Source organism: Erigeron canadensis, chromosome 2 (assembly GCF_010389155.1).
Source record: "Erigeron canadensis isolate Cc75 chromosome 2, C_canadensis_v1, whole genome shotgun sequence".
Classification (NCBI taxonomy): domain Eukaryota; kingdom Viridiplantae; phylum Streptophyta; class Magnoliopsida; order Asterales; family Asteraceae; genus Erigeron; species Erigeron canadensis.
In genome coordinates, this window is record NC_057762.1 from 26001258 (window position 1) to 26253208 (window position 251951).

The 251951-nt window shown below is 33.6% G+C and overlaps 25 protein-coding genes, 2 long non-coding RNA genes, 3 other non-coding genes and 1 pseudogene across 46 annotated transcripts; 14 read left to right on the top strand and 17 right to left on the bottom strand.

Moving 5' to 3' along the window:
• Window positions 1-15506: 15506 nt before the first annotated feature.
• Window positions 15507-16884, top strand: LOC122587969. Its single transcript, XM_043760118.1, has 3 exons — window positions 15507-15560; window positions 15640-16350; window positions 16588-16884. Exons 1-3 carry the CDS (start codon window positions 15507-15509, stop codon window positions 16882-16884), a joined length of 1062 nt encoding a protein of 353 aa, XP_043616053.1.
• A 69-nt stretch (window positions 16885-16953) lies between these two features.
• Window positions 16954-17391, top strand: LOC122587970. Its single transcript, XM_043760119.1, has one exon. It carries the CDS (start codon window positions 16954-16956, stop codon window positions 17389-17391), a length of 438 nt encoding a protein of 145 aa, XP_043616054.1.
• Window positions 17392-23953: 6562 nt separating this feature from the next.
• Window positions 23954-24039, bottom strand: TRNAM-CAU. The gene is given in 2 exon segments: window positions 23954-23989; window positions 24002-24039. It is a non-coding gene; the product is annotated as a tRNA-Met (tRNA).
• Window positions 24040-29039: 5000 nt separating this feature from the next.
• Window positions 29040-29112, bottom strand: TRNAR-CCU. Its single transcript has one exon. It is a non-coding gene; the product is annotated as a tRNA-Arg (tRNA).
• A 597-nt stretch (window positions 29113-29709) lies between these two features.
• On the top strand, window positions 29710-31234 carry LOC122587749 (transcription factor DIVARICATA-like). Of its 3 annotated transcripts, none has more exons than XM_043759913.1 (4): window positions 29710-29928; window positions 30102-30162; window positions 30247-30683; window positions 30781-31234. In XM_043759913.1, exons 3-4 carry the CDS (start codon window positions 30292-30294, stop codon window positions 31127-31129), a joined length of 741 nt encoding a protein of 246 aa, XP_043615848.1. In that variant the 5' UTR covers window positions 29710-29928; window positions 30102-30162; window positions 30247-30291; the 3' UTR covers window positions 31130-31234. The 3 variants fall into 3 exon arrangements, with proteins under 3 accessions (XP_043615848.1, XP_043615849.1, XP_043615850.1); XM_043759914.1 differs by having other exon boundaries at window positions 30255-30683; XM_043759915.1 differs by having other exon boundaries at window positions 29711-29928; window positions 30321-30683.
• A 4726-nt stretch (window positions 31235-35960) lies between these two features.
• Window positions 35961-41086, bottom strand: LOC122587747 (coronatine-insensitive protein 1-like). Its single transcript, XM_043759909.1, has 3 exons — window positions 40450-41086; window positions 37438-37909; window positions 35961-36994 (listed from the first exon to the last, which is right to left on the bottom strand). The coding sequence occupies exons 1-3, from the start codon at window positions 40917-40919 to the stop codon at window positions 36191-36193; spliced, it is 1746 nt and encodes a 581-aa protein (XP_043615844.1). The 5' UTR covers window positions 40920-41086; the 3' UTR covers window positions 35961-36190.
• A 4271-nt stretch (window positions 41087-45357) lies between these two features.
• Window positions 45358-48333, top strand: LOC122587748 (methylthioribose kinase-like). 2 transcript variants are annotated; one of them, XM_043759911.1, is made up of 6 exons: window positions 45358-45638; window positions 46447-46756; window positions 46886-47060; window positions 47151-47352; window positions 47468-47682; window positions 47942-48333. In XM_043759911.1, exons 1-6 carry the CDS (start codon window positions 45438-45440, stop codon window positions 48099-48101), a joined length of 1263 nt encoding a protein of 420 aa, XP_043615846.1. In that variant the 5' UTR covers window positions 45358-45437; the 3' UTR covers window positions 48102-48333. The 2 variants fall into 2 exon arrangements, with proteins under 2 accessions (XP_043615846.1, XP_043615847.1); XM_043759912.1 differs by having other exon boundaries at window positions 45577-45638; window positions 46289-46756.
• A 315-nt stretch (window positions 48334-48648) lies between these two features.
• LOC122587750 (tRNA-specific adenosine deaminase TAD2-like) lies at window positions 48649-52780 on the top strand. Of its 2 annotated transcripts, none has more exons than XM_043759916.1 (8): window positions 48649-48992; window positions 50101-50177; window positions 50338-50375; window positions 50522-50588; window positions 51296-51455; window positions 51554-51650; window positions 51814-51914; window positions 52559-52780. In XM_043759916.1, exons 2-8 carry the CDS (start codon window positions 50112-50114, stop codon window positions 52597-52599), a joined length of 570 nt encoding a protein of 189 aa, XP_043615851.1. In that variant the 5' UTR covers window positions 48649-48992; window positions 50101-50111; the 3' UTR covers window positions 52600-52780. The 2 variants fall into 2 exon arrangements, with proteins under 2 accessions (XP_043615851.1, XP_043615852.1); XM_043759917.1 differs by having other exon boundaries at window positions 51817-51914.
• Window positions 52781-62999: 10219 nt separating this feature from the next.
• Window positions 63000-64655, top strand: LOC122588588 (protein ENHANCED PSEUDOMONAS SUSCEPTIBILITY 1-like). The gene has a single exon (XM_043760729.1). The coding sequence runs from the start codon at window positions 63079-63081 to the stop codon at window positions 64519-64521; it is 1443 nt and encodes a 480-aa protein (XP_043616664.1). The 5' UTR covers window positions 63000-63078; the 3' UTR covers window positions 64522-64655.
• A 4411-nt stretch (window positions 64656-69066) lies between these two features.
• LOC122587971 (probable aquaporin PIP1-5) lies at window positions 69067-70311 on the bottom strand. Its single transcript, XM_043760121.1, has 4 exons — window positions 69979-70311; window positions 69415-69713; window positions 69181-69321; window positions 69067-69072 (listed from the first exon to the last, which is right to left on the bottom strand). The coding sequence occupies exons 1-4, from the start codon at window positions 70304-70306 to the stop codon at window positions 69067-69069; spliced, it is 774 nt and encodes a 257-aa protein (XP_043616056.1). The 5' UTR covers window positions 70307-70311.
• Window positions 70312-70930: 619 nt separating this feature from the next.
• On the bottom strand, window positions 70931-73248 carry LOC122589201 (annotated as a pseudogene).
• A 1830-nt stretch (window positions 73249-75078) lies between these two features.
• Window positions 75079-77476, bottom strand: LOC122587220 (60S acidic ribosomal protein P0-like). Its single transcript, XM_043759329.1, has 5 exons — window positions 77046-77476; window positions 76241-76309; window positions 75935-76033; window positions 75449-75841; window positions 75079-75348 (listed from the first exon to the last, which is right to left on the bottom strand). The coding sequence occupies exons 1-5, from the start codon at window positions 77298-77300 to the stop codon at window positions 75202-75204; spliced, it is 963 nt and encodes a 320-aa protein (XP_043615264.1). The 5' UTR covers window positions 77301-77476; the 3' UTR covers window positions 75079-75201.
• Window positions 77477-79335: 1859 nt separating this feature from the next.
• Window positions 79336-85856, bottom strand: LOC122588800 (uncharacterized protein At2g39910). The gene is made up of 7 exons (XM_043761006.1): window positions 85319-85856; window positions 85108-85194; window positions 82700-82890; window positions 82343-82538; window positions 81678-81742; window positions 81468-81569; window positions 79336-79897 (listed from the first exon to the last, which is right to left on the bottom strand). The coding sequence occupies exons 1-7, from the start codon at window positions 85817-85819 to the stop codon at window positions 79771-79773; spliced, it is 1269 nt and encodes a 422-aa protein (XP_043616941.1). The 5' UTR covers window positions 85820-85856; the 3' UTR covers window positions 79336-79770.
• Window positions 85857-86975: 1119 nt separating this feature from the next.
• On the bottom strand, window positions 86976-89178 carry LOC122587267 (60S ribosomal protein L35a-1-like). Of its 3 annotated transcripts, none has more exons than XM_043759383.1 (4): window positions 89040-89178; window positions 88710-88938; window positions 88587-88629; window positions 86976-87205 (listed from the first exon to the last, which is right to left on the bottom strand). In XM_043759383.1, exons 1-3 carry the CDS (start codon window positions 89105-89107, stop codon window positions 88588-88590), a joined length of 339 nt encoding a protein of 112 aa, XP_043615318.1. In that variant the 5' UTR covers window positions 89108-89178; the 3' UTR covers window positions 86976-87205; window position 88587. The 3 variants fall into 3 exon arrangements, with proteins under 3 accessions (XP_043615318.1, XP_043615320.1, XP_043615317.1); XM_043759385.1 differs by having other exon boundaries at window positions 86976-87210; XM_043759382.1 differs by having other exon boundaries at window positions 86976-87216.
• Window positions 89179-94110: 4932 nt separating this feature from the next.
• LOC122587973 lies at window positions 94111-94857 on the bottom strand. The gene has a single exon (XM_043760122.1). The coding sequence runs from the start codon at window positions 94855-94857 to the stop codon at window positions 94111-94113; it is 747 nt and encodes a 248-aa protein (XP_043616057.1).
• A 6747-nt stretch (window positions 94858-101604) lies between these two features.
• On the top strand, window positions 101605-103971 carry LOC122588911. The gene is made up of 3 exons (XM_043761129.1): window positions 101605-101866; window positions 102115-102504; window positions 103155-103971. The coding sequence occupies exons 1-3, from the start codon at window positions 101609-101611 to the stop codon at window positions 103776-103778; spliced, it is 1272 nt and encodes a 423-aa protein (XP_043617064.1). The 5' UTR covers window positions 101605-101608; the 3' UTR covers window positions 103779-103971.
• A 33-nt stretch (window positions 103972-104004) lies between these two features.
• LOC122588910 (UDP-glycosyltransferase 76B1-like) lies at window positions 104005-106056 on the bottom strand. The gene is made up of 2 exons (XM_043761128.1): window positions 105490-106056; window positions 104005-104986 (listed from the first exon to the last, which is right to left on the bottom strand). Exons 1-2 carry the CDS (start codon window positions 106007-106009, stop codon window positions 104106-104108), a joined length of 1401 nt encoding a protein of 466 aa, XP_043617063.1. The 5' UTR covers window positions 106010-106056; the 3' UTR covers window positions 104005-104105.
• Window positions 106057-107849: 1793 nt separating this feature from the next.
• LOC122588755 (UDP-glycosyltransferase 76B1-like) lies at window positions 107850-121198 on the bottom strand. The gene is made up of 2 exons (XM_043760944.1): window positions 120584-121198; window positions 107850-108968 (listed from the first exon to the last, which is right to left on the bottom strand). Exons 1-2 carry the CDS (start codon window positions 121110-121112, stop codon window positions 108073-108075), a joined length of 1425 nt encoding a protein of 474 aa, XP_043616879.1. The 5' UTR covers window positions 121113-121198; the 3' UTR covers window positions 107850-108072.
• A 3277-nt stretch (window positions 121199-124475) lies between these two features.
• LOC122588757 (guanylyl cyclase 1-like) lies at window positions 124476-128977 on the bottom strand. Of its 2 annotated transcripts, none has more exons than XM_043760946.1 (10): window positions 128785-128977; window positions 128175-128439; window positions 127963-128087; window positions 127192-127303; window positions 126991-127065; window positions 126753-126841; window positions 126542-126603; window positions 126302-126374; window positions 126122-126197; window positions 124476-124863 (listed from the first exon to the last, which is right to left on the bottom strand). In XM_043760946.1, exons 2-10 carry the CDS (start codon window positions 128334-128336, stop codon window positions 124837-124839), a joined length of 801 nt encoding a protein of 266 aa, XP_043616881.1. In that variant the 5' UTR covers window positions 128337-128439; window positions 128785-128977; the 3' UTR covers window positions 124476-124836. The 2 variants fall into 2 exon arrangements, with proteins under 2 accessions (XP_043616881.1, XP_043616880.1); XM_043760945.1 differs by having other exon boundaries at window positions 128780-128977.
• Window positions 128978-135605: 6628 nt separating this feature from the next.
• Window positions 135606-138612, top strand: LOC122587294 (rop guanine nucleotide exchange factor 5-like). The gene is made up of 7 exons (XM_043759420.1): window positions 135606-135940; window positions 136391-136507; window positions 136605-136759; window positions 136840-136914; window positions 137037-137327; window positions 137413-137772; window positions 137848-138612. The coding sequence occupies exons 1-7, from the start codon at window positions 135703-135705 to the stop codon at window positions 138343-138345; spliced, it is 1734 nt and encodes a 577-aa protein (XP_043615355.1). The 5' UTR covers window positions 135606-135702; the 3' UTR covers window positions 138346-138612.
• A 577-nt stretch (window positions 138613-139189) lies between these two features.
• On the top strand, window positions 139190-139261 carry TRNAD-GUC. The gene has a single exon. It is a non-coding gene; the product is annotated as a tRNA-Asp (tRNA).
• A 2756-nt stretch (window positions 139262-142017) lies between these two features.
• On the bottom strand, window positions 142018-143712 carry LOC122589282. 2 transcript variants are annotated; one of them, XM_043761557.1, is made up of 5 exons: window positions 143349-143712; window positions 143150-143274; window positions 142987-143053; window positions 142621-142685; window positions 142018-142178 (listed from the first exon to the last, which is right to left on the bottom strand). In XM_043761557.1, the coding sequence occupies exons 1-4, from the start codon at window positions 143518-143520 to the stop codon at window positions 142669-142671; spliced, it is 381 nt and encodes a 126-aa protein (XP_043617492.1). In that variant the 5' UTR covers window positions 143521-143712; the 3' UTR covers window positions 142018-142178; window positions 142621-142668. The 2 variants fall into 2 exon arrangements, with proteins under 2 accessions (XP_043617492.1, XP_043617491.1); XM_043761556.1 differs by lacking the exon at window positions 142018-142178 and having other exon boundaries at window positions 142495-142685.
• A 9142-nt stretch (window positions 143713-152854) lies between these two features.
• On the top strand, window positions 152855-157695 carry LOC122586628 (mitochondrial substrate carrier family protein B-like). 4 transcript variants are annotated; one of them, XR_006322051.1, is made up of 8 exons: window positions 152855-153257; window positions 154106-154282; window positions 154387-154536; window positions 154625-154726; window positions 154817-154887; window positions 154982-155049; window positions 155375-155485; window positions 157054-157142. XR_006322051.1 is itself a non-coding variant. In XM_043758608.1 (7 exons), exons 1-7 carry the CDS (start codon window positions 153057-153059, stop codon window positions 157287-157289), a joined length of 1005 nt encoding a protein of 334 aa, XP_043614543.1. In that variant the 5' UTR covers window positions 152855-153056; the 3' UTR covers window positions 157290-157695. The 4 variants fall into 4 exon arrangements, 2 of the variants coding, with proteins under 2 accessions (XP_043614543.1, XP_043614544.1); XR_006322050.1 differs by lacking the exon at window positions 157054-157142 and adding an exon at window positions 155138-155300 and having other exon boundaries at window positions 155375-155450; XM_043758608.1 differs by lacking the exon at window positions 155375-155485 and having other exon boundaries at window positions 157054-157695.
• A 1838-nt stretch (window positions 157696-159533) lies between these two features.
• LOC122587974 lies at window positions 159534-160817 on the bottom strand. The gene is made up of 2 exons (XM_043760123.1): window positions 160680-160817; window positions 159534-160271 (listed from the first exon to the last, which is right to left on the bottom strand). The coding sequence occupies exons 1-2, from the start codon at window positions 160815-160817 to the stop codon at window positions 159534-159536; spliced, it is 876 nt and encodes a 291-aa protein (XP_043616058.1).
• Window positions 160818-163990: 3173 nt separating this feature from the next.
• LOC122586629 (serine/threonine-protein phosphatase PP1 isozyme 3) lies at window positions 163991-169250 on the top strand. Of its 3 annotated transcripts, XM_043758611.1 has the most exons (5): window positions 163992-164355; window positions 166695-166845; window positions 166933-167254; window positions 168121-168342; window positions 168924-169250. In XM_043758611.1, exons 1-4 carry the CDS (start codon window positions 164178-164180, stop codon window positions 168301-168303), a joined length of 834 nt encoding a protein of 277 aa, XP_043614546.1. In that variant the 5' UTR covers window positions 163992-164177; the 3' UTR covers window positions 168304-168342; window positions 168924-169250. The 3 variants fall into 3 exon arrangements, with proteins under 3 accessions (XP_043614545.1, XP_043614546.1, XP_043614547.1); XM_043758610.1 differs by having other exon boundaries at window positions 163991-164355; window positions 166695-167254; XM_043758612.1 differs by having other exon boundaries at window positions 163993-164241; window positions 166695-167254.
• A 6854-nt stretch (window positions 169251-176104) lies between these two features.
• Window positions 176105-185466, top strand: LOC122589532 (increased DNA methylation 1-like). 4 transcript variants are annotated; one of them, XR_006322279.1, is made up of 5 exons: window positions 176105-178053; window positions 178748-178842; window positions 179009-179113; window positions 179722-179779; window positions 180936-182243. XR_006322279.1 is itself a non-coding variant. In XM_043761832.1 (3 exons), exons 1-2 carry the CDS (start codon window positions 176125-176127, stop codon window positions 184657-184659), a joined length of 1899 nt encoding a protein of 632 aa, XP_043617767.1. In that variant the 5' UTR covers window positions 176105-176124; the 3' UTR covers window positions 184660-184689; window positions 185143-185466. The 4 variants fall into 4 exon arrangements, 2 of the variants coding, with proteins under 2 accessions (XP_043617767.1, XP_043617766.1); XR_006322278.1 differs by having other exon boundaries at window positions 179722-182243; XM_043761832.1 differs by lacking the exons at window positions 178748-178842; window positions 179009-179113; window positions 179722-179779; window positions 180936-182243 and adding exons at window positions 184557-184689; window positions 185143-185466 and having other exon boundaries at window positions 176105-177920.
• Window positions 182256-184550, top strand: LOC122589533. Its single transcript, XR_006322280.1, has 3 exons — window positions 182256-182987; window positions 183096-183213; window positions 184133-184550. It is a non-coding gene; the product is annotated as an uncharacterized LOC122589533 (long non-coding RNA).
• Window positions 185467-198827: 13361 nt separating the features above from the next.
• Window positions 198828-213017, top strand: LOC122590228. Its single transcript, XR_006322423.1, has 3 exons — window positions 198828-198915; window positions 202116-202180; window positions 212612-213017. It is a non-coding gene; the product is annotated as an uncharacterized LOC122590228 (long non-coding RNA).
• A 17574-nt stretch (window positions 213018-230591) lies between these two features.
• LOC122587975 lies at window positions 230592-231230 on the bottom strand. The gene has a single exon (XM_043760124.1). It carries the CDS (start codon window positions 231228-231230, stop codon window positions 230592-230594), a length of 639 nt encoding a protein of 212 aa, XP_043616059.1.
• A 941-nt stretch (window positions 231231-232171) lies between these two features.
• Window positions 232172-233684, bottom strand: LOC122587977. Its single transcript, XM_043760125.1, has 2 exons — window positions 233201-233684; window positions 232172-232806 (listed from the first exon to the last, which is right to left on the bottom strand). The coding sequence occupies exons 1-2, from the start codon at window positions 233682-233684 to the stop codon at window positions 232172-232174; spliced, it is 1119 nt and encodes a 372-aa protein (XP_043616060.1).
• A 13969-nt stretch (window positions 233685-247653) lies between these two features.
• Window positions 247654-248832, bottom strand: LOC122587978. The gene is made up of 3 exons (XM_043760126.1): window positions 248503-248832; window positions 248251-248358; window positions 247654-248208 (listed from the first exon to the last, which is right to left on the bottom strand). Exons 1-3 carry the CDS (start codon window positions 248830-248832, stop codon window positions 247654-247656), a joined length of 993 nt encoding a protein of 330 aa, XP_043616061.1.
• Between the last annotated feature and the right edge of the window lie 3119 nt (window positions 248833-251951).

A 251951-nucleotide genomic window follows, 5' to 3' on the forward strand; every position in this document is an offset into this window, starting at 1 on the left:
AGACGCCAAAATTGGCTTAACCTAGCACCGTATCAGATGCTGGTCCATTTCCCTCTCACCATTCTTTACGATAGAGTAGTGCACCGTCCCTTACGCTCCTTTATATTTTCCCCACCATAATAGACGCTGCAAAGGGGGGTAAATTACGCTGCCCTCCCTTGTATGTTTTCTTGTTGACTTGTTTAGACTTCCAATACCCTAGCTTTGGGTCGGGCTTCGATCTATACCATCTTTTGTCACTTCTAATCATGAATACGAGGCCTGACAATCTTATAAAGTCATAAATATGTTAAAACCTAATTAAGACTTAATTTAATTTATATACATAAATATAATTGACCTAATTAAAACCTAATCAATAACTTTTGAACCTAATTAATAACTTTTGAACTGAATGTAATTGACCTAGTTAAAACCTAATTAATAATTTTTGAACATGACAAAAATTTTGGACAATTTCAATTTGTTCACAACTAGTTTTGACCTCTCTAAAGATGTAATTGAGCCTTAACCTCTCTAAAGATGTAATTGAGCCTTAGGAATCATTTAAAGTTGTGGAACACTTACGGAACTCTAATTAGGGTTTTGACATTTAATGATAACACATGTACAATATATAATGATAGGTGGCGGGTACATGGAGCTCGTTGAACGACTTTAAATTCATCTAAACTCAATATTAACTTCTTTTGCCGATGAAGGTGAGTTCCGTAGCTCCCTACTCGTATGAGATTCGGGCTGGAAAGTGTACATCTATGTGATTACTTGATTGGTTGTTTGATTGGATGATTGATGGAATGAATGACACGTTTGATTGAATTTGCACATGATTGTGATATATATATATATATATATATTGTTATTAGTAGGATAGTCGTGCATACATGGAAATCGGTTATGCCTTCAAAGGGTTTTAAATGTGGTGGGAAGGCTACAGGTGACCCTATATATAAGCATCTAGGACTCGTTGAAAGTAGAATCCTCAGTGTATGTATGTATAGTTTTGGGTTGGTTTGATGGTTTGATGATTGATAGACTTGTGATTGAGACAAACACGCATACATATTGATATTGACACATGTGAAACGGACATGGACCTCCAAGTGTATAGATGTATTCACTTGATGATTATGAGTATTGTTGTATGGTAAGACGGACATGGATCCCGGGTATATAGACATATATACACCGATGATTTTGAGATGCCACATTGTTCATTGGGATGACATGTGAGTATTGTTGCATTGATGACTTGATGGTTATACTTATGAAATGCATTATGGCTTTGTCTAGCATACGACACATATCTTGATATTTAGGGGTGTTCAAACGGTTGGGTCTCGGTTTTGCGGGGTTAAACGGTTCGGTTTAAATGGTTATTTGAGAATTTTAAAACCGCCCAACACCCAAACCAATTATAATCATAACCAATCCAAACCAACCAAATAAGCTTTCGGTTTATTTGGTTCGGTTATCATTTAACCGAAGTGTGATCATGCATTCCACATTGCACCATCAAAGAGAAACTAATAATTAAAAATCAAACCATTGTATAAAACAAAACAAAGATAACATATAGTTTAACTTCCAATCAAATCAGAAGTTTAAAGTTTAGAACTAGAAATGTAAAAAAGCCCAAGAAACCTTAAACGAGTTTCTTGTTCCAAAATTATTATAAAAAAACAACTTATTAATATGTAAAATAAAGATAAAGAATCCAATGTAGCCAATCCAACTAGCTCCATTGCTCCAGCCTCCATATGCTATCATCCAAATCCTCAAACAGCTTGCAAAAGCTCTGTAATCACATGTAAATCATTTTGTTAAGACAATAACAATCCAACGCTATTTAAAGGAAACTAAGAAAGCAAAGGAACAAGTAAGCAATTTACCTTCTTCAACTTGTATAAGCTCTTCCCAATTTTCAGCAACATCCACCGGCATGGCAGTTGAACGAAGCCAATCTTGTGTACAGATTAAACACTCAACAATAGCAGGGGTTAGGGAACTCTTGAAAGCATCTAAAACCCTCCCACTTTTACTAAAAACAGATTCAGAAGCCACAGTTGAAATGGGAATTGCCAACACATCTCTAGCAACCAAAGACAAGATTGGAAATCGCGGGCTGTTTAGCTTCCACCAGCTCAAAACATCAAACCCTTCAGACTCATCTTCGGTGTCCTCTTTCAAATACTTATCCAGCTCGGATTTTGAGTCTCTAAATCCATTTTCAGTTTTTCTTCGCTTCATCTCCATTCTCACCTGTCATAAATTCAAACTAAAAGTTAAACCTTATAACTTATAAACAAAAGCAAAACTTATACAAGTATGAATAGTATTTACCTTTTGCTTTAACATGATCGATGGCTCCATAACAGTAGGTGTGGAACGTTTGTCCATTGATGCTGAAGAGCCAGAAGCCTGGGATTTGGTAGGCGAGTCTGGCGGGGTATGGATTCTTACATAATATTCATAAATTTCATACAAGAAATCTTCTATCATCCCACTCATGGATGTCCCTTCTAAATCTCCATACACATCAACAAGCAACACTTCCATGTACTCTTTCTTACGAGTGGGATCAAGCATTGAAGCAACGAGTGTTAACATGTTACATTTATCAATACTTCCAAAATACTTGTCATACTTGGATTTCATGAGCTTTGCCATCTCAACCAAACCTGAATCACGAACACCTGTAATACAACTCTTTAAAACAGCATCAATGGAGGTTATATCATCCAAGAAAGTGTTAGATGTGACATAACGTGTCCCTGACACTTTTAGAGTGAGATCATAAAAGTGTTGCAAAAACCTAGCCAGTCGCCTAACATTTGCCCAATCAGATGATTCAGGCACACCAGTCTTCTCCAGATCATCTCTATAATGTCGATCCTCACTATCATATCTAGCAAATGCCCTTTCATAAGTCTGAGCAGTTTCCAACATCATATAAGTTGAGTTCCAATGAGTAGGGACATCTAGAATCAATGTCTTAGTGCTCGGGCACTTCTCAATCTCAGCAAATTCTTTAAACTTCCTTAGCCTTTGAGGGGATTGTCGTATATATTTGACAGCAGCCCTAACACGATCAACAGACTTCCCTATATGACTTAAACCGTCTTGGACAATGAGATTCATGATATGAGCAATGCATCGAACATGTAACCATTTTGCTTCTAACACACATTTCTCCCAGTTTGCAAACTTACTTTTCAAATATGAAACAGCTACATCATTAGGGGTGGCATTATCAACAGTGATTGTGAACACATTAGACTCGATTCCCCATTTTATCAGACACATCTCTACTGCTTTTCCAATATCGACGCCACGATGACTAGAAATTGGACAAAAGTTTAAGACTTTTTTTCTTAATATCTAGTCATTATCGACATAGTGAGCAGTAAGAGACATATAGTTTATCCTTTGAACAGACGTCCAAGTATCTGTTGTCAAACATATCCGACCAATATTACCCTTAAGTAGTGCACTGACCTTTTTCTTTTCCTCAAGATACAACTGATAGCAATCTCTTGCCATGGTTATTCTGGAAATAACAAGAAAAGCAGGTTGACAAACATTTAGAAAATGCCTAAAACCCTTACCCTCGACAAATTTGAATGGAAGCTCATCAACAACAATCATGTATGCTAACGCCTTCCTGATTGATTGCTGATCAAATTTCCAACTAATCATCCTCCTATCATCATTACCATCCCCAGTTTGAATAGTTAAACTAGTTTGACCAGTCGGCTTATTTCCCGGATACTATTCGCAGACCCTTAGATGACCACGTAGAGTGCTGGTTCCATGAACTCTAGTATTAGAAAAATACTCTTTAGAACAGTATCTGCATTAACTTTTATGCTCGCCTTTCTGGTTGACAAATGAGTCATAGTGAACCCAAACAAGGGACCGCTTGCGGCTAGCTCTAGATTTCTTTTCTTTCTGGCCAACATTGTTTTCCGAGTTCACCACATTTTCGCCACCCAGTTGTTCTGGATTCATCTATGAACAAAAAGACTATAGTTAAATGATATCAGGGCATATTAGCATAATGTTATTGACAATTTAAAGGGGTAATGGGAATTTATTAATTGTGTGCAAAGAAATATGGGGCATCTAGTGATAATATTTTTGCATTTCATTACAAACTACGAGTATTAAACTATAATTTTCAATTAATATTAACTAAACATAAGGATACATTTCAAAGAAAAACTAAATATAAGGATCTAAAGGAGATCAAAATTTATATAGTTCAAATGGTCATAGTGTAGATGTAATGGTTGTCTGTTAGATAACTAGTAGGCAGTAGCAGATAAGTACATGAAAAATCATGAAAAAAAACTTTTTAACTAGTTTTATTATATTGCTAAAGATCCATCTACGCCATAAGTCAACACATAAAATACCTCATTTCATTCATATGATATACAAATACATTATGGTATATACCGAGTAAGAATAAACACTAGAAGAACATTACATCAATTTTTAACAACAATTATTAATTAACTTTTGGCCTTTTGAATATTAAATACACATATATCTATGAACTTAAACAACAATATAAAAGTACAGAAGAATCAAAATGCAAACAATGATTATATATATATATATATAAAAGTATAGAAATCGTACCATTAACGATTGAGATGAACAAAATGATAAAAATCAAACTAGGAGCAGAGAAAGGGAAAACAAGAAATGTTATGTTGAATGGTGATTCTTGACGAGAGTAATCGATACCCATTTATAGAGAGGTAAAACCCTAATGATATGGAAATCCGCGTAATTAGTGAGCTGTTGGTAGGTTGGATTGGCCGATTGAGTTTCACAAATTTGGAAAAAGATTTCAATTTCAGTAAAAGAGGAAGGGATTTCAAAATTGAAATCAATTTGGTCCTAAAAATCCTCCATTCCCAAAATTAAAAAGATACGTATGGAAGTGTACTTCGGGTTTCGAGCGGTCCCCGAATTTTTATTCTCATACCCATAACCGATCCAAAACCCAATTAAATAATTCGGTTGAACCACTAAACCGACCCAAATCCAAATAACCCAAAACCAAATAACCCAAACACATTTGGGTTGGGTGGTTTTTCGGGTCTACCCAAATAATGAACACCCCTATTGATATTGACATTAATTGTGCTCATTTATTACACACATTTACTTTATGTCGTGAAATCTTGATGTGATTGATATTGTGACGCAGTAAGACTACTTGTAAGTTAAGATTTGCCTTTACTTATACAATCGTGCTTATTGACAATGGTTACACATGAACTATTACTGCGAACTCACCAACCTCGTGTTGACTTGTTTATGATGCAGAAATGTCCAGATTCGCTGAACTGACCCTTGCCAGTGAGCTGAGCAAATCGACTAAACTGACCAGAATTTCCGAGATGAAAGAAGATTCTGAACAGAAGTTAAATTCTGAGCTGAAGCCATTTCTGAGCTAAAGCAGAATTTTGAGCCAGTGATGCCATCTGAGCGATCCATGCTAATTCTGCTAGCGATGGCCAATTTCAGACAAGTGTTCGCTGAACTAGTTCAGCCACCAGTTGTAACACTTCTCCAGTGGCAATAAGCTCCAGATACAACCATCAGAAATCCATTAGTGAAGTTCTCCACTGAAGCCCACCAGTCCATTGAAGCTCTCCAGTGACCAGTTCTAGTCTCCAGATGGATGCTCCAAATGTACGTATCCAGTGGAAGTCCAGATTTCAGTTTTTCCAGTTACCTTAATAAAGTGTTCTGACGCATGCTTGTGGGGTCCAAGAAAGGAAGGATGACAGTTGTCCAAAGAAGATGACAACAAAGGAATGAGTGCCCATGTTATTTCTAACGGTTTGTAGGCCCTCTTGCAAAAGGAATCTTTCTAGAAACTTTATATGTCCATTTCCCATTGGCTAATAAATTAGTGGTTGTCCTTTGCACATGACAACTTTCAGATTATTTTATTATTATTTCGATAACTCTTAGGAAAATAGTTTATATGGCTATATATAGGGGTTGTATTTCTCATTGTAAAATCAGTTTTTGATATTGAATTGAATGAAATTAATAGAGCAGTCTCTATTTCTTAAAAATCTTCATTTACCTTTATAGATCTTTGATCTTGGTGGTTTGGAGTGATCACTTTATCTATATTTGTGGTGGTTCGTCCTTTATCAAATATAGTGGTAAGATCTTAAATCTTCGATTCCTTTATCTATGTTTCTGGTGGCTTAGACCTTTATCAAGCATAATGGTGGGTTAGAGTGTTTCCTTTATCGTTGATTCCGGTAGCTTGGCCTTTACAAATCTTGGTGGTGGATTCTTTTATCTATCCTTTTATTTTATTGTCTTGTTTTTGTTTGTTTGTTTCATAAACTCAGAAATTACCAAAATTATTTAATCCCATTTTGTTTAATTTCCACTGTGCTTGGTTTTTTCACGTGTTTTACGCATCAGTTTAGTACACTTTTTAGGTAACCAGGTTAATCTAGGATGTGAAGTATGATTGATTGATTGATTGCTTTTGAACCCGGGCATTGGACCTACATGGATCAAGGATTAATTTGCCTGCTTTTGCATTATGCTTAGGATCGATAGCCAGCTCTCAATGATTATTTTGTAAACTTTGATGGTTGCTTGCTCCTTATGCAATTTGTACTTGAATTATCTTATTTATGGATTCACCGGATCCTTTATTTGGATTTAGTTCATGTTCTGCATTAATTCTACCTTGTGCTATATAATTTCCGTAATATTTCGAGCCATAGTTCGGGGTGTTACAGATTATTTTGCAGAATTTTTTTATTTGTTTTAATTATTTGTTTTGTATCTAATCTAATATTTTCTTTGTCGATGCATATTTTTTTTATGGATCCAACTACCAAGAAAGATTTGATTATAGGTTTTTTGGTACTTTCAACTATTTTTACATATATTTTTCTTTTGCATTTAAATGTTTATTTTATAAAGTTTATTGATTATCAATGTCAATCTTAAAAGCTTTGAAAAATCAATTCAACAACTGCACATCGGTAAAAAACCTAGTAAGAACATATATAGTTACATGTTAAATATAGATAGTGTTAGTATTGGTTTAGCAAGTACTTAAGATCAAATTGCTAACAATTATATATTATTTAAGAGATTGTTACATTGACCTATAAATGTAATTAAGAAACTACTAGATGATAGGAGAAGTCGCCAAAAAGTATTAGGCGAACCAAGGCGATATGGAGAAGTCGTCGAAACAAATATTTTTGCTAAGTAGCCTAGTAGGGATGGTGTGTTAGGCGAACCAAGGCGAAAAAGTATGCGATTAAGGGGTGGGTTCACCCCACTCCCTTCAACCTAATTTAGTTATTAATAATTAATTTCATACTTTTACATCATTATTATAATTTATTTCTTTTAAAGGGGGAGGGGATAAATAACTAAGACTAAGAAGAGTGGAGCTGTCGGTGATTGGACTACTTGTACTAGAGAGTGCCATGTGGTATTCTGGGTTGCCAAAAGTTGCCTAAAAAACAGGTGAGAGTGAAGTTTCTGAAAGGTGAGGTAGGCTAATGATTGACTTTTTTTCCCTTCTTTTTGAGTTTATTATTGAAAATACATTTATATTAATAAAATAAAATATAAATAGAAAATACATAGCATAAAAAATACTTTATGTTATTTATTAATACAATTATATTAAAAAAAGAAGTCTAATAGAAAAATTAAAAACTAATATAATTAATATGTAAATATCACAATTGTTCAAGGGGTAACACAAAAAAGGATAATCTTCCTTATCTTTGTATCATGTTTCTTCTTCTTCCCCTCTGCAAATACATATATATATATATATATATATATATATATATATTCAATTTCTATACATATCTTCTATAGTGAAATGATTAAGCGAGAACCAAAATAATGATAAGAACTGTAAGAACCACTAAAAAACCATCTCTATGGGCTTAGCCCTTAGAGTTAAGGGCTACGCCCTTACCGTATTCAACTACCACCATCTCTTAGATCACTGCCTATCAAATCCATACCATTCTCTTATGCGTCTAGTGATAACCCCTTTAGAACGGATAAGGGCAACGCCCGTACCACATCTATATGAATTTTTTTAAAAACTTGTATTTTTATTTTGGAATGAATTTTATTAAAAGAAAATAAAAAATTCAAAAATAAAAACTAATAATTAAAAAACTAAAAACCACACCAAATAGGCAAAATAAAGAGAAAAACTAGCTAGTGGTTATATACATATATACATATATATATATATATATAGAGAGAGAGAGAGAGGGATAAGAAATGGAGTATGTGGTTGTTAGACACTCAAGCTTGGGTGTAGAACCTCTAACATACTAATTTTTTAATATATATGTAAATGTTTGGCCTCCCATGCTTTTTATGGATTAAAAAAAAAAGATGTGTGGGGTTCTACACCTAAGCTTGGGTGTCTAACAGCCACATAAACCCTAACCTCATAGAAGAATTGTCTTCAAAAACTATTTTTAGAAAAAAGTATTATGTGGCAAGTCTATATTTTTCTTCAAAAAGGTTGTATTTTATTTATGATGTCATATGTCATATTTATAATTATAATATTTTTAAATATAAATAGCTAGCTTACTAAATGTTTATTTTAAATTCTTACTTTTTGATTGTAAATTCCCTTTTCATGTTTTGTTAATGCAATAAATACTCATACATATATATTATGTTAGCCAACTTAATATCTCCAAACCAAGTTATGATATATCAATTACAAAAACTACATATATTCTTTTAACTTTTTTTTATTTTCAAAATTTTAGTTAGTGCCGGGTTGAACCCGGGATTATTAGCTAGTATATATATATATAGGGGGATGGTAATATAAGGCTGCTATGTACCTAAGCTTACGTATGGAATACTCACATATTTTTTTTAATCCATAAAATTCATGTGGGCCCAAACATTAATTCATTAATAAAAAAGTATTAAAAAAATTGCGAGGGGTTCCACATCTAAGCTTAAGTACCAGACAACCTTAGACTACCCACATCACTGAACCAATCCAACCCAATCTTCAATTAAAAATTAATTCCTCTCTCTTCCACCTATATAACCCAATCTAACTCAAATTTCTACTCACATCCACAACTAAACCTAAACTAATTTTTTATTATATTAAAATGATTTATTACTTTATAATATTAAAACTTTTTGTCATAATTTGAAAATCAAAATCAAATAGTTTTATAAAAAAGTATGTTTTTTTAAATAGATCCGTTTTTAATAAAATTTATGTTAAAATGTTCGCAATGGAAAAATAAAGAATACTATGTTTTTATATTTTTAATAGAAGTTATAAAATATAAGATATTAAAAAAAAACTAATAAGACTTATAAATAATTATATAGAATAAAGTAATATAAAAACTCCACCATTGAAAAGTTGCCATGTGGTGACGATGATGTAACAAACTATGAAACATGAAGACCGGATTGTTATAGATCGTGAGGCTCTTTCAATATTTTATAATTTAATAATCAACGATCTAGACTAAAGTTCACCAATAAAGGTGGTCTTATATTCACTTTTCCTATATATATATATATATATCACATATTTTAGTACAAAAAAACTTATTAACAATTAAGAAAGTGGAACAAGTCAACGATGAGCCGCCGACCCAAAAAAGTCGCTCAAAATGGCAAATCGCCGGATGGGGCTAGTGTTCCCGGTGACCAAGGCGAACCAAACAGGGTCTGTTCTCTCGAGTGTAGATGGATATAACGTAGTTAAGGTCCCTCACCATATATATATGCAATTGGATTTAAACCCTTAATTCCTATAAAAAAAAAACATAAAGCGAAAAACTTTTTAACCACTAGGTTTTCAACCCACCCAATGACATATGATTATTACAATTGTCTTTCAAAAAACACATCATATTAAATCAAACTAAATTATTATTTCAACTTGTTATCTTTTTCAAATGATATACAACCATTTAATGGCGGCATGTCTATTGTTTAGTGGTTGGTTATACAATAATGATCATTGCGTGTGTATATAACCCGACCCTAGTTCCACATCACACACAAGCCACATTTTTCTTCAATCACGTTATCTTTGTCCACATCTTCAATTCGATTAAACCTTGTCTATCAGTCATGTACCAAATTCACATATATAGAATTCAATCAAGACTTTGATACCTATATATATAAGGTAACTTAACATTCTTCTTTAGACACAATAATTATATTTACTATATGTTTCAATACAGTAACGGAACTTGAACATACTTGTTAGGGGCGGGAAAAAAAAGGCATACTATATAATTCCGAAAGACACTAATGGGCATAAAAATAAATCAAAAGCTCTTATATAACTTAACGACTATGAAGTTTTTAATATTTGTTTATAGAATTTTAACCAAAATTCTAGACAATTCCTTTGATAACCATGAAGTTATTAGTAAGATTGTCGACACACAAATAAACTCTCTTTAAGAAACTACTAATGGTAATATATAATTTTTGTTTATAAAAGATAGTTTATCTACATACATTAGTTATTTTAAAATCTTTATATGATTTTAAAAGATGTATATATATATATAACTTAAATACTAATTCTTCATGTGAAAATAATACTTTTATGAACTATAATCAAGGTAAACAATAAAAAATAACATAAAATTATAAATGAAATATAAAAGATATGATATTATGCTCATAAAATGCATGGAGCTTTTTCTTATTGTTTCTAACTCACACTCATTAATTAGATACTAAAAACATTTAAACTAAATATAAATAGATAAAACATAAAATAGATAAATCATTTCCCATGTGCAGCAAGTCAACATACTTTATTTTTGGTAAGCAATGTAAACTTTTATCATTGGCTGAACTACTTATCATCGACTGAACTATCATATTTATATAATTTTTAAGATGAATTAGATAAACTCTATAGTAAAACTAGACAATTTTGAGGGGGCTAACACCCTCCTTTGTCCCTTAATAGTTCCGTCTGTGTTTCGATGTGTATGAAATTAGGTTTTATTAAATGCCACGCCGAGATTGTTGGAAAAGTGGGTGGTGATTTATGCTAAATGGATTGTGATTTTATCCCCCCAAAATATAAAAATGATGGTAGGCGTATGCATATTAATTTTAGTTGATTTTTTTTGAACACTCGGTTGACATTAGAAGATACCTCGCAATTTGGTGAAAACCTATACGTATTATATATTACGAGATGTAAATCATGAGATGTTACAGGTGATCTAGAGAAAAAATTCACAGACTTTATCACTTTCGAAAGTAGAATCCATACTTATAAAAAAATCAAAAATACATCTACAAGTTGAAATATTGAATGACTTTATTTGCATGGGTTTTCGTTAATAAAATTGGGAATTTTCTAAAGGAATTTACTATTAGTAGTTTAGTAGTGTATTAATTATTTTTAGTTGTGAAAGAATGAGTAGTTGGATTTTGTTTGAATGGGAGGACTGTTGTCATCGCTCGTCAAACATTGAATACGAGGACACTGGCTCACACGTGTGAGCTCTGACCACCGTGGCATATCTGCTGCCATTTCCCAACAATTCAAAGTACCATTTTGCTCCAATTTATTATTATATTGTCTATTGTCTATGTCTTAAATACAAAAATAAATTTATTTTAAAAAAAAACCTATAGCTTAGTTTATTAAATAATTAATTGATACTTCTCAGCTATAAATGCGAGTTAGCTATAAACAATTGATGTTTATTGTCGGATTTTGGGATATTGATGGTTTGGAAAACCAAATGTTAAGATATACCGTAAAAAAAAAAGTGTTAAATTATATACTCACAATTTAGTGGAAAAACAAATTTCACTTGCTTAAAATCTTTAACTTTATAGATTACTCCGTATTACTTTAACTATGCATATAAATTTTCATTTCGAGTGGTAAACAGTTAATGCATGGATCATGGATGGCAAAACCTCATCCCTATACAGATGTCTTATGTATTCACAATAAACAACATGTATATGTGCTATAATTTTCACATGTGAAAAAATGTATACGGATTATTACCGTTCTCTGTTTTGTTTTATCTGAAAAATTGGTTCATTGATTCTTAAAAAGACATATAAAATTTACCGCTTCATTTGATATTTCAAAGATATGCCTTGACACATATTAGAAAAAAGTTTTGTTAAATATAATTTTTAAAAATGTAATTAAAGTGTATTAGATAATTATATATATTTATTATATAATTTAAGGTTTTTGATGTATAAGGTTATAAGTACAATTTTCTTATGTAGTTATGTCTGTAATTTAGCAATTTTTTTCATCAAACAACCCACTCACAGATAATTTTGGTCCGGAAAATAATTAATCTTTTTAACTAAATAGTCTAAAGATCACCTTAATCATGAGATGATGATATGCACAAAAATCAAGGGGTGAGATTATGAAAAAAATTAATGAATAACACATGTCATCTTCTTATAATTTTAAACTATGATTTAGAAGTATTTTTCATTTTTTTTTGGGTGCGATATTGATATTTTTTGGTGATGCGGCACGTGCGGTAGGACTAGGGAATATGAATACAAACAGCAAGTTCTAAATAGATTGGGATTGGGATATATATGGGCTGGTCCCGCAGTCGTCACGTGCACCTCCCTTCAGTCTCTGTCTTTTGCCCCAAATTGGCCCAATAATTGAGAAATGACATTTTGAAGTCCTACAACATTTTAATAGAGAAAACCACGTTCTAACGACACTTCATGATCAATATTGAAGGCTAAATCAACTATTCGGAGGCATTTTCAGTTTTATCGCAGGTTACGGGTTTTTATTTTTCAGAGTGATGTGATGCATGCTAAAAGTTTTTCTTTGAAACACCTGTAACGTCTCTGATTATCTACAACTTATAGTTTAAAATGCGCACAGTTCTTTATATGTCGAATAGTAAAGACTCTATGGTCTATTTGATTTTGCATTATTTATATTACTAAACGTTGAAAAGTTAGATTTTTGGGACATGCAAAATGATCATTATACCCTTAATAAGTTAATTTATACCGCCAATCCTTCATCATCGAATATATCTACACTATCCCCCATTTAGATAAATTATATTTACATTAATCATTTATATCACTCGTCGTTGCCAATATCACCTGTTGAAGTCATCACCACAAGTCGCCATTGCCACCACACTGTCGACACCGTCATTGATGCCATGCCCATGTATCTCTATTATTTAACAAGTAAAATTAGAATCCTTCAAAACAAATAAATATCAAGGAATTAAAATCTAAATCGAATCAGATTTAGTATAATTAAACTTTAAATAAATTGCAATTTTTTTAACCATGGATATCATTCATCACCCTGAAAATTAACTAAATTTATCATTGTTATTTATATTATTACACTTATAGATGTATATTTAGGGAAAAGTTATTTTAGGACCAATTTTAAATTAGGACCATTAAGCTCAAATCTCAACCATTCATTTTTTTTTCTCTCTCTCCTCAAATCTTATCCACTCATTTTTATTCCTACCCTCTTTCCTCACCTCCTTCCACTCTGGCCACCACCTCCTCCTCCTTCATTCTTCTTCGGCAAGACAACCACCGCCACCACCATCATCTCTCTGACCACCCCAATTACGGCGCCCGCAACAAGCGCTACGCCCGTACCGTATCAAACGGCCACCATCTACTGGATCGCCTCCCATCAAATCCACACAATTCACATATGCGTCCGATGACAACGTCTTTAGAACGGATGAGGGCAACGCCTGTACTGTATCCACCGGAAAACGAAACTGATTCTCACCGGAGATGTCGTCGCCGTCGCCGGATTCTGGAAAACGGAATTTGAAATCTGGGGAGAGAGAGAAAAATGAATGGTTGAGATTTGGTCCTAATATAAGATTGGTCCTAAAATAACCGACCCATGTATATGTATTTAACATTTTTATATGGGTTAAGAGCGCCGAAATGTAATAAACTATGACCAAAAAGTTATAGTGTACATGAACTAACGTTTTTGTTTATTCGATGGTGAAAACTGGTTAAAAAGATATAAAGAATGCAAAATTGACCGGGTTAAAAGTTAGCCGGATACCCATATTTATTTTGGTCGTTGACTGCTTACTTAACATAACACGTGGAATATAGATATATATATATATCCATATATATATACATAAACGAAAATCATTCATTTCCCGACCATATTTCAGATTCACACACACTTTTTCACACACATTTACACACACAAGATACTAAAATCAGATCCATCCCATGATTTGAGTCACTTTCTTTCTTCTATCTGAGGTACGTTATCAATCCTTTACCATGAATCGTCTTTGTTGATTTTTGTTGTTTTTATTGTTAAAACCCCTAAATTTATGAACTTTTCTTGAAATCGTAATCATTTAAATTAATAAATCAGAGTAATTTACTTGTAGAACACGATGGTGATATTATTTAGTAGGTTAATCATTTATTATATTTTTAATTTTAAAAATATATAAAAAAGGGAAACCCCAGATTTTTTAATTTAATATTGGGAAACCCTAAATCTTTTGAATTTAAAATTGTTAAAGCCTAAATATTTTAACTCAAAGTCTTCATACCCTATTCGAAAAACCCTAATTTTTTATGTTTAATTTTTAAAATATTTTATTATTTCTTAATGTAGAATGGATTGTGAAGGTGGGTTTAGGCTGAATGTACACCATGATGGTGCTTTTTTGTTCTTGCCACTTCGTTATGGTGGTGGTACGACTATTGGTTTTAATGTACGTAGACTGCCTTTAAAAGATTTTAGAACCAAAATTGAGGAAAAAACAGGGAATCCTGTAAGGGGTTTGTACTATCTCTGCACACCAGATGACTTTGGGACACTTATGAAGTTAGCTAGTGAAAATGATTTAGATATTTTCTATGACATAGCTGATAGCTATGGCACAATGAATGTGTATGTGGATCACATAGACATAGATCACCATATTAACAATGTTGCAAGTGAAGAGGCTGGTGACTGTGTAGAACACCATGATGAGAATGATAATGTGCAGCCTAAATCTCAAGAAGGTTTTAGCACACCTGAGGTTGGTCAGTCTAGTAGACATCCTATATATGGGAATTTTGAGCAAAATGATCACTATAGTGAAGGTGAGGATGAAGACTATGAGCCAAATGAATCAGAAGCAAAATCTCTTGCTTCCCTTGATCATTTGAATGAAGGAGAGGAAGAGCTTATGGAAGTTAGAAAAGCTAACCCCATTGCAAAGATATCTAAATTTAACAATATGCCTAAACTTGGTGGTACAAACAACCATTCTAGTAGTGAAGGGAGGACAGTCATACATGAAGAGCATGATGAATTCATGACTCAACTGGTGAATGCATTGAAAGGAGATGATAATGAGGCATAATGGGTAGATCCATTAGAACCACCTCCTGAACCAGACATGCAATTTCCAATTCATGAACCACAGATTCATTGGAGGCAGAAAGCACCTAAGGTACATTTCAACTCTCAATTTTTTTTAAAGTACTTAACACATTTTCAGTTACACTAATTAGTATTCTATATTATTTTAGGTTGGTAAGAGATATGAGGGGCCTGATCAATTGAAAGAGTGCTTGTCATACTATGCACTGGCCAATGGGTACTCACTATGGTATGAGAGAACTTCCAAGAGTCATATAATTGCAAGATGTGGAGTTAGGCCACCAAAGCTATCTAAGCCTGAGAAGGGGGGACAAAAGAAGAGCAACAGATACCAGCCTTCTACAAAGACATGTAAATGGAGGTTGGCTGCTTCTTGGATGACAACTGAGAGGTCTTTCCAAGTAAAGAAATTAACAGAAGAGCATACCCGTGTAAGAAACTTTAAATATGGTACTTTGATAAATTACAAATGGATAGGTAGGCATTTTGCAGACAGAATAAGACAACAACCAGACATTAAGTGTTCTTTACTACAAGAGTTAGTGATGAAAAAGTATAAATGCTTTGTAACACAACAACGAGTTAAAAGGGCTAGGCTATGGGCTTTGAATGAGTATGAAAGATCACTAGAGGAGCATTATGCAATGCTTAGGCCATATGCTGATGCACTTCTTAGGACCAATGCAGGATCCATTGTCCAATTAGGAACCACTACAAACCCTGATGGAAAAACCTATTTTGATAGGTTTTATGTTTGTCTGTTTGGCTTGAAAGAAGGGTTTAAAAAAGGATGTAGGAGGGAGGTTGCTTTATATGGGTGTTTTTTGAAGACATCATGTAAAGGGGAATTGCTAACTGCTGTTGGCAGAGATGGAAATAATTAGATCTATCCAATTGCATGGGCAGTTGTAAATGTGGAAAATAAGGATAATTGGAGTTGGTTTTTGACCTTACTGAGCAATGATTTTAATGCTCCCAATGGGTTTTCTCTTACATTGATGTCTGATCAACATAACATGTTTTTAGTTTTATAACTTAATTGTACTAATATACTTAATATATCATACTAATAAACTGTCTCATAATTTGTTTTACAGGGTTTGTTAGAAGCTATTAAGGAAGTGATGCCAAGAGCCGAGCACAAACAGTGTGCCAGATATATATATGAGAACTTTAGGAAGGTTTATAGTGGAGTGGAGTATAGAAACTTATTTTGGAAAGCTGCTAAATCAACTTACCCTGCACAATTTGATGATGTGATGAAAGAAATCAAGGCTTCAAACCCAAATGCATTCAAGTATTTGATGGAAAGGAATCCAAAGTCTTGGTGCAGGGCCTTTTTTGATACTACTAGTTGCTGTGAAGCTGTTGAGAATGGTTATAGTGAATGCTAGAACTCTGTGCTTGTCAAGGTAAGGAACAAACCCATTATTACACTTTTAGAAGCATTAAGAGTTATTTTGATGATAAGGTTAGAAAATCTTAGGGAGGTTAGTTCAAAGTGGGAACATGAGGTATGCCCAGCCATTAGGAAAAAACTTGAATTCATTAAAAATCAAAGGGCTGAATGGTTAGTAATTCATGCTGGTGGGAACAAGTTTGAGGTTAGGAACTCTAGGTATGCATATTCTGTTGACATGGACACGGGAACTTGTGACTGTAGGATGTGGGAGTTGAGTGGGATACCATGTGTACATGTTGTGCAAGCTATTTACAAGCAAAACAAAGAACCTGAGGATTTTGTAGCTATATGGTTTAGGAAGTGTCACTATAAGTATGCATATGAGTCTTACTTGAATCCAGTTGGGGGTATGGACACATGGAGGACATTCCTTGAGTTGAATGTACCACTACCACCTAAACCTAGAACCAAAAAAGGAAAGACAAAGAGCAGCACATGAACCAAGGGTAAAGGTTGTAGGGTAACTAAGCATGGGGTTGAATTGAATTGTTCCAATTGTCATGAAAAGGGACACAATGTAAGAAGTTGTAAGAATGAGAGGGTAGAAAGGCCAGTTGTGCAAAAACCTAAGGGTAAGCCACTAAAAAAACATGTCAGTCAACCTAGTGGACCTACAAGTCAGAGACCAAGTGATATTGTTATGAATGGGAGTGGTGCAAGTCAGGTACCAAATGTTGGTGTTGCAAGTCACAACCCAGTGGGTGTTCAAAATGAGAGTCAAGGGTCTAGTGTCAAGAAGAGGTTGTTTCATGAGAGTATTAGTGTTGGAGGACCACATTGTCAACAAAGTGAACAAAGTCAACCACATGGAGGAAGTCAAGGAACTCATCAAAAAAATGCAGGTGATATAGGAAAGGAAGCTATGCCTGAATACAGGCTAAGTCCAGGCAGGATGGGTGTGACCAAAGATGGATTCAGGTTTCCTACACACAAACCCTTTGGTAAGTTATTTTCACATCACTTCTATGAGTTTTCTATTTATAACTTGTTGTTAATTATTGCATGTAAAATATCACTTAATAGGGTTGCCAAAAGGTGCTACTAAAGGCAGCAAAGGGAGTTTGGGTATGCCAAAGGGAAGGCCAAGGGTAGCTTTTGGCAAGACCATGAGTTGGCTCAGTTCAGGAATGGGTTCATCTGGCACTATGGTAAGCAATCAGCCCACACATGTGCAGCCGGGTGAACTAGTGACATTTTCAGCAATAAAGGGAAAGATAGACAAAAGGCAGACTGTTTCTACTCCACTGAGGATTAATAAACCAGAATCTGCAAATGCAACAGGCACTCAGCATGGAACACAAGAGTCAGTGAAGAAGAACCCATCACCATAGAAGCCAGTTGTACCAATGAAGAGAAGCATCAAGTGAGAGGATATTGAGGAACAGACTTGCAAGGGTTATTGATGGGCCAGGGAAGACCTTTGAAGATGCCATAAGCTTGCAATAACTTGCATATTAACTGAAGTAGATGTAACTTATGTAACTTAAGTGCATGGACATGTTTTTTGGGCAGTTTGATACGTATGGGAACAAACTGCCATTGTTTTGGGTATGTAATCCTGTTGGATGAACCTAGTCTTTTGGTCTGTAAGTGGGCAGGAAAACTAAACTTTGAACTTGTAACTTTGGTCATCCTATATGCCATGTAAACCTAAGAAGTTAGCTTGTTCTGGATGATGATATTTCTGCTTGTAAGTTGTGAATGTGTATATTCTGCTTCTCTACTAATATTGGTTGTCATTAATTACAAGTTACAACCTTACTCAAATAAAACTCGAATATCATTCATACCAAAACAGAGTCAAATTTCATTACAAAAGAGAATCAAAAGACAAAACCAACTACTTGTTCTTCTGATTGCAAAATACACCAACAAAAGACAATCAACCAACTACTTGTTCTTACCATTGTGAAATACACAAACAAATTCTTGTTCTTAGTTTATAACAACTACAACTATGACAATGCAAAACATCAACACAAATCCAAAAAAAACGTAAATTATTTTGTCAAAGAAACTGGGTTTCGCAATTCTTGAAATCACCTCATCTTTTTCAACTACCACATGTTTCAATTGGTTTACATTCTGTGCATGAAGATCAAACAAAAGATCTTTGTAGTATTGAGTAGGCAGCTCCTCATCAATGAATTGGAACGAAGTACATGATCTGCTTTTAACCTAACAATTAACCCACTATAAATAAATGTTTCTGCTTGTCAACGATTAATATTGACTCAATTACAATAACCCTAACTGAGTAATTTAGTTGGAAACTTAATTACAGTGGGGCAACGAACGAATCGCCTCCCAGGGTTCCTGCTGGTCCACGACGTGAGCAGCTTCATCTTTTGTCCGCAGTGACAAACAACATATCGATTTCCATGATGGATTGTTGAAGAAGAAGATGAGGAAGATGGATTCACGGTGAGCGTGAATATAGAGAGACAAGGGGAAAGGGGAAAAGCGGGAAAAGAAAGAGGGAGGGAAAAATTGGGGGGAAATAATGAGGGTGTTTGTGTTTTGGAGGGAAGCATTATATACACATTTTTTTTAACCAGCGTGGAAGCTTGACCGGTGCCACATAAGCCCAAAAACGATTTTCGTCTACTATAGCATGTTTAGCCATTTTCCAGCCATCGAATAAACAAAAACGTTAGTTCGTGTACACTATAACTTTTTGGTCATAGTTTGTTACATTCCGGGGCTCTTAACCCTTTTTATATTTTCTTAAATGTATATATGACTTGTAAGTTTTGAGATGTTAGTGTCTTGAAAACTTGATTTTGCAATCAATCCATGTATGGTTTTCAGGTTATAGTGGATGATAGTGTTTGCGTTGACTAATTAATTGCGAGAAATCGAATTGTAAGTTGGCTAAAATTTCGTTGAAAATGATGATGTCGTCATGGCTTTGTACACTACATGGTCTATATATCATGTTAACAGATACCCTAATTAACTTAAAATGATTCAATAACTATTTCATTTATCGTGATATTATTTGTTGAGAAAAGGGAACTTTATTACATTTTCCTAGGTAAATTTCCGGCCAACCTACAACTCGAATTTTCAACAATCAGTTCATGTAGAATCTCTGGGTCATGGTCGATGACAGTGTTGGCGATGACTAATCGCAAAATATTCGTATTGTAGGTTGGCCAAAGTTTTGTCGAAAATGACGATGATGGCTTTGTACACTGATTATTTCATCGCTTACATGGATAATCATGTTGACAAAAACATGTTAACGCATGAAAAGTACCTTAATTAAGTTAAAAAGGATTACTAATTAAGTTAAAATGATTTACTATTCATTTAGCGTGATATTGATATTGTTATTTGTTGAAAAAGGGTACTTTATTATACTTTCTTAATACGACGTGAAATACAATTCATAGTTGTCAACCAAGTGCTTAAAAAATGGACCATCCTTGCTTTCCCCACCAAGCACATGGATGTAATACCCTTATCAGAGAGTAAAAGAGGTATAGAAAAACAAAATATTCATGCCCCAGTTATTATAATTTCTTAGAAAGTTCGAATAATGAAAAGCCATTTAAGTATTGCTGTCTTTCAACATAAAGAAAAAATTATAGATTTTATTTTTTCTAAATACTTAAAGATATGGGAGCTGCTATAGGTACCCCATGGTATTAGCTAAACCCCCTCATTTTTATTTATCTCTCATCATTTTAACATTTTTATTTATTTTTTCAAGAATATTACTTACCAAAAATATCTAATCAAATCAATAAAGTTTTATATTTATTCTTTGAAAATTTTTAATTATCTATAATATATTCTTTAATATAAAGATTATTTTTAATTTGTTTTCTTTTGTTTATTTACACAATACGAACTCTTTCTTAATTCCTATTAACTCTTTCTAATCAAATCAATAATGTTTTATATTTATTCTTTTAAAAAAATTAATTATCTATAATATATTCTTCAATACAAAATTAATTTTAAATTATTTTTACCGTCACTAAAAGTCTCAAACCTTTATTCTTTCTTAATTCATACTAGCTGTCACAAAAAAAAGCTAAATATTGAATTCCAGTTTCTCTTTCTGTTGAGAGTTGTACCAACAAAAAAGGTCAAAATTATTAAACAAATAACATTTTGACAACTATACCAACAAGAAAAAAGATCATGAAATCGTAAGAGAAAAAAAGTGTTTAAATAAAAAATGAAGGATTTGGTTGAAATGATGTTGTCAAATGTAAATCTAATGGCTAATAAATAAAAGAGTTTGGACGACACCTTATGAATTTGGTTAATGATATTGTTGTTTTATCCGTTGCCAGCTACAAGAGGTTGTAAGATGTAGTGGTGGTGTGTAGATCATGGATGAAAAAATTAAGTGGAGAGCTATATATGAAAAAAACGAAGAGAGAGCGTAAGATAGAAAAATAAATATTATATTATTAGTGGGGTAAATAACTAATTAATGACATGAGTATTAACTAAATATAGCAGGGAGTGTATTAAGCAATTTTTTGGGGGTGTTAACTCAAATAATAGTGAGACCATGGCTCACATGAATCCTTAATATAAAAACGACTCTTAGACTCCATTCTTTTTTTACTTAATAGACTTAATAATTAAGAACTTAATGCATTAAGTCACATTTTATGTTTTTGTTTTGAGTTAACAAATAAAAATAACCGTCAATGACTTATTTTTTACTTAATACATTCACCCACTATTTATACATTCAACTACTTAATACATTTAGCACTTAATGTTTGGAAAAAAACAGCCCCTTAATTTAATCAATGCAGTACGGTTTTACATACAAAGCCCATAAAATTACACATTTTGTTAGGTTTTTTTTTTCTTGTTAAAGGTACACATTTTGTTAGTAATATTGCAATTATTTTATATTATAATCTTTATAATTAACTATGAAATTAAAGTATATGATGCACAAATATGACATATTAAAAGTTGTGATATTTTCTTATCAACTTTCTTTAATTTGTGTATGGTATTCTCTTAAAATCAGTGGCAGAGCCACATTATACCAGGACGGGCCAAGGCCCACCCTATAAAGCTCATCACGTATAATATGTATATAGATAATCTTGTATATTTTGATCAATTGAATCATGTGGCCCATCCTAATTTTGAAACTTTATAAAAGTAACATGCGAAGACAATTCCATTTAGTAGTTTTGATAGAAGGTTGTTATTAAAAAAGTTAAAAAACCGATTAGAATGTTTCATAAAACCCAATACTCATTTTAGTTAAATTTGAGTTTTATAGTGTTTGACACTAATACATATCCAAGTTTGGATGTTTTTTTCCTTTTCTTACATAAGATATTTATTTTTTTCTGGTGCTCTTATTTAAATTGTTGTAAACTTATATTAGTTAATTCTTTAATTTTTAAGGGTAACTATAAAAGACATTTCTAGTTTACAATCAAGTATTAAATGTTTGCAAAAACCTTTTTTTAGTAACAACATTGGTTATTCAGTATATATTTGTTACTATTTTCTATCAATAAAATAAAGAAAGTTGCTTTTTGTATATTTTTTTGTTGTTATTTAATAATAGTTTTCATATTTTTTTTATAGCTTTTTTGGTTGTTATTTATTTGCAGTTTCTTCTAAGGTTGTTTTTCTTACTTCATTGTTTTTAAATAGTTTGGTAAAAAAAAATAAAAAATTTTGGCCCTTCCTAACTTAAAACGCTGGCTTCGCCACTGCCTAAAATTGGTGTATAAATTTGTGTATTCACATTTGTCAAAATAAACCAGATATCAATATAAATCGTCTAATCACTTCTAATTACAATAATCTGTACACATACAATCTAGGTATCATAATATGTATTGTGATGTTATTCCTTTCGTCTCATGCTAAATTGTACACATTTCTATTTTAGTTTGTTCCAATACTATTTTCAAAACTAACTTGAATAGTATTATTGAACAAAAGGTGAAATGTGATTACATGACAAATGAAAAGGGGTGAAACTTTTGAAGTTACTCGGTGATATCTCTCGGTCAAGATGTGCCGGTTAACACTTTCACCGACTGAATTGAGAAATCACTGTTTTGTTTTTATTCACAAACATCGTAAAGAGTTGGTGGGGATATGGAATATTAACTCCATATACATGTAAACTCATACACTATATCAATTTGTAGTGTATAGTAAAAAGTCAGTGTATATATTTTCCATCCATTGATTATACCATGTCATTGTAAATTAATTTCTTTAATTTATTCATAAATTTCTCCTTATAAAACTACAAAATTATCATTATAAGCAATTTTAAAGACATAAATACAATTTAACCTATCATTTCTAAACACGTAAATGCCAATTATTAACTAACGTATTTTTTTACTTATGTCATTATAAAACTAATAATGTAATGGTTATCGTATTTAACTATATATTACTAAAATATGTTATTTTTAGCTTAATGTATTATGTTCGTAATTAAATAAAAGTAGGGTTCAAATGTTAGGTGAATGATTAAGGGTAAAGGAGAAAGTGAAAAAAGTGAAAAGGTGATGCTGATGTGACAGGAAAAAATATAGGTGAAAAGGGTGAACAGTTACGAATGGTCTTAGAGACAATAAAATGTTAGTTGATAGAATTCTAACAGAAACTAATACAACGGAACCTTATCTCACTAGTAATATTAAAAAAGGTGAAATAAGTCTGGCATTAACTTGATCGATCCTGCCAAGTTTTGATATCCAAATTACAAGAAATTTTTTGACAGAAAACGTTCTTTCATCTTTGGGGTTTGTTTGTTCCACGCTATTTTCATTTACAACAAATTTATATTTAACACATTACAATGATTTGTAAAATTTGCGTTTTTATTTGTGTTGCGTTTCACGTCACATACAAATTTATCATTATCATTCTATGTATAATGAAAAGTTGGAAATCAGAGAAATTGTGAGTTGTGACACCATAAATTAAGTTGTGACTTGTGAGGGTCATGAAAACATAAATAAAGAAAAATTGAATGGGGTGAGAGAGGCTCGAACTCTCGACCTCAGGATAACTCAGAATGCTATGAGACCTACGCGCTAGCCAACTGCGCCACCACCCCTTGGGTGGTTAGTTCTTCCTTCTATTAATACGTAACCAATTTAGTTGATGGGTTGATTATATCAACGATATTTACATTACATACCCCGCTAATGATGGGATTGGATATCGTTAGGTTGATGATTGTAGTGAGATCTTTCAGGTCTAATGTGTGGAATGTTTTACTCATGTCAAACTAATTGTAGTTAACATACAAATCTTCTCATTTTAACTTTGATCTAAGATGTATACTTTTATTACATATAAAAAATGTTAGCAACCAAGAAGTTATATGAATCATATGTTTTTTTTTAATGTTATTACAAAGAGTTTTCAATAGAGGTAACTCGCCCTGAAATTGGAGTGTAACACATCGTTAGTGTTCACGTACACTAGTAGAGTACTTGCGGTTGCATATCGATCTACTCATTTGATGAGCAACTCTTAGTAGAGTACTTAGTTGCTAATTTCTACTAGACAAGCTGTTGTTTTAGGTTGGTTTTTATTCACTAGTCTTAGGTTGTGACCTATATAACTTTGGAATGTTGGACCTTTATAAGCATAAATGCATCTCACTTGGGCCTTTAACTGAGTTCACATTTCCATCAATATTCATGTTTAAAAAAAGTTCCCCGGTTTCATTGGCAAAATAATATTCGAAATATCTTTTAATAATTATGATCTAAGCTATTCGAATTTCCATGGCCCAACTTCTAGTGTGATTACATTTTAAAGGAGTTCAAATCCATCGGCTTTTTGTACCAAATCTTGTACTCTTCATTGTGTAAAGTTGATATACTACCATCTCCTCAAAGAGACTTCAATATTAGTGTAAAGTTGATATACTACTATCTCCTCAAAGAGACTTCAATATTAGTGTAAAGTTGATATACTACTATCTCCTCAAAGAGACTTCAATATTTGTGTTATCTATATTATACGAGATGGGTACCCACGCAATGTGGCGGTGTTGATGGCAACGGGTGGTGATGGTGACAGTGGTGGTAATGATGCTACTCTAAAAGTAATTGATGTAAATGATAGTGTAGTTATTTTATGGTTAAGAGATGTATCTTTTATAAATAATTTTATTAAAAGTATTATAGAGATATTAGGTTGAAATATTTAAATTAATGAATAAAAGAGATAGATAGTTTGGATAGAATATTTGAGGGATATATTGGATAGATTTAGTGTGTAAGTTAGGAATGTGTTGAAAATTAAGGGTATTTTAAAGATAGAGAGTTGAAAAGAGGAGAGAGTAGTTTGCTTTATAATATAGAGTATAGAAAAGAGGATCCCCCCCCCCCTTTTTTTTATAAAAAAAGATGATTTGAACTGACAAAACTATCCTTCTTCTTTTTTCACTAATTAATCATCTATACCTAATATACCTATAATACTCTTAAATCTCAACCACTCATTTTTCTCACTCCCCCATAAATCATTTTATTCATTCAAAATCTTTTATCTCAAAAACCGTATATCGATAAATTATAAAAATTGTTTGGGTGTTCTTAAAATTTCATGCTCTTTCATTAGAGATGTCATTCGATATACTTTCGACGAATTTTTATATTCGAGGGCGGATCCCGTACGGTTAAGGCATTTAATTGGCTATCACACTCTATGACTTATCATCTCCTATGACCTATCACCTCCACCATCTCACCGCCACAATGTGCGGATACTTTATCTCGTATCAGTTGTAACACCCCGAGCTAGGCTCGAAATACTACCGAAAAAATATAGCGTATGCATGGGATTATCGTAGGACATGAACTATATGAAAATAAAGGGATTCGGTGAATCCATCATCAACAAACAAGTACATAAAGCATAATGCAAATAGGGGCAAATGAATCCTTGATCCATGTAAGACTAAGCCCAAACTCTAGCGCAAGCATCCATCAACCATCACGTCGTGGATTCACAAGGTTACCTGAAAAGTGTACTAAACAAGGTCAACACTAGGTTGGTGAGTTCGTAGGGGCGAATGACGAGGATCTAATGCCAAAGCCATTCACAATATGAACAAAGCTAATGAGCAAGGAACACACTTACATGACCTTAAAAAGGCACAAGTACTCAATATAGGTTGGCTCGTAGCGCAACCTGGACCCACATGTATCCATTGCACAATTATACCATAGCTAGAACATACATAATGCACAAGAACACAGAATGTCGACATCAACAAATATCCATCAAGTTCTAAATTGTCAAACATGTTCATCAATGTCCCTTGATTGTTCTCATGTCATCCAATTGTCATCAAGTACGTATAGCACCCGTTTATTGCACATGCACACATTGTCCCTCTATTGTCATTGATATTGTCATCAAGTACACAAGTACCCGTTTAATGTCATCAATTACATAAGTACCCTTTTAATGTCATCAAGTACGTAAGTACCCGTTTAATGTCATCAAGTACGTAAGTACCCATTTAATGTCATCAAATCCATCATGTCCATCAACTCAACCATGCACAATGCACATACATTTCATACGACTTTACATTTAAGGAATCTTAGATGTTTGTATACAGGGTCACCCGCAGCCTTCCCACCACATCTGCAACTCATTAAATGTATCATCGTCTTCCACGTATGTACAACTATCCTAATCATAGATAAATCAATCATACTCGAACAATCCATAATCAATCAATGTCCATCAATGACCCTCACATATGTATTCACATAATGAACTACGCAAGGTATTTAGAATACGCCTAGTAAACAAGAACAAGTAATAATGATATCGATAAGTATCTAACAAGTTCTATAATGCCAAACATGACTATCAATGTCCCTCAATTTCATTCAATTGCACGTAATGTACCTTATTGTACTCAATTGCACGTAATGTACTTCATTGTACTCAATTGTACATAATGTACTTCATTGTACTCAATTGTACATAATGTACTTCATTGTACTCAATTATACATGACCATCAATGTTCACCAAGAAACAAACACCATGTGTATATACTTCGTACGACACTACTTTTGAAAGGCCTTTGATGCTTATATATAGGGTCACCCGCAGCCTTCCCACCACATCTCCAACGACCATTTCGAAGGTATTATCGTCTTTCCATATATACACGACTAACCTAAAAGTCAACCAAACACGTACATACAATAATCATATAACAACCACGTATTTACACGTTAACAATTCCATCAATCAAACAATGTCATCACTCAAGACACTCAACATATGCACAATCAAGTCATGTCATCATCAAGGAAATCAAAGGTATGCTCAATTGAACTATGTCATCAATCAAGGCAACACATAATTGCACAAACAACAAGTTAACACACCAAGGTTGTACACTTTTCAGCCCGAATCTCAAACGAGTAGGGAGTTACGGAACTCACCTTGATCGGCAATAGCAAGTTAATATCAAGCTACGAATGCCCAATGGTCGTCAAAAGTCCACAACCTAACAATATATGTCACAATACAAGACATGGTCAATACTAGTTATACTATACCACAATTTCCCCTAAAGATGTTTTATAAGTCATTCGAGAACATTTAAATGACAAATGAAGAGTTTTGGTTAGACACGGTTCAATGACTTAGCACCAAAATTCCACTTGAAAATCAAAGTGTTTAGAAATGTGTTTAACCAATTTTGTTAACCTTAGTATGTTAATATAAGACCAATAAACAAGTTTTGGATCATTAAAAGTCGACCGATAACCGAACGAAAAAGTTGGGGAAGGAACAGAAAGACTGCGGCCGCTCGCACGGTCGGCCGTGTGAGCATCTATATTATGGGAAAACTGCAGCCACAAGCACTGAGCGTCTGTCTGAGCGGCCGTGCTCCTACTAGCAAATTTTTGACTCCAAGATCGACTAAGGAAGCTCCAAAACACATTTTTATGCATAAATCACCATATTTTAACATCATTGAACATAACCCACATCATAATCTTGATTCATAACATCAATCTTGACTCAAATTACACCAAAATCCATCCAAACCCTAATTTTGACCGAAATCCATTTTGAACCTAAATTTGACAAACAATACTTAGATTGGAGAAAGAAACATGATTAAAAGTATAAAATGATGAATTTGAGTTAGAATTCACTTACCAAAACTTCCACAAATTGCCAAACCCGAAAATTACTCAAAAGAAGATGTTCTTGCACTTTTGACAACCCAAAACTTTGATATGTAATGAAGATGATGATAAGGATGATGATTCTAACACAATTCTAACTTGAAACCATAATATGGTGTAAGAATCTTAAAGAGAGAGAGAGAGAGAGAGAGAGAGAGAGACATTAGTGTGTATGTGTGTTTTGTTCTTGCAAGAAGAAAGAAAGAAAAAGATAGGGTGAAGAATGAATGGATGGGTGGAAAATAAGGAAGATAGGGTTGGGTAAGTTAGTTGGGTGATGGGTTTGACCCATGGAGGATCCATTTCATGTTTCTAACTAGATTAAATGTCGTCTAGCACCGTAAAGCCAATTAATCTAAATGTCATCTCAAAATGTAAATTCGATTAGCACTAACAATGATATCGACTAGCACATAAGTTTCAAATTAAACGATAAATTGATTTATATGAACATATTGCACTTAAATGAACTCCAAATTACACTTGAACTATATCAACCAACTCGATAATTAGTTAAATTGTACATATGGTCAAAAAGTCAAGAATCACGATTGTTACATCAGTAAAATGGTGCTCAATGTTATTGACATTTTAGCATACCTGTGTGGTCATCTAAGGTTAAAGCACACCCTTTAAAGATAGTCGCAACATAAGCTAAGTTGAGTTCCGTTTTTTATCTAATAATGCTTACATTTCATATTTTGATTACCCAATTCCAGTATGATTATTAGTAATGCATTAAAAAGACTAGATTAAAAATATAGTATGCTATATTAAAACACTTTTGGGCCTCAAGAGAGTAAGGCAGTTTAAAGGCCCAAGAATGAAGGCCCAAATACTAAGAACAAAAGCCCAGATAAAGGAAAACTTAACGCGCCAGGTAGGGGTCGAACCTACGACTTTCTGCTTAGGAAACAGACGCTCTATCCACTGAGCTACAGGCGCTTGTTTGGTTTTTACTTTGTAGTATAATTTGATATACGACTTAATAATTATATTGACATAAAGTTGCATTTTTTTGTTGTTGGTCTTTACTAGGTCATGATGAATTAGACTAACAGTGTTAGAAAGTGAAATTTACTTTGTGCTACTGTTTCTATAAATCTCTTTTTAGATAGTATCAAGATTCATTTTTTCAATATGATCTCAATCTTTAAACTAAAGTGATGTTAATTAGGGATCAGCCGAACGCGAGCCCTTCATTTATTTGGTGCAAAAGATAAAGAGCAACGTCTTTAACTAACGAGACGTGTAAAGTTGATATGAATCGCATACAAGAAGACACAGTTACAAAAAAAGACGACATGCCAACACCATTGTAAAGATATATGATAACTTTGTACGGTTGATGGATATAGAATAACTAATAATTTTTAAGAAATTTAAAGTAAAGAGAGAAAGCATTGTCTTGGCAAATCTTGAAAACTTTTTATTGATATCATAAAAGTTGTGTTGAGTACTTAAAGACTTAAAGTAATATGTCCTAGCAATAGCAGCCATGAGGTAACACACACACTGAATTTACATATACACACATTATAGAGAGCATATATTGCATATATACACTTACACTTTGTATATAAACAGCAAAAAACCACACTCCCAATGACAAGTGGCCATCTTCTTTCAGCACTTTGAATGTCTTCCTTTCTCTTTCTAATTCTTCTATCTTTTGGATTCATCCACGATCAGAATTAACTAAATCCCGGCTAGGTTCTTCAAATTCTCGAGTCTAAACGCATAAGTTGATCCACAAAAACGGTGAGATTGGAAATATAGAAGATTAGAAGGAAAGAAGCTATCAACTTTTTGTGCCTTTTTTCATTGAACCAATCTTTTATTAGAACTAATTTTCATCTTTAAACTTATTTTTCCATCTTGGTAGTTGATTATGTACTTACTAATTATGCGTTTAAATTGTTGTCGGTTCGCAGGATATAAGAAGTTTGTGATCACTATTCCATATTATTCAAGATCTTTTTGATTCTTGATCAGGCAAGTCGATCTCCTTTTATGAACTTCCTACTATATATATTATAAGTGTTAATTGAGAAGGATATTCTGATTCCTGGCCATTAGATGATCAGGTTTGCCAAATTCTAGATTAGTCGTTTAAACTAGCTAATGGAGACATTATCTTTAACGTCGGATAGTTTGAGTTTAAGCAAGATGAATCAACAAAACAAGAACACAGAATGGACCGACGAACAAAACACATGGTTTGAAAGTGCTCTAGCTATATTTGATACGGAAACACCAGACCGGTGGTCAAATGTAGCTGCTTTGGTCCCTGGGAAATCAGAGATTGATGTCAAGAGACAATATGAGAAACTGAAAGCTGATATCAGTGAAATTGAGGCTGGTCTGGTTCCTGATCCAGGCTATATGACTTCCTCTTTCAACCTAGAACTTGTCGAAGATCAAAACTTCAGTATCTTCAGAAAAAGGCCTTCAAAGTTTAGAACTTTTGATAGTGAAAGGCGCAAGGGTGTGCCTTGGACCGAAGAGGAGCATAGGTAACATTCTTCTAGCTGATTTCCACATCTTGATCTTTTTTGTTTAATTAGCAAAAATAAAGATTTGATATTAGTTATAAGTTTAATTACTTTTTAGGCAATTTTTGATGGGTCTTCAAGTTCATGGGAAAGGAGATTGGAGAAGTATTTCTCGTAACTTTGTGGTGACAAAAACGCCGACTCAAGTAGCAAGTCATGCTCAAAAGTATTATGCAAGACAACATTCAGATGTGAAAGAGAAGAGGAGACCTAGCATCCATGATATCACTATGGTCAATAACCGACAGAATTCCAAGTCTCCCGAGAAATCTCCTCTGTCAATTAACAAATCCATTGGGTTACCAAAGAACTTACTTCACTGGAACAACACCAGTGATGGCATCAATATCCGAGTTTACAATTCCGGCCTCCAATTCCAACCTGCTAGGTACCAAGTTGAAGGTTAACTAGGAAGCAAAAAAAGTTTGTCTTTGTCTTTGAAAATCATGTTTATATACATGTACTTGTAGTTTGTTTGTATTATTCCAAAATATATAGTTTGTTTTTCTGTTTCTTTTTTAGTGATTACTACGCTTATGATAACGAGATACAAGTTTCTAGAACTGATTAACTACAGCTCCATCAGATTTCAATTCCAAACCCCACATCAAGAAAGACAATCTTTAGACCATTATTCATGATCTTTATCATGTTCACACTTAGCTAGATTGCTAATATGAGACCTTTGTCAATTAACATGCCTTACTTTAATCAAAGTTGGTCACTTCTGTTAGTAAAGAATTAGCAAGGTGAGTCATGACTTTATATATTCGCTAGATCGCCATGTCAGCGGATGACTCGACATTCACTTGTACCAAGATTTTCAGAATATCTAAATTCTAGCTTTAGTTTTCTATTGGCATCCTTTTCACCACAATGCATAGGAATACAAGCATATTGTTGACTGTTTAGCTTTAGAATAGAAGCTATAGCTGAGTCTGCATTCCACAAGCATATTTAGTTATTATGCTTGGGAATAAAATTTGGTATATATAGATTTTTCATCTGATATATAATTATATATATGTTAATTCATCCATTACTTGAATTCCCTTTTGATAATTTTGTCAATGTTATTCCTTCCTACGATCCTATCTTTCAGTTATTCTGTGAAAATATTCCTGTAAACACCTTAAATAATCGGAAAGGAACAAAGGAGCAAGTGATTAATGATTCGAGATTACGAATGTGAACAATCATCTTTTGACCATGAAACGAAAACTAACATAGATTGGAATCTAAGGCATATATTCGCATATAAGCACTTGGTTTTGAAAGCGCAATCATGTTAATGGCTTTAGAGGAATTAACTTTAATGATGTTTATACTTATAATGCATGAACCTTTTTTATTTTGGTCAATTCAAGATTTTGACATGTCCTTGACCTTAAGGTAATTAATACATGTACTAATCATGGATTAGCTTTTAATAAAAGTACTTTACCAACCTCAATTCTGTTGCCAACAAAAAGTTTGAAGATTTCTCTAGAAGTGTTTGGAAATATGAAAGGAATTTAAACATTGACCAATTTTCTGTACTTGTTTTAGTTCAAATTACTCTGTTTTAAGGTGTACTTCAGCAGATCACAACTCATAATTTAACATTGGGCTACCAGAACATGAAGACCCAGCAATGAACCGATCACTTGTCTGCAACAACATTTGAACGTAGATTGATATAAAATTGTAACAAATTTATCAAGATGAAAAAAGGGGATTTCTTGAGATTCTTTTAGATTAAGAAAACCTGATTGTATTAGAAAGTGAAGAAAGCATGATTATACCAGCGACGCCCAATTAAACTGTTACGTGTAACACAATCTAGACGTCATTAATTGACAGTTATACATATAGTCAATATACTCTAGGACCATGTACACATTTCATATCAGAAGACACTGATCCATAAAAACTTAGATTGGCATGATGGGTAATTGTTAATGGCAGTACATATATGGCTGCTTGCCCAATGCTTTTAAAAGTTTATGTCGGTCCAAATTCTAACAATCTCTTCATTGAACTGCTATGTTGTTACATAGTGAATCTTTCTCCATATATTAATCTATAAGGACCACACATGTAGATAAACTTAAAACTTTTCATGTAAACCGGTGTCGTCCATTAGCTTATTAACACAATGAACAAAACAAGATGTCGTTGTCATATTGTTACTTAACCCGCAATGATCACATATATAGACTATTAAACTAAATTAACTAAACAACACGGATCAAGTTTAGATTCGTAGCATGGATAAGCTATTGTTTATCTGCATATAAGACTATATATTATCAGAGTATAAGAGATTTATCCGAGTGCTTGTTATACCATTCATTATTTTTAGTGATGTAACAAAATTGTGCAAATTACAATATGCAAGATCATATACATTGTTATCTCTTTCGTACAAGAGTCCCAACCTTCGCTGTTCAAAAAAAAAAAAAAAGTCACAACTTTCAATTGCTTTGTGCAAAGTGAGTGGATCATCTCCCATTAATCATAAGAAACTGTACTTTCCATTTTGGATTGCATTACCGACGCTTGATTTAGCTAAATCGGCGACTGTTGACTTTAACTGAATGGATTGTGGAATAAATAGTTAGCTTTGGGCATTGCCTGTTGATTCTATTCATACTTGACAGATATCATTGAAGTATGTTAGAAATTAGAATTAGTTTTAGAATTTAATCATGCTCAAAAATACCTCAAATTCTCAATTAGGAAGATATATAACATATGGGCTCAGCAATAAAATGATCAAATCTGCAAGAAAAAGTCTTAGTTACGTACTGCCTTTCTTTAATTTAAGTTGTAATGTTGTGTATATCATGCAATAAAAGTCTGTACACATTTTTAATTAGGTTAAGAAAATTAAATCATGCTTCAAAAAATTAAACAAAAGAATTTGCGCCCCATTAAGAAAGTTGCTGTTGGTGCTCTAATGGCTACTATACTAATATAGTGGTTGATACTACAATACAAGGATCACTAATAGAAAAATCCAAGTCTAAGTGCCCATACACATAAATGTCCACTTTATTCATATCATACAATGACCACACATATATGCAATATAAGAAAGAAAAAGAGTATTTTTCATATGTACTACTAAATTGTTTTTAATTCAACTTTTATTTGGAGAATGACAAAGGCCCTCACTTCATAAAACAAACTTTCAATTGGAGAAACCTTTCTGCAAGTTGCATGAGAAAGCACTTCCTCCACCACTTTTATTCTATTTTTGATCAAACTTTCTTAGTGGACATGCCCCACACTTGTTAGATTCTCATAACATACACCACCTTTTTCATTTCCTTCATCTCCACTTTACTTCAGATGTTTGTTATTGTAAGATATACATAAGGGTCTTTTAGCTAGCTATGATCATCTTGCAGTGAAACCATTTCAAGGTGGCCCAGTGGTCCGTTGACCCGATTTCTATACAAGAATTCTCAGGTTCGAACCTCTCCAAGTAACATGTTGGGTTGACCAGGAATATGGTACGTTCAGAATGATCACACGGATACCCATATTAGGTCATGTACATCTGAGTCAAAAGACGTACTCCCACTTACGGGGTAACCTGAATAGGAAGAACCTCATATGTTTACCCGTTTAGCTATGATCATCATGCAATATGATTTTATAATCTTTTGCAGGAGAAATTTTTGATGTGAAACTTGTATACAAATATGATAGAGGGATGTCCACTATCTATAAAGAATACAAATTTAATTTGTTCATCCTAGAGAAAATGTCACTTTTCGGTTATAACAAATGATTTTAGGACAGTGACTACTTCCTTACATGATATCTCAGGTTCCACAAACTGATATGAGTACTCTTATAAAGAGACATGTGATTTTAGTGCATACATGACTATTTATTTATCAACTTCTTATCCTCTTCAAACTACAACTACCTAAAAATCTAGAATAAGATCAAGTTTATCACATATGCACAGTTCCTATCATAATCTCTTGACAAGTATTAGTTAAGCCATCAGCAGGTCACACGCCTCATATGTAAACAACGTTACAAAAGGAAGATTTAATCAACAGAAGAATCATTAATAGCACTAGAGATAATGTTATTTGCATTAAAAGCTATGTTTGTTGATCAACCAACAATCATTATCTGGAAGATTGATCAAGGCGGGAAAAAGACCCGGAACCAATTTGATTTGATTGAATATAAGAGGAACTTCTATAGCATTAACAAAAGAGCCATAAGTTGACTAATCTGACGGATTTGATCAATCCTAAAACTGTGTAGAATGATGGATTGACCATAGCTTAGCCACGCCTGCCTTTGACGTTGAGACTAATCTGCTTTTTCCGACAAAAATAACATTTATTAGTTGGAATCTATATTATTCACCAACAGTAATCCCAGTATCAGGATTGAATAATCACATGACCTTGAAAGCAATTTGTGCTCTTTTGTGTGCTGATATGTTGCATATGTTTATTTTTTAAATGACACAGAGGATTGATAGCTCAATGGTTCAAATGAGATCAACTAGCTAAAACCAAATAAAGTGCTATCCGCCGAGTTTACAACTTCTCAAACTTCATTTTCAAATTAGAGATCTAAACAGCATAATTAAAATACCTTACGCTGTGTTTTGAAGAGTATGAAAAGCTAATGATCTGAAAATGCCTTAAAACAGATGCATAATAATCACTTACAACCCTTTCCAGTTTACAATGTATAAGAAGTAAAAACACGGGAATCCTTGCAGAACCTGCTTGTGTGGTGAAGGGCAACTCTGCCAGTTTCAACTTGTATGCCTAATGCCTCGTCAAAAAAACAAAAACGGGTCCAACATATTGGTCCGTAAAGCTAAGATGACCTCCAACTCCCATAAAAAATTGCACTCAAGCATAGTAGTCATAACATAGGTCTACTCTTTAATGTACAACAACTTGACTAAGAATCTGAAAACCACATTACCAAAACCGTAGGGTTGAATTACAAAAAATGTTTAAGCAGAAGATGCTATTATACAGGTTAGAAATTATATCCAAATAATTGGATTGCATGTAAGGATTTAGGCTAAGGAAACATCAATTTTCCGATCCCACTCGTGTCACCCTTCCAAACAGTTATTATTGAGATTACATCAACATAGAAATTAACTGATGTGCTAGATAGTTTGGCGGAGACAATCTTTATGCATCAGAACTATGAAACAAACCAATCTTTTATGACGTTTTGGTGAAAATGCCTCATTAGTACCACAAAAGCTTATCAATAATTCAATATTACAACAAACTTATCACATGCTAATTGTTTAGGATATACAACAAACCAATAACTTAATATGGGAAACCAAAAAAAAAAAGAGAGGGGAACATTACTCTGAACATCTACTAAACAAGAAACACGAACCAGAAACAGATAGAACTTACTTTAACCATTCTTCTGAAGAAGAGTATATTTCGTGATCCGAAATGCATACACATCTATTCCTCAAGAACAGGAACATAATCCAATGAGATAACGGAAGGTGGGAAATCTGTTCTTGGACCAGCAAGAGAGTAATAAGCAAGTACATGAGCAGGATGGTCAATCTCCTCTTCTCCAATTAGAACCCTTCTAGAAGAAATTATTTCAATATTCCAAAACGGGCGTGCCATTGTTAAAAGATCACACCCACTGGAAGACCCCTTATACCCCTGTACCCAAAGGTACCTTAGAGACCTTAAATGTAAAACCGCAATAGCCAATGCTTGTTCACTAAAAAAGCATCCCCTAACTTCTAGCTTTTGCAAACTAGGACACCCTTGGGAGAAGTCTAAAAGCCCTGCATCAGACTCTCCAAGATAACCTAACAGCATCCATCTTATATTTTGACTATTTTGACCAATATAAGTCAAACCCACATCGGTCAACCCTCCTGGTCGAAGATAGAGAGCAAATCTTTTAAGCTTTTGGCAGCCACTTAACAGAGCTCGGACTCCATTGTCAAGGGGTAAATCTGTAATTACTTCTTGTCTCTCTAGCAAGACCATGCGGAAATCACAGAGGTTTTTTAGGTGCATGCCCATGGTTTCTAAAGCTGCATTAGTGATATCTGATACATACACAGCAATGTATTCTAATTCGATACAGCCCTGTGATAAGGCAGTGAGGCCTCTTTCAGAAACTATGCCTTCTTCATCTTCCATTTCTTGTTCATCAGCTCCTCGCTCGATTCTAAGGCGCCTCATTTTCTTGCAGAAAAGAGCAAGAACTTCCAATCCCCTGTCTCCAATTACATCCCTTGTCTGTTCATAAGCACGACACATTATTTATGCTTTTATTTAAGAATATGATACACCAAGAGTTATTTTCTGTACATTTTAAACGAGAGTATAAATTTTCGTTCATATTTCTTATGCAGGGCTACTCTTCCCTAAAAGTTATGGCATAACAAGAGTTAATCTGTATACATTTAAATCTACAGTGTAAATTTTCATATTTCATCTATAAGACTGCTCTTTCCTAAAAGTCTTGCATGAAAAAGAAGGTATGCTGCAGGACGCATGTGGTGTTATGCATTACGTTGTGGGAATTGTTATCTATAAATTTTTGTAATGCATGGGTGTCCTTAATTCACCAATAAAAATGTAACCAAACTTCAGATATTTTTCTTAAATTTCTCAAGACTCCAAGAACTTTCGGATTATATGCAATAAACCTGAAAAGGAAGAAGATAACGAGACTCTACCTCAAGAACTTCAAGATTGGGACACTTAGGTAGCAAGTTACAATGATCCTCTGTGTCAAGAAGTGCATAGAGGAGATCCAACTTTTTAAGCCTTGAAGCAAAGGGAAATACAATGGGCATCTGATTTGTACTCATGTAATTTAGTCCTAATCGACATAATTTTGGAGGATATGACACTGCAGAATATTGTTCAGTTTGATCATTAAAGCAACCGCCACCAAATTCTTCAAGTGAAACAGCAGCTTTAAAGAAACCAACAAGATCCAAGATTTCACATTCACCAATTTTAACCGAGACCAAATTCTTACATTTTCTGGCTATAAGTTCAAGGTCTTTAAAGTTAACTTGGCAAAGATCTGTCATGTAAAAGTTTAACGTTTCAAGAACGGTGTTGTTTAAAGCTAGCTCGTGTAACCACTGTCCATCCTTTTCTATTACTTGGCTCTCTTCTAAGAAAAAGGTTTTGAGGTTCCTGCCACATTATGAAGTCCAAACTTTACATCACCGAAACTACTAATCTAGAATAAACAGTGTGAATCCAAGGATGCAACTATACTTTTAAATATTAAACAAGGACTCCATATAAGTGATAATGCTATAAGTTTCTGATTCTATGGTATCGAATAAAATCAGACCCACAATCACATTTCATATCAATCAAGTCACACCATATTTATACTCCCTGACATTAAATTACCTTTAAATATGAAATACCTAATATACCCTTACAACTCCTATCTTAAATTAATACCAGTAAACTATCTTATTTAGTCAGACTATCCATCTATGTAATTAACACATTTAGAATATTATAACTTACACTTTCCAAATTTAATTATGAAATCTCAAACATTTCTTACAAAGATACAACTTTTTCATAATTTAAAATACACATCAAATAAGTTTCTGATTAAATTTTTGATCTTTCCAAAAAGAGTAATGTAATAGATTACGTTATCTTTTTGACTGCTAAACCATTTGCAATAACCGGCATAAAAAGTCATATAGTGCCACTATTAGAAAATATTTACTCCTGTAGCATTGCAGGCATTATGCTAGTAACATATTATGGCATAAACTAAAGTTTGTTCTATATGACATCAAGTAGGATTGATCACAGGGACAGTTGTTTCCAAACAATCTATCAAAAGGCTAATAATCACAACTCACCTAATAGACAACTTCACCTAATTGACAGCTCAAAATCATAAAGTACTACATGTCAATAAGTCAAAACTTTGACTTCTGAAGTTCTGATACAAAGTATCCTGCTAATTAAAGAAAAAGATAATAAATTCTTGAAAAGTTCCACAATTATGATCATTAAGCAGAAATTTTAAAGCTAAAGATAGAAAACCAGGTACCAATATCTCCATACTATGTGCATTTTATATCAAAAGGTGAAAGAAAATCAATAGTTTTACAACACCATAAACAGAGGAACCAGTTGATCAACATCTTCTCAGTAATTTGGTTTTTACAGTACCATACAAACCATGTACTTTTACAAGTACTCTGATTTATGTAACTTAAACCATTTTTGTACAGATTGAGTCACTTAGCCGGTAAAATGTCTTGTGCCCTTTAAAAGTTCAAAGGTATCTTGTTAACTAGTATGTAACACGTTCACAAGTGCAATTGCCAGAGCAGAGCACAAATTTTATATGTTTGTTAACATATAACAGAACGCTTGAAAATTTCCAATGAGTTAGTGTATTAACCATTGCGTAAAACTGAACACGTATAGAAGTATGTTACTATCATATGCCATAGTCTTAGTTTAGGGGTGTCTAGATTAGCTTATTTTGTGAGCTTATCGGATGAATAAAATTTCAAGAAGTTAATAAACTCAGTTAAATCCGGGCTTCTGGCTTACGAGCTTTAGACTTAGATAAGCAATAAGCTCAACCTGGTAAACTTATAAGTCAGCAAGAATGAACCTATTAGCGTTTTGAAATTCCAATAAAGCCATACACCAAAGTGCCAAAAACCCACTTAGAATAACAAACTCGTAAATCAGATAGTACCAAATGATTGCTTTTATAATGCAACTATACTTTCTGATATAAAACAAGATGAATATGATACCCCATACAAGTGATAATGCTACAAGTTTCTGATTCTATGGTATCGATTAAACGGGACCCACAGTCACATTTTCATATCTAGTCACACCATGTAACATTTTATGGCATACACAGATATAACCTGCACATTGAACATCAAAGGTTGTCCCAAATGACATGGAGCATTAAAGATCACCAGGATACTTGTTTTTCAGGACATTATATGCCAGTAATCACTACTCACCTAATTGACAGCTCTAAGTTATAAAGCACTACATGCCAATAAGTCAAAAATCAATTCTTGAGGTTAAATTCACCGCTTATTAGCGAAAATGATAATAACTTAATGAAAAGTTCAACTACCATCATCATTGAAGCTTCAAACTTAAAAATAGAAAACCATGTGCTAATATTACCATATTATGAGAATGTGATATAAAGATATTTTAACTCAATAATTTGGTTTTATAAAACTACACAATGTCACCTCTGCAAATGTTCTGATTATGCAAATTAATGTTTTCTTTCAACTTTAAGAGTTTATGTCGCGGCCAGTAAAATGTGTTCGATAACTGAAATGTAACAAATTTGCCAGTTCAATTGCCAGAGCAGAACACAACTTTTACAGTAAGTCTACTTAAAACAGAACACTTGAAAATTTTTAATCAGTTCGACTATATATAACACATAAATCAACAAATTATCAATGCATAAAACCGAACACTAAGTAATTAAGAAAGTCGATACAGTAATATGTCATAATCTCAATTTAGGGGTGTTTTGATCAACTTATATTATGAGATTATTAATATTTCATAACATCAATTTTGGACAAATGAATTTACTAAATTAGAGCCTATTGGGTTATATAAACATAAAAGCATCATAAGATTCATAAATCAGACAGTACCAAAATACCGAAAATCGAACACAATTAAACCAATACCTGCAAGCTCGACAAATATACAACAACCCATCAGTCGAAAACCCGGAACACTTATCAAGCTTAACAACTTGCAGAACATGACCACGAGAACCCGCAAGAATCTCAAGATCACCATCTTTAACAATCATTCGTCGAAAATGAACCGCCTTTAAACACGAAAAAGACGTAGCAATCTCAACAACCCAAGGAGTAACAAACCCACCCCAGTCTTCTGGGATCAAGTTATACATGGCAGCACGTGGCTTTCCTTTGAGTTTAATACTTTCTAAATAAGGAAACCTTTTGAAAAGCTGTTTTGGTGTAGCTGTATAACACAGGGCAACCATTATGTGTTTGCGTGTTTGTGATTCAAGCTCGTAAAAACGTTTGCATACTAAAGAAAGTGATTGTCTGTCGTGGGTGTTTTGGATATATGGGATTATACATTCGAATATTGTGTCTGACATGATGTGTGTTTCGTGGGTGTTCATGATTTTCAAGTTTAGTTTGAGAGAATATACAGTTAGATATAATATATAGATATAGATATATAGATACAGGAATGGATGTGAAATTGAGTGAAGGAGTGAAGAGATAAAATTGTGAAGGGTTTGGTATTTTTGGGAGAATACAAATGGAAAGGTAATTGGGTAAAGTTTTGTTACAAGATTGAGGTGATGCTTCTCTAAGGGACCATGAGTGGGATGGTTTAATTTTATAAGGAGGAGGGAGCCAAAGTCCCCACTCTTTTTATACCTTTAACTATTCAATCAAATTACTCCACCTCATTTTAATTCTTTAATCTTTTTTTAACCTTTTTTTAGTGGCAACCGAAACTCTCAACCTTTTATTCACATTTTAATAATTTATCCTCAACATTATAAACTTTACATAACTAACCCTTTTTTAATTTATTTCTTTTATTAATAACAAAATACATTACATTACACCTAAAACAAATTACATTTAAAAGTAAATAACACACACGTAAATTTCGAAGCATTTTAAAAGATTAAAAGTGCTATGGAAGAACTTGCTGATGCGGTCGTCAACTTGAATCATTTGATCATAAATGCCGAAGCAGTTTACGATAAAAAAAAATGAGTGTTAAATATGTTGTAATGTTATTTACTTTTAAATTAGTTTTAATTATGTTGTAATGTGCTCTTTTAACAAATAAAATGTCATTTTAAGAATTTATATGGAGTGTGTGTTGTGTTTTTGGAAGTTTAAATGGGTAATATATATAAGAAAATAAAAAAAAAAAAACTTTTAGCTACTTGACACCCTTGGTCCCTGGCTCTTTCTTTCTTCCACCTTTAGCCCCCCCCCCCCCTCCAACGGTCACTTTAACTTTCCAATTGTGGCACCTTTAGTCCCTGATGACGCTGCCCTTCTTCAACCTCCTGCGAGCTCCAAGCTCGCGACCTCCAGCTCACGGCGAACTCGCTCAGGTGGCGCCCGGATCTCGCGAAGCCCTAGCCAACTCGCCTTCATCTCGCTGTCATCCCCCTTTCGACTCCCTCCCCCCTAACTCTCTCAACTTCTAACCAATAATATTCATTCAACTTATTTTATTCTTTTAATCCTTCTAATTAATCCTCTCAACTTTTTTTACTGGCATTTCATAAATTTTTAAGCCTTGCAAATTTATTTATTTTTCTCTTTTTATTATTAATATTAACGATAAAAACAAAAATGATTAATAATAGTAAATTTGTAAATTATACGAGTAGATACTTTTAAACTAAATTAGAACAATTTCAACTAACACTTTATAACCCAATATATAAATAATATAAAACTTCAGGGGTATTAGCGAACATTTAATTATACTCTTTGACCAAGAAATAAATAGTGTAGATCTCTGGGGTTAAAACGAATATTGAGTAACTGAAATTTGACACTTTGATTTGGTCTTCGTCTTCCACATCCCAAACACTCCGCAACACACAGATTTACATAATGCATATACATATATTTATATATATAGCCATCGATAATACAGATATATAGATCAAGAAGGGGAAAAAAAAGAAAGCAAGAGATACATAGAACAAGAAGGAAAAAAAAAAAAGAAGAAAGTATTAAATGCTCAACGGTCCATTTTCGCCAGGTTCACCACCAGGCTAAAGACCCGCTCGCCAACCCTCCCATCCCAGCCTGGTGTATTGGCAGTGGTGAAGCCGGCCGGGTTGAGGCATACTGGCAGTGATTTCCCCCCACTCTACGCCCTAAGTTTTTTATGTTATTTTTAAATGGAAGGGGATTTCATAAAGTTATTTTCCCAACTTGAATCAAGTTGAATAAGATTGACTTTTGAATGAAAATCAAAGAATAAGATTCAAAAATCATTTTTGAATCTTGACCCTTGCTTTTCTACTAAGACTAGAGGAGCAAGGCTTCCTCTTAAAGCCCTTTATGGGGGCATCTTATGTCATGTGACATATTAGTCATTATGGGGTTTTCCCCCTTATTTTCTTAGAGCAAGACTTTAAAAACAGAAGTCCTCTTTTTTTTTTTCTTTTTATGTTGGTTTATTATATAAAAATTTGTTTTAAAAATTGAAGCCCCACTTTATTGTGGTCTCCCCTAGCACGTGGCTCTTTTTCCTTTTCAAATGGAAGCGTCCATTTTTACACGCCTTCCTCTTTTTTTTTTACGTAGAACTCTTCTCGGGGCAATGTTCCGGGCTTTCCGAGACCAAAAAAGTGAAAAATGACGCCTTGCTCCGGATAGTCTAAGGGTCAAATTACTCTAACATAACTAGGATAACTTATCTCCTTCCTTTATAAATAAAAATTTATTACTAGTCATTCTATTATAGTAATTGAATTTATTATTATTATTATTCTTATTTATCTATTTGACTTAATTTTATATTTAAAATGATTATTAAATTGATCAATTAGGAAAATAAACTGATGAGGTGTTTTTTCGTAAGAATCTATATTTTATTTATATTTTTCAAATGCATCTTTTTGTTATAAAATAAACACTTATATGCTATGTAATAAAATAATAATTTAAATATTATATTTCAAAGGTAAAAAAAAATAGAGATAGGAGTCTTGGTATCTTTTGTATGAATTATTTTGAGAATAATGAATTTTTTTTTATTTAAATAACAATTTAATTAAAGTTTTTTTCTATGATTGATTTCAAACAATTTGTCTAGTGCATGATTTGAATTTGAGAATTTTTGTGGGGAAATAAAATTCCTTATCATTAGATTATTTAATGATATTTTTTAAAGTTAGTGTGTGTGGTATAATCCAAAAATATCTTAATTATCGTTAAGCATTCTTAAGATATCTATTCAAATAGGTTTCAAGTTTCAACCTCGAAATCTATTGTGAAGGTATTAGAAACTCTAACCGATGCTCTCCTAGTTTGCATTTGTTGGGTAAGCAACCTTACTTGTGTGCAATGTGACAAATTTGTTTGCGGTACACTTGTTACTGGATGCGGCGTTGCTGCCATTGTTTGGCAACACATTAGTATAATTGGTGTAAGGTTCGGCCTATTTTTGCATTCTCCGTCAAAGATCTCTTAGTGATACATAAGCATATGGGACTCAGGAAGGCCAAAAGGAATGCTTTTAAAGGAGTCATCATTATGGGATGTTGGTGTTTATGGAAGTCAAGAAATGAAAGAAGGTTTTCTAATACTAGTGTTAAGCCGGATGGTATTAATCAAGAGATTAAGTCATTAGGGTTTTTCTGGTACAATTATAGGACGAATAATTATAATATTAGTAGGGAAGATTGGATAGAGTTTAAATTTAGGTAAATATTGTTTTCTTATTGTGCCAACTAGTTTGTTGTACGAGTGTGAATAAAAGTTCATTTTCATTGAAAAAAAAAAGAAGAAGAAACTCTAACCACAAGCCACCTGCCTACCTTCATGGTAACGATGTTAATGTTATATAATTTATCATGTAATAAGATTTATATATGCTACTAACTTACAATATAAAATTTTTGTTGAAAAACTATGATTTTTGGGACATCGAAATTATCATTTTACCCTTAATAAATTAACATACATAATCATTTCATTATCTTCTAAAAGATATTAACTCTTTAAATCAAATATCTTTATATCCATTACGTACACCGCTTGACGTCACCTCCACCATCGATAATCGCTGCTGTCATGACCATCCGTCAATGTCATCACATCGCAATCACTACCAGCGCATTACACGGGTACCCTTGTTAGTTATAAATTGAGTTACATTTTGTATTAAAATGCAAGGGGTCTAAATGAAACTTATAATTGACATATATAAACCCCTTTTAATTGCATCTGTAATTAATTCTTTAATAAAAAAATAAAACACTTAACAATATTCTCTCCTCTCCACCATCTTTCTCCTTACAACCACACACACTAAAACATCTATTAACTCATCAATTAAGCTCAAATTTATCCGTTTCAATGATTATAAAATAAATTTATATTTTTGATCTTTCAGCTATTTTAAACATACAAATATAATTTCTTATGTACTTTTTTAAAACACTTAAAATAATAGTATTGCTTTTAGAAGCATATAAATCATTCTCATTGTTTGTATCTATCATTTATTTTTATTTTCTATTTTGACCATAACATATTAATTTTTAATCTTTATAATTATTATATATTTAATTAAAAAAAAGTTAACATTTTATTCAACTTAGATATATTTGAAATAATCAAAATTTCTTACAATTACTTATCTCTGACTTATATTACTTATCTTTGAAATAATCAAAGTCTTTTAGAAGAAATTCCATTCACAAGTATGATTTAGAATAATAATGAGACTGGTCCCAAAAATGCTTTAGAATCAGAAGATAATGCCAGTTTTGTTGATAAATATTCGTCACACTTTATAAATTCAAACAATTCGCGCATTTGTTCAAACTCTGAATCCCTACAAACAAACAACGGAATCTTAAACTCATCACCCCTCACGATAATCTCTCTTGAGCCACCATAACCAAACTTGATCGAAAAACATGACGATGAGAACGTTGAAAGAATTCCAGATACTCGACGAGAAATCATTAGTAGAATATATAAAAAGAACACCATCTTTATCTTCAAAACTAGGAAATGATGACAACAACAACTTGATTATCAAACAAGTTTGTGATGGAAATATTAATTTTGTTTACATCATTATCTCCCCATCAACTGGTTCTATTGTCATTAAACAGGTTTCTTCTTCTTCTTTTCTTTTTCCATTATTTATTTAGGTTTTTGTGTGTAGTGATCGAAAATGTTTTTTCATTTTAGAAAGTTGTCACGTGACACATGCTAGTCATCAAAAGTATCATCCGATACATACAATACAATAATTTTTATATTTAAAATTTGATCACATATTAAGCTCCCTAAAATCGTCTAAATAAGTTAGACAGGTGATGAAAAATTCTTACCAAATACAAGTATGTTGCTTCATAACCTATAAGTCTTAAAAACTCTTCTTCTATACATACCTATACCCCTTATAATACAAACTATGAGTTATTAATTCAGCATTTTTTTCTACCTAAAATACCCCTGTACACAAACAAAACCCTATACGTTCCTCGTTTTCTTCTTTCTTTTCCTTTGCCCACACTGAACACAGACACAAACACACATATCTCACGATCACCACCCACCGTCGTCAATCATCGCAGTCCATTACCACCGCCATAAATCTCAAAAACTATCACAGTTTAGCCCGACGCAACGCGCGGACATCCATCTAGTATTACATATGGCAAAAAAAACTGTTTATAATTTGTCATCACTAAAATTGGACACATATATTAGATTTTGGACTAAAGGTAAGTATTTAACTTATATCCCATTATTTTAGGATTAATTACAAAAGCGAGCAAATATATCCCATGTTTCCAAGGATTAAATTAATGGACGAGGTACTTTTTGTAATTATACTAATTATATAGTTCGGTGCTGAATTTTTTTAAAGGTGTCGAGCTAATTTGATGGTTGATGCTTTTCACATGTGGTAAGGCTAGGCCATATGTTCGTTGCGTAGGTGAATCATGGCCAGTGACTACGGAAAGATCTTATTTTGAAGCCACAGCTCTTAAACGTCAGCATGGTTTGTCACCCAAACACGTTCCGGAGGTTTATCACTTTGACAGAGAATTGTCGGTGATTGGTATGCGATACATAGAGCCTCCACATATAATCCTAAGGAAAGGGTTGATCGTTGGGGTTGAGTATCCCTTGTTAGCTGAACATATGGCAGAGTTTATGGCTAACACTATGTTTTACACCTCTCTTCTTTATCTTACAACCACAGAACATAAAAGTGCAGGTTAATATGTATTCCATCCTTCGCTAGCTTGTTTCTGTTAAACGTCGTGTAAGCTGTACATTCGCTTGTTTCTTTTGTCTATGTTAATGCATATAACTCATGGGTTTACCTCAATGTTGTTCTGTGCAGTGGCTGAATTTTGTGCAAATGTGGAGATGTGCAGGCTGACCGAGCAACTTGTGTTTTCAGACCCTTACAAAATCTCTCAACTTAATCGTTGGACTACACCTTATCTTGATAGTGATGTTGAGGCAGTTCAAAATGACAAAATACTAAAGCTGGAAGTTGCTGAGCTAAAGTCTAAGTAGAGGCTCGATCACCTATAGTTCTTACCTTATAGTGATGAACTAGCTACAACAGCCATTCTTTATGCAAATCAATGTCTTATGTGCAGGTTCTGCGAGAATGCACAAGCATTAATTCATGGCGATCTCCATACTAGTGCAGTCATGGTTACTTGTGAATCGACTCAAGTCATTGATCCAGAATTTGCTTTCTATGGGCCAATGGGGTTTGATGTTGGTGCTTTTCTTGGAAACTTGTTTTTGGCATATTTCTCTCAAGATGGACATGCTGATGAAAGGAATGACCGAAAAGTATGTCTTGCTTGATATATATTTGTTACATTTAAAATTATTCAATTATGTATACATTTATAGATGCCAGAGTATTCTGTTTTTAAATGAGATATTGGGTTTGCTGTGTATGCAGACATATAAAGCATGGATAATAGATACGATAGTCGACACATGGAATTTCTTTAACAAAAAGTTTACCAATCTTTGGGATATACACAAGGAGGGTCCTGGTGAGGCATACCTTCATGAAGTTTATAATGATCTTGAGCTCCGGGAGCTTGTAAAACAGAAATACATGTATGATTCGTTTCACGATTCCCTCGGATTTGCTGCTGCCAATATGATATGGTAATTTGGATTGGCTCTATTAATCTCATGGATTATGAAAAATGCATAGGTCATTTAGAATGTATCTTCTCCAAATGCATGCTAGTATTTGAAGTATACTTACATAGGTCATTTAGTATTGGTTTATTTTAAATAAATTAAATATGCCTTTATGAACCTCATCATCAAAAGTAGTTAGTCTATTCTCATGATATTTTGATTACATTACCACCAATAAAGGATCAAAGGATTAATATTTTATTCTGATTTTAACCAACAGGCGGATTGTTGGGTTTTCTCATGTTGAGGATTATGAGTCAATCATTGATCTTGTAAAACGAGCAGATTGTGAACGGCGGGCTCTTGACTTTGCCAAAACACTTATGAAGAAACGAAGAACTTTCAACAAAATTACTGATGTTGTCTCTGCGGCTCAGTAACTACATATGCGATGTGATTGTTTTGCAAATATTATGGCTCATAGAACAACATACTACACCTGTATTCTTGGCTTGTTTGCTTAATTCTGTACTACATAGTTACCAAATAGGAGCCTTGTACTGGCATTGTAGTCAAAGTGTTAAAGTTTAGTTATTAAACGTCTTTATTTCATCGCTGATAAGCGATAAGATATGTATAAGGTGCGATTATTTTTTCTAACCAATTTCAGTTGCATGATAAGCTGTGAACAACACATAAGTTTTTATTTAATTGCTGATAAGTGATAATAAAAGTTACAGAAAAAAAAAATAACTTCTAATGCCGTCTTTCACGGGTTTGGGGTCTCAAATACCGTGTTGAGATGTAAACAACTTTACCCCTATCAAAGGTAAAGAGACTGTTTTCAGATTCTATCAAAGGTAGAAAAAGAAATGCATTTGAATTTTGAATATTTTTCTGTTTGACCATAAAGTCAAACTATACTATTGCATCTGCTATATTAGGTCCAAGTATGATATGCAGTTTTGTACTCACTCCACAGCTGATCAACGGTCTTCCGAACCAAGTCAACAAAATAGTCAGAATATTAACCATATTGCATCTTCTATTTTTCTTATTAAGTTCAGCCATAAACCCGAATCTGAGACCTTCACAATAGTCAAGAAACCTAGCCGTTACATAATACCCAGCATCTCACTTGTCGCCTTTCCCTGGCTGAACCCAGTTGTCGTTAGATCAAGATTTTTGAGCTAACATATGCATGATTGAATGAACATCTTAGATGGAGCAAAAGCAGCAGCAGGAGGTTTCAACAGAGGGGCCTATTAAATAAAGGAGAAAAACCCAATTCATTTGCAATCCTTGAAACTATTCGCTTATTACAGTTGCGGGTTAGGACTTAGTGGTGTCTATTTCCTTGTGATTTTTGTTGTGCACTATATGTGTTTGATAATATGCCTAGCTGAAGAACTTTTTGACACTTTGTTTTGAAAGACTCTGCATGCATCTATGTGTTGGGGAATTTTGCAAATAACGAACATATAACAGGATAATAACAATCTTTGAAGGTACGTGAGTGCTTTCAGATTACAATCAAAGATTAAGAATTTTCTGTATGTATATATTTGAGAGAAACGAACCAGAAGAAGAAGAAGAAGAGGAAGGGAGAATAATCAGAATGATATCACGGGGTGTATGTATAATTTGTTTTTGGCCCATAAACTGCCTAAACGTCCTTCAAATTGTTTAAAGGTCAGCTCGACCCCAGCCAGGGGCTCTGCCCCTTGGACCCCGCTCCCAGGGGGGCTGCCCCCGAACCCCCATACCTTAGGGGCTTCGCCCTTAAGGTCATAATAAATTCAAATACGCACCTCCAATCCTATATGATATTTTATTATGACAATACCAATCAAACAAGTTAATCCAATTACTCTAAAATATCCACACATCATGTATCAATGTGTATAATCTTTTTGTTAACAAGTGAATGACAAATGACCTTGCTTCCCTGCAACTTGTCTTTAGTACTAGTTTAGTTTATTGTTGCATGATATCAACTACTTACTTTACATAATCTGTTGTAGATAATTATTTTTGTGACCATGTATAAATTTGTTACACATTTTGGTGTTAACATTGGGACCTTTTAACAAAGGATGTGTTGTATTTTATTCTCTTTTTTTTTTTTAACACTTTGCATAGCGTAGTTTGATGCTACAATGCTGTTAAGTATTCCGTTATAAGTCCTAGCAATGTTGTTGAATGATATAATTCATAAGCTTTCATTCATTAGGTTTTTGAATTTGTGTAATCTTAGCTTTAAACTTTATCTATGGCTGCTTTGGAACTTTTTTCACATATCTACAAGTATCTTTAGATAACAAGTAGCACGATAATGTGAATTCTTAGTTCATAACTAGAAAATTGACCTGTATATGGTTTGCCCATTGCTTTAAGTTTTTGATCTTTTGTTCTCATACCTGTTTAATCTGTTTTCAGTCTCTTTAAAAATGGCTTCATGCGAGGAGGGAAATACACCAGAATTTGTTGCGTTTATGAAGCTGGCGTTAGAACAGGTATTCATTTGCCCTTGAAGTTCATGGCTACTGTTAAGAGTCTTTAGTTAATACAAATTAGTTATGGGATGAAGAAAGTATATAGTTTTAGGCTCACAGTTATATTGCATAATGAGAAAGTACTTAAATAAGTGAATGACCAAAAAGCTTTTTATTTCAGGCACAAATTGCATTTGAGAGCCTTGAAGTGCCTGTCGGGTATGTTACTATCCAATCAAGTTTGAGGGTGTTCAAGAGACATATGTTACAAGTTATCTCTCAATTATTCTTTCCCTATACAGATGCAAATGAGTACACAATCATGTGACTAATATAACCAATGAAATCTTATCCTCCTGGAACAGTTGTGTTATTGTTATGGATGGGAAAGTGATATCAAGTGGAAGAAATCGGACTAATGAAACCAGAAATGTATCTTCTTTTCCATTTCCTTTTTCCTTTTGCATGTTTTTGACCTAGAGGTGGCATATCCGGCACATTTACTTATAAATAGGTTGATTTGGGCTATGTTTTATCATTAACAAGTCAAAAACTCAAACCTCAAATTTAGTTGTATAGGAAATGGAACAGATGAGAAGAATAATCCAAAGGAAACATATCAGATGGATTGAGCAGTCAGATGTCGCCCTAACTGTATGTTTAGTTCACAAAGCCCTCCCACATGATTTCATGCAAAAGTTATATTCATATTGTAACTATGTAGTTTTTATAATCTTAAATAATACACTGATATTATTTTAGATATATATATATATATAGTCTAAAGTTCATTTGAGAACCATTTTTATTGGAAGAACCATGATAACCTCTAAATTATAACTTGATGTTCATATGTGAATGGTCAATGGTGTATGTAAACAAATTTATCACATATGAACAAATCAAATTATAATTGAAATCAACTATGTTCATATGTGAATAGCTCTCACATGAACCTTACCCTATATATATATGTATGTATATTGACAAAAAGTGTTTTGGGTCAACATAGGCCGACCCACGCTAAAAATTACCTGCTTTTACCTGTTTACTGAGCCTGTCCGACTTGCCCATATTGCCGCCTCTAATCTTACGTATCTTTATGTTAACACTATGAAACTGGTCTCTAAAATTTGCAGGCATCAAGACATGCTGAAATGGAAGCAATCGATGTTCTACTTGAGGAGTGGAAGGAAAAGAAACTTACAAAGGCTGAAGTTGCTATTATGTTCTCAAGATGCTATCTTTATGTTACATGTGAACCATGTATAATGTGTGCTGCTGCCTTGTCATTTCTTGGTACTCTATCCAAATGCACGTATGTTACCAAAAATCTTATAATTTCATATGCAATATACCCATGATCATTGCATCTTCTTCATGACATATGACTTTAGGTATCAAAGAAGTCTACTATGGCTGTTCCAACGATAAATTTGGAGGGTGTGGATCAATATTATCCTTACATACAAATGCATATGGGATATCTAAGAGGTTAATATCCAACACCACTACCTTGCACCTTCTTTAGTTTTCTCAAAATTAATAACAAAAATTTATTTTAACTTTGTTCGTTTTTGGCTTGGTGTTTTTTTATTTTATTTTTATTTCTTACTACTAGCATCATCATGTTATATAAATATTTCTATCATGATAGTAGTGAAGATGTGAGCAAGAGTTACAAATGCACCGGCGGGGTAATGGCTGAAGAAGCTATTTCTCTCTTTAGAAACTTCTATGAGCTTGGAAACCCTAAGGGTATGTCTTTCTAATCAATATGGAACCCTGTAGTTAGTTAGAAGTACGAGTCCAGAGTCCAGACACAATTGAAGCAAGAAATAAGTAGAAAATGCACTAATAATGCCAGTTTGATGAGTGGGTAATCATGATATTAAAGTTTGGGCAGCCTACAAGGCTGATCAAACTACGAATTGAAATGCTTATTCTATTGCAAAAGTTGTTTTTAAAATCTATGGTTCTGTTTTTATCTCTGGTTCTGTTTGGCTCTGCGGATATACACATATACATAAAAATAAAAAATTAGTCTTATTATCTCAAATTTCACAAGTACTTCCATGTCAAACAAAGTAATATTTTGCAAAAAAATTGAAGCTCAGAAACAAACATCTGTTGTTAAATATGAAAATTAGTCTAAAGATCAATCTCATCATTTCAAATCGCATTAAGTACTTTTATCTTTCTATGTTTATCATTATCAAGTATTCTGTCCTCATTTTGTAATGGCAACAAGCTCCTGTTTAATAAAGTTCACCAGCAATATCGCATCATGATGAATCTGGTTAGCAGCGGCACTTGTTGCATGTTGTAAATTGTGAAAGTAAGTTGCCCATCAGTAAGTAGTCATAGTTTCTTTATTATTGATTTTTTGTTTTTTGTTACAGCTCCAAAACCTCATAGACAGCCGGTTCAACATAATGCTTAAAGATGTTTGGGATATCACAGGTTTACAAATATGCATGCTTTTTGCGTCTTCTCCTTCTGATTAGCATGGATAACCACATGCTTAGTTACAGTTTTAAATTTCAAAGGAAAGTATTTTAATATTGTATTGACAGTTTTACATGGTGTAACAATATATCTGTGTCGCGTTTCTAGGGCTATTATATGAATATTGAACTGTGCTTGTCGGTCTTGATAGCGCTTAATGGAGCATAACCTCGTCATTTGGAAAATTTACTGCAAAAAACAGAGAAAAACATCATTCTTGATTGTCTTAACTCTTCTAGTTTAAATCAGAACTCGACTAGTGCAAAGAGGGTAATTTTTTCATCAGTCTAAGTCTTCATTGCTTGTAGTCAACAATTCATCAAAACCACATTACATCAATAACCTATGCTACTCCTTGTCGCCACCACCGTCCCCGCCATCACTAATCCCGCCATTGCCGCCTCTACTGCCTGCCCCCCCCCCCCACCCGTCAATTGCCACCATGCGCCGCCATTATCGCCACCACGCATTACCGCCGCCGTTATTACGCCGCCGTATCACACGAGTACCATTCTAGTTTTAAAAGTAAAAAATAATAATAATAATAAACCCAACAAATTGGTTATGTTCGGTTCCGGTTTTGGTCAATCACTATAAGCCTATAAGTCATTGACATACAAAAGCCACATTATTTTGTCTTACCTTTTTCTTATCATTTTGATAGTTTTGTTTCGTATGCATTGCATCTTGTAGCGAAACTTGAAAACTTTTGTATCTAATACCAAATATTTCTTAATTCTTATTTGTTTGTTTATTTAAGGCATGTTATACAATTTTTTTTAATGACATGTTCGGATTCAACAACATTGCATATCGCCATATCGGAATAGAATACACTTGACACTCCTAATATTTTTTTCCCCTAATCCTCATATTTTAGGGGTCTCCTCAATTTTTTCTATATATATTTTTTAATTTTTTAACATATTAAACAAATATTTTTATCCTTAAAACTCTCCTAAATCTCTCTCTATATATATAGAACCTTAAAATCCCTAATCCCTCACCCCTCACGTAATTACATATTTTGGAGTTGTAAATCTTCACCATACCTTCATCTCCGTCCTATTACGTATCTCGGTTATTTTTCAATTTTAAACCTTCAACAACGGTTATAGTTCGTTGCTTGAGTGTTCTTAACATTCTGCATATGTGTTGGTAGCATTGGCAATTAATCATATAACACAATGAAAGTTGGAAGGCCATGATTTTTTTGTATAATAATGAGGAAACTTATCTATCATTGGTAATTGTAGTCGTTATTATGTAGTCAATGCAGAGTTTCAAGGTTAGCCTTTTCGTTATTTTAATTTTAACTTTAACATAGTTTTTGATGGTGTACCCACCGTCACCCAGAATAAAGCCTCACCCTAGGTAGGCTTAAAGGTCACCCAGAATATCACATAGCCTGAGGAAAAGAAGATAAACACGAAAAGATATGATCATATCACTTCCTTAAATAAAGGAGATCGTTACCAAAGATAAAAGACGCGTGAGAGACTTATTCTCCACGAAAAAGCAGCTATAAAAGGGGGAAAACCCTAATCATTATCATTATGCCTACTACGGGAAAAACCCTAAAACACATACACGATCCACGGGCAAAACCCTAAGAGATCTAAACTTAACTAAACCGGCGTACAAGGGAGGAAGACTCCTACCAACAGGGAATCGCCGTCCAACCCATCAAACACTTCCAAATCCTTTAACCCAATCCATTGTACAAACAATTGGCGCAATCCTCGGGACAATCGCTACTCATCACCACAACCTGCATCAAAAAAGGTTAAAATCCAGAAAATTTTGCACCAAAAAAGGTCAAAATCCGGAAAATTTTTCTCACAAAAATCACAAAAACGGTCAGATTCCCTGTTTCGATACTCAGATCTCGATAATGTATGCCAGCAAAGATCCTAATAAAGCAAGTATGAAACGAAAAGATCCAGAAGACTCGCAAATCCAGTCAAGAGATCTATGTTTTCCAGCTTTGGGAGACAAAAAAGCCAGCAAAGATCCGTTAATAATACAAGCACAAATATTCGATATCTCAGTATGAAGAGTATATATCGATAATGGAAGCGAATGCGATATTATTTATGAACATTGCTTCCTGCAATTACCAGAAGCAATAAAGGCAAAAGATGACAGCTCCAACAGCTAATATTACGAAACGGGTAATAAACCACCCGATAAAAACCGGATGAAGAGTCCGAGTATACCACTAAACACCGGATGAAGAATCCGGGTACAAAAAAAAAAACCAAACCAAAAACCGGATGAAGAATCCGAGTACAAAACCTAAAAATCGGATGAAGAATCCGAGAACATGACGTACCCACCCAGACGCAATCACGCAGGGTACGATCAAAGGGTACGTTTCACTCTCGATAAACAAGGAAAAGATTTGCATTTATCAAGAATCCTATATCTTAGGAAAGAAGATCAAATCAAATCTCTTATTCTTAGAAGTGATATACACGGCCCGAAAAACCCTACTTGGGGAATAAGTCACGAACCCCTCATAAATAGGGGGAAGGATGGCTAGCATTACATCTTCGGCTAAGACTAACAACATGATCTTGGCATATCATATTATTAGTCTGGGGGGCTTGATGGTGTACCCACCGTCACCCAGAATAAAGCCTCACCCTAGGTAGGCTTAAAGGTCACCCAGAATATCACATAGCCTGGGGAAAAGAAGATAAACACGAAAAGATACGATCATATCACTTCCTTAAATAAAAGAGATCGTTACCAAAGATAAAAGACGCGTGAGAGACTTATTCTCCACGAAAAAGCAGCTATAAAAGAGGGAAAACCCTAATCATTATCATTATGCCTACTACGGGAAAAAACCTAAAACACACGATCCACGGGCAAAACTCTAAGAGATCTAAACATAACTAAACCGGTGTACAAGGGAGGAAGACTCCTACCAACAGGGAATCGCCGTCCAACCCATTAAACACTTCAAATCCTTTAACCTAATCCATTGTACAAACAGTTTTACAAGCCAAAAAGGGGTCGGCCTGTGTTGCACTCATTGGCAAACCTTTCAGCACTACTTTGTTTATCGTGTTGTTTAGAAGCAAATTGGAAGTTGTGTGATTGTTGTTTCGAAGCTATTTTGAGGCTTTTTTCTTACGTTTAATTAAGTTAAATTGTTTAGTATAAAATTGTTGTTTGTGTTTGTTGTAAGTTTAGATATAAAAAGACGTAAATTTTTTATTTAACTAAAGTTGAAAAAAAGGGGTTATCTAGAATCAATATTTATATGAAGTTAATTTTCATATGTTTCTTTTTGGCTTTCGTGTTTATTAAGTTATGATATTGGTCATATTCATTGTTTCTCGAATAATACTGCTAATGTGTAACAAACACTTATCTATCCTTTTTCTTTAGAACTTTTGCCTTCAATATGCATCTTATGTTAAAAAACTATAGTAATCTAAATTTTCACAAGTTGGTCAACAAGGTTGTAGGCATTCGTACGTTAATAAGCATAAAATTAAGGTTAAAAGTTGAGAAGAATTACCAGCAAGGATTTTGCATGTACACCACTGTCATGTACAGTCACGTGGATTACTAACGTTCGAATAAAGATGAGCCTGATTAGACTTTAGGACTTTAAGTAATCTCACAACAACTAGATTTCGTTTATCGTTATAAACAACACTATTTCTTTTTGTTTACGAATAATCAATTTTATAGTTTGTCTGTGTGTTTTTACTTCTTTGGGTATATGATAACTAAATTGTAGTATCACATAGGAACTTTATAAGAAAACTTAACATATTTTTCTATGTTTTTTATACTATTTGCAGTGCACGACCATACATGGCTCGGTCAATGGTGAATGGGCAGAAAATTTTAAGAGTATTTGACCGATAGAGTGGCTATTGAGGTAAGACATTTCCAAGTTGATAGAAAAGTGAATGGAACTATTCAGATTAATCAGAAGACGATCATACGTTTGATATCGATTATTCTGATAATGAGTATGATTCCGATATGTATGATAGGTCTTTCCCGAAAGATTAGTTTATTACGCGTTACTTATTCAACTTTTTGCCTTATTTGGATCGCTTTATATTTTATTTTTAGGTATTTTAGTTTTATTCGATATCTATTTAATATACTTGAAATCCAATTTTTTAGCTTTGATTAATAAACTTTGAGACTATTCGTCCATTGGACGGGCCTGAGCACTAGTTCTTATATATACATCTCAAACTTGATTTATTTTCGAGAAAACTACTGGCTCAAGCCTGTAAAATATTTTGCTTACATGATCACATCTAGTCTTGAACCCTTGATCATTAAGTCTCAATTCCTTTCGTGTCGGGTCCGTGAGGCATTTTGCTCAAATAGTCACATATGTTCTTAGAACCCATAATCATAAAGTCTCACTCTTTGCATATTGGTCTTGGTCCATCTACTAATGGTTATTTATGGTTTTCAATCTTAAGCTCCGCAAATCCACTTTCGAACTTTTAAATTTTCAACATTAAACATTCATATAATACTCTTAAAAGAAATTTCAATAACTTATTTTCTCTCTCTCCTCAAATCTCAGCTACTTATTTTTCCATCTCTTCCATAAATCATTTTATTCCTCTAATTCATTTAAAAACTTTTATTTCAAAAATTATACATCGATAAATTATAAAAACTATATGGGTGTTCTTAAAATTTCATGTTCTTTCATTAGATATGTCATTCGATATACTTTTGACGAATTTTTAAATTCGAGGGCGGGGCCCAGACATCTAAGACATTTGACTATCACATGATATAACCTATCACCCCCACCATCTCACCGCCGCAATGCGCGAGTACCTTGTCTCGTTTCTTTTAAAACACAACTAATTCCCTGTTAATTATGTTTTCTGTTATTATTTATATGTTTCGTTAAAGTAAAATGTGACCAATCCACTTTGTGTGTTTGTAAAGAAAAGAGACCGATTGGTTTTTGAATTATAATAAAACTATGACGAGAAAATAAAATACACACAAAAGGAGAATATAGGGAATTAAGAGGAAACAAATAAAGAGCTACATGATATAGCATGTGAATATTTTAAATTTTAACATTTACTTCTCCAAAATGTTCTTCTATCAATTCTATATTTATCAAACACTCTTTCTCTCTCCTCAAATCTCAACTAATAATATTTTTTCTTTCTCCTCCATAAATCATTTATTCATCCAATTCATTCAAAAATTTTTATCTTACAAACCGTACATCAATAAATTATAAAATTTATATGAGTGTTCTTAAAATTTCGATCTCTTTCATTAGAGATGTCATTCGATATACTTTCGACGAATTTTTAAATCCGATGACGGAACCCGTACGGTTAAGGCATTTGGCTATTACACTTTATGACCTATCACCCCCACCATCTCACCGCCGCAACACGCGGGTATTTACTCTCGTTATATTATAAAGCTCCCTCTCTAAATTTTAAGTTTCAACATTTACTTTCCCAAAATGTTTCCCTATCTATTCAATATTTATCTAAAATAACTATATTACCCTTTATGTCTCCTCAAATCTCAATCAATCATTTTTTTTCTCCCTCATCCATAAATCATTTATAATTTATTCCTCCAATTCATTCAAAATCTTTTATCTCAAAAACTGTATATCGATAAATTATAAAAATTATATGGGTGTTCTTAAAATTTCATGCTCTTTCATTAGAGTTGTCATTCGATATACTTTTGACGACTTTTTAAATCCGAGGACGAAGACCGTAAAGTTAAGGCATTTGACTATCACACTCTATGACCTATGACAGTTTATGACCTATCACCCCATCATCTCACCGCCGCAATGCACGGATACTTGTTTTAAAATTTTGTAAAATTTCCGTGGTTAGTGCCTGAAAAAAAATACCAACAGTAGTCAAAATTTTAAGACCCATAGTTAAAATTTGTAAATCCATGACAAAATTTTAGAATTCATAATAAAATTTACATTTTTTAAGGAGTGCAAGTCAATGGGAGAACCAGGATCGAAGGTGATCCGTAGCGCAAATTTTTTTCGTCAGTCTCGAATCGCAGCAACGTAACGATAACCCTTAGATTGTTACAAATTTTAGCAATTTTTTTAAGGATTTTTGTCTATTTTTGTTGGGTTTTAAGAATTTTTTGCACTTTGAGAGTATTCTTTTTATACTTATTAGCACAAATACATCTTTATAAGTTATATTGATAGAAATATCTTTTAAAAGTTTAAAATTTGATACATTAACTGGTATCCTATATTTTGACCCGTAACACCAATAAAAAATACATCATTTTTAAAAAAAAATCAGCCCGGGCTACCCCTCGTATAAGTGTAGTTCCGCAAGTGAATGCAACGGCTCATCTTATCTACCTCTTGGATAGTAGCCATGACGAAGTGGAGTTGAATCATGTGACTAACTAACTAGGACTCTACGAAAGTGTACATCCAATAAACCATTGGTCGAGGCGATCAATAATAAAAAAAAAAAAAAAAAAACTGCGAACAAAACGACATTTATGATTTATGTGCTTTTAAAATTATGAAAACTATAAACTCACGATAATTCGACTTAACTTTTTACTTCAACTTCAATGAAGCAGAATGGTTAATAATCGATTAGTTTGGTAAAACTTACTTATAAATATACTTTGGAGTTAGAGTTGGTAGCTGATAACTTGTAATCGAAGCTTTTGGTAATATGTGTACTTAGTAAATTAAATGGAGTTTGTAGTTTATCTATACTATATTATAAAAAGAATAACCCTCTTTATTTTTGGTAATGTTGAAAATATGTAATATTTTCACTTAATATCCCTTAAAATGCTTTCACATACAAAATTCCTTAACATTAATGATTAACTATCAATCCTTTTATCACTTAAAATATGTCTATTAACCTTTTACATCAATTATATACATAACTCAATGCCGCTCCACCACCAAAAATCGCCCAACTATCACACCGTCGCCATCATGGTCGCCGTAGCATCACACGGGCACCGTACTAGTAAATATAAAATAATATAGAAAAGCAAACATGTTATTTGTCAAATAATTATGGGATATTTAAGTAATTTACTCTTTTATAAACTAATAAAAGCTACAAGGCAAAACTGCAATAAGTAGCTTATAATTAAAAATCATAAACTACTACGAGTAAAAATTTTGTTAGTCAAACAAATTATGGCTTGAAAAGGCGTGTTCGTCAAACAAATTATGGCTTGAAAATGCGTGTTCCATAGCAAAGCGACTAGTGAATTTACAAAAATTAACCTTAATTTCAATTTTATTTTATTTTTTCCTTTTAAAATGTTTAAGTTCAAACTCTTTAAGCTAGCTCCTCGAAAAGTTTTACAACACTTGTTCTTAGCAAAGTTTAGTGAAAATGTATATAATTTTTATAATTATGAGGAAAGAAGTAGAATATATATTATTTAATTATACAACTCCAAACGAATATGACAAATTGTAAATTGGATTTCTGTTAAGGGGTGGTGGGCTTGGTTACATCAGCCGTAGCACTGGCCGGCGCGTCCTAGTTCAAAGTATGTCAACGCTTCCCAATTTTCAACTCGTGATATTCAAACTAAAAGATTAAATAATACAAATGATTATCTAAAAATTGTTTACACACTTAATTTGGACTATATTTAGAAAACGATTGAACCATGTACTTGGAGATCAATTTAAGAAGACAATCATGTATCAATAGTGACATAAATGTCACACAATTCTTGTTCTATGTATATCTATTATTCATATCATCATATGGACGAGCTTTTTTCTATATCTTTTAAGCTATAATAGATATTCATGCTTCTTGCTTGTGATGAATATTCTTATAATTGTTGTACGACATTTCCGATACGGCGATACGAGTAGTAATTAAAAATGCAATACACTTTTTCATTTGCTCCTTTTTAACTGCGGAGTATTATATTTATTTATATTCTAGTTAACCAATCCTTTTAATCATTGTGTAACTAAAATATCAAAACATAAAGTATAATTTACTAAGCTAGCTAGACATAATATGTCATACTTTAGATTACGAGGATATAATTCGATAAAATTCTAGTTAACCAATCCTTTTAATAATTGAGTAACTAGTATTTGTATTCTCTATACATTGCACAACTAGCTTAACCACATAACTACCACGGCTGTCGCTCGCATCACCCGTACACATTACTAATACTACCAAAAGCATTTGAATCGTATATCACATGCCAATATATGGATACTTGTTAATTAATACTCGTATGTCAAAAACTAGTGAGAAAAACTTGGATCAAGAAACATTGAATGTAGCTAGCCTAAGAGATATTGTTGGACGTATAAGAGACAGACAAAAAGCTATATAAAAATACAAAAGAGTTGTAAACAAGTACGGTCTAACGTTACATCAAAACCTTAATCGCTTTTTAAATACCAAGATTCTCAATTATTAATTGAGTCAACCTCACTTGTTCCTTTAAATATTACTTCCAGCCGACTAATCAGAGAAAAGGCGGTTATTATCCGCCCCCTTGATTTTCTTTATAAGCATGTATCTTAACCCCACCGACCATTTTTAGGCCATTTGTAATAGACAGTTGTTTCTCTTTTAGTTTTCTAATCAAAGGCACCAAATGTAGCATCATATTAGTTAAAATAATATCAATAAATAAAGAGTTGATTATTGTAAAATAAATATTAACGTAAAATAAATATGATAAAATTATGATTATTGGATCATAATCAAACTGATGCATGAACATTTTCATGATGTATAATGATTTTAGCTTAAGTGGTGAAACTAATTATTGTATTTTTTTTATTCTAATAGTTGTTTTATTAGTACGGAAACCATATCGATAAATCGATTATATTTGTATATGTCCATTCTAAAAATACCACAAAACATCCATGTCGGGTATTGAGATCGATCTTTTTTTTTTCAAAAAGTAAAATCTTTATCAAATGAACTAGATAATGTTAAATTGAAAATCAACTAGATCAAAACCCTATAAATGATATTAATTGGTGTTTCAGATAATGTTGTAAAGCATACGCAGCTTAAACTCAAAATCAAATCAAACTCAAACTCAAGTTACGAATTCATGTTTGCTCTAGCTATTCAAAGAGCTTTATCATATGTCTATAAGAGATGGTGTCAAAAACAATTTGTTAGCTAGAAGTAGTCAGAAATAAACAAATAAGTTTAGTGTTTGCTAAACATACCATTAGAGCTACATTAATCCCTAAATGGCTAATTAAGTGATAAACTTCATCAAAATTCATAAAGCTTTACTTTGTAGATATCAATGCAATACACAGATATGCATTTGTCAATAACAAATAAAGTATAATTAACGACGATTTAATTAAATGTAATTTGTAATTCTCGATTCTTTATCAAGAGCATCTCCAATTATAAAAATAATAAAACTTAATTGCTTATTGACACAGTTTACGTCAATATTTTTATTATAAAAAAGTACATATAAATCATAAAATCTTTTTCTCAAAATAGTTATTGAAAAAGTTTCACCAAGAAACAACATTTTCTCAACCCTTTAATCTCAAAAGCTTCAATAAACTTCAACTATTTAACTCAAAAAAATCGTTTCCAAATAATCTCTTCTAATACAGATGGTCTTTTCACAATTTTTTGTTTTTTTTTTGTGTTAGTAATAAGTTTTTTTCTTTGATTTAGATCAAAAGTATTAGAAATGTTCAATACAACTCGGAACGATAATTTTTAACATAACATTGTTCTCTACAAGCTTTGTAAAGTTCTTTTTAATTTGGACTCACTGACATTGTTTCTTCATATATTACACTCCAACTTAAAAAAAAAATTAGTCTGTCTCAAGTTCTATGAGTACTTTGTTTATACTAAGATTTAAAACCAAAATTATAGATTTTAAATCTCTCAAATACGAGAATCAATTTATTTATTGTATTGTAAAATGTCACTAACTCATAACTAAAATAATAAGAGTATCAATGAATTAAGTATGCATAATGAAAGTTGTTGCTTTATAATCACAATTAATATATTAGTAATAATGCAAGTGTTTTACGAGTATATTTTAGTTAATTAACTACTCTATTTTAATGGAGCTATACAGATATCACAACTAAAAATCGTGTGGATGGCACCTGACAGCCAGTCAATATATTCATTCTCCTTCAACGAATCTCATCACATTCAACACTATCAACTCGATTTTAACCTTTTACAATACAAACAAAACCCCCCTTTCAACTAACAATAACAAATGCATGAACCCAACCGTCCATACACCCCCTTATATAAACCCCAAATCACTTCACCACACTCCATCCATCACACCACACTTCTACACACACATACACATTAAGTGATCGATCACACTTTTCAAATCGATCACAATGCCTTGTCAAATATCATCAAACTCTTCTACTAACATTATTTCCAAATCGACTATCTTCCCAGCCACTGACTCGACCCTTTCAGATCTAAAACTGTCTGTATCTGACCTCCCTATGCTTTCATGCCACTACATTCAAAAAGGCAATCTTTTCACTAAACCCCAAGTTCCCATTCCCGAACTTTTACCCCTTATCAAACGTGCCCTTTCTCATACCCTCACTCATTTCCCCCCACTAGCGGGTCGTCTAACAACTGACGTAGACGGCTACGTCTACATCTCTTGTAATGATGCTGGCGTTGAATTTGTCCACGCCAGCGCCACTCATTTGTTTATCAACGATGTCGTTGACACTATCCATGTCCCTGATTCTGTCAAAGGCTTTTTCACCTTTGACAGAACAGTCAGCTACGACGGTCATTTTAGACCGTTGTTAGCAGTACAAGTAACCGAGCTAAACGACGGCATTTTCATCGGTTTTTCCGTGAACCATGCTGTGGTTGACGGAACTTCCTTATGGAATTTCATCAACACCTTGGCCGAAGTCTGTCGTGGCACAAAATGCTTATCGAAAAAACCTTGTTTTTCTCGTGACTCGGTGCTGATTTCTTCAGCTTGTTTAAAGGTCCCAGAAGGCGGACCAAAGGTTACATTCGACGAACACGCACCTCTAACTGAACGCGTATTCCGGTTCAGTAAAGAATCAATCACAAAACTGAAAAACCGAATAAACAACAAGAAGAAAACGTGTTATAACAATACTGAGGTTGTTAATGAGGTCGAGTTAATAATAGGTGAGGATAAGGTGTCCACATTAATCGGCAACTGGCTAAAAAATGCGTCCGTTTTTGACCAAGAAAAGTCAAAAGACAGAGAAATTTCCTCATTTCAATCGCTATGCGCTCTGTTATGGCGAGCAGTGACCCGAGCAAGAAATTTCCCATCTAATAAAGAAACAACATTCAGAATGGCGGTCAATTGTCGCCACAGACTAACTCCAGAACTCGAGTCTTTCTATTTCGGTAACGCGATACAATCAATTCCAACATATGCAACAGCAGGGGACGTTCTGTCACATGATCTGCATTGGTGTGCAGAGCAATTGAACAAAAATGTTTTATCTCATGACGATAAAATGGTTCGTCGTTTTGTTAGGAATTGGGAAAATGATCCTAAGTGTTTTCCTTTAGGGAATTTTGATGGAGCAATGCTGACAATGGGAAGTTCGCCGAGGTTTCCGATGTTTGATAATGATTTCGGGTGGGGGAAGCCTGTCGCGGTGAGGAGCGGATGGGCGAATAAGTTTGATGGCAAGATATCGGCGTTTCCGGGAAGGGAAGGTGGTGGGAGTGTTGATTTGGAGGTGGTTTTGTCGCCGGAGACAATGGCTGGAATTGAATCCGACCCTGAGTTTATGGAATATGTTTCTAGTGATGTTTGTTGATGTATTATGTTTTATGTGTGTGTGTGTGTGAAGTACTTTTACTCTTTTAGTGTACTATTGTAATTTAATTAGTAGTAACTTCTAGTTATTAAAATCCAAAATTTCTAATCTAATTAATCTTAGCTTCATTTTCATTTGTTAATGTTCGTATAATTGTGTTTTTATATAGCTTTTGATGATGCTAATGGCATGTCCACTTATGACAACTATAAAATGAAAGGGAGAAGATTCCCTCAAGTTATTTCTTTAATTTAATTTAAATTGAGGAAATTTTAACCCTTGATTAAAGATTAAGGATCAATATTTAAAGATGGTCTTTGAATTTTGGCTTTTGATTTTTATTTAAAGGCTAAGATTGTCCTAACACTAGTCATGTTAGGATAACTTGAGAGTATCCCTCCCAAAATGGAAACATATATCAATATATGTAAATGACAAATTTGACTTTCACTGGAATTAATTTAATCCATAATGTCTTTCTTATATTTAAGCTTATCAAACACATAATCCATCTGATTATTTTATTTTTAAATTTTTAATAAACATAGTGGTTATAAGGTTGTTAGAATAGAGACGTACGTACACCTCTCTCGTATTAAAATCAGTGCTCTCCTTAGTCCTTATACACATTTTCGGCGGTACATGATAATAATTTTTAAAATGTACGTGTTTAGTTGGGAAAATATTTTTTATTTTACGAAAAAATATGAAAAATAAAAAAACACGATCTAATCATAATTTTATAAAAAATAAATTTTAAGAAAATAAAAAACATTGTTTTTCAATTTTCTATAAAAAATATAAAAACACTTCTTTTTATTGTTTTCCACCTTTTATTTTTTATTTATTAAATTTTAAAAACCTCAAAGTATATTAATTTTCCCCTACGGCCCCATCCCTGCCTCTGTCACCTCTCGCCCCCGCCCTCCTTAATTCAATCCATTGAACCGGCCCATAGTCATCTACAAATACAAGTAAGCTTCATTTGGACAAGTGTAAATAAATAAATTGTGGATATACCCATTGATAGGATTTGTAGTAAAATTCTAAAATCAAATGTTAGTTTTTTGTTATTAGCATGGCGAAATGACTAAATTTATAAGATTCAGATTTATTGTCACACATAGTTGAAAACTTTGCAAGTAAACATGTTGTCCCCCTACTAGGTTTTGTAGGACAAATGTTTTATTAGAAGACCATTTGGCTGCCACTTATATATCAACTTGGCTTCATGAGAATGGTCATATATGATGGGTGAGAGCAATGCCCATTACCGATTTGTTGGTTGGCTCATGGTGCAATGAACCTATTTAGTTTTAGTGGGTACCCCTTTGAGTCATGTTCATTGCGAAGCCTAATCAATCATCTTATCTTATCATCAAATATTCAAGTCCACTTCTCTTCATCAAACCAACAACAAACAAAAAACTACTCTCTCCGTCCAATAATTATATGTGTTACCATTCTTGTTTGTTTCATAATAAGTGTCCACTTCCATGTTTTAAACGATCAGAGTAATTCTGAAAATTAAATACGATGTCTTATTGGTTGATGACATTGACTTTTTTTAGATTGTATTCCAAAGTAAATATTTATAATGAGACGGATGGAGTATATGTATTGGGAAGTGATTCTTGTACTACATATATTAACTAATCTATCACATGTATACTTTAATAGTTTGTACGGTATGTTATAACAGTTGTACTGTGTGGTAGATTTATCAATATTTATGGTACAAAAATCATTTTCCATATGTATTATATCGACATCCCAGTTTCACAAGTTGGTCTAAAGTGAGAATAGACCCCAAAATCTACTAAATTGATTTCATACCGTTAATTGGTTAACAAGATTGGAGGTATTATAATTACACATATGTACGGACTTAATTGTCTAACAAAATTTACAATATTGACATGTCCAATGAAAAACCTTTCATGTGTAATAGCTATCAATTCATTCAATAAAGGCTATTTGATTCGATTCAAGAAGAGACAATAGCAAAGACAAAAAGGACATGAAAATAAAAAGGCAAATCTTGACAAAATATAGATAGCCACCAATTTTATATGGGGGCCAATGGTCCAGGGTCATATTGATGTTACACCATGTTTAATGATTTGAATCTACCCTTACACATAATATCTTCAAAGGAAACTGAATAATATCGAAAATAAAAATCGAACACAAAATGTATTGTATTTTACATCCAAAAGTCTAATTTCGTTGGTTAATGTTCAAACTCATACACTGTAGTTACAAAGATTTGACCCTCAAGAAGAGAAGCATTGTTTGTTCTCTGATTGTTAAAATAGTAGATGCGTAAGGCTTCATTTAGTACTTTCCAATTTTCCGTATATATACAGCGAAAAAGTATCTAAAAAGATTACAACCATCTTCGGAAAAGAAAATCTGCCTCGATACACAAAATCATGCCTTCAAGTCGCGAAACAAAAAGAACGCTGTTAGGTGACTAGACGAATAAGCATGTTTACAGGATCTATGCAGTTGAAGCTATGTTCTATTTCTTTGCTAAGCTGAGTTGAGTCCTTTTAATGCTTGACAATTATAGTGACATCAATTTGATCTTTACTATAAAAGAAGAGACAAATGTCAATTCACTAGGACTAAAAACCATGCAGCAGGCCCAAAACTTTTATGTAGGAATAAGAAATCTTACCTGAAGACTAGCAATGGCAAGGAGACTAATCCCGATATTCTTTCCCTAGCAATTGGAGGATTCTATTGATTCAAGACCTGTATGTAGACCTGGGCCTCCCCCGCTTGCACTTAAGGCCAGAAAGAATTATCTTACCTTTCTCTTCTGTCAGTCATTAACACGCTTATAAAACCTGGTGGAGATAGTTTTGGAAGGGAGGAACCTGTATCTGATAATGTTGTTTCAACTTTCTTATCTGGCACAATACGGCCTTCCTATTATATTGAAAATACACATACACGTCGACGACATATATATTTGTAAAGGTCTTTAATTTCTTGAATGAATGAGAACAAAAAGGTATCACATGATCACTCAAAAAAATAGGTGTTTTGGTTCAACTATATTTAAGATTAGTAATTTCTATTTGGAATTGTGTTAGAAGTTCTTTAATCACTAGGGACTTTGTCTACTACCGTGTTTTGAGTTTGTCTACTGTGCTCTTGAGAATAGCAACTAGAACTCAAATATTTGGGATCATGATTTCATCAGATTAGTGAATCTTGTTTCCTTTTAAAAATCATATATGCACGTAACTGCGTAAGTGTGTTGAAACATACATCCAACACGCACAGCTTTAACTATTCTTAGATCCAGAGGTACTTCTTCAGATTGAGCAGCAAGTCGTGGTCTCCTAAAGACAAGTTAACAGAAACAAAAGCGTGTATATAAGCTTCTCCATTGGAAATCCAGAGTCAACTGTAAGATACGGGTTTTGTAGAAGTCATGAATCACAGCACTACTGCCAGTGACACCAAATCCGGTCGAGAGCCAGAACAATTTTGTATGCTGAATTAATAACTAGCTTATTCTGAAATAGCGGAAAGGAGGTTAAACTAATCAGGAAACCATTATCTAAAAGCTAATCAAGAAGCTACTTCCATTAAAGTTGCAAACACATTGTCATGTTAATATATCACCATGTCAAAATACAGAATCAATCAGATTCAGAACAAGATGGACGATGGATGTGGATAGAAAGAATCCACAATTTTATATGAGATATTAGTCTATTACCATCCAGTGCCAATTTCTTTTGGGTTAACCTTCAGGTGAGATTGCAACACAGGTTATGTGAAAATTCAAAAGAATAAAATTAACAGTAAAGCAAGCCCTGCCTTCATTAACTACTATTGATATAACAAGCCTTTTACGTTTTACCCCAAACGCACATATAAAGACAAGTTAACGGAAACAAAATGACACTTTATGAAACGAATTATTTTAGATTTTTATCCATGTTGTAGTCTACAAGAGCACTCCGAGTGAGAGCCCAAAGCTCAATCACGTCGGATGCATATACATTGACACCATACATCACACTGTCATAACATACAATATATGTAACATTACCCGTAACAGATCACACATGTTATAAGATAATTAAAACAGAAAACAAAACACACTCACACTTCCATTGTGGTTTTCTCAATGCTGATCAACCACGTTGAGTTGCCATAAATGGAAACAATACACCAAGCTTTATTTCATTCAAAGTTCTGACCCAATAGGTTCCATGTATTTGCACATAGTATACAAGAAAACCACATGATATTTTAGATAAGTGACAATGTCTATATGATGAATTGACAAAGGGAGATTCAATTATGATAAATCAAGTTCTCTTGAACGGAATTGCTCTGATTATGATCTGGTGGTAGGCGGCTGCTAGTGCTGCGCCTGCCATTGGTCCAACCCAAAATATCCACTGCTTGGACAGAAAATCACATGACTTGATTTCAATCTTTATTTACAGATATGTTGATAGAATAAATTAACTCGTTTAAAGCTAGATAAAAATACTTGTTCTAGCGGTATTTGAGTTAAAACTGCAACCAGTAAGTTGTGTCAAAGGACAAACTAGGGTGGTGATATCTCATATTTGAAGGGAAAACTTTTTTTTTTTTTAATTACACAATAAAAAAAGTGGAACTTACATGTTCGTCCCATGCTTGCTCTTTGTTGTAGATTATTGCGGCTCCCAAACTCCTAGCCGGATTAATCCCTGTTCCAGTGATTGGAATGGTGGCTAAATGCACCAAATATACCACAAACCCAATTGGCAATGGTGCTAATATCTGCAAAATAACATTAACAACACACAAAAAAAATTTATATATTTTCAACAAATATGAAAAGGCTACATTGGGAGTGATTTGTATTATACATACAGGGACACGGGAGTCACGAGCACTGAGCTTAGCGTCTGTGGCAGAGAAAACGGTGTAAACAAGGACAAAAGTACCGATGATTTCAGCCCCTAGGCCATGGACCTTACTGTATCCCTTGGAAACCACGTTGGCACCACCCCCGTGTAGCTCAAAATCCCTTTCTCCTTGAAATCCCTTTACTATACCGGCACCACAAATCGCACCAAGGCATTGCATCACTATGTAAAACAAGGTTCTTGGAAGTGATAACTTTCTACCCAAAAACAACCCAAATGTCACTGCAGGATTGATATGACCGCCTGTCACCACTTCCATTGTTAGTTACATCAACCAATTGAAGATATAATGACAAGAAATCAGTAGCTGATCAAAGAAATTGTAAAGGACATGATTCCAACAGATTTACCAATGAACACAATATATATATATATATATATATACATACATGTTTTTACTTTTTTTGAAATTTTTTTATTAAACTGGGGAGATACATCGATGCCACCATTATTTTAGATGTAGATATAGCCATGCAAAAAAGGCTAGAAATTAAGGCAGCAAGAAGACCTGAGATCCCGGCGGTACAATAGACAAGTGCAAAGATCATGCCACCAAAGGCCCACGCAATTCCATGGGCACCAACAGAGGAGCATTTGGTTGGAGATTTGGAGACTTCAATGACTGTCAAAACGGTGATGTATAAGAACAAAAAGGTGGCCGTGAATTCAGCGATTCCTGCCCTGTAAAAAGACCAGCAATAAAGCTCCCCTACCTCAAAAAATGGGGCGGATGGATCTTGATAATCTTTATCATGTATTTGAGCCGATGTTCCAAGGGGACGCCTATCTCTGAACTTGTGAGTTCCCAAATGAACACCATCTTCCCTTCTTTCCATTTTTGTTTCTGTAACTATTATCTAGCTTTCTAAATCTAGTGGTATATGTAATGGAAGTAATTTATTTCTAAAAATAGACAGAAATGTGGGTGTGTTTCTTCTTAAACTCATAATGTATAAGGTTTGTTTTATTTCAAGTTTATCAATATATAGCAAACCTTTTTCATAATTTTCTGTGGAAGAACAACAAAACACTTAGTATAACCTTTTTCGACGATTTATAAGTAAAGTACTTGCTAGCCATTGTTGTGTTTAGTTTCCAATCATCTTAGCCTTATTTTATGCAAAAGGTGAAGCCTTATTAGGAACGAGAAATATCCTTATGATAAAAGATCCATTGACCATTTTGCAGTTCATTATTACGTGGCGTGTCTCAAGGTTAGATCGAAAATCAGCTCTGGGTGAACAATTACTTAATACAAGAGTTATAAAAGTCTCTGGTGTAGAAGAGTTGCTAACCTCTACTCTCTAATAGAACCTCCAGGATCCAGGATCAAACAGATCACAACGATGTTACCAACACTAGAGGTTTTATGTAGGATGATATGAACTGAACAGAAATGAAAACGCATAATGTAAAGATATAAAGCATTTAACTAAAGCAGCACAATCTTTTAAATCCATAACATTTAACCAACTTTTCTTAAAGAAAAGCAGAACAAAATGTGTCTCAACATAAACTAAACACAGTCTGATACAGGATACGTAAAACATAAAAAGGCAAGCTGTCAAAGATGGTCTATACATCGAACAAGTTGAATAAGCTGTCAAAGATGGTCTATTCATCGAACAAGTTGAACAATTCGTCATCAGATTCCTCAGGCTCATCCTTCTTCTCTTCAGCTGGAGCAGATACAGATTCAGACGGCGCAGCAGCAGCAGCAACAGGGGCAACCACAGTAAATTTGCTTGGATCCTGCAATACTTACAATAAAAACTCGATAAATAAACAAGACTGCAAAAATATGATCTAATATCATAAAAAAAAATTAACAAAACTACAAACATACCTTTAAGTACTCCTTAACCTTTTCAGCCAAGGGAAAAGAGTATCCAGTCTCAACAGAAAAGGCCAAAGCATCCTTAGATAGTGAGCGCCCAATGCAAGAGAAGTTGCCATGGAAAGACCGTAAGCAAACTTCTCAATCATGTCATCTTCAGTCAGGTCAAGAATCTCCGGGCTGAAGACTGAACCATTCTCATAAATATTTTGGACCTCAAGACCGTAAGAGAAAGGTCTGATCTTTGGCTAGAAGAGCACCTGCTGAAGAACCCACTGGGTTGCCCTTTTTGATAACTTCCACAGGGGCGACGATTTCGACTGAACCCTTGTTAATCCTAGTGGGAATGTTAAGAGCCTAAACAAGTATTAACGTACAATAACGTTAGAATTATCTTTAAGCACGTATAAAGTATGAATATATATAAAAACTAATTACCTGAAAGAAAGAAGTATGGGATGGATCTAGACCAGTGTTGCCTGGGGGAACAACGACATCAATCGGAGCAATCAAACCAACACGAGCAGGAGCTTCTTCCTGATTACATAATCGTATGATTGTCATCAGCCATCAATAACATAAACGAGTGTCTAAAGAAGCAATAAACTTTATAAAGGGGTAAACTCTAATTCAATCATATCAAATTATCCATATTATAACGCAATGCAGACTGACAATTTTCCAATCATATAGGTATTGACTGTTGACTAGAAGTTGGAAAATATTGCATAGATAATATTTTTCAATATGATAAAAAGGAGATATATACATCAATGTAAGCAAGGCTACTTATGAGCTGAAATCAAATGTAAAAAAGTATTGACACTTCACCTTGTACTTGGCAATTTCCTGTCGGACTTCCTGCAAGTCACTCTTGGTGAAGATCAAACCAACATTTCCCTACATTTGGGGAAAACAGAACAAACAAACAATGCATTACTCACAAAAACATTCCAATAAACCACATTCATTCCATAACCAATCCTATTTTGTATAACAATAGATCAAATAGTCTTTTAGAACAAACATTACCCCCCAAATTTTCAAAAATCATATGGAGTATCTTAACTGTCATAATACATACTGAAGTAATTACTAAATTTTAATAAATCAAAAGACCAAAAAATAATGATTGTATATAAGTCGTAAGTATCGTAGCGGGTCTTGACTTTTATGAGTTTATCCATACACATATTTAATGGCGTCTGAGTTCCTCGCAAGAGGTTTCAAGTTTGAACCTTACTAGACAAACAGCTCAAGGGCGGACTGGAAAATATCGGAAATGGTCAAGGAGATATCCGAGTCAAGACTTGCTTTCCCTAAACCTCAGCCGTTTATACCCGTTTTATAAATTAAACATTAGAACAAAAGGATTTTCAGAAATTTGATTAATCATCAGAACCATAAGAAATACGTAACAAACATTCAACCAACTTAAACGCAAGCCACCCCCAGTAAAAACATACAGTATATACTTATCTCATATATATGTACTAATCATAATTCCCAAATTCGCAGGATAACAATAACAAAATTAACCATAAACAAAAACAAAAGTAAACATTAATTTTGAATACATACATGATACATATATACAATAACAATGCAACAAAGACAAACTAACTACTTACAACAAGGAGAGGGACGAGATTCAAAAGAGCCTTGTTGCCGGTTTTCTCGGAATGCAGAGTAATAGATCTTTTCATCATGGTATTCTTTCCCATAAGAATGACCGTATCACCTCGTAAAGCGTGTCTAATATGCTGCAACTGGTTTGACCCAACATTATCAGCAGCAGCAATCAACACTTGTGTGTAATCATCCAGAAACTTACACAATTTGTGATCATATGCTACTTTCTTCTCAACTTTTGAAACCGGTTTTGATACTCTACCCATTTTGCTAAAAACACAAAAACACTAAATTTAATTTAGGGAATAAACCCACCCTGTTTTGGGTTTTTGGCAAATGAGACAGTATATATAATCACCTGACATTCCTTGAGGTCCACGGTTTACTCCTTGGTCTCCAAGTTTGCTTTTTAACGTCCCCACAAAGTCTTTCAAAATTACATGAATGGTCCCTGTGATTTATACTGAAATGCACCCATTTTATTGTATCTTTTAAAATTACAAGGATCGTCTCTATGGTTTAAACTTTTGCACAACCATGGTCCAAAATTCCAAATTTTAAGACCCATTAAATAACCCCATTTGAACTTCAATTCCTCCAAACACCATATTCTAAAGTTTTTTGATTTGCAAATGCCTTAGATAAATTGTAGCAAAATTTTTGGACAGGACCAAAAAACCGGAGGATTTAGGACAGTAAATCAGACCATGTTTTTTCAGTTCGGTTTCGGTCCGGGTTAAGTAACGGGCTGGGTTAAAAGATAAAAACCCAAGACCTGACTTTTCTTTCAAAATGAAGGTATGTGTAATTACAGCCCACATGATGCTTCAGCCTTCATGTTCCAACCAACATTCTTGTTCTTGGTCTATTTTGCTAACACGTATTACTAATGTATCGTAACAATTATGATGAAGTTGGAGCCATAAAAAATTACATAGATTACAGAACTGTGGTTATATAACACATTGTTATGGGCTGTTCTGCTTGTTTCTTTTGGTTTTGTTACAGCTAAACTTCATTGAAAAAGCTGACTGACTCACATGAGAGTGTATGCTTGATGTTGACTATTCGTCTATTCAAATGGGCTACAACCGTAAAACTAGAGAAGGCTGCTGTAACGAGGCGCGGAGTAGCTATATATCAATGAGAGCAATTACAAGAATGTGTGTCGTGTGAGGATTAACCGATAAAGCCCATGTCATTTGCTGTTATGGTGTACTATGTTTTTGTTATAGCTTTGAGATAATCCACAATTCCACACAAATCTGTTTGACAAATTTCATTTTCCTGTTATCTAATGTACTTTTCATCAGGTAAAAGTTTTAGCTCAGGGGTCAGGCAAGATGTGTAATATATTCTCGTGTACTCATTTGTTTTCTTAAAAAAAGGTTTATATATCCGTTACCGGATAGTCAAATCTTCAGTATTGTAAAATACAAATTGTAGCATTACTGTTACGATAGTCTGGTAACACCAGGTAGCATTACAACCTGAACACCAGGTGGCATTACAGCATGGCATGCATATCGAGTTACTCGGTTTTCAGTTTTCAAGCGGGTCAGACCAAACCCAAGCAAAGGGTGATCGTTCTAAAATTAGGCACGTAGAACGGACCTGGGTTCAACAGGTTATATCGATTTCTGGCTTTTTTGGGAGGGTTGATCGGTTTATCAGGAAAGCGCAAATTTTGATCACCCCTAGTTAGGGCTAGTAAACAATTAGTTACCACAGGAGCTCTCAAAGCCTTTGGTCTGACCTGCATCCTTGATATGAGGAGTTTCAAACTTTCAGTCTCTAGCCCCCTTATATAATGGTGTTCCATATTCCATATCAGGCTCAAACGCTAAATGATCCCTGTATATATAAAGAAAACAGGACATACAGAAATGCAAGTTGTTAGATGCTTCTTTCTCTCCTGCGGCAAGCGATCTTCTACACTCTTGAGGTCCCCGTCTTGAATAAGACACACACAAAGCAAACTATTGACGTCAATAGCAATCACCACAGTCAAGAAACGGCAGGTTAAGCGGGGCTTCCTCAGATGATATGAATTTAACATGATAAAAACAGACCGCAAAACATACTACAGCAAAATACTATCTAAACATACACAACTAAACTTTAAAAACATCTTAGGAGTAAAAAGCAAAATCTTCTAGATTCAAAAACATTCAACAGGATAAAGAAAGCAGAACAAAATGTCTCAAACATAAACTAAACATAGTCCGATGCAGATAAATATAGAAAGCTGACAAAGATCGCCTATTCATCACCGAACAAACTGAAGCCAATGTCTTCATCAGACTCCTCTTCTGGCTCATCCTTCTTCTCTTCAGCTGGAGCAGATGCAGCTGGGGCAGCACCACCAGAAGAAGCAACAGGGGCAGCTACAGCAAATTTGCTTGGATCCTGCAGTAATTCAAAATACAAATCCATTAATACACAACTATAAATACATCATATAAAGAAAATGTTTAACCTCAAAATATACCAAAATGACTAAACATACCTCAAGGTACTCTTTGACCTTGTCGGCCAATGGGAAAGAGTATCCAGTAGCAACAGCAACAGCCAAGGCATTCTTGTATGCATTAATCAACATATGAGGAGCAGCGGCAAGTGTTGGGTAGTGGATGGCCAAAGCAAGCGAAGTGACCATTGAAACACCAAGAGCAAACTTCTCAACCAAGTCATCTTCAGTCAGGTCTAGCACCTCTGGGCTAAAGACAGAACCATTATCATAGACGGTTTCGACAACAAGACCATATGAGAATGGCCTGATGCCAAGCTTTGCAAGAAGAGCAGCCTCAGAAGAACCCACTTTATCACCCTTCTTGATGAGTTCCACAGGGGTGATAATTTCGACGGTTCCCTTGTTAATCTTGGTCGGAATGTTAAGGACCTAGACAAACATCAATTAAAAAAAAAGTAACATTAGAATTATCTTACAAAAAAAGTATAAAGAAAGAAATATAAAAAAGTACCAAGTTTTTACCTGAAAGAAAGAAGTCTGGGATGGATCTAGACCAGTGTTGCCAGGGGGAACAACCACATCAACTGGGGCGACCAAACCAACACGAGCAGGAGCTCCAACCTGATGACATTACAACATAATCGACATAAACCATCAATAGCATATTCAATAAAACTGTTTTCACAACAAAAACGATTTACTACTAAACAAACTAGCAGCTTCATAAGCAAAAAGAGAATTATGGTGTGGTTAGTGAAAAAGATTTGTAAGCTGGAAGTTTCAAAGAAATGAAGTGGTATGTAAAAGTAAAAAAAATCAGAAATTCACCTTGTACTTGGCAACTTCCTCACGGACTTCCTTCAAGTCACCCTTAGTGAAGATCAGACCAACATTTCCCTGTTATCCGCAGACACATAACATTCATATTATTACTACTGGATACCCATGAGATACACATTTGAACAAGAAAACACAACTCACAAAATACTCAAATTGAAAACAAATTATTGGTCAATGTGTTAATACAAACTGAAGCCATTACTTTGCTACTATTTCCATCTTAATATTAAACTTTCCAATATTTCATACAAAAATTAGAAAATGTATTTCAAATATGCCATGATACATACAAAAGTCGCCACATTTAGCTTAAAAAATCAATAACAAAAATACTTGTCAAAGTAAATACAGATAAAAACTTAGCAGCCCAACATCAACCAAATAATATTTCACCATTTTTACTAATACAATCATAACCAACATAACACTAACCCAATCACACATGAAACAAGTACTGTATAATTAATTTAGTAGTTATTGGAGATAGATAAAATTTACACAGCAACAAGTAACAATATTAGTGTTTGACACACAAAAGCATCCTCATTTACTATAACCAATAACATGCTTGTACATAATCCTACATATACATATACAAACATATAAATACACATATATAACAATAGAAATTTTATCACTAAAAAAATTAAAACACCACATAACAAACATTCAATATCTACCAATGAAATAACCCACAAAAACACTAAACACTAATCCAAAAAACATATACAAAAATATATACATATATACATATATATATATACATATATATAGAGAGAGAGAGAATACTTACAACAAGAAGAGGGATGAGATTCAAGTAATCCTTGTTGCCAGTTTTCTCAGAATGCATCCTGATGGATCTTTTCATCATAGTATTCTTCCCCATAAGAATAACAGAATCACCTCTAAGTCCCTGCCTGATACTCTGCAACTGGTTTGACCCAACATTATCTGCAGCAGCAATCAACACCTGTGTGTAATCATCCAATAGTTGACACAGTTTGTGGTCATATGCTATCTTCTTATCGGCTTTTGATAGTTTCCCCATTTTTTTTGATAGTTTTTTTTTTAAAGAAAAGAAATGGATTTTTTGTTAAGGAACAAAATGAGGGCCGGTACACTTAGATCTAGAGGTGTACGGTGAGCTGCGCCGTCTCCTTAGCCTCTGAAGGTGAAAGAGAAGAGAGAATAAAAGTATATAAACCCTAAATTTTTGTGTGCTATGAGGGTGTGAGAATGGATATGGGTTAGATTTTATATGGAACAAAACCTAGTTTGGTTGATGGGCTTTTGTGGATTTGGGTTAGGGTTTTGTGATTTAGTGGGCCGTCAGATTGTTGGAAAGTTAAAATGGAAATTAGTAATAGAATTTTTATTTTGTTTTTTTAAATCTTTTTTAACGGTTTCAACGATATGCTTTTTTTTTATAACACGGGTGCCTGCGTATTGCAGCGATAACGGTTTACAATTTTTGAGATGTCGTAAAGGTAATATAAACTGTTTAGGATATTTTCATGAAATGCGGCGATGAAGCCTCTAACCGTGATTATCATTTCAAATATAAGTCGAGGATTAGATGCAAAAATAATAAGGTGTAAAAACTAACCATTCTAAACATATTGAAAAAGTTACTTAATTTCCTAAAATAGATAGGGCAGTTTGTTTTATAACAGACGAGATGGGTACCAGCGCAATGCGACGGCGGTGGCGGCAACCTCGGGTGGTGCTGGTGGGGGTGATGTTAAAGATATTGTTATTAATCTAAAAGTGATTGATGTAAATATTAGTGTAGTTATTTTTTTTGTTACGAGATGTATCTTTTGTAAATTACGTTATTAAAAATATTATAGAGATATTAAGTGAAAATATTTAAATTAATGAACAAAGAAGATAGATAGTTTGAATTAATATGGGTATAAAATATTTTAAGAATATATTAAGTAGATTTAGTGAGTGAGTTAGGAATATGTTGAAAATTTAAGGTATTTTTGGTATTTCAAATACATAAAAAGATGGGAGGGTAGTTTGTTTAATGATATAGTATAGATATAGATAGATACTAGATCTTAAATTTTAATCAGATTATGGTTTTCACTACGCTCTTTTGAGTATTTAAATGCAGATGAGAAACCTCCATTTTTGCTCCCAAGCTGGACTTCTATCTACATAGTGAACATCTTCATAGTCGTGTGGGTTCTTGGCTTCTTGCGGTGGGCTTTGGATTTGGCGGATGGGCAAACATTTCAAACTTCATGAATAGACCTTTGGGCTCTTTGCCGGGTGTTATAGGTGCCCTCCGCGGCAGCTGCATCACTAAGATTGGGTCCATCGCAAAACTTATTAATACCGAGTATGTACGTTCTAGTTTAGGTTTAGCCTTAAAAATTGGCTCGATGAAAGAGCTTAAGTTAAACTTTAGTCATGATGAAAGTATGTCAGAAGTATGGTGTTACTTTGTTGTTCCCATCAATCCGTCATACTCTATAAACATCATACAATAAACATGTCGCAAAAGCACTGGTCTTCAGGTTAATGTTTACATATATTATATGCAAAAGGTGACATGATAATTAGAAAATATATATGTCATTAGTATTGAATCCTTAGCATTATTATTACTCCAGTAGTATTTAATCACCTTACCACCTATCAGAAAATTTGTTTACTAGAATGAATAGATGATCGATGTAAGTTTGATACTTTTGACAACATCATCCTGAGAGCGTGGAAAAGGACACAAGTCATTTTGCGAACCAAATTGTCCTTTTGCGAACCAAATGTGACCTTAGTCAGGTGTCAATGTGTCATGGCCAAGATCATGTGCTAATGTAACCTTTGGTTCAAAAGCTTGAACCAAATGTCGGGTAAATGGAAATTGCTTTTGAACACCAATTTTGAAGTGAAGCTGTGTAAGAATGATAATCCATGTAACGAGATGATGCATTCACAGGCTTATGCTAAACCTACTAAACTTCATATAACAATGCAAAAACACCGGTAAAAGTTCTGTCTGTAGTTTGGTAGATTCTCTGAGAACAAAGGGCAGATTGCATACTTCAATTCCTTGGTGGGAAACTGGGAACTGGGAAAGCAAGGATATACTACTGTGTGTTAACGTTGTATATGCACCACTTTATCAAAGCAATAACTTATCAAAGCTGGATAAAGTTCAAACAGTAATCAGGATCAATATAAAGTTCAAACACATCTCCTTATCAACTACTTTCGTGCTAGACCCTTTTCTTTTGTACAAATTATTCTGGATAGACTGATAGTGAAACTATCTCATCGTCATTGGCACCCATCTTACACAGCATAACGACTGCATACATGTGTAGCAGAAGAAATCCAGTAAACAACCTCATTGTGAACTAAAAAACACCCATGAAGAGGTGATAAGAAGCAGGTGCTGGCTTGGATAGCTTGATCTTTCACATTAACCATCAGATCCTGTCCAGGCATGCAAAGCTGTTCATGGTGGGCCCATTTGAACCAAAGGCTTCAAATTACCTCTGTCATCAAGTTGAAATTGGGCAAAAATCAGTAGCCATGACAGGTTTAGAAGTCAACGAGGGACAAAGTGTTGATAAGTTTGGATCATCCTTGTGTTTTTCCCAAGCTGCTTCAAATTGCAGGCCTTTGCATCTGAAAAATGATTGATAAAAATTGCAGGTCAGGTGAAGAAGTGGGGTAATTAGTTACAGTACATGTAAATCAATTACTCAATTAGCATTGAACAAGGATTTTTAAACCTGCACATTGCGGCTGGATTCAAAAAATAATACCTACAAATGCTGATTAGAAAAATGAAATTATCCAGTTTAGATTAGATTAGATATATTTTCTTAATCAAGTCAAACATTGCGAAACCAAATATGTAAGTTATAGTTCTCTATATAATTATATGGTTGTTATTGGAGGTTTCAAATGTGCATATTAAGAACCTAATCACCAGTTTAACCGATCTTGGAGTCCTATAATTTGAGTTATTCAAGTTTTGATGTAAGCAAAGTTTTTTCGAGAATTATGAGGTTAGTTCTTCAAATGTCCATATTCAAAACGATAAACCAATAGATGTTTGCATCTTGTGTGTAACAAGGGTAAAGATAATCGATGACCGGGTATCACAAAGAATCAAGGTTTCACTGGCCTAAAGTAAATAAGTATAAAAGCAAATAAGCTTCTCTAAACACCCAAATTGAGCTTATAATGGCAATTAACTAAAAGCAAACAAAAACACCTCCTTAATATTCATGTAAAAGCTACAAGGCATTTTATATTTACTAGTTGATTTTAATATACATTCTTAGATTATGTGATAAAAATCAATTAGATTTGGCTTCTTAAATATTTACAAAGAAGCCTAGAATCATTAATTCAATACTCGATCTAATGAAAGAAAAACAGAGATTATTCAACAAGATATTTATAGGATTATTGAAAGATAAATACAAATCATCTTTATAGATATGCAATATTGTATCTCTCAACTTCATTTATATGGTTAACATAAAAATAGTAGTTGGCTAATTCGTGAAAAATTAATGTGTTATTGTGTTAATATTTAGAAGAATCATCACATATAATCAAATAAACACCTTCTCTTTGACAGGTGTTTAGGCTATTCTTAGGTTTAACTAGATTAGGAGATACAAAAATACTTTGGATAAAAATAAAGAAAGTTCACATCATCACGTTATTCCTAATTCCTGAAACACCCGTCCACACTTCACATCAGTTATTTAATACTATTTCTTTTTAGTACAAAGGATTAACTTAGGTTTACTTATAAAATTTAATGAGCATGACCTTAAAATTAAAAATATAGAGACATTTGTTATAAAAAGAATATCTTTGAATATTGATCCAATTTTCACGTGTTGGGGGAGAAAACTGAGAGCTTTGACATATTCACAATATCGAAATTCTATGAGAAGGAAAAAAAAAGTGTTAAATGTGAGTGAAAATTCATATTCTTTTATCTAATTATTAGTTGGACCTTTGTGAACACTTGAACCCACACCTTCCATTTCAAAACCACTGTCCTCAACCACAACACATTTCATGCATACATCTTCTTTGTTACCTTAGATCTAAATTGTAATTGGTTCACAGTTAAATAAATTGAGAAAAGAAAAGAATAAAGAATAGTCCTTAGAAATAATACATTTTCCTTTTTAGAATGCTATATTTAACTTTAAATATTATATATTACCGTTGAAGCAAGATGAGTATCTGGAGTGTACGAGCTCGTATATTTTCTCTTTCAACTTTAAGTGATGCTTCTTTGTATAGAACTACCAACTCATCTACTAATCTGAGAAGATTAAAAACTCGTTAGTGGTTATAATCATAGGAAAAGTATCTAGCGCATTTTTCCTTTTATTTACTTGGTAAGGGATAGTTCAGTAGAGAAAAACCTTACTTATCATAATATGGTGAATATCTTATCCACGTGAACTTTATAACTGTTTTGACACTGTCGAGAACCTGCAAATTGGAACAAGTGACTTAAGGTCATTCCCGTCCAGAAATAACCTAATGGTAAAGCTCCAATGATCACATGAAATTAATTGATACGCAACCCCATATCAGACCATACCATACAATGGTTTAACAAATTTAGCAGCAAAATTCAACATCGAAAATATATAATGATTACATCTTCCATATGCAATTAACAAAAATACTTCATGCTTGAAGACTTGAAAATACTGTTCCCTCAATCTCAAACATTATTCGATAACAGGATTTTAGCTTTATAAAGTATACATAATAGTATAGCCATGTGATAACATATCGCCAGTGCTCCAAATGATATCTAAAAAATATTAAGCAGTGGCGTACCTAGATACAACTTTAAAAAGGAAGGCACCCTAAATAAGACTCAGTGTTCAATCAAATCTAATACTAGTTGTTTGTGTTCATGTTCAGGCCCAAAAGACATGCTACGGTTGGCATGCCAAATGGCAGAAACTTTTAGAGACACGAGGAACATAAAGATCATGTAAATCGAAGGAAAAAGAACAAGGTGGTATATGTTATCCTGGAATACTCAAAACTCGAGTGAACTTTTCATTTATGTCTTACCAGTAGAACAGATTCATCGTCATCAGCATGCATCCATTTGAAGAAAAGCGGGAAAATACGCCTGAAATGACCTAACAGTACAAGTCCCATGCCACTGAAAAGTGGCTCAATGTGTTTAAGCCAGGCGATACGACGCTCTTTAGATCTTGGTTGTCGCCATAAGTGGCTTAACATCTCATTTAGCAGTTTCTCATACCTATAGAAATGTGAATATAAATTATAGCGAATTATAACATATTCGCAATGATAATCCTCTGATTCATCTTCATTTCAATTAAAAATCTTTATATTAGGGATGTCAATGAACAGCAAGACAACTTGCCGAAATATTGTAATATGATAAAAATAGAGTAATACCATGAGCTACGAGGATTACTTTGTTGGATAGAAGTCACCATGAGAACTGACATTTCAACCACATGCTCCCATATTTCATCGCTAGAAGCAACATTTTGGCAGCATGCATCTAGGATCACATCTCCATATAAACTAAACTCACTAGAATTTACATGCTTTGCAAGATGTATGAAGGTAATCATTCCCTGTCCCTGACACAACGGAGTCAAGAACTTCAGCAGCATTCCCAAATTCAATATTAAAAATCGAAGAAAACAGTTTAATGTATAATGAGCAAATTGTTTAGTTGAGAAAAATGTTTTCTAGTTTTCCATTTCTAATTCCGTAGAAAATAGAAGGAGCTTTCCATCTCTAGAAAACAAATGAAAATTTTGAAAACATGTTCCAATCACTTGGTAAAGTGGGCTAGGGTGGGGGTGGTGGGGGTAAGAGGCGACATGGGGAAATAATTTGAGCTTTCTAGAACTTGGGAAATGAAAAATATGGAAAACAATAAAAAGGTGTTTTCTATTTTCTTGAAAAATTTATTTGGAAAACTATGATTTGGTCACGTTTTCTGTTTTTCATGTTTTCTTGAAAAACAAAAAATGGAATACAAGGGGTGTCTGACGCGCCCTAAATTGTTCATGAGGTTGCAACCTTGAAGGGGATGTAAGTTTACTTCCATATGAATATGAGTGGTTCAAATTACAAATCCAAACGTATACAGTACTAACACCTTATGGCAGATACAAGCAATCTCATTGGTTGCAAGGCTACCAGGTGCTCAATACTACTGATATTAACCTATACCTAACTACACCAAAATTAAACATGGTAGATAGTATTACATAGGAACCATACAAATACACATCCAATAGCATAACCGCACAGGCACCTATATATCTTTCAGCATACATAAAAAATATATATGGGAGCTAACTAGTTATGTTTATAAAAAGTGACAATTAGATTATAGAACCACAACACATAGTTTTACTATTGTCCAACGAATGATCAAGAACAGTGAGTCGACATAGTTCCGAAGAAAACTTAACATCATGCATCCTGGAAAAAGCAATTACCACAGTTAACCCAATAAATGTAACTAGAACAACGCTTACTAAAACTCTTCTGGTTGTACCCCCCCAGGCACCCACCCAAAAGGTCTTTTTTCTGCCTGCCACCCCATACCTGCCTAATTCAAGAATGTAGTATTTGACTATTCGTATCAAATAACTTGTAAATGTAAGTAAGACACCCGTACTCCTTTATTTAAAACCTATACCAAGACTGAAATGATTAACCGACACGTTGGATAAATACAGAATATATTGAATGATCTTCATATGATGCATAGGAGCTTTGTCACTGATGAAATGTTCTCATGTCAAGTACTAGTCAGCATGACAATGACCGTATCGAACACATTTGACGTTACACCAATGACTGCATCATCTCTAAAAGAGCAAGCTTGTACTTGAAAAAGAGCATGCCAGATTGATTTCTCATGGTGCAATACGAAAAAATATGAAGAAAGAAACGGGTATTAAATAACCCCCAAAGGAGATTATGTTTCTGGTGAAATATTGAATTAAGAGCTTGAGGATGGATTTATTGGGTGCCTTTTTAAACTTGGCGGAAGAAGAGGAGATTGAGTGATTGACATTATCATAAATGCTGACCAGTGAAAGTCATAAATCATGACTTTACATATCCCGGAACCATGAACAACTGATGAACGTTAAGTAAGGGGCAATGAAGGATAAGAGCATGCAGAAACGTTCCCATGAGACATGATGTTATTCCCATCGAATATGGTGGCCTTTTTCATCCATTCCATATCCAACAATTGCGCTGTTACATCCCGATGGTTGTATACACACACTGTCTTATACATACTTTTTCACCAGCTTCATATGTGTCAAACAATAGCTCCCTTGCTAATAGAGATGCTTCACCAAGCCCTAATGACATCCTTATATGTCATGTTTTCTAAGACACACCAAATGTGGGATCCTTAAAGTCACAAATAAGACTTTGTCATCAATCTAACTTCATGACGATGTGATTTTTTTTCATTTTTATCGAGTTTGAAACAACATCCTAAAATCATTGCTACCAGTTCTAACCAAAACAAATTCCTCCTTGGTCAATGCATATCAATTCTTTGTTCATAAACTATAACCTCGGATTCCTATTGTTTTGGCTCCCTTTCAAAAGCACGCTTACAGTTAAGAAAAAAAGGAAATCATTGGTGTAACGTGCGGAAACTTGTTCCATCCATGCTAACACTTACTTAACGAAAGAGCATCCTACGGCCGTGATTAATTATCTAACCTTGCTCTCAATCAGTACACAATAAAACAACAAACTTAAACAATACAGAATACGAAAAATATCAATCGAAAACCACAAAAGATACATACTTTAACTTCGGGCGACCAATGATCAAGAGCTGTAAGCGCACACGGAATAAACAACGAACACACTTCCCCCAATCCCGAAAAATCAACCTACATTCATATTCAATTTAAAAAAAAAACACAAAACATAAAAATATTCTAACTTTCTAATAACAATTAATTTGTAATTTTAGTGAAAAAAAAAAATGATACTAAAATGATAGGAAACAAAAACCTGAGTAACAAGCCACGTAAGCTGATAAGCAGAAACAACAGCATAAGCAACAGGAACCTGAGGCGAAACCTCCACGTCATCATCATCATCATTTCCAATCACACTCTCCTTAATACTCGCTTTAACCAAAGGCAAAACCCTAGGAAGCAGTTCCAGAACCAAATCCTTACTCTGGTAAGTTAAATAAGAGTTTCGGAGTTGTCGAAAAGCGGAATCGGAAGCGTCGGATAAGGATTGTGGAATCCAATAGAGGTGATCGGAGGTTGAGGTTCGGGAAGAGGATAGAGTGGCGCAAAGTAAGGTGAAGTTGGTTAGGGTTGTGGTTCGGGAATTGGTTTGGGGAGAAATTAGGGATTCGAGGAGGGGTTTGATGAGATTGGGTGATGATGATTCGGGATAAGAGGTTTTGGAAAGTAGGTTGTAGATTGGTTTTGATAATTCAAGGAGAGTGGTGTGAAGAAAATCGGAGACTGGAGGAGAAGAAGAAGAAGTAGGCTCCATTTTATTTCGCCTTTTTTCAAAGTATTTTGTGTAATTTTCTGCAGCACACAGTACAAATATATGATACTTAATATGGTAGATTTATAAAGAAATTTGATACTATTATTAATTCCCTTGTTTTATTGATTATGTAATCTAATACGGGTTTTGTAGGGAAGCACTAATCTGTAACAAGTTGGATTATTTTGAGTGGACAATCGATATTTTTCAAGTGTTTTTATATCATATTTAACTTTAAATTTTTTTGAATGAAAGTTGAAGTTACAATAGCCTTTTCGTCTAGAAATTGAACCCGAACACGAAAACTAACCCAAACCCTAAACTTGTCAACAACTGGGTTTGATCCAACCCGACGGGTTGTAACCGGTTAGGCTTATTAGGTTTTCGGACCGGTTTGAAGTCAGATTTTTGGTAAAAAACCATTAAAAAAAAGTCATTGTTTGACCCATAACCTGGTCAGGTTGGGTCAAACATGATTTTTACCCACCACTAATTTTATATGTCTTTTGTATTAGATTGTGAATACTTATCTATATTTTTACCTAAAATACATTCATTCATGATCAAAAAGTTATTAATATTCATTTAAAATACCCTGCTTTGACTCTTTTGGTCTTAGGTTTTTTTTTTAAATAATCTCTCTACCTCTGGATAGAAATAAGACGTCTCACTTCCGCTTATAGGGATTTGAGTTTTGCTGTTGTTTTTATGATATTCATTTAAAGTGGGATTGGCAGATTTGGATGGTAGTTTTGTTACCTAGGTTTAGGTTTCGTACCACGATGACATTGAATGTATATAATGAAGCTTTTATTTTTTGTTTTAACAATCAGGCCGCTACGAAGCTGCACCGTGCATGAAAACCGGATGCTCTATACGAAATCAATACAAAGTTACCAACGTAATAAAACTTAACATTTCCAATTTACAGTTCTATCAAAACTTCGCCTCTATCAAGAGGACTCATTTCCATTCAAACTTAAAAGCAAGTATTCATTCTACAGATGCAAAAATATTGCAAACAGTCGGCATGTAGGCTGCTCCAATGTGCCATGCACATTCGGTGTAGCATGCATTGAATAAAACACGAAAGGAGCATTTAGGTTCAGTACTTCAGATAACATTAAAGCTAAAGAAACTACAGATTGGTCTAAAGGAATCCAGAAACAAACCAGGATAATATAAAATTTTCAAATGATAAACATCAGCAAGCTTTTAACAAATCAAAAGAAAAATTGTACTAGAACTCAATAAAAAAGATCAGCATTGCAATTGAAAAGATACAAGATCTAAAACTACTTCAACTTTCAATGATAGCTAAGTTCTTAATCTTTAGATCAATCTTGGACAACAGCAACGACTACTTCTCTTCTTGTTCTTGTTCAACTGCACTTCAACTAAAACAGAATAAGCTTTTAACAAATCAAGATACATTATAAACAAATGAAGTAAACTTATCCATGTTACAGACAAAAAACAAAGATACAAACACAGTTAGTATCTCATATGTGGAAAAGGGTTTCAGATAATCATGTTGCAACATCAAAATGGGTGAAAGGGATATTGCCCTGCTTAGCTTATAAATAAGCTTTGCATACCATCGACTCTATCAGAACTATTAGTTGCAACATCACAATGCAACTCCAGACATGATCACATGATTTAAGAAAATCCAATATTACATGAAGACAAACCAAACGTAAATGCAAGGAAAACTATTATATAAAGAAAACTGTTTTTCCATTTACAGATTTCTTTCAATACTGTGTAGTTTATCATTTTTGTTAATCATAACAAAATATATAGAAAGAGTATAGAATTTTGTAATTAACTTGGAAAATTTTGCACACTTACAAATTACAAGTAGAGAATAACTTCCATCAAATATATAAATTACATATATCTATAAGATTTGCACAACCTTTTGCAGTGTTTGATCAATAGAAGCTCTTGAAAGAGAGCTAATGGAGCTAAAGTTTTTATGTAAAACTATAAATGACATGAATTTTGTAAACACATTTAAACAGATGAAACTTGGGTTCAAGATACACTATTGATAATGAAAATGAATGATAGCAAATAAGATGAACTATAAATGACGACAGACTCGCATATCTATAGTTAGAATAACTAAAAGAATACAAACCTACAAATGCCTTACATTCACATAGAAAATAATCTTGGAAAAACAAGCAAGAGACTATTTGGGCATAACACATAACTGACGGTTATTTAATAGATATCACATTGACTATTCGTAATAAGACTCGGCAACACGAGTTAATTGACAGGTCACACTTGAAGCAGTTGCAGAACAAAGACCCTTTTGCGTGTGTTACGTAAATAAATAGTCTGGAATGACTAGCTTTTTTTAATAAATGCTAACACAAACAAAGGTTACATTTTCCCACCCATACATTCAACTCAAATATGCAACACTAACTCTAAAGATGTTCAGCTTAGCAAAATTTGGCTTATACTGATTTCACTTATCTTCAATGAGCCTAATTTTTCTGGTCAATTATGAGATTTTAAACTTATTTGTTAATTCTACGTCATGATAAACTCAAAAGCCGAATCAACTAAGCCAGCAAAGTCTTAATAAACATAGAGTCATTCTATAGAATGATGTACAGACAATCAAGTAATCACATTCTCCCATCTTCTTAACAATAAATCTAAAACTAAACCAAGCCCATTTCAATACTTGTAAATAAGCTGCATAACAAAGAATAACAAAAACAAAAGTGTATATAAAAAAATGTACCTTAAATGTTGCTTGGGTACATAAACACTCTCACCCTAGATCCCTACAATACAAAAAACAACACAAAAACATAAAAAACCAAACAGCAAAATAAACTAAAAACAAAATTAGAACATTATTTACCATGGATTTAGGAGGGAGGTTGGAAGTGAACTTAGCCCTGACAATACCAGTATTACCATGAGGCCTAGTAACTTTACCCCAAATACACCTATAATGAGATCCATTTTTCTTCACTTTTGCCTTATAAATATAAGCCAAACGTTTTCCTTGATACCATGACACTTCTTCTTTAGTACCCACTCCTTCTATTTGCACCAATGATGTGTTTGGATACTGGTTTGACTTTGACCTTATTTTTTACAGAACCACCCATTATTAGTAAAAAAAATACAAACATATACAGATATAGATATATTTTACAAGACTGTAAAAAAGGTGAAAAGAAGTTACCTTTTGTAGCCAAGAATGGTGCCACGGGTGTAAAGTCTGACACGTTCACCTTGGCGACCTTTCACCATTTTTGTTTAGTGTGTGAAGATGGAAAGAGCTGCGGTGATGAACAAAGTGTAAACCCTAGTGATAGATACAAGATTGTTGTTTATATATGTTTCAAGGTTGTTATATGGGCTTTGGATTTTAGGGTTTATGATTTTGTGTTGTGGGCTGGATTTTATGGGCTCCGTATGGATGGATGGGTTTTGTATTTTTTTTTACCCAAATACCAAAATATGACACAAACTAAACTTCTCCTCTTTTTCTTTTTTTTTTTAATCAAAAATTTGGATTTTTAATGTTAGTTCAAGATAATTATCGTTAGGATTAGGGATGTAAACAAACTAAGTATTTAGCGAATAGTTTATGGGGGGCTGAAATTTTTGAACTTGATATGAATGGGTTTTCTCTTTAAATTTTTGGTCCAAATATAGGTGTGTAATTTTGGTTACTGAGGAGTTTTGGATTTGAGACAATTGGTGTAAAGTAAATAAAGTTGTAATGGTTAGTGCGATTCATCGTCGACTAAGTATAAAAGTTATTAAAAGTAATACCGAGTTGATTAAAAATTATAGAATTGCCATAAAATTATATATATTCTGTTTTAGAAAAATGATGATCCATGTATTTAAATATGTGTTTTAGGGAAAAATTCTTTGTTGGTAATATGAATTTTAAAACTATGGAATATTGGTTAATATAAGCTATATTATATAACTAACTTGAAGTTAGTAACTTCGATCATTTGGAAGATTTATTAACAATAAAAGTTATGAAATGGATTTGTGAAACCAGATAACGATATAGTATGAATTAGTGAATTACCACCATCTATCGTATGTTGTTACACCTTCAAGCGTTAACCATTAAAATCCCTTCGGCCTCAAGTCCCTCAACCACATATCCAATCTGATGAAAATTGCAAAATTGTCAAAAATCTTTAAAATCCCAAAAGCTGTTAAAAACTTGTGATGCGATTTAATTTCAACTCTGGTTCTGGTGAAATAAAACACTCAAAAAGGCTGGTGTATTTTGGTTAGTGCCATTTGATTTAAAGATACTCCAAATTTACATTTGTGCATCATTCGAAGGCACTAATTTCCTTAAAGTATAAGTATATTTCCACCATATATTATGTAACATCTAAGTAATTTTCATAAGTTGCCTTAAACTTCAATGGTCAGTGGTATCTTCTAAATTCATTATGTAGGCCTCGGGGGTGAATTTACCCAACGTCTCATATTCGAGTCTTGGGGTTCTCATCTCAAATGTATTTTTTCATGAGGAAGGGGTTGGAGGTCTAAAAAAATTTCTGATTAAAATTGTCTCCAACACGTCTGAATCAAAACTCACTATACCAAAATAAACAATAAAAAATAATTTTCAGCAGCACATAATTTCCCAAAGAAGTAACACTTGGAAGTTGGAACATGTTACAAAGACTGAATTTTAAAGAGCCATTCCATCAATCACTTAGTTAGGCCATTGACTTTTTACGACTCCTTGATCCTTATACATGGTTATTAAATCTAGATAAACTGTATATAATAAACACAATATTGGAAGAATTTACATCAAATACACATAAGACGAGGTTCACATGATTTAACGTAAGATCACTCCAAACCTTATCCATTTCTCACGTGATGCTGACGCTGATGTTTCCCAAGTTCTTGTCGATTTCACATGGTCACGAATGCCATGTGATTAAGATATGGGATTCTTAAGCTTTAGGTTTAATGAACATTACATACATTGTTTTCGCATAACTTTTTCATTAATTAGGATGTCGATTAATTGTCTTCTCAAAAGGTTTTGGCAGCTTCAAATTCGTTATGTATTCTATCGAGTTTTATGATATCCCATATGATTAAATTAAGAAAAGGACATGCTTACAGTAAAAGAAAATCATCAATTTTAATTGGTCATAATTTGGTTGAACTCTCTTTTTAAAACACAACAAATTTATATACCATTAACTATAGGAAAAAAAACCCTACAAAGTCTAGCCGTGTTTTGAACCTAGGCCCGTGGGTAATATGGATTGAACTTTTTTTTTTGAAAGGTAAGTATGTGTTCATATTTCACAGTCCCCGCAAAAACGAGCGATCAGATTCGTGTACAATATCAAACAAATTTACAATATATTAAAATCTACCCAATTGTTCCAAGTAAGACTACAGTGCTTTTCTCTGTTTTTGAACCAGAGGAACCCGAGAGCTTTAATGCTTTGAGTAATCTTCATTGGACAAACCTCGACGTTATTGAACCGCTTGTCGTTCCTAGCATTCCATAGGCACCAACACGTGATCCACACCACTCCTTTAAAGACGTTCCTCCTTCTCCTACCTACAACGATCTGTTTATGTAAGTTCACAAGGTCCCTAGTCGAGAAAAGAATAGGCGGACCAGTCCTGCACCAGGTTCCAACCATACCTAAACCTGACCAGCAACCCGACACGAGCACATAATATGCTCAATTGTTTCCTCCTCCTCGTTACACAACCCGCAAAAAGGATTCTCAATGAAACAGTTTCTAACTTGAAGTGCCTTTGACATGGGGACACGATCCATTAAGACCCTCCAAAAGAATATATAGCACTTCTTTGGAACCCACTTGACCCATTTGAAAATAAACCGCCCACCGAAGTTCTTGTCATCACAAATCAAATGCTTTACCCCTCTAACCTCATATTCCTCCTTCATATTCCCGATCCAAATACATCTGTCCTTCTCGTTTGTTAAGTTGACCACACCCACCAGATTTTCCAGCATCTCAAGTTCTCTCATTTCTTTCACTTCATTTATCGGTCCCTTCCATTCCCACCGTGCATTATCCCCGAGCCTATCTTTTACCACACACTTCTTGTCTTTTTCTTTCTTAAACAGGGATGGAAACTCATCCATAAAAGGTCTTGGTGTTAACCAAGGATCAACCCAGAATCTGATCTCCGCCCCGTCTCTCACCATACCTCTAATAAGAAACTTGACAAACGTCCCCGCCACCCAAGATCTGTCCAAGTTTCTGACCAGCGACGTCCAAACCCCCGGGCAGTATTTGTTATATGGAATAGGCATCCAGTTCCTCTTGGTCTCGTGTAATGACTTAATCACCACTCTCCACATGCCATTGACATCTACTCTATACCTCCACAACCACTTAGAGTTCAACGCCACCTTAACATCTCTTAATCTAGACAAACCTAGACCACCATCCCCGATTGGAGATGCTACTCTATCCCACCCAACCCAATGGATTTTTTTTATCTCACTAGTCCCACCCCACAAAAACCTTCTTATAATCGCTTCTAAACCATCTATCACCTTCAAAGGGGCTTTGAATAAAGAAAAATAATAAGTAGGGAGACACTCCAATACAGCTTTAATAAGTGTCAACCTACCTCCCATGGACAACAACTTTCCTTTTCAAATTGCAAGTCTGGCCTCAAAAATATCAAATATAAATTTCCAATTCGACACCTTATTCATGTTAGCGCCTACCATTATCCCCAGGTGCACGAATGGTATGGTACCTACCTTACAGTTTACCATATCAGCCATGTTTCCAAGCTCTTGATCCCCAACCCCCACCCCATATAGATTTGATTTGCCCAAGTTGATTTTAAGTCCCGAGCAAATATGAAAAATCCTTAGCAATCTGGTCAATGCTTTAACATTATCAGCAAACCATTCTCCAAATAAAATGCAATCGTCAGCATACAATAAGTGTGAGAGATACGGTCCATCGTTTGGCAGCCCGACACCTCTAAAAGAACCACTTGTTGTTGCCTTTTTCATCATGGCCGAGAAGGCCTCCATCACTATTATGAATAAGAAAGGTGAGATAGGGTCTCCTTGTCTCATACCTTTAGTACACTGAAATTCCTTAGTAGGGGACCCGTTTACCAGAATAGACGATCTGGCCGAACTTAAAATCCCCATAATCCATCTTCCCCACCTCTCTTGAAATCCCATCTGTTCCATAGTCTTCACCAAAAATTCCCAATTAACATTATCATATGCCTTTTGGAAGTCAATCTTGAATATAAACATTTTTTTGTCCTTCTTTTTTGCCCAAGAAATCACTTCGTTTAATATCAACGGCCCATCCAATATGAATCTTTTACTCAGGAATGTAGTCTGGAAGTTAGATATAATTGAACCCATCACTCCTTTCAACCTATTAGCCAAGACTTTGGAGATAGTCTTGCTGATGATTCCTACCAAATTGATAGGACGATACTCGTTGAGGCTTAAAGCGTCGTTCACTTTAGGGATAAGTGTGATAAACGATGAGCCACACCCCTAGTTAATCTTCCCATTCACATAAAGTTCCTGGAATAGATCGTGGAAATCATTCTCAAATAATCTCCAAAATTTCTTTATAAACTTAAAATTAAACCCGTCGGGTCCCGGGGCCTTCTCATCACCACACTCAAAAACCGCCTTTTTGATTTCATCTCTGTAAAACATCCTCTCCAGACCTTGTGCCTCTTCGTTAGAAAGTTTGCCCTCAAAGTCACACGCCATACCCGGCCTGAACTTCCAATCTTCCTCGAATCTTTTTTTAAAAAAAGCATGGACATGGGCCTTCACATCTTTAGGCCTGTCCACCCAAACATTCCCAACCGTAACCCCTTGTATCACATTTGTCTTCTTCCTGTTGTTAATCAGGCCATGAAAAAATTTCGTGTTTTCCTCTCCCTCAACTGCCCATCTACATCTTGATCTTTGTCTAATAACTTTAGCTTTTAATTCCTCCAATTCCATCAGCCTTTTTCTGCATTCTAATCGGGACCATACTCCTCCTCATTCAACTCCCTCTTTTCTAACACCACGTCGAGCTCCTCAAGTTCCTTCTGACAAATATCCTTCTCCTCCTCTTCCTTTTCACGCATCTTATTTCTCCAAAGTTTAATCTGCGATCTTAACCATTTAAGTTTCAACATAAGTTTCGTATCTGCTGGTCCAATAAAATAGAAACTACTAGCATTTTCCTCAACTACTTCGTTAAAATCCTCCTTTCCAACTATGAGCTAAAGAACCTAAACGGTTCTGGCCCATAACTAATTTCACGAACCACAAATAAAATTGGATTATGGTCGGACAATCTTCTGGACAGAACACTAAACAACGCCACTGGACATGATTCAATCACGTTTCTACTAACAAGAAGCCTATCAATCTTGCTCTGTTTGGCACCCCTATCCCCGTTGACCAAAAATGTGTACTTACCTCCGGCCATATGATACTCATGAAGATCCGACTCAGCAATCAACAAATTGAAACTTTGAGTACACGCGTAGTTCAGTGCTGACCCATATCTTTCTTCTTGCACTCTCACCGCATTAAAATCCGCGATCAAAAACCACAAACCATCATTCCTTTCTTTTATTTCAGCAATCCTAGACCATAAATCACGTTTTTCTCTGACCTTTTGAGGTGCATACACATTCATAACATACACCATTTCTTCACATCCTTTAATCCTTCCTTTAATTAACATAAAATTACGATCTTTCACACAGTCAATTTTACAAAAAACCCCCGGATCCCAAACCGAAATGATACCCCCCGATCGACCCACCGGATCAACCACTTCCCATTCCATCTTCGATCTACCCCAATAACTACGAACACAAGACTCAGACACCCCCACAGATTGTGTTTCTTGCATTGCCAAAAAATCCACCCCATTTGATTCACGGACATCTTTGATCCAGTTCCCCTTTCCGACTCCCCTAACCCCACGAATATTGATTGACAGAATATTCATTGATTACCTTCATTTTTTCCTTCTGAAATGATGATCTCCGTCACCTCCTCTATGTGTTCTTGCAACTCAACACCGACATTATCACCCATCTCTAAGGTGGCTTGAACTTCTTTGTCTAATTCCATATCGATCTGTTCTTCAAGCCTGGTGGAGAGCTCCTTAGTTGGGTTATTTTCTTGTCCTCCCTCTGATGCTTTTCCATCGCCTTCAACCCCAGAAGATGTAGGGCTGGAATTTAGATTAATTATGTTGTTTTTCCTATTAATATCAATAATATGTTCCGACCCGAGATCCATTTCCATATATCTTATATCTGGTTCTGACTCATTACTACCCACGTTATCCTCCAACCAAAAAGGATCAGCTGGTCTGGGCCGTTTTTTGGGCCTAGATAACTTTGTCACAAAATTATTTTCCACAGCCACATTGAAAAGCAGGCCCATTTCACTATCTGCCTCACAATTCTTTTTTTCTTTCTCGAAACTACCCACCGATTTAAATTTGAATCCATTTCTAGGAAAAACCACCTCATCATTTTGCATGCTTGAACATTTAGATTCCCCATGCAACTCTTCGTTGCCCTTGCTGTTGTCAACAATCATCTTTTCGTTTCCTTCTGGACCAACTCCGGAGCTTGATCGAAAGTCACCAGTTTCCGACCAACCTTTCCTATTCCACTTGATAGGGCACCACTCCACCATCACCTCCGACACCCACACCCGAAACCTCTTATCTCGCCATCTAAGATCAATTTCACCTTCGACTTTTCTACCTTCTCCCACTAGTAAACCGACCTTCTCCATGGACCAGTCCCCAGAGCTTTCAAAACTAGAGACCGGGCAAACAACTTTCCCGAATTGGTTAGCAATCTGATTATACACCTTATTCGTCTTTAAATGCAGGGGAACCCCTACCATTTGTAACCAAGCAATACGTTCCAGGGGCAGAGATTGTCCCTTCCAAGACTCGAGACGAGAGAACCATCTCTTCCAGAATTCCACTTTGCTCAGAAACTCATCGGCCAAATCCTCCACTTCAAACGTTACAAGTACCCACAAGCCCCCCAAATACCTTAACTCCAACTTTGAATACCCACCTGACGACACCAAAGAGGAGATCGAAACAAGAGTTTTGAAATCAACGCACCTTGCCACTAATGCCCTACCATGGAACGACGATAAGGCACAAACGTCGTCCTCGACTATTATCTCTTTCGCTCCTTTTCCACCTTCATTATTCCTTTTAACTATGTCGCTGAAGGAAACCCCATTCGTGAACTGTGTTCTGATATTATCTTTTGGAATCGCCTTGGTTTCGAACGTATTCTTACCCACTCCATTGGACCCATTAGTTCTAAACTGGTATTTTGTGCCCCCAAAAGGTTTCTCTTTCTCCACCCACGCTTCATTTTCAGCAGCAAACTTAGCCACATTTATATGGAGATTGTTGTTGCCCATCTTTACCTTCTTGAGATCAAACTGGAGTGCTTTCCAGTCTTTGACTCCCCTAAAACTTATGAATCCAAATTTATCCCCGTTTTTGTTTCTTTTTCTCGCAATATAAGTGCCTGCTATCTCCCCAAATCCTTTAAAAGTCATCTCTAGATCCCAAGGCCTGCATCCTTCGGGCAAGTTAGCTACGAAAAACTTGACAATCTTCATCCCATTCTTCCTATTTTGTTGTAGAGAATCTGTGTCCCTAGTCCCTTTCTTTCTCTCGACCCTTTCCCACCCTTGTTCTTTCTCTCTCACCCACATGTTTTTTTTTAACCAAATTATAATATATATATTAAAACAAAGTATCGATAAACGTGTAAAGAATAGTATGTTTTTTATTTTTTTTTATTTTCACCACATAAATTTCAATCTTTACATTTTTATCACTAAACTATAATATTTTTTAGTAAACTTTTGTTCTATTTATTTTCACCACAAAACTTTCAATCTTTACACTTTTAGTACTAAACTATAATATTTTTTAGTAATAATATACTTTTTATTCTTTTTACTTTCACCACAAAAGTTTCAATCTTTACACTTTTAGCACTAAACTATAATACTTTTTAGTAAACCTTTTTAGCGTGTAAAGAATAGTCTTTTTTTTCACCACATAAGTTTCAATCTTTACATTTTTAGCACTAAGCTATAATACTTTTTAATAAACTTTTTGTTCTATTTATTTTCACCACAAATCAATCTTTACACTTTTAACATTAAATTATAATATTTTTTAGTAATAGTATACTTTTTATTTTTTTTACTTTCACCACAGAAGTTTCAATCTTTACACTTTTAGCACTAATTTATAATATTTTTTAGTAAACTTTTTATTCTTTTTATTTTCAACACAAAACTTTCAATCTTTACACTTTTAGCACTAAACTATAATATTTTTTGGTAAACTTTGTATTCTTTTTATTTTCACCACAATATTGTAACTCTTTACACTTTTAGCACTAAAGTTTCATAGTGTTCGTAGACCGGTTTGGTCCGGTTTTAACTAAATCTCAAACCAACCCGGTAATGCTGGTTTTAAGATATATCAAATCAAATCAAACCAAGTATATTGTTAAACCATGTAAGCCGGTTTGGTTTGGACGGTTTGAAGGTTTTTTAATTATTATTATTTTTATTTTCATATAATTTTGTATATATATGTCAAGATTTGTGTTAAAATCTATAACAAACACTTAAGTATACATATTAAAATAATTACTAGAGGGTCAAAGCTATTTGTTTCGAAGTATTCAAACTTTAGGTAAAAACTCTATCCATATGCTAAGAGATATAACACTCACATATTGAAAAAGTTTCTATTTATATTAGAAATGTATAACTAATTATAAATTTGAAATATAAATTTGTTCTTTATAATGAAACTCTAAAGAAATTTAGACCATAAAAGTGTTTATATTTGTAAAATGTTTAAGCTTTATAACTTTAGATAAAGTTATTTTCTTTCCAAGTTGTGAAAGTAAGAAGTACGGTCTGGTCCGGTTTTTCACGGTTTTTTCTTTGCTCAAACCATAACCGAACCAAATAACCCGGTTTCTCAAAACTTAAACCACCAGACTAGACTTTAACAATTCAATCCGCCCAAACCAATCCAAATACCGCGGTTTGGTCCGGATCAACCGGTTTGACGGTTTGATGTACACCCCTACGGGAAAGCGTGTATAGAATAATATACTTTTTATTTTATTTTTTATTTTCACCACAATAGTTTCACTCTTTACACTTTTAGAACAAAACTTTTATAATTCTTAGTAAACTTTTTAATCTTTTTATTTTCACCACAATATCTTAACTCCTTACACTAAATTTCTCTACTTTTTGATAATTTTTTATTTTAACTACAACATTTTAACTTATTACACTTTAGCAACAAACTTTTTAACACATATTAAAAAGAAATGTACGAAAAAACTTGTAAATAATAATAATAAACTTTCTATTCATTTTATTTTCACCACAACATTTTAACCATTATACTTTTAGCACTAAATTTTTATACTTTTTGGTTTTCTTTTATTTTTACCACAACATTTAAGTTTCTTACACTTTTAGCACTAAACCTTTATGCGAACGACTTTCACACAAAACTTTTACAGTTCATCTTTTAACTGACAAATGTCAGTTTTCAATAATTTGAATAATACATGTTTTCTTCAAAAAGTTTATGGCACATTATCTCTTGAATAATATTTTTTATTAAATCGTTAACAAATGTAATGTCTCCCAGAGCAACGCCCGGGTGACATATCTCGTTTTGTAATAAAATGCAAAGGATAAAGACCTTCCCAATTTAATTTTGTCTTAAATGATTTTAGCATGATGGATTTGTGTTATGGGTAAAAATACGTGCATAAAACATTTTGTATGCATATCATTTTTTATTTTATTTATTTTTGTATAATAATTGACTCTTTTCGCTTAACTTGAATTGAACAAAAGTAAGCTATAATAGTAGTTATTTTCTTTTTAAACTGTTACTTTCTTTTTTTAAATGTTTTTTGTTAATTAATTTGTAACAATAATTTGATGAAGATAGTATTTTTTCTTTCAATGAAGATGGAAAAGTAACTTTTCTTTTCTTCCTATTCTATCCTTTTAGCTCAAAGAATTTTCCAAAGATAATAACCAATTAAGTATTGTTTAATGATTACAAAAACTAAAAGAGACCATTTCCTCCAACATTACCCCTCCGGTTTTCTCAAAAGGTTTGTGTGTTATTCAAAAGTAGTTTTAGTCTTTTAGATATGTCTTCAGAGTTGAGGCAATATAATACTCGTACTTTATAATATATATAGTGTTGTATTACAATAATAATTAACATTGAATTGCCATCGCACTACAAATAATATTTAATTTGTTTACCCTTTTAGTTAATGGGAATAAATTAAAAAGTTTGTCACACTTTTATGTGTATAAAAATATATAAAAATAAAAGTATGTAAAAAAATCTCCACACTAAAAAGTATCTAGAACTAAAAGTTCACAAAGTTCTAGACACTTTTTAGTGTGGACTTTCATGATTATTTTGTAACACCTCATTTGTCCACGCTAACATTTTAGTTACAATGGACAAATGAGGTGTTGCAAAATAATTATGAAAATCCACACTAAAAAGTGTGAACTTTTAGTTTTACACACTTAGAAATTTCTACACACTTTTTTTTTTTTACTTATTTTTACACATATAAAAGTGTGATAAAACTTTTAATTTGTAAACATTTAATTTGTTCATGCTTAATTTATTCACACTAATTAAAAGTGTAAACAAATGCAAATGCAATATTATGTAGTGTCGTTATAATGATATGAATATATGATGTTACTAAATCATATGGATTTATTGACTTTGGCCCACAAAAATCTATGAGAAATAGAGAACGTGCATGACATGATTAAGGTATTTGTTTAACCAAAAATATAAGAAACTCAATATCTCAATCTCAAACACTTGTCACCACCATAACTTGCAAACCGCCAAATTAATTGCCGGTGCAATTTCCAGACTAATATCTTCAATAATAAGCATATGTCCATCGCCGCTTCACCACATTCATGATTTTGTCGCCGGCGATTCCTAACTCATTACCAATTAATCATTGTTAATTAAGATTGAACATTATTTAAATAAATGCTAAACTATTCCATTAACAAAGATTGATCTACTTATTATTATATGTGACATAATTAAATAACGAAATATATCGTTTTCTATAGCAACCATTCATAACTTAGACTAAAAGTGTCGAGTCAAACTCAAATAAACAAATAGATACACTCATCTGCGTTCATTACTTTATAACAACCACTAAGAATATTTTTCTTAGTTACATGTTAATATACCATAGTAATAATTATTAATTAATCAAATAATGATCGATGAGATTAAAACATACATAGAAATCAAATAATAATCTTTACTTGATTAGACAAAATGCTTTACAATTGGACTATTGAATTTTGGGTTTGTACAATATGGGTCTCAAATCAAACATGTATTTCAAAATGTGAAGTTTATGTTTTTTATGAAAAATATTGATACTTTTTTTTATATATATATAGGAAGATTATCTAGTATATACTAATTAGAGCTGTCAATTTCGACTCAATCTGAAACCCAACCCGAAAAAAATCAGGTCTGGGTTGAGTATTTTTGACACACCAACCCATCAACTTGATTTTTTTGGGTTGGGCTCGGGTTGGGTTATTGTGTTGTCAGGTCGATCCGCTAACCCAATATCTTTAAAATAATTGAATTATATATAATAACTCATACTCCACATTATAATAATCCATACGCCTCATTCTCATACTCTATATTTTTAACCTAAAGTAACTTCAAATCTGAAATAAGAGAAGGATTCAAAATTTTGTGAGATAACAAATGTTGTAGAATGAGACGGTAAGTTTATTAACTTTGTGTCAAGTACTAACAATACCCTCATACTCTATATTTTTAACCTAAAGTAACTTCAAATCTGAAATAAGAGAAGGATTCAAAATTTTGTGAGATAACAAATGTTGTAGAATGAGACGGTAAGTTTATTAACTTTGTGTCAAGTACTAACAATACCCTCGTAATTCTTTCTTGTACCCTTCGTTTTCAACTTATACCATCAATGATAAAGGTTTATATTAGTTGATTTATTCTATTTTATATTTATATATTTGCTTATCAGGTCACATAGGTTGGCGGGTTGTGAGTCAGAGTTGAAAATTCTCACCTGAAACTTTTAGTGGGTTGGGTTAGAGTCGGAGTTTTTCAACCCGCTAACCCGAACCCATTGACAGCCCTAAATTACTAATATATGTATGTCTTTAAGTTACATATTAAACAACCCATTAAATGTATTAGCTCTATAATCAAACATATGAGTTAGGCTAGCTCGAGAATCATTATTTACCAATTAATTGTGATAACAAATTACTCATATGTACTAATTAACGTAGAGAGTTCAAACCAGTTTTATGTGTCTTGCTAGTTAATTAAATGACTAAATCAATATTCTTTGGGGGGAAATAAGCGTGCGGACACGACATATGACCAAGAGTTTGACGTTTAGGAAAAGGATCAACGGTCGGCGGGTATTGTTTCATTGTCAAATTGTCACATTTTGTGCCAAATTGTCACTTTACATCAAAGTCATCATTTCCCCCTACACCTCCACTTTCCTTCTAATTAAACTCATATACCTTGATCAACTATCTCTATACACATTATTCTCTCCTATCCATCCATCATGAGGATGTTGTGTCCAAATTTGGATAATGAAGATGGTCTTGAAACCGTCCTCGAGGTCCCTATACCGGAAGAGAGCTATGATGCCATCCCTTGGCAAAACACGAATAGGATCACTACCCCTCATTCTACCGAGTATGGTACTCGAAATGCTGAGATTCAACTCTTGCTTGGTGTCGTTGGAGCTCCTCTCATTCCTCTTCCTATATCTTGTGATAAGTCTTCCGACATCAACCCAAATATCAATAACCATCCCATGGTAAGTCATTTTTTTAGTTTTGGAGTCTGTGTGACGCATGACTGAATCTATCATTATGGCCCGTTTCTTACCATCCCCAATATAAGTCAAAATTTTTTATAAATTCTCACTAGTTTTCTTGTAATAATGAAAGTCTGAGTGACACCTCTCAATGTATCATGATAGAATGACCATTTTGTTTCTCTTATAATACCCTGTCACGTATTGTAAGTCAAATTTAATAATAATTGTCTACTTTTAATTAATAGGAGGCTTCAATGGCAAAATATATTGTGCAACAATATATAGCCGCAACGGGAGGGGAACATGCATTGAATTCAATTGACAGCATGTTTGCGGTCGGGAAGGTGAAGATGGTGGCATCAGAGTTTATAGCTGGAGACGGTATAAGCATGAATTGTAATGGTTTGAGTATTGGTGGTAGTGTGATGAAGATCAAAAGTGTTAGAAATGGTGGCGGTGAAATGGGTGGTTTCGTGTTGTGGCAAAAGAGGCCTGACCTTTGGTCGTTAGAACTAGTGCTTTCTGGTTGCAAGATCAGCGCGGGTAGCGATGGGAAGGTCGCATGGAGGCAAACTCCATGGCATCATTCCCACGCGTCCCGTGGACCTCCACGACCTCTCCGCCGGTCACTACAGGTATTAGTCTTATTTTTCATTCCAGGGAAAAAATTTTTTTTAATATATTCTTGTAAATATCATTGTTGTATACTAACTACTATGTTAAGTATAACTACCGAGCGAGTATCATTTTATATAATTAATGCTAACTAGTTATGCACTTATACAACATTTGTTTTTTTGCTAAAAATATTATGGATGTTTTCTAATATTAGAAGGTACAAGTCAAAGTCTAAGTTATATAGTCAATTATGAATATTTGACTTTTGTTATAAGTTAAGCAATGGTGGTTTAATTTGGGTGGTATCTACCATCTAATTTGGTTGTGGGTGATGCACCAAATGAAAGTGAATCCAGGATATTTTGAATCGGTATAGTTTGACTTCTAAGAACTTTCGGTACATGTTTGCATCATCCTACAACTCGATGTGCCATCCATATTCCAAATACAATATATACTCCAATTATTTAGTATTAAGTATTAATTTGTGATTTTACCTTTCATATAACATTATTAAAGGTCTATTCTCTAAACAGTTATATGGGTAAACAATCAATTTTTAGGTAATTGTGTGAATGTTGGGTGATTAAAAACGTTTAACTTTCGTACTTATATGAGACGAGGTCGTGTGATATTGATAGTTTTCCATATGCTTTTTTAATTATAGGGTCTTGATCCAAAATTGACAGCCAGATTGTTCATGAACTCCGTGTGCACCGGAGAAAAGAACATCAATGGAGAAGATTGTTTTGTGTTAAAGCTTGAAGCAGAGCCTTTATCTCTAAAACAAAGAAGTAGTAACAATGTGGAGATCATAAACCACACTATTTGGGGACACTTTAGTCAAAAATCCGGCCTTTTGTACCATCTTAAAGACTCGCATCTCATTAGAATCAAAGCCCATGGAAATGACAATGTGTTTTGGGAAACAACCATGGAATCACTAATCGAAGATTACCAAACCGTTGAAGGAATCAACATTGCCCATGGTGGTAGAACCATAGTTTCATTATATCGGTCTGGTGAGAATGAAGGCCAGTCAAGAACGAAAATGGAAGAGGTTTGGACTATTGAGGAGTTGGATTTTAACATAAAGGGTCTTTCCATGGACTGTTTCTTGCCACCTAGAGACTTAAAAGTAAGTCCTGATCAAGAAACCGGTGAAGTTGTGATTAGCAACACAAGAAATGCCCAATTAGCCACAAAAAACAGAGGCGTTTATTCAAAGATAGCTGCTTCTAAGGTTGTGGATTTTGATCCTCAGACATTTGGAAACTATCGTCGGACTTGAAGGCTTGTGACATTGTTGTCTTAACTTCTCTTGTCTAGTTATGTACATATGCAAATAGTGTTGTGACCTACAGTATAGAAAGTAATGTTTTACTATAAGCTTATGAACTGCTTGCTTGTTATAGACCATATATACAAGTTTCTTGTTTTTGTTAAGTTTGTACTGAGTCCTAATGTGAAGGAAATGATCAATTTTGTCCATTTTATATCTATCTACTCTAAAAGGATAAATAAGAATGATCTTATTAAATAAAGTAAGATGGAATACAGACCCAAAGAAGAACCAAATAGGGCCACATAATTAACCCTGTTTAAGTAATGTCCTTTACTAAATTGATAAAATGTGTTGAACCAAATCCTCAACTGATGAACATGATGAACCATCTTTCTTTAGGCAATGGTCTGCATTTTTCTTCAACTTCATAACTTTATCCCTCATTTCTAACCCTTCTTTATCCACCATTACTTTCCTTATTGTACCTTCAATCTCGCCTCTATCAAACCCGTTTTCTAACGTTATCCCAATCTTCCAAACATCGCCTACATATCTTGCGTTTGGGAATTGATCACCAAATGACGGCGAACACATCATGGTAACCCCTTCACAAATGCTCTCAAGTGTCGAGTTCCATCCGCTATGAGTCCAAAAACCACCTACTGCAGGATGTGCTAATACCTCTTGTTGTGGAGCCCATTTTACAATGTGTCCTCTTCCTTCAACAACTTTGTCCAAAAACTCATGTGGTAATGGTTCGAGCCACTCTGAGCCTTTTATGGATCTTGGTCTGACCACCCATAAGAATGGTTGTTTGCTATTAGCTAAACCCCACGCCATCTCCAAAAACTTAAGTTCCTCAAGTTCAACTAAACTACCAAAACTAACATATAACACAGAGTTGGGTGGATATTTGTCTAACCATGAGATACATGTTTGGTCCTGCGCTAGGAGGCTGCTAGATGATGCTGGAAAGTACTTGTGAAATGGTCCTATTAGGAAATGCGGCTTTGGGAAATCCTGCTTGAGGGTATGTAGTTCGAGTTCTTCAAGCTCTTTGAACGTGTTCCATATTACGGATCGTGCTCCTTTCACTCCTTGCACCATGAGTTCAAGCATGTTGCATACATCCACAGGATCACTAGTCATGAACTTTGGCAAGTCCTTAACTTTAAGCGGTTCAAGCCTTGGGACCAACGTTTCCGATTTCATATCTACAAAAATATAAATAGCCATGGCATCAATATTTAAGGGAAAAAATGAAGAAAAACAAAAGTTATTTAGCTAGCTACCCTTTAACATAACAAGTGTACATACAACAAAGTTAAGATGATATCACTATCTATTAGTCACCAAATTTAAGTTGCTACTGACCTAGTATATTACTCCCTAGCTATGATGATTTTTCACTTTGTAATTCCTTAAAAAAATTCTATGATCTTTGTTCACTTTGTAATTGCTTTGACAAATCTGTCGGTAAAGCCCAGTATTCTAGTAGTGATTGTACGATATATGTGTGCTTAAAAGATCAATTTTATGGGGAAATGAAGTTATATTCCTAATTTCCTATTGTACTTGCTATATATTTGATGCAACTTTTCCTTATAGCAACTATATATATATAATCTCAAACAAACTAATTAAACACTAACTTAACTATTTGAATTCACATTAAACCATGATTAAAGAAGACATATTTATGTAAATTAAGTTGAACCTGCATCAAAAAACTCCTGAAGATAACCGGTGTTAAGTAAGCGTGGGGCGGCAGCAAATGAAAGAAACGACGCAACACTACTAGTCCGGTGAACAATCCTTGGAATTTTGAGTCTATTCGCCACACTTTGTGTGGCGAACCACTGAGCATCCGTGATCAAACACAAAACCCCTTCATCCTCCAACATCAACCGCTCCAAACAAACTTGTATCGCGTCCATACAATTGTCGTTTAGGTAGTACAAAAAACGTACCACGTTGCCTATGTCAGAGAGCGAGTGTTTGTCTTCCGCAACACCAGGAATGGCTACAAAGTTAAAGTGAGGATAGTTGTTTGGATTAGGGGAGTTAAAATGAGTATGAAGGATGGTTATAGAAAAGGCTGCTTTTGAGTGAAGTATGTTTGCTAGTTGAAGCATTGGGTTTATGTGCCCTTGAAATGGTAATGGTAGCAACACTAACCTACGACTGGTGGTGGTAGTGTTGCTAGATTTCATGGTTGGGATGGTGGCATCCTCCATTTTTAATTAAGTTAAGATAAATTTGGTTACTATATATATAAGTATATATACTTTTGAATTGTTCATCTCTTTCTCTTATATAAGTAAAGAAGCCAAAAATCATCACGTGTTTTTCACACTTTAATGTTTATACTCTATACGACTCTGAGGCTATAATTCGTGTCACATGCATCATAAATATTTACTCAAATACTAATATATATTTCAGAAATATTTTAATCAAACATTTTATAAACTTCTTTCATATATAAATTTAATTTATGTAAATTTATATATGAAACATTTGTATTTATGTAAAATTTTTAAAACTTCTTTTCACTAAATCGGTTTTTTTACATTGTATTGGATGACTGTAAACAAAAATCAGCCTAAATTTAGCTTCGTGTATGTTGCCGCAGCACGACAAGTTAAAATTACTACATACACAGTAACAGGACCGTCTCATGGTTTTCAAAGACACTGTTCTATCCTAAAATAGGTCACATAGTTTAACAATCTTTTAAAACGTAAACTATGATTGTTCATAATAATGATAAATTGAAAATAATTTAAGGATAATAATGATAGATAAACAAAAAAAGTTAATAATTAACACTCTTGACAATTTATTAGAAAAAAAAGGAAAAAACTATATAGTTAAAAAGAATCACACTAGCTAGTTATGTTACGTTCGAACGTATATGCTTAAGAATTGGAAGGAAGAAGCATTACCAATAGGCTAAATATAACATTTTGTAATATCCTTTTCAATTTGTTCATATGTATGGTTGAACCAACAAAATTTTGGGTCCTTATAACCTGCTCGTTTGCGCGGATTGTACATGCCCAAATCTGGTCTGCACAGTAAAATGAATTGATGTCTATTTAATAACAAACTAAAAATTACATTGCTTCAAATAATAATATAATATACTTAAATAGATTAAAAAAAGAGGTAAATAATATACTATTTGTTTATGTCGAATATTTTCGTACATATCGTGTGCATTTCATGATTTCATTATGGTCACTCAAATTCAGTTCATTTTAGCACCATTGATCAAGTCAATAATTATTCATACATCTTTTTGGAGAGAATGATTGTATGTGACTTGAAAATTCAATAGATTGAAAAATTACGAGCACTTAAAGGCCTTTGTCCCCGATATGCAGCCACATGACTTGGTCGACATCCGACGTTTGTCTGCTCTGCACAAAGCAATGTTGGGCCACATTTTTCATTTATTTAGATGGTGAGACATAACGGCGGAGCTATGTAGTGACCAAGTGTAGCCATGACAACACACAATTTATATAAAACTCTATAATTCTATTATTATTTTTATGTTTTTATTAAGTTTTAAAGGTACGTAATTGACAAGCTTTAGTATAATCTAATTTTGTAGTTTAATTTACGCTTGCTAGTATCTTGACAATTATTCGGTGACCCTAAAATAAAAATCTTGGCTCCGTCACTAGTGACCCATCCACACCTTCTCACTATAAATGCTATGAATGTGATTTCTACTGAAAAATATCCCAACTAATGAAATAACAAATAGGCACGTGGTTTTTGACTTTTGTATTATTACAAGTATTAAAATAATTTGAATATGATTTAACCATAATAAAACTGATGTACAAAAATTCATAGAGCATAAATATATGTAATGATATATGAAATATTCTATAATGCATAATGATTTTCAGTTAAAAAAAAAGCTGATTTATCTTATTTATATTAATATTTGTTTTATTTAAACCATAGTCTAACAAATAAGGGTTAAGATATAAAAATAACATAGTGATAAATATAATTCAACCAAAATTAATGTACATATATACTTTGAAACAAAATTCATAGCCAAATTGGTTTTGCATTAGATATTAAATATTCCATATGAGTTCTATCGACACGTATTTCACATTTTCACGTGTGCATTGCAGGGAGATCTAAAAACATAAGAGTAATTGTTTAAATCTAATTTACAAGGAAATTTCGATTCATAAAATGAAAACCTAGATGAAAGATAGACAGTAAACTCAACTTAAAAAAGAGAATCACTAATATTGACAATCTACACTTACTTAATTCCTCCTTTGAATGATAAGATGTAATTAACTAAATCTTCAAGTGACGAGTATGACGAACCTCCTTTCTTAAGGCAATTGTTAACTTTCTCCTTCAAATTATTAACTCTAGCCCTTATTTCTAGCCCTTCTGGATCAGCCATTAATCTCTTTATCGCCCCTTCAATTTCTACCCTTTCCAATCCATTCTTCAATTCGACACCAATTTTCCAAACATCAGTAACATATCTTGCAATCGTAAGTTGATCACCAAACCGTGGCGAACAAATCATAGGAACACCCTCACAAATGCTCTCAAGCGTCGAGTTCCATCCATTATGTGTCAGAAACCCACCTATTGCGAAATGGGCTAATACCTCTTGTTGTGGAGCCCATTTCACAATATACCCTTTTCCCTCAACGATTTTTTCCAAATATCCATCTAGCAATGACTCGAGCCACTCTGACCCTTGTATGGACCCCGGTCTAACAACCCATAGAAATGGTTGCTTGCTATTAGCTAAACCCCACGCGATCTCTTGGAACTGAGATTCTTCCACGCCGGCTAGACTTCCAAAACTAACATATAATACAGAGTTTGGTGCTTGTTTGTCTAACCATGAAATGCATGTTTGGTCTTGTGTTAGAAGGCTGCTCGACAACGGTGGGAAGTACTTGTGCAATGGTCCTATTAAAAAATGTGAGCTTGGGAAATCGTGGCTAAGTTTTGGTAGCTCGAGTTCTTCAAGCTCCTTGACCGTGTTCCATATTATGGCTTGTGCCGGCTTTACTCCTAAAACCAGGAGTTCCATCAACTCGCTCGCACCCTTTGGGTCGCTAGTAAGGAAGCTCGATAGATCTCTCACTTTTAGCAATTCAACTCCGGACACCAATGCGTCTGACCGTTTTTCTAAATCGAGTAAAACATGGAGACTCGAGATCAGTTAGAGAGAAATAGTCACTTGGGCATTCACTGATTACCTCTGTACTAAAATTTATGTATAATTAGTTCTAATGGGAAATATGTATATACCTTAATTTCATCAATGCACAAAACCAATATATTTTCTTAAAAATAGAATTAAAGAAATATTCACAAGCTTACCTACTCCACAAAACGTACTAAAGACACAACGAAAATGTTAACCCTCGATTGCTTATAATTCTTAAAATCCAACTTGTTTCGTCTAACGATTTTTTTTTGAATAATTCGCTTTTAAACAATGAGGTGGAAATGATCCAATATCTTAATTGTTACAATAAAAATAACATGAAAGACCCAAATTTGTTCCAACTTCTCCAAAATCCGGAGTAGAAAATTCCAACAACAAATATTAAATCAAAAGCCGGCAACTAGTATCAAAATAATGATATGAACAATTCAAAAGTTGTTAAAATACTAAGATCATATCCTTTTCTATGTATTTGTATTTTACACTTATTGTTTATGTTGAGGTATTTGCAGGTACTTGTTGTGTACAAGATAGAAGCAAGAGGACTATTTATGTAGAAGATGGAACTTTGGATAGCTTAGGAAGAAAGAAAGAAGATCAGAGGCTTAATGGAAAATATATGCTAGTATATATACTGCATTATATCCGAATTAGGGTAGAAACACATATTTTTAATCTCACATACACACACTTCATATATATGAAATTTTTCATTTATATTTCATATTTTCTGTCAAGTTTAATATTGTATTTTGATATTGTAAACAAACTCAAACTCTATTATTAATAAACATTCATTCATTCAGCGTATTGTTGTTCTAGATTAAGGTTGTGTTTGTCTTCTCTTGGTTGAGTGTGATTCTTTCATGGTATCAGAGCCACAATGTTGATTCTGTGTTTATTTTTTGGCCTTTTTGTCTTTTAATCGGATCTAGGGCGTATTCCGGTTTGGAACCCTAGATCTTGATTGGGGTTCGTTTCAATTCAATTATTTTAGGGTTTCTTCTGGAATCTTCTTTCTGAAGCTTTAGTTCCACTCCAAGGAGATACATGACGCTTGCGACTAGTAATTATAGATGGAGATACTTTCATACATTACAAGAAGGTATGAAGAACTGCCACGAGAATCTTTGTAGTAGTTCTATCTCCCATTGTTTTCGCTAGCGTGACATAATGTTGATGTCGATATCCTATATTCTTATTAATTTTATGAATGATTGACCCTATAGATAAAGAGGTTTCCTTTAAAAAGAGTTAAGAGGTATAATGAGGTCAATCGAACAGACGGCAAAAACACACGACAAATGAGAAAAGGGGATTTGTATATGTGGTTTTATAAATCTATTTGAAGCAGTCATGTAATGCACACTTAAAGGATACATTGAGGTAATTACTGACATTGTGATAGCTTCAAGATTGTGATGAGCCGTACGTTAACTATCAACTAAGGTAAACTAGGTACTCTTCAGTTTGATAGTTGCATTACTAGTCTTACACATGTTAACGGTGGGTGCAGTATATTTACGTTAAGTAAAACATTTATGTATCTTGAGTTTTGCTTGAAGCAGTGGGGTTGTGGTATGCATGCTATTGAAATTTTATGGAGATAATGTTATTAGATTTAGTATATAATTCTCGTTAATAGCCAGTACCTAGACCAACTGGGCTAGATTAAATATGTTAAAGTTTTAATTGTCAATTATATATCAATGATAGATGTGAACATGCATGCAATAGATATGGGTAATATGTACGTAGATTCATGCAAGAAGATGTTAAAAATAAAAAAACATGATATAGAAAAAGATCATGAACGTGGAATTTGTTATAGACTCCATTGGCTAAATATGTAGAAGCAAAGGAATCATAAAGTTGAAAGCGATTTTGCTATGTATATAAACAATAAAGGGCAGGCAGTGATGGTTAATAGTCTAAACCTTGTGTAGTAACTAGTAATTAGTCCTACTAGTTGGAAATGAAGGGTAGTTATTGATGCTTATTTATTGTTGAGTAGAAGAATTTATGCTAGTCGAATGCAGTATTATTTCAAATAAATTATTTAGTTATCATTGTATATATATATATATATATACATGCGCACGTGACTTGTGAATGATGATATTAAATTGTATGTGTTACATGGATAATTACATCAATATGTTTTTATGAGCTAATTGAATTGGCAAGTATCATTAGCTTGATTAAATATGTTTACATGAATATGTGAGGGCTAATAATAAATTGCCAGCTAGAAGTTAATATATTAGGATATCAGGGTTATTAGTTTTAGACTTGTGTAAACAATGACACTCGCAGAAAACATATAAATGTAGAAAGCGAATTATGCATGTATCTTGTAGATTATCTAAAATGGTTGAAGTTAATAATATTATCCTTATTTAACAATTTAGGTATTCTAATATCGAAGAAGTAACAAGTTAAGTCATGTAATTATACCATTTGAGATATGAAGTAAACAAGCTCACAAGTATAGATAATGTCGATGTATCAATGGTTAGCCAAAAATATTGATTTCGTTGATTCTGAGGACAGAATCCTTTTAAGGGAGAGGTAATTGTAACATTCCAAACTTTTCAAGTTTGACTATTTGACATTTTGATTATTCCGTTAGTTAACGTCAGATTCATTAAGTGTATATGCCCTAAATGGGATTAGTATAACATGATTAAAGTTTGTTAAATAAAAGTAATTAAAGTAAAGTCATAAAAGTTAAGTGCTTGTTAAGTCGTTAAGTGTTCCGGTGAGAGAGTTAAGTCAAGAAAGTAACGTTTAAAGAGTCGAGGGACTTAAAATGGAAATTAAGGAAGTGACGACCAGGGGTTATATGATAATTAGGCTTCCCTAATTGTCATATTTCCGATCCATACGCGTGTGAGAAACCCCGAGCCGCCTCCTTTTCCTTGTCAAAGCAATTCTCCGTCCAAATCTCTCTATTCCTTGGTCTTTGATTGAAGTTGATCAAAATCTTTCAATATTGTGATCATCTATGGCTCACATACAATGACTCGGTTATATGGAGTTTAAAAAACACAAGACGGCGAGGCTAAAATGTGCAACACATGATATGGGTTAGTTATTATAAATGCAAAAAGTGTGTGCGTCGTGTGTGCTTGTATCCAGCCGAGAAAGAAAGGAAGAAAGCAACAATGGGCCGCAGCCCATGTGTATTTGTCTAGTGAGCAGCAGCCCACTATCCGGCCCAGAAGAAGAAAGAGGATCAGCGGCCCAGCAAAAAAAAAGAAGAGAAGTAAAGCAGGCTTAGCCCACTTGTCATGCGTGAGCCCAGCCAAAGAAAAAAAAATGGCCGAAGCCTTTGTGGCTTATTAGGTCGGCGAGAAGCATCAACAAATTATATATATAGTTTATATACGTAGGGACAATATCAAATAAGCAGCCGCATAACATAATATCACAACAATTCATTCGGAGCGGCCGAGAAGATTTAATTCGAAGCAGCTACCATTCGGTCAAATAATAAAAAGTGTTCGTATGAGGGGAGAGCTGGTCCATTATTGAGTTGAAAGAATCCGATCAAGTTGCAGCCAGCGTACTTGACATATGGCAAGGTACAATCAAGACGATTTTGATCTATAGTAGCATGTGTGCACGACTACTTGCTAGTAGCCTCGTGTTTGATTGAAGGTGGATTATGTTCTTATTAGACATGTGGGTTGTTGGTGAAGCTGGCGATATACGCGATATCGCTAAGACTATAAGTGTTGCAATGGCTAGGAAGAGAGCTATAAAAAGAGATCGATGAAGGTGTCTTTTGTTTCTGATTGTCTAGTTTGGCAATGTTGTTTTCGGGATGGATCGAGTTGAGACGATATAAAAGGTAGGCTATTTTGAGGAGCGACATGTTGATGCCGATGATGAGACATAAGTTTTCGTTAGAGATGCTGTTATATATATGATCATAGACAGCTTCGAGGTCAGTTTCATTACAAGCTATAACTCGTATGTAGTTTAAAAATCTATATTGTTAGTATTAACATTGGGGGTGTGAGCAGGACCTTGTTCGGGTCAAGTGGTGATTCAAGATTTGGTATTTGTGTCGTGTAAATTTGTAGGTATATATTTTAGAGAAGATAGCGAAACCTCATTTGAATTTGATGATGACATTAGGTACAACAAATAGGTATAATGTCTTTAATATTTTGAATGGAAAATAAGTAAAATCGTCAATTGAGGATTGCACTATGTAGTTAGACAGCAAAATAAAGTTAATATGGATTTTGATCAGGAGATAAGTAGTCACGTGTATTTGAATACTATGAGTAAATCCAATTCATGCAAAACTAAATATTTTATCCATATTGGTCGTAATAAGTCATGGAATGGAAATTTTAGTTGGCGATCATGATTAACTTAGTTAATCACTCATATATTATTATGGGTATTTATAGGTACTAGACACAAGCGAGGGTCGATGATGGATCTTTAAGAACATCGAGGTAAAATAACATCTTTTATCACATGAGGGACAACAAAATATAGTTTTCATAAGTTAACTTTCCACAAATGAATGTTTGTATGTTTATATGTATTCGGGAATGAATGGGAGGTTACTATGGGATTGATTATGGTTACCATTGATGATGAATGATAATCTTATGCATGCTATGATGAAATATGTATACGTATGTAATGATGATATAATGAATGATACGTTGATATGATTATAAAAATGATTTGACGATGTGATGCTAACATGTGATGACGATATGATGATGTATGTATGTCTTATGATTACTTGCATGGCTTGAACACCTAGTCACTAGAAAGATATATGTGATTAGTTTAGGTGAAAACGTAGCCTAAGCTAATATAAAGTAAATGAATATATATGTGATTAATTTAGGTGAAAGTGTAGCCTAAGCTAAGTCAATAAAGAAGTCTCGAGCATAAGTAAAGTTGTGTTAAGCTTAACCCATGCTAGTTCTTCGGAGCTAGTGTGTACGTGGTCACGTGGTGTGGGAATCTAGATACCTCCCCGTGGCATAGTTATGTTTGAGTGTATCCGGGTGGAGTAACTAACCACTACATGCGCAAAGTTCAAACGGTGTACTCAGTTGGATTGACATTGTCTTTCCTTAACGACGACGATGGACCACCGTAAGGTCTACCCATCAAGTCGGGTGTGAGGATCCCATGTAAGGTCTTATGGCCGCCTACACACAACCCCACATCCCTACGTATGTGTGGCTTATGTCACATAGCCTATGTCTAGGCAAAAGAAAAGAAAGTCAAGAAATATAAGAAATAAAGAAAGTAAAGAAAGATGAAAAGTAAAGCTTTATGATGATAGGCACGTTTAGGACTACGATGAATTCCTAATGTGTTAACCTATGTATGTTGCTTTAATGTTGATGATATGATATTGCTAATGTATGATGTGATGGACACCATATTAATATGGTGATTATAACGTGCTATGACGAATATGTGATATTAAAAATATGAAATGTTTTTGTTAATATATAATGAATTGGCAAAGTTTTCATAAACTCATGTTATCTTACTTAGCTTTTAAAGCTAACACTTGCTCTTTTGAAAAACGTTGTTCCCTCAGGTTAAGCAGGTTGAGCTAGTGAAAGACTTAGCTTGGTGAGGCGGGTAGTTGCTATGAAGAAGACATTTAGTTTTCCCCCTTAATCATTTATGTTAGCCTTATGATGATTGGCTACTAATAATATGACTTATATATTGACATTTATGTTGGTGCCAAATCTGGATTATCTTATACTAATTTAATGATATGAATGTTGTAACACCACTTTTATAAATGAACTATCCATTAAAGGTTAGTTATGTTTTAAGGATTCTGTTTTCCGCAGTCTAAACGCCGTTAGGCAAAAGTTTTTGAAAATCCAGATTTTAAAATGACGGGTGTTACACTTTCTCTCTTATTATTTATTTTTTAATTCACCTATATTCTCTTCTCAATTAAAATTATATATATATATATAAACTGTTTTCCTGTTCTATTTCTCAAAAACAATTGTACTAATACTTGACATGCCTTCATACGAGAGGTTAGGAATCCTGTCACTGGTACCTTTGTGAGGATAGAATTTATTTTTTAAAACTTTTTTTCTTTGAGAAGAAAATATTTGTTAGTTACCTGTGGTTCTTTACTTGTGCTTCTTTGTTGTTGGTTCTTTGTTCTCTATTGTGTGTTTCTATTTGCTTTTCTTGTTATCTGCTAAAAGTGTGTGGTTATTATTGCTTGGCTATTTTGTTTCTTGGTTATATATCTTTGTGTCATTCTCTGTTAACATTATTGAAAAATGTCAACTACTGAACCTGTTCATACTGGTAACACACCACCTACTACACCTTTACAATCCAGACAAACTTCTAATGACTCTGAATTTGATGATGTAGCCAGAATAAGTAAACTTGATTTTGGAGACCCTCTTTATCTGCATGCCAGTGACACTTTAAGTACTCCTTTGATTGGTTTTAAACTGTTAGGTACTGAAAATTATAAGGTGTGGTCTTGTGCTATTGAATTGGACTTGGAAACTAAAAACAAAACTGGTTTTATTGATGGTTCATGTGTTAAATCTGATGATGACCCTATTCTTGCTAAACAATGGGATAGATGTAATGCAGTTGTGTTAAATTGGATTCTTGGTTGTGTGTCACAAGAGCTATATCTAGGACAAATATATTCTAAAAATGCTGCAATTGTCTGGCAAGAACTAAAAGACACATATGATAAAATTGATGGTTCTGTGATCTTTAATATACATCAAAAGATTAATTCACTTGCTCAAAATGGATCTAGTTTGTCTGACTATTACCATAAACTGAACTCTTTGTGGAAACAGTTTGATGCTATTGTGAAATTGCCTGCTTGTTCATGTAAAGCTGCTAAAGAATTACAAACTCATGCTGATTTAATGAAATTGATGCAATTCTTAATGGGACTTGATGATGTGTATGTAACTGCTAGATCTAATATTCTTATGAGAGATCCTTTACCATCTGTGAAAGTTGCTTATAATATTGTTTCCAGGGAAGAATCCCACAGGGGAGGGTACAGTGAAAATATCAATACAAATGGTTCTAATGCTGCTGCATTTGTTGCTAAGGTAGGTTTCTCAAAAGGCTATTCTTCTAAAAACAATACTTATGATTCAAAAAGGACTTTTGATAATAATTTTGAGTCAAAAAGGACTTTTAACCAAAATCAAAGAACTTATAGACCTCCAAATCCTAATCTTAGTTGTATACATTGTCACAGAATGGGTCATACTGTAGAAAGGTGTTTTTAACTTGCAAATAAGAAATCTGGGCAGTTTAGTGGGAAACTTTCTAATAATAATGCTAATGCTATTGCTAATACAAATGTTACTTGTTCTGCTAATTCTGCTCCTGTTCCTTCTTCTTCCACTAATACTTGTTCTAGTTCTGCTCCTACTTTGACTGCTGATCAAGTATCTAGACTTCTAAATTTGCTTGATACAAACTCGGTTTCTACTTCTGTGCAAGCCAATATGGCAGGTATACCATTGTGCAGTAATTCTTGGTTTCTGTCTTGTAATTCTTTCTTAATTGATGCTATTATTAAGTGGATCATTGATTCTGGTGCAAACCAACATATGACTGTGTCTGAGAAGGGTCTGACTGATGTTGTGGACATTTCTGATTTGAATTTAAAAATTGGTCATCCAAATGGAACATGTGCTTTGGTTAAAAAAGTTGGAAATTTACACTTAAAAAATGGTATCATTCTGTTTGATCTCTTGGTTGTTCCTGATTATAATGTCAACCTAATGTCTGTTCATAAAATATGTAGAGATAATAAAGTGTTTGTGGGTTTTGATGACAATAAGTGTTATATTCAGGATTTACCTCAAAAGAATCTTCTGGGGACTGGTAGTGAACAAGGTGGTTTGTATGTTTATGATGATGTTCCTATGCCTTCTTCTTATGTGTGCAACTCTGCTTCTTTACCATGTGAGTCTAAACTTTTGTGGCATATGAGGTTTGGTCATCCTGCTGATCAAGCTCTGTCTATTATTTGTGCTAAATTACATGTGACCTCTGGTTCTGTTGGTCCTTGTGATGTCTGTCACAAGGCAAAACAAACTAAAAATCCTTTTCCTTTAAGTGAACATAAATCAACTTGTTTGGGGGATCTCATTCACATTGATGTTTGGGGACCTTATAAAGTTTCTAGTAAACAAGGATTTAAATATTTTCTGACAATTGTTGATGATTATACAAGAGCTGTTTGGACTTTCATGATGACTAATAAAACTGAAGTGTTTTATCACTTAACTGGTTTTCTAAACCTACTCTTAACTCAATTTGGTGTTCAAGTTAAAACTGTTAGGAGTGACAATGGTTCTGAGTTTTTAAATAAACAAGTTGATTCTTTGTTTCATTCTAAAGGTATTATTCATCAAACCTCTATTCCTTATACACCCCAACAGAATAGGGTTGTCGAAAGGAAACACAGACACCTTCTTAATGTGGCTAGGTCTCTTATATTTCAGGGGGGAATACCTCTTTATATATGGAGTGACTGTGTTCTGACTGCTACTTATATTATCAATAGGGCTCCTTCCTCTGTATTAAAAGGAAAATCTCCTTTTGAATTGGTGTATAATACTGAACCCTTTCTAAATCATTTCAAAGTGTTTGGTTGCTTATGTTTTGCAAAAAAGTTGAAAGTTTCTGATAAATTTGAAACAAGATCTGAAAAATGTGTCTTTATAGGATATTCTAATGATAAAAAGGGATATAAACTTTATAGTCTTGAGTCAAAAAGTTACCTTTTCTCTAGGGATGTCAAGTTTTATGAAAATATATTTCCATTTACTATGAAAAATGATTTAAGTGATACAATGCATGACTAATCTGTTAATCAACTTAATTTCTTTAACACCTATGATACATCAATTGTTGAGGAGAATTCCATACCCTATGATGAAGAGGAAGGTGTTACCACTGATCCTGGGGTTGGAGGTGGACCACATTCCTTTGGCAGTCCTCATAGAACTACTAGGATACTTTCCTCAGGTAGTTCTAAAGAATCTACCAGGAATGATGTGTCTGCAACCACCTCTGGAGATGCTTCTGAAGTTTCCAATTCTGAGGGGTCTAATAATAATAACTTAAATGATAATGAGAATGTCCTTAGAAGGTCAACTAGGCAAACTACCTTATCAAAAAGGTTAACTGATTTTCAGATTGAAGGAAAGGTCAAATTTCCTTTGAGTAAAGTTGTCAATTATGCTCATTTACCTGTTGACTTATTCTGCTTTGCTACTAATCTTAACAAAAGTATTGAACCCACTTCATATTATGAGGCTTCTAAAGACATTCATTGGGTAAATGCCATGAATGAAGAGATGGAAGCCTTAAATAGAAATAATACATGGGAAATTACCTCTTTACCTGCTGGTAGACAATCTATTGGGTGTAAATGGATTTACAAAGTTAAATATAAATCAAATGGTGAAATTGAAAGATATAAAGCTAGACTTGTAGCAAAAGGGTATAGTCAAAGACTTGGTATTGATTTTGAGGAAACCTTCTCTCCTGTGGTAAAAATGGTAACTGTTAGGTGTCTTCTTACTGTTGCAGTGTCTTATAATTGGCCTTTATTTCAATTGGATGTGCATAATGCTTTCCTTTATGGTGATTTAATTGAAGAAGTTTATATGGACCTTCCTCAAGGTTACTTTGATCATGACAGTAACTTGGCGTACAAATTAAACAAATCTTTATATAGCTTAAAACAAGCACCAAGGCAATGGAATGACAAACTTTGTAGTGCCTTGATAGAATTTAGATTTACCCAATCCAAATGTGATTACTCTTTGTTTACTAAATCTGAAAACAATACCTTTGTGGCTTTACTTGTATATGTAGATGACATTGTGCTAACTGGTAATGATATTGTTGAGATTGATAGAGTTAAAGGTTTGATGAAATCTAAATTCAAAATTAAGGATTTAGGTAAATTAAAGTACTTCTTAGGTATTGAAGTGTTGGAAAATGAAACTGGTATTTGTTTGTCACAAAGGAAGTATTGTTTGGAACTTTTGAATGATTTTGGTCTTCTTGGATGCAAACCTATGAACACTCCTTTAGAAATAAATATAACCTTAAAAGGTGACTCTTCTAAACTTCTTGATAATATTACTGGTTATCAAAAACTAGTAGGAAAGTTAATTTACTTGACTTTAACCAGACCAGACATAAGCTATGTTGTTCAGTGCTTGTCTCAGTTTATGCATGCTCCCACTCAAGATCATCTCAATGCAGGTTTGAGAGTTCTTAGATATCTTAAACAGCCTCCTGGAAAAGGTTTGAGTATTCAGAAATGTGGGAACCTGGTTCTTAAAGGATTTGTTGATTCTGACTGGGCTAGGTGTTTGGTAACCAGGAGATCTGTCACTGGTTTTACTATATTTCTGGGTAACACTCTTGTATCTTGGAAAAGCAAAAAACAAAGCACAGTGGCTAAGTCCTCAGCTGAGGCTGAATATAGAGCTATGGCTTCTGCAACTTGTGAAATTATTTGGCTTGTGAATCGATTAACTGATTTGGGTATTAAGTCTTCTCTCCCAATTAACTTATTCTGTGATAGCAAATCTGCTCTACAAATTGCTGGTAACCCTGTGTTTCATGAGAGAACAAAGCATTTTGAAATTGATTTACATTTCATAAGGGAAAACATCTGTGTAGGATTGTTGAAACCTTGCAAAATACAATCTAATCTAAACATTGCAGATTTGTTAACCAAGAGTTTAGGTTCCAAGCAACATTCTTATTTGTGTCATCAATTGGGTCTGTTTGACATGTTCCAAGAATGATCTTGAGGGGGGATGCTAAAATACAAGATCATATCCTTTTCTATGTATTTTACACTTATTGTTTATGTTGAGGTATTTGCAGGTACTTGTTGTGTACAAGATAGAAGCAAGAGGATTGTTTATGTAGAAGATGGAACTTTGGATAGCTTGGGAAGAAAGAAAGAAGATCAGGGGCTTAATGGAAAATATATGCTAATATATATACTGCATTATATCCGAATTAGGGTAGAAACACATATTTTTCATTTGCTGCTGCTGCTTATCATCTCACATACACACACTTCATATATATGAAATTCCTCATTTATATTTCATATTTTTCTGTCAAGTTTAATATTGTATTTTGATATTGTAAACAAACTCAAACTCTATTATTAATAAACATTCATTCATTCAGCTTATTGTTGTTCTAGATTAAGGTTGTGTTTGTCTTCTCTTGGTTGAGTGTGATTCTTTCAAAAGTGAGGTTGAAAAATCATAAAATGATAAATTTAACATATATGTTCTTAGATCTGCTTGATAAGTTGAAAATTAGGGGTATATTGACTTGCAAAATAAATTGATTTGGTCACGAAAACTTCTTTAACAAATGAATGATAAAAACAGGATTTAATTCGGCAATATCTCTATTGTTTTTTAATTAATCAGTTTCTACATAGCTGTGGGAGGTATAACTTTCAATGACTGCTAAGAAAATAGGAAAGATTCAATACCTTGATCGGTGAACTTTCGGACATAACCCATGTCACGTAGGAGTGGGACGGCGGCAAACGTTAGAAAAGTGGACACATTACTAGTCCAGTTAACAATCCTTGGGAATTTGAGTCTATCCGCGATACTTTGAGTCGCGAACCATTGAGCATCCGTGACTAAACACGCAACTCCCTCATCTTCCAACGCCATTCGCTCCAAGCAGTCCTCAACCGCGCCCATGCACTTGTCGTTAAGATACCGCATTAAACTTATCAAATTGTCAATGCTAGAAACCGGGTACTTCTCTTCTGCCACACCCGGGATTGGGACAAAGTTGAAGTTAGGGTGGTTAACAGGATTTGGAGAGTTGTAATGAGTATGAAGGATGGTGATCGAAAAGCCTTTTGAGTAAAGTATGTTTGCTAGTTGAAGCATAGGGTTTATGTGGCCTTGGAGAGGGTATGGCAGCAACACTAACCGGCAACTCCGGTTGCTACGTTTGGTTGTTAGGACTGCGGTAGTGGTGGTTGCGATGGTGGTTGGATCCATTGTTTTCTAGCTTTCTTTCGTTGTGTATTTGTAGCGAGATTACATATTTATTTCATTAAATTTGATCAACAATGGTTTAAAACTAATGTAAATAGTACGGACAGATTATATGTCACTGTTATCTTCATATTCAAATATATACTTTGCTATATATAAATCTGATTCCAAAGGAATCATTTTTTGTTTTGTAGATACCTAACCCCAAGTAAAGACAGATTCTAACTCGGCATGTCCTAACGAAAATTTTAAAAAATAAAATGGTAATTGTAATGTGTTAGACATAAAAACATTTCTAAAAATTTGATTTGACATACAACAAATTAAAAAATTGTCAGCACTATATTTGTTAGAAGTATTTTTAGGTCTTTTAAATTAGTCGCATAAATCATTACTGTAAAATTGTTTAATTATCTAACTATAAGAAAACAACAATCATCCTTTTTTTCATATGATGCCGGCTAAAACACTAGTCGATTGATACTTACCGGCGTTTGGTTTGATGTTTGTAATCACTCTTAATGGGTTTAAAATTATATATATATTAATGGCTACCATAACTAAAAGAAAAAAATAATTTCAACTATTGATCTAAACCATTGAAATTCATAATCAAAACAATCTTAACCCTTAAAATTAAAAGTCAACTTAGTTATTTTATATATGGTAACCATGTAAATACTATTTAATCTATACTTTTTTTAATCATGGATACTATATACAAATAAGTTACTTACCTACGTACAATTAGCAAATTTTTATGTTTTATATTTTTATATAGAACGACACGTACAAATTACCAATGGATTGAAAATATTTTGAAGTTCAACAGTTTAGAGTGAGTCGAGCACTTTAAAATATTGCAAACAACCTTAATGTGTTATATGTATGATGAACATTTGAGTTTCATGCTAACCGAGAGATTATATGTATTATACGAGTGGTGTACCCTTAAAATGCAGCGGTGGTGGTAGCGATGGGTGGTGGTGATGGTAACGTGTGGTTATTAATGTAAAAGTAATTGATATAAAAGGAGGTAGTGTATTTATTTTAAGGATTAAAGTAAGAATGTATATTGTAAATAAATTTTATTAAGAATACTTAGGTATATTAACTGAAAATATATTTAAATTAGTGGGAAAAAAAAGGTAGTTTAGATCGTTAGGGTTGAAAAATATTTTAGAGATTTTTTAGGTTAGATGTAGTGTGTGAATTAAAAATGTGTTGAAAATTAAGGGTAGTTTAAATATTTTGAAGATTGAAAGTTAAAAAAAAAAAAAAGAGAGAGAGGAGGGGGGCAGTTTGTTTTATAAAGGAAAAAAAATAATTATATAATACAGATTGTCCATATTTCAAAGGGAGGAGGGCAGTTTGCTACGGTACGGGCAAAGCCCTTGTGCCCGGCGTCGGCGCCGTGGTTGGGGTGGTCGGAGATGATGGTGGCTGGTGGTGGTTGTCTCGCGAAGAAAAAAACCTAGAAATTTTAAACCCTAAAATGCTAAAAAAGTTGTACTTACACATGTGTAAGTCTCGCCAGAGATGGTCGCCGTCGCCGGAGGATCATGATGGTGGTCGGAGATGATCATGGTGGTGGTGGCGGTGGTGATCGGAGATGGAAGGAAGAAAGAAGAAGAAGTTTGTAAGTTAACTTACACATGTACTATAAAAAGTACATATAATACAAATGGAAGGAAGAAGGAAAAAGAAGTGTAACTTACATATATACTATAAAAAGTACATGTACCACAAATAACTTTCATATATATATGGGGGAAGGAATATGGGCTGTTATGCACCCAACTTGGGTGAAAAACCACTCACATACCAATATTTTATTATTTTGACTAAATGTTTGGTCCCCCATGATTTTTAATATTTAAAAAAGTTTCTTCTACAACATACTTTTTATATCATTTCACATGTGAATGGACAAAAAAAAACATATAATCCAATACAAAAAAATGGTTTTCAAAATAAGGAAAGTTATATATATATAGGGTAACGTTATTTTGAGAACCCTTTTTTTGCGAGAACCTTTGAGAACTTTTCAAATCAAGTCCAACCGATGATTGTTCTTTACATAAAAATTGTTTTTTGGTTGTATTCTAAATAATTTATGTGTAATTTTGAAGTTTATAATTGTGTAGAGCATGAATTATCATCCGTTATACAATTATGTGGAGATTTGGATTATTGATCACATGTGTACGAATATTGCTATGATCACATGTATGTAAGTCAATCACATGTAATAATAGCAATATTCGTACACATGTGATCAATAATCCAAATCTCCACATATAACTTTTCAATATATATATATATATATATATATATATATATATATATATATATATATATATATATATATTTTATAACCTGGTCAATGACCGGGTATAGATCTAGTTTAAATAGATTGATGGGTATGAGATAAATGAAACGTGTGGTATAGAACTAGATATCATTAGGCAAATAAGCAGGTCAAAATGTCAAATGTATGTGAGATAACAAGACGAATAAAACGAAACTAAGGCCAATATTAGTCAAAGAATATTAAAACTTTTTATTTGCCATTAATATGTAATCAGCCTACCAATACACAATGTTTCGGAAATACTTTCACCAAAAAAAGAAAAAGGAAACGAAAAGAAGAAAATGTGACATGAATTCGATGACACTTAGGGCGCGTTTAGTTCGAGAAAATGTTTTCAAGTTTTTCATTTCTAGTTTTTTAGAAAATAAAAAGGGTTTTCATTTCTAAAAATCCTTGAAAATTTTGAAAACGCGTTCAAAATAAAAGATAGAGTTTTCATTTTTCCATTTTAGAAAACTAGAAAACATGTTCAAATTCACTTGTATTCTAATTTTAGGTTTATAAAAGGTTTGGAAAATAGAAAAGTGAAAACAAAAACTGAAAAAAACAATTTTCTAATTTTAGTGCAAAAGTTGGAAGAGGGAATTTTCATTTTCTAGGAAAACTTTTCCAGAAAAATATAATTTGAACGCGTTTCTTGTTTTTCATGTTTTTTTGGAAAATGAAAATGGAAAACAGGAGAGTTTTCTTGAACTAAACGCACCCTTAGTGTTTGTACTCACTAATTCTGTAGAGTAGACCTCATTTAAGTTATAACAAGCCTAACCAGACACTAGACGACTTGTAATTGGCGACTAGGTACAGAGTACTGAGTTGAAGACCGGTCTAGGTTTGAGTCTTTTGTACATCTCTACACCAGTTACCAACGGTTGACGTCCACATTGCGTTGCATATATCAGTGGCTGGTCAATACCATTGAATGTCAATTTTCACACAAAAAAGGGGGGAAAATACCAAATAATGTGTAGGAAATGGTAATACCGACAACAGGCTACATCAATTCTTACATATCTCTTAATATTGCATCGACTGTATGTATTTCAGATTTCAGATCAAGACTTAAACAATAACCCAAAACAAACTTGAAGCTGAACCAGGATACAATCTTTTGATCGTATCCATTGATTATTCCAAAATTACAAATATTTGTTCAGCTTTTATATAATGATAATGAAGTAACCTTGTACTTGCTCTACAATAAGTAATGTGGTTCACAATATAGGAAAATTCCCTATTAAACATGAGATAGGTATATAGGAAAAGGACCTTTCAATATTTGTAGTTGTGAAGAAAGAACAATAATGCTCGGGCTGATGATTGCCTCGCTTTAACAACATTCATTGAGTGTTGTTTTCAAGTATCTGTATTCTCTAGATGTATCTGCAATTTAATCCAAGCCAAGTTGATAAAATATTGCTGAAAATGTACATTAAAATCATCAAACAAATATGGAATTTATGCACTAAGCAGAATTCGCAATGGGTAACTTGGATAAGTACAGAAAGGCTAAAAGGAGAGAGCATATGGGTTGCAAAAGACACTATGAACTCCTCTTGGAGTTGGAGAGGAACAATGAAACAAAGGGAAATGATTCGAAAGCACTGTAGTGGTAAGATTCGCAATGGCAAGCAAACTTCTGTATTACATGATAGATAGTGCCAATTTAGCCCACTAGCTGAATATAATACTGAAGACATGTTAAAAGATGCAGAAATTGATGAAAGAGTGACTGTAAGGGATATGATTCAAAATGGTGAATGGATTTGGCCAGCACATTGGGTTCAAAGGGTACCTGCATTGAGTAGGATAGATGTTCCAAGACTTAATGATGATAATTCTGAAAAGGTGGTATGGATTACAAACATAGGGAATGAAGTGGGCTTCTCAGTGGGGACTGTTTGGAAAGACATAAGGGGAAGAAAACAACAAAGTCCAGTGGGGTAAACTTGTATGGTTTAGCCAATGCATACCAAGCCATGCCTTCATATTGTGGCTTGCCATGAAAAATAGATTGCAGGCAATTATACCTGTGCATTGTGTAGAAACCAGCATGACTCCTTGGATCATCTAATTTTTGAATGCAGATACTCTTAACAAGTGTGGAAAGAAATGAAAGAAGTGATGGGGGACCAGCAAATTCCAGAAAAGTGGCAGGAAATCAGTAATTGGTTTTACAAGCAAACGTGTAACAATTCCATAGAGTGTAGTCCAAAAACTATGTTACGCAGCATGTGTTTATATGATTTGGAAAGAAAGGAACTCCAATTTCTTAAGTACAAATAAGACTGCTAAAGAGAAACTCAAAGATAAAATTGTGAAGGTAGTGAGGAATACACTGCTCAGATTAAAGTTTAAAGATGGAAGTGCCTAAAGAAATATAAAGATTAAATGGAATATATAGGTAGATGCATATATGGTATAGTGAATACTGTAATGGTTGTATAGATGTTGGTTTTTAGTATAGAAGACATGAATTAGATTAGTGTTGGATATAGAAATTAGAAGTGTTGTAGATTTGGGCCTGTCCAAATTGGAATGATTGAATTGTAATATTTTTTTTGAAAGTTAGTAGACAGGGAAATGGCCTTTTAATCGAAATATAAATAAAAGAAATTAAAAAAATCGTCAAACACTTTACCAAGAGGATATCTTCATCTGTGCCAAAAGATATACGAGCTTTTTCCAAGCATCTTGAAGAAATTGTCTCTCGATACCTGTTTTTACAGAGTCACACCTGGATGTATTAGGGATAATATGATGACGATTTATGCTCATTTCTCATAGGTGAATGAACATACACATGAAGGTTGAACTATACCTAGAGCTGGCAGGATCACGGATCTCAAATTCATCTGTACGAGCATCATAACCACATATGATAATATAGTGACCTGTATAAAGCATAAAGATAGTTAATAGAAATAGAATGATCCCCCAAAAGTTCAAACATAAATCAACAAGCCTGAAATTTCAAAATCTTATACAACTTCGTGTTACAACTTATTTAGTTATGTATGTGGAAATTACCCCGTGCACCTTTTTTAGTATTCTTACTCACCGGTATAACTGGAGGAACTACTATCCAGATCTGATTTGTCAACTTTCTTTGTCCAAGGCTGACTGGAAAATTAGGGAAGAAAGAGTAAATAAAATAAATAATATATATACAAAGTAGGCTTATCATTGTGTTCTACTCATGTTAATAAATCGTTAATTGGTAGACTATATAAACGATATCATAATATTTAGTTATCTACAGTTACTCATACCTCAAAATGTAAAGGTCAACTAAGGCAATCACAATATGCTTTCCTGATAATATCAACAGGGCAATTTCATCTCCCTTTATCGACCTGCACTGTTGGAAGACAGAAATTCAAGTTTTTAGTCAAACAACAAAAGTTTGAAAGCATATTACCAATATATAAAAACTTATAAACTCTCGGGGATTTTTGTTGATATGTAAAATTCTAGAGGCAAAAATGTATAGAACTTCATAGCCTATACCTCGATATTTATCCCGGCTTCCTGTGATCTCTGGAACAACATATTTACTCTTATGATATCATCAGTCAATTGTTTCTGCAATTTTAATTGAATATGTTAAAATACTGCACTGCAAACACATTGTAGATATACAAGAAGTAAAATGCAACATTTTCAATCTAAATCCAAAACGAGAAGGGAGAGAAAAACGTATGAACTAACCTCATAGAATGTCTCTAAAGAAAAATTGGGATTAGCACCTAAAGTTACAGTGATGTAAGAGAAGCGAATAGAAAGTTTATGCAGTAAATAAGCCAGATCCACTGTCCATATACTACCAAACAAGAGGACAATAAAATTTGGATAAGTATATTTAGCTACGATTGACAATGAAAAACCATAATTAGGATTTAATGATAATTGAAAAAACAAGCTAGCCTCAACTGCCAACCCAATTACTTAAAATCTGCCACATTTTTGTGTACCTTACAAAATAGAAAAGAAAAGTGGAACTTAATGCAACCTTTCTGCGTTGGTCAACCTAAATAGTAGAGGTGCCAGGGTTTGGGTTGTGTTTGATTTAAACAATCAAATGGGTTTAAGGGCTAACATGTCAGAAGGTTCCAAGTTCCAACCGGTTGAAAGTATCTTTTTACCCAAAAGATTGAGACTATTAGTGTAATCATATTTCTTTTGTGATAGTAGTAATTATTCATAATCAAAAACTTATGAGAGACACAACGGTTCTTGGATAGACCCAGACCATTCTGTGCAATTTCGACCCATACTATAAATCACCCGTTTCAGCCATAACCCATTTGACCTGTTACCCAAGCAGCCCATTTTGCCACATATACCAAATCGCAAAGTACATAAACATCAAGAAACACATGCCTCTTTAGATCAACTAACATATACTTGCAGTCATGCATGGTGTTATATACTTTCTGATTGGACTAAATAAACATGCTATAACGTTTGTAAGGAGAGTACCTAATTGTAGGACAAAATGCCTCCAAATCCTCAAAATCAAAATGCTTGATGTTAAGGGTTCTCAAAACCATCAAAACACAAGCAAGGCCACAATCCCAGTTGCGTTTTTGTTTTATATGAGGGACCTATAGCACATACGCAACTTATATTCTAAGTACACTGACAAACTAGAGTCACAAAATCAGATATGTATAGGAGTAAAGCGGACGTACATCAATGAAGTGTGACTGCAGCAATACTTTTTTCTTGTCATTTTTATTTCTCAACGACGATTTATAGTTGTAGGTTTCAACCAGATTCACACTATCCGCCTCTTCATGATCAGTAGATCCTCCATTCAGTAGTTTATTTAAGAGGATAGGTAAAAACCACATTTATGAAGAACTGTAGTTTCTAAATCACCGAACTTTCGTCGTAAAGAATCTACTCATGTAGCCAATCTTTGTCTCTACAAGCTCTTTCCAAAATGAATAACCTCTAAAAAAAAATTACATAACTAATGATTTTTTTTATTATTCATATAAGTAACCAGATGGTATAAAAGTGTATAATCAAGCTACAAATAACAATTACAGGTAAACAACACAGCACCAGAAAAAAAAAAAACTATCAGATTTAATGGTTCATTAAATATTTGATCACTTTTTTTGGTCAACCTTGGAATTTGACCCATTTTGCGAGCCAACTACTTAACAGATACATACACTAACAAAATAGTCTGTTTTGATACATACATATATACATATACAATTTTTATACATATTATATACTCCCTATATGTTTAAACATGAAAAAAGAATGAAATGAGAGAAAGTACCTGACTTTATGGATTGGATTTGAAAGTCTGATCTGAAAAGGCTGTGATTTTGATTAAAATCCTTTTATTTATTGTAATCTTAAACCTTTTCTTCCTGTAATTGCTTCGGATTAACGTAACCCCTGCTTGCTTTTTTTGTTTTCTTTCTTTCCAATTATATTATTATATTTTTATTTTGTTTTATGTGTATCTGTTTCCAGGAAAAAAAAAACATTAAAACCGGTGGGAATGGAAACAGACAAATAATGGTTCGTTAGTCATTACATTTATAATAGGAAATAATTAGGAATTGTAATTTGTCGGGTCGGTCGTATGTTTGTCTCACCGGGTCAATCAAATTGGGTCATAAGTAGGGGTATAAAGGAGACGAGACATTTCGTGAGCTACTCAAAATGAACTCGTAAATTAATCAAAATTGATTCGTTCTTAGTCGAGCCAAACTCGAGTCGAGCTACTCGAGTAGATTTTTGAGTTGAGCTCGAGCCTCAATATCACATACTCGAAAAGCTCTTATTTACAATTTTAACCTTAAATATTATATATTTTTATATAAATATTATCCTATCGAGCCGAGCTTAATCGAGCTGAGTTTGAAATTGTCGAGCTTATAAAGAGTAATTTGATTTTAAATTGGCTAAATTTTTAATCGAATCGGGTCGAGTCGAGCTCGAAAATTCATAAGGTAAGCTCGAGTTCAAGCTTAAAAGAAAAACTTGATCGAGCTCGAGTCGAATTTCAAGCTTCGAGTTTTACAATCGAGTCAAGCTCGAACTTGACACTTTGTCGGCTTGAGACAACTCAATTACACCCCTATCATAAGTGGATTTTGATCCATATACATAAATGAACAATTTTAATCTTTTTTTACGATCTCTATATTTATCAATTTTCAATCTATTAATCAGGTTTCTTTTTCTAATGATTGATTCCAGACATTTTTTGGTCGTCCAAAATATATTTGTTAAAATATTCGATTTAAAAACTTTTATGAATAAACATGACTGATTACCGAGACCATTTAACATTAATTGATAACACAATAAGAAGTGGAATTTACTTAGGTACCTTTGTTTAGTCTCTTAATAATAAGGTTGTGACTTAATCAACAATACCTAATTTATTAAGTTATTAAAATTATTTGTTTTGTTGTCTTAATAAACAAAAAACAATTATATTAACTTAATTTATATATACATACATACATCATTTATCCATACATACATGATTTGTTTTGAATGTCACTGTAATATCTCGAATGCTAATTGCTAACTATTAACTCTTTCTTTAATAGGAAAAAAAAAATTTAATCCATACATACACTATTTATTTATTCAATTACTTTATCAATTCAAACAACAGACCCGTACATTTCTTATGTGAGATTTTTGTTTCAATAAACAAATAAAAGAAAGAAAACGTTTTTAGGTGGTTATAAATAATGTTTGGTAATAATATGTGGTAAAAATATGCTATACATAAAAGTTAAAACTATTTTTTAAAAACATTATATTTATGTAAAACCTTGCAGTGTATTATTAACTATTATTCAGCCTCATACGTTGTACGAGTAGTCTCAAAGTATATATATATATATATATATCAAAGGTAAAAGTCAAAATATTATATAACAAAACAGGTGAATACAAAAAATTAAAAAACCTTTAAAACTTAAAAACAAATTAAAAAATATTCAAATACATTTAATAAAAACATAAAACAATCCAAATAAACAAAGACCATCAACAAATATAATATAATCATTAAATTTTACAAAAAAAAATTTGTTTTAAAAAATACATATCAATTTATCAACATAAACCATCTTAAGTGTCTTTTTTCTAATCCGACGTAGTCTATACATGCACAATATGAAGTCTTAGATGATAATTAACATGTGTTGGGTTCAAATCTTCAACATGAACCAATGTGGTCTTCTTTTCATTTAAAAAAAGACAAAATATATGTAATAATTTAAAAAATGTAAATAGTGATCAAAATAAATTTATGACCAAATATGAACAAAATAAATTTAAAATAATAAAACCTTTTGTGGTAAAAGGATAAGCCATAATCAACCTACAATTGACAATAGAATAAATTAAAAGAGATGGAAAAATAACAATAACATAACAATTCAATATCAAATAATGAACAAAATACCAAAATAAAATTAAAGTGATATTAAAAAAAATTGTATATTTCTTTTGTTGAGAAGATATATGACCGTAATCTTAAAAAAAAAAATAGAAAGGAAAGGAATTATGTGAATGAAAAGGATTAATACTCATAAATTTAGATTGTATATATAGTAACTTCTTGGGAGAGTTTTAAGGATATTTTTAAATTTTAAAAAGATTTGTTTTATAGGAAAAGATTTATGATAAAGTTTTAAATATAATTATCTATTTAATAAGTAAAAAATTAAAAAAAATAGAAAATATGAGAGGGCACCTACTCTTAGTTATACGATAGATAGTTTAAGGGTTAAGAATATGAAAATCCATATACATGGCCAACTTTCTTATTTTGATTACTATAAATTTATTATTTTTTTACATTTAACTCTTATCTTGAAACGCTAATACATTTTTATATTTGACATTAAAACAAACTAGCCCCTCATTTTAAACAAATTAAACAATCTTTGGAATATTTCCAAAATAGCCCTAATCACTCATAATATATCAAATATATAATCACGTCCTTCTTTTTCACACATACACACAAATAAACACCAACACCATCCATCATCACCATCGACCGTCGCCACTAAATCACCACCGCCACCGCCGCCTCTACCTCCGCACTCCACAATGACCCGTCACCACCTTTATTACACTCACATTGTGTCGATACCCTTTTAGTTTTTATTTATCAATGCAAAAATAAGGACTAAAAATACCTTTTGGAATATAAATAATAGAAAAATATGTTAAAAAGAGTAATATAATGAAAACTCAGTTTGATTAATTTTGAATTGATAACACTATTTACAATGATACATAATATGTAAATTTGTATACTCCCCTGTAACATCCAACTAAATAAAAAAAGAAAGAACGAAAGTGCTTAGTGTCGTCTTCAGTGGAAATATTTCGATGGTGTATGAGAGAGGTTTAGATATAGGCATGTCTTGCCTATACTTAAGTAGAGAGACTGCTTTTACTTTATACCTAAATAATAGAAAAGACCATCCAACCTTTGCATAGGATGAGGATCGAACTCATGACCTCTGTCTCTAAATGTCAGAGTATTTACCACTCATCCAACCATACTGCTTTCAAAATACCAAATGATTTTTCACTATTACATATACACGTACATTTACATAAGAGTAAATTACACTTTTCGTCCCTAAAGTTGACACATTTTTCACTTTTGATCCCTAGACTTTAAATATTACAATTTTAACTCTAAAGTTGGCCAATTTTTTCAATAATCATCATTTGGCCTTACGGCGTTAGAAAATGGCTGTTAACGTATGCACGTGCTAGACACGTGAGAGACACTAATGTCATCTCACCATACACCGAGGGACGAAAAGTGAAAAAATAGCTACTTGAGGGACGAAAAAGGAAAATCATACAAATAAATTTATTCTTCCATTCTTTCTTTTTCGATCATCTTCTCCGATCATTTTTATCGATGAAAATTTCCGACTAGACATTTATTTTCTGATGATACCTAATAAAAACTCGACTTTGAATCCAAATTTAAACCACAAACAAAATCATTTACTCAAATTCTTGACATTCAAAATACAACCAATCAAACAAATTATAGTTCAAACATGTCAGTCATCTTTTTTTTTGCCTTTTCTAAATTTTGATTTTAATTGACAGAGGGACGGTGGATGGTGGTGATTCTAGGTGGAGGCGGTTGGTTGGTGGTGATTTTATTTGGGGGCGGTTGGTTGGTGGTGAATGTAGATAGCAGTGGTTAGAGGTGACTGTAAATGGCTGTGTTTGGTGGTAATTGTAGGTAACGGTGGCTGGTGATGATTGTAGGCGGTGGTGGCTGGTGTTGATTGTAATGGTGGTGGTTGGTGGTAATTATAGGCGGCGGTGGGTGGCAGTGGCTGGTGGTGGTTACAGACGGCGGTGGCTGGTGGTGGTTACAGACGGCGGTGGCTGGTGGTGGTTACAGACGTCGGTGGCTAGTAGCGGCGACTGTTGTTGGTGATTATTAGGTGGTAAAGGGGAAATAAATGTCTAGTCGAAAAATTCCATCAGAAAAGATGATCAGAAAAGAGAGAATTGAAGAATAAATTTATTTCGATTTTCATTTTTCGTCCCTCAAGTAACTATCTTTTCACTTTCGTTCGTCAAGTAGCTATTTTTTTACTTTTCATCCCTCAAGTAGCCATTTTTTCACTTTTCGTCCCTCGGTGTTTGGTGAGGTGACATTAGTGCCCTAACGTGTCTAGCACGTGCATACGTTAACGGCCATTTTTTAACGCCGTAAGGCCAAAGGACGATTATTGAAAAAATTGGCCAACTTTACGGTCAAAATTGTAATTTTTAAAGTTTAGGGATCAAAAATGAAAAATATGCCAATTTTAAAGACGAAAAGTGTAATCTACTCTTTACATAATACAGATAGTTATAGTTATAGTTATGCCTATTAGCATAGTACCCTTTCGATACATAATAATAGTTGATGGCTTGTAAAATAATTTAAACTTTTGTGGAAACAAATTTAAAAATAGTTACATAAATTATGGTTAATAACGTCTCTAAATTTTATGATAGTTACATTTTTCGATTACCGTTGGAAGTTGCAACAAAATCTCTCCTTTGGCCCTAAATATTAAAAGAAATGGCTTCAAAGGTTTTGGAGAGTGAAAAAGGTTATCTCTTTCTTCGAAAGAAAAAGATGGATGGCTTGCATGTAAGTCAAGTCTTCACTTTTCTAACGGTTTAGATTTGATTTTAGAATATCTATATATTTCGTTACCGAGTTTTAGAAATTGATAGCTTAACTAGAAATAAACACCCGCGCGTTGCCGCGGAGCTTTTATAGTAACGTCGTGGATAATGATTCATTAAGCTTAAACACATTGCCGCATATTATATTACACACCTTGCGGCGAGAGTCAAGTAGATTATCTTTTCAGATGACAATGTTTTGGTACAAATTTGATAAAGTCACCAACAAACATTTATTTGACATTGTAACAATAAAACATTTTATTGATAGGCTAAAATGTAAAAGATAAAAACTTTAGGGGGTTAAATGGTAAAGACGTAAAAGTTGATGGGCTAAACTGTAAAAGGAAAAAACTTTGGGGGTTAAAAAGTAAAGAGAAAACTTTAGGGAGTTAAAATGTAAAGTAGTAAAAGGTGATGGGTTTAAATTTGGGGGTTAAAAAGTAAATAAAAAACTTTAGGGAGTTAAAATGTGAAGTAGTAAAAGGTGACGGACTTAATGTAAAAGATAAAATCTTTAGGGGTTTAAAAGGTAAAGAGTTCAAAGTTGCATGTATATGTAGTTGTACCATGTGCATAGAAACTTATAAAAAACCAGTTGTTTTTTAGTATATATATAAATAGCCAACAACAATTATTCATATCCTACAAATCTAAGACCACCGTATATTAATTGTTGTGCCTTGTATTTAAACAATGTGGTATTCACTTTTCCGGTATTTCGGACATAATAATATGCAAATAATTTATCAAAACTTTAGGCCTCAATTGACATTTCTGCCGAATAGATTAAAAAAAGAAAACATAGCATTGGTGACGAAGTCAAGGTGTCTACAGCCTACCCAACCCAGCCCAACTAAATACGGCTTTGCACTATGCAGCCAATATAGGCCCTGACCAAATTATAAAATTTCAATATTTAACCCCCAACCTTTGTACATCTTCAATAATAAAGACAACGTTATTGCTACGATTTTGCTATTGATACAACGACATATAATTTTTCTATATTACATGATAATCAGTAATGATATTAGGAATTTAGAGTGTCAATTCTAAACTAACTGTAATCCAAAAACAAGTGTGTTAATTGTAACTATACCAAAGCAAAATACTATTATGGTTTTATATAAACATGACATATGAGATTGTTTTTGTTCATGTTATTTGAAGAAAACGAGTTTTTGACTTGGATATAGTTTGTATAAATGGAATATCTAAGTAACTGTTTCCGAATCTTTTTATGAAGTGTTTGATTTAAATCTAGAAATCAATAATTATTTTGGTTTTGAAAATTTACAAGAATGAGTTTATATATCCATCACTGTTGTTATATATAGATTTGGTTAAATTTAAGGGTTTAAAATCCATTCTTTATATTCATGCTCGCAATTTAAATAATAACTAAACCTCGTTCATTTGTTTTGATTGATTCTTTCGACATTTGAACTTACGCTATATCTTGACTATTAAACAGCTTATATGTTGAGACAAACTATGTGTCTCTTCTTCACAACACAAATGTGCTCAAACGGCACGTACAAAAATCAAGTTTATATCTTTATAGTTTGTCTTTTACATAAACGAACAAATAGTAGTAATCAATCTATCTATTTAATAAAACAAAACATGAAGATAACAAGGACTATTACCATCAACTACAACAATCTGAAGGACTTATATTATAAAACTCTACACGCACATTATTGACATATCCGTCCCTCCTACGGCTATATCTCACTTTATATTTATTTAATCATTAAATTCCTATTATTTCATTTGAAAAGCACCATATAGACGTTATTGTCTTTTAGCTTTTGCCTTTATTTCCTCCTTTTTAAATACCAACCCCAAATTCATAAATCCCTTCTTTTCAGCAACAACAAAAAAACCATATCACTTTGAAAAAAAACCAAACACCCAAATATATATCTACTTATATTTTCTTGTATGTATATGTAAGTAATCACAAAAAAAAAATCTTGGAATTTAAGAATGTCAAATTCTTCAAGTAATTTTGATTCATTTGAAAATAGCATAAGTAGCTCAAATTCAAGCAATTTTCATAACACTTGTTCTTCTAAAGAATATTGTTCTTCTGATTCACCAACTGCTCATCTTGGTTGGCCTATTAGAAAAGCTCAATTATTGACCAAGGTTGATCAAGATAATGGCAAACTGAAACCCCATTTGGATGTTGATTCCAAAGCCCAAATGGGTTGCAAAATTTCAGGTTTGTAGCTATAAATTTTGTTTCTTTTTGTGAAATTGAGATGAAAATTTGAGTATTCTGTTCATAGGTTTTTACTAGTTCATATGAATCTTTTGTGGGTAAATGATATTTTTTTTTTTCCTATTCAGGCTATTTGCTCCTTTAGAGTTCTAGACTTTTAGCTTATTTTTGTGATTTTTCATTTCAAAGTTGAATTATGGTTTGACTTCACTTATGCTTAACTAGCTTACTTTTTGTGTGTCTGTGTGAATTTAACTTTTTATAAAATTGATACTAATTCATATAGATATTTTTATGGGTTTTAGCATATTTTTGTAAATCTCACTTAAAAATTGAATCTTGGGTTGACTTTATTAAATCTTGACTAGTTGACTTATTGTGTCTATGTGTCTAAATTTAATATATAAATAGATATTTTAATATTTTTTTTTTGAATTTGAATCTGGTTAGAAATGGAGATGATGAAAGAAAGATTTGCAAAGTTGTTGCTTGGTGAAGACATGTCAGGAAGTGGCAAAGGGGTTTGCACAGCTTTAGCTATTTCAAATGCCATTACAAATCTTTGTGGTATATAGCTCTATATTTGTATCATAATTTTGTTCATTTTTGTGCTTCTGTCATCAATGGGAGGTAATTTGTATCATTGTATGTAATTTTTGTATAGCAACTGCATTTGGTCAATTATGGAGATTGGAACCTTTACAAAGCGAGAAGAAACATATGTGGCAAAGAGAAATGGAATGCCTTCTTAGTGTGAGTGATCATATCGTTGAGTTAATACCGTCGTGGCAAACGTTTCCTGATGGAAGTAAGCTCGAGGTAATATAGCCGTAGTTTCAAAATGTTCAGAATTGAAATATAGTTTTTGGATTGATAGCTAAATAACTCTTGTACATTAGGTCATGACTTGTAGACCAAGATCAGACATTTTCATCAACCTTCCAGCTCTAAAAAAACTCGACAACATGCTTCTGGTTAGTGTGCATCACTTTTAAGTTTAATTGTTTGAAAAACAAAAACTGCAGAAAATGGTAACTTAGTGTAAGACTGTAAGTGAATGTTTAGCTTACTTGCAAGTACTTCAACAATTTTGCAGGAAATACTAGATAGTTTCATCAACACCGAGTTCTGGTATGTTGATCAGGGAATAGTAGCTCCAGAGGCCGACGGCTCAGGCTCGTTCCGTAAACCTCCACAACGTCACCAAGAAAAGTGGTGGCTTCCGGTGCCACGTGTCCCTTCTGGCGGCCTCCAAGAAGAGAACAGGAAACAGTTGACCCATAAACGAGAATGTGCAAGTCAGATTCTAAAAGCAGCAATGGCTATCAACAGTAATGTTTTATCAGAAATGGAGGTTCCTGAATCATATTTTGAAGCTCTCCCAAAGGTACTCTAAAGTCATAAATTGAAATTTTAACATGGTTTTTAATTGAATCCAATTTGTGACACTTTCTTTTTTATCTGGTTTGTAGAATGGGAGAGCTAGTTTAGGAGATGTTATATATCGTTATATAACTTCAGAACAATTTTCAGCAGAGTGTTTGTTAGATTGTCTTGATCTTTCATCAGAACATGTGGCTTTAGAGATTGCAAACCGCGTTGAAGCAGCAATATATGTGTGGCGCAAAAGGGTTCACTCAAGACCTAATTTACCGCAGCCAAACAGGTCTGCAGCTAAAGCCTCGTGGGATATGGTGAAGGACTTAATGGCTGATGGCTACAAGAGGGATTCACTAGCGGACCGAGCTGAAAGTCTTTTACTTTGTTTAAAACATCGGTTTCCTGGTCTAACTCAAACCTCATTAGACATCAGCAAGATTCAACACAACAAGGTACTTACTTGATTGATCAAAATACTTTAAAAAATCAAATTCAGTTATTAATAGTTTGATACTTTTGTCATTTAGGATGTTGGAAAATCGATCTTGGAGAGCTACTCAAGAGTTCTGGAGAGTTTAGCATTCAACATTGTGGCACGTATAGATGATTTACTTTACGTAGATGATTTAACTAGACAATCAGACGATCTATCATCCACGGTCAATGTAACTTCACACAAACGAGTTGCAATCCCATTTATACCATCTTCAGGGACACCATACAAATCTGCTTTCGCTACTCCAAAGTTTTCTCCTGGACCCCTAGTAGCAGCCCCTATAACGTGTGACAGAACTCCATCATTGAGCGGAAACTGCAACAAGCCTCCTAGACGTGGTTTTGGGGTTAAACGTGCATTGACAAGCTATCTAGCTGGCGAGACAAAGGGAAAGAGTAACGGTCCGTTGCTTGAAGCTCCTACCGGTTTACTTTCCATAAGAAATGGTGATATGCCGCCTGCTCGTGGTAGCATCAGCGGGCCGTTGAGCGAGAAAGAGAACCGGAATCCAACCAGGATGGAAAGATGATCACAGTTTAATCTGTTGTGTTAAAGTTCATTTAGGTGTTAAAAGATGTTATATGTCCTACACAATGAGGATCATTAGCCCTCATAGTTAATTAACCTTTACAATTTATATATTCAAGATTGTGCCTATTCTTTTATCCACTTCATTTGGTTCACCATATATTATGGTGCAACCTTTAGGAGACTTAAGTTGGTTAGGATTTATTTGAAAATAGAATAGAATTGAATGTGATGTATTTTCTAATAATACTATTTCTTTTATGGATCATAATATTTTCCAAATATCCGTTTATCTTGCATTTTAGCGTTGCTTGCTTTAATCTAGTCATATTATGATTGTACTATCGTATGTACTTGCATTTTAACGTTGCTTGCTCATGACTTATTTAACGAGCATTTTAGCGTTGCTTGCTTTAATATAGTCCTATTATGATTTTACTATCGTATATACTTGCATTTTAACGTTGCTTGCTCATGACTTGTGTAACAATCTCTTTCCATTATTAAATCGAATATACTTCACTAATCGACTAAAAAACGGAGTGGAGTTGTTAAGCCAAAAGCAAATCTTGAAAACATTATTAATCTAATTTTTGTGTGGTTATCTGTACACCACCAACTTTTAACCGTACACCACTAAACATGCATTAAGGTGTTGTATAGTACAATAATGTAAAGCATGTTAGGTGGTGTATGGTTAAAAATTAGTGGTGTATAGTTCACCACTTTTTTTTTTCTATTTATCCATTGAAATAATGCTTAAAAAAGACAAGTAAATGAAAATAAAACATTATTAATGAAAATTATTATAACAAATAAATACATGATGAGAAGATTAACATCAAGTCGTTGTAGTATAGTGGTAAGTATTCCCGCCTGTCACGCGGGTGACCCGGGTTCGATCCCCGGCAGCGGCGTTGTTTTTATTTTTATTTTACAAGACTTTAACTTTCAAATTTTGAAAAGTGCGTGATATTTATTGCTTCTCATGGTGGGTCCATGACACGATGACATGTCTCACGGGTTGTATTGTTGTCAGATAGAATATTGAGGCTCCTCCTGTTTTTTCACAGTTTAAGTCGAGTGAAGTTAACCAAACCCTTTTCAAGGCGCTACTCCCATTCAAAACGCGGAATCGTTTTTTTTCTTTAATTTTAATGTATTTTTGTCGCATTTATATTATTCCCAACTGTATTCATCAATGCAATGCTCGAGCTTTTTTATGTTTAGAGAGTTTGAGTCGAATCTTATGAGGAAATTTTTAACTCCGCATGTGAAAATTTTAAAAGGTTCAAGCTTTTCTTGTTTATAAAACAAACAAGATTAAACCCGTGTTTTACACGGTTAGTGAAACTTATTGTCAGATATTCGTATAAAATGTTCTAAATAGAAAGTTGTATAATATCATATTAAACGAATATGAATGTAATTTTTAACTGGAATACTGTAGATATTTTATTGAATAAAAGTTATAAAACTTATATAGATGTAGATGATAGTCATGATACCATCAATTGTTTTGTTTACGTAAACATAACACTATAACTTTTAGTTATCTGAGCTACAAATGTTATGAACCAAAAGAAGCGTAACATATTACACTTATTGCAAATAAATACTATTATAATGACAATGTAATAAGTTAGAGAATATAATCGAACCCTCTATAGCTAATTTGGGCAAAATATGAACCAAACTAGCTAGAGGAGGTACGATTATCTTTAGACTTAATTATTTGTTTTGCTTACACTCAATATAATCGAACCCTCTATAGCTTCTTGCTCTCCATTATCACTTAAGTATTTGTTTTGCTTACACAACTAACAAAACTGAATTTCGTCTCTAGCAAATTAAAGCAAGAGAAAGTATTTCTTATACTACAACCAATATATACCAATATACATAGAAGTCTATGCAGCCAACAAGCGATCAAAGAACCACTAATTAAGATTTAAGAGACAAGTGGGAAAAGAACTTATGGGGTTGTTTTTTGATAATACGTAATCAATGGCATTCATATTTACAGGATTACAAAAGTTGGTTAGAATCTGATATATGTAATCAAATGAGTTCCAACATGTTTTCCATATATCTTTTCTCAAAAAACAAGTGGGGGTGATTATTGAATTGACTATGTCATTTAAGATTTAAATTAGAATTAGCATAAGGGGTTACACACCCAACAAGTTGCAAAGGCCTGTGTTTTAAATAAATCTTATGTACATTAGCAAAAACAATAAGATTTTTATACTTTTTTTCTTTCTAAAATGCTATTCTGTACCAGTGTGCCCATAGATACATTCCATTCCAAACTCTATGCTTATTGACCAATTTATATTTATCTTTACTGATGTGGTGGAAGGAATGGGCCATTATAAGGTCCACCACTAGTGGGTCTAGGACCAAAAGTTTATATTCTGAGCATCATCAATTCTTGCCAAGATTGGGCTAACGCCCCTGCCTCCTAACCAATATTTGACCCTCTGTCTCTGTGGTGTATTTTGACCCCCTTCTCCTGTATGAGACAGATATACAAATATCTAAGATGTAAGAATTTGATAATATGAAAAATATAAAAGTGACTATCGAGTATGTATGAAGATTTTAGATCAAAATTACATACATGCTAAATAGTATTTTATATCTTCAACTATGTGTACAAACTCAAGAATGTTTGTGTTGGTTTATTAAGTTGCTTATTTGCTTATCAGCTTATCTTATTATCAATAAACAATAAGCCCAACCAAACACTTATAAAAGAAGTGTTTAGTACCTTTTTAAGTTCAAAAATGGTTTTTTGCCAACACACCTTGAATGTGGCTATTGGCTTTTGCCAATAAGCTTAAACAATTCTGTTAGCTTTATAAATTGTGGTGTTTAATTATAATTATCTAAGTGGAAGGGGTATTAGTGAAATTAGGATAAATGTATATAAACCCCTTCCACCCCTATTTGTAAAGGAATACTTTTATATATATAAAAATCTAATTCTTCATTAATACCTACTTTCTTCACCAATACTTACATTCCACACCAATACCTACTTTCCCTAATAGAAGCTTTAATACCTACTTTCCCTAATAGAAGCTTTAATACCTACTTTCCCTAATAGAAGCTTTAATACCTACTTTCCCTAATAGAAGCTTTAATACCTACTTTCTCTAATAGAAGCTTTAATACCTACTTTCCCTAATAGAAGCTTTAATACCTACTTTCCCTAATAGAAACTTTAATACCTACTTTCCCTAATAGAAGCTTTAATACCTACTTTCACTAATAGAAGCTTTAATACCTTCTTTCTTACTCAAATACCTATTTTACAAATCCCTCAAACATTGCCATTAGACAAAGATTCTCAAGTATTCACAATGTTTCATATTCTATGTTATAGCTCCATTTTTTTAACATAATTCCGGGGTTAATTAAAAGTACATGCATGAATATTGGACAAGAGTTATAAGAAAGAAAAAAAAAACCAACTTTTCATAAGTTCAGACAATATCTTTGAAGATTCTTGATTTCGAATACTTATCTTATGAGGATTATTTAGTCTCGTCTAGTTGATATGTGACCAATGCTGAAATTTATAAGTATCTTTCAAGTTGGGTTTATCTTTTGTTCTATGTATGGGCAACATCCTTGATCTATGGTTGAAAAACTGTTTGTCTAAACAAATATAAGAAAGAAATTACAGTGCATTAAAATCAATATTTTAGTTACTTTTAACTATATTCTTCTTATGATCACTAGATTATTTGTAGTACATGGAGTTGGTGTATGTGGCACATCAGCAAATCTTGAAACAAAGCCGATAGATGGCACTTTTTGCATTGGCTGCACAAGATCAGAAGGCTTCGGTTATTAGAAGTGTTGTGAACTTGTTATCAAGTGAAGAATACGTGCTTATGTTGTCAAATACTGCCAAGATTTATGGGATTATTTAACTCAAATTCAAAAGATTGTCTATTTGTGAAGGTTTGCTTTTTTAACTCACACATTTTTGTAGGTTGTTGTTTAAGTGTGTAGACTAATGTTGTATGGAGATGAATCTGAGATTTGCTTTGAATATAAATCCCATGTCATTTTATATAATAAGTTATGCTGGGTTTGAAGTCTAATTCAGCTTTGGAGTTTGGAAGGCATTCAGAAATTACTTCAATAGACAAAATTTCTTTAAACTAGTATAACATGGAAAGTTACAAACATTCAACCCTTGAAAACAACTAAGACTTGAAAATTTTGGAGAGTTTCAATATTTTCTCATATCCTATCTTACATCTTTATATGACGTCGGAAATGGTATATATAAACGGATTCCAGTCTTTCAATAGTAGAGGGATCCTGCAAAAACAAAGAAAATGGAACTTAGATCACTTCCAGATAAATACAGAACTGTGACGCGAAAGAAATAGCAAATACACTTAAAGTTACCGACACATTGTCAGCAGGCTATCATTTAGACCCGTTAACGACTTAGATCATACTTATTTTGAAAGTTTGAGATTAAATTTTAACACTTTGTTTGGATAAAAATAAACCAGATGCTTATTCAATTTAATCTTATAGGAATTCAGTTTCAGAAGCCTATGCTTTTACGTTGTATAAAGCATCATTCAAGTATAAAAAAGTAGCCTTTAAATACCTTGCCACCAGTTTCCCCTTGAAGCACTGCTTCCATTAGGATCTTCACCACCTCCGCCTTTTTTCAACTAATCAACCAAACATTCGATCAATAAATAATGTTAGTTGCAATTTATGAATCCAATTGTTGTTTTTTCAGTTAACGGTAATAAGGGATGACTCACGGTGTGCTGAGGATAGGCATTAGTGTGGGTATTTGGAGGATAAATTTCTTGGCCACCATAGTAGATCGATGAGCTTAAATAACTTGGTTCCGCCTTTTCACCATTACTTCTTTGTGTTTTCCAATCTGCATTTAGAAACCAAAGTTCATAAAACATAACAATGAATTCATAAGTTAATTAAACTACGAAGAATGCCAACCTGTTGTTGAATGTTTAGGACTTCCAAAATCCTGCTTAGCCGACGATACATTGGAATTAGGACCAAAGTATGAGCCAAACTGACTAGAGGAAGTACGATTATCTTTAGGACCAAAGAGTGTATCAGTGAATGAAGATGATGAATTTCCTGATATCTGTTTCCTGCTCTCCATTATCACTTATTTCTTTCCCTTACTTACACAATAGCTAACAATAATGAATGAAATTTGGTCGCCGAACTTGTTTTAAGCAAAGCAATGTAAACAAAATACTTGTTTCACGACCGATAAAGCTCAGTTATATAAGTCTATGCAGCCTCAGATTGATGAAAGCACCACGAAAAGGCCAGTGGAAATGGAAATGTTTTTGTTTGATGTTTAGTAAAACTCAAATGTCTTTGATATTTATAAGGCTAAAAAGGTAGTAAATTGGGTATCTAGCATATAGTTTAGAATCTGAAGAATGCCCATTTTTGTGATCTAGAATATATTTCTAAATATTTAAGATGCTTTTGTATATTTTGATTTTTGATTTTTGAAGGGAATTCATTCTACATCACATCAAATTTGACATAACTTAACATGCACCAAAAGTAAATCATTGGATTATTATTGGATATAGTAAAAGGTGTTAATAGTTGCCACACATGTTTTCAAACATATTTTCAGTTTTTTATGCTTTTGTGCTATTCAACTTATATGTGTATTCCCGTGAAATCGTGAATAAATTCCATTCCAAGTTAATGTTCGTTGACCATTTTTATATCTCGACAGTCGACAATGTGGTGAAAAGAGTGGGCCATTACTGGCTTGGCCACTAGTGGGTTTGGGCCCAAAAGTTTATATTATAAGCATCATCTTTTCTTGCTTAAATTGGGACAGTGCCTATGCCCTGCCTCCTTCCAAATATTTGACCCTCTATAGTGTATTATGACCTCTATCTCTAGCATGAGACAAATATAAAATATGAAATGGTTTTTTAAGCATGATTTAGGCTTCAGACTTGCTCAAAGTTACTTAATGCTTCAAATATCTATAATTCACATTATACATTTCTATTATTTAGTATCACATTATACATTTCTATTATTTAGTACTTCATATTCTTATATGGTACTTGATATCTTCAGCCACTAACTAAAAGCTTGACGTATTGTTGCTTATTAACTTGTTGGTTAATATAACAGGGGTAAACCAAGTGTCCTTAGACTCAAACCTGGTATATTCAAGCCAAGTCTTCATAGAGAGACTTTCTATGCCCACCCTAAAACTTAAACACGAGACCTCTTAAGCGGATCCAAGTTCCAATAAAAAGATTTGTTATTTTCGGGCAAATTGAACATGAAAAACCTTATCTGTTTGTTAGTTTATATTAATTGCTATTAAGTTAGATAAATATAAGTAGTCGTAATGACTTTTATATACTTTGTTATAGATTTTTTTAGTTCAGCATAACGAATTTTATCTCCAATTTTACTGTGATTTTATCTCCAATTTACTCCGTGGTTACTAGAAAGTTCATGCACGAGTGTTGAACAAGAGTCAAGAAAAAAAAAAAAGATATCGAGCTTTTCATAAATCATAAGTTCGAACAATATCTTCAAATATTCTTTATCTGGAATATTTTTTCTTATCATGATTATTTAATTTCGAATAGTTGACATGAGATCAATGCTGAAAATTTATGAGCATATATCCTTCCAACTAAGTTTATTCTGTGTTTTGGGCATGGGCAACATGCTTGATATATGGTTAAAAAACTATTGGTCAAAACGAATATATAGGAAAGTTACAAAGGATTGAAATCAAATAAGTCAATAAGAAAGTATAACGATTAGATACCATTTTTTATTTTTGGATATTACTCAGTGGTTTTTTTGATCGGTATACACTACTGAATTTTGCTAATGCATTATCAAACATGGTTTACAATGTTGTACTGTATAACAATGTAAAACACTTCTGATGGTGTATTGTCAAAATCTAGTGGTGTACAGATTAGTTTTCATTTCAAAAAATAACACCTCATCATCATTTTTATTTGGCAATAAGATATGCTATTCTGAGCTTTATCTCTAGTTTTAATGTATATTTCTTCATTATGCTTTACAAGCACTTGTTAAAAGTATTTGATGATTTCAGAGTTGATTGTATTCTATAAAAATGTAAAATCATGTTAATGTGGAATGTAGGGACAATATTCGTAACCATACCGTCGGTCCGATTGTTATCGAAACCGTAAAATCATGTTAATGTGGAATGTGGGGATGGTATTCGGACCCATACCATCCGTCCGATTGGTATCCAAACCAAATCATCCAAAACGATACCGTACAGAAACTATCTATTTATGAGTGCCGACTCGGTACCATATGCTTTAATACCGAATTGTATTGCAAAGTTTATCTACTTTCCGTTCTTGCATTTCTCCATTGTATGTAGGTATGAAGACAATGGGCAAAACTTTGATATCAACTAGGCTTTGACAGAAAAGACGGTTTCAAATGTGAAATTCTCGGACATAATTGGTCTAGTGCCACCTCCATTGGTAGTGGAATTGGCATTTTTTCTTTGTTATTATTAAATGAAAGATTAGTAGGTAATCAAACAAGAATACTAGGTAATCAAACAAGGTTACCGAAACTTTATAGGTAAAGTTAGACAACTTTTAATCCTCAAATTAAAATCAAATATTAAAATTCAAAGATCAAATTTGAATTTTGACTCTTGATTTTAATACAATGGTTGAGAATTTTTTTTTAACTTTATCTATAAAGTGGAATGGACTTTAGAGGATCTCTATCCATCAAACAATAGGTAATGAAATTTAAAACATTAATAAACCTTTTATCCACGTCTTTTATCTATTGAATATTTGTTACGATTCCCTGCTCGAAAAAAAATAAAATTCAAGAAGCTAACAAACTAATCATATCACTTGTCCAATAACTAAAAGGTATGCTCCCATATGTTAAATGAGTATAACATTGCTAAGACCCCTCATTATATTTACGTGTAACACCATAATGACATAATCTTTATTTGACACAAAGTCATTATATCTTGTTTTAGTAAGAATGGTGATCAATACATTATTAATTTTTTAACGTATACTGTAACACCCCAATATTTTAATGTAAAAGAAAATTAACCCTTTTTATAGTTTTGACATTTAATTAACTTCCTACTATTTTGTTTTGAGATAAGGGGTTAAATTAGTTGTAATTTTAGTGGTTAGCGAGTATAATACTCACAAATATTAAAATGGAATGTGGCATTAGGGGAGAATGCACAGCCATTTCAAACTTGATGATTCACAATTTCACTAACACTTATTCTTTCAATTCCCAATCCTTCCACTTTTTCTACTCTATCAAGATTTTCATGCAATTCAATCCCTCCCAAATCCAATTATCTAAATCTTTCTAAATAATTAGCAAATTGAGGGTTTGTATTGAATTGGGAGAGGAGAAATTTAGCAAGGAGAAAAGGAGAAAAATTTGGAAATTTAATTGTGATTGTTCTTGAGGTAAGAATTTCCTCCATTCTTCAATTTCTGAATTTAGGGTTTTGGATATTGAAATTAGGGTTCTTAGTTGGAATTGGGAAATTGGTATTTTGGGGATTTTGATGATAACCCTAATGAAATTTTAAAAGGAGAAGTTTTAGGTAAATGCAATTGAGTTTTGTAATGAAACTCAAAGTAATAAACATTTTGTTTTGGATGTTTGGCTAAATTGTGATATGAAGTTGATTATAAAAAATTGTTAAAATGTTTTGTAATTGCCAAACACGATGATAATAGAATGCATGATGAATTCAAGTAGATGTTTGTGAAAGAGTTGAGTTTATGGAACTCATATATATATATATATATATATATATATATATATATATATGTTGTATTATGTATAGGTGGTGGAGATCATCTAGTTGAGCCTTTAGCCATAGTATCTAATAGTCAAATTTAAGGTGAGTGTATATGCATATAATCATGTTCTTGTTAATAGAGGCCATAGGTGGGTAAATTCCTATGACTCATTTGTTTGTTGATTGTAAGAGTTAGTAGGTGGGTAAATTCCTACTAGCCAATTTGGATGTAAGAGCTAGTAGGTGAGTAAATTCATACTAGCCAAATTGTTTGTAAGAGCTAGTAGGTGAGTAAATTCCTACTAGCCAAATTGTCCATTGCCATGTTGAAAATGAATTGTGATGAATTCTATGCTTGTGATTGATATGAATGAAATGACTATCATTTGATAGGCTATATGTGGTGCTTGATGCACATTGCTATGGTAACTTGATTATGATTATATGTATATACATTCACTAAGCGTTGCTTATGTTTTAGTTGTTTAATCCTTTTATAGGAGTTGATAGTAGCAAAAGCAAGGATTGATCAAGTGAAGTTAGATTTGAAGGTTTTGGCCATCTTGAAGGTTGGCAATTTGGGTAATTTCGATAGATAATCCCTTATGACCATTTTGGCTCTTGATACATGTATCTTTTAATGGAAATGTTGTATATGATGTATTTTAAGTCTTCTAGTCATGACTATTACAATACTTTGAAGTATAAATCATTTTGGAGTCAAATGCCCATTTTGTCACCTTGGGTAAATGCGGGCAAGCGACCCATTTAGTTGTGTTTGTGGATGTTGTTTCAAATGGATATTATAGGTAAGCATGTAAATGTGTCAAATCCTTGTTTAGATTCAGAAATGATGTATATTTGAAGTTTGGTTTGTGTTAGAGAAGTTGCAAGCTGTTTTTAAGTGTCAAAATGTGTTTTTGAGAAATCTGGGCTCCCACTGCGCCTTAGTGGGGCCTGTACACTCCCACTGCGCCGCAGTGGGAAATCTCGAAAAATGTTGGTTTCTGGTCTCGGTTGTGACTGCGGCGCAATGGGGCGTGAATCCCCCCACTGCGGCGCAGTGAGAAAAAAAATCTTATCACTTTAGGTCAGCTTTATTGTATTCAGGAAACTTGTTCAATAGTCCTATAGCATGCAAAAGTGACCGGGTCAAAAGTTAGTCGGTCACCACTTTCATGGTGACCCATTGACTGCTTACGTGGCATGCACAAAATAACTTTTTGGGATTAGTTTATGCATACAATTAAAAAAAATAGATTATTTTTTTTCAAACTCGCCGAAAACTGCAAATACTCGTCGGAAAACTTAAAAATCTGATTAAACCTTCGTTTCTTCGAATTAGACCATGTAATTCGCACCAAAATACTCAAAAATCAGCCGCCAGCAAAAGTTAAACCGATTGAGACTCGCCGGAAAATTCACCAACTCGTCGGAAAAATTAAAATCTCCATAACTTTGTTGTTTCTTCGAGTTTCGACTTGAAACCAACACAAAACTGATCAAAATTGACATCCACACAAATCCTAACTCAAAACATTCTCGATCAGATCCTTGCCGGAAAAACGATTCTCGCCAGAAACAGTAACCGTCAACAACCTTTCAGCGTTTCTCAACATTCTTATCCACAACCACCGCCACAAACTTCTTTTTGATGTAATATATATACACACACAATCGGTTTAACTTTTTCTGGTGGCTGATTTTTGAGTATTTTGGTGCGAATTTCGTGGTCTAATTCGAAGAAATGAAGGGTTAATCAGATTTTAAGTTTTCCGGTGAGTATTTGCAGTTTCCGGCGAGTTTGAAAAAAATAATATGTTTTTTAATTGTATGCATAAACTAATCACAAAAAGTTATTGTGTGCATGCCACGTAAGCAGTCAACGTGAAAGTAACCGGTCTCACATAGCCATAATCCCGTTTTATGTTCACAATAAACATAATTTCAAGTTTTCTGAACACAATAAAACTAACCTAGAGTTCGTGCACACAATAACTTTTGAGCATTAGTTGACTGCATTCCGGAGCATTTATCCCTTTAAATTATTATACAGTTTGATACCTTAAAATATATCGAATGGAGATTCTCTCAAGTTGTAACTTGAGGGGTCAAGTTAGTAAAATCGTGGCCCTTAGATTATAATAAAGAGCTAAGATTCAAATATAATAATTAAATCTTAGCCTTTGATTTTAATTTAAGGGTCAAAATCTCAAATTAAGGATATAACTTGAGAAAAATCTCCATGAAAAAAATTGGTTGCGTATGAATCAATCCACATTTGTACTAGGTCGATAATCATCACATGACACAACTTGTTTTGAATGGAAGTCAAATCATGCCTGCCAAATCGTTTATTCTGGTTATATATATATAAGCAATTAATTTATAGGGAAAAATTAGTAGACATATATTTCAAAATATTTATGTTTTAGAGTTAAGAATATTTCTTGTCCACAAATAGAGATATTCTTTGCCAAAGATTTAAAATTTGGAATGCATGTTTTAAAGGAGAAAAAGGAGTGAAGTGTGAAGATGGTCCCAAACTACTTTTGCCTTTTCCTTTCGTTTTCTTTTATGTATGATATGGTAATAATGTTGATGATGTCTTGATTCTTTGAAAATTTCCTGAGTCGTTTAGAGCATCTTTTATGCAAATTTGTTAAAACACCGTTTTATTTGGTACTAGAATTGTAGTTACACAATTTATAAAAGACAATTTTTGGAAAATGCTAAATGCATTTTTAATATATAAAATCTAACCTTTGAAATTTATTGTAGGTTTAACTATTTTGTGGACATTAACTACTGCTCGTATTTAACAAAATCTTAAGTTTTAGATGACAAAATCAATATTTTGTATCTATTTTTACCGACAATTGCTTTTTAACTTTAACTAGCTAATTAACTAGCAAAGGTTTTGTCAATAATATATTTAAAAAATAATTTCATTTTATTTTTATGTAAAAATTTTGATATGAAAATTAGTGAATCAAATAATGCAACAACAATTAAACACAATGCAATAAAGTTTTTTTTTTATTTTTTATGTTTGTTTGTTTTTTTTCTTTTTTGCTTTTGACCACCTATCACATATAAGAACGAATCTAATAACATAATAAACGAGAATGAAGGGAAAACATATATTTTTATAAACATAATCAGAGAATTTTAATTAAAGTTAAAGCGTTAAAAGTATTGTTGTGTTTAAACTTTAAACAGATTATGTATAAACATAATACAAAAATATATATATATATATATATATATATATATATATATATATATATATTAAAACAGTAGTTGCTGAGCTTTTTGAAGTCCTCTTCAAAATTAAACCTATTTTAAAAAATTGACACATAGGATTTATCCTATGTGTCATTCTCCTATTTTTTTTTGTTAATATTTCTCTTATATATATAGAATACAAAAATCTAATACTCTTAAAAGATTTACTTTCATAATTTATCACCTTAAATTAAATCTTTCTTAAACAATAACACAATTATTATTTATTTACTTTAAAATTTACAATTGAGTTTGATTTTCTTTCAATTGTCCAGGCTGACGAATGACTACTTTACAAATTAAGGTGGCCATATATTTATACCTAATTTATATAATTTAACGTAATAGAGCATGAACTTAAAAAAGTTGATAACAAACATATACTTACAACACTACAACAAATATGTCATTTTCTCATAATTATTTTTTAATACTTTTAAAAAATGTGAAATTTTTTGTTATTTAATCACATTTTTAAGTGTATAGAAATAATTTACATTTAAAATTGTGAAGAAATTTAAAAAATCACAATATTTACATACTTATACATGTGGAAAAACACTTTCAAGTGTGTAAAAATATGTTAATTGTCATACTTAAAACTGTGAAAGTTAATTTGTAACACCTATTTTCTCCACACATGAAAGAAAGCATGTGTTACAAATTGATTTTCACACTTTTAAGTGTGAAAATATTGTTTACACATTTATAAGTGTGTAAATATTGTAATTTTTTAAATTTCTTCAATCGGGTTAGTTGGGTTTTCAGTTTATTCAGTTTAGGTTTTTCAAAATTTGATTTTCCAATTCGTTTTGTGCTTACCCCTAATAAATCGTAATGTTATGTAATTCAAAATATTAGTGATATGAGGATTGACCAATAACTATAACATATCAATTTTTACATAATAAACTTATAGAGTAATTACTAATACGTTAAATAGTTCTTGGAACCTATATATGTGTATATTTTTTTTCTCAGGATAACCATTTTTATGTATGTATTAAATAAATTTGTTAATTGCCGCACATTGTGCGGGTAAAGTACCTAGTATATATATATATATACTTAAATCCTTTATACAAGTTTAGTTGTAAACCATGTGTCTTTATCATAATTCATAACGAAGTCTTAAAATTATCAGGAGCTAAGTTTGATAGTTTTTTACTTTTAGCTTTCTTAGATTAAAATAAAATTATAGTTAGTGTTTGGCGACAACTATTTAAGAGTTATTATTTTATTTTGAAAGTTTTAGCTTTTAAATTTGTTTGAATGTAAGTAGCTATATAACTTTTATTTGAAAAAATAATGAAGATTCAAAAAAAACTTTTTATTTTAAATAAAGTTTTTAACTTTTAAAATCACACAAATCCCTCTTAAAGTTGCATATACATCTATTATACCAAACATTTCTTAAAAATAAAAACTCAAGCAACAGATTGCCTTAAAAAAGCTCCAACTAAAAACCACTAAATATAATTACTTTTGCCAAACATTACAAATTGATTAAAAATCAAACGTTAAAGTTTGTACCCAGTTTCACTAAATACTGAACTATAGTAACATGAATGCGAATATAATTGAAAAGAAACATGATTCATCAAGATGAAATATATTTAAATACGGCAAGTATTTGGTTAACATTTGAGTCAAGGGATCCTTACTCGTATAAAAACCGGATTTTTTTGGTCAATTTTTTCCGAAAACAATTATTTTCTTTTTGGTTTTACTTATGCTTGAAAAACAACTGAGACTAAAATCAAATGATTATAAAAAAATAAAGATAAAAATAAAAAATCCTTACATTTTTAGGATACCAAGGGTAATACGTAGACAAAAGTAGTGGTGCCTTACAGTTTTTGAAGAGATAAGAAAAAAATGGTTAAGAAACTTTTAGTTTTGTATTTTTGAGTTTTTGTTTTAAAAGAAAAGGAAGGGAAAGTAAGGGAAAAATATGATGTTTTGATCTCAAAACTTTCTTGCTATTTTTGACAAGATTTAGAAAAAAAAGTTGTGAAATTATTATTATACCCTCAAACTTATATAAAGGTTTTAATTACTACAAGGCTATAAATGTAAAATTATATCTTTTTATCCTTTCTTTTCCTTCCATTCTAACTCAAGAATACATTAGACTATCAATTTTCTTTTCTTTTCTTTCAACTTAAGAATATCTCTTTTTTTTATGTAATTATCTATTTTTTTTTTCCTTATCTAATTTTCTTCTTTTTTTTCCTTTAATAAAAATTCGATAATACAGTGTTTAGCATTGCAGTATTACAAATCTCTCTCTTTCTTTATTTTACCATCCACCAGACCACCACCCAGATTATTATTACCTAAGCTTTGATTTAATAATTGGGGGCCGATTTCTTTCTTTCTACTACTTTATCTTCATCCTCAAGGAAACCATACATACATACATACAAACAATATATATATATTTTTTATATATAATTCCCCCCTCAAATTCATCAATTTTCATTTCCAAGGTTTTCATTATAAAGATCTTGGATATTTTCATATATATTTAATTGAAAATTTCTAGCACTATGCAAACGGAAGCAGCTGCGGTAGGTGTGGTGGAAGGCGGTAATTCCGCGGCGCGTAAATTAGTAACGCAACATCGGAAACATGTTCAGCAACAACAGTCGCAGGTTGGTACGGTTCCTCAACTCATCGCCGGTGGTATCGCCGGCGCCGTTAGCAAAACCTGCACTGCTCCTCTCGCTCGCCTCACTATCCTTTTTCAGGTCTCTAATTTTCATTTCATTATTCATTCTTCACATACATGTTATACATATATATATATATTATTTATGCTATGTAATTTGTTTATATGTATAGCTACAGTACTTTATACTATGATAATAATAAGGGAAAGTATATTTTTAGGTAAATAGGTGCATTCTGTAATCCGTATTGAACCTTTTTCGCAACTCCGAAACATACACAAAGTTTTATATCTCACCGTGGGTACTCGTAAAAAAAAGTATAAGTTGACCGGAAAAGTTGTGAAATCGCAAGGAATGGTTTATTACAAACTCCCCATAAACACTTCATATAGGTGCAATTTGTGTCAACAACCCATAGTCACAGAATACGCTCAGAAATCTGTGTATTGGTAATCGTCCATAAAGAGGCAATTGTCATTTCTCATTGAACCCAAGAGGCCTAGTGTATTTAGCTCAACTCGTCTTACGTTGGAGTAAGAATAGGTCTTTTTGTAAGTCATAAGCTGTGGGATACCAACCTTCCTACGTGCTTTGAAGTTGTGACCTTAAGGTATAAGCCCTCGAGATGTATTGGATGTGAGACTCTTACATCTTCTGGGTTATGGATGTTGGATACGTAGGCTTGACGATGACATGGGGAGTTTGTAATAAAACATTCGATGTTCGAATAAGGATCGGATTAAATGAGACCATGGCTTTGGGATTTTGGGGTGGTACACGAACAATCACTCCCACAATTTATGAACTTGTTGACTATTTCATGAAGAGACATTGAATACTTATTTTCTTTTATTGAATGAATGCATGCAGTGCTGTTTCTTTATTGCTTGTTTCTTTACAAAAATGGTACTTGTGTGATTCTACAGGTGCAAGGGATGCACTCTGATGCTTCTACATTGAAAAAGACAACTATATGGCGCGAGGCTTCACGTATAGTCCACGAAGAAGGATTTCGTGCATTTTGGAAGGGGAATTTAGTTACAATTGCTCATCGTTTACCTTACTCCTCCATCAGCTTTTATGCATTTGAACGCTACAAGAATGTTGGTACAAACGTTCCTTGCTTAGTAAATTAACATGTACGCCTGTAATTCAATGATTCTTTGCTTTTGTAATATAATGTTTTTTATTCTTTCTAAATTTGCAGCTACTACAAATGATAACTGGAATAGACAGTCATGGAACAAATTTAGGCTCAGACTTGTTCATACGACTTGCAGGCGGTGGCTTAGCTGGTATAACTGCTGCTTCTGTAACGTATCCTTTGGATCTTGTAAGAACTCGACTTTCAGCACAGGTATAAACTAATTACCATAAACTGAGCTTGTGTTCAGTATTCTCTTCTTCCGTATGTCCTAATATGTTGTCCTATTAATATACTGCAGAGAAATGTTATTTATTATAAAGGTATATGGCATGCTTTACACACAATCAGCAGGGAAGAGGGTATATTTGGTCTTTATAAAGGACTTGGAGCTTGTCTATTGGTATCGTTTCATAAGCTCATGGGGTTTCTTACTTTCGTACCCAAGTTTGATAAGTTTTGGTTTATTTCAACTAACTACATGCTTCTACAGGGTGTTGGCCCCAACTTAGCAATTAGCTTTTCAGTTTATGACACCGCTAGATCTTACTGGCAATTGCATAGGTAGGTGTTGGACATTATTGTGCTTCTAGTTTTCTTCATTCGAACAAGACATATTATGATATTCAAATTCTGTTTTTGGTTTTGCTCATGCCAGACCACAAGATTCTACTGTCCTTGTCAGCCTGGCATGTGGCAGTATTTCAGGCATTGCGTCATCAACAGGTTTGTGACCACATCTATGCACACCATTTTGTGTTTTGTGTTTTTATGTATATAAGAATTCATCCGTTTAATATTGGCCGAATATCAGTTGTGGGAGCAGAAGGATTTGATTTCTATAGAACATTCTTGTTCTCTTGGTGTATTAGCAGCATAAAAGTAGATCAACTTTTGGTGTGGATAAAAAGACAACAACAACAATAATAATATGTTAAAGCCTCTCTATTTTCTATAACATCTAATTATTAAACCTGGTAAGTAGAAACAATTTGAATAATGTTTTTTAAGAAATTAATGCCTCTAGCTGTCTTCGATGCTTTTGGTGCAGAGAAGCAGGTTGCGAGGCAGGCTTTCTACTATAAATATAGCAAGATTACCCCTTAGAGCCATGGAGTTGGCACTTGGGGATTTAATAAGGAAAGCAATCCTTTTCAAAACTGTAAGGGATTAATAGAACACGAGTTTTACTTCTTTATTTATTTCTAAGCTAATCTCAATTGTCCGGGTTAGAATCTTTCCTGGGATAACTTCAGTTAACTTGTCTCCAAGAAGTTAGTTGGTCGACTTCATATATAGAGCCATAGAACCATGGAAGTTTCCTGTGTTGATGTGTTGTCATATACCAGTGGTGGCAATGTCAACCCATTTACAGAATTGGGTCAATTTGGGCTGTTTCTATATTTCTCTCAAACGGGTTAAGTCAAAAAGCTTCAGTTAAGTTGCTCAGCATATAAGTTCAGCTAAAAGAGGAACATGTCAAATGGGTTGGAAGTCACTGAAGTCTATTTTTGATGAATACACTACTATTGTTTTAATATTGTTCCTGTAATCATAATCAAATTAAATTATTGTGAAATTGGACAAAAGAAAAAGTTGATTACAGGTCATCCCGACCCAACCCATATTGACACATACTAAAATGACCTCCTTAACCCCATGCCCAACCCATTCTTATTGCCACCTTTATGCATTGATGTTGATCTATATGATGTCGCCTTTAGGAGAGATTATTGTTCTAGGTACAAACACATACATGTTAGTGCTCTTAGAGTCTTAGGCTTCATTTTAAACGGCGCTTTGAGCCGCAAAAGGCCATGTAGTCTGAGGTGAAGTCATGCGCATCCCACACATGCGATGTATGGTTTCTAAAAAATGTCTATAAATCAATTCCATGTCACAATTTTACTTTACTAATGCTTAAACACCAGCGTATTTCAGTTTAAATCTCAAATGTCGCTTTTAAGCAAATAAATCAGGATCTGGAGCAAACTGTAGGTTGTTGACAGCATAGCCTTATCTAAACTTGATCATATCACTTGTTTTTATATCAAACACTAGATAAAGTTCATAGGAAACTATGAAATATGATGAAGAGCTCAAGAGCACACATGTGTCCTTGTCTGATATGTCTAGTACTACGATTTTTTATTGGCCCTAAGTTACACACATAGTAGGTGAAGGTGACTGTACCAAATTAGGAAGTTAAGTTAACAGGGTTTATTCGTATGCAAACTCATTATGTAAATATGCCAATTAAAGAACAGAATAACTCAACATATATATCACTACAATCAGTTAAACATTGAGTTTGACTAAATTTGGAAAGGGAATATCATGGAATCCAACTCCAAAGGTTGGATGAAAGAAAAAAGTTTGTGCTCATTTCGTGAATAGGGTTTCTAGTTGCATTTAAAGGCCACCATATGCTGAAAAAGAATCGAGGAGAAAGCAAGTGGATAGAGTGCTGTGTTGGTCCCTTCCTTGACTTGCTTTGATTTCTTGGGTTTTGCTACGGATACGACATGCTTTGATTCGAGTCCTATAAAAGACAGGCCTCAAAAAAGTTACTTCCTTTCTAAGATGTTTGTATTATCCATTGTTCATATTATTGTTATCAAGTATGCTGGTGGTGTTAATTTAGCTTTACAATGTTTCTAGATGTCTTTCCATTGAAGGGCATGTTGGATTCTTGAGAAAGAGTCAAAGTCATATTAACATTTCTTGCAGTAACATTTCCTTTGGATCTCGTGAGGCGGCGAATGCAGTTGGAAGGAGCAGGTGGCCGGGCCCGTGTTTATAAGACGGGCATTTTGGGTACGTTTGGGCAAATAATCAAAGCTGAAGGTCTGCGTGGTATATACAGAGGAATTCTGCCCGAATATTACAAGGTGGTGCCCACCATCGGTATTGTATTCATGACCTATGAGAAACTCAAGCAAGTTTTGTCAAACATAGATGCTTGAAGATAATGAAGACAAAAAGTATATTAGTGACATAGGTAATAGAGGAACAACCGGATATTCGCTTCTAAAAAAAGAACTGAAATCTTGTTTTCCTCTAGACAGGTTATATCAAATATAGATCCCTTCTCAGGGGAGATATTCAACATTGGTTTCATCTTGTTTTTGTTTTTCCAAAAGAGGTAATTTTAGCCATTTTTAGAGAATTGTATAAGATTAGCAAGTTTCATTTTTGTTAGTTTCACACGGATGTGGAAATGGAACTTGTATATTGATATAGGCAATGACGCAATGTTTAGTTTGGATACAAGGTCTGGCTCTGCTTTAGAAGTGCAGTCTTGCTGGTCTGAATGTTTCATGGAAATTGTAAGATACTTGTAACATCTATATTATATAGGTCATTATATTATATTGCGATTGCATAGTAGTTTAGATGACTGACTCACTGACCTCTTCTTTTTCCTTCTGTTGAGAACAAGATGATTTTTCTTGCGTAAAAAATGCCATGGAGTTTGTGTCTATCTGTATCTATTCATATATATATTACTTCTCCGATGATAAGAAACATAAATAAGTTGTATCTAATACTTGCACTTTAAGTGCTTTACTTGTAGGTGTTGCTTCTGACTCATTTAGGTCAAGAAAATTTTCTTAGTACAGGCGCGGCAATTTGAGCATGAGCTTAACAGAGTTTAACAGAATTTGACTCGACAACCTTAGCCTAGCTTGAATTTAGTTAGATTGATGAGCTTTTATGATACTAGGTCCAGTTTGGCTGGAAGAGCTATCAGTTCATATTTAAGAATTTGAAAGATAAATCATCTGTGTAGAAACCCGATAACAGTCCTTCAGTTGAGTCTGAGTTACTATATTCGTTTGCAGTCATATTTCTGAGCTACTATATTCATTTGAGGTTTGATTCCATGTCGGTTGACTTGTATCAACTTGATGCCTAGTGGTATGATTATATCAAGGTTGACTTCTAATCTTCTACCAACTTGCTGCCTGAGTCCAGGTGGTGGGGGTCAAATTTGATCCCATGCTAGTCTTTATTCTTAATTATACTATCTTAGAAAAATTGATAGTCAAATAAGAATCCATGGTGGGCGATGAACTAAGCACGTTTCCAAAAACTCATGTTTTATGTATCATGTAACAGGTGCAATTACGCTAGAGTTTTTGACGGGTAGCACTTAAAAGTTGTTTGATCTTGTCAATGAAGGTAAAGGTGAGTAGAATAGTATGAACCAAACGTTATTAAAAAACTAAGGTTAATGTTATCTAAGAAAGTACGCGTGTAAGTGTGTTATGTGACATTGTGACTAGTCTTTATTCCTGAGACTTCTCAAGTTTTGAAAATTAAAATAAGTTAACGATGGAGACCATAGATCGAAGGTTGTCCATGCGATGACATAAAAACAAAACGAATTAGTCCAGGTGAGCTGGTTGGGTAATCCCATATATGTAGTCTGCATTGTTTTGGCATTAGGTGATTTCTTTTATCTTTATTTGAATTGTTTAAAGAGTTGTGAGTTGTGATTGTCTGACCGATATGATCTATTTGCCTTTCTAATTTACAGACCAGAGACGGTAGACGGTAGACCCATGAAATTATTTGGTTGAAACTTGGGATCATGTCATATCGTGTATCAATAAATCTAAAATAATTGTTACAAAAATATATATAAAGGAAAATACCCTTAACGGCCTATTTTAGTGCTAAGACATTATTTTAAATTTTTAATACTCCCTATGACCATATATACATAGGACAAACATTTCCATTTGACTATTGACTGTATAATTCTTTAAGGAGTACTAGTTTATTAAGGCTTATCGTCCTACATAGTTATGGTATTGCCTTCCATTATTATTTTATATACTTGTTGCTTTACTTGTTTAATATTATCCTCATTTTGAAAAGAAATATATAAATTTGTCATGGAGGTGACAATGCTTAGGTCTCTCCTTATAAGGACCGGAGTCCTGGAGAGTCCTGACTGTCACGTTAGCAGGACTCCCTTCAGGATTCTCTTTGCTTATAAGACAGCTTTTTCAGGACTTCTTCGCTACATCATCATTTCTTTTATATTTATTTAATTAACAAAACATCATTCAAATAAATACTTTTATTATTAAATAAAACATTACAACACTTATTAAACTAACATTACAACACTTATTAAAAAAGTTACGATTCTAATAATTAAAAATATAAGTTACGAAAGTAGACATAATAAAAAAAAATCAACGTTGACGGTAATTTTCCGGAAGGTGCCAAACATGATCCACTAGAGCATTGCGAAGTCGATGGTGCGTCCTTCTATCACGTATCTCTCCGACGACTCGCATTTGCGTCGCAACCCTTTCATCCCACGTACGTCTTGGCATATTAGTTAGATCAGACAAATAATCCTCCTCAAGGTCGGAAATTGCATTACCGTTGTCTTGAACAATCATGTTGTGTAGAATGACACAAGCATACATCATACGTTTTATCTTGTTCACCGAATGCGGGCAGGCATCTTGTTTAAGGATTGCCCAACGACCTTGAAGCACCCCGAAAGCTCGTTCGACATCTTTTCTTGCAGCTTCTTGGTAGCGCTTGAACTTTGTAGTCTTTGGGTCCATCGGGCATTTAAAAGACTTGACTAGTGTGGCCCATTCGGGATATATACCGTCAGCTAGATAATATCCCTTCGTAAACTCTTCGTTATTAATAGTATATTGCAATTCGGGGGCCCTATCTTGGAGTAAATCATCAACCAAATCTGATTCATTAAGGACGTTGATGTCGTTGTTCGAACCTGCAGGGCCAAAGTAAGCAAGCCAAATCCACAAATCATACAAAGCTACAGCTTCAAGCATGATCGTGGGATGTCCTTTATCGCCTCGTGTGTACTGCCCTTGCCAAGCCACCGGACAGTTTCTCCAACCCCAATGCATACAATCAATACTACCAAGCATACCAGGAAAACCATGAATCTGTTCATGCTTACTTACCAAACGTTAAACATCTTGAGTTGTCGGCCTTCTTAAGTACTCAGTGTTATATAAATAATAAACACACTTGCAAAAGTTATACAAGCATTCAGTTGAAGTCGCACGACCCATGTGTAAGTACTCATCTAATTGGTCGGCATTAGAAGCATACGCCAATTGACGTATGGCGGAAGTACATTTTTGAAAAATGTTGAAACCAGCCCTACCAGTACAATCGGTTTCACTTTTTTGGAAAAATAGAAAATGTTTGGGTAGGGGTTCAATGGCGCTAAAGTTGTGTATATTTTGGCATATACGAAGAAACATATGCTTGCGCATTCGAAATCTTCTTCGAAAATAATCGGCCGGGAAAGTGGGTGCATCAGAATTGTAATCATTCCATAAACGCACCGCGGCTCCGGCATGATCTCGTGATAAAACCCTCCTGTTTCGAGGTACACGTGAACTTGACTCGACATCGTCTGCTTCGTCTTCGTTACAAACATAAAAAATTGCGCTTGCGATCTTTGGATTAAATAGGGTGTCCATTTGCGTAACGGTTGAGTTTAGAAATTTGAAATCGTCACTTGATGATGAATTAGACATGATTTTGATGGTGTTTGATGAATGAAATGGTATGTGATAGAATGTTTATGTGTTAAAATAATAATAAGTTGGAGTGTTTAAATAGAAAAAAAAAATTAGCCGTTAGAAAAAAAGAAAAAACAAAACAAAATCGAAGTATTCGTTGCTTTGGGTCCACTTCGCGCGTCTTCAAGAGTCCCCCGGAGGACTAAGTGGGGGGACGCACCGTTTTGGACGCTCGGTGCCAATAACGTCCGTCGTCCTTTTTGGCGAGGACTCCCCTCGAACGCTCCTATAAGCTGGGTCTTATTGTTAATTTGCTGCTTGTTTTCAACTTGGTTTCAAAAGGAGAACACGTATAGCTTGGTTGGTATTTTAAATTTTAATCCAACGTTCACACAAAAAATTGATCACCTTATAGGAGGATCATAAAGAGAAAGTGATGATAATACATCTTTTTTATAGCCATTGACACTAATTCCCCATGTATATATACTAATATACATCCAACAAAAATGACATTATGGGAGTTGTTTGTATTTGTTCATCTAAGTTTATCCTTACAGACGAAATATACAAATACTTAAACATATATATTTCTATAGCTTACTCGAATGCTAAACAAACAAAAACGAACAGTTAGAAGAACATGATTGTTTTGTTAAGAAAATGACCTCTTTATAACCTAAATATTTTGGAACCACGTTAGTGTGACCGTTACTGATCATCTATCATTCCTGATATGATAATTGACGATAACTGAAATCCCTATGTCTAAGTAAATATATGATGGGCATATTTACTCTTAAAAACGTAGTATATGGTTTCTCATTAGGTGATTGTAACTAAGAGGACTAATGGTACACACATTAAACACCAAAGGGGTTAAATATGTAATTCCTCTCATTATAAATAGAGGGTAATTAACCTTAAGTTAAGGTTAATCCCTACACACATAATACCTTAATCTCCGTGTGTCTCTCCTCTCTAAATTCGTGCATCAAGTTACAGTCGAATTACTCATCCCATTCTTACTCAATCACCTTGTTATGGAAACCCAAAATCAATAGTAATAATGCTTTATGCTCTTACAGGTTCCACATGACGATCTGAGATATTTTATCACTCGAATTGAATCATGTTTATTTCAACAAAATGATCATAACATTCCGGTTATATAATACTACTCCAATAGAATACGTTAATACGAAGTAAATATCATAAATTCATAGATTAATATGAAAATGCAAAATAATATTTGGTTTTAAGTCGGAGCCAACATTTATTAAATATATTCAATTTTTATAATAGGTCAAGTCGTTCAATTGCTTCAGTTCGGCTAACCGTTTTTCTTAGAAAAAAGAAAGTTTTCTTTAGTAAAAAAATCACCCACCTAATTTGTATATTGATGTAATAGAGTTAGTTCAGTCTGGGGTTGCCGAACAGTTTTCATGATACTAATAATTTTAAAATTAAACTACAAATTTCAGTTACTTTATTATGAGATTGTCAATTACCATAAAACTGATTAAATACTTAAAAATAGTATCAAAACTATAAAATTTTATAAAAATTATAGGGTTGCCATAGCCACCCATGATTACCACATAGCTCTTCCACTTAATTCAGACAACTTTGGCTTAGTACCTAATTGACTTGTTAGAGCTCACACACAAACGTGTGCAATAACCACAAACTCAAAAGTTAAGAGGAACAATACCACTTTTAACAACAAATACTAGACTCTACAAACTGAAATTTACTAAATAAGATTACGATACATATCAAGTCATTAAAGTAAGAAGTGTTTGATATATTTAATGTCTTTTTAGTTTATTTGATGGGATCCAATTATTCGAAGGTGATAAAGGTAGAAGTAAAATAGGATGGGGTGGTAATGTGTTGGGTCTATTAAGATGATCTTATTACAATTTGAAATTTACATTCAATTTATTATTTAACGGTAAGTATCATTCAGGGAAGATTATATTATCTTAACTGGTATATCTTATCGCATAGTAATTATTTAAAATTTTTTTTTCAGATGCACATAAACTTTAAGATTTGAACTCATAATCTATATCTATATTTCTATATCTATACTTCCTAATAATAAAAACTAGGTATTCTATTTTTGGAAACTCTTAATCTCTTAAAACATTTATAATATATATCTTTTATCTACTATTCATTAACTCTTTAAACCCCATGAATTATTTTATATCATTTATCTATCTTACTCGTCGTCGTTGTTATTACAAGTCGCTACTACCATTACTGACACCATCGCCGCGGGTATTCATCTAATATATGAATATATGATAAACCTCATAAGGCCATATCTATTTGCGAATTCATCACTTCATTTGCCTTCATTACCATATATAATAAAGGAACTGAATGTTAACAATAGTTTTTTGTCTTTCTCTGTATTTTCAGTATATATAATATGTTTAGCAATTATAATTCAGAAAGCTGAAATGGTGCAATGGTTGAGGCCTTCACCTTTGAAAGGAAATGTGTTGGATTTGAAACCTTTCCCAACCTTTTTTTTTTTAGTAACTTGATCCCCTTCTTTTTCTTTTTTCTTTCTAGCCCCTCATATTTTCTTTTTGAATTTTTCTATCCCCTCAACTTATATATATAAATTTGGTTTTATATAATTAAACCCCAAATTTATTTTTTTTATAATTTTTTTTAGGTTTTTGAATTTCTAAACTTTTATTTTTTGTTTATATCATTTATGTTTTAGGCTTTTGTACTTATTTTAATATTGGGTTTTCTTTTACAATTCTTTAATACTTTGTACCAATTTTATTTTTTTTAAAGGTTTTTTGGTTATTGTTATAACTTTGTACTCTTTTTATTGTAACATTTTGTTTTTTTAACATATTTTTTACGACTTCTTTGTAATTTTATAATTTTTCCTTTCAACATTTTTTAAACCTTTTGCATTCTTTTTAACCGTCACCGTCAAAAACATCCGGCTAGATACGACTATACGCTTCAAGTTGGGCGGCATGTGAACCACCTAGTTTGCACTAAAGGACTAAACTTACAACAAAGTACCTAAACAACCCATGAAAACATATCTAATTTCACAAACCCAATCACATCGATCCACACTTTCTATAATTTATATAAGCGACTCCGTCGTCACATATCAAAAGTCCCACCCGTCTCCCTTTTCCCTGCTTTGGAAAATGGAGGAACACCTCTACAACACAAATTCATAAATACATTTTCATTATCCCAAAATCACACATTTCAAATCACACAATCTTTCAAGAGATAGATTTATAATAGGGGGTTTGAATCTTGAAAATGGACCCAGTTGTGTTAGATAGAATAATAGATAGATTGATTGAAGTCAGATCAACAAAGCCAGGTAAGTTGGTTCAGTTATCTGAAGCTGAAATCAAACAGCTTTGTGTTGCTTCTCGTGATATTTTCATGAAACAACCTAATCTTCTTGAACTTGAAGCCCCCATCAAGATTTGTGGTATTCTTCTTTTTCATAATATATATATATATATATATATATGTTTGTGGGGTTTCTTTTCTTTTGTTTCTATCTAATAAAGTTGTGATTTTTATGATTTTGTGTGACTTTCGGGGTGTGTTTGATGATTTGACTTTTGTGTGTCATGTGATTGTTTGTTAGATTAAGGGTATTGGACTAATTTAGGGGGAGACTTGGGAGGTAATGGGTGATTATAGGAAATGAAAAATAGTGTGTTAAGTATGTAGTAATTGAGTGTATATATATATAATATATATATATATATAGAGAGAGAGAGAGAGAGCGAGAGAGAGAGAGAGAGAGAGAGCGAGAGAGAGAGAGAGACTTTTAATGCATCAAAATGAAGTTTTCAAGTGTTCTCACCTAATGATTAGAGGGCTTTTGAAAGATAATAATACGATTTGTGAAAGTTCTATATATTTATATATCATTATATGGCAGTGATGTTATATTAGAGTTTTTGAAATGTAGCATTACATCAAATAGTCTGAGAATGGTTGATGTTGTATGCCTACATTGTGGTGCTCTATCTTTGGAGATAGAAAAGCAAGGCTTGAAAAAGCCGAGCTCTGGAGCCTGGTGGAACCTTTACTTTTTAAAGAATTATACTGTATGTCTTTTGTAAAACTATGGTGATTATCATTGAAGATGTTTTTGTTTTCATCCTTGAACGAGAAGAAAAAACCTTTTTTATTTATTTATTTGAAACTCCAGTAAAAGCTCACTCTTTAGAGAACCAAAACATTGCTGGTGAAATTTGTTTTTTCTTCTCTGGTTACCTTAGCGGATGAGATGATGACAATTATTTGTTTCTTGGTGGCTTTATTGGTCTTCTAGATAATCTCTTCAATTGCAAAGCTTGTAATGGGTATCGTGACTATTCGTGTTTAAGAGGTTTCTTTTGTGATTCATTTATTTTATTTTGTTCTGTGCCTTGAATTGTTGGATTTTAATACAGCTCATAGTGACATTGGGTAATGTTTTCGGTGGATATTTCAATCCTAGAGAAGTTTGAAAGCCTTTGATCGACATAGTTTAGGTTAGGATCATCACATGTTTATGGTTTTAGATGTATGTGAATGTGTTTTTCTGATTTGTTGAAGCAGTGTTTGTTGGAAACATATAGATGGGTTTCAAGTTTAACTCAACCTTGTGTTCTTGATGAACAACAAATGCACCACACAAAAATAGACTCACATACTCAAAGCCTAAAAACATTTGGATACTCTGAACTAAATTGATATAACCAAAGAAGTAGTTAATTAAAGGCTATAAAGCTTTTATAAATTGATATATCCATTAAATAAAAACATCCAAGAATATAAAACAAATAAGCAAACAAAAGAAATAACTAATGTTTCATCAGATATATATGACAACCCCTGCAATCGGACGATTTTAAATAACTCTTAAGTTAGGAATAAAGTGTTCCTTTCATTTTCTCCACTTTTGCTTCCAAAGAGGGTGAATTGATCTTTATGAAGTGATATTCAAGTCTTCTTTGAGTAGCAGCTACTGCCACAGGTTCAATTACAATACAATCTTTGGCCTTTTCTTTCATTTTAGTGTTCTGTGTAGATGGTGGATTTTCTGTCCGAAGGCGGATTACATGAGACAATTTCAAACCATCCTGTTTGCTGGAGATAGAATATTCTTTTTAATAGTAGCTACCTTTAGAGTTTAATTTTTGCCCTTGCTCTTTTGCCCATTGTAAAACTAAGTACCAATGGTGGATTTCTTGATATCACTCTCTCTGCTAGAGTGATAGAGTAACGATCCTGAATAAAGGTTTTATATGTGCTGAAAACTAGTAAAGATGTTCATAATCTTAATTTAGCACCAACAATTATAGTGGTCTTTCCATATTTTGCATTATGGTTCAAGTCTCTTCATTTTCACTTCTTTTTGGCCTTTTGGATTGTTTCACAACATAAGCTTTTATTTGGGTTGTTTAAAAGTCAAAACGAGAGATGGAAGTTTGACCCGTTTACTTATGGGTGGGTCAATTGGACTTATTTTAATCTCTAATGTGTAAAACAAAAACTAACTAAGTAGAACACAGGTTTTGGTCATCACCTAAAGTGGATATAAAGATATATAACCACCCAATTGATATTAAAGTTAAATTTTTATGTGAGTTATTTTTTGTAATTATATTTGACTCAGCGTTCATCAAAAGTTTAGACTACAGTACACCGAACGTCTCTAGCTGCTCGTTTTACCACCTATAACAAGAGCAATTATTATGAATTATTTTGGTTACTTACATCTCATTTCATTTGCACCATCCCCTCACCTCTTTCACCTTGTGGTTTTAGGTGATATTCATGGACAATATAGTGATCTGTTGCGACTTTTTGAATACGGAGGATTTCCTCCCCAAGCCAATTATCTATTCCTGGGCGACTATGTGGACCGGGGCAAGCAAAGTTTAGAAACAATATGTCTTCTTCTTGCTTACAAAATTAGGTATCCCGAGAACTTTTTTCTTCTAAGAGGAAACCACGAATGTGCTTCCATTAATCGAATCTATGGGTTTTATGATGAATGCAAGAGACGGTTCAATGTGAAGCTATGGAAAGCCTTTACCGAATGCTTTAACTGTTTGCCTGTTGCGGCTCTTGTCGATGACAAGATATTGTGTATGCATGGGGGCTTATCACCTGATCTTTCTGACTTGGACCAAATTAGAAACTTACAGCGACCAACTGCGATTCCTGACACTGGTTTACTTTGTGATTTGTTGTGGTCGGATCCTAGCAAAGATGTTAAAGGATGGGGAATGAATGATAGAGGAGTTTCTTTTACTTTTGGCCCTGATAAGGTGGTGGAGCTTTTAACAAAGCATGATCTTGATCTTGTTTGTCGTGCTCATCAGGTAATAGTCGATCGTTATCTATTAATTGTTTTCTTTCCAAAAACGAATGCAAAACATAACTAGCACAGGGGACAATTTTTAGTTCTCTACACATATATTTGTAACTGTGTCAATTTGGGCTGTTTCTTATATTTGAAGTGTTAAATTGGTTGAGGCAAAGGACTTTAAATAAAGGGAAATGGATCAAATGAGTTGAAAGTCATCTGAATTGTATTCATAATCGTAAAAATATTCCATTTTGTCGTAGTACAATTCAATTTTATCATAAGTTTCATACTTCTAGTTTGTAAGTTTAAAAAAACGGATGAACTATGTGCTTCTGGATGGGCCTAAACTAGCCTACCTTTTTTAATTCGCAAGTGAAGTTAAGTGTATCAACCCAAAACAGTTTTTACCTGTTACCCAACCTGTTTCCCCGGTCCATTTTGCCACCTCTAATGATCAACACTAGCCTAGTTAGTGTCCATTTTGCAAATCCTTAATAAGCAATCTTATGGGTGGACGGGTAATTTTAGCTTTATAGTAGAACCTTGTTATTCTGGGACGTCGGGAAGCGGAAATCATTCTACTTTTAAAGGATATACCTCAATTTGTGATCCTTAGTAAGTTTTGGGGATCTTTAGTCTTAGGTACAAGCATGTATAATGTCTTGAAAATTTGCTAAATGCAAAAAAGTGAATGTAAGACATCTAACGTAAGAAACAAACCTAAATGCATTTTTTCCTTTTTTTCAATCTTTTGACTAGGAAGTTGTTGCATTCATTTGGAAAAGAAGAGGGAACCTTTTTTCGGATTGCTTCTCAAGTTTTGTTCTATATACATGTTTTGCTATCTTGTTCACTAAGACACCAGCCTATATACTGCAGGTTGTGGAGGATGGTTATGAATTCTTTGCAGACAGACAGCTTGTTACCATATTCTCGGCCCCAAATTATTGTGGTGAATTTGATAATGCTGGTGCCTTGATGAGCGTTGATGAGAATCTGATGTGTTCATTTCAGATCCTTAAGCCAGCCGAGAAGAAAAATAAATTTTCGATGTCTACATAGATGTATTTGTTGCGTTGTTTCTACTGCCTATTTTCTGAGGTTAGGTCAATCTTATATCACTCAAGTTCCTAGGTTCCTTCGTTTAACTTCTTGTGATAGAATAGACAGCAAATATATTTTTAACATAAAGATCAGAAAGTACTTTATGTGATTATTAAGGGGTGTTCAGCATTGCATCTAGAAAGTGTTTATATAATTGTTGTGTTTTCAAGTTGCAGTTATAAGTTTCTTGTGTTTGGGATAAGGAAGTACTTTATGTGATTAATTAAGGGTGCTCAGCGTTGCATCTAGAAGTGATTATCTAATTTGTTGCATTTTTCACGTTGCGGTTAATTGGCTTCTACTTTCTAGTGTTTAGATATAAAGGAATAAGTTGGACTGCTAGATTATTTTGAGGTCACTTATATGCATATATTTTAAGAATCGGATATTGCGAAAGAAATGCTCAAACAACTGAGTAAATGATTGTCCCCATCCCAAACTGCAGAAATATGTCAAAAATTTATCTCTTGCAGCCCGTAACTTGTTTTGTCACAGCTGGTTTTAATCATTTAGTATATTAGTTGTTTTAATGATCAGATATATTTCTAACTCTTCCTCTTTGATCTTTTCGCTTGCAGATAGGGAAGAAGTGGGTGATTTCAACTGTCTATTTCGTCAAGCTTAAAAAAGAAACTTGTGAGGCTTCAGCAGAAGAATGTGGAGCAGATGGTTCATGGATCAAGACAATGATGAAAATGTGTTTTTACAGCCATTGTATCGTATGTTTCTATAAATTAGCTTCTTACCCTGTGTTAGTAGTTTGTGTGGAGACATTGTGATTGTTTTGATTGTTTGGAGATTTGCCATCAACTGCAATCGATTTGTATTGGAGATATGTAAACTCAGTTTTAGCTAGACCAGGTTCTGACTGGAAATGGCATTTTAAGTAATCTTGGTTTATTTCATCTTCTTCATGTTCATCGCTTGTGGGTCGGTTATTATATCCGACTGGTGCTTGTGGCGGCGGTAGTAAGTGAGTAGTATAGATAATTAATGTTAGATAATTAATGTAAAAATTGTATTGTAGTTATTTTAGAAGTTAAATGGGGAACACATTTGGTATTTTCATTTCTTGTCTCGAAAAAAGAGGGGAGCTTGATGATTTATACAGCATTATAGATTCTATTATTATTATTATACAGCTTGATGTAAAGAGTATGTACTTCAAATGAAAAGCTATTTTGCTTAGGAGATTTTTATTCTGATGTGTTTTATTAATAATTAAAGTGTTCAAATTCATTTAATTAACATCTTCTATGTTGTTATTCCTATCAATTTTAAAAACTTATTACTTGACGTTCTTTTAATTAAACTTATATTTATTTTTTATTAACGGCCAAAATATTGATATGCTTTCGTACTCTATAGGGAGTGACACATCGGTCAACGACTTTTTCCAACCACTCATTCACCAAGATCAAAGACGGATTCAGGAATTTGATGTAATGGGGCCAAAATATTTTTTTTTATATATATATAACAACCAAATTGACAAAAAATAGTGTAATCGTAAAAAATTTCAATACTGGAAAAAAGAATGGTGAATTACCTACACCTGAAAAATACAACAAAAATAATAAATAAAATAGCTTATCATTTTGATTTTATTAGTAGAAAACACAACAAATAGAACTATAAAAACTTATAATCGAAATGTTAGGTTATCTTTAGGAAACTCATAACGCACAAATGATAACAAAGGCTATATACTTTGCAACATTGAATTATTAATTAAGTTACATGTTTATATACAGTTTAGGTTTTTGTCCCGACCTTTAAAGGTTTCGATAATTTCATATCATTTTTTTTTGAGTGGTGATAAGGAGACCTACTAAGCAGGCCTAAATATTAGCCTAACTCTAAATTTGTTAAGTTCATTATTAACGTAAAATTAATATTATTTTTATTCCAATTTTACCCCATGGTTAATTTAGTGAATTTTATTTCTATTTATCCCCCTTTCATTATTAACTTCTTTTTTGCGGTTCTTCGTTCATAGACAATTGCTTTAAACCTTTTGACATTTTATTATTTGCTATGTATTTTTTTTCATTTTGATAAGCATATAACACCATACATGAAAACAAACATAGCTATAACAATATAACAATAATAATGTAGCACACCTCTAAAAAAAACATAATTAATTTCATTATAGAAACGCTTAGTTAATTGAAAAAAAAAACATTATTAGATATAAGATATGTAGCACACCTTTAAAAAAAACATAATTAATTCATCATATAGAAAATATTAAATATACATCATTATGTCCAATTTAATCTTTGATCAGTTAATAATTTACAGGTTCAAAACTTTTGTACGATTACTACAAAAACATAATTGCGATGAGAAGTAAAATAAAAGAGAAGCAAAAAGATGAACTAATTAACATGGAATACAATATATAAACTGGACCGAAAGCAAAACCAAGATCATAACTATTGGAGTAAAATATATTGTAATAATTATTTTTCAACTTTTTATATGACATAGATCACCAGTTTTAGTTATAATTTACATTAAGGTTAGAATATATTTTTTCTTTTGAATGGTAGAAAAATACTTGCATCAAATAAAGATACGTAAAAGGATTTATAATGTAGGCGTAAGATGACAAAATTGCTTAATGGTACTTTAAAGGGTATATCAATAATTAAACATAATAATTAATGGGCTTTTAGAAAATAATTACAGATGACATTTGTAGATTGTTAGGCTTATTTTTAGGTGTAATATATAGGCCTCCCAATCATTTTTGTTTTTTATTTGTATCTTTTAATTTGCCAATAAGTCAACAAACATAATATTATTTGCATGTAATAAAAAATAATAATATAGCTAATGTTTATCTTAAATTGAATCTATTTATATAGTTCATGTTCAATATTGAGGTCAACAAATAAGAAAAGCCGAATGAATTTTCTATCTGTCTCACGTCGTTATTATGTGAAACCGTTTACTAGATTATAAAGCTATAAAACAACAGTCATATAGATTTATTTTATCCTCCTTTGCTAATATATATTCAAGGTAAAGAGGGCATTCATAAAATTTAGCGAGGGCATTATTGTATTTAGGCCAAGATTAGCTTGAAAACGATTAACATTTCAAGCATCTGAAATTGGTTTGTCGGGGGCATTACCCCCCAGTGGGTTACTGAATTTAAGGTGTAAAAAGTATATTAGAAATTCTCCATCTTTACATTTAAAGGGTTTAAACAAAAAATTTTAATTAAATTTTTTTTTTTTGGTATTTAAATGTTACTCATTATAAATTTATCGATAAAAATGTCTATATTAAAAGTTTTGAAAAGATTGATACAATAGTCGCACATCATGCGTGTAAAAACCTAACTTATATAAAAAATTTACATATCCCTGAATTTTATGATAAGTGTACAACTATTTAATGCACAAAACCCTAACTGTTTTGTGTAATAGTTGGTTCATTAGATAAGTCCAGGATGGTAATGTGAAATATGTTGATGTCGGTTCAATACGAAATATGTTGATGTCGGTTCAATACTAAATATGTTGATGTCAGTTCAATACTATGTATAAAAACTTGATTATGAGGGAAGTAAAGCAGATTTTGAGTTGATAAACAATTTCTTCCTTCTCTGTAAATTCTCTGTATCTACAAACTCTACTGATTCATAGTTTCTATATATTAGATCATAAACCATAATGCACTCAAAACCCTAATTTTATTGATTCGATCATAAACCCTGATACACTTAAAACCACATATTTTTACTAATTTCATCAGAATTTCCATATATTCGATTATAAACCTTAATACACTAAAAACCCTAATTTTATTCATTCGATCATCATCATCATCATCATCATCATCATCATCATCATCATCATCATCATCATCATCATCATCTTTATTTTAATAATTAATCACAATGGAGTATCTACATTTTGAAACGGTACACAAGAAGCCAAAATCAAGAATGAATTACTATTCATGTGGATTTCAATCTGACAATCCAGACTTCAAAAACTTGGTTTCTAAAGCCACCAACCATCATAAAGGAAAAACCCAAGTATCGTGAAAACCTGTAAAAAGCCACATGACGAAAGTCGAATGACGGAACTGTATCGTGAAAACCAAAACGAAGAAGAAAAAAAAATTTGGAAGAAACCAAGGAAAACCCAAGGAAACCAAAATTAAAAACGAAAAAAAAAATTGAATGAAAGTCTGTAATATATTAATTGAAAATCATAAAGGAAAAAAAATCGTGTAAAAAGCTAAGAAAATAATCAAAGTAAAAAAAATTAACTACGAAATTATATATATATATATTATAATATGAAATACGTACTAGCTTACTCCTGGGGGTGGTAAGTGTAAATATCAACCTCATGGATCCTCTTTGCTGGAAGGATCCTATTAGTCAGTTTCACCAATAAATAGTCCTAGATCAGCTCCCTATCAGTTGAATAGAAGTGGTAGCCGCTCGGAATTGAAGCGAGATAAGCATCTTCATCACGGGCCATCGGCATTGTCGACTGGAACTTTACTTCATGGCATCTACGATGAAGTTTAGCAATGGTGAGAGGAATATTAATAAACGCCTTGCGTTTTCTCAGCTCTTGATCATTATTGTTACTCGAAGAAGAGGTATTAGTGGTTGAAGATGAAGTATCCATAATTACGATCCGAAATCACAAGGTTATTTGTCGTCATCCACTATGCTTATAAGTTCCAATTTTGATGTGATTTTAAAAATTTAAATTACATTCAAAACTCTAACTAAATATACATTATTTATAATTATTGTTTATTATAATTTAGATTCAATCATCAATTTATTTTAACCACAATTTATTACATACTCGCGAATCATTTATCAGATGTATTCTAATTTCCTTATGATACAAATCTACAATCCATATAGTTACCATACATCATACCGGTATTAAGACCAGTAAAATAAATACATGTTGTTTTAAAATTAAATTATTTTATTTTGATTTTAGAGTTAATTACAAGATTGGTCCCTATGGTTTGTAGGTTTTAGCAAGGGGGTCCCTATTCGAGAATCGTTGCAACGGGGGTCCCTATTTTTAAATTTTTTTTTGCAAAGTTGGTTCAAGTTTAACGGATCCGTTAAAGATGGTCGTCAAGTATGCACGTGTGCGGGTATTTATGTACTTTCTACCATACATGGACCCCCATTGTTAAAATGAAAAAATCACAGGGAACAATCTTGCAACTAATTAACACCTTGATATTTTTTTGATTTAATTCAAGAGATCGTAACATACAATTATCTGCTCGTTCTCTAATACTAAATTTATGTACACTTTAAAAATTTAATAATAGATATATACCATATATAAATACTTTTATTCTAGAAAACTGATTTATATATAAACTTTTGTTTATAAGCTTAAATAAATAAAAAATTATATGTTAGGAATTTAATATTTATTAAAAAAATTTGAAACGTGACTAGTAAATCTGTTCGAATAATATCAATGGCATATTGGCATGTATGATATTTTAGTTATCTATTCTCGAGTCAAATACACAGAAAGTCAACAACATTTTTTGAACTAAAATGTATTATCAAATAAATGAAAATAAAAAAACTTATAAATTCTAATTTATAAATGTAAAAAAAAGCAAACTAGTAATTTGATATTTGTCTTAAAAAATAAAATCTTTGATATATTATTAGAAAGTAGATATAAGTTATTATGAGAATTGGAGTTTAATCATAAAATGAAGTATTTATAAGTTTTAGAATTTTTAGTGTAAATATATTTTTAGTAATTTAACAATGAATAATCATGAAAAGATAAAAAGTGTTAAAAATTATATTTAAGTTAATTATTTATTAAGATTTATTATTTTATGGAAAAGTTAAAAAGAATTATTTAATAATGAATTTTTAAAATTTGTAAGTTTATAAAACTTTTTCTACAACTATTAATATAATTAATAATTAAAAGTTTTTTAGTTCCATATTTTTTGATTTATAATTTTAATTATGATACACGTAAATTAAATTTTTAGGTTAACTAAAATTTTTAAATGGATAACAGGTGGTTAGGCCAATAGTATTTTATTATATATAAGAAAGATGTAGTTGCAAGATTAGTCCATGTGATTTTCCCATTTTAGCAATGGAGGTCCTTGTGCGGTAGAAAGTACATAAATACCCCCACACGTGTTCTATACGTGCACACTTGACGACCATCTTTAACGGATCTGTCAAATTTAGACCAATTTTAAAAAAAATTCTCAAAATAGGGATCCCCATTACAACGATTCTCGAATAGGGACCCCATTTCTAAAAGGTACAAACCACAGGGACCAATCTTGCAATTAACTCTTGATTTTATTTACAATAAAACTATGAGTTTGTTATTCTATATCTCTTTAACTCGAATTTATAAGTTTTTTTTTTATCTACTTCTATTTAATTATTCATCTTTTTTTAAACAAATGACGATCTAGCAATGAATTATTTTTCAAATAAACCAATGATAACCATAAAAATATAGTCATATTGGATTTTATGTAAGTTTACAACTTTTTAACACATTTTAGTAAGACCTTTGCTTAAAAAAAAAAAGTAAGCAACTGCTCAGTACTGTCTTTCGCGGGTTTTGAACCCCAATACCTTGACGGTGTATGAGGAGGTTAAGATGTAGGCAGACCTTACCTCTACCTAAGTAACTGCTAAGGCCTTTGTTTAACAAAATGTTAAAAAGTTAGTATAATAGTTGGTTAACTGGATAAGTGAGGGTAGTAATGTAACATATGTGTAATAGTCGGTTCAGAGTATGTATATAAACTAGATTAGGAGGGAAATAATTTCATCCTCCTCTCTGCAAATTCTTACCGATTTCATAAACCCTAAATATTTCAAAAACCCTAATTTGATTTAAAGTTTCCATCTTTTTACCGATTTCATTAAAAATTCATCGACATTCGATCATAAACCCTAATTCCCATATATTTGATCATAAACCCTAATTTTATTGTTTCGATCTTCATCATCAGCATCTTAATTTCAAAATAAATAATAAGTTAAACAAATTAAAATAATACAGTAATACATAAAAAATCGAATGTACAAGTTTTTTTTTTTGTTTTTGTTTTTTATCTATATCTATTTAATTGTTCATCTTATTTTAAACAAATGACGATCTAGCAATAAATTATTTAAGCATAGCTTTGAGTTGAGAAGGATAACTTAAAAGGCTAAGATAACTACTGTTTTAATATATATATAGATAAAGATATCTCTTTTAACTCGAATGTATAAGTTTTTTTTTTTTTGTTTTTTTTTTATCTATATCTATTTAATTGTTCATCTTATTTTAAACAAATGACGATCTAGCAATAAATTATTTTTCAAATAAACCAATGATAACCATAAAAATATAGTCATATTGGATTTTTGTAAGTTTACAACTTTTTAACACATTTTAATAAGGCCTTTGTTTAACAAAATGTTAAAAAGTTAGTGTAATAGTTGGTTAACTGGATAAGTGAGGGTAGTAATGTGAAATATGTGTAATAGTCGGTTCAGAAGTATATATGTATATAAACTAGATTAGGTGGGAAATAATTTCATCCTCCTCTCTGCAAATTCTTACCGATGTCATAAACCCTAAATATTTGAAAACCCTAATTTGATTCAAAGTTTCCATCTTTTTACCGATTTCATTAAAAATTCGATCATAAACCCTAATTTTATTGTTTCGATCTTCATCATCAGCATCTTAATTTCAATAATAATTAATCACAATGGAGTATCTACATTGTGAGGCAGTACACAATCCAAGATCAAACATGAATTACTATTCATCATGTGGATTTCAATCTCAAAATCCAGATTTCAAAAACATGGTTTCTAAAGCCACCAACCATCTTAATTCTGCACTAGCTGGTTCTTGTCAGAATAAAAATAATCGCTTTTCTAAAGTTGGCAGGCCCAAGATTGAAGAGAAATTGGTTAAAAAAGATGAATCTTTCAGTAAAAAAATTCAAGAACCCGAAAAGAAGTTTGATCAAAAGGGTTATAATCAGCCAGGTGCAGGGAAAAGGATTAAAGATGTGATAAGATTGATGAAGGATGTTGAAAACGGCGAAAGGCTGCCCAATAAACCGAATAAGAATAATCGGTTTTCTAAAGTTGGTAGGCCCAACAAGAAAAGGGTTTATTATGATGATCTTGAGTTGGGTTGTCCCAAGATTGAAGAGAAATTTGTTAAAAAAGATGAATCTTTTAGTAAAAGGATTCAAGAACCCGAAAAGAAGGTTGATAAGGAGGATTTAAGAAACGATCAAAAGAGTTTTAATCAGCCGGGTGCAGGGAAAAATATTAGATATGTGAAAAGATTAATGGAGGAGGTCGTTGAAAGGCTGCCCAAGAAACGAAAGGTGGATCATCAGACGCGTCGCAGGTGCGTGCTTTCTACATTAATTGAAAAGAATATTGTTAGTAGGGGTTCGAATGTTAGTTATCGTAAGAAAGATGGAAAAGTTATTGCGAAAGGGCGGGCGTATGATGAAGGTATTCAATGTGATTGTTGTGGGGTGTACTTTTTGTTGTGTAAATTTGAAGCTCATGCTGGTAGTACTTATCATAGACCAGCAGCTTATACCTTTCTTGAAGATGGGACTGGGAGGTCTATTTCTGACTGTCAAAATCAATTGAAGAAACTCGATAACCATCATGTGTTTAAGGTTCCTAAAACACCTGATCGTGCGTGTGAAGTCCCTAAGCCTTCACAAGTATTGACAGGGCATGATGAATTCTGTTGGGTATGTAAAGATGGGGGTGAGTTGTTGTCATGTGATTCTTGCACATCATGTTACCATCTGTCCTGCATTGGGTTGAAAAGCATGCCGAAATCATGTTACTGGTTTTGTCCTACCTGTTCTTGTGGTATTTGTGATCGTGATAAGATTGGTAACTTCACTGATGATAAAGCTCGCAGCAAAGTTAAATGTGGACAATGTCGGCACCAGTACCATATTGATTGTATTAGAAACTTGGGTTTCTCAATGTCTTTTGATTCTAAAAATTGGTTTTGTAAAGAGGCATGTGAAAGAATATTTCTCGGCCTTAAGGGGATATCTGGCCAGGCGATTCCTTTGCCAGTTGATGGCTTAAATTGGAGATTGTTACAAATTGACTATGAACACAGCATGGAGGACTGTGCAGAAACTTATGGTAAGCTAAATGACGCGTTAGATGTGATGCACGAGTGTTTTGAGATGGTAAACAATCCGTTGTCCGGAAATGATATCATGGAAGATGTCATCTTTAGTAGAGATATAAAGGGTTCGGATTTTGCGGGGTTTTATACTACAGTTTTGGAGAAAGATGAGGAAATAGTTAGTGTGGTTAACTTTCGGGTGCATGGTAGTAAAGTGGCTGAGATTCCATTAGTTGCAACAAGATTTCAACACAGAAAATTAGGGATGTGCAGGATTTTGATGGATGAGCTTGAAAGGAAATTGGAATACTTTGGGGTTAAGAGACTCGTTTTGACTGCCGTTCCAGAGATGGTTAGTGCTTGGACAGAGTCATTTGGGTTCACTGTGATGTCAGAAGCTGAATGTTTAGATGCTGTTGACTGCAAGTTTCTTGAATTTCCTGGTACCATAAAATGTCAGAAATTCTTGAAGAATATGTGAGCAGATATGTTTATTCTAGTTCTTTATAAGGTAAATGTGACTTAGTCAGACTTGATTAACTAGTTTATGTATATTGGAACTTATGTAATCATGTTGGATACTATGCAACCCATCTGTGGTTATTAACATTACAAATCAATTTCGTGTTCTGTTTGACGTTGTGTCACATAATCTTTAGACCTTTAGCTTGATATTCCTAAAACTTACAAATACATGTAAATTTTTTGAATGAAAGACTTCTTAATCAGCTCTTATGCATTACTAAATTCATTATGCATTTTGATATTATGATGATAGTTCCTGTCACTTTACAGTCTATGTGTAGTTATGTTTTGTTTTTTGTCATGACCCATTTTATATGTTCTGTTTTACATGATGCGAGGACTCTGATGTGTAGTTGTATTAGGTTATGTCTTTACATCTATATATATATATATATATAGGCTTAGTTTCGTACTTATAGCTAGTTTTATTTTTCTTTTGTCTGCATAGAATCCAAGAGTATTACTCTGTTTATGTTCTTTTTTTTTCCCTTTTAGTGTTCAGTAAAATCAAGCTTATATGAGTGGTACATTGTGGATACAGTGTTTTGTACCTCATGCAGTCCTCTTTTTCTTCCAAAAATACACGTTACTGATAACGTGTTTTGTTACTGCTCAGTTTTAAATAAGTAATTCACTTTTATTAGTCTTGAACTCTTGATAAGAATCTGTCTGTCTGCTAGATATGGCCCATCTCATGACTCGTGATGAAGACATTGAAGGTGATGGTGTAATATGCGTGGCTGTTGACAATCTGCTAACTGGATTTGCCAAAGAGGTGCTGTAACCCGTACCTTAATAATTCTCTAATTAGATGTTTTTTTGCTCCATTTCCTTGAGACGGTTATTACTGTTTCTGGATTATGGCATCTAAGATGCTAGCATCTATAATAAAGGCTTCCCAACATTTTGGTGATGTTCTTTCCCATTTTATTGAAGCTTAGCTACTATATTGATGATATACCTCTTCACTTAAGGAGAGCTGGTATAGCACATGGAGGAGCTCTTACTAACTTATACGAATATATCCCCCGAATGCGGAATCCACAGTAAGTGACTTAGTGTTCTCGTGCTACTTAATACTGTCTTCTGTACATGATAGGGTGATTAATGTATAAATAAAACATCTGTTGCTCGAGAGAGAATGCTGTAATTCTCTTGACCTGTGTACTCTATTTACTTAATCCAGTTTTTGAATTGATTTGCAACACTATGCATTTTTTTTTCCCGATAGGGATTTCCCTTGGATTCATCAGCCTAACTTCCGTTTTGTCATCTTTTGTTTTATTCTTCAGTTGTTTTTAAAGCTCACAGAATGTTTACCGAATTGCATTTGTATATTTATACCTTTTGACCTCTATGTTAGGAAATTGTAGGATGATGCGTCTTATCTGATTTAAGTTATAGTATTTGTATAAAAGCACTTCTTTATCAAAGATTTTAAAACCAGAATTGGTTCAGTGCATGCCTTGAGGAATGGTCACAAGGCCATTAAGATGTTAACTGATCATAGCGATTTATTATACATGGAAGATCTAATGTATGGCTTTAAAAGATAAAGTTCTCTACCCAATACTCATATATGTTCTTATTCAGCTTGATGCTTACTTAAATTATGGGGTATATACTAATGTGAATTTACCCCTGTGATGTCCAGAGACTTGTCAGAGAATATTGCCAGTGTCGTCTCTAATAGGAAGAGATATACTATGCTGGTTTGTTTCTGATTCCCATGCTTCACTATCAGTTTATTTTACAATATTATCACATAATCTATTTCAGAGGGATCATATACAGTCCTTACAGCCGTGGACTTTATGATTTGTGTGTTGGATAACCTTCATCCAGGTGATAGATAAATAAGAGAATGGACTGGTCATCCCTCTTCTACTTGGTTTTCTTATTTTTGTTACTTGCTAGAAGTTTTTGTAAGTGTTCGTAAACCTGTATAGTCGTGATGTTCTTTTCTCTGTTTTGTCTTACTATATTGAAGGTTACCTTATTTGTGTTCTTGTTAGTCGGTGACTTTTATGCAGTTTGATATCGTTATGAGCATATGACCCGAAAACCCGTGATCCGAACCCAACCCGTCCGAAGAGGTAATGGGTCGGGTCACGGGTTTGATTTTGTTGGTCCTCCGGGTTTCGGGCCGGGCCGCCCGGGTTTTGACAAGTGAAGAACAAGAAACCCCTTAAACCCGATAACCGAACCGAACCCTTCCAAACCCAAACTGACCTACCCGAAGGGGTAACAGGCTGGGTCACGGGTTTGATTTTATTGCTTCACCGGGTCACGGGTTGCATGGGTCGGTCCGGGTTTGACCCGTGCACATCCCTAAATATATGCATTATTGTAGTTTACTGGTTTTGTTGTTTCGTTTATTGTATTATGGCATCTAACATGCTAGCTACTATGACATATATTGAAGATTTACCTCTTCACTTAAGGCCTATCACAATAGGGTTGTCGACAACCCTTCGATGGGCTCGTTGACGATGCCCTTATTGTGAGCACCCCGTCGATGGGGTTCATCGTCGCCAGCCATCAACCCATCGATGTGCAATGACGAGAAAAAGATAGAGAGAGTGGGGCCGAACTGTCTTTCTTTTTTTTTCTTCTGTTTTTTCATATATTGTGTGTATATATATACACATATCTGTGTGTTTTTTTTATGTGTGTTGTGTGTGTGTGTGTGCAGATAATTACAAGGAAGAAGACACATTTTTCAGAAATTAACACTTTTGGTTCCTCTATCATTTTACATATGGTTTTTATATACTTAAAAAAATTTCAGTTTAGTCCCTAAAGTATTAACTTATTTATAATTTAGTTTTAAAGTTTTCAAAAGTTTTGAATATAACTATAATCTAGGTGCGGGCTAGGTTTGTCAACCTGCTGTTGAGCTCTTATCATCGATTGGAAGCAATTCACCTCTAGAATGGACAAAATTAAGCAAGATAGCAGAATTCTTGGAAAAGAACTGAGTTATACTGTTATAGTCGCGTCACTTTTTCTGAAGGACGCAGAGGAGGTACGCTTAACTTTTCATATGTGGTCATAATTTTATGTTGACTCTGGAGTCTGCATTGAAGTACTAATTGATATGTGACTTTTTTAATCAGCTCACCATCAGTGTAGTAATGGCCCACTCTCTATGGATAGAAAACCGTGGATGCATAATATAATTCTGATATTAATAATTTATTAAAAAAAATTAAGTTAATAAAATGCTTGTGATATTCAAAGATCATTTCTGGAGTTTCTTGCCTTTTTGATAGTTCTAGTGGAGACAAGGTTACTATTATCTGAAATTGAAACATGCTCTTACTGAGATACTATATTTATATTGCATATACAGATCCACATATATTCTTGCCAAGGAGTGAAGAAATTTCTTTGAGTACTGTGTACTTTTATGATCATCTTTTGGTGAATGTTCTAAATTGTTTCTGTATATCCTATTGGGTTTCTCCATAGTTGATTTACTTCCAAATCTTAATTGTAGTCTTGTTTTCAATTTTATGTAGACATTATTAAGAGCTTCTTTATAAGTAAACTACTGATGTGCACTGTACTGCTTATAGGTTAATTAACAGTTTTAGGCTTGTGATAATTTCAGTTTTCCCTGGTTTCCATTCGCAGAGAAGTGGGTTAAGTATGGCCCACCGTTTTCTATCTCCCTGTTTTGCTGTAATTCGAAGGTGATCCAGATGCTATCGCAGTACAGCTGGACACGATGGATTATGATAGTCTCTATAAGTCAGTCAGTCAGGTAAGTACTCCTTGTTATTGCTTGTCCCAATAGTGAAAATGCTTGTGGTGTTGCTATAATTGAAGATAGATGTCAAATATGATATTGGTTGCATTGAAATCATCTAGAACTATTAAATCCTGGGTGTCTTGAGCATTGGTAAAAAGCATTTAGCGAATACAACTTTAGTAGCGGTGAGATGAAGAGTTTAAATGGATGGCATTTGGGAGCTAATAGCAATGATATACAAATCTCTGGATCTGAACATGGTATCATCCAGGTGACAGTATCTCGGTGGATAATGTGGTGCTGTATAAGCAGCATATATTAAATAGATGGATTTGCAGTAGACCTACGAAATGCAAATGCTAGAGACCCTTTAATCACGTTTATGTAAGGCTGTAGAACTCGGGACTCGGGATCGGATTGGGGGGGGGGGGGTTCTCAGGATCGGACTGAGGAGAAAGGATAGGGTTCTTTATATAAAAATAATAATATATGAAATAATTAGTAAAAAACTTCAAACTTATACATAATTGTTTATAAACATTAAAATAGTACTGCAAATTTCAAACAATTAACATAAACTTAAACTAATCTAAATCTTTATTAAAAGTTTATTAAAACGGAAAAAAAGTCTGACCAGAGTTCGGCTGATTTTCGACTGAGTCGGTGTATTGTTAACAAAGTTAACCCGATGCTGAGCCGTTGACCAATTTTAATCCTATCCGGTCTGAATCGTCTGTAAATGGCCGATCCTGGATCCGATCCGGATTTCTTGGCCGATTTTTTGCAAGCCTGTGTTTATGATCTGAGACCAAAGTCATCAAACTAACAGAAGTCAGAGAATTATGCATATTTTTTAGCTCGATCAATGTCGAGTCATCCGGGTGATAGATAAAAAGAGAGAACAAACATGTCTTCCCTCTTCTGCTTGTTTTTCTTATATTTCTTTTTGTTACTTGTTAGAAGTTTTGATAAGTGATTAACTTCGTAATTAGTGGTGATGTTCTTTTCTTTGTTTTGTCCTAATATATAGAAGGTTACCTCATTTGTGTTCTAGTTTGTCAGTGTACTTTTATGCCTTTATTGCGGGTCGATATCGTTATCACTATCAGTCTATTGCCTCCAACTTTTCATTACATTGAGGTTCTACACTCTTCATTACCATGGTAGTTTTTCTGTTCTCATTATTTTTCATAACCAGCAACATGCATTATTGTAGTTTATTGGTTTTGTTGTTTCGTTTATTGTTGAAGATGATTTGTTTCTTACTGCAGCTTAAAAAGCATCTTGTCTCCGTTAGCTATGTTAATAATTCAATGTTCAAGCTACATGATGCAGCCAAAGATGGTGGTATCACAATTCTTGGTGAAATGGGCTTGGATCCAGCAATAGGTAGGTTATTTGTTTTTAGTTTTCTAGATATATTATTCTTGTTAGTTTTTAAGATAAATGTGTCAATTCAGTTAGCTGGGTGTATAGTATTGCATTAAAAATCCCTTTCGGAATTATTGAGAAAATGTCACTTAATTAGCTACACATTGCTCTCTGAATTCTTGGAGCTTTAACCTGTTGGTGGTGATTTTTTTGGTAAAGTTGTATTACTATTATTTGGGTATTTATTCAGCAGTTGAAGCAGTAGAATACTAGAATATAGTATACCACAGAGGAGCAAAATGTTGACCAAGAAAAAAAAAAAATTATGTCATCCCACCTGTTAAAGAGAAGGTATAGATTTTTGTTGCAACATTTCTATATTAGGGTCTTTTCAACCACACCATACGTACAATATCTTTACAAGAAAATGTACAAAAAGTATTCGGGTGTGAGCTCAACTGGCAGGAGTACCGAACCCATTTGACATGTTCTTGAGACAAATTGTTTTACCCAAGCGGCTCATTTTGCCAAGATACAGAAAACGAAGAACTGAAATCATAGGAAAGGTAGGATTACTTGTAGAGAGAACGCTTAGGGACCATTTGGTTCCCAAAATTTATGGGAATTAGATGGAATGGAACTTGGAATATAAAAGCAGTAATATTAGTAGCAATTAGGAATGTGTGCGTAAATATTTTTTATTAAAATTTATTGGGTTATTCCAATATAAATAGAATAATTTAAACCAGAACTATTCAGTAATTCAAAAATAAATTCTAGATATATTTCAGTTTTAGAGTATACACGCATCTTAAAACATTTACAAGTTCCAATGAATATAAAAAGAGTCTTGGAATGAAATATGTTGCCATCAAATAACTTATTGTTATATTTTTTTAACGACCAACAAATTGATTCGCCTTTGGTTGCGAGGCAGGCTAACTCAATACCGAATGACCCATCGGCCAACAACTCTCTTCTTCCCACCACTCCTACCAAGATTACAAACTCATCTTTAAATCTCAAGCTGTGTTGGATAGATGACAGTGCTGAAGCTACTCGGGAATACTGAGTAAATAATTTTATGTTAAATGTACAATACTTAATATACCTTAACGAAAACCCACAGGGTTTCGTTTAACAAAACCCTAATGTCAACTATGGTCAGACTCGTCCCAGGAGGATTAGTCTCTGCCAGCTTCACATCAACACTACGTCAAAAACGCAGTGGTGGATCCAGGTTGCAAGCTCATAGGGGTCCTTGTAACCCTAAAGCGATGGATCAGCTTGAAAGGAAATTGGAATACTTAGGGGTTAAGAGACTCGTTTTGACTGCTGTTTCAGAGATGGTTAGTACTTGGGTTCACTGTGATGTCAGAAGCGGAATGTTTAGATGCTGTTGACTGCAAGTTTCTTGAATTTCCTGGTACTGTAAAATGTCAGAAAATCTTGAAGAATATGTGAGCAGATATGTTTGTTCTAGTTCTTTATAAGGTAACTGTAACTTAGTCAGACTTGATTAACTAGTTTATGTAAATTGGAATTTTTGTAATCATGTTAGATATTATGCAACCCATCTGTGGTTATTAACATGACAAATCAATTTTGTGTTCTGTTTTACGTTGTGTCACATTAAGTTTAGACCTTTAGCTTGATAATCCTAAAACTTACAAAACATGTTAAGTTTTTGAATCAAATACTTTTTAATCAGCTCTTAGACATTACTAAATACATTATGCATGTTGATATTATGATGATAATTCCTGTCACTTTACAGTCTATGTGTAATTATCTTTTGTGTTTTGTCATGGCTCATGAGCCCATTTTATATGTTCTGTTTTTACATGAGGCAAGGATTCTGTTGTGTAGTTGTATTAGGTTATGTTTTTATATATAGCTTAGTTTCTTACTTATAGCTAGTTCTATTTTTCTTTTGTTTGCTTACAGTCGAAGAGTATTACTCTATTCTAGGAAAATCAAGCTTATGAGTGGTACACTGTTGATACACTGTTTTGTACCTCATGCCTCTTTTTCTCCCAAAAATACTGCAAAGTTTTAAATAAGTGGTTCACTTTTATTAGTCTTGAACTCTTGATAAGAATCTGTCTGTCTGCTGATATGACGCATCTCGTGACTCGTGTCATGAAGACATTGAAGGTGATGGTGTAATATGCGTAGCTGTTGACATTCTGCCAACTGAATTTACCAAAGAGGTGCTGTAAATTCATACCTTAATAATTCTCTAATTAGTAATTTTTTTTGCTCCATCTCCTTGAAGTGTATCTTTTGGTAAGATGGTTATTATTGTTCTTGTATTATTGCATCTAACATGGTAGCATCTATAATCAATGCTTCCCAACATTTTGGTGATGTTCTTTCCCATTCTATTGGGAGATTATTTACTATGGTGGATATTGGAGATTTACCTCTTCACTTAAGGAGAGCTTGTATAGCACATGGAGGAGCTCTTACTAATCTATACGAATATATCCCCTGAATTCGGAATTCACAGCAAGTGTTCTCATGCTGCTTAATACTGTGTCTTGTTTACATGATAGGGTCATTTATGTTTAGATTTAACATCTGTTGCTCGAGAGAGAATGCTGAGATTCTCTTGACCTACTAAAATTACTTAATCCAGTTTTTGAATTGGTTTGCAACATTATGCATATCATTCCCGATAGGTATTTCACTTGGGTTCATCTTATAAGTTCCCATTTATAGCAGCCTAACTTCCTTTTTGTCATATTTGGTTTTATTCTTCAGTTGCTTCTAAAGCTCACAGAATGTTTACCGAATTGCATGTGTATATTTATATCTTTTGACATCTACCCAATACTAGTTCTCATTCAGCTTAATGTTTAATTTAATTTTAGGTTATATTAACTAATGTGAATTCACCCCTGTGATGTCCAGAGACTCGTCAGAAAATAGACTTACTATGCTGGTTTGTTTCTGATTCGCATGCATCACTATCATTTTATATTACAATATTATCACAATGTATTTCAGAGAGATCATACAGGTGATAGATAAAAAAGAGAGAATAGACAGGTGCTACTATACGCTCTCAAACATTATAACCAAAAAAGTTTAAAGCCTTTTCTTAGAATTCTCAAGATTACAATTGTAGGTCAGCACATCTGTAGATGTTTTTCTACTACCCATTCATGTTCTATAAAATACACTTTCTAACTCATTATGGTTTTGATTCGATTATAATCAAGTGTGAACCCTTTTCTTAGAATTCTCAAGATTACAATTGATCAAACTTAAATAAAATTTTCCTATTTGTTATAAAAATGATTGTTGAGTATAAGCCAATAGCAATTTGATCTTCAATAGCATGAGATTGTACATTAAAAGTGATTCTCATTCAAATTTAACAATTCATTTGTTCATAAGATTGATAACTGTTAAGAGTATAAGACTTAACATTTGTTGCAAGTTAAATTTGGTAAAAGATAAATGTGTTGGTTTATTACTTATTTGTGTTGTATGAGTAAACAGGTTACAAGTTGGAGGGCTAAAGAAAGGAGACCAAAGCTGGAGGGACTATTTGTGAAGAAAATGAAAGAAGAGGGAAGAAAAGAGAAGTTATGATGGCTATATATACAAAACGATTTAGGGTTTTGGGTTAACACTCCATTTGATATTTCTGCTGCTATATCGATCGATATACTCTCTTTATATATTTCATATATCTGTATTCATATATATATATATATATATATATATATATCAATTCGATATATATATATATCTTGTTCTTCATCTGATAATCATTCTATAAGTGATTATCATTTTATTGTAAGGACTAAATCAAAACTCTAATAATAATAATCATTCGATTCGTGGTGTGTCATATCAGGTTGTTTGTGATTGATTTCTAGTTTTCTTTCATGGTATCAGAGCCGTACGGTGGTTCTGACGTTTATCTTTTGGTTATTTTTTCAGATTTAGGGCGGATTCCACTTCGCAACCCTAAATCTGATTTTTAGGTTTGTTCGTCTAATTTTTTTGGGGTTTCTTCTGGAAATCTCATCGTTCGTTGATTCCGCTGTTGTTGTTGTTCGTGTTCGGTTTGTATCTCGACTAAGTGAATCGAGGTTCAAATCTAGGGTTTGGTATTTTTCTGGATCTGATTATTCCTTGACTAAGTGAATCAAGGAATAATTAGGGTTTGCTTCTCTTCATTCCGATAGCACTGTATTGTTCTCTTGTTTCTTATTTTTTCTTTTATTATCTGCTATTTGTTGCTTGGAGTCTTCTTATAGTTTCTTCTCAGAATAAATTCTCTCTCTCTCTCTATATATATATATAGATCTTTTTCTTCAATCCTTTTCTCATAAAATCAGCAGTGTTAATACTTGACTTGCCTTCATACGAGAGGTATGGAATCCTGTCCCTGATGCTGTTGAGAGTCTAGGATTTATTTTTTACAAAGGTTTTTGAGAAGAAATTATTTGAGGTTTCCTTTACTTGATTATTTGTGTTTTATTTTATTTGGTTCTGTATTCATTGTTGCTTGCTTTCTTGTTACCTATTCTATTATCTGCTTCTGTGTTTCAGTGTGTTGCTTATATTCTAATATTTTGTGTTGATTGTTTGCAATGTCTGGTTTTGATTCTATTCCTCCTATTAATACTAGTAGTATACCTCCTGTTCATACTGGTAATACTCCACTTGTTACACCTAGACATACTAGGTTTAGTTCAAGTGAAACTGATTATGATGATGTGACTAGGATTAGTAAACTTGACTTTGGTGATCCTCTTTATTTGCATGTCAGTGATACTTTGAGTACTCCTTTGATTGGTTTCAAGTTGTTAGGTACTGAGAATTATAAAGTGTGGTCTTGTGCTATTGAATTGGCTTTGGAAACTAAAAATAAAACTGGTTTTATTGATGGTTCATGTGTTAAATCTGATAATGATCCTATACTTGCAAAACAATGGGATAGATGCAATGCAGTAGTGTTAAATTGGATTCTGGGTTGTGTTTCACAAGAATTATATCTAGGTGTAACACCCAACATTTAAAAAGATGGATTTCCAAAAACTTTCGCCTAACGGCGTTAAATAAAGCGGAAAAACGTTTAAAAGTCCAAACCAGAAAATTCAGTTTGGTTTATTCATTTCAAATGGTGTTACTCATTGCATCATCAAATAAGTCTAAAGGAAACCCATTGATTGCCCAACACAAAGCAATCAAACATCAAACATTACAAATCTGAAAGTACGCAAAACATAATTCAATAGTCTTTATGGAGTAGCAACTATGGGTAAACTAATGTCATCAACTCTTGCTATCTACCCATGCCTCTCTTTATTCCATTAATGAACTCTAGCTTGCTAAACCTGAGGAAACAACATGTTTAAAGAACAAGTGTAATTAGCTAAGTAAGAATACACAAGGTTTAGAAAGCATTTGTTCAATTAAAACGTTTTGCAAGATCGTTGTGCATCGTTAGATTACATATCAAAGCATATCATCATATATCATCACATTCATCATCATTCACATAATATAGGTCACCCTAATTGTGCCTAAACATCATTATAAGTGTAACCGAAGTCACACCCGACTAGATGAACACACCTTGCGGCTATTCATCAATATCGTTAAGGAATGGCGAGCCAATTCCAGGAGTAATCCGTATGTCAATGACAATGGGGCTGGTAAGACCTCCCGTATTACTCTTCACGTTGTACCATGTTGCAAGGAGCCACCCAAGCAACTACATTCAACGCACTTAACCGGGCTAGGGCAAGTACGGGTTAAGCTTAACACTTTCATCTCTGTAAAATAGCTCGAGCATTAACATTCATTACATCATTTCATTACGTTTGGGCCCTTAAACGTGCACGTGTCATGGCAACTTAACAAGTCTAGTGAACTAGATGAACAAGCCATGTAATCATGCACATTTCATACATCATCAATACATATCATAAACATTACATCATAAGTCATTCATTTCATTCACCTCAATACATTTCATAAGATCATCACATATCAAAGGGACTGCATATCAGGCCTCATTGGTAATTTGCATAGCCCATATAACCTCCCGTAAGTTCCCGAATACATATAAGTACCAATTTACCGTTATGGAAGTTATATTATGAAAACCATGTTTATGTTGAACCCTCAGCGTGTCAAAGTAGTGTATCTTACCTTGGTTCAACTTACAATGAGTTACATAAGCCTTACGGTGCTTGCTAAGTGCTCCCGAATACCTAGAACGAGTATAAGATCGACATATAAGCCAAACAACAAGTTTTGTGAGGTCTGGGCACGATTTGCGCCGCACATCCCACCTTGTGCGTCGCAAATGATGTGCAGATCGACTGACTGACTGGTGCCCTTCACTTGCAGGCAACTTTTCGACCTCTAGATGACCAAATGAGTAAAAACTTAGTTCTTATGAAATGTAGGGAATTCAAAGACCTTTTCAGGAATATAAAGTTTGACTTCTGAAGTTTCCTAATGAACGAGTTATGATGTTTGCAAGACAAGTCTGCAGAATTCATCGGAAACCTGACCACTTTTGGAAATCAACATTTTTCGCATATCTCTGGGTAAAATCATAGGAAAATTTGTTCATATAAAATTTAGGGACTCATAGACCTTTTCAAAAATATAAGATTCATCTCTTAACTCATTAATATCAAAAAGAGATGATTTTTGCAATATGACAACAGAATCAGGCCCTGAAATCCTTATCGTTTTGAAAGCAATTTCGATCATCAAACATACACGGCTGACAACCACGACCTCTACAGTTCATATATACCCAAAATATGAATCATTTGACTTTATGAACTCATCAATTGATCTATAGATTCATTACACACATTATACAATTGATTTGACACCCAATTTGACCTAAATCGGCTCACAAACGCAATCGAATCCAACTCAAGCCTCAAGACCAGGTGTGAACCCTATGTTGGTCATATTTGAACATTAAAATAACATTAACAATGATTTCATACTTGTAGGTAATCTCTAGATACCAATTGATTGCAATAGCAATCACCGAATGACCTGAAATCGTCAAATCTAACAACAAAAACGTTTCCTATCAATCAATACTCAACAAGTCCAGGTATGGACGAACTATATGGATGAATATGACTAATATTCTGTAAGGATTTCGATCTATACCTTGGAGGATGATAAACGGATCGAATACGTGCATCGATTGATCATAAATCCACCCAAAAACGCAAGAAATCGCACGAGAATCACTCTAGGAGGAAAGGGGCGGTTTAGGGTTCTTAGAGATTAATTTTCTGATATTGATGTGTAAAATCCAGTTATAAAATTTATAAACACGAATTACGAAAGAACTGACTACAACACACTCACAGGCAGTGAACCTGATCGCATGAAGTATAGTTAATTCGGTAAATCCGAGGTCGAACACAAGGACTTATTAAGTAATCGTTAACCATAAAGTAATTCAAATTAAAACGGGTTTTGTGACCGAATTGTCACGTTGCAAAAGTCAATTTAAAAGTTAGTAATCCTGCAGGATTATTCGCAAGAGAGAAAGTTTTGATTGTATAAAACAATGATTTAAAAAAATGGGCACCTACTTGGATCAACTTACATGCCAATCATCGGGTCTAAACATTACTTGCATTTGTTGAACGACTTAAAAGATAGACAAGATGAACTTCCGTTATACTTGAAACTTTAATTGTTCTTGATATAGTTATTGCTTCCGCATATAATTTCTACTCAAAACAATTAAGCATTAAGAACATAAGTTGATTTTTATGATTCAATCTTTAAAGCTTTCTTCCGAACTGCTTATTCACCTAATCAGATTCCTCTATCATAAGTGTTTACACACTCAAAATGAATTTAATTGTTTAAAATCTTTATCGCTAGTTTCTTTCGAACTCCAACGACTTTAGGTTAATTATAGACCGATTAACCATTTCATAAACCAATTGACAATGACATAGATTTCTTCCGAACTTCTAATTTACAATTATCAATCAATAAATATAAAAGATGAAAACAATATATAAATTCAAATAAATGCGGATCTCCAATTAAACATAAAAACCTAGGTCAACAGTTGCAAGTAACATAAAATCGACCTTATGACATGTTCACTACCCAAGCGGGTGCAAATAAGATTTAGCCACTCATAATAACCAAGAAATCACAAATAATATTGAAAGAAATCATATTGTACCGATAATCTTGATGAATCCGGAAAGAAATAATGAATCCTTGAATAAAGATTGATATTCTTGAACAAATAGATGATAGGAATTCGACCTATATCAGCCTCCTATTAGTTCTATGCGTTTCTAGGGTTTTTAAGTGCTAAAAAGTGATTAAGATGCCTAAAACCCGTCCCAATCAGTATATTTATATGTAACAGCGAATAACGACCGTTACTGATGATTAACGGCCGTTACACGGGCTAACATCAATTATGTGCACTTCTAGTCCTTCCATCTGACGGTCGTTAAGAATCAGCTTGTAACTCCCGTTAAGAAACCTGTAACTGCCGTTACAGGAGCAATGTAATTCCTTTGATCTTCATAACTCCCATTAACAATTTGTAACGGTAGTTAGACATTGACACTCTTATTTTCTTCATTTAAACATCCACTAAACACATCCGCAAGCTAGTCTTAACCACTCTTAAGCCGTTGTTTAGCCATTTTCTTCCATAAACCTGTTACGAACCTGAAACCACTCGTACATACCATAAAGCATCGAAATAAAGGTACGAATGTCTATAAAACATAACATAAATGGTCTAAAACAACGTGGGAAATATGTATAAAATGAGTCACATCAGATATTAGGGGCAAATAAACTGATACAAAACTCTTAATTCCGTTTTTAGGTTTACATTTAAACTTTACATTTAAACACTTATTCACATCAACCATTAAGGCATTAGATCCTTGCATTTAAACCATATTAAACATATCCAAGCATTAAATCCCCTAGAGACTTAACGAACACATTGTGTTGACTTAACGACTCAAGTCAACCGTTAATTAAAAAGTTCGAGATGTTACACTAGGTCAAATATATTCTAAGAATGCTGCTATTGTTTGGCAAGAGTTGAAAGATACTTATGATAAGATTGATGGTTCTGTTATTTTTAATATACATCAAAAGATCAACTCTCTTTCTCAAAATGGTTCCAGTCTGTCTGAATATTATCATAAGCTAACTTCTTTGTGGAAACAGTTTGATGCTATTGTTAAATTGCCTGCTTGTTCTTGTAAAGCTGCTAAGGATTTGCAAACTCATACTGATTTGATGAAATTAATGCAGTTTTTGATGGGTCTTGATGATGTTTATATGTCTGTTAGGTCTAATTTTCTTATGAGAGATCCTCTCCCCTCTGTTAAAACTGCTTTTAATGTTGTTTTAAGGGAAAAATCACATAGGGGAGGGTATTCTGATAAAAATTCTAATAACAATGTTTCTTCTTTTGCTGCTAGAACTAATTTCTCAAGAAACAATAACAATAAACCTTTTGACACAAAAAGAACCTTTGATAACAATTTTGAATCAAAAAGGACTTTTGAACCATCTCAAAGAACTTTTAGACCACCTAATCCTAATTTGAATTGTACTCATTGTCATAAAGTGGGTCATACTGTTGAAAGATGTTTTCAGTTGGTTAATAAAAGGAATGGTCAATATGGTGGTAAATTTTCAAATAACAATGCACATATGGATAAAAATGTTTCTTCTTCTTCCCATTCTAACAATTCTGCTTCTAGTTCTGTGCAACCTGTTTTGACTGCAGACCAACTTTCTAAACTTCTTAGTCTTATAGAGACTAAGACTGGTTCTTCAACTGTCCAAGCCAATATGGCAGGTATTCCTATGTGCAGTAATTCATGGTTCTTATCTTGTAATGCTTTCTTGCTTCATGCTATAATTAAGTGGATTATTGATTCTGGAGCTAATCAACATATGACTGTTTCTGAAAAGGGATTAACTAATACTGTTGACATATCTGATTTAGGTTTAAAAATTGGACATCCTAATGGTACATGTGCTTTAGTTCAAAAAATTGGAAATTTGCATCTTAACAATGGGATTGTTTTGTTTGATGTTCTTGTGGTTCCTGATTACTCTGTTAATCTTATGTCTGTTCATAAGCTTTGTAGAGATAATAAGTTTAAGGTTAGTTTTGATGAAAATAAGTGTTATATTCAGGATTTTCATCAAAAGACTCTTCTGGGGACTGGTAGTGAGCAGGGTGGTCTTTATGTTTATGATGATTCTTCTGTTTGCAATTCTGCTTCTTTGCCTTGTGAATCTAAAATGTTATGGCATCTAAGATTAGGACACCCTGTAGACCAAGCCTTAACTGTCTTTAAAAATAAATTGTATTTAACTGATGATAATTTGAAACCTTGTGATGTATGTCATAAAGCTAAACAGACAAGAGAACCATTCCCTTTGAGTGAACATAAAACTAAATGTTTGGGTGATATAATTCATTTGGATGTTTGGAGTCCTTATAAAGTTCAATCTAAAGAAGGTCATAAATATTTTCTAACTATTGTTGATGATTTCACAAGAGCAGTTTGGACATTTATGCTTAAAAACAAAACTGAGGTTTATGACAATCTGTTTTCTTTTCTTAATCTTTTTGAAACTCAATTTCAAACTAAAGTTAAGGTGGTAAGAAGTGATAATGGTACAGAATTTGTTAATAAACAAATGCATAATTTGTTCACTTGTAAGGGAATTATTCATCAAACTTCTATGTCTTATACCCCTCAACAAAATGGTATTGCTGAAAGGAAACATAGACACCTTCTTAATGTGGCTAGGTATCTTATGTTTCAGGGGGGAATTCCTTTATATCTTTGGAGTGATTGTATCTTAACTGCTACCTATCTGATAAATAGAACTCCTTCTTCTATTCTTAATGGAAAAACTCCTTTTGAAATGGTGTATAAAACTGAACCTACTTTAACTCATTTAAAAGTTTTTGGATGTTTGTGTTTTTCAACAAAATTGAATGTGTCTGATAAGTTTGAATCTAGGGCTGAAAAGTGTGTTATGATTGGGTATTCTAATTCAAAAAAGGGTTATAAGTTGTTTAGTTTAAAATCAAAGTCTTCTGTTTATTCAAGGGATGTCAAATTTTATGAAAATATTTTTCCATTTACTATGATATTTAATAAGAGTTATGATACTTTTGAAATTAATAAAGCTATAAATCATAAGAATTTTTTTGATACACCATATCTTGAGGATATTTCTATACCCAATGATGAAAAGGAGGCTGCTAATTATAGGGTAACAAGTGATAACAGCCACCCAGGTTCACTTGGAAGTCCATCTACACACTCATATGATTCTGGCAGTCCTTTGTCTACCAATCATGAAAGTAGTAGTAGTAGTTCTACCAGTGATAATGGTGAGGCAGCACTTGGTTATCCTGAACATGATGATATCAATTCTGAGGGTGACAATGATGATAGTTTAAATGAAAATCTTAGAAGGTCTACTAGACACAAAACTTTATCTACAAGATTGAATGATTTTGTTATAGAAGGAAAAGTTAAATATGGGTTAGATAAAGTTGTGAATTATTCTAGATTAAGTTCTGAAATGAAATGTTTTACTTCTAATCTTAATAAAAGCATTGAACCAAAATGTTACATGGAAGCTGCTTCTGATAGAAATTGGGTAGATGCTATGAATCTTGAAATGGAAGCCTTAAACAGAAATGGTACTTGGATGATAACTACTTTGCCTCCTGGCAGAGAAGCAATAGGCTGTAAATGGGTATATAAAGTTAAATATAAATCTACAGGAGAGATAGAGAGATATAAGGCAAGATTAGTTGCAAAAGGTTATAATCAAAGAGTTGGTATTGATTTTGAAGAGACATTTGCTCCTGTAGTTAAGATGGTAACAATTAGATGTTTGTTAACCTTGGCTGTTTCTAGAGGTTGGTCAGTTTTTCAACTTGATATTAACAATGCTTTTCTATATGGTGATCTTAAAGAAGATGTTTATATGAAACTACCTCAAGGTTACTTTGATAAAAATGATAATAGAGTGTGCAAGTTAGTTAAGTCTCTTTATGGTTTAAAACAAGCACCAAGACAATGGAATGATAAGTTGTCTAAAGCTTTGATTGAATATGGTTTTGTGCAGTCTAAGTCTGATTATTCTTTGTATACCATAAATAAAAAGGATATCTTTGTTGCTCTGCTTGTTTATGTTGATGACATTGTGTTAACTGGTAATAGTATTTCTGAGATCAACAAAGTGAAGGAATTCTTTAATTCAAAGTTTAAAATTAAGGATCTTGGAAGTTTAAAATATTTTCTGGGAATTGAAGTTGTTGAAACTGATCAAGGTCTTTGTCTCTCACAAAGAAAGTATTGTCTTGAATTGTTAAATGACTTTGGTTTACTTGGTTGTAAACCTTTCAAAACTCCTCTTGAAATCAATATTACTATGCCTGTTGATTCTAACAAGTCTAAACCATTGAGTAATATTTCTGTTTATCAGAAATTAATTGGAAAACTTATATATTTGTCCTTAACCAGACCTGATATAAGCTATGCAGTGCAATGTTTAAGTCAATTTATGCATGCACCTTTGCAAGATCATTTTAATATGGGTCTTAGGGTACTTAGATATCTTAAAGGCTCTCCAGGTAAAGGAATATATATTAACAAAAATGATAAGCTTGATCTTCATGCCTATGTTGATTCTGACTGGGGAAGATGTCTTGGTACAAGAAGGTCTGTTACTGGCTCTATGCTGAGATTAGGCAATAATCTGATTTCATATAAGAGTAAGAAACAAACAACTGTTGCAAAGTCTTCTGCAGAGGCAGAATATAGGGCTTTAGCAGCAGTTACTTGTGAGATTCTCTGGGTTTTGAACTTATTAAAAGATTTGAGTCTGAAAACTGCTTTACCAATTAGTATATATTGTGATAGTAAATCTGCAATACAGATTGCTCATAATCCTGTGTTTCATGAAAAGACTAAGCATTTTGAAATTGATTTGTATTTTGTAAGAGAAAAAATTGCTTCAGGGGTTGTGAAGGTTACTAAGATTATTACTGATGATAATCCTGCAGATTTACTAACAAAAAGCTTGAGTTCAAAACTACATAGTATATATCTTGAAAAATTTAATCTTTATGATGCTTACCAAGTTTAACTTGAGGGGGGATGTTAAGAGTATAAGACTTAACATTTGTTGCAAGTTAAATTTGGTAAAAGATAAATGTGTTGGTTTATTACTTATTTGTGTTGTATGAGTAAACAGGTTACAAGTTGGAGGGCTAAAGAAAGGAGACCAAAGCTGGAGGGACTGTTTGTGAAGAAAATGAAAGAAGAGGGAAGAAAAGAGAAGTTATGATGGCTATATATACAAAACGATTTAGAGTTTTGGGTTAACACCCCATTTGATATTTCTGTTGCTATATCGATCGATATACTCTCTTTATATATTTCATATATCTGTATTCATATATATATATCTTGTTCTTCATCTGATAATCATTCTATAAGTGATTATCATTTTATTGTAAAGACTAAATCAAAACTCTAATAATAATAATCATTCGATTCGTGGTGTGTCTAAACCTGATATTGTATCAGGTTGTTTGTGATTGATTTCTAGTTTTCTTTCAATAACCAACAATCAAAATTGACCCACAATTGATTGTCCATCTATAATATGGGACATACCTGACTCACTCAATTATTAAGGTAACATTTTATGATGCTTGTTTCTTTAATTTGGTAACCTAATTTTGATTTCTTTTTAAATCATGTTAATATATTTCCTAAATTTATGAAAATTTCCATCCTTATTTTACCTTAATCGAAGAAATAATGTGAAGTTTTATCTAATACAGTACATGCATGGATGTTGGTCTTGACTCTTTATTAGTGAAAAACTTATATACAATGGGTGCTTTTTTATCTTTAAAAGTGCAGTGCGTTGCTGTAGATGCATATCTTCAAGTGGAAATTATGCCATTTGAAGTAATTACAGAGGCTAGAACTAAGATACAATGGTAGTTTCATCTTCCAAGCAAATGGAAAGATGATCGAATAAAGACAATCAAAATGCATACATCCCCACTTTAAGAGTAAAAACCAACAATGAAATCAACTAATTTTAGACAAATAGAGATTTTTAAATGATGATGTTTTTGAGTTCAAGTGGGTAAGGAATCAGCATACAGGCAAGTCTTTTGGTGGTGGTTCTAGTCTCTCTAGCTGTCCAACCTCGTTTTGACGTCTTCTACTAGAAACGCCATGGCCAGGCCCCAATCCAACGAACAACATTTAGCAACATGTCCAGCTCATTGGAAAGACGAAGAGGATGGAACATGGACATGAGCTGTTGCAGTTGACTACCATCTTCCATAGCCGCAGGTAATCTCTTCCTTAGCCAAGCCCAGGCCCACCCCATAGACCCCTGAACAAACTTATAAATCTTATCATAAGAGACAGTATCAATAAATGAAATTAGCCCATGGCCCTCCTAAAATGAGCTCACAAGTCAAAAGGGGTGAATCTACTAAATCAGATTTGATTTCTTACCTTCATATTCAAACCACCATAAAGCTTGACACATGGATGACTCATCCAACAAAAAGTTGTTGCATCTTTTCCTACTTATAACTATTATGATCAGAAGGCATTACCAAGCAACTTCAGCTCTAAGCATATAGCCAAATCACAACAATCAGAGGTCAAGCTATGGATAACAAACTGTCAAGCAATGTCGTCATTGGCATCCCGATGATATCAACAAGGGGGCTACTTCTGTCTAAACCATATCAACCCATTTACGCTGTTTCTACTACTTCCAAAACTAATGGTATATAAAGAAAAGATAATCTTGCAGCTAAGTTAAAAATTATGATAAACATGCATTCTATTTTTCTCATCAAATCTAACAGATTTCTTATTCTTGTTGTTGCAGTTAACTTAGACCCAAACTATTACAAATTGTGAAACACAAGTTGAGCTATGGTGTCAAAATCCTACCAATCGGCCATGAAGGAGTAATCTTCTGTAAAAATTTCAGTACCACTCCCTGTGAGAAGTTGTTACATGCTTCTCGATGCTACATATACACTACAGCTGGTCCAATCGCTGGAACCCTCTTCATTTCCACTGAAAGGGTAGGATTGTGCAGTAAAAGGGCCATTAAAACGTATTCTGCGGCATTGGAAGTGTTAAAGTTCCAATATAAGGTAGGGGGACCCTCAAAAGTATTTACATCTTGGGCACATATGCTTAGACGATTTCTAAAGTAGTATGCTGACATAATATATGTTTGTGCAGGTTTCAGTACCATTAGGGAAGATCAAAGAAGTAGGGGAAAGTATGAACACAGAGAAGCCATCAAACATGTATGTGGAGCTTGTGACGGTGGATAATTTCAACTTTTGGGTTTTACAGATTATAAAAAAATCTATAAATTTTCTTGGTAAGACAATCAGTAATGTTCCACTTCAGTTCATAATAAACCATTTTATACTGATAAAGGATTCTCATTTTTTAGAAAACTGTTACCAGCTTATCCGGTGTCTTTGCGTGAATGAACAAACACCATCACTTGATGCCCTTGCTTCAAGGAATCGGCAACCTGCGCTGAAGAAGACAAACGCCAAACAACTTTTAGGAATTCAACATAATTGGTGATAAAATGGTTAGTGCGAAGCATCAAAAAAAATTAGGAATTCAGGCCCGAGTTTGAATAGGATTGAACTCGGAAAATCTGTACTCACTTCTGGGTTCCAATCCCCTTTTGAACCCAACATCAGGACTTAATAGAATCAATACGAGAAATGCATACATATAATAGTGCCAAACCATAACAGAGAGGACATGATTACTACATAAAAGTCAATACCAAAGTCACTACAAATAAAGTAGCCTCATGGGCAGACAACATTTTGAACTTAAAGAAACTATTCCCATCCTTTGCTAGCCCTGATTATTTTCACCCCCAACTGCATTGGCTGGTGGTGCATTGGGTCCACCCTTCAAATACAAAATTAATGAGACGTTAATAATGATAATAATAAAAATAATAATAACAATAACAATAATAATAATAATAATAATAATAACATACATTAAATCTCCAGCGTGCGAACTTCCATCTTAGTTGCTCTCTGGATACCCCGACAAATGCTGCCGCCTGGGTCAGTTGTGCTCCTGTCGGGTTGTTGTTCTGCTGATACGATCTATAATGTAATTTCAAAACAAACAAACAAAATACTATTCAAATAAACATATTATTTAACTCTGTGTGTGTAGTATAGATATATACATATATATATATATACATATATATATACATATATATATATAAATATAAGAACAAATAACACTTAAAAAACATCATTTTGATGCATTAAAAGTCCATAAAATTAACATAGTGTTTAACTAATTATCATTATTTAAGTGTTTAACAACACATTGATCCGTCAAAATTAAAAAAATCACGTTTTTTAGTGGATGCATTATTTTGAAGAATATGCATCCAAGATAGATACAAAAAACAAAAAACATGATTTTCTTGATTTTGACAAGCCAATGTGTTGTTATACACTTAAATAGTGATAATTAGTTAAGCACTATGTTAGTTTTATGGACTTTTAATGCATAAAAATGATGTTTTATAAGTGTTCTCATCGTTCTTATTTTAAGACTCTTCTCACTGGAATGTTACCCTATATATATAGGGTAACATTCCAGTAAGAAGAGTCACATTCCAGTGAGAAGAGTCTTAAAATAAGAACGGTGAAAACACTTAAAAAATATCATTTTGATGCATTAAAAGTCCATAAAACTAACATAGTGTTTAACTAATTATCACTATTTAAGTGTATAACAACACATTGGCTTGTCAAAATCAAGAAAATCATGTTTTTTGTATCTATCTTGGATGCATATTCTTCAAAATAATGCATCCACTAAAAAACGTGATTTTTTTGATTTTGACGGATCAATGTGTTGTTAAACACTTAAATAATGATAATTAGTTAAGCACTATGTTAGTTTTATGGACTTTTAATGCATCAAAATGATGTTTTTTAAGTGTTCTCACCGTTCTTATTTTAAAACTGTTCTTATTTGAATGTCCCATATATATATATGTATATATATACATAAATAAACAACGAAACAGCATAATCTATAGCTCGTTCTAGTCCGGCGCCAAAGAAGACGTGATTTCCGTGTTGTTGCTGTTGTGCCGCATCGGCATTGGGATTACCCTAAAATAAAAAATAAAATAAAATAAAAAGAGACAGGCAGTTTATAAAAAAAAAATAAAAAAATAAAACAATAATAATAATAATAATAATAATAATAATAATAATAATAATAATAATAATAATAATAATAATCTTCTAGTAATCTAATAAAATCATATAATCGTAATAACGATTGAAAAACTTACAAGCGCCGCCGCCGCAACATCGGGCACACCCTTCAAATACAAAATTAATGAGACGTTAATAATAATAATAATAATAATAATAATAATAATAATAATAATAATAATAATAATAATAATAATAATAATAATAATAATAATAATAATAATAATAATAAGGGGATAGTATTAGTACTGCCGGCAGTTCCAATTTTTGAAACTGCAAGCCTTAAAATCAGGGGGTGGGGGTGATTATTTATTTAATCATGTGATAAATGAAAAAATTTAATGTGAGAGAAGTACAGTGCTGCTGGCAGTACCGATTATTATCCCTAATAATAATACTAATTTCTTGTAAACCCACAAATTTCTAATAAAAGTGATTCTTATATAATAAAACATACATAGCGTGCGAACTTCCATCTTAGTTGCTCTCTGGATACCCCGACAAATGCTGCCGCTTGGGTTAGTTGTGCTCCTGTCGGGTTGTTGTTCTGCTGATACGATCTACAGTGTAATTTCAAAACAAACAAACAAAATACTATTCAAATAAACCTATTATTTAACTCTGTGTGTAGTATAGATATACATATATATATACATACATACATAAATAAACAACGAAACAACATACTCTATGGCTCGTTCTAGTACGTCGCCAAAGAAGACGTGATTTCCGCCGCCGCCATCCGGATCCATTTTTTTTTTCAAGAAAATGAGAGAAGGTTTAAAACATATGCAACTAGGGCAACACTACTTAAAACAAGAATGGACTAAAATGTATTTTTTTATTTGGACGCGACGTTTTCGTTGTTCTATTTTAGTTTGACCGTCAAAACTTTTCCTTTTTTGTAATTGAAACTAGCATGTGTTGGAATATAATTACGTTAAATAAACGCATGTCTGAAAATGTTTAAGCCTACAGGGTCACACGCGATGACACTTAGATATTCAGTAATATATATTATATAAAAATATTAATAATCACCAAATTGAGAGAAATGATAATTAGACATTATTAACAGGATCTGTTAATTAGAATTACTTATTAATTAATAAATATAAATTATTAATTATTAAGTATTAATTAGTAATTAAATGTAATTATTAAAATTATGAATTATTAATTATTCATATCAAATGTTAAATAATTTTTTTTTCTTAAAATTATGTTTACGGTAAACCGTGAACAAAATTTAAACATCCGCAACGAAGTGCGGGTAATTTTACTACTTAGTCTTCATTTATCATGAAAAAAGGAAAACTTGTATGTATCTGAATTCCTTAGGGGCTAGAGGCTTTCTTTTATCTCGGCTTGTCCTGGACTCCTGGGAACTACTTCTGGGAACTAATATCATCAGGACCAGCTCTGGCTACATTAATGGGTTACAAAAATCGTACATATTCAAATATCTCCTAACCCGTTTCTGTGTCTCATGGCTTTGTCAGTATAATTGTTGCAGGTGGACTGGTTATACTATGTCTCATTTTTATTCGTTGGTATTGGTCTTGTCATATATTCTAAAACGTATGTCTTGTGTTGGACTCACGTAGTTGTGACCTTCACCGATCATATATTAGTCCGATATGATAATTGACAAATAAATAAAATCCTTATGTCGGTAAATATACGATGGACGTATTTACCATTAGTGACATAATATAAGGTTTCCCATTAGGTGATTAGAATTAAAGAGACTTATAATGCACATCACACAAAACACCAAGGGGGCTAAGTGTAAATGTTATGATTATAAATATAACATAATTAGGTCATTAGTGACCTTAATCACCATCATTAATTTCGGCCACCCTTAATTGTGTGTGTGTGTTTTCTCTTCTTCCCTATCTAATCTATAATCACCTTAATTTGGGAACCAATCTCAATGGCAAGAATGCTGAATCAACTAACAGGTTCCACAGGATCTTCAGGTTAGTAATTATTAATCATGTTTACATTATATTTATTAATACGAATCATTATTTTTTCAACATCTGGCATCAGAGCAAGGTTTATGTTTTCTTGATTCGTATTATTGTTAAAACCAAAAAATTGGTTTATAAAATTAAAAACGTGATTTTAATAAACGGTAATAAGGTTTTGGTTATAAGTTTGATCATAAAAAGCCTCATTTTTTCTTAAAAAATTGAAGAATCTTAATTGTGTTCTTCGTGTTATTGATAAAACTCATCTAATTTCTTTGAGTTTGATCCTAATTATTCTTAATCTTGATGTTTAAATCGTGTTTTCACACGAGCCCGACCTTACTTAATTTTGCTCGAGCTCGACCTCAGCTAAGTCTAAGTCAAGCTCGACCTTAATGATTAACGTTCAAGCTCGACCTTAATGATCAAATTCGGGCTCAACCTTAATTTTCTAGCTAAGCTTGACCTCGACCTTAACCATATTAGTCGAGCTCGACCACTAAACATAAGCTAAGCTCGACCTTACATATGTTAAGTCGACCTCGACCTAAGCCTAAGCTCGACCTCGACCTAGGCATCAAGTCGACCTCGACCTAAGCCTGAGCTCGACCTACCTAGCCTCGACCTCATGAAGCTAGCCTTGTCCTCATGAAGCTCGAGCTCGACCTGCCTTAGCTCGACCTCGAGCTCGACCTCCTTAGCTCGACCTCGAGCTCGACCTGCCTTAGCTCGACCTCGAGCTCGACCTCCTTAGCTCGACCTCGAGCTCGATCTCCTTAGCTCGACCTCGAGCTTGACCTCCTAAGCTCGACCTCATCTTGCACTAGTCGAACTTTGACTTAAATTGTGGTGCTAGTCGACCCTCAATGCTAGTCTAACTTCGACCTCAAGCTAGTCAAGTTTGATCTAATTTCCTAGTCGAACTTGACCTTAATTGCTAGTCATTTTCGACCTCAATTTAATTTACTCCAAGTCGACCTAAAAGTATACTAGTCGAGCTAAATATAAAGCATTACTCGACCTTATTGCATTATTAAATTTGACCGTGTATTAAATTTTGATTTAGACTTTATTCGATTCGACGTTAACTTAAGTCGTTTTTTTTTATTTAGTCTCTATTGAATTCGACATTAATTTTAGTCGATTTTGATTTAGTCTTTATTGAATTTGAGCTTGAGTTAACTTAAGTCGTCTTTTGATTTAGTCTTTATCGAAATCTGAAAATATACGGCCTTAAAATAACCCCATAATTTTATGGTCAAATTTGTCTCTAATTTTTCAGAAATAATTTTTTCTGAGACGTTTTTGCCATAACAGCTCGACCCCAGCCAGGGGCTCTGCCCCTTGGACCCCGCTTCCAGGGGCGCTGTCCCCGGACCCCCGTAATGCTTGGGGGCTTCGCACTAATACATGGTTTCATTGTTTGTGCCCAAAGGTCAAATATGATTCTTGTGTTGCGTTTTTTCTTTTCCTTCAGCATAATAATCACTTAGCGTATTAATTCTGCCCAAAGGTGATTTAATATGTTATGTGTAGCAAAAGGAACTCCTTTTCATGCATAATATACACGATGCTTAATTTTGTGCCCAAAGGTCAAAAGATAAGTGTTGTGTTGCATGAACCTAAAGCTCATGTTTTTCGCTTAGATATTAGTTACTTCTGCCCAAAGGTGATGTAACATCTAAGTGGAGCCTAGTTTTAGCTTATTGTTTTGGTGTTTACAATAAGCTTACATATCACTAGCTTCATTTCTATAATAATGGTCATAGTCTCATTATTCTAAGGAACATTACTATTAAGCCTACTTATTTTAGCCATTACTTTAGTTCCATTACTATTAAGAGACATTACTTAGTCTGCCTTAGATAGCTAATCATGTCATTATAAGAACATTATTATTAGGCCTACTTATTTTAGGCATTATTATAACAATCTTCTATTACTTATCCTTCTTATTTTCACTGTAGTACCTAACTTAGGCATTAAGCCACTTATTGATGCAAACTTTGTTTTGTAAGGATTAATTACCTCTAACTTTGGAGATGCTAGACCTTGACTATGTCATTCGCCATAATGAACCCACTGCTATTACTGCTAACTTTTCCGCAGCTCAGAAAGTGAATTTTAAGAAAGTGGGAAAGGGCGAATCACTTGTCACTAATGATGGTCAATAACTTCATCAATCATAGTATCTGAGGGAATGTATAAAGCGTATGCTAGCTTAAGAACAAGGGAAATAGCAGTATTTGTGAACACATAATGACTGACATGACTCATAAGTTTAAGAGTCCTAAAAATGGAAGTCTCTGACATCTTTCTTGTATACTTTATAACGACGCATTGCTTGCTCATTTCTACACCTTCAAATATAATTATGACACTGTGAAGGATTAACTGTCGATGAGTGAACTAATAGCAATGTGTGTTCAAGAAAATGGTCGTCTTAAGTTGGGCCAACCTAAAGTTGTTCACCTTACTACCACTGCTAATTCCATTAAGATGAAGGATAATAACAGTAATAATAAGACTTTAAGTACAGTTCAAAAGGGCTAATCATGGTTCTATTGCCTCTAGCTTTAAGTCCTTGACGAGCAATCCTAACTGCAAATTTTGATTGTGCTCAGATTGCCCTAAATTCAAGGTGTTGCTAGCTAAGAAAGGTAAATTACTTTATGAAATATTTGATTCTTTTATGTTTGATGTATCTATTAATACATGTGTGAGTGATTCTAGTTCTATGGTTCATGTGATTAACTCAACATAAGGATTCCATACAATTCAGAAGCTATCAAATGACCAAAGAAAACTTAGAGTCGGAAGGGTTGATAATAATATGTCGAAACCATGGAGACTTATGATTTACATATAAATACTTAAAAGTATATTAGACTAGTGGATACTTTATGTGTACCGAGAATTTCTCGGAACCTTGTATCTATTTCTCTAGTCTAAGACCTTGAAAGTTATGTAATAATTCATGGTTACGACGAGATTACCATTACTCATAATAATGAATTCCTTGGTCGTAGTTTCTTGAATGGATTGTTGTATAAGTTAGAACTAGATCATAATTTCTCACGGTCTTTGTTGTCTCCTAATATTGATGACATAACTAAAACAAAGACAAAATCACCTAAATAATTAGAGAATTCCTCCATAATGTGGCATAAACATTTTTGCCACAACTCACGAGTTTGCATGATACGACTCATAAAGGATGGAATATTACATTCTCTTGACTTTAGTGACTTTGAAACATGTATTCAATGGCTTAAGGGATTAAGAAAGGAGCCACTAGAAGTTCCAACTTGTTGGAAATAATTCACTCTGATGTTAGTGGCCCCTATCCCGCATCCATCTCAAGACATGCATCATTTATTACATTCATTAACGGTTATTCACGTTATGTGCACCTATATCTGATCTGATCCCTTACAGACTTTTATTGATCTTAATTCTTTGGTTTTAAACCAAATTAATCATAAAATAAAAGTTGTGAGATCAGATAGAGAAGGTGAGTATTATGGTTGACATACTGATATTGGTTAAGTTGCCGGTTCTTTCCATAATTTTTTGAAAGGAACAAAACATAAGTAACCAATACACCATATTTGGTTCTCCTCAAATATTTATGTTGCTAAAAGGAGAAATAGAACCTTAATGGACATGGTGACAAGTATGTTTGTCAACACTAACTTACCTACTATCTTTTGGACTGAGGCTTTACGCACAGTTGTTTATATACTCAATAAGAGTTCCATCGGAATCTGTCCCGAAGATTCTTGTACAGAAAGGAAACTGAGTCTAAAATATATGAATGTTTGAGGCTGTTATGCCAAAGCATAACTCTATAACCCTAACTTAAAGAAACTGGATCCTACATCCCTTACTTGTTTCTTTATCGGTTATTAGTTTTGCTGTCTTTCCTACACTACTAGCATTATTGACACGCATTATGCCACGTTTGTTGAGAACTAAGAGATCAGTGGGAGCACGACAAATCATAACTTAAGATTTGCTAGAAGTACAAGAAGCGGGGGGAACCAATCGTCGGTTATTATTACTCCTCCGATAACTCCTCTTGTACTCAACACTGCTCCTAATATCACTGATCCACCTTCTCCTAATCAAAATCTTCCAAATCAGAATACTACTAATGATAAAGCATCTTATTATTAATGCTAAAGCATCTTCCTTACTGAACCTAATAATCAACTCAAGAGATCATCTAGGTCATATAAAGGCCATAACTTTTGATGATTTCATAACTTATTTAACTGAAGTTGAGGACATTAGAAAGCTTATTGATCCTATTCCTTATCAAGAAGCCATTAAAGCAAACAGGCCACTTAGTGGAATGAAGCCATAATTTGAAAGCTCAATTCCATATAGCATAATGACGTTTGGGACTTGGTTGAATTTATTGAAGAATCTAAACTTGTAGGTTGTAAATGGATCTTCAAAACCAAATTAGACCCGAATGAAAACGTTAAACGCTATAAGGCCAAACTGGTTGCGATGGGCTTTACTGAAAAGGAAGGAATCGATTATCAAGAGACCTTTCTCTTGTATGTCATAAAGATTCCTTAAGGATCGTCATGACATTCGTAGCTCATTATGATTTAGAGTTACATTAGATGGATGTCAAGATCACTTTCCTGAATGAAAACTTGCAATAAGACGTATACGTGTGAGCCTGAAATTACATAAGGTGAAGAGCACATGGTCTGCAAGTTGAATAAGTCCAAATACGGGTTGAAACAAGCATCACTAAAATGGTACCTTAAGTTTAATGAAGTCATAAGAGGACAAGACTTCCTAAAGAATCAAGTGGATCATTGCACCTATCTCAAGATCAGTGGGAGTAAATTTACAATCCTTGTTTTGCATGTGAATGAATTTACGCTTGCAAGTAACAACTTGGATATGTTGCGTGAGTCGAAGCGTTTACTTTTGCATAATGTCGACATGAAAGATCTCGGTGATACCTCTTATGTCATAGGTATCAAAATACATCGAGATAGCGTAATGATGTTCAAATTCTTTCTCAAAAGGCTTATATTGAACACATCTTAGAACGCCATAACATGCAGCACTACACACCTACTATAACTTTAGTAGTAAATTAAAAGAGACGTATGTAATTGTTTCCGAAGTCCAAATATTGAGATTAAAATGGAGCAAATGAGGATGATACCTTACTTATAAGTAGCTAAAAGCATTATGTACGCTCAGGTCGTATTCGTCCAGATATCGCTCATATCACCGGTATGCGTGGGAGTTAACTATCTAATCCCGAATCAGCATATTGGATAAAAGGTTCTATGATATCTGCTAAGGACCAAAGTGTCACACCCTCTAAAAATAGGGGCTAGCACCTGGGTGTGACTTCAATAATATCACAACACAAGATATAATGAACGACTACTAAACGTTGTCGTTTTAAAAATTTATTAAAGGAACATTTGTTTTCCAAATTGAAATACAGTACTTGAACGAGTAAATTGTTGTAAAAGCATTAGACATTTATTTAAAATGACATAATTAAAGATAAAGACTTTAGCAAATTGACGAGTCATTCCTAAGGTCAAGGTAGTAAGGCAAGGCCGTCAGATTGCCTACGTCATCAAGTAATCCAAAGCAGAGCATCTAGTTACCTGAGAATACATGCTAAAATTTGTCAACATAAAGTTGGTGAGCTTCACAGGTTTAATAGTAAAAAAAAAAAGTTATCCGTGAACCACAAGATTTAAGTAGCCATTGTCCTACAACAATGCTATAGAAATAATGTATACAATTTGTACTAAGCTCATGAAACGAAACTCGACAAGTTAATATAGTTTGCCTCAACAAGTACCTTGCTCAGAATACTTAATAGTTTACGAGTATGCATGCATCCGTTCGACCACCACGGGTCAAGTTGGCGCTACCAACCCGGACGGGGGTGTCAACCCAAATAGTACTATCCAACATACCCACGTTTAAATCCATAACTAACGTTTCACGATTAGGAGGGCTTATAGATGAGCAATATAACTTAGACAAATAATGTATACTAGTTTTAAGTACTTGTGTTCACATGTAAAATCATAGAGCATGTATCTCACCCAAAAAATATATAAAGCAAAATGGGGCTATAAAGACTCACTTTAGTAGTGGATACGTGAAGGTATCGATGCAAATAGTCTCCAAGTTTTTGTGATATTAACCTAGTGCAAGAAAAGTATATAGCTCTCTCATTATTGTTCTTAAATGTTAATACTTAAACAAATAACTAAGTAAATAATAACTAGATTTTTAAAGTTTTTCACCACCCAAATAATATACTTAATAAATTATAAGTGTATTAATAAATAAATACTTTTGTTAATAAATAACTCTCGTATTTAAAATTAGAATCTCTTGAAATCTTATAAAATTTAATATGTAAAAAAAAAAAATAATGTTACCTAGAATGATGTAAATAAATTAAAATAAATAAATGCATAAATAAATTATTATAGGATATGTATATATATATATATATACACTTATGACACTTTGTAGGGTTTTAAAAATAATGATGATAATAATATAAATAAATAAAAGAAATACTTTCATTAGAAATTTGCATATTTATAAAAGTGATGAATAGTTAGACTTGTACAACTTTATAAAATAAGATTTTTAAGAGTTAATCATTTGTACACACATATACATATTCATAACTAAGTATCCTAATGCATGTGGAACCGAACGAGTGGTTTGTTGCCGGATATATCTCCAATGCATTAGTGTATTGTTATGATACATATATATACAAACATTAATACTCCAAAAATCAGATTTCAAAAGTTGTATAGAATAATAATTCGGTTAGTAAAAATATTTACGTAAATGTAAAAGTTCATATTTCCAAAAAAAAAAATGGTTTAATGAACTAGTGGTTCATACATAGCAAGGGTATTAAATATGAGGATTTAATAGATCCTTGTTCCAAAAAAAAATGATATGATTAAAACTTTCTGATTGTACAGACCCCATTGAGATACCCAACAAAAATATTCTGGACTCATTATGTTATTTGCTTGAAAACTCTTTAGCTTTATACATCATCACCAAACTAATAATATATATAATATATATATATATATACATAAAATATAAATATACATAGATGTAAAACTACTGAAGGCTACAGTAATAAAATAATATCACTTTGAACAAACAAAAATCTTCATTTACTTCAATGTAGGACACGAAAAAGACAACATGAATCAAAAATCTGATTTATCCATTTTATCTTTATAATGATTAATACTAGTTTTTTTTTTTTTTATAAAAAAGTACACTAACAAAAACCATCCGTAAGACTTTTACATAACCCTTTTTATAACCATTTTGAAGATTCCATTCCCCTTTCTCATCTATAAGTCATGAGTGAGCCCAAGATTATATATATGTAGACATAATAAGTCAACAAAATCTGATCTTTTATAAATATATTTTTGCCATTAGTTGACTTGAGGAATTTCATGATTAATCAGTAGAAATAATTAAACATTACAAGGTAGTACACTTGGGTCAAGAATTTAAAAATAGATTTATAGAAAAAAAATATATACATACATACGTATATATTCATATAAGTAGGAAGGTAAGTAACATGACTCTTGTACCTCATTTACATCATCAATCAAGTACTTGTAATATAGCTTTTACTAGAAATATTTATAAATTATTTTTGGGTGGTGATAACCCATAATATGTAAGATGAAATAATGAAATTTTTGCAAGAAGAAAAAGAATATATGAACATATATATTGTGTTCATCCTTACCAAGATTTGAGTGTTTAAAACCAAAGGTTAAACACCCAATTAAATAAACAACAACAAAGAAGATGATCAAGAGATGTTTGAAGAAAAATGGTGTTTTTGGTGGGTCTTGGATATACTCGAAAATGGTAAGAGTAAAATGTTGGGTTTTCAGTTAAAAGGATAGAGGTGAGGTTGTAGATGGTTTTGAGATGGTTGGTCGATTTTCCGGTGACTGGTGTGGCGGTCCGGCGGCGGCACGGGGGTGGCTGGCCGGAATTCTAAAGGGTGAGAGAGAGAGTGCTTTTGTTTGTTAGTAAGTTGATTTGTTTGTTTGTGTTGGTGATAATGAAAGGTGAGGGGACCATTTACTTTTATAGGAAATTTAAATGAGTGAAATGAATATTAAATGGGGATGGGAAATGAGCCGTAAATCTTGAGCTCTTGTTGTTGTAAGTGTAATTTTTATATTTATTTATTTTATATGTAAGTATTTTATGATGCAGTTAGTTGTACACTACTATTTTAATAGTTTATATATACATGTCTAGTTAGTTATGTCTAGACTTTTATAAGTATCCATAATTGTTTATAAATATAAAATATTTAGTATAACTTCCATTTATTATTATTTAAGTGCTTAGGATTATTTTTATGTAAGTGAAGTAATGTAACTAGTGTATGTGCAAGTTTAGTTATATAAACGATTTCTAAATGCATAATAAGTTCTAATATCATATAAGTCAAGTATATTTATATTTATATCTACTATATGCACATATTGTCACATATACTCATATCGTAGCGAAATGTCACGTGTAATAGTATTCTAAGTTTGACCGACCTGAAATTTGCGGGGTGTCACACAAAGACTACACATTAACTTATAGAAGAAGGGGTGACATTTTAGAAGTAGTGGGATAATCTAATTCCAATAAGAAATCTACTTCTGGATACATATATTTTTGATTAGCTGGCAAACCTATCTTTTGACGGAGTCATAAGTAGAAACTGATTGCAACGTTTACCATGATGTCTGGACGTTCATAATTTCATGTCATGAGATGTTGTTAACGAACCTAGTCAGTGGACTCGAAAATCGTCAACTTTATTTATAGACCATTGAAGCTTTACTGTGATAACTCAGCTACCGTAACTTGCTTCAACAGTAACAGTTCAACTGGCGCTGAGATGTATCTCGATACAAAGTATCTGTTGTATATGAACGGATTGAGGAAAATGTTCTTTGTATTGAGTACATAAGTACACATAAGTACTTATGGATCCAATGACCAAAGGTCTTCCTCCTAAAATCTTCGTAGGACACGTGTCGAAGATGAGGCTTACTAAAGACCCATTATGATAGCATGTTGTACTTATTGGTCATTATTATCTTAATAAAAATTTTCCTCCTTATTCAGATTTTATTTATCTATTAGTTACACTTTGAGCTCATAACAGTGTATAGACATTATTTAACAAAATTTGTCTTAGTCAATTGATCATTGCTTATTAGTTTTAAATTTGAGTCATAGTTTGACTAGTGGGGGTCCTGAGTTGATGTTCTTCTCTACGACTGTACTTATTGGCTATGATTTCGGTTTAAAACAAAATGAGTATTATCCCGGCCGGATTAACTGTGATACTCATAGATAAATGATCGCTTGGTCAAGTGGGAGAATGTTGGACTCACGTAGTTGTGACCTTCACCGATCATATATCAGTCTGATATGATAATTGACAAATAAATGAAATCCTTATGTCGGTAAATATACGATGGGCGTATTTACCATTAGTGACATAATATAGGGTTTCCCATTAGGTGATTAGAATTAAAGAGACTTATAATGCACATCACACAAAACACCAAGGGGGCTAAGTGTAAATGTTATGATTATAAATATAACATAATTAGGTCATTAGTGACCTTAATCACCATCATTAATTTCGGCCACCCTTAATTGTGTGTGTGTGTGTTTTCTCTTCTTCCCCATCTAATCTATAATCACCTTAATTTGGGAACCAATCTCAATGGCAAGAATGCTGAATCAACTAACAGGTTCCACAGGATCTTCAGGTTAGTAATTATTAATCATGTTTACATTATATTTATTAATACGAATCATTATTTTTCCAACATCCTGTTCTCTTAAAATATCTTTTGTTATTACATATTTCCATTAATCATATATCTTTCATCTTGTGACTCATATACAAATTTGAACTTGTCGTTTAAAGGGATAAGTATTCTCCAGAGCTACAAAACCCCGACCCAAACCAAATGTACCAGCCACTTCCAGAAGAAGCCAGCGAAGTCTAGAGTTGAGGCAACCGTGCAAGAAATATGGAACAACGTGTGTAAGTTTCTGCATAGCAAAAACATATATATGACGATCAGTGTAGAAAACATCGCTTGCAACAATCATTTGTAGGTGTGGATTGTGACAGCGAAATAGATTAATAATTGGTTCGTGGTACCAAAACCCGGCTTGCCCCTCCATATACATGTGCTCCTGTTTACCTTGTAAGTTATACTAACAAAAAACACATAGTATCTGAGAGTATTATTATTTGATGGATTTTCTTGTTACTTATCAAAGGTAGAATTGTATACTAATTTCTTATTGAAAATGAATATATAATATAGTACAAACTAAATTAATATATTCATATATGGATAATCAAGTTTGTAAATATTTATAGATATTTGACCCATTATTGACCCTCAACGACCGGGTCAAAGCCAACATAAGAAACATAACCCTCTAACAGAGGGATGTCGGTGGGTGAGATTTTGACCTCTGCATATTCCCACCATCATAGAGACGATTATTTGGTTAAATCAAACTCAGTCGGATGTTTATTGGTGCAAACCTCATGCAAAGAGTGTGTATCTATAGCCGGGGTGAAAGTTCGGAATTTATAAAGAATTTTAACATAGAAACATAATCAAAAAAAGTTAAGACAACAAAATAAAGTTAACCCTCTCGTGCAATAAACAAACATTTTTCATATGCAAAGCAACGCTAGCGGTTTTCAACAAGGAAAACTGTTTCTTTCAAATGCCAAGACTAATTCAAGTTCAAAACATATTACTCCCTCCGTCCCATTTTAATTGTCCTATTTTGACTGATCAAATCCTTTTCTTCCGATTTTAACCATAAGTATCTTTGTTTGTGTTATATATTAGTTTATGAAAGTTATATCAAACAAACAACCTCATTATGTCTATCGAACCGAGTATTGTATTTAGCCTATTCTGCAGTCGTAACATTGACACCCGGAATAGCGGGCATCAGATTTCTTTTCAGCTCTTAGAACGATTTTCAGCTGACAAAACCAGTCATTGAAGTTGGTTCCATAAAGTATTTCCCTTTCTAGCATCGACCTGAAAGCCGATTGGTGTATGTTTTGTGAAGGATTTGTTGCCATTTACAAAACAGATTCAAGTTCAATTATCGGTATTTTCGATAATTAATCCTTCAGAAATATAATTTACCCATGTTAAATTCACTTAACAATTAATTTTCTTTAAGGCTAGGATCCAATTGACATACCATCATCTCATCTGTTGATCAGCTAGATATGACGTACTCAAAAGGTTTTGTTCCATCTTATGCCACGGGTCAAGGATCTCACCTCTTAACTCGCTTTAAGTCGCCCAATTAAGAACATGTAAATAGGCTACCACCGGTCTCACGGCGGAGTAGTAATTTACCTTGAAAGATACAATTTGCCTACGGTCTCACGTAGGAGCGAAAAGCACTTGCAAGTGTTTTTAGCAAAGTGGGTGGCAAAGACTTAACTTTAAATGGGTAATGCATTTGATGTGAATCAAAAGTTTATGTATGAACACTCATGCAAATCTTCATAACATAATGTTTAATAAAATCATTTGTATAGTCTTAACGAGCTCGGTAGCTCCATTTGAACGCACAAAGAAGCGCAAGGGTAAAGGTTTGCGATAGACGCAATTAAAAACCCGCACTTTTAGAAGGCTAGCGCACTCCGACTTATACCTCTCTTAGAGTTTGTTCAAATGGGTGACCCGGTGTATCTCAAGGTTGTAAGACTCCAATTTTATTAAAAAATATTTATTTCGATAATTCTTAGTCAAGTTTATTTTTTCCAAGAAACAATTTTTGCATCACCTTTATACCTTAACAAATATACAAAATTAATAAACTTACTAACTATTAACTAATTAATCATGCAATGAGTTGAGGTGGGTCACCTAAACATGGTCACTATGGTTCATGTAATGTCTAAGTCGGCTCCCCCTTCAAAGAAAAGGACCACATACATCAAGTTACCTTGGTTGCGTAAGCCTTTAAACAACTTAATTACCAAGTAATTCACATAAACATGCTGACCGAAAATTTCCAACAGCTTCACGACATGTTTAGACCTGTTTCTGGTCTGATTCAGCTTTCGACCAGAACTACAAAGTTTTAGCCCTATTTAGCATCTACAGTCCGAATTACAACTCCTAGCTCATTACGGTTTAAAAGATATGAATTTTTTAGTAAACTGTTGCAAAGCAGAAAAATCACACAAAAAATTCACATTCACACAATTATCTGATAATTAACCCTAATTATTGGATCATTATGCTTAGCTATTTATATCTCTATATCTAAGTAATAATTATAAAGAATTTTGAATGTATTCTTTATGATTTTTACTTCTATTTAACAACTTTAAATAAACAAGGTACATAACATGCAAGTTATATCTAATAAACATGTTAATCCACATTATCAAAACTTGCTTAGAGGGTTTCAATTAACCATTAAAATAAGGTTGAATTAATTAAACAAAACTCTAATTTTTATTTAATTAATATTAAAAATAAATAAGAAAAAACAATTTTAATATTTGATAATTAATTAAATTTAACCAACCCTATACCCCCTTCAAGTTTTGATCTTTGTAACTAATAGATCACATATGTGGCTCGTGATACCACCGTTAGGATTTAAGCACTTAAACATATAACAATTCACGAGTACGCAGCGGATAAGAACGTATATGCAATCCTATTAATTAACAAAGAGGGAATCGAATATGTACCTTTTAGCGTAAGCTTCCAATAAGATAATAATAATAAGATTATTATTAATTAGGTTTAAAGTAAAACTACTCTACGATCGCACACACGACACGTCAAACAAAATCCGGAGATTGATAGATCTTGTATCACCAAAAGCTAAAAGCTCCTAGTATATAGTAATTAAACTTAGGATTCTTGTTTTCGGTTTTGTTCGATCGAAAGACACTACTAGAAAACTGACTTTCAGCGACGACAATTTTTGTCGGAAATTCGTCGGAAACGGGTATCACCGATACATTTCCGACCAAAATCGTTCGTCGGGAAAACCCTCATCGGAAACAATTGCCGACCAAGCTTTCCGACGAATAATTTATTTTCCGACGATTTATTTCATCGGAAATCCCTTTTAAAGTAACTAACAAAATGTTGAAAAGTTAGCTATTGAGTGACGTTTTTTTGACGAAATCTAGGTCGGTAATTCATCGGAAATATAGGTTAAATTTCCAACGAATTCCCATCGAAAAATGGTGTCGAAAAGTCATCGGTAATTTATTCTATATTCCGATGAATTTACTATGAAATTAAATAAGTTTATATAATTTTATTAAATAAAAAACTTAATAATTTTGGCAGAAATTCGTCGGAAATAAAAATAATTTACCAAGAAATTTCATGACAGCATGCTTACACAATTCACTTTTTCCCCTGATTTTGTATAGTATTGTATTATTCATTCACAAATTGAAATAAAAGTTCCTAAACACCGTTAGGTATATCTGAGAAGAGTTACATTCGAAAAACCATTAAAATAATTAATTGATAACTTAACAATTATAACATTACACAAAGTATGATTTCATATTCATATTATAAATACATCTCCAATGCGAAATTTTTTTTTAAAAAAAAAGGAAAAAAAAAACTAGATCTACAAGTAAAAAACAATATCGGTTACAAATATCAGATCCTAAACACAAGTAAACTTGGTGACAACCGTGAGGTCCTCGAAGACAACGGGTTCTTCTTGTTGTAACTTTCCAACTTCGATATGGATTTCTTTAAGATGTTTATCTTGTCTTTGATTTATTTCTTGTCGTTGGGTTCTTTGCAATTGGGGGCGTAAAGGGAACAAGGGCGAATCGGGAAAAATGAGGTCGTGGTGAAAGAGCAATATAATAGTTGGTGTTGTAGTGATAGGTGGCTGTGGAGGAATTGAAATTGGAATTAGGTGGTGGAATTAAAAAAATGGGAGGAAAGTGCAGACAGAAGGAGGAGGTGGATTGAGTTGAAGAGATGAATAAAAGTATTTTGAGATATGTGGAGAGTTTTTTTATACAACATGTGAAGACTTCATTTGATTGGTAGATTCTCACTCACGCGGATGGTTATAGGTGACCGTTGATTTGGATGGTCATTTTTTGGACGGTGAAGATTAGATATAATTGTGTTTTTTGAATGTCTCCTTCCATTTCCGACTCGTATGCATCACGTGATTACCAAATCCAAGCAAAAATTTGTAGTCTATCCAAAACTTTATCTCATTATTAATTAAGTAACTTACAAGATTCAATATATAATGGTATTTTAGTAATCTTTTCAAAAATATATCCCATTTGTTCCTTTCAAAATTAAAAATCTCCCCATTTGTACTTATTAACTCACTGAAATTTTTTTTCATATTTATAGTCTGACTTTTCATTTTAGTTTGTTACAATTAATGTACAAGAAGAGATTATTATAACTAAATTCTTTTTTTTAAACAAATTTGTTTTAAACTAATTCATGTATAACGATACTTTACTAGTTAACATTATTATGAAGTTAAAAACTTTTAAATACAAAAAAGATTTGCGTATAACCATTCAAGTTTTAAATATATTTTTCAAACTTTCAAATTTATAAAAGTTTTTGATGATTTATCTCTTTATTTAAATATCTTTAGTAACTTCATCTTCCTTTTTCAAATATAGAAAAAACAATTCTTCCCATTTGTACTTAAAATTTCATTAAATTTGGTTTCAAATTTATAATATTGCTTTTCACTTAAAATCTACTTTGCCAATAGTATTGTACAGCTAAATAAATATATATTAAGGTACTGGGTAATACCGCCAGGCAAAAGTCAACTCGACCAAGGCATTAGCGGCGACGTCGCCGCTAATACTCTAACCGTATCCATGGGGTTTTAATTATCGTTTAATACGGTTTCGTTATATTAGTGTATTTGTGTTGAACCTATTTAATTAAAAATCGTTCTACCATGGATACAAGAATATTCATTGAAAAGTTTATACATATAAAAATAGTTACATATACATATATTAAGTTTATCTACTCATATACGTTGAACTATAACAATCATACAGGCCTATATATAACATTTATGAATACATTAATAATCACATATATATATCTCTATCTATATAATATTAATTTTAACATTTGCCCATATTTATATAATGGACATAAAATATTGCATAAATAACATACGTATGACATACACCTAAACATACTCAAGTTATACACATGTAAATTAACGTACGTGTATAATAACACCAATACGTACACACATGTGATTGTGTATATTACTATTTTAATAACTAGTAAAGCATGTAGTAATTTATTTGATTAAAACTATTTAATATACCTCAAATTTTAACAACTTTTTATAATTGTTGTAGGAAATTCGTAGGAAACTGTTTAGGTTTCCGACAAATTACCTAGGAAATAACTTATCTTTTTAAAAACAAATTTTTTTTGTTGGATATTTTCCTAGGAATTTCCAAGGACATGCTTTTATCTGTTGCGAAATATAGATTTTCGTCGGAAATTCATAGAGAACAATTATAGTTTCCCATGAATTTCCAACAAATAATTATAAAAATAGAAATTTTTCTTGTTTTAAATACTTTTACATACATAAATGGAATCATGCATAAATATATCATCACAATAATGATTAAATTTATATAAACACCATTATACATTAAAAAAATAGTTATATTTACATTTATTAAGTTTATCAGCACATATACATTGAAATATAACAATCATACAGAACTATATATAACATTCATGAATACATTAATAATCACATATATATCTCTATCTATATAATATACAATATTAATTTTAACATTTGCCCATATATATAATGGACATAAATTATTGCATAAATAACATACGTATGACATACACCTAAATATACTCAAGTTATACACATGTAAATCAACGTACGTGTATAACAACACCAATACGTATATTGTGTATATTACTATTTTAATAACTAGTAAAATATATAGTAATGTATATGCTTAAAACTATTTGAAATACCTTAAATTCAAAATTAATTTTTATTTTTTTATAGGAAATTGGTAGGAACTGTCTATGTTTCCGACGAATTACCTAGAAATAATCTTATTTTTTTATATACATAAATTTTTCGTCCGAAATTAGTTGGAAATATATATATTTTCCTTTGAATTTCCAATAAATTTATAAAACATATTAGATTTTTTAATTGTAAATAAAGAAAAAAGAATTCCTCGGAAATTCGTTAGCACATTAACGTCGGTTTCAACATATTTCCGACGAATATTTTTCTTTTTTTACATTTTTGAAAATACATATATTTCGTCGTAAATTCCATAGAAAGTTAACTTTTTCCTACAAATTTCCGATGAAATGTTTTATTTGAAATCAATTTATATTTAAACTAATTTTTTCTAAGGTATTTCCGACGAAATACGTTTTTGACATTAATTCCTCGGTATTTTGTCGCTAATGTGTGTATTTTTGTGTCGAATTTCCGACGAAAATTAGTTTGTGGTAAATTCGTAGGAAATTTGTCACAAATGAGACAATTTTCTATTCCTGTTTTATTTGTTTGAAATTCGTCGGTAAATCCTCGGAAAATTTCCGACCAAAATAATTCGTCGGAAATTTCGTCGGTGATACCCAGTTTTCTAGTAGTGAGAATTCCGAGAGGGTGATGTGATATTTTTTTAGGGTTAGATAATTGGGGTATATATAGGGTATAGATATATCCCAAATAATTTAACCTTCAAGTAATATCTTTGACGTCGACTAGGTTTAATTAATAATTACATTAATTATTAATTAATATTTAATAATTAATAATACATAATTATTAATTAATAAATAATTTTAATTAACATAACTAGTTAATAATGTCTAATTATCATTTCTCTCAATTTGGTGATTATAAATATGTAGATACAATATATACATATTACCGGATATCTAAGTGCCAACGCGTGTGACCCCGTAGGCTTAAATATTTTCCGGACATGCATGTATTTAACGTGATCCCATACCAACATACTTTCCCATAAATCATTTAGTTTACCTTGAGCCAATGTGGGTTAGCTTATTTGGTATAGCTTTTTGTCCTTTGGTATTTGGACATTGGGTTTCAATCCTTGACATTAGTAAATTTATGACTACTTGCGCTTTTCTTTTTTAAAAAAAAAGATGGATTAGATTTGTTTTTAAAAAGAAAAATAAAATAAAAAGAGTTCAGCACTTGAGCATATGAACTTTTAATTAACACTAACCTACTGTCCGCGCGTTGTAGCGGCTAAACGGTGATGAAAATATAATAAAATAAAGTGAGGCAACAACGATAATTGCAAACCAAACATTTGTGTTGATCTGTAGAAAATACTATGATATATCGACATTAAAATTAAACAAAACAAAAACCAGTTTCTTAAATCAGGTTTAAGTCAACTGCATGCATACAAAAAACATTTGAATTTAGTGTATAACATCAAATACAAAAATCTAGAATCAGACTATATAATAAGTTGATACAAATATATATACAGATCCAATAATTAAAAAAAAAACACTTCCTTGAATCATTGATGAGTTTTGGCACCACTTAATTATACTCCAGCTTGCATATCATATATATACTTTGACATCCACTACATTATTGTCATCTTGAAACCTTTTGAAAAACTAAGAATATAAAGAAATAATCATATAAGATGGTTAATTCTGTCGAATTAGTGTGTACGTCATAACACAAAATTATACTACCGCTTATACACGAGCCTACGGAGTCATACACGATGAACACTTAAATACCCGGATATATGTGTATTGTATACACATATATAATCACCAAAATTAATTTATAAATAAAAAGGATTTGATAATCAAGATACAATGTATTTGATTTGCTAGTGGGCCATACGAATCAAACTAAGATTTCAATATGGATAAGAAATATATTTTGGATTTGCTATGGATTTTGTTCTCTCCACTTGCTTGGTCTGCTTGGTCGAGCTCTCCTATAAAAGGAGTAGGAGAAATCAGTTTTAAGACACACTTTCTTTAGTCTCTGAAAGTCCCTTTGCCACCGGATCAACGAGATTAAGTAACTAATGTATAAGTGCGGAAATTCTTATACAAAAGCAATCAACAACACGAACACGAATATGAATAAACTGGAACCGTATATTACTTCAGTAAATGCAATTACAAGTAAAATACCAAGTTCTGAATGTGAAAATGTGAAACGAAAACCAACCGAGAGATTCACAAGTTGCAACCAAAAACTCTCTCCCTCTCTGAAACCTAAACCTTACATCTATATATATAGGCTTAAACATGGACCGGGCCGGGCCGACGTCTCGTGTAGGTCGAGCTCGACCAGGTCAAAGGTCGAGGTTGACTTTATTATATGCGAAAGCTTAACGTTTATTACAAGTACATATTCAATAGACTCAAGACAAACTTCTATAATGATGTTGTCACCTGGAAATGCACCAACAGACTCCCCCTTGACATCAACATTTAGAAGTTTTCATCGATCTTCAAAGTCTTCACTTGTAATACATGAAGATAGTAACAGAAATGCTCAATCAAGCACTCCTTGACTATCGCTATTAATTATGACAATCATTAGTTAAAAAATCTGCAATCAACAAATGTTCGTTAACTAATAATATCATGTTTTCTTTCGGTAAGACTTGATCTCCAACCACCTGACGCCTTTTGTATCAAATCTCCCCCTCAAGGTAAGCATCTCCAAAATACATAGAGAACCACTTAATCTGCAACCCCTTCACTAGTTACCGGATTAATCATCTCTATATCATTGGCATAAAATAAACATTTGATCATCAACTACTTAGCTACAAATGATTAATTTCATCTCAAAAGCTCTAAGATAAAACCCCAAACACACGGACAACAATAATTATCAACAGTTTACTCGGATTTTCAATCCTGGCCTTCAATCTTCATCTGATTCAATTGAATCACCTAATCTATAATCAGGCGCCTTTGATCCAAAAATTAGGTTGGATACATGTCACACGGATTCAGAACCAGAAAGATACCATGACTAAACCCTGTCAAAACACAATGATCTTCATTGCTACGACCATCCAAAAATTTTGCTTAGAAAACATGGAAGCTTTGAATTTTTATCCCCCCCTTTTCTTTACAAAATTCTTAAAACAACCTATATGTTTGTTTTTGTTACAACAGTTCTCCCATTCTCATCTTCATTGCCATAACAACATGGTGACACAATTGTTCACATATACAATCAAGAGATAACCCAGTAGCTCCTTGTCAGAACATGTAGCAACCGACAAAATTGAGGTCAATATTTATTCATTTACTAGTTTATTTTTCGCTATTCACTCTATTTATATATTACTTAACCAACAATGTAATAATCGTTAATGTCTAACATGTTGATGATTCAACTATCCAAACATGAAGCAGTTTACTAGATGTGAAAAACCTATAATATCATTGTCAAACTTACATTAATTCATATAAGGGTTATTTGTATCTAATTTCATGAAAATAAGAAGATTTTATTTACCCATGATAGCATATAAGTCAATACACTCTACATCATGATATGACACTAGTATTTCACAAGTCCATCTCAATCTCATTTCTGGTACTATGAATCAAGTATGATCAACAAGAGAAAGTGCAATATATAAATATCTAGTAGAACATGTGGGTAAGCCAACAATCTTTTGCCAAAATTCTTTCTCATGTCAGGCAATATTCCCTTACTATATCTTTCCTTGTTAAACTTGCCAAATATATTCTCTTGAACCTCACAATGTAAAAACAAGCAGCTCATATTCCATTGTTTCTTTGAGACAATCGGTCTTAAGGAGGAGGCATGGATAAGCTTGACAAACTCCAAATTCTACTTTCCATTTTGAGGACACAAACCTCCTATTTTTAGTTAATTCCCTCCTGGAATGTTACTTCTCTAGAGCCACTTAAGCCACCTTTCTTGAATCATCAAAGAAACTAGTTCTTGACATTCCACAATCACCCTCCTGATCGTCTTCCAAACTCCTTCAAATTCTTATAGTTTCTCATTGTTTTGGAGCACTAAAAACTGACCCATACATACCACGAATTCATCTCCCAACATCACCATCATGGCAACAATTTCGAACTCAAGGTTTCGGGTCTTAGTATAGCCACTTCACAGCTTAGTAAACTTTCGTAAGTATATCGATACTCTCGACATTTCAAAATTTGTCACAAACCTGAACTGTATCAGTTAGTGAACTCGTTTCGTTTCTTTCGTCCAGGCGCATTCTGTTAAGAGCACGGTGTCTTCTAATCGTTGTTATAATCGCGATAATTGTTGCAAGTCTCATCTCTGCCTAGTTGTAAGTACCCATGTATTTTTCTCATGTCATTCAGATTCCGTGTGTTTCGAGATGTGTCTTTAAACTCGAAATTATTCCCTTTGTTCAGCAGCCCACGTTTTCAATCATCCCCGGCCAGGAACTCATTTCAGCTAGCTTTCTCATGCTCCTCTTTTCTCGTTGTGGTAAGTCTTATGACCTGATCATTTCGAATTGATTCTAAAAATATAAATAAAACATGTTACGATATCGCGTTGTCAAGGCCATGAATAAACTTCAGGAACAATGGACTATAAACATGAAATGCTAAATGATATAAATTCTGTACATATGCTTCACACGACCTTAGGGTAATCACATAAGCAAACCAGGACCTTCTCTATGTAATGTGGTACTCATCTAATCAAGAATCACTCTTTATACTTCATGATTCTCCTACTGTAACTCAGTAACTAATGTCGAAACTTGTAGAATCCAAAAATGGGTTTTGGTATTGAGAACAGAGCATACTTGCAATAACTACTTTAGAAATTAGTACACATTTTGTGTTAAATCTTAGCCATATTAGAGTTCATAAGTATATGGTGACATTGTGTAAATTATGGATACTTGGAAGCCACAAATATGTGAATTAGACGCATATTGATAAAAACATATATATGAGTTGAAATTCAAGTATATCAGAAGCTTCCCTGAGCACATATAATCTAAAAATCATGTACCTAGATATAAAATTCAAGTTGCATGAAAATGATATGATTTTGAGTAAATTGCAATATACTGTGATAAACATGTAAGCTAGTAAAAAGGCCAAATTCCAATTACTACAATGAAAAGATGATAGTGAACTGAGTACAACTTAAATGTCCTGTTCAATGTCTACGTTCATTATCCTCAATACCTATACAAACTTATCGCACCAGCATCCTCAAAATAACTATTTTAGGCACTAACAATCATGCTTAAACTATGTCTGCTAAGAACTTCAATTATATATATACGAGTAGAGACATATATAGATATAAGTAAACATGGACAAGAGTGCTTACTGTTGAAATTAGTTAAGGTTTGGAACTGAGTTTATACTTTTGAGTACGGTACTATCAGTGCTTAAGACTTGGGACTAATTATCATATAATTACCCATTTGATGATTCCCCATTAAAAATACATATCTGTGAAGTCATTTTGTTGTGATTTACTTAGAATACTTAGTAATGCCACCACTTGTGAATAAAACATGTTATAGTACATGATAGTAGACTAGTGGATTAGTGAGCTGATAAATTTAAATGGGAATTTTAAAACATCGATGGCTACCAATATACAATATATGTACAATTATAAGAAATCAGTATGAATACTAAAAAAAAACAGTATCCTCAACTTGTACAAGTAACTTATTTTGTGGTCTCTTAATTAATAAATCCTCATGATTTATTTAGGACACACATAACTCGGATATCATCATAACCCCGTGGTTACTCTAAGGTGAGTTCATAGCCCCTTTTAAATATTTCATTTTTGGGGTGAGAATACATGCACTTTTATTTATTTTAAGATTGGACACAAGTACTTTATTACTATATATTTCCTGAGTTGTTTCTCATCCTATTAAATCCCCTATTTCAATACCGTCAGTTATGGACTTAAGCGCGAATATTTGTGAATAGATCTATTGGGTTTGACACCCCCACCCGAGTTAGTAGCGCTAACTTGATCGGCATGATCAAACGGGTGCATGATATTTGATTCATAGTACTTGAGGATGAAAGTACTACGCATGGGGTAAATGTAACATCGTTAAGCTTCGGTATTGGGAGCTCAGTGCTATAGTATTATATATATTATGTATATAAAAACCTTGTGATCCATAAACTATGTTGATATGATAAACCTATGACTCACCAACTTTATGTTGACGTTTTAGCATGTATTTCTCAGGTAACTAGTGTTATGGAATTTCATGGAGCGGAGTAGGAATCTCAAGTATTCAAGAGTCATGTACTAGATAATAAATAAGAACTCTTATGTATTTCTTAGCTACTTTATTGTAAGGTTACGTCTTGAAACGTTGGTATTAATGAATAAAAACGACACGTTTAGTGGTCGTTCTCTTATACAATTTGCGTTATGATCCTTTGTAGTCATAACTCACCAAAATGATTTGGCGGGGTGTGACAAAACAACCTTTTTGGCCTGGTCTTGAATTCCTTCTAAGATTTCTTAGAATCTTCTATAAAGGATAGAACTCTAGCCATCATTGATTCGAGTTGTCTAAATTTAGAACCTAAAGTTGATCAAGGTTTCAAGTCTATTGCTTTATTACAGAATTCAAACCAAAACTCAAAGAGTTTACAAGTTCAATATTCCAACAAGCTTAAACCAAAACTAAATCAAAATTACAAGTTCTTGACAATTCGAAAAGTGATAAATTAGAATCCAAAGTTCACCAAGTTTACAAGTCCAAAACTCGATTAACATATATCAAACCTAAACTCGAAAGAGTTTACAAGTTCAATATTCAGACAAGTTCAGAACCTAAACACAATCAATATTGCAAATTCTAAAAGCAATCACTTTGAGCTTAAAAACTGATTATATAGTCGAACAAGAAATATCGGAACTTAGTTACTCGAAACCGAATAGGTCGAGCTAGGATAGGTCTAGCTCCAGATGTGGTCGAGGCCGAGCTCCAAATCTGTTCGAGATCGAGCTCCAATTGTGATTGAGGTCGAGCTAGGGTTGTGGTCGAGGTTGAGGTTCACTTTTGGTCGAGGTCGAGCTTGTGTGGTCGAGGTCGACCTTGTCTGGTCAATTTCAAGTGATGTTTCCATAACCATTGGAAAGTAGACTCATTTACGAATTCGTGGCCGCTTGAATCGTCAAAAACGGAGTTACGGTTTGAAAGTTATGGCCAAAACAAAATCAACACATTTTTCAATAGTCGAGCTCGAGTGGTTGAGCTTGGATAGGTCGAGCTTGACTAGGTTGAGTTTGACTAGGTCGAGTTTGACTAGGTCGAGCTTGACTAGGTCGAGCTTGACTAGGTCTAGTTTGATTAGATCGAGCTCCAGACTAGGTCGAGCTTGACTAGGTCAAGTTTGACTAGGTCGAGCTCCAGACTAGGTCGAGGTCGAGCTTGGAAGGTCGAGGTCGAGCTTGGGAGGTCGAGCTTGAGCTAGTAGGAGCGTGGTCGAGCTAGGAGGTCGAGCTCGAGCTAGGAGCGTGGTCGAGCTAGAAGTATGGTCGAGGTCAAGTTTGGCTTGTTCTTGATCGAATAGAGCGTATGAAGCTTATTTTCACCGAAAAACTTTGAAGAATCGAATTGAACCACCTTTATTTTTGTCGAAACCTTAATCCCGAACAAAAAGAATACCTCCGTTGGCTCTGATACCAATTGAAAGTCCCTTTGCCACCGGATCAACGAGATTAAGTAACTAATGTATAAGTGCAAAAATTCTTATACAAAAGCAATCAACAACACGAACACGAATATGAATAAACTGGAACCGTATATTACTTCAGTAAATGCAATTACAAGTAAAATACCAAGTTCGGAATGTGAAAATGTGAAACGAAAACCAACTGAGAGATTCACAAGTTGCAACCAAAAACTCTCCCCCTCTCTAAAACCTAAACCTTACATCTATATATATGGGCTTAAACATGGACCGGGCCGGGCCGACGTCTCGTGTAGGTCGAGCTCGACCAGGTCAAAGGTTGAGGTTGACTTGGTCAAAGGTCGAGGTTGACTGGTCAAAGGTCGAGGTTGACTTTATTATACGCGAAAACTTAACGTTTATTACAAGTACATATTCAATAGACTCAAGACAAACTTCTATAATGATGCTGTCACCCGGAAATGCACCAACAGTCTCATATTTGGATAATGAAATTTTAAAGGAAAAAAATCCTCCTCTTAGTTTCACGGCTTGGAAAAAAAACCAAAAGTGTTTTGGCAATTTTATATTTTAAGTTTTGGTGATTAAGGTCTAGCAGCCTTCGGGTATTGTTTGAGGTGTTCGTGTGGATCAACTGTAGAGATATTCATATTATTGAATATTGTTTTTGGCACACAAGATTTTATCTACTTGGAAGGTATAATTTCTAGTCTATCTATTATAGCAACTATTATGGTGTATTTGGATCCTGGAGGAAATATTAATCGTGTGCAAGTTTTATAAATAATACATGTTGGTATTTTTAGTCTTCCGCTGCGTATATATATATTTTAAAAGTACACACGAGGGCTAATCTTTCCAACAGTGGTACCAGAACCACTTTTACACCTTTTAGTTGTCATGTGATTTTATTTTTGATCAAGCTTTGTGGCGTATTGGTATTTAATAAAACCTTTTGGTTTTTAGAATTAACATGATTGATTCAGATCTAACCACATGGCGCACAAATAAGATTAAAAAAAAATAAATCATTTCTTTAAATTTTGAATTTATTAATTATGGCTTGGTTATTTTATTTTATCCATGATTATACCCATGCATTGTAATTATGGAGAAGCCATATATAACTTTTAATAATGTAGTTATTAAATTTTACAAAAAAGGTTTTTGGCTTAAAAGATAGACTTGGAGTCAAGTTAACAAGAATGGACTACTACACAAAATCTCACTTGTTCTTGAATTAAGTGGGAGTTTTCCTTTGGACTTGTATAATGCATGGATATATTTTTATTTATATAATTGTTGATTATAATATGCTAAAATATTTTTGATGGAAACATTAAATAAAAACATAAAATGAATTTAAAGTTTAAACTTGATGATTTTAAAAGTTAAACTTCAAATAGTTTTCTTTTGAAAGTAACTATATAATAAACGGTTAAAATGAGTTTTAAGAAATAGTGTAACGAATTGTTGGTATATTAAGTATTCGTGAACACAATTTTTTAATATACCCGTCAAACTTAAGTCAAGCCATCCAATGAGCTTGTGAACACTCCTCGTTACTTTTTGGTTACGGTAAGACCTAATCGAATTATAGCCACGAGGTGGATTTTTAGTTTCGAGTGAGACTAGGCTAAATTTCCACAGTTTACAAATTGGACGACTTAATCGAGTTCATGGTAAGACGTGAATCCGAGGCAAGGATGGGATAAACATGCCAGTAGATAATAGTAGTTTGTTGAACTACACATATCTCTAATAGTAGTTTGTGGATCTTAGACTTTAATAAATTAATCGTTTTATAATATTAAAACTTGGGTAGCTAATTTATTAAAGTTCTCATATCGAAAATACTAAAATAAACCTTACTTCTAATGTAGATGGCAAACACTCAAAATGTAAACCAAAATTCACTCCGTTCTTTGTTGGAGAAGGAGAAACTTAATGGTATTAACTTCCTATACTGGTATCGCAATTTGAGGATTGTCCTCAAGTATGAAGGGAAGGTGAAAACCATTGATGAACCCTTGCCTGATCCTCCTGTTGAGACAGATACTGTTGCTCAGCAAGATGCTTATCAAAAATTGCTTGATGATGTAACAACCAAACTCATTTTTGTAATAGTTAAAAAGATTTAAGAAAATTGATTTTTTAAAATTTTTTTTTTTATACTAGCCGTAAATTTATGGTCTTGGACCGTAAATTTACAGTCAAAAATTTGTACTGGCCGTAAATTTATAGTCCCAAGCCGTAAATTTACGGTCCAACATTTCTACTAAGCGTAAAAACTTGGGCATAAAATGCGTCTAGGTTTTTACACAACCTGACCTGATGCCTCAAAAAATTAGTATTGGCCGTAAATTTATGGCCCGGGCTGTAAGTTTACGGTCCCATCTAAATCAAAGGGCCGTAAAATTATGGTGAGGGCCGTAATTTTATGGTCCGACCTGCACTTTTCCGGTTTAACAAAAAATTCATGTTTCACATTCTATGCTTCAAATTCTTTAAACCAAAACACCAAAATGAGTAAAATCATATATTACAACATAATGGATACATCCAAAACCTTAACCATTGAAACATACATTAAAACGACCAAACGGGTCATTCGCCCGAAGTTAACGAAAGTGGCAAAATGGGCGATTTAACCCTTTTTAGTTGCATACTTCATTCAACAAAACTTATGACTTCCAATACATATTAACATACTTGTTTTACCAAAAAGAACATGTATCAAGAGCCAAAATGTACCAAGGGAGTCTACACCATTATTCAAGTTGCCAACCTTCAAAGATGGCCAAATACCTTCGATGACAACTTCCACTTCAAATCTATCACTTGATCAAATCTTTACCTTGGCTACTACCAACTCCTATAAAAAGTTAAACAACTAAATTATAAGCAATTGCTTAGTGAATGCATATACACATAATCATAATCATACCATTTAACTTTGTGCATCAAGCACCATAATAAGCCTAGCAAGCTAGCCATATCATTCATAACAAACATCACACATACATTTTCAACATGGCCATGGATATTTTAGCTAGTAGGAATTTACCCACCTACTAGCTCTTACATACAACATGACTAGTAGGAATTTACCCACCTACTAGTTCTTACAACAATCAACTATGGTCATAGGAATTTACCCACCTATGACCTCAATAACAAGAATATGATTATATGCATATACACTTACCTCAATTTGGCTACTTGACACTATAAGGCTACAAGCTCAACAATTAATCTTCAATACCTAAACATGAATAAACACATAACATCTATGAGTTCCATGACTCAATTTCCTTACAATCATCTTCTTGCACTCATCAACTCTAACATCATGGTGTTTGGCTACTCAACACTTTTCCAACAAATTTCAAATTCTCATAATAAAGCTTTATTTCATAATCACTAGCCAAACACCATAAAGTATGAGACTCTTACCATGGGGGATTTTCATTATCAACATTTTCTGTCAATCACATTATCCATTTATCAATAAAATTTGATTAGGGTTTTACTTGAAAATCTCCAATAACAAAAACCCCCAATTCAGGCTAAGAAACCTAAATTTCAATAATAAATAAAAACTAGTGTTAAGAAAATCATTACCTCAAGAATGAAAGACAAAGAATTAGGGTTTTCAAATTAAAATTCTACCCTTTTTTTCCTTGAAATTTTCAGCCACCACCAACTCCACACAACCCTCAATTTCAATTTCTAAAGTAATTGGTGATGATTATTGTTGTTGTTCAAAGATTAAGATTCTTAAATTTGAGTTTTGAAGCTTCAATTGCATGAATTTTGAGAGATGAACTAGAGAAGAAGGTTGTAGAATTGAGTGAGTGGAAATAAGTGAGTCATAAGACTTGATGGCTGGCCTTTTCCCCTGTTAGCCACGTCTCACTTCAAATTTTAGTGGGTTTAATACCCGGTAGCCACTAAAGCTCCAACTAAATTAACCCCTTAATTCAAAACAAAATACTAGGAAATTAATTAAATGTCAAAACTACAAAAAAGGTTAATTTTCTATTACCTTAAAATATTGGGATGTTACTAATCTCCCCCACTTAGAATCGATCACGTCCCCGTGATCCATGCCATGTGAAAAGACGGGTAGTACACCAACATGTCATGCTCGGTTTCCCACGTATACTCGGAGCTCTTATGGTGCTTCCATTGTACCTTGAAAGTGCGTACCGTTTTGTTGTTTATTCTTCTTAATTCTTCTTCAACTATGGCCACCGGTTCCTCGACATAAGTTAACTTCTTGTCTAGCTCGATTTCATTTAATGGAACACATGTTGCATCATCAACAAGACATTTTCGGAGTTGTGACACATGGAAAGTGCTATGGATACGAGATAACTCTTCGGGCAACTCCAATTGGTATGCCAATTTACCAACACGGGCTAAAACGCGAAACGGGCCTATGAACCGTGGACTCAACTTTCCACGTTTACAAAATCGTAGCAAACCCTTCCATGGAGATACCTTTAACATAACCCGATCTCCAACCATAAACTCAATGGGTCGTCTTCTAACATCGGCATACGATTTTTGTCTATCTTGAGCCGCTTTAAGTCTTTCACGAATCTCGTCTATCTTTTGCGTAGTCTCAAGGACAGCATCGGTTCCTCCTAATTCCCGTTGACCCACTTCTCCCCAACAAATGGGAGTTCGACATCTTCTACCATAGAGCATTTCGTACGGTGGCATCTTAATACTAGAATGGTAGCTATTATTGTATGAAAATTCCGCCAAAGGCAAGTATGCATCCTATGGTCCTCCAAAATCAATTATGCAAGCACGTAACATGTCTTCCAATGTTTGGATGGTTCTCTCGCTTTGACCATCCGTTTGCGGGTGATATGCGGTACTAAAATGTAACTTAGTACCCAGATCTTCATGAAATTTCCTCCAAAAATGGGAGGTAAATCGAGTATCCCTTTCTGAAACAATAGAGACGGGAATGCCATGTCGAGCTACAACTTCTTTCACATATAAATCGGCTAAAACTTCGGATGACGATGACTCACGAATGGGTAAAAACAAGGCGCTTTTCGTCAACCGGTCTACAATCACCCAAATGGAATCAAATTGGTGTTTTGGCATCTTGGGGAGTTTGGTAATGAAATCCATAGTCAATTGCTCCCACTTCCATTGTGGTATATCAAGTGGTTGAAGCTTCCCATAAGGCTTTTGATGCTCCGCCTTAACTAGAAAACAAGTCAAACACTTTTCCACATACTTGACAATGTCACGTTTCATACACGGCCACCAATAATCAACCTTTAAGTCATGATACATTTTCGTTGCACCGGGGTGGATAGAATACTTGGACTTATGTGCTTCATCGAGAAGAGTTTCCTTCAATGTGCATGAGAATGAAATCCAAATTCTTCCATAACGGACCATGAGACCACGAGAATCCTTAGAAAGATGTTGCAATTGCCCTTTAATTCTCTCTTGTTTGGGGTTACGTTTTAAGGCTTCTTCTTGAGCTTCCTTTATCCGTTCAAAGAAGTCGTTCGTAAACATTACCCAAAGAGGTGAAACACGAATTGTGAAATGAGAACTCTTTCTACTCAAGGCGTCGGCTACCACATTGGCCTTCCCGGGGTGATACAAAATTTCACAATCATAATCTTTCAATAAGTCTAACCACCTCCGTTGACGATTATTAAGATCACGTTGCTCAAAGAAATACTTAAGGCTCTTATGATCGGAATAAATGGAGAATTTAACTCCATATAAGTAATGACGCCAAATCTTGAATGCAATAACGACCGCGCAAGCTCTAAATCATGGACGAGATAGGACTTTTCATGAGTTTTTAATTGTCTTGATGCATAAGCGATAACCCGCCCCTTTTGCATAAGGACACAACCAAGACCATTGAACGAGGCATTACAATACACCGAGAAATCTTCAACTCCATCCAGGAAAGTGAGAATAGGTGCTTGACTCAACTTTTCTTTTAGAGTTTGAAATGCACCTTCTTGTTCACTTTTCCATTCGAATTTCTCATTCTTCCGGGTCAATTTTGTAAGAGGTGAGGCTAATTCAGAGAAATCTTGAATGAATCGACGGTAATAACCTGCCAAACCAAGAAAGCTACGAATTTCCTTCGGGGACTTAGGAGATTCCCGCTTCATGATTGCACTTATTTTCCCCGGGTCGACTTTAATTCCTTCTTGATTGACAACATGACCAAGAAATTGAACTTCTCGCAACCAAAATTCGCATTTCGAGAATTTGGCATATAGCTTCTCTTGGCGAAGGGTTTCAAGAACTTCACGAAGATGTTCTCATGATCGGAGGGACACTTTGAATAGATCAAAATGTCATCAATGAAAACAATAACGGATTTATCAAGATAAGGACGACATACACGATTCATAAGATCCATGAAAGCCACCGAAGCATTTGTCAACCCAAAAGGCATGACCAAGAATTCATAGTGACCATAACGAGTCCTAAACGCGGTTTTTGGGATATCTTCTTCACAAATCTTTAATTGATGGTACCCCGATCGAAGATCAATCTTGGAGAAGTATGATGCTCCTTGAAGTTGATCAAAAAGATCATCAATACGTGGCAAAGGATACTTATTTTTGATGCTAAATTTGTTGAGCTCACGGTAATCAATGCACATCCGTAAACTACCATCCTTCTTCTTAACAAACAAGACGGGAGCACCCCAGGAGAACTACTTGGGCGAATAAAACCCTTATCAAGTAGTTCTTGGAGTTGATCCATCATTTCTCGCATTTCGGTTGGAGCGAGACGATAAGGAGCCTTGGCAATAGGTGTAGCACCCGGAATGAGATCGATTTTGAAATCAATTTGCCTATCGGGAGGAAGACCCGGTAGATCATCGGGGAAAACATCTACAAACTCATTCACAATAGGAATTTCGGATATCGATTTAGATTCCTTATTGGAGTCAATAACATGAGCAAGAAAAGCCTTGCACCCTCGAGAGATAAGTCGACGGGCTCGAGCAAAGGTGCATAAAGGCAATGAATCTTGATTTCTTTCACCGTAAATAACCATATCCCTACCGTTAGGAGCTTTGAGGTGAACACTTTTATCGGTACAACAAATATTTGCCTTATGTTGGGCAAGCCAATCCATACCCAAAATAACGTAGAATTCTCCCAAACCCATTGGAATAAGATTAACTTTGAAATTTTCAAAGTTTCTGATTAGGCTACACCCTATAAATACACTTTTAATCACATAAGTTTGAACACCCGCTACTTCAACCAACAAAGGAGATTCAAGCAAAGATAATTGTAAAGGAATGCATTTAGTGAACCGAGTAGCAACAAAGGAACGATTTGCTCCGGAATCAAATAAAACCTTAGCGGGTATGTCATGAACTAGAAAGGTACCTGACACAATATCGGGGGACTCCTTAGCTTGAGCTACCGAGATTCAAAACGACCTTCCCCTCGGATTTCCTACTTGTTTCGCCAACTTTCTTTCGTTAGCCTTTCTTGCTTCGGCTTGCCTTTCTTCCTCCGTCAACAATGGGCAAGCACTCTTCATGTGTCCCTCGTTGAAGCATTTGAAACACACGATAGGCTTACTTGGAGAGAACTTGCAATCTCTACTTATGTGACCCGGTTGGCTACAATTGAAGCATCCCTTTTTAGATGGGGATAGACAAACCCCGGAATGATGTTTCCCACAATTGTTGCAAGTGGGGATGTTTCTTTTGTTGGAGCTACCCCCCGAACTTCCACTAGGCCGGAACTTCTTGTTTGGAGAGTTGCTTTGTTCCACCTTCCTTTTTGAGGATTCATCATCCGGCATGCCTTGTTCCACCTCATGCCACCTAGCCACGTCAACCAATTGAGCGAAAGATTCAATTTGAAGTGAGGTAATCTTCTCTCGAATACTTTTGCGGAGCTTTCGATAAAAATGCTCCTTCAACAACCGATCATCTTTCAAGTATTCTGGACAAAATTGAGCTTTGTCTAGAAATTGAACTCGGAATTCATTAACATCATGGTGCCTTGTGAGTTGTTCATGAACTCACTCCTAAGCCTAGTCACATCGGCTTCGGATCAAAATTCTTTAAAGAAAGCAACCTTGAATTCAGCCCACTCCATTCCCACCGTGGCCTCCTCACCCTTCTTAACGATCTCACTGTCCCACCACAACTTTGCCCTATCACACAACATACTAGACCCATATAAGGTCTTGTCTTCTGGCGGAGTCTTTGTGATGCGAAAGGCTCCCTCAATCTCGTTTACCCACCTTGTGCTCACAATCGGATCGGGATCCCCATTGTATTTGGGTGGGTTAGCAATGGTGAAGCTCTTAAGATCATAGGGCTTCTCGTTCTTGGGCTTCGGGCATTCCTCAACATCTTGTGTTTCCGGTGCTTTATCCTTCGGAAACGGTTTGTCAAACTCTACTTGCACCGCCGTGGCAACCTCTTCTCTTATCTTGAGAGCGGTAGTATCACTCATTGCGCCCTCAAGTGTCTCGTTTAGTTTCTTAACGATGTAAGGAGAAAAGTTCTCTAGTGCCTTTCCGATTTGTTCACTTATAAAGTCGCTACTCAAACCTTCTATCAACACACTCTTATTCTTGTCGTGACTCGATCCATCTTCATCTTGAGATGAAGCCATACTACAAAATTCAAAAAGCTTATTAATAACGCAATTCATTTACTATCTCGTCTCTAATACCCCCAAACCTTCATGTTCGATCATTTCCGTATTTAGTAAGTTTAACTTAAAACGAGATAGCTTATGATCGATAATAGGCCGGCTCTATTATTATCATAAACTATTTCATTTTAAATCAACCTTACTAATTACTTCAATTCTCAAACACGAGCAATCCAAAACCTAAGGTCAAAGTCAATTTCCTATGGTTCAAGTCTAGGCATCTTAACTAAAAGATCAAATACCTAAATCCCTTGAACCATGGCTCTAATACCAAAAATATAACAACCAAACTCATTTTTGTAATAGTTAAAAAGATTTAAGAAAATTGAAATTTTTTTTTTCTACTAGCCGTAAATTTATGGTCTTGGACCGTAAATTTACGATCAAAAATTTGTACTAGCCGTAAATTTTTGGTCCCGAGCCGTAAATTTACGGTCCAACATTTCTACTAAGCGTAAAAACTTGGGCGTAAAATACGTCTAGGTTTTTACACAACTTGACCTGATGCCTCAAAAAATTAGTATTGGCCGTAAATTTATGGCCCGGGCCATAAATTTACGGTCCCATCTAAATCAAAGGGCCATAAAATTATGGTAAGGGCCGAATTTTATGGTCCGACCTGCAGTTTTCCATTTTAACCAAAAATTCATGTTTCACATTCTATGCTTCAAATTCTTTAAACCAAAACACCAAAATGAGTAAAATCATACATTACAACATAATGGATACATCCAAAACCTTAACCATTGAAACATACATTAAAACGACCAAACGGGTCATTCGCCCGAAGTTAACGAAAGTGGCAAAATGGGCGATTTAACCCTTTTTAGTTGCATACTTCATTCAACAAAACTTATGACTTCCAATACATATTAACATACTTGTTTTACCAAAAAGAACATGTATCAAGAGCCAAAATGTACCAAGGGAGTCTACACCATTATTCAAGTTGCCAACCTTCAAAGATGGCCAAATACCTTTGAGACAACTTCCACTTCAAATCTATCACTTGATCAAATCTTTACCTTGGCTACTACCAACTCCTATAAAAAGTTAAACAACTAAATTATAAGCATACATTTTCAACATGGCCATGGATATTTTGGCTAGTAGGAATTTACCCACCTACTAGCTCTTATATACAACATGACTAGTAGGAATTTACCCACCTACTAGTTCTTACAACAATCAACTATGGGTCATAGGAATTTACCCACCTATGACCTCAATAATAAGAATATGATTATATGCATATACACTCACCTCATATTGGCTACTTGACACTATAAGGCTACAAGCTCAACAATTAATTGTAACATCTCAAACTTTAATGTGATATGACTAAAGTGATGTTTAATGAAAGTAATTAAAGTGTCATGATGTAATTAAGTGCTTGTTAGTGAGTTAAGTCTCCCGGTAGGTGAATTAAGCTAAGAAAGTCAAGTTTAAGAGTTGAAGGGTCCTATGTGTAACTATAAGAGGTGATGGCCAGGGATTAGAGGGCAATTAGGCAGCCCTAATTGTCACAAAATCTGCTGTACTTGTGTGAAAATCCCTCCCAACCGATCCCCTCTCTTCTCCAATCAAGATCCCTCCAAGATTTCATCGTTTCGTGCCTTTTCAATCAAGTTTTGTTTAGATCCTTCATCCTTATGATCTTCTACAGGTAATATAGGTATTATTCTCTTCGAATATGATCTTATAAGTCATAGATGAGTATTCAATCCAGGCCATGGGGTTTGGGTTGGGTTGTTTGATTAAACGGTTACCGATTTCATGTTATTCGAGTGATTGATTCAAGAAGTAAAGGATTAAAGGGTTGTATGATGGATGTAAATCATTAAAAGTGAAGTAAAAGAGGTTAATTTTATGTCCGCATGTCGAATTAGGGGTTAGGGATCGAATAGGATTCGTTTAGAACATTGATCAAAAATTGGGTTTTCTGGTCAACCCAGATTTACGGCGCAAATTATTATTTGCGGCGCAAATCGTGGATGTTGGGATTTTTGGATGCTCGATTTGCGGCGCAAGGTCCTTCCTTGCGGCGCAAATGGGGTATTCCATAATCTGAGTTTGCTACTATTTGTCATTTGCGACGCACAGGGATGGGTTGCGGCGCAAATTAGTCCTAGGTCTTGAGAAAAGTCTTGTTTAGCTTATATCTTGATCTTATACTCATTCTAGGTTGTCGGGAGCACTTAGCAAGCACAATTAAACACTTGTAACTCTTTGGTAAGTTGTATCAAGGTAAGATACACTATTTTGACACGCTGAGGACTCAACATAAGCATGGATTTCATAATATAACTTCCATAACGGTAAATTGGTACTTATATGTATTCGGGAACTTACGGGAGGTTATATGGGCTATGCAAATGACCAATGAGGCCTGATATGCAGTCCCTTTGATATGTGATGATCTTTATGAAATGAAATGAAATGAATGAAATGAAATGAGATGAATGAAATGAATGATTTATGATGCAAAGCTTTATGATATGTAACGAAATGATATGCAATGTTATGAGATGTAATGAAATGCTATGGAATGTGATGTATGATGATGAGGTATGAAATGTGCATGACTACATGGCTTGTTCATCTAGTTCACAGGACTTGTTAAGTTGCCATGACACGTGCACGTTTAAGGGCCCAAACGTAATGAAATGATGTAATGAACGTTAATGCTCGAGCTATTTTACAGAGACGAAAGTGTTAAGCTTAACCCGTACTTGCCCTAGCCCGGTTAAGTGCGCTGAACGTAGTTGCTTGAGTGGCTCCTTGCAACATGGTACAACTTGAAGAGTAATATGGGAGCTCTTACCAGCCCCATTGTCATTGACATACGGATTACTCCTGGAATTGGCTTGCCATTCCTTAACGATATGGATGAATAACCGTAAGGTGTGTTCACCTAGTCGGGTGTGACTGCGGTTACACTTATATGATGTAATGGAACGAATGGAACGAAATGTGATGAACGTTAATGATGTTTAGGCACAACTAGGGTGACCTATGTTATGTGAATGATAACGAATGTGATGATATATGATGATATGTTATGATATGTAATTTAATGATGTAAACGATCTTGCAAAACGTTTTAATTGAACAAATGCTTTCTAAACCTTGTGTATTCTTACTTAGCTAATTCGTTAGCTAACACTTGTTCTTTAAATATGTTGTTTCCTCAGGTTTAGCAAGCTAGAGTTCCCTAATGGAATAAAGAGAGGCATGGGTAGATAGCAAGTGATGATGACATTAGTTTACCCGTAGTTGCTACTCCATAAAGACTATTGGATTATGTTTTGCGTATTTTCAGATTTGTAATGTTTGATGTTTGATTGCTTTGTGTTGGGCAATCAATGGGTTTCCTTTAGGCTTATTTGATGATGCAATGAGTAACACCATTTGAAATGAAGAAACCAAACTGAATTTTCTGGTTTGGACTTTCAAATGTTTTTCCACTTTATCTAACGCCGTTAGGCAAAAGTTTTTGGAAATCCATATTTTTAAATGTTGGGTGTTACATTAATCTTCAATACCTAAACATGAATAAACACATAACATTTATGAGTTCCATGACTCAATTTCCTTACAATCATCTTCTTGCACTCATCAACTTTAACATCATGGTGTTTGGCTACTCAACACTTTTCCAACAAATTTCAAATTCTCATAATAAAGCTTTCTTTCATAATCACTAGCCAAACACCATAAAGTATGAGACTCTTACCATGGGGGATTTTCATTATCAACATTTCCTTTCAATCACATTATCCATTTATCAATAAAATTTGATTAGGGTTTTACTTGAAAATCTCCAATAACAAAAACCCCCAATTCTAAGGCTAAGAACCCTAAATTTCAATAATAAATAAAAACTAGTGTTAAGGAAATTATTACCTCAAGAATGAAAGACAAAGAATTAGGGTTTTCAAATTAAAATTCTTCCCCCTTTTCTTCCTTGAAATTTTTAGCCACCACCAACTCCACAACTCTCAATTTCAATTTCTAAAGTAATTGGTGATGATTATTGTTGTTGTTCAAAGATTAAGATTCTTAAATTTGAGTTTTGAAGCTTCAATTGCATGAATTTTGAGAGATGAACTCGAGAAGAAGGTTGTAGAATTGAGTGAGTGGAAATAAGTGAGTCATAAGACTTGATGGCTGGCCTTTTCCCCTGTTAGCCACGTCTCACGTCAAATTTTAGTGGGTTTAATACCCGGTAGCCACTAAAGCTCCAACTAAATTAACCCCTTAATTCAAAACAAAATACTAGGAAATTAATTTAATGTCAAAACTACAAAAAAGGTTAATTTTCTATTACCTTAAAATATTGGGATGTTACAGATGAGCAAGAGAAGATAGCTTCAATTATGCTTGCGAGTATGACTCCCGAACTCCAGAAAGAAATGGAGGATCGCACAGCGTATGATACGATCACTGAACTGAAAAATATGTTTCAGAAACAGGCAAATCAAGAGTTGTATGAAATTCACAAGCTTTTTCACACATGCAAAATGGAAGAGGGTCAGTCAGTGAGCTCTCATGCTTTAAAGATGAAAAGCTACATTGACAGGTTGGAAAAGCTTGGAACTCCTATGCCGACTCTTTTGGCTGTGAACACCATTTTGGCTTCACTACCAAAGTCGTTTGATAACTTTGTCATGAACTATAACATGCAAGGTTGGAATAAGTCTCTGTCAGAATTGCATTCAATGCTCAAAGCTGTTGAACATAATATTCCATCCAAAGCCTCCAATCCAGGCATCCTTATGATTAGGGATGGAAGGGTGAAAAAGAATAAGCCTAAAACTTATGGGAAGGGAAAAGGCAAAGGAATTGCCAGGAATAAGATTCCACCGCCTCCCAAGAAAGAAAACCCAGCAAAAGACGCCGAATGTTTCCATTGTGGAAAGGTTGGCCATTGGAGAAGGAACTGTCCTGTCTACCTATCTTAGCTGAAAAGGGCAAAGCTGGTGAGACTAGCAAATCAGGTATATTTCATATACAACTATATACTTTTTCTAGTGATTCCTGGATTTTTGATACTGGTTGTGGCACTCACATCTGTAACAATATCCAGGGAATGAGAAGAAGTAATAAATTGAAGAAAGGGACACTGAACTTGCGAGTGGGCAATGGGAATCGAGCAGCTGTTGAAGCTATTGGCACCTATGAGCTTACTTTTCCAAGTGGCCTTATTGTTTCATTGGAACAATGTCATTATGCTCCTAGTATTACGAGCAATGTAATTTCAGTTTCACTTTTGAAAAATGCTGGTTATGAACTTGCATTTACGCACTTTGGCATTTCAGTTTCTAAGAATAATATTTTTTATTTTAATGCTTGTCCACGTGATGGTATTTTTGAAATTGATATGTCTGGTGCCATTTCAAATAATAATTATGTATATACTTGTACTGCCAAACGATTCAAGCAAGACTTGAATAAAACCTATCTATGGCATTGTCGTCTAGGTCATATAAACAAACAACGCATTTCAAAACTCCAATCTGATGGACTTTTGGAATCAACTGGCTCTGAGTAATTTGATGTATGCGAATCTTGTTTATGTGGAAAAATGACAAAGGCTCCTTTCTCCGGTTTAGGTGAAAGAGCTAAAGATCTTTTAGGACTAATACATACCGATGTATGTGGCCCTTTTAGAACTATGTCTAGAAATGGTGAATCATACTTCGTTACATTTACTGATGATTATAGTAGATATAGTTATGTTTACTTGCTAAAACATAAACATGAAGTTTTTGAAACGTTCAAAATATTTCAAAACGAAGTAGAGAATCAGCATGGAAATACCATTAAAGCCCTTCGCTCTGATCAAGGTGGTGAATATATGAGTCAAGAGTTTTTGGACCACTTAAAGAATCGTGGGATTGTCTCACAATTCACTCCGCCATACACACCACAACATAATGGGGTGTCTGAGCGGAGAAATCAAACTTTACTTGATATGGTTCGCTCTATGATGAGTCTAACTACTCTACCACCGTCTTTTTGGGGATATGCGTTAGAGTCTGCTGCACGCATACTCAATATGGTTCCGACCAAGAAGGTAGAAAAGACACCACATGAACTATGGCATGGGAAAAGTCCCAAGCTGTCTTACTTGAAAGTTTGGGGTTGTGAAGCTTATGTGAAGCGCGACACTTTAAACAGATTAGAACCCAGAAGTATCAAGTGTAACTTTGTGGGATACCCAAAAGAAACAATGGGTTACTACTTTTACTACAAGGCTGAAAACAAAGTGTTTCCTGCCCGGTTTGCTGAGTTCTTGGAAAGAGATCTTCTCTTACAAGAAGTTAGTGGGAGTAAAGTAGATCTTGAAGAAATTCAAGAACCACAAAGTGACATACCTTCTGCAAGCACTAGCTATCCAAATGTTGAAGCTAAGCACACAGTTGGTGAGCCAGAACATTTTGCGCCTGCACTTCGTAGATCTAATAGAACTTCTCATCGGCCTGTGAGGTATAATTAGTTAATTAATTCAAATGAGAATGATATAGGGGATTATGATGAACCCTCTACTTATCATCAAGCCATATCGGATCCTGAATCTGATAAATGGCAAGATGCTATGAATGCAGAGATGCAGTCCATGAAGGATAATCAAGTATGGGACTTGATTGATCTTCCACCCAATTGTAAGACAGTAGGGTGTAAATGGGTCTTTAAGAAGAAGATTGACATGGACGGAAATGTAAACATTTTTAAGGCTCGGTTGGTAGCAAAAGGTACACTCAGACTCAAGGAATTGATTATGAGGAAACCTTTTCACCAGTCGCGAGCATTAAATCGATTAGGATACTTATTGCCATAGCTGCTTTTCATGATTATGAAATATGGCAAATGGATGTCAAAACTGCCTTTCTGAATGGCCACCTAAGTGAGAATGTATATATGGTTCAGCCAGAAGGTTTTCTTAATCCAAAGCATCCTAATAAAGTGTGCAAGCTTCATAAATCCATTTATGGATTGAAGCAAGCATCCAGGACTTGGAATCTTAAGTTTGATGAGAAAATAAAAAAGTTTGGTTTTTCTCAAAACCAAGATGAGCCCTGTGTTTACATTAGAGCTAGTGGGAGCAAAGTAGTCTTCTTGATTTTGTATGTAAATGATGTTCTACTTATTGGAAATGATATTCCAACTTTGCAAGATGTTAAGTCTTGGCTTGGAAAATGTTTTGCAATGAAAAGTCTTGGAGAAGCTACTTACATTCTCGGAATCAGGATCTACAGAAATAGATCCAAACGGCTTATTGGTTTGAGTCAAAGTACATATATTGACAAAATCTTACGAAGATTCAACATGCAAAACTCCAAGCGTGGAGGATTGCCTGTCCAAAGAGGCATAAACTTGAGCAAGTCTCAAAGTCCTATCACACCTGATGAGATAAGACGAATGAAAGGTATCCCATATGCTTCAGCTATAGGATCCATCATGTATGCCATGTTATGTACTAGACCTGATGTCTCGTTAGCCTTGAGTTTGACGAGCCGCTATCAACCGAATCCAGGTGAAGAGCATTGGATTGCTGTTAAGAGCATTCTTAAGTATCTACGGAGAACTAAAGATTTGTTCTTGGTTTACGGTGGTTTGGAAGAAGAGTTGAGTATTAAATGTTATACGGATGCTAGTTTCCAAACTGATCGAGATGACTCTCGATCCCAATCTTGTTATGTCTTTGTCATGAATGGCGGGGCAGTTGATTGGAAAAGCTCAAAGCAGAGCACAGTTGCACAATCTACAACAGAAGCAAAATACATTGCTGCCTCAGAAGCTGCTCAGGAAGCTGTCTAGATTAGGAAATTTGTTGTTGAACTTGGAGTAGTACCCAGCATTGAATCTCCTATGGAAATGTACTGTGATAATTCAAGTACTATTATACTTGCGAAAGAATCACGTGTACGTAAAGGTAGTCGACACATTCTTCGAAAGTTTGACTACATTCGTGAAGTCATTGAGAGGAATGAGATTAATATTCTTAAGGTTCAAACAGATGATAATGTAGCTGACCTGTTCACGAAGCCAATGACGCACAACAAGCATGATGATCATGCTAGTAGATTGGACTTCGCTATGCTACTGATCTTTTTCAATTGTGATTTAGTATTTGGATATTTTAAAATAATAAGCAGTTTTATTTCAATGAATTGATATACTTGGTATGATCGTTTTCATTTATATTACTGTATTTTATATTAGCATGTTTAATCCATGAATAATTGTTGATTATTCAAAATCTCCATAGTCGGTCATGTTATGGGAGTAACATGAATTAAGACTAATGTGAAGTTTTGGTTTTATTCACTGATGGTGAATAGTTAACTTGTTAAAGCCAAATTTCACATGTAATCATTGTTGATGAATATTGGAATGACCCAATTACGAGATGACACTACATGGATCGACGTAAATAGTGAATCTCGAAGTGATTATGTCTTTGTGTCCTTAGACCTGAGATTTGTATGTTGGTTGCCGATTATATGACATATTATGCTTTGATATGGTTAAACGCTATCCTGAATAAGGTAGTTATAAAAGCCATTATTGGGTATGATGTGAAGTGCATGATGTACGCATAAAATCAAGATGGAATTTATTCCTCTATGTGAGAGTATGATACCACTGGGCCCCTCGATGAAAATGAATGGATATTTACACGGCCGTGTCTAAGCTATATTGATTGTTGATCAAATCTAACTTGGTGATCGCATTTAACTTTTCTATATCGAGAAACATATCTGGTTGACTAATGGGAATGACTAGATCCATGTCTCATATCAACAGGGTATCTTAAATAAAGGGACAATAGACACTTAATCATTGAATCATTATTTTAATAATGGTCGTTCGTTTAGCTGAAACAAACACTCGTGCATTTTCGGGGGCAATGATGTGTTGCTAGACACCAATCATTGTCTGTATAATTTTCTAGATGTTATGTCATACACAAGTGGGAGTTTGTTGAATTAGTGTGTACGTCATAACACAAAATTATATTACCGCTTATACACGAGCCTACGGGGTCACACACAATGAACACTTAAATACCCGGATATATGTATATTGTATACACATATATAATCACCAAAATTAATTTATAAATAAAAAGGATTTGATAATCAAGATACAATGTATCTGATTTGCTAGTGGGCCATACGAATCAAACTAAGATTTCAATATGGATAAGAAATCTATTTTGGATTTGCTATGGATTTTGTTCTCTCCACTTGCTTGGTCTGCTTGGTCGAGCTCTCCTATAAAAGGAGTAGGAGAAATCAGTTTTAAGACACACTTTCTTTGTCAATCAAGAAGGAATTAAAGTCGACCCGGCGAAAATAAGTGCAATCATGAAGTGGGAATCTCCTAAGTCCCCGACAGAAAGTTTGCAATAAATTGATTAGTCGAGGGCTAATCTTTCCAACAAATTCAACTCATAAATGTCCTTGAGCATACCAGACTCCCCATCTTGAAGCTCAAGAAAGTTTGCAACCACCAAAACTAAGCCTTCTCATGAATGCAAAGAAGAAAAAAAACGCCTGCATTAGTAACCAATTTATTGTACCTCCTTGTGTTTGTCCGGCTGGAAGGAATCAGCAACTCTATCCGAAAATTTATTTGTTAATTTTTTGAATAAAGCGTGGTCTTAATCCCACTTATCTTGAAAAGACTTATCCCATTCATCGTAAATTTTATAATCATCCAAGATTGATGTATCTGACCATCCACATCATGTCCTTAAAATATCACAATACAGTCTTCTAGTTTGACCTATACAAAAAAATGTATTAAATTATAAATCAACACTGATGTAATGAAGTTGATTGATACTTTGAGGTGACATTTTCGACCCATTTACTTATGAATGGGTCAAATTGGTCGGTGTATTAACCCAAACGGCTCAACTACACAAATTTGGATATTAAGAAAAGAGAAAAAAAGGGTAATGAAGGGAACCCATAGCCCCGGTACCACAATTGGGTACCCATCGACCCACCCCGTATGAGCCATATGATGCCGGTAAAATACCTCCATCCTAATCCTCACATGATCTGGGCACCCCGAAGGATCGAACCCGCGTATTTAAACTTCACATATGGGTCTAGGCTTCATTGGTAACAGGTACCTTAAAAGGAATTTTTTTTTGTTCCCAGCGGGGATCGAAAGATCAAATGAATATAAGCACTTTTGGATATTTTTTGTCAACCCAAGTCAAGAAGTCCTATTTTGACCGAAAGCCATTCTGAACTGCTAGCCAACCTGTCTGACCTGCCACTTTTTCGACTCTAACGTAGTACATCAAGAATAATAATAAAAGGTAGATATATAGATATCTCTTAACGGATTCAATAAAGCTTTCAAGTATGACAGTTTGGATGTGGGATTCTGCGAGGGTCAAAAGGTGATTTAAACATCTATTCCATACTTGAAGTAAATTATACAGTAAAATAGATGGTGATTCAAAGTAATCTAGGTGAAAAGATAATTAGCATGGCACTTACAATATTCATGGCCATATAAAGACATTATCTCCTATCTAATTAGGTTGTATTTCTATGAAGAGTCTGAAACAAACTTTCACTATAAATCTCATTTACATCGACTCTAAAATCAAATACAACTTGACTCTAAAATCTTACTAGCTTGGTACCCGCGCGTTGCAGCGGATACCATTGACAGGGCTTTTCATGTCGCAAACTCGTGATAACCGTAAACAATATAATTGGGCGATCAATTAAGCAATATCCTACGATGGATAACGTAGCTGCAATAGCGGACAATGTTAATCTAAAAATACAGGAATCAACAAATATATAACAAATATTTGTATACACAACTTGCAACTTAGATATAAAGTCATATATGTGCAAGAAACTCATGCAGAAACAAATACGTTACAAAAGTGATCCCGTTTGTTGGTGAATAACATGTAATGTGAGGTTGATTGCTCATCATGGACCAATGGTAATTAATCATATCCGTTTGTTGGTGAATATCAAAAAGTGAGTACCTTTCTAAACCGTTTACCTTAAGGTTAAACAAAGGATGATCTAAAGTTGCCCAATTTCATTACTTGAGGCAAAATCATATCAAAATCGAAACAAAATGTGGCCAATTCTGATTCGAAAAAGCACAACTAATTCACAACCTATAATTCACAAATTCCTTCTTACTTATCCAAATTTGCAGGATATGCACTATAGCTTCTATACCTATGTCAAGGAACCCTATCTTCAACCTACAGGACATATATATATATAAGCGGCAAACGTTTTTTTTTAATCTAAAACCAATAAACACAATACATATTTTGTAGCGCAGATTATTATTATATATTAATACAAATACAACATACCTATCAAAAATATGTTACTCAGTAAATATAAATTGAAATAAATATATGAAATTGGTCTTACTTATCATATTATGAGATGGAGAAGTTGAACAAAAAGTTGTTTTTTCTGAGGAAGAAGAATAGTTGGATATTTCTTCCCAAGTGAAATTGAAATCCTTAATACAGAAGATGATGATGATGACGATATCGTAGAAGAAGAAGAAGGCGATTGATAATAAATGGAAGGTTACAACAACAACAACAACAACAACAAAGACCTAGACGAGATACAGGGAGGTGAGCTGTAGACAGTCTTACCTCTACCCAAACGTTGAGACTCCTTCCACAAGGACCTCCAGCCACAATGAGGTGAAAGTTGAAAAGTGTAAAGAGGTTAGTTATCATACATGTCGGTCGCCGATAGCAAAGAAGGAAATACCTGTCTGCTAGCGTGGGGGAATAGCAAGCATGCAACCTAACATACTTTAGCACAGGTTCGACAATACATATACACTAGCCAACATGGGATATGGAAACAACCAAGCATACATGCATATAAAAATGGAACCAACCATGCAAGAAAGATAATTGGTGCTAAACACCCTATGGAACAAAGTACTAAGGCCGCCTAGCTAGACTAAATCCTATTCCTCACATATACTCTCAAACCCCTAAACTAATCCTAGTCCTCTAAATCCTCTCTCATTGGTCATATCCTCTGACAAACAAGCATTTTGGGGCCAGCCTAGCGTGACCTCCCCCCTCGGTTTAGGCCTACCTCTACACAAGGCCAAAACCAATACGGAGGTCACAGAAAAAACAAAGTCTAAGTAAATAGTCTACATAATCTAATCCCATATGCCTTTCGCCCCTTGTCCACGTCCTCCGCCATGGACCTCCTTTGGAGCATTTGGTATTCTGCCCTTCTCCCTTCATCGACCTACCTCTTAATTTGTTAGGTCAAACCCCTCCGTAATATCGAGTCACCTTAGTTGGGCCCACTTCTCCAGGCCCAACCATCCATCACATCCTTGGGCAAAGCCATATGGGAAAAGATGTCGATCTTAGTCACTCAGCTATCTACCCTAACTTAATCGACTACTCTAATCCTAATTCTCCAGGCCGTCCTATCCGACGTCATGTCCTCCGATAAGCCAAGCTCTTTTAGGTCCTTCGCTAGTCGCTCCTCCCACCTCATCTTTGACCTTCCCCTTCTTCTTACGCCGTCAACGTGGATAGATTCTGCTCTCCTTGGTGGTGCAGCTTGGTCTCTTCTCCTAACATGACCAAACCATCTTAAGCGTTCTTCCCTTAGCTTGTTAATGATGGACCCTACTTCAAGTTCGTCTCTAAAAACTCCTGTGGGGATCCTATTTGATAGTTTCTTCTCGCAAGTCCACCTTAGCATCCTCATCTCAGCCACCTCCATCCAGGACGCTTGGGCTTTCGTTATCGGCCAACATTCCGACCCGTATAACATAGCCGGTCTAATAGCCGCTCTGTAGAACTTGCCTTTAAGTTTTAGCGGGATCCTCTTGTCGCACATGACTCCAGAAGCTGCTATCCACTTCATCCACCCTGCTTGGATCCGATGTGTCACGTCTTCATCTATCCCCCCGATTTGTGTATCCTTGATCCTAGGTTTCTACAAGACTCCTTCAGACACATCCCCATTATGTCTTATCACCAGCTTATCAAAGTCACACCGTAGGTATTCTGCCTTCTCTCGGCTCACACACAAACCATTGTCTTCAAGGGCTCTTCTCCATTTCTCTAACCTACGGTTTAGCTCCTTCTTTGATCATGAAATAAGCGCAACGTCATCAGCAAAAATCAGGCACCACGGTAGTTCCTTTTGCAGGTCACTCGACAACTCGTCTAATATCAAGGTAAAAAGGTAAGGGCTAAGCTTGGAACCTTGGTGTAGGCTCCTCTTTACCGAGAAAAGCTCTGTGTTCCCCACAGGGGTTCGAACACCGGTCCTTGTCCTGTCGTACATATCCCTGATAACACTAAAGTACTTCCCAGTAAGTCCTTTCGCTTGTAGCGTCCTCCAAATTAGCTCTCGTGGTACACTGTCGTATGCCTTTTCCAAATCTAGAAAGGCACAGTGTAGGGCTTTTTGTCTTTCCCTATACTTCTCCATAAGGGTTCTGGTGATGTGAATCGCCTCCATCGACGACCTCACTGGCATAAATCCGAATTGGTTCTCTGCCACCTTCGTAACCCTCGTAAGCCTCATATCGATCACTCTCTCCCATAGCTTCATGGTATGACTTAGGAGTTTTATGCCCCTATAGTTGCTACAAGTCTGCACGTCCCCTTTGTTCTTATAGATAGGTATAACCTCACTAAGTCACCATTCTTCTGGCATCATTGCACTTTACCAAATCTTGTTGAAGAGGCTTGTCAACAAGCTTATCCCCGCGTCCCCCAAGCATCTCCATGCCTCAATAGGAATTTGATGTGGACCTACTGCTTTGTTTTTCCCCATTTTCTTTAAGGCGAACCTTACTTTCTCTTGGCTGATCCTCGTGGCATCGCCGTCGTCGTAACGTGTGTCTGAGTGTGTACCGTCAACTCCTCATTCACTTTGCCCCGCTCCTCTCCCATTAAAAAGGTTTACGGAGTACTCTTCCCATCTTTTTCTAATGTCACCCTCCTTCACAATGCTCTGTCCGCTTTCGTCTTTTATATAAATGACGTCTCCTAAGTCTCTACGTCTTCTCTCCCTTGCTTTAGCAATTCTGAAGATATCGTTTTCGCCTTCTTTGGAATCTAATTTCTTATACAGTTCTTCGTACGCTCTTTCTTTTGCTCTAGCTACACTCTTCTTTGCTTCTTTCTTGGCTTCGTAGTACCTCTGCCTTGCCAAGGACCAGTCTTCATTTGTCCCATTCCGGCGGCTCTTGATAAGCTCTCTAAAGCAACTATGTTTTGTCGCAACCTTGGTCTGCACCTCTTCGTCGATCCACCAAGATTCCCTACCTACTTTACGCTGCATACCTGTACCTCTGGTTACCCCTAGTACCTCCTTCGTCGTCTCCCTCATGCCCTCTGCCAAGTGTGTCCACAACTGATCAGCATCCATATGCGAACCGTCTTGGATCTCCCTTGTGAACCGCATGCTTGTCGTCAACCTAAACGTCTCTGCTGCTTCACCCCTTAGGTTTTTCCAAAGGATTCTTGGCTTTACGACCTTCTCTGTCTTGGTTGGTCGTCTACTCGAGAGCAAATCTATGACTAACAGTCTATGTTGGGAGCACCAATCCTCTCCAGGGAGGACCTTGCAATCTTTGCAGGCCCTAAAGTCGCCTTTACGAACCAGGAAGTAATCAATCTGGGTGTAATGTCGGCCACTCTGGAAGGTAATGAGCTGGGTATCCCTTTTTCGGAAGAAAGAGTTTGCGATAACGAAGTCGTGTGCTGTAGAAACTCCAATATCGTGCGTCCGTCTTCATTCCTTTCTCTAAACCCAAATCCCCCGTGAACACCCGCGTAGCCGTCTGCCTCTACTCCTATATGCCCGTTTAGGTCTCCTCCTAAAACTAGTCGTTGGTCAGGGCAACTCCTAACAAGCTCATCCAACGAGTCCCAAAAACTCTTCTTCTTCACCACTCCGAGGCCCGGCTGGGGAGCATACGCACATATCAGGTTTATTGTCTCCTCTTGTATCACCAATCTCGCCAACATCAACCTATCCCCGTGTCTTTCTACTTGCACTACATAGTCTTTAAGTCGTTCTGTCAGGATGATACCTACTCTGTTTTTCGCTGAAGGCGCTCCAGAATACCATAGCTTGTATCCATTGACCTCTCTAGTGCTTTCCCCCGTCCACTTAGTCTCTTGAAAGCATGCAATGTCTATCTTACATCTAGTCAAGGCATCACCTAATTCTAAAAGCTTACCGGTAAAGGTACCCACATTCCAGCTCCCGAATCTTAGCTTAAAGGTTCTCTTTACTCTAGCCCTAACCCCCTTATGCCTGCCCGCCCCTAAAACAGGAGGACATGACCTCACGAAACCATGGTAATGCGACAGCTTAAACTAAAGCCTTAAATAATAATCGTAACAACAATAAAATATAATAAATTATAGAGTCCGACAATGAATACTAATTATAGTAGCACAAACGCAGTAAATGGAACTTATTAACAGTAATATGCTTAATAGGTATGAAATAAAAGCTATGATTTTTTTTTCCAGTCGATAAAACTATTTTACACAAAACAACAAAATTTAGTTAAAAGTAAAAGAATTCAATAGTTTTGAAGTGTGTAGTACAGTAAATAAATACAAATTGATAATAATAGTCTCTTATATAAAGACTACAATAACTACTAGTTGGAATCCAGATCTAACAGTATTATGTAAAATAATAATAATAATAATAATAATAATAATAATAATAATAATAATAATAATAATAATAATAATAATAATAAAGGTAGAAATAGTGATTAGATCGATCAAAATTAAAGGAAAGAATGAACGGGAATAAGTATTGTAATAAAGGGAATAGGTAAATTAAGATGGTTATATAATATTTAAAATTGATAATAATAATATATAAATATAAAAGGCTGCCACTAAAAAGGCTGGAATTTAGAAAAATTTGATTAACAGACAAAAAATTATAAGACATGGGCTAAAATTGATCAAATAATTTAAGTAAGACTAGCATGGTACCCGCGCATTGCAGCGGATACTATGGTACATGCTTTTCATGTCGCGATAACCAAAGTAACTAACCGGGGACGATCACTTAAACAATATTATAGAATGGATTACGTAGTTGTAATAGTAGTCAATGTTAAATTAAAAATACGAAGAATAAGAAAATTTATAACAAACATCTCTAAAAATACGAAGAATCATAAAATATATGTAACAAACATCTGTATACACAACTTGAAACTTAAATATATTATTAAACTATATACACAACTTGCAACTGATTGAAAAAGACGTGAGAGTGGGAGTGAAAGTGTATGAAATCATGGAGGGTAAGTGTAAGAAAATGTGGCAAATTTGAAGTTTACCATGAATGTGAATGCATTTGGTAGGATACAAATTAAAATCGTGTAGCTTACATTGTGAATAAACAGAAAAAAAAAATATTATACGAGCATATTTAACAACGTAAGAATACCATACTCCGCAAAGTCTATAACTGCAGTAGCCAACAACTGCCCTTTTACGGTTTTATCCCTTCGTTGTTCATAAAGAATAAACTCCTATGCAATTCTTCACAAAAGTTTCATACTCCGCGGACTTGACTGACATGTCCCTTAATAATGTTACAAGATTGATAGTGTAATCTAGGTGAACATATGGGCTGGTCTTGCTTTTCGTCTTCAACCCGTTCAACATTATTAGTTTGCAAGA

Bases quoted from the DNA above. Each gene is read 5' to 3' on its own strand.
- LOC122588800 (XM_043761006.1), bottom strand. From the start codon at position 85,819: ATGGAGCCTACTTCTTCTTCTTCTCCTCCAGTCTCCGATTTTCTTCAC. The intron at 82,891-85,107 runs GTATGTATCTTT...CCGTTGTGTCAG, and splicing joins ATTGGTCGCCCGAAGTTAAA to GGACAGGGAATGATTACCTT. The intron at 81,570-81,677 runs GTAAGGTTTTTC...TAATCTTCTCAG, and splicing joins TATTCACCATATTATGATAA to ATTAGTAGATGAGTTGGTAG.
- LOC122587969 (XM_043760118.1), top strand. From the start codon at position 15,507: ATGCAATTTCCAATTCATGAACCACAGATTCATTGGAGGCAGAAAGCA. The intron at 15,561-15,639 runs GTACATTTCAAC...ATATTATTTTAG, and splicing joins GGAGGCAGAAAGCACCTAAG to GTTGGTAAGAGATATGAGGG. The intron at 16,351-16,587 runs GTTGGCAGAGAT...TTTGTTTTACAG, and splicing joins AAGGGGAATTGCTAACTGCT to GGTTTGTTAGAAGCTATTAA.
- LOC122587267 (XM_043759383.1), bottom strand. From the start codon at position 89,107: ATGGTGAAAGGTCGCCAAGGTGAACGTGTCAGACTTTACACCCGTGGC. The intron at 88,939-89,039 runs GTAACTTCTTTT...GTAAAAAATAAG, and splicing joins ACCATTCTTGGCTACAAAAG to GTCAAAGTCAAACCAGTATC. The intron at 88,630-88,709 runs GTAAATAATGTT...TTTGTATTGTAG, and splicing joins ACCTCCCTCCTAAATCCATG to GGATCTAGGGTGAGAGTGTT.
- LOC122587750 (XM_043759916.1), top strand. From the start codon at position 50,112: ATGGCTTCATGCGAGGAGGGAAATACACCAGAATTTGTTGCGTTTATG. The intron at 50,376-50,521 runs GTATGTTACTAT...CTCCTGGAACAG, and splicing joins AGCCTTGAAGTGCCTGTCGG to TTGTGTTATTGTTATGGATG. The intron at 50,589-51,295 runs GTATCTTCTTTT...TAAAATTTGCAG, and splicing joins GGACTAATGAAACCAGAAAT to GCATCAAGACATGCTGAAAT.
- LOC122587971 (XM_043760121.1), bottom strand. From the start codon at position 70,306: ATGGAAAGAAGGGAAGATGGTGTTCATTTGGGAACTCACAAGTTCAGA. The intron at 69,714-69,978 runs GTCTTCTTGCTG...AAGTGGTGACAG, and splicing joins TTGTACCGCCGGGATCTCAG to GCGGTCATATCAATCCTGCA. The intron at 69,322-69,414 runs GTATGTATAATA...GTTATTTTGCAG, and splicing joins CTCGTGACTCCCGTGTCCCT to ATATTAGCACCATTGCCAAT.
- LOC122587748 (XM_043759911.1), top strand. From the start codon at position 45,438: ATGACGATGAGAACGTTGAAAGAATTCCAGATACTCGACGAGAAATCA. The intron at 45,639-46,446 runs GTTTCTTCTTCT...ACATGTGGTAAG, and splicing joins GTTCTATTGTCATTAAACAG to GCTAGGCCATATGTTCGTTG. The intron at 46,757-46,885 runs GTTAATATGTAT...TGTTCTGTGCAG, and splicing joins CACAGAACATAAAAGTGCAG to TGGCTGAATTTTGTGCAAAT.
- LOC122588757 (XM_043760946.1), bottom strand. From the start codon at position 128,336: ATGTGGTTTTTACCTATCCTCTTAAATAAACTACTGAATGGAGGATCT. The intron at 127,066-127,191 runs GTTAGTTCATAC...TTAAAATTGCAG, and splicing joins CTTTAGAGACATTCTATGAG to AAACAATTGACTGATGATAT. The intron at 126,842-126,990 runs GTATAGGCTATG...GTCTTCCAACAG, and splicing joins AAGCCGGGATAAATATCGAG to TGCAGGTCGATAAAGGGAGA.
- LOC122587973 (XM_043760122.1), bottom strand. From the start codon at position 94,857: ATGAATATTCTGTCAATCAATATTCGTGGGGTTAGGGGAGTCGGAAAG.
- LOC122587970 (XM_043760119.1), top strand. From the start codon at position 16,954: ATGATAAGGTTAGAAAATCTTAGGGAGGTTAGTTCAAAGTGGGAACAT.
- LOC122589282 (XM_043761557.1), bottom strand. From the start codon at position 143,520: ATGGAGAGCAGGAAACAGATATCAGGAAATTCATCATCTTCATTCACT. The intron at 143,275-143,348 runs GTTGGCATTCTT...TTCTAAATGCAG, and splicing joins TCCTAAACATTCAACAACAG to ATTGGAAAACACAAAGAAGT. The intron at 143,054-143,149 runs GTGAGTCATCCC...TTGGTTGATTAG, and splicing joins ATGCCTATCCTCAGCACACC to TTGAAAAAAGGCGGAGGTGG.
- LOC122588755 (XM_043760944.1), bottom strand. From the start codon at position 121,112: ATGGATCCAACCACCATCGCAACCACCACTACCGCAGTCCTAACAACC. The intron at 108,969-120,583 runs GTATTGAATCTT...TACTCGATTTAG, and splicing joins CCGAAAGTTCACCGATCAAG to AAAAACGGTCAGACGCATTG.
- LOC122587977 (XM_043760125.1), bottom strand. From the start codon at position 233,684: ATGGGTTTGGGAGAATTCTACGTTATTTTGGGTATGGATTGGCTTGCC. The intron at 232,807-233,200 runs GTTTGTTAAGAA...ATCTTCGTGAAG, and splicing joins TCCTGGGGTGCTCCCGTCTT to TTCTTGAAACCCTTCGCCAA.
- LOC122587749 (XM_043759913.1), top strand. From the start codon at position 30,292: ATGGAGACATTATCTTTAACGTCGGATAGTTTGAGTTTAAGCAAGATG. The intron at 30,684-30,780 runs GTAACATTCTTC...ATTACTTTTTAG, and splicing joins TGGACCGAAGAGGAGCATAG to GCAATTTTTGATGGGTCTTC.
- LOC122587978 (XM_043760126.1), bottom strand. From the start codon at position 248,832: ATGAAGCTATGGGAGAGAGTGATCGATATGAGGCTTACGAGGGTTACG. The intron at 248,359-248,502 runs GTAAAGAGGAGC...TCATGATCAAAG, and splicing joins GGAACACAGAGCTTTTCTCG to AAGGAGCTAAACCGTAGGTT. The intron at 248,209-248,250 runs GTGATAAGACAT...GGAGTCTTGTAG, and splicing joins GGTGTGACTTTGATAAGCTG to AAACCTAGGATCAAGGATAC.
- LOC122588910 (XM_043761128.1), bottom strand. From the start codon at position 106,009: ATGGAGGATGCCACCATCCCAACCATGAAATCTAGCAACACTACCACC. The intron at 104,987-105,489 runs GTTCAACTTAAT...ATATTTTTGTAG, and splicing joins TCAGGAGTTTTTTGATGCAG to ATATGAAATCGGAAACGTTG.
- LOC122587294 (XM_043759420.1), top strand. From the start codon at position 135,703: ATGTCAAATTCTTCAAGTAATTTTGATTCATTTGAAAATAGCATAAGT. The intron at 136,915-137,036 runs GTTAGTGTGCAT...ACAATTTTGCAG, and splicing joins AACTCGACAACATGCTTCTG to GAAATACTAGATAGTTTCAT. The intron at 137,328-137,412 runs GTACTCTAAAGT...TCTGGTTTGTAG, and splicing joins ATTTTGAAGCTCTCCCAAAG to AATGGGAGAGCTAGTTTAGG.
- LOC122587974 (XM_043760123.1), bottom strand. From the start codon at position 160,817: ATGGACACCCTATTTAATCCAAAGATCGCAAGCGCAATTTTTTATGTT. The intron at 160,272-160,679 runs GTGCGTTTATGG...AAGCATGAACAG, and splicing joins GAGATCATGCCGGAGCCGCG to ATTCATGGTTTTCCTGGTAT.
- LOC122589532 (XM_043761832.1), top strand. From the start codon at position 176,125: ATGGAGTATCTACATTGTGAGGCAGTACACAATCCAAGATCAAACATG. The intron at 177,921-184,556 runs GTTCACTGTGAT...GTTAGTACTTGG, and splicing joins GCTTGGACAGAGTCATTTGG to GTTCACTGTGATGTCAGAAG.
- LOC122588588 (XM_043760729.1), top strand. From the start codon at position 63,079: ATGCCTTGTCAAATATCATCAAACTCTTCTACTAACATTATTTCCAAA.
- LOC122587975 (XM_043760124.1), bottom strand. From the start codon at position 231,230: ATGCCACCGTACGAAATGCTCTATGGTAGAAGATGTCGAACTCCCATT.
- LOC122586628 (XM_043758608.1), top strand. From the start codon at position 153,057: ATGCAAACGGAAGCAGCTGCGGTAGGTGTGGTGGAAGGCGGTAATTCC. The intron at 153,258-154,105 runs GTCTCTAATTTT...GTGATTCTACAG, and splicing joins GCCTCACTATCCTTTTTCAG to GTGCAAGGGATGCACTCTGA. The intron at 154,727-154,816 runs GTATCGTTTCAT...ATGCTTCTACAG, and splicing joins GACTTGGAGCTTGTCTATTG to GGTGTTGGCCCCAACTTAGC.
- LOC122586629 (XM_043758610.1), top strand. From the start codon at position 164,178: ATGGACCCAGTTGTGTTAGATAGAATAATAGATAGATTGATTGAAGTC. The intron at 164,356-166,694 runs GTATTCTTCTTT...TTGTGGTTTTAG, and splicing joins AGCCCCCATCAAGATTTGTG to GTGATATTCATGGACAATAT. The intron at 167,255-168,120 runs GTAATAGTCGAT...TATATACTGCAG, and splicing joins TTGTTTGTCGTGCTCATCAG to GTTGTGGAGGATGGTTATGA.
- LOC122587747 (XM_043759909.1), bottom strand. From the start codon at position 40,919: ATGAACACCCACGAAACACACATCATGTCAGACACAATATTCGAATGT. The intron at 37,910-40,449 runs GTATTGGTTTAA...ATAATGTGGCAG, and splicing joins TATATTTGTCGAGCTTGCAG to GAACCTCAAAACCTTTTTCT. The intron at 36,995-37,437 runs GTAGAGTCTCGT...GCTTATGAACAG, and splicing joins CCAATCTTGAAGTTCTTGAG to ACAAGGGATGTAATTGGAGA.
- LOC122587220 (XM_043759329.1), bottom strand. From the start codon at position 77,300: ATGGGGAAACTATCAAAAGCCGATAAGAAGATAGCATATGACCACAAA. The intron at 76,310-77,045 runs GTAAGTATTCTC...TGCGGATAACAG, and splicing joins ATCTCATCCCTCTTCTTGTT to GGAAATGTTGGTCTGATCTT. The intron at 75,842-75,934 runs GTAAAAACTTGG...ATGTTTGTCTAG, and splicing joins CCCAGACTTCTTTCTTTCAG to GTCCTTAACATTCCGACCAA.
- LOC122588911 (XM_043761129.1), top strand. From the start codon at position 101,609: ATGAGGATGTTGTGTCCAAATTTGGATAATGAAGATGGTCTTGAAACC. The intron at 101,867-102,114 runs GTAAGTCATTTT...TTTAATTAATAG, and splicing joins ATATCAATAACCATCCCATG to GAGGCTTCAATGGCAAAATA. The intron at 102,505-103,154 runs GTATTAGTCTTA...TTTTAATTATAG, and splicing joins CTCTCCGCCGGTCACTACAG to GGTCTTGATCCAAAATTGAC.